General features: G+C 38.9%; 7 protein-coding genes and 1 long non-coding RNA gene across 8 annotated transcripts; 5 read left to right on the top strand and 3 right to left on the bottom strand.

Annotated features, from left to right (window-relative positions):
• Positions 1 to 13,410: 13,410 nt before the first annotated feature.
• Positions 13,411 to 24,023, top strand: LOC118455216 (uncharacterized). Its single transcript, XM_087849635.1, is given in 12 exon segments — positions 13,411 to 13,503; positions 13,587 to 13,697; positions 15,813 to 16,007; positions 16,100 to 16,277; positions 18,513 to 18,696; positions 18,912 to 19,009; positions 19,180 to 19,534; positions 19,656 to 19,930; positions 20,299 to 20,486; positions 21,724 to 21,947; positions 23,365 to 23,959; positions 23,961 to 24,023. Coding segments are annotated over 12 exon segments (2,559 nt in total).
• An 8,431-nt stretch (positions 24,024 to 32,454) lies between these two features.
• On the top strand, positions 32,455 to 97,563 carry col27a1b (collagen, type XXVII, alpha 1b). Its single transcript, XM_035913425.2, has 61 exons — positions 32,455 to 32,976; positions 34,762 to 34,826; positions 40,421 to 41,733; positions 44,870 to 44,923; positions 49,024 to 49,077; positions 51,273 to 51,326; positions 51,432 to 51,485; positions 56,572 to 56,616; positions 59,392 to 59,445; positions 60,475 to 60,519; positions 61,332 to 61,385; positions 61,980 to 62,024; positions 63,867 to 63,920; positions 64,831 to 64,875; positions 65,137 to 65,190; positions 66,086 to 66,130; positions 66,336 to 66,389; positions 66,794 to 66,847; positions 67,868 to 67,921; positions 69,012 to 69,065; positions 69,141 to 69,194; positions 69,287 to 69,331; positions 70,290 to 70,343; positions 70,572 to 70,616; positions 70,781 to 70,834; positions 71,638 to 71,691; positions 71,905 to 71,958; positions 73,226 to 73,279; positions 76,969 to 77,022; positions 77,465 to 77,509; positions 79,021 to 79,065; positions 79,242 to 79,295; positions 79,923 to 79,976; positions 80,062 to 80,115; positions 82,034 to 82,087; positions 82,282 to 82,335; positions 85,323 to 85,430; positions 85,528 to 85,581; positions 85,848 to 85,955; positions 86,033 to 86,086; positions 86,590 to 86,643; positions 87,618 to 87,674; positions 87,764 to 87,817; positions 87,921 to 87,974; positions 88,088 to 88,141; positions 88,282 to 88,335; positions 88,417 to 88,524; positions 88,601 to 88,708; positions 89,489 to 89,596; positions 89,700 to 89,753; positions 91,413 to 91,475; positions 91,639 to 91,692; positions 91,795 to 91,830; positions 92,334 to 92,351; positions 92,487 to 92,522; positions 93,165 to 93,191; positions 93,290 to 93,355; positions 93,542 to 93,710; positions 93,809 to 93,918; positions 94,839 to 95,057; positions 96,074 to 97,563. Exons 1-61 carry the CDS (start codon positions 32,924 to 32,926, stop codon positions 96,218 to 96,220), a joined length of 5,106 nt encoding a protein of 1,701 aa, XP_035769318.2. The 5' UTR covers positions 32,455 to 32,923; the 3' UTR covers positions 96,221 to 97,563.
• Positions 97,564 to 97,676: 113 nt separating this feature from the next.
• On the bottom strand, positions 97,677 to 102,047 carry zgc:101858 (uncharacterized). The gene is made up of 8 exons (XM_006803845.3): positions 101,978 to 102,047; positions 101,594 to 101,764; positions 100,134 to 100,312; positions 99,260 to 99,353; positions 99,076 to 99,145; positions 98,944 to 98,980; positions 98,193 to 98,256; positions 97,677 to 98,027 (listed from the first exon to the last, which is right to left on the bottom strand). Exons 1-8 carry the CDS (start codon positions 101,999 to 102,001, stop codon positions 97,869 to 97,871), a joined length of 798 nt encoding a protein of 265 aa, XP_006803908.2. The 5' UTR covers positions 102,002 to 102,047; the 3' UTR covers positions 97,677 to 97,868.
• A 160-nt stretch (positions 102,048 to 102,207) lies between these two features.
• Positions 102,208 to 104,029, bottom strand: ppil3 (peptidylprolyl isomerase (cyclophilin)-like 3). Its single transcript, XM_087848765.1, has 5 exons — positions 103,856 to 104,029; positions 103,607 to 103,703; positions 103,445 to 103,512; positions 103,238 to 103,356; positions 102,208 to 103,122 (listed from the first exon to the last, which is right to left on the bottom strand). The coding sequence occupies exons 1-5, from the start codon at positions 104,027 to 104,029 to the stop codon at positions 102,996 to 102,998; spliced, it is 585 nt and encodes a 194-aa protein (XP_087704891.1). The 3' UTR covers positions 102,208 to 102,995.
• Positions 104,030 to 105,735: 1,706 nt separating this feature from the next.
• Positions 105,736 to 116,037, bottom strand: lrrc8ab (leucine rich repeat containing 8 VRAC subunit Ab). Its single transcript, XM_087849340.1, has 4 exons — positions 115,905 to 116,037; positions 115,240 to 115,358; positions 110,024 to 112,133; positions 105,736 to 109,841 (listed from the first exon to the last, which is right to left on the bottom strand). The coding sequence occupies exons 3-4, from the start codon at positions 112,124 to 112,126 to the stop codon at positions 109,566 to 109,568; spliced, it is 2,379 nt and encodes a 792-aa protein (XP_087705466.1). The 5' UTR covers positions 112,127 to 112,133; positions 115,240 to 115,358; positions 115,905 to 116,037; the 3' UTR covers positions 105,736 to 109,565.
• Positions 116,038 to 116,077: 40 nt separating this feature from the next.
• On the top strand, positions 116,078 to 123,244 carry hscb (HscB mitochondrial iron-sulfur cluster cochaperone). The gene is made up of 6 exons (XM_035913417.2): positions 116,078 to 116,533; positions 116,629 to 116,725; positions 120,997 to 121,086; positions 121,238 to 121,382; positions 122,619 to 122,666; positions 122,819 to 123,244. Exons 1-6 carry the CDS (start codon positions 116,166 to 116,168, stop codon positions 122,911 to 122,913), a joined length of 843 nt encoding a protein of 280 aa, XP_035769310.2. The 5' UTR covers positions 116,078 to 116,165; the 3' UTR covers positions 122,914 to 123,244.
• Positions 123,245 to 146,125: 22,881 nt separating this feature from the next.
• On the top strand, positions 146,126 to 168,827 carry LOC102797106 (uncharacterized). Its single transcript, XR_437405.3, has 3 exons — positions 146,126 to 146,187; positions 168,441 to 168,476; positions 168,750 to 168,827. It is a non-coding gene; the product is annotated as an uncharacterized LOC102797106 (long non-coding RNA).
• Positions 168,828 to 238,135: 69,308 nt separating this feature from the next.
• On the top strand, positions 238,136 to 252,834 carry LOC148100283 (uncharacterized). The gene is made up of 3 exons (XM_087849636.1): positions 238,136 to 238,517; positions 238,609 to 239,243; positions 252,388 to 252,834. Exons 1-3 carry the CDS (start codon positions 238,136 to 238,138, stop codon positions 252,832 to 252,834), a joined length of 1,464 nt encoding a protein of 487 aa, XP_087705762.1.
• Positions 252,835 to 288,358: the final 35,524 nt, after the last annotated feature.

Here is a 288,358-nt window from a genome sequence, read left to right on the forward strand (position 1 = left end):
GTACAAATAAAATGAATTATTATTACATTATTTTAAAACTGCTATATTTTTTATGCATCTGCTGCATTTTGGGGGTTTAGTGAATGAATTTAGCATTTTAAAATTGCAGTATTCATATTAATCTCTACCCTGAAGTACTAGGATGTGAAATTAAAAAAACAACTTGTCCCCGTGAGATAAATAACTTCTGAACACGAGATAAAAGATTTCTCCATGGCTCTGTAAATCTCAAATGTCAGAGTATTGGAAGCCTTAGTGATATGACTCAATTCTCTTTGAACTTTGGTAAGCAAGCACATCCCAGACTATTTTACACATAAATTGTTTCCTTAAGTCAGTCTTAAGAGCTTACCATTTAATCGTTCAGTTGATAAGTCTCAGAACCTTCCGTAGGTAATAATGCACCAAATTTGTTGGTTAAAGGGAAATCCTTCAGATAAGGAATTTAAAACAAATTCATGACGGAAGGTAGGGTTGTTCGATATAACGATATCGGATGACGATATAAAAACGTCTATCATTTCATTTTACGCTATCGTTTGTTGTTGAGACTTTTCAAAATAAACTGAATCACGTGAAAGAGCAGATTATTTACGGATGAGAATTTAAAAAAGAGCCGCCAGGTGCTAAAAAATAAACCTTAGACTCAAACGTTAAAACAGGCTTTTCCCCGCAGCACGCTGTGTAATAAATACTCACAAAGAAAACGGCGGCCTTTACAACTTGTGTCTAAAAATGTATAGTTTTATGCATCGGTTAAAACACTCGACTCCAGCTACATGATGCGCAGCTGGAAACACTTCCCGCAAGACGAGCTGCCCGAGATTCACAGAATTTACAGAAAATGTTACATTTTTGTGATTTATATCGTTATCGGGATGATAGAATTCTTATATCAGGATATGAGATTTTGGTCATATCGCACAGTCCTAACGGAAGGTGATCCCTATTTAAACATTAATTTCACTGATCACTTCTAAAATGTAAGACAATTCACGTGTTAAACAGCCAGCAAATGAAACATCTTCCTATAACTGTTTCCAGAGTCAAATTTGATAACCACTGTGTCAGGGTGTGGCTTGGGCACGGCTGCATGGGAGGCTGAGACACACCTGAGCTCCTCATCAGCTCATCGCGCCTCGCCTGTTTAAAAGAGTGTACCGGGACCTGAGGTGTTGGAAATCTGCAGTCGAGGTTTAAAGGGAACAGCAACCGGAAATAAAGTGCTGAATGTACGAACTATGTGGTCGGGACCGTCATTCCTGTTACAACCACAAAGCATGCAGCAGCATACCGATATAAGTGAACCTCAACCTTAACATAGCATTTCGATTCACAGCAGTGGCTGGATGATATATATAGCTTTTCTGACGTAACCTCAACTTTGAAGCAGTTGGAGAGGAAAAATGAAAACTCTACTGATGTGCCGACTCAAAAACTGGCAGTCTAGACAGGTAAGATTAGTATTACTGTAGCCGAAGGGGGAGCATGCCACTGAGTCATTGTATAATCATCCCACACAAACTTCTGAAGATGGCGTGGTTAACATAGACAAGAAAAACATTTCCAATCCCGATGAAACAGAACAAATGAGCTGTTCTTCAAAGACATTAGTGATACACGATGAACCAAGAGGTGAGAAGTACATGATCAACATACCAAATATGATGTTCAGAGGTTTTAGTGATGCCAGTGTTTTTTCTGTTGTTAAAAATGGTGCAGCTGTCTTTAAAAGTAATATAGAGGCCATGCAAAGGATCCCAACCTATTACTCATCAACACATATTGGCTCCTTTAATGTTTTCACTATGTTGTATGTTTAGATAATGTAAAGTATTTCTAACAAAGCCTTTTTGACTTGCTGCCTCTGTGAGAAGCCATGCAAAGTCAACCACATCTATTAATAGTGAAATTTGCTGTTTTAATCTCTTTTCCAGAGCAATTTTGCATCTCTCTAACTCAGATGGAGATTATAACTCACAAATAACCAACTTTTTCAGGAGGAACTAAACCCAGACCCCAATTTTTCCCAATCAAAGGGAATATTGATACTATATGCACTATAGTCTAAAAACACTATAAACTGTAACCAGGATTTTGAAATTGACTATGTGCACGTTAGCATATGCTACTTCCGGTGCGGAAACTCCTGTGGGGAGCTTTGTTTCCAGTGTCCTATTCGCGCCCTGTTTACGTTCCAAAACAAGTTAAGCAAATGAATGAATCAAGCGGCGATTTACATTTCTATAGATGTCTCGGGCATTTACCCAATATATCTGTAAATGATGTTCATCGACTTGTCGATATTTTCCCCCACGCCTCAGGGCAAAAGAGAAAATGGATTCAAATGTTATATTTCTCAGCGGTCCCTCGTTTATCACAGGTGTTATGTTCTAAAAGTAACCAGCAATAGGTGAAATCAAGTAGCCAATTTTATTTTTTGACGGTGCAAAACGTTTCGTGGACATCGTGGACATACAGCACTGCACTTCACAGTCACACTGCTAGCCATCGATGCAGCGATTCTGTACTGTACAGGAGAGACGTCACGGAAGAGATCGTCTGCAGCGATCAGGACGCAGGACACAATTTGACATAAAAAAAAAAAGCATGCAAACTTGCACTAAAAATCTGTGAAACAGCGAGGTGAAAGGTGAACCGTGTTATAGCGAGGGACCACTGTAATTTTGAAGGTAAGTCACAACATACCCTTCATAAATACTGTATAGAAACCCTTACCAGCAATCATTCATTTTTTATGTGTCTTTTTTTCACGGTTTGTTAACATGCTGTGTGGGTGTGTACTTGACCAGCTGATCTCGACATAACGGGAAACATCTGGTTTGACTATTGTTCACCTGTAGTTTGAATGCTGAACATTTGCCTGTTTAAATCATAAGACCAGTCACTATACAGAGATGTGCTTCTGAATGTGGACGATGTGTCTTCTGCTGCAGTGATGCAGTTCTGCTTGTGTTAAGTGATGTAAACAACTGATCGATCTAAACTCTTTAAACGTCAAAATTGATCATTAGATTTTTTTATGACACACAGTGGTGAGTGTTCCCACCTTCTGCTCTTTGTAACTTAACGCGATCTTTCCGTTTTCGATGTTTGGACATGATTTTGGAGTATATCTTCGCAGTAGCGATTGACCGCAAAGTAAAGCTACCGGAAATGTACAACCCCACATCCGGTCTCAAACCAGGAAGTTAGCATTTTCTCGTGCACAGGGTCAATTAGTGAGAATATATTATATTTATGGTGTAGCACCCAATACCCAGCAGAAAAGTCTACACTTATGAAGACAGTAGGTCCTCGAGCTCAAATACAATACAAAATCGGACATTTAGAAAACTTAAAAATCTTGCCATCTTCTGTGTGCAAAAATATAGAAAATACTAATAAAATAATCACCTACAAAAATATGCAAAAGGCCTCATGCTCTTACACTCTAATGCACAGCTGACTTTGATGGAATAATTTTAAACTACACAGTTTATCCACCATACAAGTCATTATACAATCCTTCAGTATGTAAAGGAATGCAATAAATATTAGGATGTGCAGCACGTAATGACATTCCCAGATGAAGTCCTCATAGTGATATGGTATATAGCTCTTTTGATTTTACAGTAATTTATTGACGTGAAGAACATGTTTCCACAAATATCTTAAAAAAATTTAAAAAATTGAAAACGCCAACAGCAAAAATTTCAATGCAATAAAACCTGAGCAACTAAAATATAGTGCAACAATAAAGCCAACCGTGACATGTTTCACTCATTGAACCTCCTAACCGAATCATAACCCTCTTACTATATTACCATAAATATACTAATTATATTTCCTGTAAATATTCTGTTATTAACATGCAAAATTATCATCATTGAATCAGTTCTTCAACACACAGCCACCAGAGAGGCAATTTAGAGTGGAGTGTGGGCAGACCTACTGCTGCACGACAAACCAGAAGCAGGAGGTCACTGGTTCCTGAAAACACACGGCTTAGTAATCAGATTCTCATCTTTATTGAATTCTCAGACGAGTCTCACAAGAGGCTTATATCCAGCCCACACACCACTATAAAACTGCACAAGTTTCTGAGCAAGTGTTTCTTTCAGCTGACGTTACACTTTCTAATGACATAATAAAGGAAATTGTATTGTTGAATCATGCACACTGGTACTAACTGTATCATCCAATTGCTCGGTCGAACGCATGTTTTTTTGGGGGGGGCGGTTGTAGATCCTCTCACCTTTAATATAAATTCTCCTTCAAATGTTTATTTTCCAAAAAGAATGCACTCGATTACCTCAGATAGATAGATAGGTAGGTAGGTAGATAGATAGATAGATAGACATATTAAATCAAGAAAACAGAAATACCCAAAAACTCAAATATGATACATAATGGAATCATATAAAAGCAAGGCTGAAAGAAATGTGTTTAGAAAGTGATTTAAAAGAAGTTATTGATTGTGTGAGCCTCATCTCCTCATTTTAAAACCAAGGCTGCCCTGGTGGCAACTACATAGTCACCTACTTATGGTTTTCATGACTAAAAATGCACAAGGCAGCACTTCAACAGATCACATTTACAATTTTCTGGATGTGTATGACTGATTACAAGAGATTCGACTGAATTCCCATGAAGCTGAATAATTTGTTGTTAAAGCCAGTCATTACATACAGTATGGGAACGAAAACGACGAGAGGGTTTTAAAGTGATGCATAGAACACAGGAAACAGAATAAATCATGGTGGATGTCTGCAGAGGCGGGATACGGTACTTCAAAAGATTTTTATTCACACTACATTACAAGGGAAGATAGTGGTTGTGATGTGGCTGACAATCTGTTGCCCAACAGAGAGGAACATTAGTAGCTAAATAGAGGCTACTCTGTGTTGCTATACAAAACTGCACGGACAGCTCTCCCCAAGGGATGTTTCTTTTGTACTGTGTAGTGCTTTCAGACATTTACTGAAAGCAAAGCACCAGTTGTCTGATCCTGACTAACCTGATATAATCACTGTACTCGTGGTACCTCTTTGTACTTGTCCTCTTGTGCCATTGGATAGTAAGTTATAGCATAGTGGCTTCTCAGGTATCTTGGAAAAGGTCAAATGCACAGCAGTAACATAATCACTGAGCCATTCTGTACTGGATGGAAGTAATGCAGTGTTGCAGCACTACTAGAATTCCAACTCAGATTTGCATTTAAGTACAATAAAATCAATTACTTGCATACTTCCTTGGTGCTGGTGTTATTGTTGTTGTTGTTGGTTTTTTTAAATGGTAATTCAGTTTTATCTACAGCACATTATCCCAGACACATGCATATTGCTGATGTAAGGAGGCAAAAACAGTAGTAAAATTGAATAACAAAGACAATTAAGCATATAATAACCTCAAATCCACATGTGGATTGATCAGTAAAGATTTTGCGCATGCCACAAATGGTAAAACTCAATGATAAGGTTTCTGAAGAGATAAGGACAGCATACATACAAGACAAACTATTACAAAGGACAAATAATATAAAGCCTTTTCTCCATATCCACACATTGTTGTTTGGGGAGATTCTATCTCAGCAATACCACGGACATGACCAGTTTCCTAAAACTAACACATTTAGTTTACTGACAGGCACAAACACATTCACAAAGAAAAAGACACAGATGCAGAGTATGTCAGAATAAACCCAGCTAAGGGAGGTTATTATTGCACCAACGATGCACCCAGGTTCACACCCAGAATCCTCATCCTTTAAAAGGTGATTATCTATCCATAAAAATTGTCCCCAAAGGTTGTTTGTGCAAGTAGCTGATTACAATCTGCAGGCTGTATTTTTCTGAGAAGCTTCGAATTTGCATGAGGCAGCAGCATGCAGCATATTTATGTTAAGTAACAAGTGAGAAAAGGGAAATGACATTGTTGTAGAGCCAGAAAGTCTAACTGTAGACTTTAAAAATACAAATCTATTATAAAACATACTCAAACCTCATGAATCAATTATTATTTTATTTTATTGTTATCAGTGAGTTTTCAACTGTTCGAAACTGTCAAATTTTGAATCAAAATGTGAGAGAACTCTAGTGACCACGATGCCATTAGAGCTTTCATACAACAACTTCCCACAGAGCAGACAGAAAATTGAAATCGTTCCTTCCTTTCAAGGTGTTTATAATGTTGATTGAATAATGGAGCATAACATTGAGTTCATTAGGCAACATTAAGGTTACATTATTTCATTTTTTTTCTAGCAGGGCGCTTACGTGTGGTCTGCTCCATGTCCCTGTCAAGAAGATGCCAGCTTGCCACATGGCTATGCTAGTTTCCAGCTGGGACCAGCTCCGGCACCCCTGCTGCTCTGCACAGATGGGACAGGCCACTCGTGCCATTCACTGACACAGTACATAGATGTTGTGTTAAGTTAGGATCCCAGATGGGTGGTATCACATAAGGTCCCATTTGGAAACTCTGTAATAGAGGCTCAATCGTTAGTGTTGTAGACAGAAATTCCTGAGACGCTCATCCTATGATTGATGAAGGTGACCATGTAAAAAGAGAAAAATCAGTGTATCAATGATAAAAACTAGTTGAAGTATTTTTATTGCCACCATTTGGTTTGAGGATTGCCACCAAACACTTAGCAGCTGCTGCTCTGTGCAACCGCCACAGCAGTGGAGGTGTGGAACTAGTCCATGTGGACTCAGTGTCCATGCCTACCTCAGAATGCTGTTGAAACTCTGATGGTTAATGGTTATAGATGTGTTGCTAAATCCAGTGCAGTGCTTGAAAATGTGCCCCATGTCAAATGTAGCAGGTTTCACTAGTCAGAAATTATTATACTGATAGCTGCAACACAATGAATCCATTATAAAATCATCACTTTGCTGAGTCCTTAATAATTGTCTTTACATATATGTGTTATAACACAGTATTAGACTCATGCCATACCATACATAAGAGTTAACGGGATAGAGGTCACCTGTCAGCAAACGACCCCTGCAACACTGGAAAAAGCCATGTGAATATATTTGTATGTATGTGTCTCTGCTCTGGCATGGCGGGGTTAATTCCTGCAGCCTGAAATCAGTGAGTGTGCGATCAGTGAGTGTGCGATAAGCACAGTGTGCAATAAGTGCTGCTTCTCCACTCTGGTAATTTTCTTTCCGATCATCCCTCTGTGTGATCTACTGCTGTTTAATGGTAGTAAATTCGTTTAACCATCACGTGAAATTTGATGCAGGATTACAAACAGACAGCAAATTGTTTCATTTCAGACTGCCTGGCGACAACAGCAGAGCGAGCTTCAGCTCCAGTGTTTTGTGGAAACTGTAAGAATAGGGGACACAGTAATCAGCCATAACTTCGTTTTTTTTCCTGACAGCAGGAACAGATGACGCAGCAGTTCAGAAAGAAGGAGGTAATTAGCCACAAAGGAACAACAGACCACTGAGGGAGCCTCAAACAGAGCTGCCAGCCCTCTTTTTCCCATATACAATAATGGCAGCGTCGGGGGTGATGTGGTCTTCTTGCGCCCTCAAGTGGTAAGACACCGACATGACATTATAGAAGCTGATGTTTGTTTCTTACTCGGCTCAATACGTAAATGTGTTTTCTAACATATAAAATCAAAGTCTACTGTCACAAAACAAATCGCACAACTAACACATATGTCAAAGGAAGACGCTTTGAGAGCCACGACTGCAAATTTTGAAACATTAAGATGAACGAACCAACGTTTCTTCATAAACAATTATTGAGAATCGTGTTAATTATGATTAATAACAAAGATTGTTGGAAGTCTCCTGCCGCAATGTGTTCTTCATTAAAAAAAAACAAAAGAATGTGTATCAAGAGAAAATCAAGACAAATGAACAAAGGAAGGTTTGTTATTTTTTTCATGCATAACGTTTGACCCATTCAGCACTGAGTTACAAGACACCACAACCTTATATAAGTCTGATTTAAAGAGCCGTGCAAGCATTTTAAAGAGTATCACAAGATAAATGAGTAAATCACAAAATAAACTCTGCGCATAAACACTACATGCCCCAGGCTTTTGAGATTAAACTGTCAAACTTAAACATTTCCAAATTAACTAGCCTGCAGCACACCAGAATATTTCAGCTTTTGTTGATCAAATTAATTAAAAATGATTTATGTTCAATAAAAAAAGAAAATATAGCCAACTTCTGAATTTCAAAACTCATTAAAACAAAAACCAAATACTAGGCCTTGATTTCCCAACCTAGCTCAATTTCTCTCCAGACCAACTTTCCATCTGGATACCTCAATGACCAAGATGTTTGATGGCTAGATGAAGTTTATCATTAGATTTTGTTAGATATCGTTCCTTAGATATATCTTTGTTTTATGTTTATGCTTTTATTCAATTCAATTGAAAGTAATTTGGCAGTTTATTTATGGAAATAAACCGGGGACAATGCACTTTCTGTCTGTAAAAACACTCAGAAAGTACAGAAATGCTTAATGCAGCATTTCTTGATTTACCTTACCTTTTTTTGGCAATACATACAGCCACAGTAGTCAATTTATTCTAGATAAGGCTTTTGCAACTCTCTAACCCATATTTGCCAATTTCACATGATACAAACACCCTGTTGTTTTGAAAGGGGGGCACTGGGTTAGTTTGACTTCTGGAACCAAATGAAGATACTTACTTTAAACAAAAATCTTTTACAGTATTACTGAGTGCCGTTCTTTCCATTTTGGGGAAAGATCAGTTCATGCACAGATACACACCATTGCGACTTGGAATCTGTCCAGTGAAACTATTGGCCACTGAGCAGACCCAGTCACTCCGCTGGGACCTAAAGCTGAAAGGCACCTCAGTGGTGGTAATGAGGCAGGGAAACACTGGTCCTTCACTTACCAACCCAATATGTCCTGCTGTTCTAGAGAATGAACCACAACTTTCTAGTCATAGTCTTTCTTTCTTAATCTGTAGGACAGTCATTTCCCATCAGGGGTACTTCTATAACTTCCACATGTACCTGGAAATATTGTGTGAAAGGCCAACGAACTACAAAAAGTAACAATTATTATTTGATAAAGAATATTCGTCAGGAATTATAAGCAAAATGCTTGCTTTGAAACTGATTTCTTTAAAATACTGACTGTCAAAATCACTAATCTGCAAATGAGAAATGAGGGGAAATCATCAGTGGAGCTCTAAACTCTAAATTCAGAAAAAGTGCAAAAAGACAGTGCATTATATGTTTGTTTGTTTTTTGTTGATACTTATGGAGGTCATTCCATGCATGCAAAGTGCAAAACTTAGGGGCACTTAGGTCAACAACATCCTCTGTTTTATGCCTCTGCATCTTTCAATAGTCACAAAATATACAAGAGGAAGTATACAAGAGGGAAATTAAATATATTCTAGCTCTTTGGTTCTCACGAAGAGAAGCAGAATAAATATTGAGTAATGCAACCTGTCCCCTGACAGCAGGATATTACATAAGCTGTATATAAAATGCAGTGATGTATGGCTCTAACACAGCTTATGAACGCCAACATCAGCAATCAATTTGGCCTCACTTCAACGTATTCACAGCGGCAACTTATATTTCCACACTGACCACTGATGACTTTTACAAATCTTGACTCTCAAAAGGTGCTGAGCGGAAAAAAAGTGACAAATTACTCCCTCTGCAGAGCACCACTCACATAATGCATCACATCGTGGATGCTGGAGGGCGGAGGTGTGCGGCGAACCCACAATAAACTGACACATTGCTTCAATGAACATGGCAGGAAGCAAATGCTGGACTGCCAAGCCAAATACGCTCAGACCTCCTATCAGTTTATGAATGTAATGGATCCAGCAGGCAGACGGAGCCTGGTGGCCTCCGGGGGCCCTTTGAATGTGCCACGGCACATAAGAAACTGCGTGGAGCCAGCGTTCGCTTGGCAGATCGGGCTTTTTGAGAGAGCTGAAGCGTGCGCACAGTGCAACCGTTCAGACATCTCACAGAGCAGAGATGACGGGAGAATGAGCAGGTCTTTATGGGCAAACATCAGGAAAATGACTGTTATATAACAATAACAGTGCGTGATGGGAATGCCTACAGTCTCTGGTGAACTGATGAAAGGAGACATACATGTAGAAGGTCTCTGACAAAACTTTTAAATTTCAGTTAATTTTTAATTGTGCTTTACATCTGGATAGATGATGTTCACATGTGTGACTGTCTCACACAACCCTTCATATTTCCTTAGTATGTTTCTTAAGCCACTGCTAGCATTTATAACTTAAATGGCACTAAAAAACCAGAATGTGTTGATTTAAATAATAATTTTACATTTTTTTTTTTTTAAATCTGCTTTGAAACAACCATTGAAATATTATTTTTACTCGCTGAAATTATTCCTCTTGGCAACACCAGTGTCTTAAAGATCTGTTTCTAATGAGTCTGATGTGTCTTAACTGTAAGTGGATAAAGTCTGTAGCCTTTGGTTCAGTGAAAAATTACACACAAAAAAGTTTATCCGAAGGTAGTTTGAGGTTAATGCAGACTGAGTTAAAAAATTAAGTGAGCATTTTGCAAAGCTGGGTCTTTTATCACCATATTCCTTGTTGCTCCAAAAACCTTATCTATAGTACAAAAGGGCAAAAAGGACTGATATCCTATTCCAGTGAAACGCTGGAAGTCTGAAAGATCACTTTCACTGATTATCAGACTGCCACACAGAGCCTTATATAAGCTTAAAGTGAATTGTAATGAATACTTTGGGAATTAATGTGTAATAAAAAGTATGTAATGAACAGTTCTACTGAAAAGACTTCATGGCAAGGATGACTAGTCACTGCTCAATTGGGCACCTTCACAATCGTTTAAGACAGATTTAATAATAGGTGATGTGACATCTGAATAATCACAATTTCGTTCTGAAGCAATTTATTATTTTCTTTTGAAATTTTTTCCATTTTTGTTAAAATTGTTGCGAATGAGCGATGCTTACTGAGTTCACATTGCTCTTTATGACAGCTGGTGCCGCTGCTAATGAACCATGTAATTTGGTTACAAGCTCCAGAATAAGCTGATATGTGTGTTGGTTATGTTTTGAGCGCTATCATGTTTGCGGTTTATCATCACTCCCTTTTTCTTTGCTAACTGTTTAATTTTCTTTGCTAAGTTTTGTGGCATCAGTTTTAAAAAAAAGTTGCCGAGAAGTTTGATTGAAATCCTTTTCCAGTAAAGGTTGCTGTAACAATCATTCTATCCACTTCCACCCTGGAGGTCTCTGTGCAAGAACCAGACTGCATTTGCTAAAAAAACACAAGTGCAGCCCTTTTTCAAAGAATGCCAAGTGTAGAACATGTAATGAAGAGATTACCTAGTTTCACTAGTTGATGCGGGATGGAGCATTTGTTGTAACATACTTCATTTTTGTTGCAGCAAATTTGTTAAAAAATTGCTCATGACAAATTGTGGAAATGGTTTTTTGAAATCAGTGACTCATGGTTATGAATCTGTGTTCAGTCTCCTCAATTTACATTTTCTAATTGGTTGGTAAAAAAGAAAAGAAAAAAAAAAGACTTAAACAATAGTACATGCAGTCAATGTGAAAAGCAAAGGTCAGAGGCGATTAATGATATATGAGGTACCAATGTCAGGTGACGGGGACTCTGTGCCAAAGGCGTCGGCTGCTCAGGTGTCACTGGCTTTGTGAAGAGAGCAGAGAACAGGAGATCAGCAGCTGTGGACATATCACATCACCAGGTCCAAACACATATTCAGCTTCATACGTGGACAAGACAACAGGTAAGATTCTCTATCCTCTCTGGGTTTATGAGAAAAAGTGGTGAGTGAGGAAAGAAGAAAGATTTTAAACACCTCATAATGTAATAATGTTTTGAGTACTTGCTGTGCTTCCTGTGATTTGCAGCTTTAAAACAAAATAAGCAATAATGGAGAATAGGAAGAAATCCATTTTATTTTATTTTTATTTTGTATGGAGGGCATTTATTTATTTATTTAATTTGTACTAATGTAGTTAGTTTAATAATGACATTTAAAATAATTATTAAGAGGTAAACCTAAAAAAAGAATTAAAAATAAATGTAAATATAGTGTTAGGAATTAGCTATGAATACTTCTAAACCAATATAGTTAGTAATGTATAATGAATTTATTATTACTACAATACAAGTAAAAATGCTAAACATGATTTAATATGTTGTTAGTACTGCATACATATAGTACAAGTAAAACCCTAAATAAAGATGTTTTATTTATAGTGGAGCATTTTTCAGTAAGATGTTGTTTCTTTTAGTTTTATATTTTTTTTTAAATGGCCCTCAAAACTACAATATCTGATCAGATTAGACAGCACATAGGTTAAACATCTGCAGATGCCACATCACACTGTCATCTATCTATTTACATATGCAAACAAGAAGTAAACAGCTTCTTGTTTTCATATGTTTTTCTCAGTTTTTAAAGGCTTAAAACAAAACATATGGGCCATCAAGAGTAGCCATTTAGACAATAAACCAGACTGCCAAAAAGAAACACTTCTTTAGACCAACTTTTTTAGTCTTGGAGGCTGGGGCGCATTCATGCATACGCAGGCTACTAATCTCAGGGGGATGGCTGCGTGCCTGCTACCTCCTCTCCCAGAAGCACTCAGCACAGCAGATGACATGGCTGCGGATGACGCGATTAGATTACAGATACTGAAATTCGTCGGGAGGCTGTAAAGGAAAAAAGAAAGCTTGTTAGTGAATTAAGATGTGCCTTCTTAGTTTTAGATTTATCATATTTGTATTATTTTTTAAAACACATTAGGTGCTGAGATGGGGAATGGACTTCAAGCAAAGACTGCCTCGATTTATTCACTGAGCTGCAGGATCACAGTGACCTTACAACTTAAATGAAAAGAGAAGGCCCCGTACAGTTGTTTCTGCAGACTCTCACCCGAGGACCTTATATAATATTTTCCTGACTAAACTATATTATACATCCTACTCACTGTGAAAATTATAGAGCTTTTCTGTTGCTTCCACCCAGGTTTTCATTTAATTATCTCACACAAAAAACTTTATAATACCACCTTTAGGGAGCATAACAGTACAGCTGAGGAAGGTAATAATAGAAATACATTACCATGATCACAGACCTTTGAATCTCTACCCACATCTTTGATTTATACCCTAAAGGTAATATTGTAAAATTAGTGATTATAGAAATAAAAGCACCATTGTCAACAGCCTGGCTGAAGAATGATTAGCAGTACCTTTACCTCATTATTATTTTACCACAAAGGTGTCTACTTTAACGTGTGATAGTCACACTTTTTCCTCTTACGAACTGTAAAAGGTGGAAGAAAACCTTTGACGGTATATATTCAAAAACACGTGTTGCTGGAAGAATGGAGTCGATGAGAAGAATCAGACGGAACAGCAAGACTCTTCTTCAGGATCTCTTTTACAGAGGAGTTCACGGAGGAGACAGAGACACTCCTGTGAGTCATTCTATGGGCATTTTTCTGATCCATGGCTGACATTGCATCTGAACGTTCTCCTTTTCTGAATATTTTTTAAACAGATCCCAGCTCAGCCTAGAGATGCTAAAATGATCCATTCCATTGCCAGTCTGATTAGAGCAAAAAGCAAGCTTCTCCTCCTTGAGAATCCAGACACTGTGGAGATCTACAAGGTCAGAAAAATCTTGAACAGCATGCTAATTTGATAAAATTAGTAACAAGTCCCTTTTTCCCAACACATGACGCATGCAAACTTCAGGAACCTAACGTATAATTTTATTATTTTGCTTAAGAATTATGACCAGGTAAACTCTGAGATCTCTATTTGCAAAGTTTATTTACTGAGTGTGAATATAAATGAGAATTTAAAAAATTAGAAAACTCAAAAATAAGACAACAAAAAAAGAACATACTCACCAGCCTTTTTATTTATAGGTGGATCACTGTAGTATTAGGATGGACTCACTTTTGTCTTCAGAACTGCCTTAATTTTTGTCAAACTAAAACGGCGCTGGAAACTTTCCTCACAGCTTTTGGTCCGTGCTGACATGACACATCAAACAGTTGCTGCAGATTCATCAGACCAGGCAAAAGTTTTCCAATCTTCTATTGCTCAATTTGAGTCAACCTGTTCCAATTATAGCCTTAATTTCTGGTTCTTAGTTGACAGGCGTGTCACCCAGGGTGGTTTTCTGCTGCTGCTTCAAGGTTTGACGTGTTGTACATTAAGAGATGCTCTTCTACAAACCATGATTTTAACAAGAGGTTATTTGAGCTATTATTGGCTTCCTATCAGCTCAAAGCAGCCTGGTTATTCTGCTCTCACCTCTGTCAAGAAGGCAACTCATAGCAAACTGCTGCTCCCTTCATATATTTACCTTAATAGGGCCATTCTCCAACAATCACACAATGTTTAAAGTCACTTAAATAACTTTTTTTCACTCATTCTGATGCTCAGTTTGAATTCCAGCAAGTCATCTTGAACATATCTATATGTCAAAATGCAATGAGCTGCTGTCATGTTGTTGGTATTAGATATTCACATTAAAAAGCAAATGAAAAAGTATACCCAATGAAGTGTCTGGTGAGTAAATATATACATGGATTGCATACGAAATCCCACAAAAAATATACAAGAAGAGTGTTACCCATCATATAACAGACCTGCTTATTACAGTGGATGTATCAGTATTTCAGTCTTGAGTTAATTCAAATTTTAAGATTTAAAGGTGAAAAATGATCAAAGAGGCAATCATCAGGACTGAAATTTTACCAAATAGGTCATTTCCTACACTACAACAACTAAATAGTTTGTTCCTTTTGTCTGACCAAAAGTCATTCAGAATTTAAAAAGAAAAAAAAAGAATAAGTAAAGCGTTACTTTGTTTGATCCCAGCAGTGAAATGTGTTCTCTGCCAAACGTAACTATCAGCTGCAGCAGCAGACAGCAGCCCTGGGCTCCCACGAAGCAACTCCAGCTGTTTAACGAGAACCATGATGCAGAAGAAGCACCTTAACATGTTTTTAGAGAAACCAGATTGTAGAAATGGAAATCTTGTTCCTTGACAGCAACACTGACTACTATGCCTGTGTGCAATGCCTATTAACGTGTCATTACTATATTATTACATGAGTAAGTAATACTCATTGGTCAGGCAATACCTGTCGCCCCTACCTGTCGTCAAACTTATTTATTTATTTATTTTTAACCTCAGTTAAAGTTTGATGTCTTATCAAACACAGTTGTGATGCAGTTGCATGGCAACGACAGGCAGACAGACATGTAAGTGTTCAAAACGGACTTTGAGGTAGTTCCAGTAGGTGTCTCCAGGACCATATTTTAACTGATACAGACACAGAGCCACAGAGTGAAAACAATGCCAGCTACACTATCATAGGTGTGATTGACAGTAATACAAACAGACTGGGAGAAGGAGACACAGAAGATTTACAACACCTTTTATTTTATTTATTTATTTATTTATTTATTTATTTTGCAGCCATAAATATCGGTGGCTACCAATATATGTAGAGAAGCAGAATGTAGCATAACTGTAAATAATTTCTTTCGATAACATTGATGAGCTATGAAAAAATAAAGTATTCTTTTTAAGCTGTTCTTTGAAATGTTGCATGTATGTGGTATTCTTATAATTTGTAACTTTGTAATATATTGCATTATTTAATTTAGTTCATTCTGTTACTGTTCTTATTGTCTTGGAGCAACTGTAACCAAATCATGTCATTAGAGATTAATAAAGTATTCTGATTCTGATCGTCTCATGTAGCTGAATGAGCCTGGAGCCCTTTCTAGCAGACCTGGAAAAGGTGATGTTTATCTCCCAGCCATCACAGCTAAGGCTTCAAGCCTGAACTCAATCAGAGGCAGTCTGAGTCAGTCGTGCCCTTACCTATATGACAAACGAAGAGGATCCTTCTCCTCAGTGGCTTCTCAGAAAACGGGAGGTCGCACTGCAAAACAGGTAGGCTGATATTTTGCTTGCAACAAAAACAAATTCAAACATGTTTTAAACCCTTCTTCTTACATTTGCACATTCTGCCCTCTTCTTATCAGAGCAGCCTTAATGCACAAAAAGAGGCAAAGAAATCCAATGTCACTGTGACAATGACCTACCTTGGACAAAGACATCGAAATTTGGGGCTCGGGTCAACTCAGGATGAACTGAAAGTACTCCAGCAAGTCAATGGAGGAGAGAATATTTGTGTCTTCAAAGGCCTCGTAACTCCAGGCGGTAGGAACTGCTAAAGCTGAAACCGTATCGTTTGAATGGCCAACAATGATTCAGAAATTCGTTTTTTATATTTCTTTATATTTGACTCCCTTTTGCAGATTTTAAGGCGTTTTCTGCCATTAAGGGGGTCAAAGTAAGAGAAAGAAATCAGTGGCATTAAAGTGTCCACTGCCACAAGCTTAATTCCTCATCAAAGCAACATTTTAATGAGAATGATGAGAACACTGCCCTGAGGCAGAATTTCAGCCGAACACCAATAAAAAGCTGATGTGTGACCTGATGCACTGTCATCGCATAAAAAAAAGTCAATAGACAAGACAAGTTATTTCATCTTTGCAGTCGGTACATGTTGATATACACTGTACAAACATCACTCCAGGGAAGGAATCTCAATGTCAGGCAAGAAAGAGGTTATGGATTTCTGCTTCAGACTGCATGTGTGATGTGTTTACAAAATCCTTGGTAGGAATAAAACAAAGGAGCAGACAATACACAGAAGCACAATCCAAACAGTCTATATAGGATCCCACAAAGTCAATGAGATATGTCGTGACTATTATTGCATTGGTTTTACACTATCTCTACAGTGATATGTGATTTTGATGGCAAGAATGCAGTGACCATTACATACAGATTTAGTTACATCTAACATTTTGACATAATGTTTTTCATTTTAATAAAGTATGTTTTTGGGGAGCGGGGTAGCACTGTTGTCCTATAGCAAGAAGGTTTAAGTTAATTTAAATAGTGATTATGGCAACTTGTTCAAGGTTTACCTGCCTCTCGCTCTATTGTTGGTGGGATAGACTCCATCTCCCACTGTCATTGAATTGACTGAGCAGAATAAAATGAAATAGAGAGTATAAAATGAAAAAATAGCCTTTTTTGTACTGTCTGACATATCTGTTTTTTTAAAGATATTTTGAGACACCAATCAATGGCTGGAACTGCAACATAAATTGCACTTGGATCTGCGTCCTGTTTTGAGTATTGCATCTCTTGATTGCACCTAAAAAGGGTCTCTTTCTAAGTTAATGTTACTATTCCCAAATGGGAGTTGCAAAAACCAACCAGGATGTGGTATGTTTCCAGTGCTGTCAAAGTGGAGGTTCGTTCTAAAATCAAATAAACATGTTGTCTTTCTGACCTTTGGTTCCATTTATCCATCTAGATAGTTTCAGTGTGAGTCACCCAGTTTTGGAGATATAGCCTGCAGAGAACTATTTTCCTTCCACTGAACTACACCTGCCAATCCCACTGAGCTGAGGGAAGCCTATGGTCTAGCCCCGACAAAAAGCTCGTGCACAACAAAGCAAACAGCATTAACATTGATGGTTTCTTCTAAGAACTTGTGTTGACTCTGGTGTCTTCTTGTCTGAGTTGTAACATTAGCTAGCCACATTACTTCCTTTGGTTTGGTTGGAGGACATAGTTGAAAAGAAAAGAGAAAAGAGTTCCTGAATGAAACTGCTCACATCAAAGTTAATGTTTTTTGTGTTTGTTTGTTTTTGTTGAATCATAATTTCTGAAACAACACATTGCTGGTGAATCTCTCAAATGTATTTTTTGGCACTTTGAGCACCACAAGGTGAGTTCTGTCTGGATCCAAAATTTTTAACAGAAGTCTGATACTGTATCTCTACAGCCAATGTCACCAAAAACTGGGCAACTCAATCCAAAGCAATTTAGAAGAATAAATAACGCTACAGGCCAGAGGAAGAAGAATCTGCAGATTGATTTTGGGGTAGACTGGCGCTGTAACTCTGTTTTTTAGGCCTACTTTTAAACTAAACCAGTTGACGCAGCAAAAGATTGAACACAATGTTTGACTAAAGATAGAAGCACTGCCAAACATCACCACATGATGACAATAAGCAAAGATAAAGTAAAATTTGATTAAAATCATAAAAGGGATTTTAATCTCCAAATGTGTGTGTGTGTGTGTGTGTGTGTGCAAGAGAGAGAGAGAGAGAGAGAGAGAGAGAGAGAGAGAGAGAGAGAATATGTGAGCTGTGTGTTGCAGGAGGGTTTTGTGTGACACATGAGATTGCAGGAAGTGCAGAACACCTGGCCACTGTTTTTGTGGACCACAAGCCAGTTATAACACAAGACAAATGCATATGAAACCATTACCAAATGTGATGACCTGCAGCACGAAAAGCCAAACAAGACTACCTTCTAAAAAGATCAAACGATATCTACAATCTTAATATCTGTGCTGCTTGTATCTTTCAGAGCAGTTCCAGTTTTTGTCTCAGAGACATAGAGGTTACCCATTCAGTGCTTCCTTTTATGTCAATGACATCATGGTGACCAGGATCAGTTCCTGCTGTGAGTACCGCTACACTCCTGGCTTCCAGCAGGGCAGGAAGAGCTGCTTCAGATTGACTTGGCTGGCTGGTGGGATACCCTGCTACAGGTAAAATTACATCCTCTGAGAGACAGACAGCATGGCACTGGCAGAAAAATGAGAATTTAATACCAAATGTCAAAACATGTTGGGTAAATCCATTGTTTTGCAGATATAATGTGTTGTGGGTGGACACTGAGGAAAAAGGAAGCATATTTTACAAGATCAGGTGATGTTGGTACAGTAGGTAGAATATAATGAAAGCATATTTCCATCCCTTTCAGATGCACAAATCTCCGAACCAAATACAGCTCCAGCCAGCAGCTGAACAACGGCGCAAAGGAGAACTTAAATCTTTCTCTCGAGCAGAGCACTGGCAATGGTACTAAGCCTGGAAATGAGGGTCTCAATTTTCCATTACTTCCTAAAGCTTTTCATCAACATTTTTTGATATCAGGCCCAGTCCTTGCTTTTGATCAACTACTTTAAAGACAAGATGTCTCACAAAGCTTTTTTTTCCTTCTCATTTTGTCTCTAATGTTTCCGAAGCAGGCGTCATCGAGTCATGTCCATCATCCCCTCTATTTATCCCAGCCAAACCTGTGAAGAAATCCGTGAGGAGGACAAGAAAACACACCAAGGAGGGCAGCAGAGGATCAACAGACAGCGAAGACCTCCCTGTAGCTGGAATTAAAGAGACCTCCAAAAAGAAACGACGCAAGGGTCAAACTAATCAGAAGGAGAGCAAAGGCAAGACAGCTGGAAATGACAGAGGAGAAGAGAGACAAGATGGCAAGAGCTCAACAAGGTCAACAGTGATGGAAAAATTTGAAGACAAGGCATCGTCTGCCAGACGAGAGCAGGACAGAGCAACCAGCCCTGTCACAATCCTGCATACGGGGCAGCTGTCATCGAACACGATAAGCAAATTTCCCGGTATGCAAATTTTAATTTTTATCTGGTTTGATTCCTGTAAGACAAGATGGAAAAATAGGGGAAAATAGAATCTTCTGGCCTTTCAAGGGGAGATACAGATGACCTTCAAGCCTTCTGCCTGTGGTATCTCCATTTAATATTCTTTGCAGAGAAAGAAAACAGAAAAGAAAAAGAGTGTTTCTTTTTAAAGATTCATTGCGGGATGAGGAAGCACTGACGAAGCAGAACAGAGAGAAACAGAAGGGCCTTGGATCAAATGGGAAAAACAGAGATGGGGAAAAGCTGAAGGACTTCTATGAAGAATGTGTGGAAATGAGTGCTGCGTTGAAGCAAGGCCCAAGCAAACATCACTGGTTCAAGGCAAACAGTGAGTAAAGAAACCGCAGCACAGTAGGACCAAAGTGGAATCCCCCTGGAGAGCTGTAGCTGATTTACATAATACACTTAAGCAGAAAAAGGTTGAATTTGCAAGAAAGTGATGCATTGAGAAATGTCTGCTTAAAGGAAGACGGATGACGTGTGGGAGAGGTTATGCAGATACACACATGCCCGCGTGCATAAATTGTAGCTGATCTGCTTTCTCTATTGCTCAAACAGAGGCACAAACTGAATTTTAGATTTTATTATTTACATTTTCAAATTAACCGCGGATATCAGTATCACTGCGTGCACTTGGCTTCGGGACAGTTGGTTTTATTGCACCTGAGTTGTTTAATTTTCTTTCTGTGTGCCAAGTCCTGGAGAGGTGCCGGCTCCAGAAGAGGCTGTCATCGGGCCCCGAAGCTCAACGCTCAGATGTGGAGCTCAGTGCAGAAAGTGACACCATTCTGCAGCGTGATGGAAAGCCAGAGGAAGAAGAGCACATGGTTAATCAGAGCGCTGGCACGGAAGAGTCCGTTAGAGAGCAAGACCTGCAGGCACAGGTGTGTGTATAACACAAATTACTGTGGTGAAACTGTGTTTTCGCCAGAAGCTTTCCTGGCATTAAATCACTGGCAAAAGCCTCGATTCAAGCAGATTCTTCCATTCTGTGTTTTTGTCAGAGCAGGAATTGTATCTGCCAAATAATATAATGAAATGTCAACATTAAAAAAACAATTTGCCCATTAAAGTAATGCACGTTCCATTGTCCCACTTCCCAACTAGCTTTAAGGTTGTTCATGTTATTCCACACTCTGACTATATTACCGTGTTCCAGCTATTCACTAAATAATGTAGTGTTTACACAGAGAGAAACACAGGCTTTTATTGAGTGCCACCATTTTCTCTTTTAATTACTGCTTCATATTTTTAGCTTTTGAGCACAAACGTCCCCCCTGAGGAACTCCAAAATGTAAAATCTACCCTGATAACAGAAAGGTGGCAATATGTCTTAGGCATGTAACACTGATTTGGCAGATAAAATGTTGATTCATTTCATTTGGATGAATTCAGAGGATTTATTCTATTATTTGGGCTTCGAATACAAAGACGAGTTGTTCAAATGGTCGCTGAGTTTTATCTGGGGCATGCAGGCATTTCACTCGGTCATACCGATCATGATGAAAAAGCTTCCAACAGCTCCTGAAAAATTCCTCAAGGTCTAGCAAAATGGCAAAGTAGACGTGGCCGACAGGCAGACCATATGTCTCCGGACTCTCATCTTGTCTGTGTTTAGAAAACCTCCAGCACCTGTCTCCCCCACATCTCTTTCCCACCCGACAACACATCTCACATTGTGTGCTGTTGCGCACATTTACAAACAGTAAATGCTTAATGTTAATATTCCTCTCAGGGCTCAGATGCAAAATGCATTTCTGTATGAAGGACAAAATAATAATCTGCACTTGTGCAAATGTGATTTCTGTATTTTTATAACAGCTGCTTCTCTTGTAATTGAGGTAACTTAGAAGTTAAATGTAATATGTTTTTGTCTGCATCATATCTTTGCAATTCTGTGCTCTCGCATTCTGCACCACTCTACAACAAGATGACAGAAAAGAAGAATTCACAGATATAAAATATATATTCCGCACAGCACAGTGCTCTAGTTTTACAGTAAGAAACTGTTCTTATGGATGACAGTATAGCGACACTGTATTATAACAGTTTCATTTCCCGCACTGTAATTTTAGAGGGACTTACAGTTTTCTGTGACTTTCTCCTGGTTTGTAAATGTAGCTTCACGCCATGATGACAGTGCTGAGCATGTCTGATGAGGTGGAGCAGCTGGTTCTGAGGAACACGGACCTCACAGATGACCTTCTGCTGAGCCTGGCGGGGTCACTAAAAAGCAGCCTGTCTGAAGTCACACTACTCAATCTCAACCTCAACCTCATTGGCCCCTACGGTGCTCACATTCTGCTGGACGTTCTGAGAGTGAAGCCCCAGGTCAAAGGCCTGCAGTAAGTCCTACGCTCCACTGAGTTGTGTCTTATCAAAATCTGACAAAGAGTAACATTAGAATTCAGAAAACATGCCTCCATCTAAAAGCTTTTGAATATCACTTTTTTTTAAAAAGAGAGAGACAGGAATATGAACGGAACTGAAGAGATAGTATAAAAATGCAGCAAATCCAAAAAACACAGTAACCAAAGTAATGGATATATAAGTATCACATTAACTGTGTGGGAATTTCAGCCATTTTTATACACAGTCCCCCATTTTCAGCAGCTTATATTTAATTGGTTTCCTTATTATTATTGTGATGCATCAGGCGGATAAAAGTCTGGAGATGATGAAGTTGTATTTGGTACTTTTCAGTGGAATTCTCCACACGAGGTCTAAAGAGATGTCCTTGCAAGTGAGAGAGCCCATCTTTAGGCTATGATAGCAAAAACAATTTAGAAATCTCGCCCATTCTTACAGGAAAACACTGTCAATAACAGCAAGACCAAAATATGTTTTAAACCACAGAAGACAACCAAAGGGAATGATGGAAGCATTCTTCCCTTGGTTAGAAAAACAACTTTGCAACTGCAGTTGCTGCACAGCTGAAGGTCTGATGCTTCACAGTGCAAACAATAAAACATACTGCAAAGGTGACCCAAGAGTTTTTAAAGGCAAGGAAATATTGCATATTTTTTAATCATCAAGTCAGTCACCTGATTTTTGATTGTTTTTATTTACTGAAGCCAAAACTTAAAGCATAGAGATGCACAAACAAGCGGTAAGTGAAGGCAAATTATCGAGACAGCGGCAGAGTGGTGAGAAAGACCGGCCCCTCTATTTCGAGAAGGCCTTTGTTGGCGACAGTCAGGCTTGTGACTCTGCGTAATTATTCTGAGACTTCACTTTTTACATATTAAACAAATGAGATGAGATTTTCAGCTAGCAGACTATTTCTAATACAGCCAATGAAAAGTGTATCTTCATCTCTTAAAGGGGAATAGAGGCAAAGATATTCCTGTAAGGGCTTAAAAATAATTTACCTGTGAAAACACATGAATGTATTTCAGCATTATTCCCAAATGCACCAGTTGAGTTCTTCAGTTATTCAAAATCCTTAAATCTAAATTTAACATACCAAATACATCAACCCCTCAACAGGAAAAGGTGTAACAAATTATCAGGACATTCTGCAGTTTTCTGCAGATTCCATTTTACTGCAAAACTGCAAAACAAAAACACACACACACACACACACACAGACACACAAAATCCACCATTTGTGTCATCCAAAAAAAGTCTTTCTGCCTGAACTTAGATGTCACATAAGAGAAAACTTAATATCAGGGTGCACACAGCTACATTTTCAAGTGAGTGGTTCATGGAGGCTCAAAAATAAATCTCCACAGTAACCTCTATTTTCTCTCTCTACAGCTTGTTTGGGAACAAACTGCGTGACCATGGAGTGCTGACCCTGTTGAACGGAATAGCTGAGCTGCAGGAACAAACAGCAAGAGCAGCTGCTGCTATCCAACAGGCTATGCTTTTCCCATCAGAACACAATATGCTACCTCAGCTGCCCTCTGGATGGAGCTCTTACAGGCTTTTTACACTTTTAGAGCTGGATATTGGAGGAAATGGTTTGAGCAGCGATGGGGTGAAAGTGTTAGCATCATATATGAGATCCCATTCCTATCTTCAGTATTTAGGGCTAGCACAGACCAGCGGTGCCGATCTGGCAGCTTGGAAGGAACTTTTTGACAGCTTAAAAGGAAACAGCTCACTGACTCAGATCATCCTAGACGAAAATAACTTGGGTGACCCCGGGGTCAGGCTGTTGGCTGACATGCTGAAAGAGAACATGAGTTTGCAGCAGGTGGATTTAGACAAGAACTGCATCAGCGATGTGGGAGGAAATGACATCATGGGGGCTTTGCTTTGCAGGACACAGTTTCCACTGAGGCATCTGAGCCTCCAGGAGAACAACATCAGTGCAGGACTAATGAGCAGGATACAGGAGGAGGTAAAATATAAATGAGTCCTGCAGGGGTGGAAGAATACATTCGCAAACCCTGAAAAACTATGTAACATAAACAAAACACTGACTTGAAAACTCATAAGGTTTGTTGTTTACATTCCGGAGGTCAGAGAGGCAAAACCTGACTCATTTGACTTGTTTGACCATCAAACACACGCAAACATAAAGAGCTCTTCCTTCCTATACCTGGGTGGCCCTGCTAAGAAACACTGCATCTCAGTTTAGTTCTGGCAGGTAGTGTGGGAGGCATGTTTACTTTGGTCTGGATGCATTTTCAAAGAGATATCAATGAACTGAACCTTATTTCTGTATGCCAAGGTTACATCTTCATCTTGATTTTTTTTTTCCTACTTCCCACCAGTGTTACCCCTCGTGACTCCACACCTACTTCGCTAAAATCGACTATAGCAAGACTCCAGGCTCGTCGATCCATCTGTCATTCTATTGAATAATTTGCTGCCTTCTGACAAAAAAGAAACCACAGTGATTCATTCCACCCACAGTATTTACAAGTGGATGACTTACCCACAACATTTTCCCCCAGAGCATTGCAGTAGCTCTTCTCCACTTCTACAAATCAAAAGAGTTATGGACAGTGAACCATACCACATCAACTACCCCTATTTTGTCGTTCTTGCATCTTCATGCGCTAGACAGTACTTCTATTCATAATCTAAGAAGCAAAACTAGGCCACACTCATCTGGATTTCAGGGCCGTCATCTCATTGTTCTATCAACATAGACATTCTGAGAATAACTGTACCTGTGATCAAAGCTTGTCAAAGTGGTAATTATCTCCTCCTCTCAAGGCTGCCAGTAGTAATTCTGTTGAAAACAACCCGTCCATATTTCATCTGCAGTCTCTGCGAATTCCTTTCTGCAGAACCCCGATAAAGGCGCTCCTCGAATCCCCAAGCGGATGACAGATAAATGAGACTGGTGTTCCTGAAGATTACATCTGCAGATGTTATCCGGCGTTGCCGTACCACACTGAATAAGCTTCTGTTTGTGGTGTTTGCACATTTAGAATAAAGATGTCTAAATTGGGGTGTCATGATTCGTCAGGTCAATTCTTAGTTCTGCGGAGGGATGTTATCACAACTAAAATAAGCCCGTGTTTCTTTTTAGTTTTGACTGCTGATATTCTAAGATATTAACAGCCACGTTTGCATTAGATTCAACACAGAACAAAGTGGTACACCATAACGCTTGGCTAAGCATAAGCTGGCAAACACGAGTCACACTGTAATTCACAGACTCCTTCGATAAGGATTTTGTGCTTCTCTGTTACAAGTAAACCTCGGATCACTGACCCCATTGTCCATCTGCTAATGTATTTAGCCTGAAAGAAATCCTGCAGTGTTACAAGCTTCTTTCAGCTGCTTTTCCAAAAACAAGGCCTTCAACCAGAAGCTCAATCTGTTAGGAATTTACAGGTTGGCTAAAGAAACAGTTTCCCCTTTCAGGCCTTTGTAGATTACTGAGCAGTATCACTTGCTGCTGTACAGTCACATAAGGTCTTGGAAGTCCTGTGATGTCCGCCGTTGTTTTAAAGTCAAGGTATAATCAAATCAAACACATCATTCGCCACATTTGCCGATACTGCTAATGGATGAACTGCCTAAATCCTTGAAAAACAAAGAGTCGCTCTTACACAGCTGAAAGTAGCATACGTAGGTGCTGCTGATACACTGTTACACAGGAGTACGGTTTCAAATAAGCGAGACTGTGCTGTGGGGAATTGGATAATGGAAAGTCTTCAGAATCGAGTTTCTTGTCTCTGACTTAGGGCAAAAACAAAACAAATGAAGTGAACAATAGTTACCTATCCTCATGGGAAGTTCAGTGATTCAGACATTCTTTAGGGCAGGGTGATGCAATTTATTTCCACTTACAGTGTATAAATGGTCAGTGTCTGTTTCCAGAGCCATTAACTTTTGATGTCTTTGTAATTTTGTCCCACTGATACGCACAGGTGGATTCAAACTTCAAGTTCATTCTTGCACCTGCTTGTGCCAGAAATGGCAAGTGTTAAGATTTGAATGAAAGAAAATCCAGGATATGAAAAGAAGAGTGAAACCTCCTAATCTTTAATCAACAGGCTGAGCTTGTGTACTTGTTGGCAGTTGGCAGAGAAAGCAACTTGTGCAAGGAGAAGGCAAAAATCACATTCCAAACTATTCCATATCTGCAGTGTGAATAACTGTGACGAATAGGGCAGCTCAGATCTTTACATTCTTTGTCATGCAGTATATATGGAAAACCAGAACCCAGCACTGTGCAAGACACTGATGTTCTTCGTTTGTTGCCTGTTTGTGTTAGGTCCTGCACCTGCCCCATTTCGATGTGATTCTTCATGTATTTTTCAATCTTTTAAAAAGCTAAAATACCATATTGTATTATTTCCAGCGCTAAAGCATGCTGGGGGAGACTGAATCCACCTGCATCTATTCCACCATAACAGTGTGAGTCAGTGTATGACATGAGGGAATGGATGCGCAGAGGTGTATGTTGGTGTTGTGTGTTTTTATGGAAGCCTGGGGGTGGTTGAGCATCTGTTCTATATGCCAGATCTATGCTGACCACAGGGATACAACAATTTGTTTCAGCTACACAGTCCAAGTTGTGACTCTCAACCAGATGGAAGCTGCTTTTTGTTAATTTCAAATATTTCTTTATGGGGACTGGAGACAGGCTGCAAGCCCGGAAACATTGCTTGGCTTTGCGGCAGGCTAATTATAAAGAGTCAGTTTGCCAATTTATGACAATGCAAAACAAATCAGCTAAGCCCTCGTCTTTACAGAAAACTCTGCTCTCTTTTCATCTGTTGCAGTAAACAGAAGGGGAGCAGGAAGCTGATGTTGGTTCATTCTTGCTGCACATTCAAAGGACAAGATAAAAATGAGGGTTTCTGGATTTGTGACATGTACCGTAGAGCTGCAGAGATCAGAGATCATCACAGGGTGCAATCCATGACGGAAGAGCAATTCACAGACGAGCTGTGATGACGATGAATACAAAGCTGCAGGAAAGTAAACTGTTAGTACTTCTACTGACATTCAAACGTAGTGTGTGGCATATTATGACAGGACTGGTTTAGAAAATGAGCAACCTAGTGAGTGAGGAAATCCTTTGAAACCTCAGTTATTAAACCACTGTTTGTTCTGCACACGCTGCATCGCCACCTTTACTAGCACACTGTGTGACACAGTATTATGAGGATGCTGAATGAAGCGTTTTAGAGTCCGCTCCTTGAACAATTGCTCCTGCTGCTGTTTGACATTTGGCAGAAAGAGCAGCTTTTCAATATGGATTATTCATCAGCGGTTTGATCCCCCACTCAAATGTCACCACGACAATGCCTCTGACTTGGCAGCAGCGTCTGTCTTTCTGCAGCTCCACGGGGTAAGGAATTGGCAATAATTACCACATCTAATGTGGCCTTCAGACAGATTCAGTCTTTGTGTTCTAGCGCAACTTCAAATTATTATTATTACGCTGTTAAAGAGGGTTAAAATCTTGAGTTACCCTATCACTGCATTATTGCGTTCAGTGCACTCGCTTATAATATATTCTAAAAAAGTAGCAAAGATGGCCGATACATGAACTGGTGCAGCATATCAGGATGAACCAGATGACTGGTGCATTGTATTATGCCAGAGTGTGGAGGGGAAAAAAGTTTATATGTATGTATGCATGCCGCAAATAATGTGTATTTTTTTTAAACCTGCATTCAATAACTGTTTGCGTGACCCAGCACAATAACTATAAAAGGAAAACTGAGAAAACTGCCAATATGCTTGAAAATGTTAAATATTAACAAACTGAAACAACTCAGTGGAGCAATATTATTAACTTTATTTTCCCTTTTCTGTCACCATTGACAAATTTCAGTCCAATATTCTGTCACACTTTGTTTCCACAAATGCCTGAGAAAAAAAAGTCACTACAAAATGATCCACACTGTTGAAAGCTAGTTCTTAACTTTACCCGTCTGTAAAGTTAATATTCCCACAGCTGCCTTCTGTAGGAATATTTAAGGCGAGAGCCGTGAGACTAAACTGTAAAGTTTAGATTCAGGTACAGCTAGGTAGATTTGGTGTGCAGTAGATCAGTTGCGCACAGACAACAGAGTACAGCCTAGAACTAACATAATATACTATTGTTATAGTAGAACAAAGTACAAAGTATTTCTGGGCTGAACATCAAAACAGTGTGCTTTCAGATGTCATCATTCTTTTTGTAGTTGAAGCAGCATTGTTAGTAGGGAAATGAAATGAATATAGTAGTATTTGATACTATTATATCACTCTTTTCCTCCCCAAATTTCCTGTTGTAATATATGGAATGGGTAAACAGAACACCAGGGCATGCTCTTATTGGATCCAGCTGTGCCTGAGCAGAGTCTGCTGCATTCGGCTGGCCCCATTTCCCCAAGACATGAGAGTAAAACAAAAGAGTCTGTGTTTATCAGACAAGAGTTTCCATCTCTAGAGCATGACATGAAAAGATGTGCCATGTGTTAAGCTCATATTTTAAGGTTTGTTATAAAAATAGAACAGAATATCCAAAAATATCCCGTTTACGTTTTTACTCAAATTGAATCCAAATTTAATTGAATATATCACCATAAATCTTAAACTGTGCAAACTGAACTGTTGCTTATAACTAATTAGCACTCAGTTGAACAAATTTGCCTTCTATGCTAATTGCAATGCTAGTTACAACGACACTGTCTGCAGGAAAATCCACCAATTTTCCACACACACACACAGAACTTCTCACTTGGGTCCTGTGAAGAAGAGAATATACTATTAAAATACTCATAGAAAATCTAAGCTAATTCATGCTTCCCACTAAAACAAGCTTTTGGCCTGAACTGCGAGGATGCAGGAAAGTATTTGCTTGGTTTGGAAGACGACTCTTCTGAAACTGCTGTCAGGTAGAAAAGAAGAAATTTAAATCCCAGAGGCCAAACTGGAAAGAGCTCTCAAACTTCTTCATGTCAAAGACCACCAACATGCATCAGACCACAAACCTTTATGTGCCCAAAGGAACCATATCTGGAAAGACTTCAAATATCTACGACACATAACATTTTACTGCCCTTGTTACATAGGAAAGCTATTACTGAAGAACACTCCCTTACACAAAAAAAATGTGTATTTTATTGGACAAATAGGCCCTGGCTAAAACTTAAAGGGCCCAGCTGATCTAGAAAATCCTTTAGAGTGTGAATGATTTAAATATATAATTATTTTTTTCAGGAAGCATAAATAGGTTTAGGTCTGAGTGCAGCGAGGATGGAAAATACATACGCCATTAGTTTTGATTGTTGATAATATGAAAGTAAAATAAAAGGTTTTGCTTTTACAATTTAGGACAATTAATTTAGGGAATTACTAATGAAAATAATTAGCTTTCTTTTAAATGTGTGGAGAGGCTCGTGCCCAGACGGCAATATGAAACTATTGCTGGCAATTATCTTAACTTAGATGCTGAAAACCAATTTTAGGCCTATCAATAGGCAGGATCTCTGAAAAAAAAGAAAAGGAAAATTCACAAAAGGTAGGCGAAAATGTAAAAACTGAACAAAATCAAAAATCAAATAAAAATAAAGATGGATAAAAAATACCACATATCATAGGACCACAACATCGCAAAAGCCTGCTAACCTTTGTTTGTTATTAGCCAAGAACTCGGAATAAAAAGTCACTGATGACAGTTAACACCCAGGCATGCAGGGGTGTTAATAAGTCCTTCATGTACTCTGGAGCAAAGTCATTTAATGTTTTAACAGTGATTAGCAAAATTTTGAAATCAATATGGAACTTAACAGGCAGCCAGTGTCAGTTTGCCAGTACTGCAGTAATGTGCTCATTACTTCTTGGTGCCAGTTAAAATCCGGGCAGCAGGGCTGTGAAGCGAGCTCTAAATGATGCCTGTATAAAAAACACTGAGACAGTCGAAGTGAGAAAAAAGACCTATAGATTATGTCCATCTTTCATATACAGTTTGTCTAAAGATAAAATAAATCTGAAGCTCGTTCTGTAAAACGCTTTATTCTCTTACACAAAAGCTGAATTGCAAAAACAGCAAACTGGCAGATCTGTTGCACTTAAATAGACATGTTACCTGGTTTACATTTTAATGCTAAGCTGAGCTAAAAAGTAACCATCTGCTTCTTCTTCTTCTCATTTAACTCTTGGCAAGAAGATGAACAGGCATGCATCTAAGAACCCCTTGGCAGTTCCTGGGCAACAATTTGAGAATCACTTGCATAGGCTGCTGCAATAATCATTACAAACCCCATGAAACTTTACACTCCAGATTGAAGATCTTCCCCTAGGCTCTTCCACAGGACATAGCTCTCCTTGTCTGTAAACTAAAACGTGTGGTAACAAAAGCTCACATCCGGCGATGCTGAGACAGGTACATGGGAAGTGCTCTTTCAAGGTGGTGAGCTCCCTTCCTTCCTGGTCATGAGAGGACGAACTGTGTGGGGACTCTGTGCGCGGAGAAGAGATCCAGTTGCAGACGGCTGAATTGGTGCTCTGTTGGGTCTCCCCTGGACACTGTCATAGCGTGTTTGTTGAAGGCGGGTCAATGAGGACTTTATTTGGCAGAGGAATTTCGCAGCACACGACAGTACGCATGCACATACACACATATATGCACAAGTTGGAATCAGTGCAGCCCTGCAACCCTGTTAATGGTGAGAACGGAAGTAAACAGTGAAGAGGCAGGGGGTGAAAGGGGGCTGTCACAAAAAGCTGGTTTAATGGTTTAAATTTCACTTGATTAAATTAATTGTTCATTTGTCAAAGCGGAAATGTGTTCCTCGCTTTTGCTGGGGTTTGGTTGGAGTTTGATGGAACTTGACACAGACTGGGTAGTTGCGAAGCACAAACAGCAGGAGTGTTTACACTGCAAATTTTCAAATGTCAGACAGAGTACTCTGAAAAAGTTCAGTCACACGTTTCACAAGAAGTTAAATATTTTCGTAGAGCGCAAGTGGATCGGGGGGGGTGAGTCCGCAAAAGTACTTTCATGTGGTTTTGCTTCACCTCAACTGATTATGTAGATGAAAAAAAAAACCAAATTCAAATTCCTGGGGGTTTCTGACTCTAAAAATGTGTAAATTGCAACAGTTTCAGGTTTTTGTGACATGCAGGTTTGGCCAATAATATTATTTGCTGACATAAATGATCAGAGGTATACTTTCAATATCAGCAGAAGTGCAGAACAACTGAGAACGCACACACAGAAAGGTGCAGAGCAGTTTTAGTCGTTTTTGCAGTTCATCAGTGTTGCTTTTGCTGGAATTTGGCAAATTAATAACTAGAAAGTAGCTGGAGGACCTGTTGTCATGTTGGCATTTTTGAAGCAAAAACTGACCACATTTAGCCAACATGGTTATCACTAAATGCTTGAAAGCACGACTAGCAAGTTGCACAGATGTCTGCTATTTAGTAGGCTAACAGTAACAGACTAATAAAAAACTGAAATTCACTCATAGCATGCATTGTCATTTGTGAGATCAAAACCTGTGTGCTTATGTTGGCACACTTATAACATGGCTACACCCTGCACATCTGGTAGAAACTACCTATAGAGACCATTATGCTATAAAGTTGGACATTTTAACATGAGAATCTGTGGAGATTGCTGAGCCAGCCTTAACCACAAGAGGAAGTGCAGTAGTTGAACTTCTGCTTGGACTTCATTTCTCAGCCCCACAGTTGCCATGAAGCAGTAAAGCGGTGAGCTTGCTGTGCCAAAACTGCAAAAACAGTTTAGAAGTAGATCAAGTTCGGGAGGGGTGAATGCACATTCCACCACCTTTAGCATGCAGCTGACTTGTTGTGGATGCTATGTGATTAGTTAGATTTCTAAACAAAAATACTCCAAGTTGTTAGTTGCTTTATAGTCCTGTGCTCTTGATTTAGCAGATTTGTGGCAAACTGATGTTGTAGGAGCATGGTGAGTATAACTGGAGCTTCCAGGTGCTGAAAAAAACCCCTTTACTAATCAAATCTTTCTGATAATAAACCCACAGAATCTTTTCGCTAAGTAACACTAACAGTGCTTAGATCAGAATGAATTAACCTTTATTATTAACATGAGCACCATTATCCACGTCATAACTGGAAACATCTCAATCATCAATTATCCTTAACTGAGCAAAGACAAAACTAACAAGCAGGATCTGTTTTAGAGCTTTGTTTTTATGTCTGGTCACCATATTTCTACAGAGGGCTGACCATCTGTTTCTAAAATGGTTGCTGTGGCCCAGCAGATGCTGCAGATGTGATTGTTTCTAGCACATCACGAAAACTACACGATTTTCAGTGATTTGATCGGCAGTACACAGACACACGTGCACACTGACAGGCTCCTGCTTTCTGAAATGACACACCTTTTGCTGAAGGAGCGCCTGAAAACCGCGTGTAGCTCCAGATTTGCTTCCCTTGGATGTCAGCTGAGGGCGACAGAGGGAGGTGTTGTCCCCCCTCTCCCGCTTCTTAAGATTTCCCTCAGTCCACAATAAACTTTCATTTTGGGAAGTCGACACACACATACACACACCGCTGGGCTTCTACATCTTGTCCCGCATTGATTCCCCGGGAAAGCTGGACGAGACTTTAACGGAAAGACGGAAAAGAAATATCGGAAGCGCACAGGTGAAGCTCTGTGGAGCGTCTTTTCTTTTCCTTAAAATATCACATTGCTGTTATCTTCTGGAAGGAGAGTCAACGAATTAGAGGCAAGACAATGGCAAAAAGAAGCTTTTTCACTGCTGGTTAATCCCGCATCGTTTCACTGTTTTATTTTTGCTGTCTTGCACTTTTTTACTGTACGCGCGACTCTTCAAGGAACACCTGGGATGGAAAAACTTTATCTGCCTCCTCTGGACTGTAGAAAAAACTCCCAAGAAAGAATGAAGTAACCGCTATGGAGCCGGATAATGCCCCGCACTCCAAACTCAAAACCACTGGAGTCGGGGGGTGAGTCGACATATTCAGAAGTGCACAATGAGCACTTTTCTTTCTCACTTTTCTGAATTAAAGAGGGATTTCTTTTTTTTTTTCCGGGTTCCCCCGAATCCATGTCCTTTCGAGAAAGATGTTGATGTCTAGCAGCGCTGATACAAGCAGTATGTTTTACAGTAGTTGTTTGAAAAAAGCCTTTCTTGGGTTACTAAGACAAATGACTTGAGCTTTTAGAGGTATTTGTTTGAGAAATCGTGCAGAACAGGTGGTGTACTTAATGGCTTGCAGAGATAAGCATGTGGAAACTATTTTCTCTGCTCTTAACATCAGCTCAGTGAAAGCCAGTGTAGTGTGTTGTGCTGTTCTACAAGTTCTGCCTTTGCAGCTTGTATCTGAATGAGCTGCCAAACGATCTGGGACTGATTTAAGGGAAATGTATGAGAGGAGGAGACACTCCTCCTCTTCCTCCTCCTCCTTTTCTCTCCTCTCTGCTGTGCATCTTACTCAGCTGGTTGGCCTGGCTGACACAATGGGAGGAGATGTCCTATAAAAGTCCAGATGTTGCATCACATAAAATCTGCAGGACATACAGGAGGCTTGGTCACAAGTGGCACATACAGTTTCTGCTGCTGCTGCTGTCAGTTTAGCGAGTTTACAGTGAAGGTGGAAGGACTAAAACTTTCTGAAGCTCAAACCAGCATTCGTTGTGCCAGTGGCTGACCAGTGGTTTTGTGGCTCTTTGGAGAACAACCACAAATGTAAGAATTCCTGAAAATGCTTTAATTATAGCACTTGTCACTAAGTGTGTGCCACTTCAAGCAGCACTTGGAGGACATTCACCCAGATTCATCTGCTGCATTTAAAGCCCAAATGATGTGACGCGTGAAAACCTGATATTATCATAAAGACAGCTGAAATTCACACCCATTTGAGATAATTCAGCACCTTTAGAGCAGCTCCATATGAGTAATCAGCATCTCTTTTATCACTAGTCTTGACATATAAATGTCACAGAAAAATCAATGGTGTAAAATTTGCCGTGTGCTGCTTGATGTTGGATAATAAGTGGCACTGTTGGCCTGTGAAAACAGAATTGATCTAAATCTAGTTGAATGATTACACGTCCCTGTGTAGGCTGAGAAAAGCAGCTTTTTCTCACTGCTGGGTTTAGATGAAACCCCTTTTAAAACCCACAGTCTAAAAGTGCTCGGCTAGGCTGCAGTTTGCCTCAGATAAAAGTCAGATGCTAGCGATAAAACACTGACATGTGAAACACTTTTTTTCCCCCCAAAGCATTTGTCTATCTTTTGCTTGGCATTGTGGGTTTTAAGGTGATGTGGTGCATCTTTTTTAAAGATTGTCAGAGGTGGCCTTATGGGAGCACTTACCTGTCTCTGCTGGGCAGTAGCTTATCTGGTCAGGCAGCGAGATAAGCCAGAGCTTGCTCTCTTGAAGCAGATGTTAGACTGTTTGAAAAAGCAAGGGCTGCTGCTGCTGATGCTGCAGCAGCACCTAACATGACTGTGCCAGATGGCTCTCCAGCTAACTTAGTATGTCACTTTGCTTACTTAAACTGGTAATGTATCCTGCAAATTATTTCACATAACATTTTGCATTAAATTGGACTAAGCAAGAATGCGAAAGAGATACATTAAGGGCTCAGATGGCGTTTTTAAGGAATTTATAAGTTTTTTTTATGAAATGTGATTGAAGTGCACCTGAAAGCTGAGTTAATTGTAAAACACAAAAATTACACAAACCTCTAACATCTGACATGTTTCCTTTTGTCTTTGTATTTAGGAGAGTTCTGATTCTTTGGACTTTACTCTGTTGTACCTGCTCTCTAAGGCTAACACAAGCACAAGGTAAGAAACTTTAAAGCAAAGGTGGGTAAATGTCTGTTATACATTTTCATCCAATGTTTTTCTGAGCATGTGGTGTCACAAATGTGCCTTAAAACCACTGAGAAAAAGAAAATTGAAATAAACTAATGAGCTGTAGAAGGCTGGGTAAGTATGTGGCCCTAACGTGGACTTGTTATCGTGCAAACGTTTGTCAGTTTACCACTGTTTATTTGTGAATCGCATAAATCCTGCTCAGCTTTACCTTTATGAGCAGTGCAGTCTGCCAACTACACAGACTGATTCATTTTGTTTACCCATCGCTGGAAACCATATTAAGTTGTGGTTGAATGTGGGACAGCCACATCTTCTAATATAGAAGCAGGAGGTTTAAATACTTATAACTTGCTGAATTTACCAAACCAATTTTAAAGTGGTTTGGTTTCATTGCTAACGTCTCTGTTACAGCGAAAACTGAACTGGTAGCTCAAATGTTGCACACAAAAACAGGTATTCTAATAATGTGCATTCAGATGTGGTTCAGACATTTATTTAGTTGGAAAAAAGATGAACCTGTGGACTTCTCTCATTCTGCAGGAGTTCATTTTTTTGTTTCTAAGCCTCTAAAGCTCAGCAAACCTCATACCCCCTCTTTGATAACTTAATTAAAGTGTTACCTGACCTATCAGCTACACTTTGCAAAGTCTTGTCTGCTTGAAGTACTTTCGCACTTTCATATTGTGACTCACACTCAGCTGTGCCTTCATGTCTGCTGCAGTTAGCTTGCTGTTACACATCTGAGAGGCCATTATCAGCTTGTTGTCTGAGTCTGCTGTCAATCAAAAAATCCGCCAGACTTTTATTCAATCGGCACTCTTCCCAGTTTCTCGATGTCATTTGATAACGTAAGCCACTGTGTTCCCTGATAGCAGTTTCTGGCAGTTTTATCTGAAACTCTGCATGCATCAGATGATATTTTCCTCCTGTGATGACTGAGTGTCTAGAGACCTAGTATTTTATATGTGCGGATGTGTTAATTTGCACACTGTCAGATCCTAACAAGGCACAATTTTGTGCTTGCAAAAGGCTAAAATAGAAAAATTGTTTTGCTGGTACACAACCCGGCAGATTGTTTGGATCATTTGCAAATAGATCACATGGAGCAGTCCTGCAGATATGAAATATCTATGCATGTTTGGATGTTGTTGCCTGTACTTCACAGTCCAGATTTTCTTATTCTACAGCTTTTAGTCTGCATTGTTTTCTACATTTTGACACCAAACACCAGAAGAAATCTTCACTGTCAGTGTGCACAGGCCTTGAAGTTTAGTTCCTACAGTTACACATATATCAGCAGCCTGTGTGTTTTTTTGTAAAAGTGTTCCCGATTGAGGTCAGCCAGAGTGCAGTAATCCCAGAGTAGATATGGGAGTTCATTATGTATGTGTTGATGTAATACCAACCATCTTCTAGATGACAGCCAATCTGTCAATGCCAGACATTGAACCAGCAAACCTTAGTGAAACTGACTGAGCAACTACATGTACTTCTCTTATGAAGTCAGTTAGGAAAGAAGCCTAAGACTGTTTTCAATAATAATCATGATAGTAAATAAAAAAGCATACATTCTGGGTGCAGAACCTCCCACAGTTTTTAATATGGAAGAGTAAAAGTTTAGCCATGGCCAGCTAAACCACTGGTAATATACACTGCCCAGTAGATGGATTATTGTGCCTCATCAAAGGCCAACAAGCTTCTCTCAGATGAGAAATTTAGTGAAAACAAAACCCTTCTTGTACTTGAAGTTCTTAAAAGACATTAATTTTTAGCTCATATGACCAAAAGGATTGTTGACCTCATGCGTAACGAGGCATCCATTCCCATCTGACCATTCACGCACAAATTAGTCCTCTTACAGTAGTGGCAATAGACATATTTGTCTTTAAGGATACTTTACCATTTTTGCAAGGATCACTTTTTCTCTTACTAAGCATTAGATTTTAGTGAGACTTCCACAAATCGTCTTGGACGTATTCACCAAAACTGTACCCGAAGTTGTGGCCGTGGTCACATGCGTCAATTTCTGAACAATGACCTGTGAACTGTGATGGATTGTAAGCATGTTGACCTACTACGTCACTGACGTTCTGGTTCTTCAAAAACAGGCTATGGTTTTTGTTTTTTTTGTAGTCATCCTACAAGTTTTGACCAAAAGGTTCTGAGAACTGTCTTACCATATTTGTATTTGGCAATTCTCACATCAAAAGACATCTTCACTTGCACACATGGACAGTTTTTAGTGACTGCTGTGTTTAGCCACCAGCCAGAAAGAGCCTTTCTGTGAGGAGTTTTCAAAGCTTGCTTGGGTTCTCCACATATTCCAGCCTCTTCCCACTGTCCAAAGACATGTGTGGGTTAGGTAATTAGAAATTCTAAACTGGCTATAAGTATGAATGTGAATGGTTGTCTGTTTCCGTGCAGCCTGTGCAGTGTACCCTGTCTGTCATGCAATGACAGCTGGGATAGGCTCCAATCCCCAATGGATCTCCTCCAGTGTGTTGGAATGGGAAACCACTAGCCTGACTGTTATTTTTAGAAAATGGACAAAGATCCATGAAGGGAAATCTGGTGAGTGGTTGAGGAGCTGAACAAAGATCGTTTATGTCATGAAAAAACTCCTCCGTTTTCAAAGTGCTCTGAGCAGGCGCCAGATGCTACACTGGCATGTGTCACAATTAAGACGGTTTCCTATAAACGCTCCCTCGGATGCCTCAGGATGTTACTGTAGCACTCCCCGTTGACACTCTCACCCCGAGGAATTAATTTTCTGTGCGTAAACTGAAAAATGTTGAGAAAAATGCAGAACATTTCACATATGACACGCTACCTCTGGGCTTGGAAACTGTGGACTCTTCAATGGAAAACTGCTCGTAGCTGGAGACCCAGATCTCATCACAAACGATAGTCACGTGAAATTTAGGTAAGGTTTAAACAGAAGTTGATGTTGCCTCTCAATGCAGGTTTTAGGTCTTTGGTGAAAATGTACAGCACGCAGTATAAGTTGTCAGAGCACCACTTCCTGAGAATGATCTAAAAATAGCAGTCGTGATGAAAACTATCTGGTGATGGCAGAGAAGATGACCTTGAGCTGGAGTTTGTAAAAATGTAAGGATTTTTACATACCTGTTCCCAGAACTTTTTGATCACATCACATAAATGTAAAGAGACATGATTTGTTATTCAATGTTGTTGCTTTTCTTGATGGTATCTATAAAATAGACATTTTTTGTCTCTGCTAGAATATGTTTGCTGTCAAGCTGTTGCAGAAAATACAGTCTACATTAGCAGCATACTAATAGTGTGAACGTATTAATCTTCCCCTGCTTTCTGTGAAAAGTTTTTTGTTGTCTGATACACTTGTACTTTAACTTTGCGTGTCTCCAGGATGTGTCAGACTCAGTTCTCAGTTATTATTTTTTTCAGCTCATCAGGAGGCCACAAAAAGCCAGAGGCAGCCCGCCTACCCGCTTAGATTTAAATATGCAGTGTAAGCCCTGAAAGTACATCACACAATGAAAGAACAATTTTGCTTTCCTCATACCATATTAACAATTCAAATCAGTTCTATATAAGAAATTTGACTGAAGAAGGCTTTTGTTCTTGTTTCACTTACTGTTTGATGTGTCTTTTCCATGTGTGAATTTTTCAGTCGAGCTGACCTCCCGCTGCCGGCACATACTGAGCTGGATTTCCCACCTCCTGGCGGGACTCGTGTCTATACTTGTTTTTCTTCTGCTGAGCCAGAATTTATCACTTAGCGATTTATATTTGCTAAGTGAAAAAGAATGGGTATTTACAATTTCTATGTGAGCTTTTAGTCTAAGAAGATGGGGAAACGTACAGAGAAGATTAATACATAATATATATTTAGCGTGTGCTGATTGGTTTGAGATTTTTCAACCCTACTAATTTAAACAGGAAAAAAAAACTATATTTAGAATCACTGATTACTTAAATTTATGGCTAATGATAGAAAATAATATAACAATATGAAGTCAGTCTGTTTTGATTTGAAGAGTTCAGTCCATTATATTTATAGTCAAAAGAAAAGGCTAATCCATGAAGTCGGGCCTGGAATGAAACAGATAAGTTGGGATTGACATAGTTTAAATAGTGTAGCTGAGATTTGCCAGTTTAATGTGTAGAATGGTGCGAGCTGAGCTATAATGTGGGTATTGAGATCCAAATCTACTCAGTTTTGTTCATCACACGCTGGTTTATATCATAAAGATCCTGCAGTATTATGGTCTGATCATATAAACAAGCACTTGATGATAGTGGGGAGGAAGAACTAATGATAAGAGACCCGTTGATGTGCTGAGATTGTGAGCTGACTTTAACGTCTTGACCTGACTGCCCGAAGTAACGCTGTGCTTGATGTTTGACTTCTAAAGATGAGTAAATGTTATTTTTTGTAAATGCAACATCGAAGTTAAAAGAATAAATAACTGACACAACCTTGATGCTGTTGCTTTAATGGGCCTCGGTTCGTGGTTTGGGACAAGCAGTGTTACTAAATGTATAATATTTCAGCTTTTTCTCTATTTAAATTTTGGTTAAATATAGGTTACAATGGTATTGGTTCATTGAAAGAATGTTTCTGACTCTATATTCTATTCTAATAGGTGGTAAATGGACTGTTTTTTATGTAGCGCTTTTCTACTTGAGCACTCAAAGTGCTTTGTACTGGTTGCATCATTCACACATCTAACACAGTCTTCTAACACTCCAATGCATTGGCGTTAGTTTCTTGCCCAGGGATATTTGGGATGCAGACAGGAGCAGCCATCGATTGAACCACCAACCTTCCGAGAGAAATGGGACACTTTCCCAAGAGTGTACGTTTATCGCAAAGAGTTCTTTAGAAAAAAAAGCACCCGTTTCTTGCTACAATGAAATGTGGATTTAATTAAACTTTAGCACAAAGGTGTGGATCCAATTAGGTGCAATATACAGAATACACAGTGCTGTAATGGATCACTGTTACCCACATTTTCCTCCCTTGAGAAGCAAGTAGCAATTAAAACCCGCAGAAAATACAGCAGTGTGTTTTCATGAGCTTGGGCCCCTGTCAGAGCGATCATCTTTAATCAGCAGACATTTCCAGATAAAGCGAGATAGCATTTCCGTTTCTAATGCACCTCTTAAAAACCCACCACTTTCCTTTCCAGGGACTCGTTCAGCCTCCTTACCCTGAAATTGTTCCAATTAAGCCTGATGTAACGATCACACAATTTCCAGCAATCCCCAAAAGCAAATATGGAAGTGTGACCATATATTGGAAATTTTATGCAGTCTTTTAAAATCGTCTTTGCCTCAGGTTTTTCCATTAGTTGGACTTTAAACTTATGATGCCATGATGGGAATTCACATCTTAATAGATGATCATTTATATTACTGCACTTTTGTTGTTACTTGAATACAGATTGCATTTGAGTAGAATGCTAATAATCAGATTCTTGTGTAAATTTAATTAGCTTATTAATTGCACACAGAATTAGCTGTCCGCTCATTTTTCTTTCTTTCTTTCTTCATTTTTCTTTCTTGTTTCCTTAAAGATGTAGATGTCTTGCAGCAGCTTGGACTTACTGGGCGAAGGACTGGCAGCTCCTCATCTTCAAGCTCTCGACCCATCCATCATGGCATCATCCCCTTCAAGTCAGGCGTTATCCTCACTGAGAGGGCACGCATCCAGGCACCTCTGCGCACTGTTATACCCTCTTCTTACAACCCCTCCAATCTCTCCCTTATCATTAGCCTATCTGTTCATCGCATCAACAACGCTTTTCTTTTCTCAGCTCTGTCGAAGAAAAGAAAAGTTCAGCTCGGAGTGCAGTTTGTACCAGGGAAGATCCTTGTACACGTAGGACAGCAGAGCTCTGTAAGTTTTGACTACGATGTCTACAATGGCCAGTGGCACAGTCTGGCTTTGGATATTCGAGGCCAACAAGTGTTCTTACACACATCTTGTGGTAAGAAAAGCATACATGCAGATTTGCATTCTAAAAAACAGGAGACTCTGGATCCACAGGGCTCCTTCCTGCTGGGCAAAATGGACCACAGCTCGGTGCCATTTGAAGGTGCCATCTGTCAGTTTGACATTTATCCCTCAGCCGAGGCAGCTCATAACTATTGTGATTACATTAAGAAACAATGCAGAGAAGCTGACACTTATCGGCCTGTATTTCCACCACTGCTACCTCTATTTTCCACAGACCCGAACGTTACTGTCACTCACATAACTCCTCTCTCTTTGACGGAGATATCCAAAAAGGCTCGGACACCTAATTTGGCCTTCACCGAGGAAAGCATGAGGACTACAGTTCTTCCTTCAACCGACTCCGTGATGTTAAACAAAACATCTGTGTATATGGCAATGAGTACTCCAAAACCTGGTGCTGTGTCCGTTTCTCCAACAGTTCACCCAGGGCTTGAAAGCCCATCTAGATTTCCTACTCAGTCTGTTACAACATCTCCTGGGATCAACATGACTCCACCGAACCCCAAACCAACCTCACACGCCATAAAAAACACAAAGCAGGCAGATACCAACTCAACACAACCTTCTGGAAAAAGTATACACTTACCTGTTTTTACCAGATCATCAGAGATGAAGCCGGCTCTCCAAAGTACAGCTGCTTCCACGCAGGGGTCTCCTTCAAACGCCTACTTTTCTAATAAAAAGCAGCTAACCACAGTAACTCCAAAGAAACCCGAGCCAAAGGTGACCAGCGTGCTGGATGTCAAGCCCACCTCGCTCACTCCAGTCACTCCAGCTGCAACAGATGGCTTTCAAACATTTGACCTGGAACCGACCCAGTTCTCTGCACTCGCTGGATCACCTGGACTAAAGGGCGAACCAGGACCGCCGGTAAGTGTGTCAGCTCTAAACAAACAACACAAACATTTTGCTGAAATCCGTGAATGTCTGTGTTTGAATTCAAGCATTATTTTTTTTTTTATCTTTGTATTGTTATATTTTAGCTTAGTCTATTAACCCTTTGTTGAACCACAGTGACACATAAGTTCAACAGGTTGTTGCTTCAATAATGGCTTATTTGCTGGTTCACTCTGTGATCTCCAGACCTGCTCTGATGTAAAAACCGATGCTGCTCTTTATTGTGTGGTTTTGTGAATCAGGCAATCACCCAGCGTGTACTGTTCTGATTGTAGAAGTGCTGGTTGTGTTAATGATGGGGAGTTTTTAAAAATCCACTAAATCGTTTTATTTCATGACTTTGATAAATCTCTTGCAAGCAGTGCCAATAAATTTCAAACCTCATTTTTATTTTCAAAGCTATGGTGAAAACAGTCAGGTTCACAGTCGGCATTTGCCAGTCAGTGTTTGTCTTGGTGGAAGGGCTGGCAGTGAGGTGTTAGATTCCTTTGGGAGGGAGTGGGACTGCTCAGAGAATGAATACTTTTAAAGCAGGGTCAAAGGTAAAAAGGGATAAAGCACTTGTGCCCAGTTACCTATTGGGACTAAATATTTGAAGGCCTTATAATATAATATAAATGTTACACTTGCATACAGGGCAATAATAAATACAATTGTATTGTTGTGTTTCTTACTAGTTATGTTGTCTGAACAAGTTGCTGAGTTTGGCTTATAGTCCAATGTAACTTATCTTATGTGCCATTTATTATTATTTTTAAATTCTGATGCCACTCTGCTGGGATACAGCTGACATAAGTGGGCTGCTTACAAGAGTTTCACAAACTTTGTTTTGAAAATGTGGTTATGATAGGCTCAAATATAAAGTATAAATCTAATCTGAAGTGATGATTAGATGATAAAAGAAGGTTTTCATTTTGAAGAACCAGAGTCTATTTGGATCTTGAAGCTTTTGGAGCATTGAGATACATATTGTTTGTCCACATGAATCAGATAAATATACACATATTGCAGAAAAAATAGATAATACAAAGAATACCGATGTCATTGTAAAGTTCAGTGTTTCAGTTAGATAAGTGATCTTTTTTTCATGTTACCCTGTATGAAATTATTTCAACACCGATGTATACAATAATATCATAATTTATTTCATCGTGTAATATTCTCAGGTAAAGACATCCATCCATCGATCTAACGAAAAGTTCTGGATGCCTAACCAAACCAGTGATTGTAAGCAAAATAAACAAATTAAGTGCAAGCGAAATTAATCGGCTAATGAAAACAAAGATTGATAACAGAGTCGAATCTCCTGGCTGGAAAACTTGTCATCTACACTCCTCCAACCTAAATATGTAGACTTTGTCTTTCTAAAATATAACAGTAGTATAACTCTTGAAGTCTGCTATTGCACACTAATGGCAAGGGTTTCACTCTGGTATGACAGCGCTATCTGATGGAATGGCAGTATCTGTCACCCTGGGAGCACATTAAGAATAGCTATCAATTAATATTCTAATTATATAACGGAATATAAATTAGATTGGATATTCAATTGTCAAATGATTAATTGATTGTGAGGGGAAAAAAAAAATCTACAGCGCCAGCAGCAGTCTCTCTCTCTCGAGTGGCACAGAATGCCAGGGTGGCCGGGGGAGTTAATGACATGCGCTGCTCCAAGTGTAAGAGATAAATGATTTCGCTTAATCGAGGAACATATGATAGCGATTAGGGAACGTGGGTGAATGGGTCATAATATTTGTCTGATGTTGTAAATAACGATTCAGTAGCTATCCATGAGCTAAGCTGGATGTTTAGGAGTAGGTTGGAGACATTTGGATAGTTTATTATTGTTTGGTATTGTTTGTTTTGTTTTGGGTTTTTTTAAACAAATTATCATGTGGTTTTTGGAGAATGCTGACACCACTTTTAAGATACATACAGTAATGGTGACAAATGTTACATGATGTCATTTTGTTCTCAGAAGGTCAAATTGGTGGTGACTGTTTGGCCCTTCTGTGCTGCCTGAGCGTAAAGCATCCATGTTTTAGGATTTTTTGCTTCTTTGCGGTGATATTATACTTGAAGCACTGCTTACTGTCATATTTGCTGCTTACCTTTCTACACCAATCAGCTTTTTGACAGATTGAATTAATGTGATACTTTATCAAATTCCTCCCTTTCTGCAAACTGCAGTTTGACTGGTTGGTGGAGGCATACAACTAAAATTTTAGTCATGTTTCAATCTAATGACTTCTCTGAAAACATGAGCTCCAGTACTGCTATGGCACTGACCCTAGCAGCGACTACAGCTGAGTCTACTTATCATGTGTGGACAGCCTGATGGTTGCAATCTAAAGAATCTAAAAGTTGTTGAAAGACATTTGGATTTCCAGAGTGTACGGAGGCTGAAATAGTATAATTATAGCTTGTGGTCTTGGCTGAGACAGACCAAAGTGCTCCATACATCTGACATTATTACAGTAGCCCAATTTCAGCAGGGCTGCCTCGGGCTGTTTTAGGTCTATTTTTTCTTTTCCACTTTAAACTGCTTGAACAATGGGAAAATAAGTAACAATCCTAACATTTCGAGCAAACTCAGGTTCCTCAGATTGACCCCTCATTAAGTTTGACCTTTCGGGGCTTTGCTAATCCATGTATGAAATTGTTTCAAAGCTAGCTGATGCTTATAATTAATGTGATCGGCTGTGACTGGAACCAGCGCCGACCTCCCAACCAGTGCAATGACTCAGAGTTACAGTGTATGCACTTTAGTGGTTTTGGGCTGAAATAACATTGGCTGCAGAGGGAGAGTGCGACATTAGTTTCTAACAAGATATCCTCATGCCTGCCAGCGTCTCAGTGCCCGAGTGCTTTGCAACTTATAGCTAACTTCACCAAGGGACAAAAAAACTCAACATGTTTTTACTAATTGACTCTTGAGCTTGAGTGGCTTTTAAAGGTTTTTCTTTACTTTGAAAACTCCAAACTTGCTGTCTTTTATTATTCAAGAGCATTCAAGACTCTCTTAAAATAACACAAAAATAGGCAGCAGCTTCTATTTCCTCCTCTGTATTTCACTATGACACTGACAACTTCTATATTTTGCTTTTAGGGTCTTCCAGGACTTCCAGGGTTGCCAGGAAAGCCGGGCAAGAGGGGCCCACGGGTGAGCATTTCCCAGTTAATCCAACCAGTGACAAGTTTAGCCACAAATACCTACAATTCTTCTTTCTTCCCCTTCTGGGCTCTTCTACAGTTCCTTTCACGCTCAAATCTCTATAATGCTCTAATGATAGGGTGTTAACACCACTAGATGTTCACCGATGTGGATGACCTTTTGAGTGTTTTGATCAAGCGCTCAGTGGATCACAGAAGATTTTTCAGTCACTTGTTAATTCGCTTTGGCTCTGGGTTTGATCTAGCTGACCTTATGTTTTCAAGGTCTATTTGCAAAGCTTTAGAGCAAGCAAACACAACCTACACATATGTGGGTTAAAGTATAATGGATCACATTATGTAGATATTTAATAGATGCTGAGAAAAATGAAGGTTGCAGCACATTAACAGTACTTAAATTAGGCATGGGTCCTAAGTTAATGTCAGTGAATAGTTCTATTGTATTCCAATGAGTATAAGTCCTCTGGTGCCATGTCTTTAATTTCTAGACTCAGTGTAGCTCGAGAACTGATGGAATCAAATAGAGAAGGTGCAGATGTTATTTTAAGCTCATGTTTTCAGAAGAAATTTAAGAAGTGAAAGAACACCGGGGCATGATTTGTCCTAAGGGATATATTTATTGTTATAATTTCTCTCAAAGACATTGTCATTGATGGGTGTTTGTTTAGTTTCTGACCTGTGAACTACTTCTTCACCACCCATGGATAGAATGAAAGAGGAAACATTTTCAGTGGTGTGATACTGGTCTTAGTTGCTCTTTTTGTTGACCTGCCACTACAGTGTACCTGCAGAGCACTTGTGCATCTAAAGACTTTGCATATCAGCTACCTACTGGAGCCTATGAGACTGCACCCTGCAGTTGGGCCTCAGGGGTGGGTTGTGGAACCCAATCTCTTTAAACAAGGAAGAAAGAGGGCTTTGTCCCCATCTTATTAAAGGCATTTAAGACCCTGTCTGGAGCTCAGTAGCTCTCTCCAGTTGTACTCCATACCCTCTATAGAGCTCATTCATCATCAAGCTCTCGAGACCCAACTATAGGCCACGCTGACTCAGATTGCGAGGGTGCAGTTCAGGTTTTTCAACATTTCCATGAACCGTCCTGGTTTACACGATTAGAGAGGGAATACCAAACGGCTACACGCATGATCTGCAGAAAGCTAACAAGTGGACTCTGATCTAGTAAATCCGCTATAAACATTTGGATTAAAACCGACGTTTGCTGTATTTTATATTTGGTGTTCATTTCCATGTAATTCAAAACATAGTTGCTTTTTTTTGGCCCCATTTTGTGCCCATTTGTCAAAAAAGTTTAAACTTAAAATAACAATGTTTAGTAGGAAAACGAATGACTCAGTGTGGAAACGAGGCCAAGTGTGACTGGGAAGCCTAGTGACTTTGTTTTGGTTGAATTCAAACTCGCCAGAGCAGAATCCAATTTAAACTAATGAGTCTTTACACTGTGTACGGCTAAATTTACAGAATTATCATACAGTTGCCACAGTTAGTCCATTTTTTCAAGAATTTTCTGTCTGAAACATTTTCAGCACTAATTCAAGAGTTATACCTTTCATGCAAGAGATATTTGGAAAAGGCAGAATGTAAGCAACTGCTGATGCAGTTGGCTGTATAAGATGCTGGTCACCTATGGGAAATTAAAAGGCATGGGGAAATAGAGAGTGTGTAAGAGCATTTTCTCAAGTTCAAAGAGCAATCCAATCTTTTGCAGATTAAATATCACCTTCTTTCTGGTCAGATATAAACCAAATGTTCCAGGGAGACACAATATTAAAGAAGCTGCTCTGCTATTGCAGAAAATATGTGAACAGTGTAGCATTTCCGGGAAAGTGTAGTTCTTTTTCCCATCATAAACTTTACAACGTTTGGAATATCGCTGCACTATTAAGGCTTTACCTCTCTGACATCGAGGTGCCATGTCTGACCGAGCAGACAGTCTCACCGCTGCTACCACCCTAAAGCACCTCTTGACACGTGAAAACATCCATGTTCCTTGACACAGCCGTAAACCTGGCAGGGTGCCGAAGATCACCTGGCGCTGAATGTGAGGCTTGAGAGAAGATCAAAGAGGGCTTTGTGCAAACAAACTGACCTGCCGGCGTATAATCAGTATGCAATGCTGGGTTATTGTGAAACGGAGAATATTTGCACAATTGCCTGAAGAATGGCTGATACATTCTGACACAAATCGCAGGGTCAGCAATGGAACTGATTATGCAGGGTACGTGCACCGTATGTAGCCATGACTAAGAGCTAGATTACATTTGCTATTTTTCACACATTCAAGTTAAGAGACACTGACATTCTGAACAGTTTGTTGATCACCGATGAAATGATCCTGAACATTAACAGAAACACTGACCATATGCCAGTGTCACATCAAGAGAATTCAGTCCTAACCACAGACATGTCAAGAAAATGCCAACTCCACACAGACAGGCTCAGTCGGTCACCATTGTTTTCTGTGTGAAACAAGAACCCTGTTTGATGATTGCAAATTAAGTTGTCGCGGCCAGATTAGTCATTGCACAACACCAGCTGCACTGATGACCGTGCCACTGATCTTGGGGAAACAATTAGTGCTCAGTTAGGACCCGAGCTCATAACTCAATAAAATTAATAAGCTAAGATCTTTTAATGTACATTATATTGCATAAGCATCATATAAAAGCCAGTAATTCCGTCCCTGTGCTCCAGAGAAGGCGTTAGCAGGTCTATTCTGGGTTAATGGCCTATAAAACTGCAGCACTCCACGCGCCACTCCTGTAAAAACCTTGCCCCACATCATAAACCTGGTCACAGCGCTGGCACATAGGTACCCTTCATCTGCAGACCTCAGGTGTGTTTGTGTGCTTCTATATCTTATTAATATTCATTATCTTGCGGTTATGTGCTGGTGGTCTCTAAATGACCACTTGTCAGGGCTCATTTTAATAATTAATAATGTGAAGGCACTTTGACAAATGTATGCATTCTACTTATTATTCTTTTCCCTGCTGGGATATCACCCAAACAGCTTGTCATCATTATTAGGCCTCCTTACCTTACGTACTGTGAGAATGTAATTTGTAATACACTATCCTGACCTGTCTTTTTCTCAGTTTCTCTTTCCTTCTTCCTATCTGAAGCTAATGACTTCCATACGTTTTAATATTGAGCTGAAAGGCAGAATGGTCTGACTGGAAGAGAAGGAGGAAATCTGTAGATGAGCTTCTGTTAAGTGTCTCCATATGTCCAGCAGCAAGCGTCTGCTTGGGGAGAGGTCTGGCCAGTTTGAGGGGAACTGTCCGGGCTGTGGACTCTCCACAGTGTGATAATACAGCACGATAAATAACAGAGACAGAAACTGGCTGGATCACTCAACCGTACACTTACACCTTTTGGCCCCTGTCTATTTTACTCAGAGTAATTCAATCCCTCACTTTCACCTCCAGCTTGGGGGGGAAAATGTGTCTCTTCACAACTCATGGAAACTCTTTACAACTCAAAGAACTGGTTGAAGTTACAGTAGCTTCCTGTTCAGGGCCTTTTCAACATGTTTCATTGCTTTCAACTTTGCCGGAGAAGATTTTCCAATGCTCAGCATTTCATCCCCACTCCGCACAAGGTGTGGTGCAGATGAACCGAAGACTCTTCACTTGAAAGCCTCAGGAAGTCGTGGCTTTAATTTTCCAAACATTCTCTTTTTTTGCAGACTGCTTGAATTTTTAATAAGTTCAACTTGAAAAAGAAAACTCCCCTGCTTTGTAGGAGATGGCGCATTTGATAAAATATTTGGCAGAGATAGGTCTTAATACTCTACAGTTTGTGGCACAAAGTTATCACGCAATATGATGTGGGACTGCAGAAAACAGCGGAAAAGTGTAAAGGTGAGGAAAATCACATCCATATCTGGACAAGCAGCCACAGGGCACCCATACTCAAGCAGAGAGGACCTCGTGTCTCACAACACATTGAAATTGTGAACTGCACATCTGTGAATAGCACACATGTAGGACTTCTTTCTTTTGCTGCTTCTTTAATGACTACATTTCCTCTGTGTCATCTTTCATCACACGAATCTCTGTTTTTTAGGGTCCTCCTGGCCCCCATGGAAATCCTGGTCGTCCTGGACTGCCTGGAATGAAGGTACATCTACATTTTAAATAGCAGTGACTACCATGACTTATGCTAGAAGATTATTCATGTTAGTCTATCTAATAAAAAAAACATTAAAAGAGTAAGACTTTTTGATTTAATTCCTCTGCTCTGGGTGTCATGTTTCCATCCACCACATTGAACGTTGGCACTGTTGTTTCATTTTTATACAAGCTACACTTTTGGCACCAACAATTACATTGTTAATAGCTAATAAACAATATCGGACTGAGACAGAAGGTTTTACAAAAAATGATATTTACAACTATTGAAGTGTACCGTGCTATATTCGTCGGATGAGAAACTTGAGTGTTTTTGAGTATTTGGTGTGACCATCAGTTGGCCTTGCTAGCGCTGAATAAAGTATAATTATCCTTCGGCAAAACTGTAACGTGAACCCCTCAGGGATACAAGTACTTGCAGTCAGGCAGGATAGTATAATTAAACTGAAATGAAATGAATGGCAAAACTTTTTATGATGCATAAAACATTTCCTTCATTCTCCATATTCTAACTGAGGATATTTCTTTCTTTTTTCTTAGTCATCCAGTGCTTGTTTGGGATTTTACTTAGTTTGCATGTCTGAGGTCAGATCCTGTTGGCTCCTTCTGCTACTTTGAAAAGCCATTTGTTTCCCTTCAAAAGAGAACAGCAGTTTTAAGTTTCTCTGTCTCAATCATTTGCATGTACTTGACAGCAGCCTGCTCTTCAGCTGATTTCAATTGTCAGCACAGAGGGTTGCTTAGCTCCACAATATGTCAGGCTGCTATCATAAAAGGATCTCCTTGTTTGACTTTGTCGGAATAAAACGGAAATTGCCCATTCTTCACGTCTGTACCTAATCCATTTGAATGCATTCAATTACAGCGTTTTCCAAAGCATAACTCATATCTTGGTTTGGCCTGCTATAACTGTGAGGAAAAAAAAGTCCTATTATATTTTTGTTTGGTCTTATTTTGTAAATATGTGTTATCTGGAACAGAAAACCTGAGCTGGCTCATTTTGACTCATTTGCACACAACCGTCAAACAGCAGACTGTCTGATTTGGCCCCGTTCGCTGCACTTAGAAAAACCGAGCCAGTCAAATGAAAGCGCGCTATGCTGTCTTTTTGTTTGTTTGTATATTTAGATGTAATTATGATAAATTGAAGCAAAAATATTTTCACTTACTCACTACTCTAAGTACCTGACCATTAGGCTTAAAAAATGAAAAGGAAGGAATAGAAAATGGATAAATCAGCAGAAGGTGCTTATGAGGTCTTGAGCTTGCAGAAGTTATTTACTAATTCCACATCTTTTTCCAACCCTTAAACCCTTCAGATAATCTAGTTCAAGGAGAGTGAAAAGACAGTTTGTATATGCGTGTTGCTCCCTGCACTATAAAGAAATCAGTCTGGAGAAATTGCAAGAGGTTATTCAGTGCCAAGTGGTAACTGACACAAACATGCAAGTTCAAATGGGCCGATATACTGTGAAGGAGGGAATTATCCAGTACAAAAAAATCTGTTCTTTTAAAACTATGCATGACTTTCCATCTATGCTCAAATGCTAATGTGCTGTTGCTATTTGCTATAAGAAGTTTACCTCCTTTGAAAACAGGCTTTGGTTGCAAGCTGCAATGTGCATCATAAAACAGGATGATTTATTCCCACACTTTCCACACTTGGAGTCAAATGTAATGTGTTACAGCATTTGCAATCACCTCTTTGATTATAGCCGTACCGTTTGGGTGCTTTATCACATCACACGATTACCACTATCATAACCACTAACACAGGAAATGCTATACTGTGCTTCCACTTGGACATGTTTGCACAAATTACATGGCAGTTCTTTCACTATTAAAATTGAACGCCGAATGCTGACCCAGACCGCACTGACAGGATTCCCACTGCCCGAAAAGGGAGAAGAATGTACACACAGTCACTCCCCATTACTTCTCCCTAGCTTGGTGTAAACTGAGTCACAGGAGGGCATAAATGGACTGCACGGTTGCGTAAATACAACCACCAATAAGTTTAATGAACTTGTTACTCTTTGATTATATAAGTCTGAAAATAAAATTCAAAGTTCTCTGCACCTTGTGAGGATCAGTGTTGAAATTTGTGCAATAAAAAGCTCTGGCAGACTAGAACATGTTGTACTCGTCATGAAAAATTAATGCTTTCTCTTTTTTATGTTCCAGGGACAAAAAGGAGATCCTGGACTGTCCCCTGGTCAACCCCCAAAAGGACAAAAAGTATACACATTATCACATTTCCTTCCTTAAATCTGTTGGAGTATCCGCAGACATACGCATGTAAATATGTCGATAAACTGAATGTGTCCTCATTTGCCATTTTAGGGAGAACCTGGTGTCACAGGCCCCCCTGGGCTGCCTGGCCAAGACGGACGAAAGGTAAAACGGCTGCTTTGGCTCACAAACTGAAACTGTATGTATTTGTTTGTAAATCCGCCAGGAAGTAATTAATTGCCATCACAGTTTGCGGATTCTCTTCCATATGTATGAAAGTTCATATTCTTGGTTTCTGTCCATTCTTTCTCCTTTCTGACGGTGTTTTCACACATAAATCACACACATCAAGAATGACTGACTCAGTCCTGTATAACGAGGATCCGTAAATCAAATGAACGCTCTTTAGCTCTCTTGCCTTTGAAGGTGGAATCTGTCGGTCTGTGTGGGGCTTTCAGCCAAACATGAATGTTTGAGTTCTTGTTTGGAAAACAGCCTAACATAATGCAGAAGTCAAGGAGCACACCTGTGTTCTAGCTCCCCACTGGCTTGGAAAATGAAATATTTGAATACCAGGCCTGTTACATCATCTGTGTCACAGGCCTAAAATATAATGAAGGCATCTGAGGGGAAAATAAAGATTACCGGGTGAAAAGTTTTACACGGTTTCCTCGGTTGTTATGTCATTCACTCTGGAGAGCAGTACTTCTAAAAAAGTAGGACAACTTATGAATGTGGGTTAGCGCTGTGATCTGGTCTTGTTCGCAATCAGCATTATTTAACGTTCTTTGGATACCACTGCGCTGAGTTATCCTGACAGAGAGTGACGGTTAGCAGAGTGTTTTCTCAGTGGCCTTGTTCATTTTATCTTTGGCCTTTTCCCGAGCCCCTCACAGTAATTGCACATCTCAAGTGGTCTGGCACTTGTCGGGATTTCTTACTATGCACGGTGTAAAAATAAAATGGTAAATCTGATCGTGCTTTTGCATAGAATTTGTTTTACAATAATAGTTTTACATAACTGCAGCACTGTAGGAATGAAGCCTGTCTACGCGACTTCTAGCTAAGTCTTTTCATTGAGTTTCTTAATATTAAGAAAAACGCAGATTGTCACTAGCCTCGCCCTTTAATGGTTGAAGAGCCTGAAATCTTTGGAAATGTGTCAATGAGAAATGTTGATTAGTTTTGGAGGTTGTCCTTGCCAGGGTTTCACCTAATTCTTAATTCCTAACAACAGCAGCTAATGTTAGAAAAATGTTTACTTGCCTTCTGCAGCTATGGCTCATTCCAGTAAACAGCAGACCTCACAGACACTTCTTCCCCCTAATTTCCAAAGCTTCCTCCAGATTCAGTAAGAATAAATCTCAGAAGCTGCCCAGAAACACTGTAGGACCCACAGACTGAAATCCAGATGTATGATATTCATATGGAGTTTTTCAAGGAGGCGACCTGCACTGCCTACTTAGCAGCAGTGAATCTAAATAAAGAATTGAATTAATATGGTGTTGAAATAGTTTGAAGTGTTTACAGGTTACACACTACTTTCAGTCTGGATAAAATGAGACAGAAGAAAGGAAACTTGGCAGAGAGCGTTGGAGATGAGTTACCCGATGGGCTGCTGCAGCAGTAAACAAAGTCATAAAAGCTTATGGAAGAAAATCCACAGACAAAGCTTCTTTTAAATTGCACTTGACAGTATATGATCACACTGCTCCTCTTGTGGGCAGCTCTCAAATTTATACTCTGGTGAAGATAGAAAGAAGTAAAAGCTACATCGGTACAGTAAAAGGTCAGAGAAAGGTCAGGAATCGGATGCCTGAAGAATGCTAATTAAAAAAGGCTGTTACACAATCTGAGAAACCCCTTGTAAGCAACTTTTGTTCTCATTGAGACGCATGCACATACACACAGCCGTGTTCTCACTTGGGACCCAATAATACGAGTGCAATAATGCTTTGGCGGGAGCGCCAGCAGTTTGTTATGCAATCAGACAGGGCTGACTGTGAAAAACCATCTGGTGTGCTCAGTATCCCTCAATTCAGTTTAGTAGTGGGGAAGGCTCCAACTGGAAAAAAAAAGGAAGGCCTCTCCTCGTCTTCTGAGTCATGGAACATGGAGTCATGGGAAAAGCTGATATTCTTTCAGCTGAGTTATGGTAATTGTGGATCTTTGGTAGGTTGAAAGCAGCATCCTTGCGGAGGTTAAATAGCTGTAACAGATCCTCTGTTCTTGTTCTGGTTATAAGTTCAGGTGAGATTCCGGTAACACAAGTTCACGTTAAACTTAAAAGGCCCGTGTCTGTGCAAGAAACTGCTGAGAGCTCTAAAAAGTATTAAAATGCAGTTTGTATCCAGCTAATAAAAACAAAGCAATCAGCTTGGCTCCCCTGAAAGCCACGAGACACCTCATTGCTTGCAGCTGTTCTTGACTTAGACTTTTTTTTTATTATACTAAGCAAGGCAAAACTCCCCATAGTGCACTTTTGTATTACAGTTACGCTGAAATTCCATCACCTGCCTCTGATGAACCTCGAGGGTTGTTCCTTTGTCTGTCTAACCAGCCTGTAAAGCTATGACCTGTCACCGCTTCATGGCCGTTTTCGCTGAGTTTTCTGCTCAGTCCCTTGGCTTTCTGCCAGAAACAGCCTTTCCCGCTGTGGGAAATGTGTAAAGATGTAATGGGAAGGTTGCCTCGGAGTCAACCAGTGGTCTGTAAAATAAGAAGAGCCTCGTGCATTTGTGTGTCAAACCAAAACTCTGCAAAGAGTACTACCGATTCTGAACCTGTGTTCCATTTACACAGCTAGCTCTGATGATGGCACACTGCAACAACACTCAAACTTTTTATTAGGTGTGCACTCCTCCACATTTTTTCCCTTCCTGCACTGCAGCTCCGTATAAAAATATTCTCTTACCTTTATTTGCTGATTTGTCCAAGAAAGAAGCCCAAGGCTTGCCAGGTGGGATTAGGCTTTTTGTTATAATAAAATTAAAAATCTATGGAAAGAACAATGTATTTTTTGTCTGCCAAGTACAATCTGTTACTTAGTCTTCACGCAGCGGAGACGGCGCTGCTGCTTCGCTTCGCCTGTTGGCTGTAGGGTTGATCTGGTGTGAGTTACACTAATTAAAACTGTTTGCTCTTCGTGAACAAGAAGAACTAATGAAGATAATGATACCTTGCCATCTTTTTTTCTCGCACAATGGATTCTGCCATTTTGTGTCACACAATGGATTTCCAGAGAGAGCGGTCCAATTTTTGTTTAGCCCACATACGACACGCATGCACAGATTTCTTTTCCCTATTTTACTGTACTCGGCTGTATTGGCTGTGCTGGAAAGCCCAGACACATTCTTTTGTTCTTCTGTGGCTGCATTGCTTTGGCTCCAGCAGGAGACTCATCTACCCTCGAAAATCCTATCAATTATTTCCATCTCTCAGCACTGTGTGGCTTGTCTGCAGATAAATAGACAAATAATCAGGAGTTTCACAAAACGTGAATATAACAGTGTCTGAGAGAATTATTGTGGCCGATTGGCTGACATCTGGCTTTGATCTGTGCAGAAAATATGAATCTCAGAAAGACAGTTGTCCTTGAAAGCGTGCTTATTTCTTTGTGAGGACCTTTTGAACTAAGACACAATCACAGAGTGCTGGTAAAAGTCAGCTCATGAATGTTCATGAACGAAACTTCAATGCATTACTTTGTCTGCTTGTTTAAAGGATGAGTTCTTACATCACGATGACATAATAAACTTTAGTTTTGTTTAATTGGTTTGTAGCTGTGGGATAGCTCACATTTCGAAGATGTTGCACAAGGCTTTTCTTATTTATTTATTTTTTTCATTTTTTATCAGTTCAAGATGTCAACCTGCCAGCCAGATTTTACGTATCGGCTCCGTGGCTGTCAGTCTCAATCTTTCTCAGCTTTTTAACCCAGACTCATGCTGTCCATTAATACTTACTATCTTTGGACAGCCGATCATTACGGGAAAAAAAACACAGCCAACCAAACAAATAATTATAAAAAAACACACTTTACTTTAAATTCTAACGAAGACTCTTTTTCCAAAAACACAGAAGACAGCAGATCTTTCTTTTTTTGCACAAAAACAAAACAGAATGTCAGCACAAAAAAGTCAAATTACAACTTTAAAATGTGCCCAGCTGCATTATTTTTTCATCGAGTGGCATTTTCCTTCACCGAGGCCAGCATGAACTAAGTAAAGAAACCTTTAAAGTTGACCCTTTACATCGATACTACCACATACCTCAGAGGATGTTTGTGTAGGGAGAATTTTGATGTCCCTTTTTACACTCTGGTGTTTGGTTCGGGAGCGCTTTGCATTGATCTCTTGATGTCGACTTTATTTACTGTACACACAGTTACAAATTTTTTCAGCCTCTGTCTGACTGTGGTTTATTTGTGCTGCTGCTGTCAGGCCAAAACAGCTTGTGGCTAATGACTTTACACTTCAGATAATAAACTTTTTCTCGCCCCAGAGATGACTTCATGTCTTTATTTATTGCCGCAGATCTTGATTGTGAAAAGATTAATATATTTTGTAGCCAGCTGGCAAGCTCATTTAAGATCACAGGGCATGAAGGTGACCATTAATTACCCTTTCGGGTTTTACGCATTACTGCCTAATTGGTTTATTGGTTTAATTAATGCAAGATGATACTGAATTGTTTTGTCAGGGTGCGGCGGTGGCAATGATTAGACTAACCCAAAGCCAAGTAGCTGTGCCACAACAATAAATAAAATGTCATTGTTCTTGTGTAGAAATGGTAAAGAAATGCCTTATGCAGGGTTCACCGGGCAGTACCGCTGATAAGTGGTTTATTAGTTTCACATTTATTACGTTTGCCTGTGCTGTGGAGCCTTTTAAGCTAAGCCTTCCAGGTTTTTATGAAGTCATTTTATTGAACTTTTTTATAGGAAAACAAAGTCAAATTTTCTCGAAGGCAGCTGGAAACTCCTAGCATAATTTAAACCCCTGCAATGTTAACTCAGGCACTCTTGAACGCAAGGTGATAAAAAGAAAAGAAAAAATTTATTGAATTTGACAAGTGACCATTTAACTTTTTCCCTTCCAAGATAAACAGTCTTTTTGCTCCAAGGCACTTAACACTGAACTTCCTTGTGGAATTGTGACTGGAATATTATATGGCACAATCATTTTACTTAGTATTAATTATTAGTATTAACTTTTAACTTGTTGCTTTTTTTGTGTTTTTTTGTCAACAGGGACTAAAAGGATATCCTGGTCCTGCTGGTCTCCCGGGTGAACCTGTGAGTATTTTTTTACAGGAGCATGGTAACCGTTTAATGTCATGTACTGAGAAAAGGTTCGGTTTTCTTAGCCGTCACACAGTGCCCGTTTGATCCTTCAGAATGAAACAGGCGCCTGGTTTGATCATAGTGTCAATATCCAAATAAAGGAGATGGTGTCTGTTATTGTGATGTGAAAAAAGAAAGATTATCACAGGACAGCATAGCATCCTGTGAAAAACGAAATACAAACCACGACCCAGTAGCTTGTAGAAGCACCTTTAGCTGCAATATTTTTGAAGTAATGATCTTCTATATAACTTAATCAGTCACTTATTTTCTTGTGGAGGAATTTTGGCCAAGCTTGGCTGTCAGATAGCTGTCTCAGTTTTGACTCATGAATGTTTTGGTATACAGAGGAGTTCATAGTTGACTTAAACACTGCAAAGCGCCCAGGTCCTGTGGCTGTAAAACAGAACCAGACCATTACTCCACCTCCACTATGTTTGACAGCTGGGGTGAGGCATTTGTGCTGATTTACTGTGTTTGATTTTCACCATATATGACGCTCTGCATTGACACATCTCCACTTTGGTTTCATCTGCCTATAAGTCTTTGTTCTAGACGTCTTGATTTAGATTTGACAGTGCATTTTTGTGATCATTTCTGCTTTTATAAGAAATATGCTTTTATTAAAATATATAATTTTCTAGTAGGGATGTACTGTACTTATTTTTTTTTTATAGAGGTCCATAGAGCCTGTTAAAAGGAGACACAGAGGCTTAACCTATTAACTTAGTACTGGTTTAAATTCAAAGTCAATTTTTTCAAATATTGATTTTAGTTAAACCGATATATATAAATTTTTCAGAGTCTAGTCCATTTACTTTTATACTTGTGACATTTATCATAGCATTTCTATAATATATTTTTTGTCATGTATAATATAAAAAATGTTTCTGTCTGATGGCTGCAGCGTGTGTTAGCTGTTTGCCACAGCATGTTTACTTACCAAGTAAAAGAGCCAAGAGTCTACAGAGACAGTTCCCATAACGCTTAAGAATTTCTATCCATTTATAGTAACAAAACAGGAGAAAGGGAGAGTGACAGAGGAAAAATACTAGTAAAAGAGGCACACCCGGGTTCATTAAAAAAAAATAGCAGTGATTATGTCTTTACACATGGCAACTAGAGATGTTAGATATTAGTCATTTGGGAATCTTGGCAGGAAAATAGTGGGAGTTTTTTGGCAGAGGTGCAAGTAGGCTAAATAGTTTGAAGACTCTAGATCATTCCCCTCCCTAGTCCTTTCCCATCTTCATGAATCTAAAACCTGGGAAATATCTCTTAGAAGACTGCATCCTGTCACAATAAAGGGGAAAAAGGTTTAAAGTTCATTTTTTTCAAGCACTTTTTTCAGATAATGTAAACTGTGTCAAACGTTAAGCTGATAGTGAAATAGTTAACTACATATTTTTCTTAAAACACTTGTAAATGATATGTTTTCATAAATGCAATTTTTATTAGCTAGAAATTTTCACCAACTGCTTATTGACTTATTACTTCCACCTGGAGGTTAACTAAGTGTGGACAATGGGAAGAGTGAGGATTGTAAGAACTAAATATTTTTTTATGTATTGCCCTCTGGAGTTAAGAATGTGTGTAACATCACTTCTATGGCTGTGTACATGTGCTGTGTGTGTGTGGGTGCAATATTTGTAAATAAATTGTAATTAAATATGCCATTTGATAAAGCTTAGTAATTGTGGAAAAATGTCTTGCTCTTCCTTAGCTCAACACTTATTATTTTATCTTAACCCTGTGTTGTGCAATATTTCTTACTTACCATTGGTGTCTGCTTTATTTCGCACCTGTACAGTCTAATGCAAACCAATTAACGGTTATGCTTTAAAGGGCACCTTTTGAATCTCTGTAATGCACTTTTTGCAGTTTCTGCCATCGAGGAGTTAATTATAGCTTTAGCTCTGATGTGCTGGTTAGTGATGGCATTTTACTGGACTGCAGTATATTCTAGAGTGTGTGTAATATTAAGAGGGGCTTCTACAGTGAATGCTGTTTCTCTGATTATGGTTTTTAAGACATTATCCTTCTAGCCTGTCTTAACATATTAATCCAGTTTTCCCAGGAATCTGAAAATGCAGAAACCTCAGTTTTAAATGAATATGGTTAGCTTTAGGAATAGTGTATGAAGGGCCTGTAATTTGCATTCCTTCATTAAGTAATGTAGTAATTTTCTTTTCCCATATTTACAGAATTAAATGTTACTCTCTGATTGATGCATTTCATTTGGTCTCACCACAATGAAGGGATGACGCATGCATTATACAGTGTGTCGATAAGGATAAACATACCAATGCAGAGCTATGCTCACAGTAGTCTTAACAGCATGCAAGCTTGACCACATTATAAAAGCACTTACTGTTGGATTAATTGAATGGTTAGAGTGGCAATGTCTGTAGTGGCGCCTCTTTCCTTAGGCAACTCGACTAAACAATAGGACTCTATTGAAAAGCTCGGAGGTTTTGAATTCCTCTATAGGACCAACTGACTGTTGTTTATTACGGCATAAATATGTCTGCTTACAGTTTTAATTACTCTGTTTCCTAAGTTTCTAGGACTGCAATCAGCGAGGCTGCAGCAGAAATCATTTGTGCACAAAAGAGGCCCTTATTCTAGGAATATTTCCTTTCCTCATCCTCTTTTCCTTCCTTTTCCTGCTTTTTAGTCTCTCGCATTCTTCTAGCACGTATTTCTCTACTGTCTCTGTCTCCACAGGGCGAGCGGGGAGATGATGGAAGCCCTGGGGCAAAAGGCTATCCTGGCAGGCAGGTGCAGTAAATCTAGAGTTGTGGCACTGGTTGAGCAGGGATACACACACATATACATACACACATACACACATAGACACACAGACACGCGTGGAAATAAAACAATAAATGGAGGCCGGCACATCTTTTCTATTGTGAATTCAACTTTTTGAAAAATTAGGGCTGATTTGGGACTTTTGAACAAATCAAATTTCATCTTGTAATTTTTACTTGCTGTCAGAATGATGAATATACTGAGAACTAAAGGGGAGCATTGAATTCTTATGTTTTCTTAAGCAAGGAAATAATAATAATAATAATAATATGTAATAATACTGGATGGTGGCAAAACTATAAAAAAATCTCCACCACCGGCGCCTCAACAAAAAACCCTAATTTGGTAAATCAGAATGAAAAGTGTGTAGCTGCTGATTGAAAAGAAAAATTACCTGTGGTGGAATTTCAGCGATGGACGCCCCTGGTCTTGTGAGAAAATAAAATGTCAAAAGGGTTTCTATCGTAAGCGATACCCTGAAGAAAGAAAAGGTAATAAAAGTGTGACTAATGCCACATGTCCCCAGGTACACATGCACACAATTAAAGCTTCTTCTGTCCTTTAAAACTCTGAGCATTATCCCTTGCTTCACTTCTAGGAGTAGTCTAACTAAAGAAGTCAAAGCTGGGAAGTATTAGAGTTTCTCCACGTTAGAAATCTATTTTTTATTTTTTCTCAGCTTTAAACTCCAAAAACAACTGGTTGGCTATTCCCTCATTTACAACCCTTGAATGTTTAAGATAACTTAGTGTTCAGGCACAGGTCTCTGTGTTTGGCTCTGTGCTTTACTGCACTGACCATACCAAAACTCTGATCCCCTATATGAACTTAGAGATGTGTGGTGGATTAGGTTTTAGCACCCCCTACCATCTGTAGGCTGGGAATCAGGAGGGCTATATGTTTATGTCAAGACTTTACAATTTGCTGTTGGGAGCTCTCTCTGAATGCAGTTGTTTGTAACTACTGAAATATGTTTTTTTAATCTATTACAATTAGGGCTTTCCTGGGCCTGCAGGAAAAATGGGGATAAAAGGGGTGAGGGTAAGTCGATGTTGCAGTTCTTCTGGGTGGTGGTGTTGGGATGTGTGTTTTTGTAAGACTCTCTATGGTACTTTGCAAGTCTTTTGTCATTTCTTCGTGTTTCCTGTTTTTGTCATGCTCCCTCATGTAGCAGCTACTGATGGCCACAGGGGAGAGCGCCATGTTTCTTCTCTGTTGGACCTTCGCTTTTCTTAAATGAGCTGTGAAAATCATGCTAATTTAATTACCTAACCAGTGTGGTTATATAAAACAGCCAGTGTCATAAACACCGCTCATCTTTCCCCGATAATGTGACGATAACGATAACAGATGGTTTTCTTCATATATTTAAAGTATGTTAGAGTCAATACAGTTTTTAGTAATGCTAGCCAGAGATCATAAAACTTTATAGCTGTGCTGCATAATGCATCCAGATGTAAGCTTCTCATTTCATGTCATTGTTATTTCTACTTTTCCACTGAGCAGGTTTGGCACGAAGATCTCCAGAGATCCCTGATGTGAGGGTATGTGCCCTTGGACTACATCGTGGAAGCCAGCACCATGCAGTCCATGGGCATATACACTTGCTTCAAGGTTTGGCTCTTCGAGACCACTCAACTGTAACAAAAACCTTGCAGAGCACTGTTGCAGATGGACCCATCACAGCTGAAGGCTTTATAAAGATTTTTAGACACGTGTCAGTGTTATTGACAGTCCTACACAATGCCCAGCATCTTTGCTCAGTCTCATTATGTCCCCTTATCCACCTTTTGCTTTTCCATCTATCTTCGCCTTATCTGTTCCTCTACTCCATCTTTTATTTATCTCTCCAGGGTCACATTGGCATCCCTGGGCTTTTTGGCTTTCCTGGTCCTGATGGCGAGAGAGTGAGTATTAGAGGCTTTGAGAGAGAATACCCACTGGGCTGCATTATGTCCCAAAAATGATGAAATGGAAATGAGACCCATCTTAGATTTACTTGAATAAAACAAGGGCATTAGATCAAAACACTAAGACCTATCCATTACTCTTGAGTAAAAACAATGAATGCACAATTTTGTATCCAATAAGTTGAGCTTCAAATGTCTTATCTGATGAAATAACCTCACCTCAAGATCCATTTTATAGCTCTTCTGTTTATCAGAAGTTCAGATTTCAACTTTCTCCTGAACACTTCTGAGGATCGTGATGTAATAATATAGCAAACTACAGAACAGCTGTTAAATGGACCCTTTGAGATTGTTTTGTCATCTGCTGATACCAAGCTGAAGGATGGAATTTGAATATTTTATCCCCTCCCCCCCACAGTTGGTAAAATTTCAAGAGCAGAAATGGTGTTCTCTGCTTTCAGTCAATAATTGTGTTCTTGTGAGGAGCATCAAAACGACACACCTCCCGATAGATTGAGTCTTATCGCTGAATGTTGGCCAGGTTTTGAAATGATGTACTCTTCTTCTTATCCATTTCTTTCCTGTTCCTAGGGAATTCCTGGTGTTCATGGGAAGAAGGGCAAGATGGGTAGGCCGGTAAAGTTTTCTCTCAACATACTTCTCAGTTATTAATGTAGCCTTATGGCAATGACAGTGTTTGTGATCTATGGGACCTTACTGCAGTGCAGAGCTACTATAAAGCCCATTAAATGACCATTACTCTGACAGAGAGTTCAGTTCAGTGTGAAACCCCTCCTGGCCTTACTCGTAAATACATATACGAGGCAAAAAAGCTCAGCCTACTACAGTCTGAGAGGAAGCATAGATTCCTTTAGTACATATCAGAAGATTATAATCATATTCCCACTAAGCTTATTGCTAGTTTAATGTTAAAAAAATGCTATCTGTCTATAAATCTCATGATCAGTGCAATTAATTTTCTCTGACTGAAGTTGATTAGGAAACTTTCTGTGTTAAACAGTGTGCTTATTACTGTTCTTGTATTGCGTTAGACTGATAGGCTAATATAATGTGTCAGTTGTGGGTTTGGCCCTCTGGAAGCTCTACCCACAGACGAGAGAGGTCTATCGTCATTGGCGCCTGGAAGCGAATTTCCCGTCCTTCCAAGCTTACATGGAAAATACTAATACTGCACATAACCACTTGTATGAATCACATATTTTTCGCAGGCTTAGTCCGGTTGAACATGATTTTTCAGTCTTGTTATGCTGCAATGGTCAGCGACACATGCCAAGGCCTAAGAGTAAGCCCTTCATTGCCAAGTCATGAGCAAGCCATTTCTCTTCCTCTGTGGTGAAAAGTGAGGTCAGTTTGTGTAAGAAGTTTTTTTTTTTTGTTTTGTTTTCCATCCTGACTCAGCAGCACTGCAAGAGAACCAGACAAGCAAAAGAGCTGGCACATTCTATCAAATGGGAATATGTGTGAAGGAAATTGTCTTTTTGAATTCAGATTTTGAATGACATCGCACTGCTCCCATTTTCTTGTGTCACCCATACAGATAGAATGACTGGCTAGAATTTGCACATAGCTTTGAGAAGAGACTTTCATTGGACAGATCCTATAATTAAATCCTCACTGAGATTTACTGTCGGCACGAGAAAAAAAAGAGTTGCATGTGTTTCTGATCAAAACTGAGAGAGTTATTGATAATTTGGGAGCAGCAAACTTTTCCGTGTTTCTTGTTTTTGCACCAATTACTGTTTATTTCTTGATCCAATTTTCTAAAAAAGGAATGATTGTTTGCCACACAAGCAGCCCTATCTTTGTCATCTGTTTAAGACTCAAGCCCTTTTTGATCTTTCCCTCTGTAGACACGATAAAAGAGACCTCGCCGCAGTTCTGCCATTTATCATTCCCCTAACCCTAACACTCACCTTCTATAGGCAAGTACTGAGGTGTAATGTGCAGCGGGTTGCATGTTGACCTTGGCATACTGACAAGCACACGATGAGCGTGTGGCCTCTTGGCTGCATCACTCCTCTTGTTCTGCCTCTATAATGGAATTACGAGCGCCAAGCGAAAAAAAGAGCACAGTCAGCAATTCCTGGGCCAAGCAGCTTTATTCAGCCATTTAGGCGCGTCCTGGGGGTTTGGTTCGCGGGCTGCTGAGCAATCCCTGCCAGCGCGTGCACACACAGACACTCGTCGCTTGGAAACAGTCAGCCATGGAATTTCCTGCCGTTCTCTGGGGAATGAAACTGCTGGGAGCACATCTGATAACTTGGCCTTACTCTGCAAACTTCCGTTTTGGAAAACCACTTTGTTTATCCCCTGTGTTTGCTGTGATAACTTAACTGACATCCCGTGTGATATCTAAACGCATTCAACATCAAAATGAGCATTTTGAGAGAATGAATATAATAAAGACTCTCTCTCTCTCTATGGTTACATGACGATGCTGTCTCTTTGTGTGCTCAGGGCTTTCTTGGTGACGTTGGAGAGAGGGGACCACCTGGCCCTGATGGGAACCCAGTAAGTGAAAAGATGTGGATTCCTGCACGATTTACTCATGATTGGTGCAATCCATTTCCTCCCATTTGTCCCTGAAGTCCACAATGTTACACCTGACAGAGATTTAATCGGATTTCACATAACGATCACACTGCAGTGTCATTTAGAAGATTACTTACAAAATGCTGTAGTGCAACAAACAGGTGCAATTCATACAAAGTTTAATGTAGCACTTAAATTAAAAAATAGTCTACATCAAGTAACCTAGAGGGATATTTCTGAAAAAGTTTTTAACGCAGTCAAAACTTAAAGCGGGAACATTTTATACTTACTCAGGACTAACCACGAGTCAGATCTTGGCGTTCTCCCTCACTCATCATTATCCATACTGATATGAGGGCACCATCAGCAGTTTCACTCGCCACTCATCTTTCTTTAGCTTGACCCTCACCACTTGTGATCGACTGGGTCAGTGTTAGATTGTGATTGGCTGACCTCTGAGAGTGTCCCCCTGGCTTCATTTCCTCTCTCTCCAGAGAGAAGAGGGGATGTTCCATTTGGCTAAATCCATCTCCTTTCATTCATAAAGAAAGAAAGGAAGCGACAGGAAGGCCACACTGGGCTGTGTGTCATCCATCTCTGTATTGGATGCGTGGCTTGGAGAGGATGTAGGCATAGCATGTGGCTGTGGGCTAGATCGTTTGGGCAACAATCTGCTCTGTGTGTCAAGTGCCAAGTCGCTTACTCAGTGCTAAACTGAGATAGAGTGGAGGAAAACATTTTCTCCGGATAAGGAAAATACTAATCAACAAAACAAATATAGAAACATGCCGCATTCAATCGCATCTCGTACTGACAGCTCTATGCTCCTGAGTGTGCATATGTTGTATCTCTTCTCTCTCTTGTTCTTTCTCCTCTCCATTCCTCCTAGGGTGAGCTGGGAGCTCCTGGCCCATGTGGAGTCCCTGGTCTTATTGTGAGTGTTGTGCAATCCTTGTAACTTATTTCATAAAGTTAAATTTTGTGGTTTATGCACTTTGATTCCTTGTCTGTTGCTCTCTGCTTTTTCCTTTTTCTTCCTCCTAAAATTAGTTCGAAACAACGTTTTTTGTGGAGTATTATTCATTTTCTTTCTTTATGAGCATCTGCTATGAATTTAAAACAACACTTGTTTTGCTATTAACCAAAATGCCTCCAAAGGACGTTGTTTTAAGGCTGTTGGTGTGATTGTTTGCAGGGAGACATGGGCCCTGTTGGCATTATGGGATTACCTGGACCACCAGGACTCAAGGTAAATGTTCCAGTTTCACTGTTTTGCCTCGGTCTGTTTTTGAGGATTTTTAACTATAAGTTGTATGCATTTTGGTATTTTAGTGATTGGCCTTCAAAACGTCCTCCAGTAGAGGCTAGGCTTACATTGGTCAGACATGGTTAGTCTTGGGATTAATTATGCTACAGAATAGATGTTCCTCAAGCGGCAATCTCTGGGCTGAAAATGAAGCCAAGTGGAAGTGCCAAAAATCTCCATTTCTACTAACAGCAAAAAGGGAGTCAGTCCACAGAGATGTATGTAAATGATGGACTGAGCCACCATAACACCAGTTGGTTTTGGATTGTATTTTGAATCCTCAGTGTTAGTGTTTTGGTCATTACTGCTTTAGCTTTGTGGAGCCATAAACAACCCTGTTTAGTCAAGGGTATCAGGTTGTTTTAAGCTAGCTGACACTAGCAATCTAGGTTAGCAAGTTGCATGCATAAGCTCTACCAGTTCAAGACACAGACACCCATTAATACAGACTTAGTGTTGGGGGAAGCCTCGAGTGACCATTAAAGGAACTGGTGGTCAATCCCAATACACTACCATATTAGAAAGGCAAACTAAACTGCATTGGAAAGCATACAGCCTCAAACCAAAACAGTTTCCCCTGTGTAGCTGTGTACGTGTCTGTTTGTTGCACTTGTGCCGTTTATGAATATAGCTTGCTAACTACGTTTGCTTGCTTTTACTTACTTAGCATTTTGCACTCTTAGCAAATGTGGTAACGTTTAGCACCAAAAAATAACTTGGTGTTGTTGAGGCTTCAGAGCACAGAGACACACTTATCTTTCAGGTCTGGCTGTGTCCATGTTTAATACACCCTTGTGAAAAGGGAAACATGACAGCGCTTTTTTTCTTTGCTTCTAAGGGAGTACCTGGAAATACAGGGGAACAAGGACTGAAAGGTGATAAGGTGATCTGCATATGTCTTTCTCAAACTACTACCTTTCTCTACAAAAGAATGGTTAATGTGACAAATCACAAAATTGTATCTCTCTCCTGAGAAAGCTAACATTTACGGCAAAGCTATAAAGCATGTGCTAATCATAGCTCCTTGTTGATAGATTTTTTCTTTTATTAGTATTCACATTATTTTTTATGTTTATTTCTGTTTCCAGGGGGATGTTGGTCTGCCAGGAGAGCCGGGAGAATGTGGATTCCAAGGGGACAAGGTAGATGTATTTTTGTTTGTGCTCAGGTGATGGCGCAGATCATCCATTAATAAGATTATGGATTTAATGGCTGGCTTCTCGTAAATGCATCTGTTTGGGTCCGTGTCAGATTCCCCTCAGCAAGATGATTCACTCCAGATTGCTACCAATTAGACCAGCACAGAGTGTGTCATCTTTGCAACCATTTGTGCATGGATTAACGGGACTTGTTGTAAAGTCTCTTGTACTGCTCTCTTAAAGGGAAGTACAAACCATTTACTATAGCTGTGTACCAGGTTTAGGCACTAAAAGGTAAACAGTCTTTCACAAATGCCTCCAATGTACCAAATAGGCTTTGCACAGTACTTTTGTTTTGATGCATTTGATGCCCCTTTTTGTCTTGTTAACTGGCATTTATGTTACAGGGCAGCCGTGGCTCACGTGGGTTGCCCGGTCCCTGTGGAAAACCTGGACCACAGGTATTTTACCTTCCACATGCTTACTGATTTACAACTATCCATTGTGGATAGTTTCATGCAGGAAAACTCCATTCAGTATAGTTGAAACCTCATTTAGTTAACATCTAACTGGATTGCAGTAATGCCGCCCCCAGAGCCAGTGCACTGAATTGGAATTTCTTTGATTAAAACGACTTAATTAGTGATGTTGCAGTGATCTCTAGACTGAACATTATAACTTTATTTAGAAATAACAGATATTTCTTTTCTCAAGCAAGAAAACGTTTGCTTTGCCTGCTTTGCAATTCAATTATGATGTGAAGGCAGTTTCTCCTTTTTAAACTCTGGATGAGAATTTTGTTCTGAAAGCATAGTGGTGCGCTCAAAGGATCCAGTGAGTCTTAAGATGCTCTCAAGAAAAAAAGGCTGGTCTTCTTGAAGAAAGATGAGCAGAAATCTTCAAACGTATACAAAAGCAAACTTTATGCCCTTATGTGTGTGTGAGAATTTTGGTCTAATCAGGCGCATATAGCTCAACTCTTCAAAGAGTAGCGCACAGGCAAATTCCCAGTGTGAACGCTCTCCGAGCTTTGGCACTTATGCAATCTAAAAGTTTCCTTAATGTTTTCAGTGCTCTCTGATCTGATTTGAGGTTCTTGCATAGAAAACTAAGCCTCATGCTTGCTTGATCTACTATGTGATTTATGCATCTTTCAGCAATGATAACAGTCATTCCAAGGAGCTAAACTCATTCTTCATATCAGGATCTTATCTGATTTCCCCTTGTTTGAGGGATTTGTTGTCTGGTGCAATGAAAATTAAATTTCCTTTATTCTGCATTGACGTAACCTTGAATTGCATAACATGTTTACAGGTGCTAAAGGGCAGGTTTATTATAACTGAAAAAAATGAAGATTGTTTCATTAAAATGCCACATTATGTTGGTTCCACAATCTAGTAAATCTGCAAATTTTAGCTTTGTTGTTGTTGTTTTTACATTTTTAATTCTAATCTTGGTGATAATTGTGTGACATTTTTAAGGGCAAACCTGGTGAGAAGGGCCCTGTTGGTTTACCTGGTCCTCCTGGCCTAGAGGTAGGGATTATAGATACATATAGATTATACTCACATATAAACATTTTATCTAAATACAGGAATTTGAAAAGGTCCTGAGCCAAACCTCATTTCTTTATATTTGCTAGGAAAATGGGTCCAGTGATTTACCGAAACCTGCAAACATAGAAATACACTCAAAAATGGTGTTGAAAGTCAATGTTGTGTATGACCACCTACTCTTTAACACAGCCTGAACTCTCTTGGCCAAGCTTTCTTCTAAATCCTTTAAGTAGCCTTCGGGGATAGCTCTTCAGGCTTCTTGAAGGACATTCAAAGCTCTTCTTTGAATGCTGGCTGCCTTTTGTTCCATTCTCAAGTTTTCAGCTAGTAGCTCTTTGGGAATCAACTTTTTGACCTTTTAGAAACGGGTGTGAATTATGTATTTTTGCAACAGACTGCTGGCAACAAAGTGCCTGAAGATAAAATTTAGAATTTGTTCTTGCTAAGTTGCTAAACACAACAATGGTTCATCTCTTGAGTTAGGTGTTTCATAGGTCAGTGTTAAGTCACTTAACAAATAAAAACAGTCCTCTGAAAATGGTCAGGTATAAGAATTGGACTGAAAATGAGCAAAAAAGCAGCCAATGTCCACAGAAAACTCTAAAAAGTCTTCAGAAAGCCTGGCTAACTATTGATAAATGGACTGGTTCTTGTGGAGTGTTTTTCCACACAAGCACTCAAAGTGCCTTACACAATATGCTTCATTCACACACATTGATATAAGTTTTTTCTTTCTATGTATAAGTGCTTTCAATCTAACATTCACACTTGGAGAGAAACTTGGGGTTCAGGATCTTGCCCGAGGATATTTTAGCCTGCAGACAAGAGCAACCAGAGGTCAAATCACTAACCTTCCCATTAGTAGATGACCTGCTCTACCTCCCGAGCTTTAGCTTTCTCATGACAACTCAGGAATTGCACAATGCTTCCTGGAAACAAAATCTGAAGAAATGAGGAGTTGCTCAAGACTTTTGCTCAGTGCTGTTTATCATTTTAACAGTTTAGAGTAGCATAAACCATTCTACCATATGGTGATATAACTGGGGTTCATTTCTTGTTATTTCTGCAGGGCTTTCCAGGTGACATTGGCCCACCAGGACAAAATGGCCCTGAAGGTCCCAAGGTTAGTAGAACCACATCAGCTCAATTAGAACCACAGAAATTAAGTGAACCCTGAACCTCAGTGTCTCATTAATAGGGAAAACAAGGAACAAGAGGTTTGCCAGGTCCAACAGGAACTTCAGGACTTCAGGTGTGGTTAAATGTAAAAGTTCATTTAAGCTGAAATAAATGTTTCTTTACGTAATGTTGACTTTTTTTTTTTAATTTGTTTTTTTTGGTCAGGGTGATGAGGGACCAGTTGGGCCAGCTGGACCCGCTGGACCCGAGGTGAGTACAACCTAAAACCAGACACAACAATAACAAAGTTGTCATTTAAAACCTCAACACTTACTACGCTCGTGTGTCTCTGCCTAAATTAGCATTGGAGGAGTAACTTTGACCAATTATGGATAGTAAGTCCTTTGGCTGACTGATCTCCTATTGTTTTCCAGATGTTTTCAAAGACTTCCTATTGGACACTCTGTACTCATATTACCAGATTGGTCAGCAAATTGCTGCCTCCCGTCTATCATAAAAAGAACGTGAAAGCAAACAGAGTGTCGTAAACAAAAGAAATTCTTTAAAAAGTATCTAATGATTGCGTCATTTTTTAAGATGAATGCACAAGAAAGATAATTATAAAGATAATTAGATAATTTATTAAATCTATTTAAGAGTGGAGTCAAACAAGTTCCTATTATTGTTTGTTTATCAGTTGACTTCAACAGATGTAGATTTTTTATATCTGAATTGTGACCATTGTTGATAAAGATGCTATTCAAGCCAAATGTGACTTTATAAAAGACAAATAGGATGACTTTGAACTGCTCCACAGTATAAAAAAGTCCACAGTGACCGTCTCGGTCCAAAAATGTGTTTGTTTGGAGTCATCCCAGGCTAAACAATAGAGAAGCCTTTTCCAATAAAACAATCTATTTTTGCAGTGGTAGACTTCAGTCTGCCATCTCCCAAAAGTATAACCCACAAGTGAATATGAAAATACAAACACAAATGACCCAAAGAGTTTTGTGAGTAATAATAAGCCTTTGATGCTAGAAATACCTCTTTATTTTTTGAATCATTAGCTGTCTTAAAGGGGTGTCTTTGTTTTGGCATCAAATGTTGGTTTGTTTTGTGTCGCAGCCTCTTGAGGGAAGCAACACCTTTATACTGGAGATACAGAGTTTATTGTTTGTTGTGTGGAGCTTCAGTACACTTCTCTCTGTCATTTCTGCTTTCTGTTCAGGGCAGGCCGGGGAGGCAGGGATTCCCTGGACTGACGGGCACAGATGGACTCAAGGTCAGACTTAATTGTCATACGTTCACAGACGAACCGCTGTCACCCGTAACTGAACACTCTCTCCCTGGTTTTCTTTTATGATAATGTATCATCTGAATATGTATAAATTAGATGTTAATTCCCTGCTACCACAGGGGAACTGGCCTCTAAGCACATTTCAACTGAATTGCACTAAAAACGAAAGGCATGAATAAGTTTGTGATATGCTAATTGGCTGCTTTGCTGTAGGGTGAGACCGGGATAACTGGCGAGGTCGGAAAGCTTGGCGAGAGGGTAAAGGCTTTTCTCCCTCTCTTTTGCTCGTTTCTGTTTGATGCTCACAGTGTGTGTCTGTTTTGTCAGTGCCCCAGAGCTGTGCAGCCTATTATGAGAATTACAAGTTCATAAGACTAAGAGAAATAAGACACAGTTAAGACAGCATGTTTTCTCTCCCTCAGGGACTGCCTGGTTTTATTGGGCCTGTCGGAGAGATGGGTATCGCGGGAGAAAAGGTTAGCGTGGTCTAAATGTGTCATTCTTTGCTACTGTCACAATTTGTAGTCTCGTTTTGACCTTTTGATATCTTTTCTGTAGTGCTGTATGAAGTGTGCCAGCAAATGCACAAAAATATATTGAACACAATTTTTCAAATAAGTTCTCATGCAAGTAAAATTGCTGTCTTGTGGTTGTGCGCGTGCACCAGCCGATCACCAGTTATAGTTTGAGTAAGATTTGTAATATTTTTCATGTTTCTGTATAAATATGACCTAATTCATCATCAGATATTAACACAAGTCCCAAAAGTAGATGAATTCAACTGAGATAAACATATAAAATTAAATTATTATCAATTTATTTTTTGATGGAAATGATCCAATCATACATTGACCTTTGACTAGCCACATCTAATCAGCTCTCAGTGAGTCCAACTGAACTTGGAATAAATAAAGTTCATATAAATAAATAAATAGTAATGAAATTTAATCTGCTCAACTAAATGATAGTTTTAAAGATGTTCCAGAAATATTGCACTCATAAGAACTGGAGGTACAACCTAAAAAAGTAATCCCACCTGCAATGACCGTTGCCCACATGGAGACATTAAAATTTGCTGGAAGCTTCTTAAATGTGCATATTTGCTAACTTTCTCCATATAATGTAATTGTACATTTCTGATAAAACAAAAGCAACAATTTGAGAGCATTACTTTATTATGTTGTTACTGGGTGTAATTAAATGTTTTGACATATATTTGACTGTTGGATCGGTTGCAGTCCTACTTGTGTTTCCCTAATCGTGGCTTTTGGTACTTCAGGGTGATCGAGGGAACACGGGCGTCCCCGGGCCACCAGGTGAACAGGGGCCGATGGTAAGGAGTAAGTCTGGACCCCATCTCTCATACCAGGGGGCATTCTGTTGTAAAGGGTTGGGGTGTGATAACAGATTTGATTTATCATGCAATAATTATCTAATTAATAAATAGATAATTTATGGCCACCAAGGTTTTGTCACATCTGAGGACTTATTTATGCTTTCTTTGAAAGATTGTATAGATATCATTCAAGTAACGTTGTTTCATCAGGGTCACCCTGGAATACCTGGTGAGATGGGGCCACCTGGACTGCAAGGGATTCCAGTAAGTTTACCATTATTACTATCTGTATCATAGCTGTACAGAAGGTAAACTGTCTTGGTGTGTGTGCATGTGTATGGTGAGGCTATACTAACCTATTGTGCCATCTACACTAACAGACCTTATCTAATCTTTAAAAACGGTGCCCATATGCAGTCTCAGATTGCACTTCTCACCGCACCCAACTACACTGGTGCTATGATGCATTTCTCTTGCTTCTGTAGAGATACTTTCAATTTAGTTTTATTTATAAACTGAGATTTCCTAGAAGATGAAAAAGCAAACCTTACAATATTAGAGAGAGAGAACTCCAACGATCAGGCGATCTTATATGAATAAGCGCCTGGCAACAGTGGGAAGGAAAAACTCCCGTACAACAGGAAGACATCTCTGGTAGAACCAGGCTCAGGGAGGTACAGTACTGTACTGCAACCGTTTGGGGGGTAAGGAGAAAGTGAAGATCAAAATAGAGAGTTTAGGCCTAAACACAAATTACAGGAAAGAGCAGACAAAAGCTAGTTTCATGCAGCAGTGGCGTGCAAATGCATCAAGAGTAAAAAGAGGGGAGTGGAGAAAAAAAATGCTCAGTGCATTGTGGAAAGTCCCCCAACAGCCTGATCTGATAGCATCTTCACAAGATGGTTTAGAGTGACCTGATCTAGCACTAATTATAAGCTTTATTGAAAATAAAGTTCTTAAGCAGAATTTTAAATGTAGATTCCAAACTCGTGGCTGGTTCCACAGGAAAGAGGCCCAATAGCTGAAGACTGCCTCCTGTAGTGGCTACTTTCGGCTGCTGCCGTGTCACAAAGGGTTGCCACAGAAGGTATTTCCACATGTTTGATTTGGCAGTTTTACACCGGATGCCCTTCCCGATGCAACCCCAAAGGGCAGCTAAAGTTTCTGCCTCTTATTCTTTTTTTTTTTGCATTATTTTTTTATAGATTGATTTTCAAAAAGACAAAATGCTGATGGACACTTTGGGACAAACTACAAAACAACACGACACAGAGTTCATACAGAGATTAGAAGAGATGTACGTGGCGTTGTGTGTGGTTAAGTGTGAGAATGTGCTTTTCGGTTTAGTTTGACATCAATGTGATAGAAAGAGAGCAGAAAAAAAAGTCACACAGTAATAGTTCAATATGATTATATGGTGTTGTGTTTTTTAGCAGCCTTTGATGGTTGACAACATATCAAAAAAAAGTGAGGTAGTTGCATCTAAGTCTCCATTTTCAAACTCAGAGAATATTTTTTCATACACATGCAGGGGCCTCCAGGTTCCCGGGGATCTGTTGGTATCAGAGGACCCAAAGGCAGGAGGGTAAGCAAATGGAAGCTATAGTAAACGATGATATCTCCATTATGTGACTCTTAATTGTCTGTTAATAAATAATACACCATAATTATGTTTGCACCCAGCAAATGAAATTAGCATCATGATCCATGTCCAGTAACCTGCTAAAAGGCACCATGGCTGCTAAACAATAGTGTCACTATATCTGTTGAAATGCTAGCCTACACTTCTACAGTCTTACTCAGCCTCTGCCATTACTGTGACTGCTTAAAGCCCTGATTTATTGCAGTTGTAATTTTACATCCCCAGTTGCAGTAACAATAGTTGTTTTTTCTTTTTTTTCCACAATAATGAGAAGATGAACTGTGTAACATTATATCAGCTCTAATTGTCTCTAAAAGATCCAGACATAATGACATCTCTTAAAGTACTTTTCTATAATGCAAAACCACAGATCATTTTAGAAGATAACCTCAGTGAGCCTCCATCTGTATATCTTTCTATATAGAAGATGTAGCAGCTTATCTCAGAATCTTGCTGCATCTGCAGGTTTAAATCTGTCACTGGTGCTTCATTTTTTCCAGCTTTGCATAATAGAATTAAGGAGTTGTAGACTTTAATGGAGGAGTGCAAGATTTTGGACAAAATAAATAATTGATCTAATATGTCATTTTAGCCCCATTTTTACCCCTCAGCCGTTAAAGGCTAATGGGGTATAGTTGTCACCCAGGTGGGCATGGCGGGCGCGTGATGTGGACACCCAAGTTTGTGAATGCAGTAACTTGAGAATAAGGCAATGTAAGATTTTGAATTTGATACCAAAGGCGTAGCTACTAAAAATCTCAGTTGAATTTGAATCTCAGTGACCTCAACCTCAAGATCAAGGGTCAGAGGTCAAGCTTGCTGAAAAACCTTTGACTATGATAACTCGTGAATGAAGCGGTGTAGGAGTTTTAAATGGATGCCATAGGCGTATCATAGTTTGAATCTGTGGCCTTGACCTCTTGGTTGAGGTCAAGGGGTCAAATTTTCTGAAAATCCTGTATATGCGAATAACTTGGCTAACTTTGAAATAACTTTGAAGCCGATACCTCAGGTGCATACATAAGAGGCTGAGGGCTACCACGGGTCGCTGCCAGTATTTTTGTTTTGTTTTGTTTTTTCCAGGTATCTCATGTACTCACCCACTTGGTGGAAAGACTTAATTTGTCCCTAATGATTCATCTCACATGCAAAATATATCCATATGTGACTGCTATACATTTGTGTCTGTTATAGAAATCATTTTTATCCAGTGTTTCAAGTACCTACACACATACAAACATTAAAGTTTTCACAAGCCTGCAGCATCCTGTGAAAACTTGCATATGACTAAGTTTATATCATGATTCAGTAGCTTGTAGAAAAGCTTTTAGCAGCAGTAAATTGAAGTAGTCTTTTTCTATATTATTTTATCAGACTGTCAGTTTTTGAGGGACTTTTGGTACGGAAGCGTTTATGGTCTGAAAAGTTTCCTGGTCCTGTCACTATAAAATAAGTCCAAGCCATCATCCTTCCACCATCATTCTCGATAATTCGTATGAGATGTTGACACGTTGTATTTGACTTTCACCATAAGTGATGCTGGCATTATGACCAAACATCTCCCACAAGGTCTTGTCTGACCAAAGTATATTGTTCCAAAGGTCTTGTGGATTGTTCAGATGCAACTTTGTAGACCTAAGCTGTGCTGCCATGTTCTTTTTATAGAGAAGAGGCTTTCTCTTGGCAGCTCTTCCAAATAAGCCAAAATTCTGTCTTTATGTATTGGTACTGTCGTGAACTTTAACTTTTGTTGTGCTGACTGAGGCCTATTCAGTTTGACATGTAGGGTTGCTTTTTTTTTGCAATTTCTATAAGAATTAGACAGTCTGAATCGGATTTGAGTTTGCTGAAATGTCCACTCCTGGGAATATTGTGACATTATGTCAACATGTAGTCACTTGCTGATCAGTTAGTGAAGGGTGATTTGCAGCACCTGGCTGATACTTTCCTTCTTAATTCCTATGGAAGCAGTAAAGGTGTACTTAGTGTTTCATAGGGCTCTGAAAGAGTGCAGTGAAAACTTCCTTTTTTACATGACTGTAATAAATAGGACTTTTATACATTTTGTTTGCCCTTGTTATGTTGTACTTCTACAGGGTCACAGAGCTCAATGCTTTTATCCTGCCTAATTACTATAAATATAACTAAATTTTCAATCGTCACATTAGGCATTTTAGGTATTTGCAGGTTATTAATTAAAGTAATTTTCTTTCTAGTGATTTGACTGCACCATTTAATTTTTTTTCTTTTTTTAAGAAATAAAGAAAGACTGAGTGCGAGTGAACTTCAAACTAATGTTCCTGTCCCAGTTAAAAGGATGTGAAAACTGATTATCAGTGGAAGGATGGATGGATGCTAAATGTTTGCACTTTAGATGTTCAGTCTGAATAAATAACATAACCAGGGGGTTGGGAAGCGCATCTGTAACCAGAAGGTCGCTGGTTCGATCCCTGGGCTCTCTGTCCTGGTCGTTGTGTCTTTGGGCAAGATACTTTACCCTACCGCCTACTGGTGTTGGCCAGAAGGGCCGATGGCGCGATATGGCAGCCTCGCTTCTGTCAGTCTGCCCCAGGCTACAACTGTAGCTTGCCTCCACCAGTGTGTGAATGAATAGTGGCATTGTAAAGTGCTTTGGGTGCCTTGAAAAGCGCTATATAAATCCAATCCATTATAAATAAGTGAAAAAAATGATTGCAAGTGAAGTTAGATTAGAAATCTAATGAAATTGTATGAATCTGTTTAAAGATTTGTTGGAAACAAGTCAGAGTATCTTGAATTATGATCACTTACTCTCCTATTATGCATCAAGAAAGTGAGACGTGATTAAAAAAATTATTTAAACAGGAAACAGTTAAAATGATTCTACTGACGTGTAAATATTTCTCATTATCAGACAAAACATTATATTTAAGGAAACAGACTTTTTGAGTGAATCTATTAATCTCAATTTCAGTTTCTTATTAAATTAAATGTATATTTTACAACCTGTTTAACACAAGTTTTGAACACAAGCTGCACACAGTTACTACCTCAAAAGGTTTCTCACTCCTAACACTCCTGAGTTTCTGAACAACAGAAAGCATAATTTCATTCTGACAGCTTAATGGAAATAGGATTTAATTATCGCTCTGTATATATTCTACTCTGTCTGTTTGCATTATTTAAGATACTTAGAAAAGGAAAAAGAACTAGAATCACACAGAATCAGTTCTTAAGTGTTGACTAAACAGTTTTGTTCATTTTAAAAGCAAGTATGAATCAGCTAAAGGATTTTTAGCCTTTCCCAAGGCTTCTTCAAAATTACTTTAGTGTGAAGGCAGCACTGCTGTGCGCAGTCTTGGAAAAATGAGGACAAAGTGTTCACAGTGTGGGCACTGTGCAGAGCTAATATCCAGATGCCAACTATTTGCTAAATAGCCACAATCTTTGATGATGTCTCTCCAGTGTGGGCTAAACCATAGTATGCAATCAAACCAGAAGCACTGCCTCCCAGGCTCTGCTAAATGGGAATGACAAAAATGGAGATTAATTGCCCAAAATCATTAACTTTATTTGTTAAACAACATCCCCTTTAGGTCTGTTAAAGGCCAGTGTTTCTCAAACTATTCCTCACCTTTTATTTCTTTGCATAGGGTCCAAGAGGTCCAGATGGCCCAGTGGGAGAGAAAGGATCTACAGGAATAAAGGTGAGCACATGGTCAAAAAAATCAAAGGTGATGCTAGTTACAAGATACGCAGAGTGTGATGTTCAGTTAACGTGTAGGGATTCATTGCTGCTAATATTATTCTGCAGCTGCCTTTGAGGAATGTTTGTCATTAAGTTTCCTGATTACGCACATCAAACATGCTCCATGAAAAACAAATGGCTCAAATTTCTGCAGAGAAAACGACAAATCATGAGAATTTTTTGCAAGAGACTTTGTTCTGAAGACTGTGGTTATTAACTGTTTTTAGCATCTGAAGAATCTTTAGAGGGCACTCTTGTTAAAAAACAAATTTAACAACTGAGTCTTAAATCAAAGAGCATTAAAATATTGATGGTGCTGGTAGAGCTTGTCAGTGAGAAACACTTAAACTCTGGGGGATTTGAAAAAGCTCAGTTAACGGATGGGTTTTCTTTCTTTGCAGGGCCCCGATGGTCCACGAGGAAAATTGGGCCTCCCTGGAGACATGGTGACGAAATTTCTTCTAACAGTAGTATTTTGCATTAGCACGAATCCTGGTTGCATTTGATCATTTAGCCTTCCAGCTTTCTCAGAAATAGCATTTCAGATAAACGGGCACTGTTGATACTGTAGAAGTTCAGTATTTAATGTTGCATGTATATCATGATCATCAGTTTTGGTTCCACTGTGATGGAAGCATGGTGCTGCTCCAGCTGTAATGTCCTCAGCCGGTTCACAGTGTTCTGCAGATTCTTAAATGAGCAAATAATTCATTTTATTACACTTTTTATAATGTGTTAACCATTATTAGTTGAGCAGTGAGCGTTGCAAAAGTTACATGAATAACCTTCCTGTCGTGATCGGGTCAAATCGCCCCGATTTACAACTTAAAACTATTTTGATGTATTACATCTGATTGCCTCAAGGCTTTATGACATCCTCCACACTATGCACTTGAACATATAAAAGTGATGACCCTGGCCCCTGACCCCCTGAATGGCCCACTGAATGACCAAATGAAAGACCCACTGAGCTGAATTTGGTGGTGAAAAATGTTTGTTTTGCTAGTTTAAGAGCTGTTAAAACTGACTGGTCAATGTTGACTGGAAACACTACAGTAAGGGGGTGGGGGTGCACAAAACTGGAGGGATAAAAGTAAAAATACAGTGATGTAAAACTGGTCAAGTAAAGGTAAACACATTTCTTCAAATATAAATCTAAAGTAACTGACAGCAAAGATCGTTTACACTTGCAGCAATTTATTTTAGTACATGCAGCAACAGGTAGGCCCAGCAGTTCAGCGGTGCAAAATCACAATTTGATCTTATCGCGTTAAAAGCATTGGCACTGTGGTGGGAGAAATGCATTTTTTCTTACTGAGGCACCCCCACTCTGGTCGTAGAGACTAAGATAAGAGGAAAAGGAATTGAGGATGTGCGGTTTGGAAAATGAGAAAGGGGCCAAGTTTGGTGTGAATATATACAACAGTTGGTGAGATATGATCTCAGGTTCTGTTTAATATCAGTTGGCTGTAACAGTCTTAAAGCTCCATTAGATCATTTTTGTGAGTCTGGGTTTGAACACAATCAGGTCTGAATTAGGTTTTTTTTTTTTTTTTTAACTTATTGATAATTTTCAATATGACTGTCACTTCAATTATTTGACATGAGAGCTTGGCGGTTCTTACTCTTGGCACCTCCTGGTTATTTGGCAAATACATCAACAGTTATTAGGCATAAGAAAATAATGAAAGCAAAATGCACTCACACAAATTTGGGTCCAGATTCCATATACCAAACTTTACCAAGATAATTTCCTGTTTGTCAGGAAATGGTTGTGGTTCTAGTGGCTATCAGAGATTCCAATGCAAAACGTAGCTGTAACGTCAAACCTAATCGAGGATAGAGAGAAAGTGAACCAAGCCCTGTCCTAATTTTAACACATGGAAACAACACAATTATATCTAACTGGCTACTCACATTTCAAAACCTATTTTCCTGTGTGTGTCATTGTCTGCAGGGAAGACTTGGTGAGCCAGGTGAATCTGGGCCTAAAGGATTTCAAGTAAGTTATTGGGGCTAACAAAGCTTTCTTTTAGGTCAGTGTTGAATTTGTTGTAAGCAATAGTAGTGGATAAGACATAGGTGTGTGTGTGTGTGTGTGTGTGGGGGGGGTTATAGCATTTCAAAATATTTATGAGTACCTGGAGTGTGGGTGTAACAAATGGCTATTATTTTAAGGGTATCCAAGGCCACTCTGGACCTCCAGGAGCCAAAGGACTTGCAGGAGAGCCAGTGAGTTTTAGTACTTTTTTGAAGCTTTAACAATAGCTGCTTTTGTTGGTAACACATTTTTTCTCTGGTGTTCACTCCATGTGGTTCAGATATGCAAAATTTAGCTGTTGCAGAATTTCTTAGAAGATACGTCATAAATCAGTGTCTCATTGTCTACTATAACTCAGAGCTCTGTAGCAGCTACTATGCCCCCTACGTGCCCCTGCATATTTAGAGTGATTTTCTTCATTTTTGACCCTACTTAGGAACTTCTATCCTGTTTGAAAAAGCCTTAGACAGCCTAATCCTCTTTCTCTCATGCTTCCCAAATCTCACAAACACAAGCAGAAAAGTAGTGAGTTGGAGACAAGTTGATTTACACCATCTCCTTCCTCCTTCCCTGGCAGCCTTATTGTGGCCTCATTGTGTCTCTATGACAGCAGCCCAGTTTTTACATCTTTTAGGAGTTTTGGCTCTGTGTTGTGATGGCTGCAGATTAACTTATCTTCACAAATCCAAACTTTCTGCCTATTACTTGTTTCTTTTCACCTTTTCTTTTTACTCTTTTAATGTCACTTTTAGAGGTTTGTCCAAGATTAGAAAATGCTCTTAACCTTTGTATTGACGCTCCTGTTTTTCTTGCCGCAGGGACCAGCAGGGCCACCAGGAACGACTGGGCCACTTGGGGAGATTGGGCCGAGTGTAAGTTGATCACACAGTCTGTGTAAAACCTCCAACTGACTTTTACATTTGGATAGAATAATGAAGCCGTGACTGTTCCTGACAGGGGCTACCAGGGAAGACCGGAGAGAGAGGACCGCCTGGTGATCTTGGAGAGAAGGTGACGAGGATGATGTGTTGTCAGAATTACACTTTTTTTTATTGAATTATAATATCAAAACTGCCTTTGATGATTTAATCGTGTCATTTGTGTCTCCAGAAAGGTCACATTGTTTTAGGTCTACTCTGGGATCATTGAGAAATTGTAATTTATTTGCTTTATGCTTTACAGAAATATATAGTACTGAATACATTTAGACTCATTTTCCCCAAATTATCGATAGCATAAAATGTAAAGAAAATCAAAATACAGTGATTAGCAAGTTACAAAGTATGCAAGTTGGTACAGCAATGGTACAAGACTTTATTTATTTTTATTATTTTAAAGCCTATATGTATCGATCAGCATTAATGGCACCTATGTGTCCATATTACTTGCGCTAAAGCACCCCAATACAATCAGGGATGTCAAGACGATTCCGCTCTTCTTTAAACCAGAGGATGCGGTTTCCAGGATTTCCAAAAAGAATCTCAAATCAGGCCACAGGATTTTCCCATCTTTTTTCCATGCACAGTGAGCTCAAGCCCAGGAGGCAGCAGCAGTGTTTCTGGATCTCGTTTATATGGTTATTCTTTTCCCTAATAGTTTTAATTTGCATTTGTACATGTAGAGATGAACAAGGCTCAATGGCAGCGGGTTTCAAAAGTGTTCCTGAGCCCATGCAGGGCTCTGCGCTACAAAATCATGCCTGCTTTTATTGCTGTGCCGCCTGAGAGTCTGAGGCCTTTCATTTCAGAGGCCTTTCAATTCTGGCTTGTCCCTTGCATGCATAGATTTCCATTCATTCTTTGAATATTTTAATGATACTATATATAATAGATCAATTCAGTTTTAGTTATACGGTGCCAATTCACAACAACAGTTGCTTTATATTGTAAAGTTCCAACAATATTGGAGAGAAAATCTCCACAATCAGATGGTTTAGTGAAATCAACAAACACACTAAATCAAGTTTAGTGTGTTTGTTCTCAAATTCTTAAAACACATAAAACAGATCTCAAACTTGTAGTAAAGATAAAACTTGTATAACAAAAAATAGTTATCCAGTTTCCACAGGGTCTCATTTTTCTGAAAATAGTTTTGTACACAGCCAGAAAACACTGTAAATACTTTGGAAAGGAAATATCATGTGACATTATATGTCATATAGTCGAGGTGCAGTGCTCAAGTTAAGAGGGCATCATCATAGTTGAGGGCATACCCAACTATGATGGGTAAGGCTGTGTCTGTCTGTTTAGACTTCTGCTACAGGTCATTCTGTGATGCTATGGATATATATAGCTGAGATTATTTGACCCTGCAGTGCTTCTATGACAAATGTTTTTCCACACAACATATGAGTTCAGAAGGTCTACAACAATTTTTATTTGAGAGGTATCTGTCAGACTAAAGTCCACATGAAATCCGAGACTCAAGGTTTTTCATTACAATATTGCACTGTAATGGGATAAGTGTTACTCCCTTGACCCGTCAGTGGGTTTAATGTTGATGCACAGGAATAACCTACCAGATTTGGACTTATCTACCAAGATAGGTATCGACCTGTAATTGTTCAAAGTTCAAGTTTTAAAAAAGTAACATTAATTCCAAAGCTGTATGAACTGCTTTTTGTATATATGTGACTGTTGTGTTCCTGTATGCTTTTTATCCACTCAGGTTGCTGTCTTGCCATTGTTAATAATTTCACTACTTTTCAGCACAAAAAGTAGTGAGTAGTAGTTTTGTGCTGGCAGATTAAGTTAAGCTATTAGTTAGTTAAGCTTTTGTTTAAAGTTAGTTTTTACTCCCATGATTTACATCGTAGTACCCTTCATAACAGGTGGCACTGATTAAATTTGTCCTGTTGATATCAAAGATTGCATGTTAGACATTGAACACATTGATGGTAGCGTAATGGTCACGCTTCACTGTTTAACAGGGTGACATTGGTTTACCTGGTAGCATCGGCGAACAAGGCTTGATTGGCGAGAGAGTGAGTTTCCCAAGTTTTCTTTCTGTGACGTCTTAATGATTATGATGTACTTGATTTATTTAGTCTGCACCAAAATCGACACAAAGTGCTAAATGTTTGAGTGTGCGATTACATCTGTTTTTGCTTCCATTTCATTACCGTCTTTGTCATCAGGGAGAAATACAACTACAATGTTTTTGTGATTTGTCTGTCAGGGTGAGCCAGGCATTGATGCGGAGGCTGGGCCAAGTGGACCTGATGGTGCCAAGGCAAGTTTTAAAATATAAAAAAAGAGATGTGTATTAACTGTTTTTAATTGTACAGTCATGAGTCCCGGAGTGATTATAAAAACATTTATCAAGTCTTCGGCTAGTAGTTAAATAACTGTTATTAACTTCGACGCTGATTAATTTTATCCTGAAGCCGTCGGCGAACTTTGTGAACTTTCCTGTTTACGGTAGCAGCTTACTGTAATTAGAACAAGTCAAGTATTGTTTGTGAGATATTGGCCTTTGTACAATTGGAGTACATTGTGTTGATGCGCAGGGAAAACAGATAGCAAGCTATTTTAGGAGCTCTGCTGTCTGGCAGATAGTGTGACAGAAAAAAGAGGAAAAGCATAAAAAGTGTGCCTATTCAGCAAAGCCAAAATGTTGGAAGTACGGCTGATGGACCCACAAAGCGCTTTTTGCTCTGTCAACGTGCTAAAATGTGAGCCGAGAACACCGAGGATTAGAAGAATCAACCTGAGATTCTTTTCAGCTTCATGCTGTACAGGACTTTTTCTTCTGTTCAGCGGAGTAAACGACTTTGAGAGGTTTCTGGCCACAGTGCAGCTACCAGAAGAGATTAGCAGCTTTTGCTGTTGTTTGAGGAATGAAAGGGGAGTGAAAATCGGTGCATTGTAGTGGTTTATTGCAGAAATATTATGTAAACCATCAGCAGAAAATCACAAGATTCAACTTTTAGAAACAATGTTTACCAAACTATGTAATTACAATACTTTGACATGGTATGGACCCCATTATATTTGTTTTCACTGAAATGTCTTGCAGTCTTGTCTCGTCAGAGCTACCAGCCAGTATTCTGTTTGAGAAGGTGGCAAAATGTCCCTGACTTTGCCAAATAAACGCTTCTCCTGTATTATAGTGTTATTAGCTCATTTGGCTAAAGTAACAAACTACCAGTCAGAAACTAATCAAACTTACGGACGATGATTACTGATCACCCAAAATCGTTCTCAAGGTTCTGGTCACACTGTACGGGCAGTAACCTGTGAATTGTGATGGATCATGGGCCGATGACTTACACATAAAAATCCTGTAACAGATAACGGAAATACTAAACTGCTGGCATTTAGATTAAAAATAAGGATCACAGCCTCTGATTGTTGTTTCACCATTAGTCAGCATTAGTTCACAATTACATCTTAGAATATGAACATGGTTGTCCTGTGATAAACGGCGAGCAACATATTGGGGAGTCAGACCATACTCTGTAAGTAATTTGTCCTGGAACCTAATGTAAAAGGGCTAGATCAGGAGTAATGAAGGTCACTCTTCATTCCCTGCTAATAAATGTTGACTGATGACTTAATAACAAAGTGTTAATTAAGGGTAAGGGGTAGTGGGGTTGGAGTTTTAAACATGTGTTGATGTTTTAGATGAAGAACATTTTTTGAGTTGTTCTAATTTTATCTTTAAAGAACTTCATGATGTCAGTGCTAGTTAGCACTAATGCAGCCACTCTGGATCAACAGTGGTTGAAGATCGTGGCACGGCTAAGATTATAGTGATTATGATCGTGTTGCCTTTGAAATGGTTACTTTGAAGGCAGGGACCAGATCTGTGACTACTCACAGTTAACTTAATTACTTACATTCAGGGCACAGCCAGAACCTCGTAGATTTGAAACAGTAATTGAGAAATGTCTCCAAGAATACAGCGAGTGCAACACAGTTGCTGCAAAACAATGACATAGATGCTCTGCATCCTTGATTTTATATAGAAATAGAACCAGAATAGAGCCAGTTAAGTCATGCAAACAACATGACATGCATGCACTGAGTTGCAGTCATTGTTGCAGGCTGCCTCCGATTGACTGCAAAATTGAAACTGTGTCTACATTTATAGACAACAATAAATGCAAACCTTTACCAATTTCTCTTCTCTCTTTTTCCTAGTCACAAGGAGGTTGCATTTTATTTTTGCTCTGTGACTGAACCACAAAGGACCATGAAACCTGACAGAACTGTCAGCCTGACTACAGTGCTGGAAAAAAACACTGAAGTTGTTCTCATTTTCCTCTGTTAATAGTGGCATAATAATAATATGCCGTGTTCTCTAAAGTCTAAGTGCGTTTCTTGGGACTCTTCAGTTCAGTCTCGCATTCTAATGAGATACTCATTTGGGATAGTCTGTTTTATTTCTCGTTACTTTACATGAAGAAGCTCCACTATGCCTTTTCCTAAAAAGTACTGTCAGACAGCAAGACGGGTAGACTTTCTTAGAAGACGACATTTCGACTGTAAAAAGTTAGACGGCCAAGAAATTGTCAGTGAAACAAATCTGTCCTCATGATAATTTCTGATGATGTAACATCATATTTACAGCCAAACTTTGTCCTACTTTCTTATGATACTTGATACTCTGGGAGCACAAACACCTTAAAGAACATGTCAAGTCAAAATGACACTTTTATTTATTTATTTTTTTTATCTCTGAAATATTTCCAGTACGGTGTCTGTTCGGTCTAATAAATTAGTCATGCTTTTGTGTCATCCTGGCTTAACGGCTGAAGCTCTATTTAAAAGCTTGAAAACTGCAGCTAGCTCAGAGTGCTGGAGTAAGACTTTTAGACACAGTTAGCTGTACCGCTTGCCTTTTCTGCGCTTAGACATCTGTTACTGTACAGAAATGCTGAATACCATTCAAGATTTTATTTAGTAACCTGAAGCTCACCTCGGAATCAAACTCCTCCGGCTGGTAGACATTAACTCCTTACACTACCAGCAGGCATCTCCATCCGCTGTTGTGCAGGCCTCTCAGTGGGCAGTGTCATTAATGGCTTATAAAACACTGTAACATATTTATTTTGGGCTTGTAAAATACTTTATTGGATACAAATAATGATACTTTGTTCAAATATATGAAGCTATGAATGTTTGTAATTATTGTTACAGTAATCCAGTTTATTCTCACTCAACTGTTAGATCATGATTTTCTTCTTTTTATTTGACTCGTTCCACTCTTCCCAGGGTGAAAAGGGGGATGCTGGTCTTGAGGGCACCACAGGAGACAGGGGTGAATTTGGCCTGAAAGGAAAGGAAGGACCCCCTGGGCCTCCTGGGCTTGTGGGCGTGAGGGTGAGTGTTTTGGCAGCCAGCTCCAAATTTCATTCAGTTCCAGTAAAAAGACAGCTCTTTTGGTCCACTAGAACCCTGTTTGATTTTCTGTTATCAGGGTCAGGAGGGTAAACCTGGCAAAATTGGGGAAAGAGGAAGGCCAGGAGAAAAGGTTTGTCAGTTCACTTGCTTGAAGCTAAATACATCTTTCAATCTTGGATGTCTGTCAATTTACTCTCTTGCACTGGGAGTTAAAATGTTCTCTGCTGTAGTAGTAAACAAACAGTAAGGTCTGTAACCTCAATAAGCACAACACTGAAGGTGCTTGTCAAGTAGAGTTTTAGCATTCGATGTTTGATTTTGACAAACTAACTGCACAACTACTTAGGGCTATTTGTATGCTCAGTGAATAGCTGCTCATTGATGGCCTTTCTCCAGGGGAGCAAAGGTCAACAAGGTCATCTGGGTGAGACTGGGCCAGCCGGTGTGCCGGGAGAGCTAGGATTTGTTGGGCAGAAGGGAGCAAGAGGAACCATTGGACCAGTGGTAAATTCTTTACAGTAGGACTAAAAGACTTAATTAGTGTGTTTGTATATATGGGCTAAATATATATATTTCCAAAGGGTGCTCCAGGGAGAATGGGCCAACATGGAGACCCGGGCATATCAGGTTACCAGGTACGCCTTTGTTTAATTCAAGCATCTAATTGTGGGGTTTTATGAAAAATGAGAGACCTGAGGGGAATATTCAGACAGCCAGGTTTTCATCTTCAAGCTCTGTACAGACTCACATAAAAAGGGATGTTTTTTCACGGGTCATTGCGATGATTCTTGCGTACAAAACGATCCCTATGAGTGGCACCTACTCCAGTCAGAGAATATATGAGATGATGATCTATAAAAAATCTAACAGTTAAGTGTCACACTATTACTGCATATAAGACGGAATAATATCATTAACCTGGGGATTCATCTTATCAAGTAGTAAAATAAACATTTTCATTCAAGTTAATTATTTTATGACTGTATGCACGCTATTGAAGGCCAGTGACACCGTTGGATGCATTCGGATGTTTTTTCTGCTCTTCTTCTGTCTTACAAACATGTCTCACTGTGAAGCTTAAGCTCAGAGCTTGCTGTTCTGAAAGAGGTTGAGTCATAATCGTATTTTCTTGTCATAGGGTCACGCTGGACCAGCAGGCCCACTGGGACCACCCGGGCCAAAAGGTGAAAAGGTACATTCCCAGTCTTATTTACTGCCTCTAATAGGCAGTTGCTCTTTGTGTCTAATGAGCTCTTCCTAACAATGTATGTAGCACATTGTCTTTGAGTGCATGGTCAGGAATGTTTTTTTGGGATACACTTGAACTTCAGTTGTGTCTCTAATTAGTGCTTCCTGTGTCTATCTTGTTGTCCTTGCAATATCCCCAAAGTCATCTCTAATTTGATCAGTGATATGAACTAGGACACGCCCAATTAACTCAGTGTATCAAGTGTATATAATTAGCCAAGCACCTGGACTCTTCTGCACATGATTTCGGCGAGATTAGCCACATAATTTGTGTTTATTTGACAGGAGCAGCATAGAATGTAACTCACTGCACCACAGTTTTAGTGAGATGCTAATTTGCAATTTTTTTAGTCCCTTGGCAGAAGCCATCTGGATGTGGATATTTGTCATTTTCCCTTTGCCAATATCCTAGATATGATGGCTATGCTTGTGCTCTAATTAAATCAATATCATCCAATCCCATGGATGATTGCAAAATTTATGACCGTCAATAGAAAATACTGCAGATAAATACAGATCTGTCACAGTTCTGTTTTTATCATTTTTGCTACAGTACATTTTCGTTCATTTACTTGGCCCCCGCTCAGCCCTAATTATACTTCAGCTTTTTATTTTCCTTTCTGGGCTCTTCAATTATTCATTTCATTTGATACATGCACAGCACATACCTATTAAAATTATACACATATCTTTGGCTATTGTTTAATGAATCTCATAAAGACCCTGGAACAAATATTGGCTCCATTTATGTAAAATGGAATCATTGTGGGTAATAGTGCATGTAATGATTTGCCATCCATATAAAGAGAGCAAGCCATGTGTTTCAAACAAAGCATGCATTGATTTCGCAAAGACCGCTGGATTTAAGGGAAAATCTACTGATTACGGTTGTTTTTTTTTTCTATGTTGCTCAATTAGGGTGAACAGGGAGATGACAGCAAATTAGAAGGTCTCCCAGGTCCTGAAGGTGACAGAGTGAGTTTCCGAGATTTAGCAGTTTTTCAAGTGCTGCTTCTCTGTGTGCTCTTCCTGATTGTTTATTATGTTTTCCAATCTTAATCCAGGGTCGTCCTGGAGACAGAGGGGAGAGAGGAGAACCAGGTGACCCTGGACAGACTGTAAGTAAAGTTAAAAAAAAAGTGATATGCTCCTCTTTTTACATTATTTTTGGTGCAAACGGGGTTAAAATCAGTATTGAAATGAAGAAATAAACATTTTCAGGGTCAAATAGGTTTTGATGGAGCAAGAGGGGAACCTGGTGCCCCTGGCCTTCCTGTAAGTATACTTTTTCTTGTAAACTGTAAAACTCAGTTGTATGAATATTGTGTAAAATTGTCCATAAAAAAAAAACTGCAGATCTTTAAATCAAACACTAATAATCATTTCAGGGGAAACCTGGACCAAAGGGACAACCAGGACTGAAAGGATCCAAAGGTGACCAAGTAAGGACATAAATAGTTGCAAGATTTTACATTTATGAGTAACTTAATCACCTCTTCCAATATTACTGGGATATTATTATTACTGTATTTTCTTTTATGTACCCGTGTCTGAACCTTGACATGAATTCTTTGCGTTTCAGGGTCAGAAAGGAAAATCAGGGGCAAGAGGTGCATCTGGTACCAAAGGGCCACCAGTGAGTTGGACAAACTCCTTGTCTGCTTATATAATGAAACCTTAACCTAAACATTAACATAAAGTTTTCTGATCGTCCAAGGGTCCCGAGGGTTCTACTGGTCCACGTGGGGTTGTTGGGAGGGAGGGACTTGAGGGTCCACCTGGTATGGATGGCCAGCCTGGCATAGATGGAAGTAAAGGCGTTAAGGTGAAGACACTGTCAGTGGTGCATGTTTCATTGAATGAAAAGAAAATATCGCTCATTAATTGCCTCCTGTATTTAGGGGGAGCAAGGAGAAGATGGAAACGTGGGCTTTCCTGGAAAACCTGGGCAGCAGGGTGAAAAGGGTGTAACAGGGCTTCCTGGAAATCAAGGATCCTTTGGTCCAAAGGTGATGATGATGAAATGATGCTTGACAGCTTGCCTGGCTTTGATCATATTCATAAGGAACATGTTAACAGCATAAGAATCTTTATAGACTGCAGTGCAGGCAAAATTGTTGCTGATATTACTCGTAATTGCCAGAAAGCTTTTAATCTGCTATGAATGCCTCCCTCAGCAACATAATGCTGCCTTTATATGTGGAGCCTTATGTAATTTCAAAGGCTGAATGCTGCACAAAGTCTTTATACTGTTTCTCAGAAGATCTACCATCCATTGCAATAATGTCGGGAAGTTTGTGTTGGAAAGTATCAATGAATTGCCACAGTTTTTGTTTGCATGTCCTTGCAAATATTATATAAGATGCAAATATGCAAGACAAACAGAGAGGCTGTATTTATGAGATCTGCAGCATTGGATAGTTTTCGCCTCGCTGCCCCACTCAGGGCATCAAGTTGCATTCTAATTTTGTTATATGTGATGATCTAAACATAAACATGGCAAGTTTTGATGAACTGTAGCTTGGTTCTTCTGCATCTAAATCTAAACCGAATTAAGGGACACCCAAATGAGAAAGCAACAGGCCAGCACAACTGTATTTTAGGTTAGGTTTTGCTACTGATACTTGCTACATGATTAGGGACCACACTAAATGCAATTAGCAGTGCCTTATCACAGAAAACATGAAGTAGGTGCTCGCTGAACTATAGTGACTTCTGTATCTCTATCTATATAGAGGTTATGGCATGGATGTAAAAATTATTCTCGTGTGATTGCATTTCTTCTATAGGGTGAGAAGGGGCTCCCAGGACAAATTGGTCCAGCAGGGAAGAGAGGATCCATTGGCGGGATGGGATTACCAGGAAAACAAGGAGATCAGGGAGTTAAAGGGCAACTGGTGAGGGCTGATTCTTTTTTCTTACAACTCAAATTCCTTTATAGGACAGTATTCTTTTGCTAGGCAATAATATCCATACTTTCCCTTCCTTCTTTTTTATTAGGGGGATACTGGCGAACAAGGATTTCCGGGGGTGTTTGGTCTCTTTGGACCAAAGGTAAGCTTCTACACATTCTCCATTTAGAAGTGATGACCTCAGGCCAACATTTTTGAATAACGTTTTTAACCTTTAGAATAGGCTTATTAAAGTAATTTGTGGGTTTAAGTCACCTTAAGGCTGAAAAACTTTTTTAAAGTTTAAAAGTCTTAAGTTGTCGAGAGCTGCATAATATTATATGATTTTTGGAAATATTAGACATGAAAGCTGTTTGGTATTACTGTAACATGCCTCAGGATGACATCTGCTACACCATAACTTTTACTTACAGCACTGCTGAAGTATATATCATTACAAGCTGAAGAAACAGAATAGGCTCTATTGGAGTCTGAGTCTTTAATTTAAAACCCTGAGAGTGATGTTGGATATTTTCCTGCAGTGGGGAGTTGAACAGGAGTGTCGAGCGCATGAGCTTTGTGCCGGTGCTCGCTAGAGTTTATAATGGTCGTTCTTACTCAGAGGAAATGGGCAAGAATATTTAAAGCATGACAAGTTCTGGAGTGATGTTACGTTTGTAATGTCAACAATATTGATAACTATAATAAGTATAAAATGTAGTGTTTTTGTAATGGCACTTTTTATGGTCAGGGCTTCTGTAAAACACTGTGCTTCAAACCATTTACTCCTTTTTTATATACATATTTAAAAGTAAAACTGTCAGCGCATGTGCTGTTCACCTGTTGGATAAATGTTTGAAATAGCACATCTGTAACAGCACCTCCATGTTTGTGAAACCAAACTTTAGATTTATAAGAATATTCTGCGCTGCTGTGTAAACCGCTTAGCTTTAGATTCCAGACTGCTCGTTTAAAAAAGTAATTTTTAACAACTTACATACTTGAAGAATAACTGTTTCTTAATTTTAAAAGCTGCCTAATTGATGTAGTGTTTGTTTGTACTCTTACCTCTGCAAAAAGAGAGATGCTAACACCTTGAAGCTAAGTTACTTTTTACACAATCTAAGGTAAATCCACACAAAATTTCTAAAGCAACTTTTTAAACGGGATATTAAAAACAGTTTTGTTTGTTTGATAAAATAATCTGCTGATCTGTATAGTGCGGTGAAGTACTATTTTACTGTATTAATATTATAAAATGACTATTATAATAGTAGATGTATAAATTGAATGCACATGGGGCTTTGACACAGACACAATCTTAGACCTGCTTCTTAATGAATTGCACCTAGAGACATTTCTTCAGCAGCTTTAATGGTGATGGAGGAGGACAGTTTAAAACTGGCATATAGCTGTTTACACATATTAACATCAGACAATATCATGAGAATCAAGGTTTCCCATCATCCAGTTTCTCACACAGCTTTGGATGTGTTCTTGCTACTTTAAATAACATGTTTGGTTTAGACCAGTGGTTCTTAACCTTGTTGGAGGTACCGAACCCCACCAGCTTCATATGTGCAGTCACTGAACCCCTCTTTAGTGAAAAATAAAATGTTTTTGAATTTTTTCAAATTCAAGACGTAGATATGTTTTTTACTGGTGCACAAAATGAGCCGTGCATGTCATGGTGGAGGCTCTGCCGAACCCCTGAGATCGACTCACTGAACCCCTAGGGTTCGATCGAACCCAGGTTAAGAACCACTGGTTTAGACAAAGAAATACAAATACTATTGTCTTTTTTTCTTGTGCTTGTTTCTAGGGACCTCCAGGAGACACTGGCCCAGCAGGGATACAGGGACCAAAAGGACCACGTGGTTTAATGGTAAGATGAAGATTAACGGTAGTTTGGCAACTCAGTGCAGTATTTCAGCCACTGTCTGTGCACTGAACTCTCACAAACTGCACACTTGGCATGAAAATTAAGTACCGCTTCGTCAGATGCTACATCATCCGTCCTCAGTCACTTACATGCTTCTGCTTTCCAGGGTATGGAGGGTGCTTTGGGCCCCGTTGGCATCATTGGCCCCAGCGGTCATCCTGTATGTACCTCGTATGTCATCCCATGTGCCAAGCTTTATGTGACTTCTCCCTGGTTTTTTGGCAATGATGGAGTGATCCTTTGTCTTGTTTCTCTCCATCAGGGACCCCAGGGTGACAAAGGAAGTCGAGGGGAGACGGTGCGTGGCGCTGTTTTGATGAATCCTTTTCTGTCTTTACTGTGAGCACAGAATAGGATACTTAGTATGGAGACAGCACACCGCTCAGCCTCCTTTGCCCTCAGGACTTTTCATTTCCTATTGTGTTCCACTGTTTGTTGTTACACTCACAGTGACACTTAGCTGCTGTGGAAATCCTGTCAGGGTGATAAATGTTGGCTGCTTGCTCCTCTCAAGCTTTTTAAGAGGTTTGTTGAGCGCTCATACACAGGGATAATTTGCAACCTCACTCTTAAAATGCCAACAACATTCATGTATGGGTTTGCCGTGTGGAAATAGGATTTGCCGTGTGGAAATAGGATTTCTGAGTGTAGGCTTGCAAAGAAGCAAGAGGGCAATTCAAAATACAGTAGATAAAGACTGTCTGTTGAATTGGTAGCACTAAGATGCCATTACACTGTACAAGATAATAGAATGTCGTCTCTGCACTTATATTGATTGTATTGCTTTCGTCTCTCTAACAGGGGACGCAGGGACCTAGAGTGAGTAATTAATCACATCTGTAGCTTTTACATTACTTTTTTAAAGCATGAAAAGAAATAAATGACCTTAATCACTTTTTATAAAAGCCAAGTTATAAATATTTTGAAGCCTAATGTGTGAATGGAACTTTTTAGGGATCTCCTGGTCCTCGTGGACCACCTGGACCAACCGTGAGTTCTTCTTTTTCTACATTTTAAAAAGGCAGATTTGTGTTTCAGACAATCTGGAGTTGATTTCGATGTTTAATGCGTGTGGGGGGAAATGCCAGGGAAAATGATGTTTAGTTGAAATGGATGACTTGTATTTTCCAGAAAATATAAATTAATTAATTGATGTCTGGCAAAGACAGCATGATTTCGTGGGAGAACAGACTGAGACACACTGAGAGTAAAAAGTAGGAAAACGTGGGATTCCCTTTAAGTCTGCTGGAAAATAATTTGAAGAATAAAAAGTCATTTGTACATCTACACTTTCAACTATAAACATACGGTGCTATTTACGGGATAATCTAACTAGTTACACCTGCTTTTCCCCCCACTGTGATCTAATACAAATAGCTTTTGGCTAGCGGCTTTTCTTTTCTGCATTTGATACGCTTTATTTCCTGCTTTTTCATGCCTCATTTCCTCTGCATTCATGACTGTGTCTTATCTGCACGTTGGGAGAAAATTAAACACCACCACCGACAGGGTCGATCAGGATTTACAGAACTGTTTCATGAACACAAATGCACTAAACGGCTGTTGTTACATAAATGCAGATAAGACAAAATAAGTTGTAATATAACAGGTTTTTTTTCTGTTGTTTTCTAGGGGCGTCCCAGTTCTGCCCTTTCACTTGTAAGTGTGTTTCACCTGTTTTGTTAAACTGGATTTTTCTGGGATTAATCGCATAATGCAAGTTACCTTCATGCCTTGCTACTTTTTTTTTCTGGCAGAGAAATGAAGCCCTCGGTGCTGCTTTTCAAGTCATTATTGATTCCCATGCTGCACTGAGACAAGAGGTTTGTATTGATGGAAACTATGCAGCTAAAGTTAATTGGGTCACTGCAGCAGTACAGAATATAGTCATGACTATCACAGTTTTCAAGAATAGCTACAAATAAACCAACAGTTAACAATGAAATGAAGTTTCATATACTTAAAGACAAATTTCAAAACCTCAAGTGATTTATTTATGTGCAAATCAGAATAATCCGAGCATGGACCTGCCCATGTTAGACCAGGGCAATGAGATATTTAAGACGCTGCAGCATCTCAGCACTCTGATCCAGAGTCTTAAGAACCCGCTGGGAACCCGCGACAATCCTGCCCGAATCTGCAGAGATCTCTACAACTGTGAGCAGAAGATGTATGACGGTGAGGAAATATTTAAACAGGACCATCATTTCTGCGCACATATGGTCCCTGTTTATGTAGTTAAGGGTTGTTCTCCCATTCTTCCTTCATGTTGAAAGGCACTTACTGGATTGATCCAAACCTCGGATGCGTAGCTGACACGATTGAGGTGACGTGCAACTTCACTGGTGGAGGACAAACTTGCCTGAAGCCTCTCACAGTTTCCAAGGTTAGGTTATCTATTTGTATCCATTTGCCTCAGCTAGATACAATATCCTTCAAAATGTAAATACATGTCACTTAGATACAGACAAGATTGCTTTGAATACTATGCAGACGGTGGGTAAGTATCAAATCCACTTGTGTCCTTGTGGAAAATGTTTTCCTCGTGTTGGCTTCAGAAAGATTTCTGAAAAAGTAGAGAGGCTTGGGGTTTAAGATGGGCCATGTGTGTGCATAATGACACTCGTGCAATAAATAAAGGAGCACAGCTGTTCAATTTCTGGCTCTGCACAATAAACTCTAGGACTATTTGGAAAGATCACAGTCGTAGTGAATCTTAAGGCATCGCATTTGGTCTTCAGACTTGGCCAAGTCATCATCAAACACACACTGAGTTGGCAAGTAAATCCTCAGACTCTGAAAATACCCTTTATCCACTGATTCTTTTGTCATTTCAGCTTGAAGATATTGCAACAAAACACCGAATGGCACACAATAACACAAATATGGACTGATCTATTTCCTTGGTAAACTGCGAATATAATAACAGGGTTAGATAGCCACAATTAAGGTACAATCTGTGATCCAGATGTACCTCATTCAGATTCATAGCAGAGCTGCAGTCTGTTATCAACATCCAAACAGATTGTGCTCAAGTCTGTTCATTAGAAAGACTAACAATTGGTTATTTTTAATTGTAAATTAACAATTGTTAGGAGTTGCTATCATTTATCTTAGTTTAACTGCTTTTCTGAACGTACTATAGTACATTTACTGCAAAAATCATGGTCAAAAAGAGTAAATGATGTAAGACACTCAGTATACAGCCAATTAGTTTGTCATAACACCAAGTCGTCCAGATTCTGAACTTGACCTTTTCACCTTTTCACATTTAAATGCATTGAGAAAAATCTACTTACTTTATAGTTGGACACCGGGGTCGGTCGCATCCAGATGAACTTCATCCACCTTTTGAGCACTGAGGCTGTGCAGCACATCATCATTCACTGCCTCAACATGTCTGTGTGGGCAGCAGGGCCTTCCCTGCAACGTTCATCCACAGCTGTAAGCTTCAAGGCCTGGACAGGGGAGAGGATTGGAGCAGGAGACCTCCTGCAGCCGCTCGTACCCAGAGATGACTGCTGGGTATGCGTCGTTACCGTTATGGCACTGAAGTCAACTGAATGCAATACTCAGTACTTTGGTCTTAATTGTATTATTAATGTATGTATTTTTTTTTTGTACAAAGCAAGAAATGTTTATTTTTTTCCTTTTAGGGCAGCGGTCCCAAACCTTTTTTGCACCACGGACCGGTTTATGTCCGACCGGCCTTTAAGGTGTCGCGGATAAATACAACAAAATAAAACCTGCACCGATACCAAAAAAAGAAGATTCATTCATAAGACGGGAAAAGACCCAGGGAAACCGAGTTAATGATAAAAACACTAAAAAAATTAACCTTGAAAACCATAAATTTCACACCCGAGCCTCAACTCTTGCGGTCCGGTACCAAACGACTCACAGATCGGTACCGGTCCGTGGCCCGGAGGTTGGGGACCGCTGTTATAGAGCATCACGTGCTTTAAAGACTTGTGACAAGTTCCTCTAAAAACATAAGTTAATGTTTTAACAGCCAGTTGGTTGTTTCATCAGTTATACAGAGATACTGGTTAACCAAGTTTTTTGTTTAGTTTTTTTCTTTAAGCCTTCATGCTTCACAAAGCTAATCACCTTTTCACCCCAGCTCCATTCTTCAATATTCAACCTAATATTTTGTGGGTTAATGCAGTTTGGTTTGATGTGCTCAAAAAAAGGAATGCAGCATTAGCCTTCTTTCCATAAATCCTGTCCTGGTTACTTTGGATAATCCACAAAACTCTTTGTCAGTAGTTTCTGGAAGGAGCATTTCTTTGGTAGAATTCCAATTAAAATTATTCCCAGTGACGTCTGAGGGTTATCGAGAATAGACTGCTTTTTCAGTGAGGGGCCCAGTTAAATTCCATTTACCTCTTTTTGCACTGGTTTTGAAGACAGTGATGGATATCTGAAAACGAGCTGATAAAATTGTGTCAATATCGAAATGACGCCAGGCGACGGAGAACTGAATCTTTCATGCAATTTTGTGATTATGTCCCATAACGCTATGCAAATCTGGCTTTCAGATCAAGGATGGGCGCTGGCATCAGACGCATTTTATCTTCCAGAGCCAGGATCCAAACTTACTCCCCATAGTGGATGTGCACAACCTCCCAACTGCAGAGCCCGGGGCACACTATCACCTAGAGGTTGGACCTGTGTGCTTCTTATAAATAGCTGTGGCACGCTCCTAAAAGCAGAGACTTCATGGAAGATTTTGGATTAGGGAGAACAGCACTTCAGTGATTTGCAAAAAAGAAAAAAAACACAAAAAAAAACAACCTCCCATTTTTTTTTCTCCCCAAAATATGCTTGGACTGCAGAAACAGGAGGGGCGCCAGATAAAGAAGGCCCGTTGGAATCGCAGAGATAAGACTTCTGGCACTAATCAGCATATGCAACACAATAAGCTCCTTTTGTTAGAGACTTGTTTGTGTGACACAAGACCTGGATGCCCCTTTTGGAAGGAAGTATTATGAACGTCTCATTTCTGTCATCTCTCAGACCACGGTGTATCATAGTTTCTTCACGGTCTGACTTGTATGGAAATACAGAACAGTTCAAATTCAGTTACTCCTTCTTTCAATGTTTAAGTATTATTTAAACATGTATATGTACTGTATATTGTAAGATAAAGTGCAATAGTTATTGTTACACAGCCTTTAAGGATACACGGTATCAATGTCATATCACTCATTCAGGTATAGTGTGCTTCAAGCACACACACACAGTCTCCAGGTAAGTCTTTTTGAGCCTCTATTAACTGTCCAGTGCTATGAGACACCACATTTATGCGGATATCTTCACACAAATAACTGCTGTGGGGTGCCTTAAATGTCAAGGTGGAGCAAAGATTTCTCGTGTGAACTGAAAAAAAAAAGTGTCAAGATGCTACCTCGTTCTGTTCCTCCCATCCCGCAGCAAAACAAGTCGTTGCCTGATATGATCTGGGATGACACAGAGGTGACACCTGGTGCTGCCGCAGTCGACACGCGTGTGATAAACTCTTGTCAGCAAAGCTAGGTCTGTGCTTTTAAAGGGAAGACTGTTACGTATACATACAGGCCAAATTTCTTAAATTATATTTTCAAGGTATTACCATTTTCAATATTCTTTGTATGATTCTGACAAAATAATTTAAGTTTGTCAAAATGTAAATGTATAGCTATGCAACATTTATTATCAGTGGATTCTATTTAAAGATTATTTAAAATCTTCAAACTAGGCACCGTTTTAGGATTGTATTTTATTTTTTTTGTCATTCGGAGGTTTAAAGGTTCTTACTGAAATATGCAATAATGATAACAACTCAGAGGATTTTTTTTTTGTTTTTTTACACTATACAACTCTTAACTACCATGGCACACAAGCTAACAGTGTTTTGGTCTGTACAGACATTTAAGTCTAACGCCTCGATAGGTAATTCGATAAAAAGTCTGAAAGCTTTGTTGATAAGTAGCTTTCCGAGTTTTTCTTCAAAGAAAATTTTCAAACGCAACAAAATAAATGCATTTAAACTGCCTGTTTGTGACACTTTAGTTTCCTTTTGTTCATTTCACACCTGGAAATTTGATGCCGTGCCAGCCACTACTACCATTGTACAGATGAAGGTAAATGGTGTCTGTGATGTCTTTTTTCTCTAGCGGCTTTCATCATCATTTAAATTTTAATGCCATTAGGGGCAATGTTACTGCAGCCTTACGCAATTCAAAAACACAGACAGACTCCAGGTTTAAAAGTGTTATATTAGCAGAGTGCTGTATGGGTGTTGATAAGACCAGATAAGACCATGTTTGTACAGGATGCTGTACATACACGGTCTTATCTCGGGCACATGGCATGACGGCCGCCATCAATTGGCAGGTTGACTCCAGTAATGAAGCTGGCAGCATCAGATGCCAGGAAAGCAATGCTGTGGGCCACTTCTTCCACCTCGCCTGGTCGACCGAGGGCATGGGTCTGCTTACACTTATCAAGAAACTGGTGGTAAAAATATAAAACAATAAGAAAATAATGTATAAAGTTACACTTTTGGTTATGTTGCTAAAAAAAAGTTAAAGAAATAGATCCTCACATTTGAGATGACTTGAGTTGCATGACTGAGATTCTATACATATTTATTCAGCTGAATACAGTAAATATTACCTGGGTATACTGTTCGTCATTTAGTCCCGCTCTCTTGTGGACATCGGTGATGATCACGCCAGGACTGAACAAATAAAATCAGAAATGAATTTTTTCTCCCCATCAGAGTTTTGGACAGTCAAACAGCACAGAATTGAAAGCAGTTTTCACACATGGACTCTCGAAAAAGTTTGGAGAACGAGTTCACGAGTTTGAAGTTGCCTCTTCTTTGTAGCACACAGCAGTAGGTAAATGGACTGATACTTATACAACACCTTTCTATTCAGTTGAGCACTCAAAGCGCTTTCTACTGCAAGTTCCATCCACCCAATCACACACAAAATCACACAGTGCTTTCTAAGCACTTTGTAACAGTGGCGCGCACACTCGTATCTCATAGCATCAGGGGTGCCTAAGAACACTTCGGCACGAGGCTGGATGAGTCAGAGATTGATCTACTGACCGTTCCAACTGGGAAATGACTTGCTGTGCCACCTGAGCCACAGCCGCCCACGGGAGTTGCTTGAGATGTCAAATTCTTTGTTTGGTTTAAACCAGGGTGCTGCGTCGTTAGAGCAGGCAGGAGGCATATGATGCCCACTTTGCCTGTGCTATTTTCACTATTTTCACTTTTATCAGCACTATCCGCAATCTCTGAAAATGTGAAGGGCCGCACTGCACGTTTGAAAAACTTCTTATTAAAAGAAGAATGAGAAATGAATGTGATCCTAAATCTGAACCTGTGCAACGCTAACATGTTTATTGCACTTACCAGACAGAGTTCACTCTAACCTGCTTTGATGCCAGCTCTGAAATTTAAAAAAGTAGTTATATGATGGCCCATTCTTATGTGCCAATGCAAACTTTTATATTGCTGTCCACATGAAGGTAATAAAGAGCTCACCGAGTGCTATGCAACATGTAAACTGATCAATAGCAGCCTTGGACATGCAATAGGCCAACACACCAGGGAACTACAGAGAGAAAAATTACACTTCTTTGAAGATGCTTTATAACACATAAGTTCATAAAGATATTTCATATGGATGGTGCTGTTTAAATATTGCGTCTACATGCAGAGTACCCACTGATCTCTGTCCGTTCACACTGGATACATTGACGATGGAGCCTTTGGTCTTGATCAGGTGCGGTACACAAAGTTGGGTCAGGTGGTATATAGATCTGTAATATATGAACTAAAATTACTTTTTAAAAGTCTTTGAACATTAAATATGCAGTTATGACTCATTATAATAACCAGTGCTTGCTCAGTTAACATCCTGACATCTGTGATTGGCTTCACCATTGTAGTAAAAGCAGTATCTCACCAAGGCCTACATTAATCAGGCTACATCCAGTCTAGACAGCTGATGAATGGTTCTACTGAGATAATGTTCCTGTCGATAATGGCAGCGTTAAATCTGCATTTGCACTGAATTCACTTTTGCTTGTGAATTCCAACCTGTTTTTACAGCACAATAGAATTAATGTAGGACTAAATGGATCCTACATTAGAAGGATTGGCCATCCTAAGTCTGTAAAAAAATAGACTTCAAAAGGAAACCGTGTTCTTATCAATTGTTTAACATTTTATATTTTAACAGCCTCACATTTTCATATATGCAGCTTCATTGTGTCCATGGTGTTAAACACCGAAACAGAACTGCTAAACTGCTCACAAAATAATAAAATATTAACTGTTAAACGTCACATACAGTTTAGAATATTTAAATAAAATAAATCTCATATTCAGTTGTATTCAAATGCAGCATCTTAAAAAAATACCCTCACAGGTTGACAAGTATCATTATTATATAAAGATAATCTTAATATATGAAGAGTGCCATGAAATAAATGATTTCTCTTTCCCAGTTTTATATCTAACCTCTTCTTTAATCAACAACTATATGGCTTTGTGAAACTGACACCAGTACATCTCCTACATAAAGCCAGGTCTCCTACCTCACATTAACGTTCATGACCTTGTCATACTGAGCCAGGTCTGTTGTCTCGATGCTGCCCATTGCCAGTATGCCAGCACTGTTGACCAGCACATCCAGCCGGCCGAAGTGAGCGATAGTTTTCTCCACCGTGCTTTTTACAATCTCCTCATCAGTCAGGTCTCCAGGAACGAGCAGAGGCTGCATGCACACACAACCTTTCATTAAGAACTGGTTTTTAAATTATTTATAAAGTTGACAAAAATGTATGCCTTTAACACTAAAGTAACAGTAAATACAGAACAAACTGTTTTGTTAATGGCACAAATAATGGTCAAGTAATAACAATAGTGGCACCAGCCTTAAAAACTGCTTCTTTACACTCACTAGTTACTTTGTTAGTTACAATGCAAATATCTAATCAGACAGTCTCTGAACATTTAGGCATATAGACGTGGTCGGTAGGACCTGCTAAAGTTTAAAGTGAGCATCAGAATTGTCCTAGTATTTTAGAAACTGTTGATCTACTGGGGGGCTTTTTTCCGCACTCAACCATCTCACAGGTTCACAGAGAAGGGTTCAAAAAGAGAAGATATTCAGTGAGCGGCAGTTCTCTGGGCAAAAAGAACTTGCCAACGCCAGAGGTCAAAGGAGAATGGCCAGACTGCTTGGAGATGATTGTAACTCAAATTACCAGTAATTGCTACTAAGGTATGCAGAAGAGTATTACTAAATGCAACACATCAAACCTTGAAATAGACGGACTACCACAGCAGAAGACCACACAGGGTTCGAGGCTGCTTTGGATGGTAGGCTCAGAATTTGGCGTAAACAACATGAAAGCACAGATCCATCCTGCATAGCATCAAAGGTTCAGGCTGCTGCTGAAGGTGTAATAGTGTTTTCTTGACACACTTTGAACATGAAAATGAGTTTGCACTTTTTTCAAATTGCCCCCAAAATGACCAGAATCCAACAGATGAGCTCTGGCATTGTGGTGAAATGGGAGATTTGTAAAATGGACATGCAGGAGACAAACCTGCAGCAGCTGTCTGACGCGCTCAAGTCAATATGGACCAAAATCTCCAAAATGTTTCTTGTATGTTCTTGCATCTATGCCTTGAAGATTTAAGGCAGTTGTGAAGGCAAACAAGGGGTCCACCCAGCTACTAGTAAGGTGTAACTTACAAAGTATACAGTAAGTAGGTATATGCAACTCTAGTACATGCTTGTTTTTGTAATTCTGATGTAGTTACAAACACTAAAATTGTTTATAATATCACTTCTGCTCATTAAATTGACCTGCTGTTGGTCATTAAATTGACCAACAGCAGGTCAACAACTGGAGGTAACAGGAGGTTGTACCAACCGCTAGAAAATGTATAAAAGTATAATATTTTTATTACAGCATCCAACTTGTGTTTATTCAACTACATTATGGAAGTGTGTGCAGATATATATGAAGCATACTACGTTATGTACCTCGTCGGCTCCACAGTCTGTGCATTCTTTGGCTACTTTGTTGAGGTTTTCCACGTCGCGGCCGTTCAGAGCCAGCAGAGCTCCGAGTTCAGCGAACAGGACGCTCGTACCGGCTCCGATTCCCGAGCTGGCGCCAGTTATCAGGGCCACTTTCCCCTTCAGAGATGACACCTACAATGCACAGCAAAAACACTTCCAAGTCTTTCTCTGAGGTATCTTAACTTGCAGAAATAAGCCCGGGTTTAGTTCATTTTTGTTGCCCTTATTAGCCAGGTCCCTCTTAGAAGTTAACTCAATGAGAGTTTTCGCCTGGACAAAATAAATGAATAATAATAAATACATGACCAAACTCATAAATGAGCCCACGCAAGGCAATAAACTTACTTTAAACGCATCACCTGTAGCCATGATTTCTACCAGGGTCCGCGTGACAGTTGTCGACTATTGATGACGCAATGTGACGCAATATGTCATTTGTAGTTCAAATTAGTTCTTAGGACTACAAGATGTGAAGCGGACTCTCGCGGAAAAGATGCTGCATGTAAAACATATTCTGAAAACATGCTAAAATCAAAAGTATTTTTATTACAAAAGTTTTTTATTTTTATTATTTTTTTAAATACGCAACATTGGCAATTTATTACAGTCCCCTTTAGAGTACTTGAATAAATGGAGAGGAAGCTGTTAAGGACAAAAATCATTTCAAAACTGATTTAAAGCACAGTGTAAAATACGGATACATCCTCGTCTGAAAGGTGAAGCGAACTTCAACCTGTAGTCTTTTTAACGACCAGCAGGAGGCGACTCTTAAAGTTCCAAAAAGACTTGCGTTTAGAGAGAAATCTATGGGGAAACAATCCTCAGCTCCTTTGTTATGTAACCTCAGCAAACACTTTCCCGATAACTTTGGGTTCAACTGTTCGTTTTAGGTTAACTAAGTAAATCATAATCAGTTTGTAAAATATGGTCATTTTTACAACCAGAAACTAAGAAATTTCCATGATATTTTCACTGGTTAACAACATATCATTCACGTGTCAGTAAGAAGTGTGTGGCCTCCTCTGGTCTCCTGTTTAGATCCACCTCTATCTTGTGACATGAGACTTCACTAACCAATGGGTGACATCATGGCGGTTACGTCCATATTTTATTTTTGTTTACAAAGTTTATTGTCTAAAGGAAACAAGACATCCCCCTGATTTATATATATATTTTACATGAAGTTGCAAAATGAGGAACTACACCGTATAAAAAGTTAAGACAATTTAACACTTTGTAGCTTTGAAGTCAGCACCCTGCCCACTGTCTGGGCATGTGAGTGGACTCTCCCGTTCTACAATTTGAAAAGTATTTCGACTTTAGCAAGGCAACAAGCATTGTATCATATGAAAGTGAAAATCTGCTATCCAGCAAAAGGATTAGCATGAATGGTGACATCCTTTATCCGAGTTTCAGTCAGTGGCCGGAACGTCTTTTCATTCACAGGCAGCTTCTCCAGCTCATCCAGTGTTTCCAAGCCGTCTATGATCCTAAATTTTAGAGGGTAAGCAGTCAGCAAATGTTTCAGTTTTACCTGAGGTAACAAAGCCAGTAGGTGGTCACACAATCATAAACCTCTTTTGTTGGCTTGCATAAGATGCTTACTTTCCAAACACTGTGTACTTCATGTCCAGGTGAGGCTGTTTGGCATAGGTGAAGAAAAACTGGGAGCCATTCGTGTTGGGACCATTGTTTGCCATGGAGACCACTCCTCTTACATTATGCTGAAATCAAAAGAACGAAAAAAACATTCCCACAGAATGATACTTGGGTAAAACCAGCTTAAACCAACTAGCTATAGGATTTACTCACTTTTAAGTGTTCACTGAACTCATCCTCAAATTTACGCCCCCACATGCTTGTTCCTCCTTTACCTGTGCCTGGAGGTTTTAATAAGAAAACAAAGATGCAATGAACAGGAAGTTCATTTTATATATTTTTTTGCCACTTCAAAAACAACAATAACATCTGTACCTGTAGGATCTCCGGTCTGAACCATGAAGCCCTTTATATTTCGGTGGAAGACGCAACCATTGTAGAAGCCGCTGGCACACAAAGCAAGAAAGTTCTGCAAAAAAACACCAGCAAAATTAAATGCAAATTCTTGTATTTGTCATGTTTTTAAATTACACTCTTACAAATGTTATTATTACATTTAAAAAAAAAAACTGCAATCTTAAACACCTTCATCGCCCTTAAGAATTGACTATCTTTATTTCCCTGACAGAATACAATCATTTCTGAGTCTAGATTGTAAAGAACTTTATCTGCCAGAGGTGACCACATCACACCTCTTCCATCTTCATTGCAGACAGTATATCTTAGAACTGAGTTTTTAAATTGAGTTTTAAGGCTCTTTGTAGTCTTGGGCCATGCTGCAAAGTAATTCCGACACATCAGGTGCACACAAATCTGTATAAAGTCTGAAATCGGGTCAGTAACGTCTTAGAAATGTCCTACATCAGTTCAATCATTCATTTTATTTGATTTATCAATAATCATCATCATTTACACCTGCATTCAATTCAGAACTGGCACGCCTTTGGACTGTGGGAGGAATCTGATAGACCCATGCACACACACACAGGAACATGCAAACTTCATACAGAAAGCCCCCAAATTGCATTTTAGCGTACTCTCGTACTACAACAACACAAGATCCAAGTGGGTTAGGATAAACTCCATCCCACCTACGACCCTGAATTAGTGGAAGAAAATAAATCGAGTGCTGGATCGTCTTACTTTTTCACGTAAAGATCCATTAAATGTAAGGAGTGTTAAAATAAAAGGCTTGATTGCTAGGGAGAGTTAGGGTGAGAAATACATTTACCTCACATGCCCTCGGTGTGCGCTCACAGAACAATTCAATTTTAATGTCTCCTAGATCTGTGTGAAGTGTAACAGCCTGCAAAATAGACAAGAACATCAAAAACATCAGGAAGACAAGGAAATTCTCCTGAACTTCAACTTCAACTACTTGACTAGCTTAGCCTGCTATCGCAAAGAACTACATTATTACACAATGCTTTAAGTGACTCGTAGCCTGTTTAGAACCGTTATAACGTAATATTAGGAAACAACCTCAATTTGACAAATAGCGACTGTAAATGCGACAATGAAACTCACCATTTCAAATGCTGCGTCTGTGAACAAGTGTGTCGAAGAAACATGTCCGTGTAGGGATGGGTATCCAGCGGTGAATGGTTCCGCAAGGAATTTTCACAAACAAAACGAGAGGCGCAGATTTAAAAAAAAAAAAAAAAAAAAAAAAAAGAGTCACTGGCACTAACAGTGAGGGGAGGGACATTTTGCTGACATGGTTTGGGCGTGGTTGTCCAGTTTCTGGAAATGGTCCTCGTAAAAAATTGTTCATGAGTGATCCCCTTTATCCTATGATGAAGGATTTTTGTAAAGGTGGGAGTGGTATCTTCCTGCATGACAATAGCTTTGCCCATGAGGGCATAATGGCTCAGTCACTAATGGCTCAGTCACACTAGAGTACAAATAGGATAGCCTAGTCATTGTGACAAGGAAATTTCAATTTGTAGAAGGTTTGGTCATGCCACTGTCTCCAACCTCTGTTTGAACGTGTGTGACTGTAGCATGATATGGGTCTTTGCAGCCACTATAAGGTCAGTTGAACACCTACAGTATGAGAGATGTTATACTGGTATATATCAACCAGTGCCAGGGGTTCCATAGTGTGGTGGTTTACACATTTGCACACCGGTCAGTATCTGTATCTGCACACTTGCACATCAAGCTAAACCTTTATGTAATTGTTTAACCCTTCTGTGAGGACGCTATTAAGGCATAGGCAGAGCACAAAGCAGAGTTGAAGGTTTTTAAGATATATGGCACGTCAAGATTTAAAGGGGCTCTTTATAATGTCAGATAAAAACGAGCTAAACTACAGCATCGCCTCTAATGAAAATTGAGTATTCAAGGTTTGGGTTTACGACATGTTCTCCGTGCTGGTGTAAAACACCTGAGAACAGATTAGTTCATAAAATCTTCAGAGTAAATTTCATTAGCACTACAGTGAGCAATTTCTGGAAAAAGTTTGTGTCAAAAGCCCAACAGACACCAAGACAAATGTGGCTTACTTCATTTGTTTATTTTACTGGAGTCAGTGGTGTACAAGACATGAAGAGAAACATGTTCAAACACACTCAACGTCAGTACTGATGCATTGATGATGTTCCTTTGGCAAAAAACAAAACAAAACAAAACAAAACAAAACTGCACAAAACCAAGTGTGTCAAGATAACACGTCTGAGAGAAACAGAGAAAGATGGAAAATTATTTTGTACCCAAATTAAACATTTTAAGAGGAAAAAAGACAAATTAAAAATAGAAAACAGAAACCAAGGGGTAAGGAAGTCCCATTATTCAGACAAACTACTTGGGCTTTATCTATTGCTCACAATAAAGACACAATTCAGACATGAGATGTTTGACAAAAACACAAGCAAGGTCAAATAAAGTGGTGTCTCCTTGAAAATACAGATACACTTAGTTTCAATTTAGCAGTTAATATTAAATACACAAAACTAAAAAATAATGTATAGAAATTTGATATAAAAATGTTATCACAACTGTTTAAATTATTACCAGAAATAATAATAAAAAAATAATACCGTAATAATAATAATAGGCAATCAACTAAAAAAAAAGTGAGTACTGGCTGCTTTCCTGAGAAATTTAGTTCTACAATAATCCTAACAGATATCAAAATTAAAATAATAAAATTAGTCTAATAATAAAAATGAAAAAAAGAAAGATTAACAGTGACTAAGACAAAAACATGTTTATTTAATGTTACTACACTATGCACTGACCACTTATTTACAGTACTGATTGCAACAAATCACTCAGAGGTGATGACATGATGTCTCTTTTAAATGGAATAGTCGATTGTCTACTAAATAGGTGTATTGCTAATGTGTTTGTGGGTGTCATTCAAAATGCTCCACTAAAGACCAAAATTCATCTCTTTTTTTCCTTTTTAATATTTCTATGTAAAAGCTTAAGCGTAAACTTAAATTTAATCTCGTGGCTGGCAGTCATTCAGGTAAACCGTCCCACACTGGAAAATGCCTAAAACAGGTTTTTCTATGTGCATACAATAACTTGTACACTATTGTTTGCAACACCTAAAAGTAAGTTCTGAGAGAAGTGCTATAGTGCAAAAGCATCCTTTAAGCACAACAATCTCTAATCTACTTAATGTGAAAATGTCACCATGTCTTTAGTAAAACCAATGTGACAAAAGGAATACAAATGCACATTAGAAATCTATATCGTTACTACCAATACAGCTTAAATAAATGTAATACTGCACAACATAGCATAGTCAAACATATCACGGTTATAGATGCGCATAGCTGAAATGTTTTCTATTATGTATATTGCTTCAGTCAATCTTTATTAGAACAGGAATTGTATTTTTCTAGGGTAAATACAAGAATTCCTGTTGTGTGTTGTGCTGCATCAGAACTGTGGATCAATAACAGATTCCACATTTTTAGCTTTGTCTTGGTCACTGTGTCAAAACAAAAATACAGAACAGTCACTCTCAATTGAGCAAAAACAAGTAAACCTTTACCTAAAAATCTCTCTTTCTTAATTAAAAACTAGTGAAGGTTAAATATGCCTTTAAATGTGAGAAATAAAGTTTATATTTTGAGAAAAGTAATGCACTAGTTACTTCCAATTAAGTCTGATTATTGATTTAAAAAACAAAACAAAAAAACATATCTTTTCTTTTCCTTAACAGGAACTCGTTTCTGCAAGAAATACATCTGGTACTAAAACAAAGACAGGTATAAAAACAACAAACAAATAAAACCGTTCCCCAAAACGTCAATGACAAAGTAGCTTATCTGACACCCGATCCATCACAACTCAGAGGTTATTGCCCATAAAACAACAAATGACCTTGATCTTGAGCATAATTTAGGTGAAGATTCATTGGGTGATTGTGTGTGCAAGCTTGATTATATTGTGACTAATACTGTCTTGTGAATGAACAATGCACCATGGATGCCTGGCATAAGCTCAATGGTCTTTTGGACAGATGAGCTTTTAAAAAAAACCCAAATAAAATAAATAAATAATAATAAAACAGTAATAATAAACTACACTTTGTGCATCTTCAGTAACCAAAATCTAAACTCAACAGCTAGGTACAGCCTTGTAGAAGTTTTACCGGACATGTTAAATTAAGGAAACTATGACAACAAAAGCTCCATCACTATCTGGGGTTTACTATTATGGTGCACTTTGAAAAACTAACAATTTTCATTTGACCAGACAACAGAAATATAAAAATCAATGCATGACAATGAGAGGAGAAAATAAGGCAACTAATCTGATCAACTTGTAAGATTTACTTCATTTTCTTTTCATTTAATTGGAATGTAGATTGATTCTGTAGCAGTAAAATTTCAAATTTCTTTACTACTAGATTTTTAATATCAGCAGAAAACAGTAAAAGAGACTTTTATCCTCACCTCAGTGAGTAATATGTAACATTTCCAACACTTAACATTTAGGATGTGAGTTTTCTCACACATAGGTGAGCAGCTTCTTCACTGAACATTGCACACTAATGCAGTCCAGTAATAATAAAGTAACAGAATTTGAGTCCTATCAAGGTAGAAAATAAAATATTACAATGTTATAGTAACAAAGTAAAATGAGTAACATAGGGCTAGGTGCTTAAAAATACATTTAAAGACATGATGACGTGTCTGGTCTTTCTTATTTGTAGCTATTGAGCTATCATTGCTTATCACCAGTGATTCTTTTTACATCTGTTACAAAAAAAAGAAGCCCCAATCTCATTTAAGCCTCTACGTTTGACAGACATATTACAAATACTTTCAGGCTCCATTTGAATTTCACCACTGTCATTCTGTATAAACTTAATCTGAATTCCTGTGAAGCAGACATTACTCATCTCATTCAAAATCTTTAAGCATTCCCCCGCATTTTATTTTGTTGTGTGCAAGTTATTGCAAACATATCATATACTTATTTTGTGAAAATGTTATTTTCCATTAAAGATATACTAGCAGTAAGGTTTGGGTATTATGATAAGCTTCACTAATGCCATTTTAATGCTAGTGCAATAAGTGATATGCAGCAGAATAATTACTTTTCCTTAAGCACTAGGTCAAACACACATCTTTCCATAGAAAGAGGGAACCGAACCCTCCATTCTGCCAAATTGTCCATTCTAGTATCAAAAGATGATCAGCCAACCAACCAACAAAAAGCCCTTTAGCGCTACAATACTAACAGTGTCCTCAATGGCCTTCTTCTTCCCACTTTGTAAACCACCTTTAGGTACAAGGCTCTCAGTATAATCATACTCCACTCATCTATAGTTATTACTGTTTTGTTAAGTCATACTATCATATCACTCTTAATAGTGTCTTTGTAACTCAAAACAGGTGATTATTGTCTATATACAGAAATAAAGATGTCTTGGAAGTAATTTTGCCATCTCATTGTGCCTTCAAACCAAACCGGAACACCTGACAAAATATTTTAATGTATTAAACCTTATTTTTTTTTAGTATTGATCAGTGGCATACGCCGTCTTCTATACCATAATAGAGAGGCATAAAAATGTAAACACAAGATTCAAACTACATTATTGCTAAAAAAAAAAAAGCATCATTACTGAATTATAATGTAAAGGCCTGAGAAGTTTTTTGTGAAGGAATTAATAAATCAAATAGACTAAGAAGACAGCCAGAAACTGCCAGGATTTTGGTTCTACCTCGCACTGGTTCTTGATGCCCAAACTTAGAAACGGCACAATGCAGCAGGAATACTGCCTGTTATGGCAAGCCTCTGGGACCAACTTGTAGGTCCAGAGCCAGTAGATCAGTATCTGTACTTGCAGATGCAAACCTGTTTTTTAAGCTTGTTCTTTGTCCGCTTTCCACAACTGTTCCTTGACCTCTGTGGGCAGTGTGTTGAACAAGTCCTCTTCCACCACAAGACCGGTTCTCTTCAGCTGTCGGCACTCTCCAAGTTCCACCGGCAGACACTCTAGGCGATTTCCTCTAAGCTCTAGTTGTGTCAATGCAGTCAACTCTCCAAATCGTGATGGTAGAGACTGCAGGCAATTGTTTCCCAAGTTCAAAGTGCGAAGCTTCTTGCACTGGAACAGTTCATTAGGCAGGTTCTCAATCTGTATTTTAAAGAACAAGGAATTTTCCATTGGGAAAGAAAAGGAAAGAAATTATGACTTGTAAGTTCATTTATTGTTTTATCAGCAAATAAACAATACAAATAAAGCATTATGGATAAACTCCAATCTATAATTAGGATAATATTAAAATGGTTGGAAACTATGCTTATTACATCACTTACCCTATTGGCTGTCACTGCCAGGTATTGAAGATTTTGGAGGAAGCCAATATCTGTTGGGATATAGGTTAGGTTGTTATGGCTCAAATCCAAGATGCGCAGCTTGCGGCAATAGAACAGCTGACTGGGGATCTTCTCAATCTTGTTTCTGTTCAGGTACAGCTTCTCCAGGTTGTTCAGGGTGCCAATCTGAATAGGAATGTAGGCAATCTGGTTGTACCAGAGCTTAAGGCAGACCAACCGATGAAGATGCTGGAAGCTGATGATCTCCTCAATGGTTTTCAGGTTGTTATCCTTCAGGTCAATCTCTTGCAAGTTGTGTAAACTGAAGATTGAGTGTGGTATGCGTTCAAGATCACAGCGAATAAGCTCTAGTTCTGTCAGATTTACCATCTTTTTTAGACTATTGAGCACCATGAGCTTGGTTCCTTCATTATTGATAGACAATTTCTGGAGGTGCATGCCCACATCAGTGACCACTTGAGGTAGCTTGGTGAGATTGCTCTTCAGACGAAGCACTTTGAGTCTCTTGAGCTCCCGGAGCCCATCAATGACGATGTAAGGGTTGTTCTCAGCACTGAGATTCCCTGTCAGATGAAGCTCACTGAGATTCTTCAAACTGTAGATCCATAAGGGGATTTCTTTGATGTCGGTGAACTTGATATGCAGAGACTTTAAATTTTCACGCAAAAAAGCCAAAGCTGGAGCTTCTATTTTGGCTGGGGTGTGATAAAGCCACATCTCTCGCAGGTTAACCAGCTGAGCAATGATTGGGGGAATGGTCACATCTGGGATTAGCTCCAGTTTAAGAACCTCCAACTCCATCAGATCAAACACTGTATCTGGAATGCCACTAAGCATGAAAAGGTGCAACTCCAACTTCTCCTGAGAATTCTTAGTTATCCTCTGCCTGAGTTTGTCCAGTGTCCACTCGTTGTTGAGGTTGAGTTGCCTCAGCTTATTTTCGCTTACTTCTGAGAGGAACACGGCAAAGCGTTTTGAGTACAGAGGATCATACTGATCTATCATGTGCAACATGAATGCAAAGTCATTCTTCACATCAGGTATGTCACTGTAGCTGCTCTCTTCCCGGATTGACTCAAAGGAGTACTTCTTTAGGGAGCGCCGAAGCATCCAGCAAAGCGTGTACATGCAGATCAAACCGTACACCACCACTAAACTAATGTAGAAACATGCTAAGATTTTAAAAAGTGTGGCGAGTGGGTGAGCACAACGGTACACGCTGTAACCAGTCAGGCTCTCAATATTTACAGAACAGTCAACACTAAATTGAATATCATGCACATAATACCCTGTGTAGCAGATTATCAAAATAAACTTGATGACTTTGATAATAGTCTGGCGTATGTACAGTCTGTACACAATGTCTCCTTCTTCCACGTGTATGCGGAACTTCTTCACTTTTTCAAACAGAGCTTTTGCCTGTTCACCCTCCTTCTTGTCCAAAACTCCTGTTTCCGTTCTATCTACAATGCCCTGCTCAAAGCGTGTTTTTGTCCTTTGAAGCATAGGAACACTTGCTTCAACATCCTCACTTATTACAGATTCCTTGTGGTCCATCGAGCCATTCATTTTCATTGGTTTTGGGTCACTTTCTTCAACCACTGTCTCTGATAGTGCCCTTGTTGTCCATGGAGAATCGAAGCATTTTAGCAAGATAGATACAAAGTGTTCTAGTTTGGAGCTAGTCCGTGGAAACTTGAACCAAAAGTTGCTGCAAGCTAGAAAAATAAGGGTGTGGAGTAATACTAGGTAGGGGAAATACTTGGCAAACCAGTGCAATGTATTTTCATAGCAGACAGCATCAACATAATTGTACTGGTGGCGGTCCAAATCATACTGGATCCCTTTGGGCACTGATGATGTGATGCTTGAATTGAAGTTCCTCTTGCAGGTTTCATTGACCACCCATTTGCAGGGCAAGCAGATCATCTTGTCCTGGGTGACCTGTAGTGTTCCCCCAAAAACAGAAATCATGAGCATGACAATGGAGATATAGTCGGTGAAGACATCCCACCAAGGTTTCAGGATGCGGTATGCTGGCTGTGTGTCCACAAAGTACCGCAGCTCGGTGATGGGGATCATGGTTTATCTATGGGAACATAGAGAATGTAGACAGTGATGTATTGAATTAACGACCCCTGTCAAACATCAGAACAATACAGAAATGTCTGTTTACAAATTAAACGCTCCTTCCCTGTAATGCTTAAGCAACCTTTGCCTAAACGACGACACAAAACCTAGCAGAGAAATCAATGCTATAATTCTAACTAACAAGGGCACACATCAGAACACTAACCATGGTTAATTTGAAGGCTGTCAGGAGTAATGAATAGCGATTGTGACAAAGACTTTGGTGTTTAACTTTACTTAACTTTATGTTATTGATTTACCTATTGTTAAGCAGACTCAATTAATCTTGCTTTCAAAGGACTTTCATACCAGACAAGCCATTTCAAATGTTAGGGTTAAATGTCAATCAATAAAATATAAAGTAAATTTATCAAGATTAAGGTGAAGTGTTAATGGGCTGCCTATGTTAAGAAAAAAAACCAGAGTCAGTGCAAAGAAACAGCTGCCTTCAATATGTATGCAGGGTGTAAACGTGATTAATGACTAAGTTAGGTAGGCAGTAATTTCACACTTGTTAATCGTTAGAGGTTGTATTATTACTGTTCATCAGCAGTAATAAATTCCACTTCTCTATTCTGATGCTGATTATAACACAAAATCTGAATACCAAAACTAAAACAGGCAGAACAACAGCCACCTCAAGGCACTTTACATTGTAAGATAAAGACCCTACAATAATACAGTGATGAGACAACATGAGATTCATCCATCTGTTTAACATGGGGTTTGGAGCCAATTGATGAGCGAGGGTTTTCAATGCATATTAAAAGATTTTGGCACTCAAGTTCAGAAACATTTGAATTTAATTGTATGTGCAATGTAATTTACGAGAGCATGAGTAAGTCACAAAATGACTTCTTTTAAGGGAACACAGTATCGCTTAAGTATCCTTGGAAAACACACTGAAGACAAGTTGCCCACTCACTCATGCTTTTTACATTAGATCAAAAGTGCGGTATGGATGTGCGTGTGCTTGAGTGAATGAGACTTGTAAGAAAGCATTCTGAGGGTTCAAATTGAGTAGAAAAGCACTATATAAGTACCAGTTCATGTATCATTAAAATGTGTAGCCAACCTCAAAAGGTGAATTTTGAATAGTTACCCACAGATTTAAATTGTTCTTATGGTGGGGTGGCCATGAATACATTCACTGAACAAAGCACATACACATGTTAATGTAATAACCATTGCTAAGTAATTAAACAGAAACTCGACTTTTATTACTCATTCATTTACATCACAACTGTGGTGATATAACAGATAGTGGAGTTGCTCATAATCCAGCATGTGAGACAATTTCACACTGGATGGAAGATACACGCAGACAGCCTTAGTAAGCTGCTGAGGACACAGTCATCAAAATTAAAAATGAATTAATTTTGTTACATATTTACTCGCTGAAGAAAGGAATTCCTTACACTGCTCATTATATAACTTTTGCATTATTAACAAGGTGGTATGACATAATGTACGCTGTCACATTACCATGAGTTAACAACATAAACCTTATGCTACAGTCCCGCAAAATGACACAAACCCATACTCTATCAAGGGCACACTCAAGATGTTTCTTTTAGTATGTAGGTATTAACACAAAGGTGACAGTAAGATGATTAAGCCAGCCCAAGGAGGATCCAAAGAGAAAAATGCTGTAGCCAAAGCAATACTACTTTGGAGGCTATAGCGTTATAAGCCCGACTGCTAATTACTAGTAACTTGTGAGCATATGAAAATGCCAAAACAGGTAATCCAACACTTTTTTTATTAAACCCTTTGAATCATCGTTTAACATCGTTCTGATTTCTTTGCTATTAGTTTTGTATTGGTTGTACTAATACTAATACCAATATTTGGTGATTCAAAAAAATCTGATCTTGTCTGATACAATTTGTCCTTCAGAAAGAAGAAACATGAATAGATTAGTCAAACTCCAATGTAAAGTAATATCTCCTCAAAAATTTTAGATCACACAAAGTGAAGTCAGCTGATTAACACACAATGAATTCATCATCCAAATATAACTGACAAACTTATGAAACACAAGTAATGACATACCAGACATGATTACACAGACATGTATGTCTGAGTAAATACGTGTATGTATGTATGTATGAATGTATATATGTATGTATGTATTTGCAATTAGAACAAAAATGCATTGCAGGAAAATTTTGTTCCAATACTAGGATATATCACCTTCCTTATGATGAATGTTTGAGAAAAGTGAAAAACAGACACACAAACATACAGAGACTCTTTCCTTTAGTAGGTAGGTAATGCATTGTCTGGGGGATATTGCTGGACCAGCCAAAGTCATGCACTGCCTTAAAAAAATCCAAAATAAAAAAGCCACATAATACATAGCTTATGTAAAATGATAGGTTAACAATGTCCTATTAGGTATGAAAATTTGTTTTACTTACAAATTCTAATTGTAAAGCACAAGTCCTCCATACATAAACAGCCAAGAGCAATCCACAACTAATCTCCCTTTCCTCTGCTGTACATCAGAGCCAGATAAAGCCCTCTAAATTGCCACACCCAGCATGAAAGCTCGAGAAGTCACTCTTCTTAAGAAGATGTTCCGTTTTGGCTTGTTTAACCCAAACAACGTGACCGCCAGAGGAGCCACCTTGCTCCCCTGCTCTCTATTCTTAGTGGTTTCCGTTAATAATACCCAGAGTATTGTCTGTGGGGGCCTTGAGAAGTACCTCCCTCGACCTTCAGGAAGAGATCCTGTTTACCTTATAGAAGCTGCTGTCTCCAACAAGTGTCTCTCTGGAATACTCTACCGTCAGCTTTTGCAACCTCCCAAAAACACACACACACACACACACAACAAGAATCAAGACCTGGCATTCATCACAGCGCTTGTACTTTGGTAGGAAACTGTAATGACAAACAGTCGAGACGCCTAGTCTGATTGTTGGCCAAATAAGCATATTTAGACTGGCCGGTGATCAGAGAATCTTTTTTTCTTCACACAGCTAGCAGCTGTTGTATTGCGACCGCCTGTATGGATGGACGATGAAGCAGCAACAAGTACTCTTAGTCAGTAAACTCACAAGTTTGGAGGTGTTATCTGTGCTCCAGTGCCTGATGATGTCCCTGGCGGACTAGCCACTCACTGAATATCCAGAACTCTTCATGAAGCATTGCCTCTTTTATCAGAACGCAGTTGAATCTGAAAGAGAAAAAAAACCCAACCCACTTGGTATGAAAATGCAGTCAGACTTTCTGAAAAAGGCAATTAAAGTTACAAAAGCGTGCATTAAGTGATGTTTTAAGCTGATGCTTTTTAAATGAGTGATTATTTATTATAATAATAATAAAAATAAGCTAGTTTGAATTTGTTTTCGTCACCGCTCATAACCATAACATGGGATGCCTTTGTCATCTAGCTAGCTGAGCAAGCTACTCAACATAAAGTTAAACCCGGGTGCTTTTTTTCTTTACATGTGCCCTTAAATAACACGAAACGCTGTTTTTAAGGGCGTGAACTAGAATCTGACAACAACCAGCTTATTTGTCAATACCGACCACGAATAAAGGCATTTTGTTGTTAAGACATGTTCGCAAACAAAGCTATACTGTTCAGCTAGTGAGCTAAGCTAGCTACATGCAGACCAGGGGTTCTTGTTATCGTTACATCCTCGGCAAAAGCCGCACCTAAAACGACACTAGTACACTACTTACAAACACTGAAAATTTTGTGAGGTGTTCAGCTTACTTCAATTGGTGTGCTGCGTCCAAAACTAAGGATACTTTATCAATAGTTCCTTACAAATTGCGTTTGCTGTTGCCAGCTAGCTGTTGGTTTTCCATCGAGAACTCGAAACCCACCGTGCGGCGGCAGTGTGACAGTATTACAAAACGTAGAAGAAGAACGCTCTTCTTCGTTTGTTTTTCCGGGAAGAGATGTGTTTTGGCAGCGAACATTTTGTGTATTTATTGAGTTCACGACAGCGAGTAGTGCATTTTAATTCCAGAAATGTTGTCTGTCAACTCTTTGAGGATTGTTGGCTCATCCCGGGCTGTACTGCACTCAAGCTGGCTAACCACCAACCGAGTGCTTGTTTCTAAAGCTGTTACATGTACAGCTTACTGTATGTCTACCAGCCTCCACAGGAAGGGCACATGGCACAGCAACATGAACTTCAGAGCACCCAGAAAGGGGAGAGAGCTGTTTTACTTCACTTATCAATCCGCTTCACCCAGGAATTTCTGCACAAGTCAAATTAAATTGAACTGTTGGAACTGTAAGCATCTTCTTGACAAAAGACCTGCATTTTTCTGCGTGTCATGCAAAGCAGTGCAGCCCCCAGTAGAAGGGACATCCTACTTCAAGATCATGGATTGGTGAGTTTCTTGTTTACCTTAACATATGACACCATCTTAAAAAGTTTTCCAAATGAATCCAGTCCATTCATTTTATCATGCGTTACCTTTTTCAGTGACTACACATTCACACTGGACACACAAAAGCTGCAGAAAACATACTTGCAGCTCCAGCGGTCTCTTCATCCAGACAACTTCAGCCAGAAATCTGTGGTAGGCAGGGGGAATGTAAGGGGAATAGAGATCTGCTGACTGAGATGGTCTGTGAGTCAGAGAACACTTTCCTTTCTATTAGTCGCCCTGTGACACAGGAAATTGGGTCTGACCCCTTCTCCCCATTTGTCCACTTGTGTGTGCATTTTTGTTTTGTCATGATAATTCATTGTGACTTGGCCATGGGAGTAACTCTGGGCAAAGTAAGAAAGATGGGCTTGTTAAAAGACACTGACAAATGTAGGGCCTGGTTAGGGAACTTGGTCTGTTTTAAGCTACTAAGCAAGCTCAATTCATAGGAAGCAAATTTAAGGAGTTGTAGATGTGTAGATGAACAAGCATTTGTTTCTCAAGGGAAAGAAAAAAGGGGTATAAAATTGGGAAAAATGGAAAAGGTGTATAAATGGACAAATCTAGTAATATAAACAGCTTTACATGTTGAATTGCATCAGTGTAGCTGAAGGGATTCATGGCTGCTTATTTCAGCTATGAAAACCAGGAGGCAACTCCAGTAAGCCAACATGACTTTATGTTATTTATGCTGATAATTAAACTAGTGCTTTTCCTGCTGTGAAATGTAAAAGTGCCTACTAGGACCTGCGTTCCAAAACATTTTATATTATAACTGCAAAATCCAAAATAAGAAAAACAGAGGTATATTAAATATATTAAATATTTATACAGGTTAAGAAAGCAAAAGTTAACTTTGGTTTAGAAAGTTTTCATTCAATTACTCATCTTGCCTTATTAATGGACACTTTGTAACTCCTACCAGGATAAAAGGTTTCATCACAAGCTGCTAAATTGTGACTTAGGAGTCTATTTGGATAGATTAGGGAAAGTAAGTAGCTGAGATTGTTCCCCTGAAAATAATAGAGTGAAAATAGGGGGTAAGATCTTGTGACTATTAAGATGTTAATATGCAGAGTATTTTCTTTATTAGTCAAATAAATTTGGACGGTTTGGCTTAATAAGATCACTGAAACAATTACTTCATTGTCAAAACAGTCCTGATTGTGTTTGTGTATATTGACCCATTATATAAACTCTAATTACACTAAGGAAGGTCCATGTCACCGTCTTTTTAATTTGGCCTCTGTACACCACCAAGGTAGATTTAAGATGTTTAAAACTGTCAAAATTACACTGAAATGCAAACTTTTAACTTTGATTCAGTGGGTTTAATACAAAGTATTGCATTACCCGCTTTGGCATTTTCAGATGCTCCTAATTGGACAGTTGATTGACAATCACAGTCATGGTGAGGCTGAGGTTGATTCCTTGTGTATTTTATGAAACTTTATGTAGATATAATATCTGACATTCATTTAAAGTTTTGAACTAATATCTAGTGGATTTTCACTGGAGTTCTTAATATGATGTCAGATTGCTGCGAGTAAATAGGGTCACCATAATACTGAAAAAAGAAAAGGAAAAATTAGGAAAGCACTGGCCAGCTGAATAACACCAAAAGCCCTGATGGACCAATATAAGGCAACTATAGTAGATGGATTACAACAAGACAACGCCAACAAAACACTGGTTACACTCAAGAACAAGGAAGTCATAATAGGAAGAGAAATGGCTCATCATCTGCCAAACATGGTAGATGCAGTGTTATGGGAGGGACATAATATGCCCCACAAGTGTTTACTGATCAAGCGGCCGCTACCAGAAGCAGCAGGATGTATAATTCAAGTGTAGTTTCTGCTCACGTTCACCCGAATACAGCAAATCAGACAGCACATAACAGATAAGCATACTGCAAACGCAACCCAAGAACTTCTCAAGGCAAAAGAATGGGATAATCTTCAATGGCCAAGTGAGTCACCCGATCTCAACATAGAAGAGCATGCTTTTCAGTAAATGAAGATAAAACGGAAAGGAGAGACGTACAAACAAGCAGGGAGTGAGTAGTTAAGACTAGCAGAGGGTCTCAATGGGAGAAACAGCATTTGGTGATGTCCGTGTTTTCTGGACTTCAGGCAGTCATCAGAAGAGAATTTCTGTCCACGTATTAAAAATCGTTCTCATATTTAAAGTTATATCATCAGTTTTCCAAATTTTTTTGTGCCTTTGTTTAATCTAAAATCCACTGCAGTGGTGTACAGTAGCACCGCAGTATTTTTGTTTTGTTAGTTTTTTCCCCCCAGCTACAAATAGGATGATATTGTCTATTGCTCTGGAAGAGTTTTGACAAGTTGAAGAAAAATGACACAATTTTGCTGTGATGTCATCAGGGGTATTTCAGCTTGTGCTGAGAGATGGCAAATTTAGAGTTTGAAAGATAAAGATATGTACCAAGTGGAGAGGATATCTTGGAAAAAACTATCACTTGCAATATTTTTGGAGATTTAGCCATAAAAAAGCCAGGAAATGTCACTCTGTGACATACTTTTTTTTTTTTTTTTTTTGTCCATCAAAAATTAATAAGGAGCAGTATGTAGGACTAAGGCTGGGATTCTGTTCCCTTTAGACGAGCACACAGAATGCAGCTAACTTTAAGGTTATATAATTGTATAGCTTTGGTTGTTCATTTGTTTAAATTTTTTGCTTTAAAATCCAATTAGCTTTCATTTAGTTTCTAGATTGTTGTTTTCTAAATTTCAGAATATTTAGTTGTAATTAATTTTTTGTCAGTTATATTTAAAGGATATTTAACAGGTAGCAAATTTCTGATGTAATTAAGTTATGTAAATATCCCAGACTCAGCAAATATACGAACCAGTGCCTTCTCATGCTTGATGTTTTGACAAACTCAGCCAAATTGAGTCTGACAATGACAAATGTACAGGTAAAATCGCATAGTGGCTGGGCAGAGAAGTTCCACAGGCAAAATAAATGGTAGGTTATGTAACTGCAGAAGGCAGAACACCTATATTAGTGTCATCGAGCACAGAGGGTGTAGTTTGCAACAACTACCCCTCACCTTACTGTTTGTTTGTTTTTTTTAGGGGGGGGGGGGCTGGGTTTGCATCATATTTTTAGCTGAGCATACACCAGTGTGCAAACACTAATTTAATACTGAATGTTCTTTTCTTACAATAAATCCTGTACAATGGACATTTAAGAGTTCCATAACTTTGTGAGGTACATACTAAACCACTAGAGATCTTTTTTCCATGAAATAGACAATAAAAGGAAAGCAGTTTAATTTAGGAACGAAGTCTGATGTTTTCTTAATCTTTGCTTTTGTAAATTGTCACTTCCTTTAGTGAAAAAAAGAATTTTGTGTCAGGTTTGAGGTTCCTGCCAAATCTTATTGAGCCCACAGCTCATTTACGGTGAGACTGTAAGGGTGATCACTTGCCTAACAATTTCACATAAAGAAATAAGGCTTGTCCCAGTGCATCCGTTTTAATGTGTTAGATGTTATTTTACAATGTGGTAAATAGTGTTAAAGCTCCCCATTTTCCATTTCCCCCCTTGTAGATCATTAAGAGAAATGTCTGGCAGTTTACGAGAATAAGCATTATGAATGCAAGATGGAGAGGAGATGTATTGCTTTGGGTGTAATTTATTCTGTACACTCAGGTGGAAACGCGAAAGGCAGAATGTTGTCATGATATGATATGAAAGCTAAACTCATATTCAGCAGAATGTGAGAGAGGAGAGGTCGCCTAAATTGTTTCTTTATACACAACCTGTCAAATATTGTACTGAATCTGTTTTATTTATCACCACCTCTGGTCATTTTTTTCTTAATTAGACATCTTCCACCCTCAGGGGTTTGCATCATATATAGAAAAGTCATTACTTATATGAGGCAGCCACCTACTGCATTGGTTGTTATTAGAGAAACAGCCTCACACGATGGGCCCATGGGTCAGAGCTTCCGACTATTGATTTTCACCAGAGCCGACAGACCTGATAGCTGCAAAATGTTCTCAGATCTGCCAACCATTTCGGAGCTCTCACCCCCGCTCCCACCCAAACCTCACATCTTGTTTCCGCGCATTTGTCATGTCAAACTCGCACCTGCATCTCCTGAAGGGTCCCAAACTGCTTGACTGCAAGAGTTGATGCATGTCATACAGATAATTATCAGTATCATAAAGGTTTTTGACAATGCTATAGATTGCGATTGCAAAGTGTAAAATCACTCACATTTTCTGTGAATATTGTAAAGGTTCATTCTTTCAAATCCATAGAAATACAAATAAAAACAAAACATTATAATACAGTCTTTCTTTTCCTTTTTAATAAATGATTTTGGATTGAACTTGCTATGCTTAGAAATAATCCTAACACAACACATCCTTCTTTTGCAGAAAGAACAGGAGTATTCAGAAGGGCAGTCTGCTCTCGTTAACAAAGCATACCGCACTCTGCTTAAGCCTTTGAGTCGTGGTCTTTATATGGTGAGTTTCAAATCTCTGATTTAACTTGTAGCAAAATTCGTAATTACAAGGTCTGTCTGTGTGATCACATGTTCGTCACCATTTGGCAGTCAAGACTGGTGTCTTACATCTAAAGGAGCAACCTTTGACAGATTCCCATCATATGTTTCAGCTGGAACTAGAGGGAATGAATATAGAAGAGGGCACAGACTCTGGAGCTGATTCAAATTTTCTAATCAAGCTGATGGAGATTAATGAGGCCCTCGATGAAGCACAGACTCCAGAAGAGGCCATTATGATTGGCCGAGATATAAAAGGTAAACAAGTTGTTATTTTAACATTACTTAAGTAGATTTCTAGCAAGCCGTTTGCCTAATGTAGCAAAAGTGGATGTATAAAATGCATTTTTCTGCATGTCAGATGTATCTACTTCAGTCTCAATCATCAATTATTAAAGTGTGAGACGAGAATCACTTAATGGCTGAGCTGCACACATGCTTGATTTTAAGGGTTAAGGTTGCAATCCCTTAGATTTCAGCTCTGGTCTATCTGGAAACACCTGTGGTTTCCATAGTAACCTCAAGTGCAGTGTAGCACTACATCTAACACTCCTCAAGGAGCTACTCTTGTCAGATATACAACAGAGAAGCAAGGGATTTACCCATTTTCACAGCAACCAAACAGACCAGCACTGGTGGAGTGCATATGTAGGCAGATTGAATCCAAGGTGAGAATGACACGAACAATGAAATATAGTAAATGAAAAGGTCATTAAACACTGAATACACAGTAATTACTCTGAATCATTAATGCAGAATAAATACTAAAAATGAACAGGATAAAAAAAAAAAAACTGGATTATGGAAGAATGTACTCGTGTCCCAGGAGTGTGAGCAGCTTTGAATTTCTCATTGTGATTCAAAACTGCTCACGCTGAAGGTGTCACAAGAAAAACATTTTTAAATGTCAATTGTAGTGCAAAACGCTCAGCATAATGTATGTCTGTTTGCTACTGCAAGCGGCTTTATACATGGCAGACAGCAGTCTCCACATGCCGCTTTCTATTAGTCCTTAAAGACAATGTCCCTATACAATTGTTTTGGATTTTTCAAACAGAGCCAGTTGCTGGTTGATGGAGCAGATACAATTGTGTGCCTTCAGATTCAATTCAGTGTAGCTCGCATCATGCCGCATGTGGCAGAACTTGCAGATTTTGATGAGTTTTTATTGAGCTTAAGGATGATTAAAATTTAACCTTGTCTCTGAAGAGGACAAATCATAGGATATTAGGAAATGTGCTTGTCCAATGGGAACAGTTTCACTGGCTACAGTAATTTTCAATTTGCCCCCAATTTTACATAACAAATGACCCATTACATTACAGAAACAGTCATAATTGCCTCCCAGTAAAGTCAGTACGTGACAGACTTACCTATGTGTATAGAATCTGTACAGTTTCTAAGTAGATCTCTTCACTGTGAATAAACAGCACCACGTGTGGGGTATGTTGTAAACACGTGCAGATATAGAACTTGCCTTTTCCTTACCTGCAGGAAAACTGGCAGACTTGACAGTGCATATAGATGCTGCTCTTCGTAAAGGTAATAATATTCAGATGCTGCTTTGAAACAGTGTCTACTCCTCCCACTCATTCCTCTTTGTGTGTTTTGTAATCGAGTTGAAGCTTCCCTTTAAGTCACTGAGTGAGTCATTGATTAAACCTCCTTTTTCACCCTCTTTCTTTCTTTTTCAGGAGAGCTACAGGCTGCCAAAGCAATACTTGTCCACATGAAATACTATGCAAACATTGAAGAGAAAGTAAAGGAAAAACTTTCAGAATTCCTGTAGTTTTCTCACTATTTAAACCACTTTATGAAACATTTTTGACACTTTGTGCAATTCTATACAGAACATCTTAATCTATTGTACATTTATCTTGGGAGCATGTAATGCTATTTTTAAAGCTAAATAATAAAACTTTACTTGTAATGCATTATCTACAGTTGCATTAATGGTAATAATTGCTTTTTTTCAAATGAAAAACTATAGATATGTATCTGTAATTGGATGAGTACAATATCTCCCTTGAATTCCGCTAATTTCACAAGCCTAATCGTATCAACTTGTACCTAATATGTCATTAAATATGACAGAGATCTATAATTGGCTCTGATTAAAATGCTGCTCTGAGTGTTTATATGATTATCCTGCCTATCAGTTCAGCTTTTTGTCATGTGGGGCTCACACATAGACGAACGATCCCCACACAGTTCCTCGGAGTACCTTTAGGTGGAGACATAACACCTTAACAATCATGAAGAAAACCAATACTTGGTGTACAAGCCAGATATAGGACCAGAAGGAAGCCCTTAATTGAGGCGGACAACCTTATGAATTATTAATGGTTGTTTCACATGTCGCTTTAATGCTATGATAATCAGGATGACCCCCACTGAATGACGATTATTTGATGAACCTAAGATTCCTGCTCTGTCATTTATAGCTCATAAAATTAATGTAAATAGCCCCTGCACACCTGTGCCAGCAGCGTACTGGTACATGCATCAGAATGCAAATTCATGCACCTTCACATACACATGCTTTCATTTTTCATTTTTTTTTAATGTAATAGAGAAAAATCCTCATAATTTTGTAATTACAAATGGGAGTTCAAATCACATGTAGAAAGATACTGATAGAGATGTAACTACTCTGGCATATGTGGTGAGGCACTTCATCTGAGAGAGCCATTAGATCACATGTCCTGTGAAAAATATCATTTGAGATATACTAGGATCACACATTAAACTGTATGTGTATGAGTAGTTTTACTCTTTTTTTCTGTGTGTGACAGTCCTCCGGAACATCCTACTGTAACACATCCTGACTGGTGGTTTATCAAGTCTGGAACAACAGTGTCATACGTCTGAGGCTGTTTGGGTTTTTTAAAGTATGGCGAAGCAGTTTCCTTAATGCACATGGATAGACAATGAATTAAACAGCAACTACGGTGCCTTTAAATTAATGAGAAAATGTGATCGACTAACAGGGAGGCCACTGCTGTCTCCCAGAAGTTGCTGAAATTGAGTTTGAAAGAGAAGAAAGAAGGGGGAAAAACTCACTACAGGCGAGCTGTGAAATTGACTTGGATGGGATGGCTTGGCAAAGGACCTAGGTACATGTGACCACTGTGCAGCTTCTGGAATGAGTTAGGTCAGCTTCAGGCGCACTACATAATGTGCTGCTGCTGATGGAGTGTTTACTAGTTATGTTGCACTGGTTTAATCCAACTGTTATATTGAGGTCTACATGACCCAGGACATAGAATTCCCCTTAGTTACTGTAATGGTTGTACATCTGGCAAAATAAGCTTTTTGGATTTCAAGATTTCGATGACATGGGAAGATACCGCTGTTATGTGTGGTCACTAAATATGAAGTTCCAGCCTGTAGCTGGTCAGCTTAACTAAAGGTTTTCAAGAAAAAAGTAGTGCAAACTTGGCATCTCCCAGGTATTTGTCTGATCAATTTTTTAAAGAAAATTTTTAAGCATTGTTCAGTTATCTAATCTAGAATCACCAGTCACATGTGACACAGTTTTATATATATATTTTAAATTCAGAATTGTGAATTCTACCTTTTTTGTTTTTGTGAAATTCTCTCACATTTAAAATTTTAAGACCCATGTCTCTTTTTTCATATCTCTGAATTAGCATATTGGGGTAAAAGAAGAATAGCTATCCTGGTTTTGTCCCAAAGAAATACAATTAGCTCGCCATCGCCTTTTACTTCGGCCCTCAGTGTTTTAATCCTCAGAAAATACCAGTGTACAGTTTAACTAGATGATATGTTCTGGATATGTACTTGCACAGTGACAGCACATAGACTGTTACTTTGATTCGATTCCAAAGCAACAGAAGGCAATGTGTCTCTTTTCTCCCCCAAATTTATGCAAGTAAAGTTAACTGGCTCCTGGCTATAGTTTAATACTTAAAGGATGCACATACAAGCAGTGTTGGTCAAGTTACTTGAAAAAAGTAATCAGTAACTAATTACTGATTACTTCCCCCAAAAAGTAATCCCATTACTTTACTGATTACTTATTTTCAAAAGTAATTAATTACTTAGTTACTTAGTTACTTTTTAAAAACATGATTTACTTCCTGAATAGGAGCTAAAGTGATAGATCTTTCAGCCTAATTCTACTTTTTCTACATAATCCATCATACAAAATGTAATCAAATGGAAAAGTCCCTTTTTAAAACTTGTTTTATTAGTTTTAATCTTTTAACTTTATGCATGAAGCAAAAATTTAATTATATGCAACATTCTCTGACTGGAAGAAATTTGTTTAATATTTAAACTTATCTTCTGCACATTCCAGCACATAAAATATTTTTTTGTGTCTGTGTGTTAACACTCACTCTTTCAAATAGATGCAAGTAAAACACAGCAGAAAATAAATAAAGTCAAAGACTCAGCGGTCCTTTTGCTCTATTTTCACCTGTAAAGCAGGAATAGGGTGGGCGGAGGTTTACCCTGGTGTAGGTGTGCCACAGCGGTCAGTGGAAGAATCCACGAGTTTCTCTGTGAATTTCCCATTACGTCATAGCGCACTCGGTGTTTGCTCGGAAGTTTAAGGGTTTTTTTCCCTGTAAAAAGAAGTTTTCTTCCTAAGCACAACGGACACTAATTTTTTTGTCACTTTTTATGGAATCAAACTCAAAGTAAGATCAGTACTTCCACGCTTTAAACGCTGCACGCTCATACTCTCTCCCGCACTCGATATGTGATCCATTGTTGATCTGCACACAGCTGTTTTCACACACGTGGCACGTCACTGTCATGAGACATTCTCGCAAAAAAAATCACGGTTTTAGTAACGCAGTAACGCAGCGTTCCTACGGGAAAGTAACGGTAATCTAATTACCGTTTTTGCAATAGTAATCCCTTACAAGTAACGAGTAAAGTCTGCATAAGAGTGATATAAATCTTCTTGTCAAACTCTTAGCAAGAAAGCAGATGTGTACATCCCAAAATTTCAAAATATTCTTTAAATTCTGTTGCAGTAATAATGAGATGCGTAATAAAAAGTAATACTTTTGCTGATCTAAAGTTGTATGATAGGCGATGCTTATTTTGTATTCCAGGCAAGTGTTTCACTTGATTTTAGAATATCAAAAGCCTCTAAAATTGTGACTAATACTGGTTGTAGTCAGAGCGTAATTCATCTCCATATTAGCTTAGCATAAATATCACAACACGATTAATATATCACAATGTTGTCATAATCCCATTAAACTGCAAAGGTAGTGAGCCACTGCAGCACTTTTGACTGAAACCTACTGGAAAAATCCCTCATTACATAATCTTTGGCTTGCAACAAGGGAGTATAAACACCCAATGATTCCATATAGACCTTCAGCTATGGATGTAAACAGTCAGCAGATAAAGGTCTGAGTGACAAAGGTCAAAACCAGTAGAGGATGACTCACTGGAGCAATGCTCTTTTCTGCTCACAGCTGAGCAGAAGTCTTTATGATCCTCACCCCTCTGCTTAGCTTCTGTGTGACTCATCTGCTGAGTGTCAGTCCCATCATCCCACAGACACCTCAAGCCTGCTGCGTGTATCCTACTTGTGTCTCACAAAGTAGTAATACCATTATAATCTACCACCATTAGGCTTTCTTCCCACTCTCAATTTAGTGTGTTTTCTGTTGTTTGCCTCATTCTTTTAATAACTGGAGTCTTTGTGTCATAAAAGAGAGTCTCTAAGCTATAGCTTGCTTAAAACATGCTGCTCTATAAAATGTTCTCTTTGAATATTTGGATCGGGACTGTCTACACTTACTGGCCACTTCATTAGGTGCATCTGCACAACTGCTTGTTCATGCAAATATCTAATCAGCGATGTAAGAAGATATACAGATGTCTCTGAATGCTTCGCCTATTGAACCTTCGAGCAGATGGTTTATGTCAGTTAAGAACAGGAAACTGAGGATACAGTTTGCATGAGCTCACCAAAGCTGGACAAGTGCAGATTGGAAAAATGTTGCCTAATCTGATTAGTCCACTGCGACATTTGGTGGAAGGGTCAGAATTTGGCATAAACAACATAAAAACATGGATCCATCCTGCCTAGTATCAGTAGTTCAGGCTACTACTAGTGGTGTAATAGTGTGAGAGAATGGCTACTTTGAACATTTTGGGCCACTTAGTAGCAATTGAGCATCATTTAAAAGCCATAGTCAACTATATTGTTGCTGCCCATGTCTATCCATTTGTGACCACGGGGTATCCGTCTTGTAATGGCTGCTTTCAGCAGGGTAACACGCCACGTCACAAAGCTCAAAATCATCTCAAACTGGTTTCAAGCTGGTGAATAGGACATTAAGTTGTCTGTACTCAAATGGCCCCCACAAGCAGCAGATCTCAATCTAACATCTTTGGGATGTGGTGAAAAGGGAGATTCACATCATCGATGCTATCATGTCAATATGGATCCAAATCTATGCGGAAATATTTCCAGAAACGTATTGAGCCTGTGCCAAAAATGGGTCTAACCCAAACAAGCAAGGTGTATGCAATAAAGTAGGTGTCAAGTGTAAATTAATTATATAATCATTATGTTATAACTTTCATATTGCTTACTTGCACACACACATTAACCTTTCAGAATACTCATTTAAATGTACAAAGAATGTTATTTATTTTGAGTGGATGGAAGCCGTCATTAGTGACAAGTAGATATAATTTCTTTTTTCTGTAGTACACAGTAAGTACTTTCCCTATGTACTGCTAAATGGGATGGAGGAGGAGATCAATGAGATCAGAATCATAAGGGCATTCATACAATGTAAATCACCTTTCAACATATATCATGAAAATGTCCTTGCAAACGCCAAAAGCACACTGCAGTGAATCAGCACTGATGATACCAGAGTTCTGCCTGCCAGTGTTATCCAATGCTCTGTATGTTCGCCAATGTTTGTCTCCATCAAGAGACCACACATAGCTAAAATAAAAACAATACTAATACTCTGTCATAGAGTATATCAGCTAAACTGTTAACTCTCCTGGCTTTAAACTAACAAAGGAAGGTGGACATTTATATGTTGCACTTATTGTACTGATGTGTATACATCAGTCAGGTATAATGCTAATTGTGAGGCTAAGATGGTCTATTTTTTAAACACACTGTTAATTACATGAGAGTTTTTTTTATTGTATATAGTATAAAATGGCTAGTTTCTGTATTCAAGCTTGGGTCCAGTGAGGGACTTGTAATACCAATTGCAGAGACCCTGTTGGTGGGTTAAACACTGATAATAATTTTTCACACTCTGTGGTGTATGAAATTCTAATTTCAAATGTCCTTTGTTAAATAGGTACTTTATGATTCCAATCTCATCTTCCATCCTTTCAAACTCTGTTTAAAATTCATGCAAAGACTGAGAAAAGATTTGTGCCTGTCACCACCGACTTAGGTTCCACTGATTGCATTGAAGTTTTCTGTATAATTGTTGTGTTTTTGGTTTTGTTATTTTCTGTCTAAAACTATCTTTTTTTTGTTGTTATCGGTGCATTTTGCACATCAGAGCCCGTCTGCGACCCTGAACTGAATAAGTAGTTACAAGGATGCATGAATGGACAAAGCGCTGTAGAATTTTTCTGAAGCAATGTAAAAAGTTGAAACACAACAGCTCAAGAAATGAAATTCCTGAAGTCAGTATTTTACACAAAGTACCCACGAACTATGAAGCACAGCAGTAATGTTCTGTTTTATCTGAACTTGCACCAGCATTTTATATTAAACATGAGCAACAGAAGTTCGTAGCACGATACAAATACTGTAATAATATTTTTTCCCTCTGCTTTTTAAATATGTGGAAAGCTTGCATCACCTTCCTCATTGATTGTCTCAGTTTTCTGCTCATTGTTCCATTTTATCTTCAGCTTTTATGGCAAATCGGTTCATTGAAACTTTGGATGTGATATCTCACACAGCCTAGATTCCCTTGCTTTTCCTCATTGAATGTAATTATAAGTTAAATCAGAACACACTTTGACAATAACTGCCTTTGTTCTCAGCTACGTGTTTGTGGGGAGAATTCCCAGAGGTGTGATCCTTGCTGCAGCAGACTAAGCTTTTGATATAGGCCCTGCCGGGAGATTTCTGGTGGGATCTGTGCTCTCCTCAGCAATATGAGGGAAAAGCTCGAGCATTTAGACACAGTGTTTTTGTGTGTTTGTGCACACATAGTTGTATGTGTATCTTCAAATCCCTCTGACTTCTAAGAATGGGGTATCAGCTTGCCAAAAAGCAGCAGTCAAGTAATCCCCTTATCAACTGCCCTGTGAAGGACCTCTTGTCACACGTATTCCTTCAAATGATTTTTGGTTTGATGGGGTGCATTGCACCTGTCAAATACACGTGCTTCGTCTCATTGCAATTTCTTTTTTAAACGATTCACACAACTTAGATTAGCCTAGTCTCCCGCTGGTGCATATTAGGTTTGTCTTGTTAATTAGCTACACAATTTGTGAACCAGTCAACATGGTCTGTAGAAAACTTTGCTAGTAATTGGGTCACCATAACCTAGCTGAAATGGAAAGGTGTGATCTTTCTAGTAAAGTGCTTATACAGGAAGCTTGTTTCAAACTGCACATTCGTCATATCCCATATGTTACAGCTGCATTTTCTTACCCCTAAACGTGTGGGTATGCAAAAACAGAAGAAGAAGACACAATGCATCTACAAAGTCAAATAAGCCAATAAAAACAAATATCAAATATCTGCTATGTTTACAACATTTCTCCCACTCAGATGAGAAATCTCAGTGGAAAAAGTGAGACCCGCTTTTAATTAAACATCTGTGAAGCAGGAGGCTGCATGTGGATCTGCAAGTTAAGAGAAATTTTTAGGCGCACGGCTGTCCCATTGAAACACCAGGAGATATTCCTTCAGAAGGCTCCTTTGTGGCTCTTGAGTTGGGAAAGCCTTTGAAGGAAAAGAAACAGGGGTTTTAAACAAGGTGTATGCATGTGGATGCACAGATCAGCCATTCACTTTCAGCTGAGTGCAGAGCAAAACACTTGCCTCTGGTGAGATCGCTCTCCTCACCTTATCTCCTGTCGTACACTGCAGACACTTCCTGCTGCCTATCTTACAGCAATCACATTGTCCTCGGTTCAGATCTAGCCTGTTAGTTTCTCATCTCAACTGAATACCATAGGCAGTATTGTGTTTCGTTACCTAACCGAGCTCTGGATTCCCTCCTGACAACTCAAGTGGCTTAAAATCTTTACCGAGCTGTGAAAACTAAGAAATGCACTCTTTGAACTGATTTTATGTGGTACACGGCACTCAAAAATCTGTCAAAAAATGTTCTAGTGCAACTTTGGTAAGCTACGAAGCCGCACCGCTTGATGGATTGTTGGAGCATTACGGCTACCATAGTCAGGAGCCTCGCAGAGGAATCCGGGTCCAAAACTCCGTCCGCTTCAGGTCCCAAAGTCAAACGAACACTGCAGCATCACTGAGAGTTAAAAACTGTCTAATTCTTTCATCTTTAATAAAATGATCAATGTTGCTGCTTTAACAGGTGTAACAATGAAGTTTAACATCCAGGCATCCATGAAAACAGAATGTAGTAAATTTAATGAAGTTAGAAGTTAGCAGAAAGTTAGCTCGCTAGTTTCTACCTAAACATGATATACCATGTTCTGAAAGAGAGATTTGTCAAAAAATTTAAATGTACAGCTCTGCTATCACTTCCAACATAAATGAAGACAGGAAACTAAACAGCATGAGTCTGTAGAGTTACTGAAGTTGGACTACCTTGGTATATAATGATGTGCTATGTGATCGCTAGCGACATAGCTATGTTAGCATAACATAAACAGTGAAGCTGGAGAATGAATGCTAACTTTTTTCAGTGTTGCCAACTCCTCAGTAAGGAAAATCACTATTGGCTGTCCTAAAAGTCGCTAGAAGTCGCTAAATGACGTCTAATTTGCATAATTGGTCCTGCATATGTAATTGTATCAGTAGCTGTAGCTGTAGTAGAGAGACATAATATCGTGGAAGAGACAAAGTGATTTAAAAAACACCCTAAAAGCATTTAGAATATATATAATATTTTTAGAACTACAAATTAAAATTTTCTTTCTCTTTTCTTATTATTGTTTTCAGTAATTCCAACCCTCCTCCTTTATCCGGACTTGGGACCGGCAAAAGTGACCCAAAATAGGCACTCTGGCGGAGTAACTTTTTTTTGTGTGTGTCTTTTTAAGTAATTTTAAACCTTGTCATCCACAAAAAGTAACAGTAAAAGAAGAACATTTTTAACCATTATCAATCAAAATGGACATAGCAGCCAGCCAGTGGCTTTGCTCATGCGGGATTAATTTGTAGTTTGTAGCATAGGGGTGAATATCTCCTACTCTGACATCAGCTGGGGGCGACTGCTGCATGAGGACTACTTGCCGCCTATAGTATTTAGTATTTATTACTTAACTATATAACCATGTTAAGTTGAAATGGTGAACTATGACCACAGTTAAATGATCATAATGGTTGTTTGTTACTTCCTTCTAAAACAACATGTTGAAGTTTCCACTTTAAAATGATTTCTTTTCAAACACACTCTATTCACAACATCAAACAGTTGGAGTTCGAAAGCTCCATTTTAAAATTATCATACCGCCGACTTTCATCACATTCTTCACACCACATTAGGCCACTGTTACAACTATATACTATAACAATATACGCTGTTTTTACATGGATAAGAAAACTGAGCAGTGTTATGGTTTCTGTTTAAGAAAATGGCTCTACACATCATAGAGTCCTCGTTGTCACTTCTTCGTAAAATTGAACTGAAGTGAAAGCATTTATTGTAAATAGCCCAACCTTTTATAGATTGTAAGCTGCATTGTTGAGGCTCGGTAAGCTTCCCCAGACAGTGTGAATGCTAATGTGCAATCTTCAAGTTAAAAGACATCACACTGAGGCTCAGCTTTACTGCGTGTGGGCCAGCCAAGATTCATTTTCGAGGGGAAGGAAGACAAGATGATTGCATTGTAGTGCAGGTACAAACCAATTCTGTGCTTTGAAAACAAAATTCTGTCACTGACTTTTATTACTATGCAGGAATTCAGCCAGATCCCTGCACCTGTGGCAGTATTATTGCCTTGACTCAATATTGCCCCTCCGTCTCAACACATTCTCCTGCTTTTTCATATAGCGGAAGAACATTTGCAGTCACCGGCAAATAATAATTTGTAAGGCTTTGCTTTCTAAACAAACAAAAGAAGCAACAGTCGCCTCTTCGCTTTTGCTGCTGATATCTCCCATAATGATGACTCTTTTCGCTCCATGCATCCTACCAAGTTCAACAACGAGCTAACCTTTTTCTACTGCAGCTGTTTCTATGACAACGCAAGCCCCTGCTGCAACTTTAAAGCGTGATAAACACAAAAGCCAGATAATGGATTTGATCGATCTCGTTACTCTCCATGGGAGTGATATCAAGACTGATAGGGGTATTTCTGCTAACAGGCAAGATCAAAAGGTGATGTTTTGCTCTACTTACCAATTTGCCGCAGTTGATTATTTATGAACAGCCTGTTAGGGTTATCGCAGGATTTCTTTAAACTGTCATTTTGTTTTGAGTGTGAATACATCACGACGTTTAGCAGAATGTTTACAATAATATGCTAATATCCAAGTAGATTTATTTCTCGGGCAGAGATGCAGACCTTCCTGTCCACGGTAGGAAAACATAGCTGCATTAGTGCCAGCAGCAGTTATTGAATTGTGTGCTATATGAAGCTCTGGTCACTGGAAGAAAACCTTGGGCTTTTCACTGACTTGCTTTCTTCATTGCATTTGACAGGACAGTGTCCACATAAATCAATCCTGTTGCCAGCTCAAAGACCTTTGAGAAAGTATTGTGTCATTGACCCTTGGGCTTCAGTGCCCCTTCGGTTAAAAACGGAAGAATATGTTGTCCACTTTACTGGTGCCGTAAGCTGTAAAGTCACTGCTGTTGTAATCCAGACTCTGGGGAAAAAAAGCGCAACACGTGATGATGTGTGGCACAACGATGATGCACGCTCCTCAGTTTGAGTCTCTTGCCAATCATCCGAGTGGAGTGAAATTAATCACTCTCAGGGCTGTCAGTTGGCGTCAGCCAGGAGACATTTATCTTTGAACCCATGTCAGTAATTTGGCAATAACGGTTCCTTTGATTAATTCACTGCCTGAATCTCTGCCAGGAGAGCAGGAGTTCACAGACAGTGACAGATTGATGATGCTTGTATCCTGTAATTCTGTGGCCCTCAAACTTTACAGTGATTAGGCTTGTGTAAAAAAAAAAAGAAGACAATACAGATAAATGTCATATACTAAACTACACTTATCATGATTTACTGTATATGAAACACTGCCTGAGTGCAGACACATCTAAGGTGGGTTGTCAGTGTGGATGTTTGTTGGAACCGCTGTGTTGTTAGACAGTTTCAGCTGATTTCAGGCTAGTTATAGAGCAGTGCTGCGGATTGCTTTCCAGCACTGGCTGACTGTGTCCCCAGATCAGCTTTAGTCATGCTGCTTAAGCAAAAGTGTTGACACATCTCAAGCTAACAAAGTTCATTTGAGCATGCACCGAAAAGATTCCTCTAGGAAGGGAAGACACAATACTTTGTCGAACCTGAAAGAGAAAGCGCTCATTCAGCAGGTGTCGTTGCACATATTGCCACCATCTCTTGATTTGTCATTTGGACAAACTTGATGTTCACTTCAATGGCTCTCGAGGGGTTTGCCTGAGAGGTAAACAACGCTCTAAGGATATCTTATTCTTTTTCATTTGACAGCTCAGAATGCAATCCCAGGTTTCCCAGGCATTATTTATTTATTTATTTTTCAGATTTCCACACAACCTTTCTTTAACAGGCTAAATGGAAATTAATGACTGTTATCTTCCACACTGTTGAATCTATTAGTGGGAAACACTTAGCATCACGTGTGTTATTATTTTAATTCATCTACATGTCAAGATGAAAAATTGCCATCTTTACTGAATTTAATTGGTATCCTGAATTAAAAAAAAATGTTTTTAGTGTCAAATTGGAATTATTCATAAGAAAATCAAACATAAAATACATAAAAAAGTAAACCCTCCATGGACCACTTGTCAAAATGACTAATGCGATAAAGCCAGTGTTTTAGAACAATCTAACAGCTCTCAAAGAACAATGAGCCAAAGTTGTTTGGTAACTGGACAGATACATATAGATGAATGGAAGTCATGTGGCAAAGACTGCAGGAAATAAAGCCAGTCTCGATTTAACAAGTACAGTAGCCGGCTATATCTGACTTGTTTGTCAGATAGAGACAGCTACTGTTTCCAAAGTGAGTTCGTAGCTGCATTTTTGACAGTGTAGGTCGTGGGAAATTGTTTCTTTGCCAGCTGGTGGTCTCATCTGGCTTATCAATTTCTCCATGGATCTTTCTTCATCTCTCGCTTCTTGCAGTCATCTTTCCTCCGTAACATCTCAATAAAATGTGTGCTTATTTCTTTTCTCTCACCTGTTCATTTTCTGCTTGACTGTTTAGACAAATATAATCTTCTACCTATCCATCATTTACACGAACTCCTGCTGCGGGGTTGACTAGTGTGACTCCGTGTGTTTTCTAGGCCTGACAAATACTTGCCAGTTGATGGGGGGAAATATTTTGAAGTCTTGAAACTATGTAGTGTGTGTGGGTGATGTATTTCACTCTATATTTCATTCAAGTGTAGGTTTCCGGCTGTAGCCATGGAAAGACAACCGCACTGTGACCCCTCCCTTGGTAATACCTTATTAAAGTTAATTCTGTAATTTAATGTAATGGAATAGCTGTAATTGGATTAGTATAATTTACAGCCATTATGCTTATCTTCACAGCTCTCCCTGAAATCTCTTAAATGTTCTTCTTACTGATGTACGTTCTTACACTGGTTAGTCCCCTGGCAGAGCGATTGCAAGAGGTCTAGCAAGCATATCATCCTCACATTCAAGTGTAGATGCGCAGTAACCATTAAAATCACAGATAGTGACCTTATATACTGTTCTGGAAAGGGAACACTTTATAAAAAAGAAATGACAAAAAAAGAGGTTCTATTTCACGACTGGTGACTTTTTCAAAATACATAAAGAGCTCTGAATGGCTGCACAGCTGCTAACTACTACTCCATCTTTGGCATGCCCCCTTGGCTGATTCCAGCTGCCTGCTGAAGGAATTAAGGAGATTTGGAGAGCCTGGGCAGATGTAACAGCTGAGTTGACGTTAGCCTGCATGGGACAACATACTGCTCAGATAGAGAGAAATGCTCTGCACTAGTAACCGGGAGGCTTAAGGATGTCGCTCGCTTCATTATGTCCCAGACAAGCTTTCTGACTTGCAAGCCAAAGTGTATTTTCTGCCCGCTGCCCACGTGGATTTTAAGGCATGGAGATAGAGGACTGGTGTGTGCAGGTGCGAAAACCCGCTAGACCTGCAAAATTTGACCACCTGAGATGACTTCAGGGAAACTAGCTGCCAGCTTAGCAGCATGTAAGTAGGATGCAAATTAGGTGAAGCTCTGGAAAAAAAAAACTTCTCTTTCATGTTACTCATCCCAGAAATAAGCAACAAATTTAAACTGAAGAATTTAATCAACTGTTGGCAGGTTTCAGAACCAGGTTTTACGTTCTACTCACACATGCTGCCTATCAGGATGCTGCGCAAATGGAATGACTATTCGGTCTCTGTAAGATATGTGATGTGCCCCTAGGCCTCAAGACCCATTTCCTGTTAGGTTGCTTAGCTTTGGGATTGATGCTGAACCCTGGATTGGTGTGACAGCTCACCTACATATAGTCTCTCTTTCTCCCTCTCTCAGTGTGATTGGTTGCTTGCTTTATTTTCTGTTTACTTATACACTGAGTGCATATCTAAATTTGTTTCATTTTTAATAACTAGACTTAATGAAAAAGCAAATATCCAAATTTTGTCCTGTCCTTTGATCTGTCTTGCTCTTTGATGGACAATTGTTCGATATTCCACGTACCACACCCTACGAAGTTACTACAAATGCCATAGTAAGTAATTTATTGTGCCCAAAAGTTTCAAAGTTTTGCAACAAAGTCATAATAGGAAATGATAAATGAAGTCATCTCTCTTAGCAGTCTGTTTTTTTTGTTTTTTTTACCCATGACAGATTTGTTTATTTTCCTTAATTTGTGGCTGTGTGAGAACAACTTGTACTGCACCAGTATATGTGAACAGGAACATTAAATATTAATCAAGGTTAAGGGGCCCAATGTCTGATTGTGAGAATGCAAGAGAATTAAATTTGTTCCAGTTTATGAACTCAAAGTGTTTGCTCGCTGCTCTTTCAGCTCTTCTGGGATAGTGAACAAAATGATGCAAGCTCTCACCTGCTCTCCATAAAAATTTCAGTGATCAAGCACATCTTTAATAATTTCATCCCTGTGGACTTTCATATGTATGGAAAGCATACGAATTAGGAATGTTTCAAGGCTGGCTGGGAGCATCATTTTTATCACACGATTACACATATTCACTTAACCCCCTGTATCCCAAAACAGTGACGTTTCCATGTGTCTTCTATTTGTATTATCTTTACTTATGATGCTAAATACACTATAATCAACAGGATTTACGAAGAGCTTATTGACTCTTCATTATTGTATCTACATTATGTTCAATCCAGTTTATTTTCGCCACTTACAACTTTGTTATAGAACTGTAATGTTACATTTGTTGGAATTTCTGCTTTCATGTTGGTCAGATCTCTTTACCTTGATAAATAACATATAAATTAAAGTCACTTTGCCAAAAACTGATTGCAGCTTCTGCCTTGGGATAAAAATGATCTCACTGGCTTAGAGAGACTTGATAACATTCATGACAGATATGTTTGAGATATTCAACAAGTCATATTAAACAGTTCAAATACCTACAATTATTTTTTGGCATATAACGGAAATCACTTTATCACACAAAACTAGCATTTTCTGTTTCACCACAATGACCACAGCTGACAGGCAAAAATAATAATACAAAATACTTTGTAACATATTTGAATAATATCATCACTTAGCAATACATCACAAATAAAAAACACATATGTAACAATTAAATATATTGCAATATTTTATGTTTTTACGTGAGTCGCCTGTAGGCTTTCAGATCACTGAGTGACCTTAGAATGCTAGGTCAACATACTCACTGGTATTATGATGCATTCAATGAGTCAGTGAAGCTCGTCCTCGTTATTGAGGATTTCCAAAACTTTAACATAGGTGTTACTGAAACACGGGCTAGAAAGACATGATGAAAACATAAATCTTAAATGGTCTTATATAATTTTAAACACATATTTGCAATATTTTAATTAAAAATGCTTTATTATTGACACTTTACAGGTGTTTTTAAACTATACGCTTGAGCTATTTAGAGTGTTTATCAGATTTTCCATTTCTTTCAGAGTTCTCAGAAATCTGAATGTTTTTTTTGTGATCAACATTTTATTGATTCAAAAGGGGTTGGGGGGGGGGGGGGGGGTTGAGGGTACAGACATATGCAGCACAACTGTAAACTGCAGTAGCAAAGCAAACATTAGTCACAAGGCATAGGGACAGCAAAGAAAAAACACAAAAACACAAAGTTAAAACCAATTATTGCCTCTTCCAGGAGATAACACTGGACGAGAAGATTTTCCACGCTTCAACAGTCGTGGGTCGAGCTTTATTTAATTTTGCTGTGGTATGCTCAAAACCAATAACACGGATAAGACATCGTCTCCAGAATGATTCCATACAAATGTCAGGACTGAACCATTGCTTCGTAATAGTCTTCTTTGCGGATGTGAATCCAGCGAACAACATTTTGCATTGTATTTGTTTCAAGGAGAAGAAATCTGAATGTTTGATGTTGTGTTCTATAACAATTAACATTATAGACTGCAACAGCTGCAATAGCCTGACTAATGACTGACCAGCAGATCTGTACGTCACTTGTTCAAGTGGTTGTTTTTAAAAGTGAAATTACAAAAACAGTTGGTATAAAGATCTGCAGGTGGTGATGAATTCAACATTTTGTCACAGAACAGTTAATGAGCTCTCTGCAAAAAGGACTGCGTGTATAACAAACTATTTCCATCTGTGCTCGCTGTGCTACTGTTACTGATACTGATTGCATCTTGATTAAGCATTGATTGGCTTATTTCCCTGTTCCATACATGATTCAAATTCATCAGACCTCCAAAGCTGCTTAATGTTGCATCTAGCAGTAGATAACTTAAATCCACCTCTGAAGAAGGAATTACAACATCACTGACAAATCTCTTCACTACACCGCACCCTAAACCCGTCTCAAACTCTACAGGGATTGCCGACTCAAAAAGTCAAATAATAGAAAAAACGGTTTTCGCATTAGCAATATATAATCAAGTAATTAAAACAAAAATCTCATAAATCGACCATATGATCATACGAAGATGATCACATAAATTTAATTAAAAATGCTTCAGTAACTAATAAAAATATTCTGAGTTTAGCCTTCTGTATAGTAAACCTCATGAATGGGATGCCTTCAAATACCGATGCTACTATAGGAATTTCTATTTTTATTTTAAAACAAAGTTTCAGGCAGTAAAAGAGAGTTTTTAAAGCATAGTCCTCTGCAGATATATTATGGTTGTTTTCTGCTATAGTAGCAGTAAAGACATACTTATTGCTACCTTCAAGGGATAGTTTGGGTCTCTAATAAGTTTGTTTGTTTTGCTGTGGACTGGAAGTCTTTTCTCTTGCTCTAAAACTCGGCTCAGTATCACTGTTAATAAATAAAATTAACGTATTAGGGCTATTTTCACAGTTTTTCGTTTCTAGTTTCACTTGCCTTTCTAACAAGTACTTGAAGCACTTTAATATTCAGAAACTTAAGTGCTATTGAGCTGGAATCCAAGGACTTTTGCGATTGATCAGAATAGTGCTGTTAATTTTTGTTATCCGCCTAAAATTACCCATCAATTCCTTTGATGCACAAATTAAACAAACAGAACTGCAAAAGCTAATTAAAAATCAAATGCTGCATTTCAACATGAGACCTTGTATGATGAGATAAAGGCAAAAAAAATCTGAGACTGCAGTTGTTGCATAATTATTGCTGGTGAGATCCCTGCAGGCTGAAATGTTTAATCATACAAACAAAACATCTGCTTTCCCTTCACATTCTTCTCTCGGCTCTAACACCTCTTGCTCTAACACTGTTTTATTTCATATATTCACAATTATTTTAGCCCGCTTCACGGATCAGGCGATTACCACGGTATCGTGCCGGTGTCCCTGGATGCAGTGCTGACCTTAACTTCCATTGTTTGGTGGATTAATCTGCCAGCAGGTCATGTTTCTGCCTTCCCTTTTGCTCCAGCTACACAGTGTTAACAGTGCATCAGACTGGGCAGCACTGTCACCATTTCTTTAGGCTATATTGTGATGATTCAAATGAGTGAGCCATTGGGAAATGGCTCATGTTCCATGACCCTGTGAGGAGAAGAGCGAGTGGGTTGAAAGTGCAGGCTTTCTGAAAGACAGGTGCCCTAAAAGCCCACATAGCATCTCTAGATGTGTAAATAAATTTTAGAAACGATTTGACAGAGCCATCTTTATAATTGTCTTTAGGCTCCGCTTTGCAGCTAGCCATGTCTATAGTATGACTTGTAAAAATAGAATCTATTTAATATAAATAAAACAACAAGAGCTGTTAGGCTGTTTTCATGAGTAAAACCTCCAACAATGATCCAGTTCTCCATCTCTTGTTTGGACAGCCCTGTTAGGCATTCAGGCTGTTAAGAGCACTGTGAAAACATGAAAAACACTTAGTCCTTGTGAGCAAGGATCTGCTGTTTACAAAATGCCTGTGCTTTTAAGGATGCTGCGTGTTTTTCTTCCTTTGACTTAGAAAAGCTTTGGGGAAAAAAGGTCCAAGGAGCCAAGAGCAACACTCTGATCTTCTCCATTTAAATCCTTAAAAGGGCACCTTTGCTCAATGTGTTTATTACGCCTCTTTTTTATGTTTGACTTTATGAACATATTCAACTCTTTTCTCCTCCTATGACTCTAGTTGGCTGGGCAGGCAGCCACAACACAGCCAACGAATTCACAGTCAGGACCACATCACTAGGCTGGTATCCCTCCCACTGAGAGCCTGAGGTTTGCCATGAGCCTGACCCATCACACACTCAAGAAGAAGCGGCAGTGCCAAAGAGTTTATAGAAGTCCACATGGGAGATGCCTGAGGAGAAATTACCAGTCCTACTCCTCCTCTGTGCTTTTGTACATGCTGCCTATCTTCTCTTTCCCTGCACTCTCCTACACTGTACAGGCGTGGCTGGGGCCCCCACAGGGACCCATTTGCCTTCTATAAAGCCTATTGCTATGGAAATAGTGTGTAATTTCAGGGGCCGTTAACAGTGTGAGTGCGGGCGTGCATATAGAGCACTACTATCATCACACTGGAGCCGAAGATCACCCAGGGCAGAATCTCATATTTGTTGCTCCTTTGCTAGTCTTTGCCCCGCCAACATGACATGCATCGCTTGATGCTAGCAGAATAAGGAATGGATAAGCTGGGGAGTGGGCATCTGGGGAAGGGAGATGAGAGGTGGATTGACTGAGAGGGAAATTTGAGTAGGAGACGGCAGTTCTGAGCATCTGTGTCACAGAGAAAAAGAGAGTGTTTAGAAACAGAGAAGATTGGAATATTATATGAGAGATGGAATAATCAAAAGAAAGAGTGAAAGGGATAGTGGAATGGGATTTGAAGAGAGAGGAGCCTAAATCAATATTTATACTGTGAGGCGAGACAATTCTGAAGCAGTAATTAAATTGGTGTGTCATATTTCATTTCATTACTAGGCAAGCTTGCATGCAAATGATCCAAAAGGCCTCGTTTTCAAGTGGATTTCATTTCTTTTATGACAGCAAATAGAATTGTGCAGCCAGAGAAAAATATAATACTAAAATACTACTTCAGTATTCATGAGCCTATTGTTGGGAACTTGGGGACCATTCAGCTGCAATTCAGTAGGGGGTGGGGGGTGCAGTCACTGCAAAGCGTTTACACTCACACGAGGGACTAGGTGGGGGAAGCAAATCAATTTGAATGATGATTAGTGAAATGAGGCAATGCTGTCGGTGATTGGAAACACGGTCTGATTCCCAACATCGCCTCCCCTCCTCCCTTCTCTGGAGTCAGGAAAACTGAATAAAACATATCAAAGTAAATGTTGCACTGAGGCACTGCTTGTGCAGATATTTTGGGTCAGACGCAGCCGCCTTTAATCATTCAGTAGCTACATACCCCTTGTCAATTAGACAAATATGATAGTTTACAATTTGAATTATCTACTTCCTGACTGAATTGGCTAGTTATCTTATCCGGGAAATTGGAAGCATGACTGCTGAAGGTGACCAGACTTCTATAAACCTCGGAACCAGTATTTACAGTATGTATTAGTTTCAGGTGCCTGCCTCCCTATTGCAGTGCTCTGCACTTTTGACAAATGGAATTTTGGGGGCAACAACAAAACACAGCTGTGCTCTGTGTAGCCAATTAAAAGTTTCCCTTCCACCTCTTTCCCTCTCAGTATTGGCTATTCTTTTTCAGTTTCAACTCTATGGTGCAAGAAAAGGGATCAAAAGATAGAAGAGGACATCCAAAGCACAGCATCAGTGATTTTTTTTAAGTAACCAAAATTGCTTTTCTGTACCTTTTTCAATTCTTACCCCAGTCTATTCAGCCTCCCGTGAGGGGGGGAAAAACAAAATCACCCTGACCTATGTGTACTTGCAGAGGCACTAAATGGCAAGGGATGGAAAGCCTCTGGAGTGGTGCCATGTTCAGAGCACAGGTTCTGCCAATGGCATCTGAAGTGCTGCCAATGGGAAACACAACATTAACGTCTATAGCGGTGGAAAGAACAACAGCTGCTTATGTTGTGTATTCCTTTGCCAGCGCCCATAGGGGGAAAAAAAGGATGTCAGATATGAAGGTGCTTGTGAAAACTTCTGGAATTTTTGTGTTTGTGTCTGCTTCTTTACATGCAAGAGGTGCATGTAGGAAACACAGTATTAACAGGCACAGAAAATAACAATCCATAAGGCAGTGGTAGAGAATTTATTTACAATTTTGGAATAAGGACAAGCAAAAGACATGCATTTATGCATTTTTAAAATCTTGAAATTAAACGTATTGGAGTATTACTGAGAAACGGAATACTCTTTAAAACTATTACATGGTCATATCACTCCATGTGTTATATTAGTGGACTGTTACTAACATTTAAAATACAATTAAACTTTTTGTACTGTACCTTGTCAAAGTATAGAATAAACTATATGGTTTAGTGATAGGAATACACACTATTCTAATACTAGATATTTCAATACAATACAATAATATTTAATCTGAAAACTTAATTAGATAACATTTTAAGAACAAGAAGATAGATGATAGATAATTTAGACATGTTTTTCGGCAGACAAGTTTAGAGAGCTAGAAAGTAACAGGAACCCTAATAACCGAGGCCAGTTGATGCTGGTGGAAGTTAACATACTCGAAAAATGAGGTAAAAAAAGTTAATCCTTGTAACAACACCAATACCCTGAGGGATAATCACTCTGCTGGTGTTTCGACAAGCTGATAACACTTCATGCATGGCTTGTTGCTTTGTCAGGAGCGGCCAGCCGGAAGAGTGACACATCTTCTCATTAATGTGAAGAACATATGTGAAAGCACACAGCTGCTAGACACGAGGTCTGGTGCGTGGTCGCCCTCGGCAAACGCTCCGCTGTTTGCTGGTACAGCTGAGACTGAGCAAGAAGCTTGAGCACTCACTGTGACACTGCAGGGTGAAACACAGAAGTCTTAATTTCTCCATAAAAAGCTTTAATGACATGCAGCCAAAAAAAAAATTAAAAATTAAAAAAAATAAATTAATCATTAAAATTTTCTACTAGCCTCCTTTTTTGTACTCACGAAGGGCTGCTGCTTTACTGAGTGGCAGACACAAAAACAACTGACAGTCATTCATATTCATTTATTCGTGTGAGTGATCGTTGCTTAATGGCAATCGTATGTCTTTGAACAGTGGGAGGAAATAGGGTGAACATGAGCGTACAATCTCCCATACCCTCGTTTTTTGAGCCACCATGACAACGAAACTCCTAAAAACCATAAATGTAATATTAGCATTTTTCACTCACATTCGGGCAGTCAAACTCTAGATGGCACTGGAGACCCAGTGGTGTGTTTCCCCCTGTGTTTACGTGTGTGTGTGTGTGTGTGTGTGTATAGCATGTGTGCGTGTAAATGTGTGTGCATGAAAGCACGTCTGTGTCTGCATCTGTGAGTATGCCTCCCAGATTCAATTATTCATCATTTCCAGTGCAAATATGGTTTGGCTTTTCCACGTCTCTTCGTTTTTTCTTCTTCCAGTTTTGTTTATTATTTATTATGCCGAGACTCACAATGTTTGGGTAGAATAGAAAGCCGGATAGCAATAATGTCACTGCGTGGGTGTTATAATTATGTTCAGATGCAAATATAGGAAAAGGTACAGGCCGAGTATTGCAGAGTACCCGGTGCTGGCTAGTCAGACACATTTGTTTGCCTTGCGTCGCACAGATAGCCAGCATCTGCAGACTGCATTACTCCACCAATAATCGGCAGACATGATTCTCAAATACCGGATCTGTGTCTGTGTTGAAATCTGCCAATATATCACGCAGCATGTTCCCACACTACACCATGGTAACGACTCAATTTGCTCTCTCCATTCATGTTTTTTTCTTTCCGTGAAGGGGATTTCGCATGTAAAGAATTATTCATAATGACATATTGACTTTGGAAAGAGGCTTCCTATCTATGTAAAATTCATGAGTCACTCAGCACCCATGGTAAATACATTTATTGATCGTCATGCCTAGCATTAGATCTTGAGGACACACTGAGCGATTTATGGTGCCTTCCAGCCACAACATGAAAAATGTTGTGGTTGTGCCACTGTTATGATTATGACTCAGGTTTTTGAGCTGATACTCATAAACATTATACGAATATTTGCAGTGAGCTTTCCAAATTTCTTCAAAATTGTAGCAGGATGTAGGGTTGGAGTAATTAAAAAAAAAAAATGTTCACAGAGAAGAAAAATTGCAAAACACTTTATTCAAGTGGAGGTAGTTTGCTCATTTTCAGTCTCTGTTGCTAGATGATCAAGAGGTCTCAGCAAGCATCGTTCAGCAATGCTGGAATTTGCACATGAATCCACTGTAACATAATTTAGTCCATATTAAATTATTTTGTGATTCTCTCACAAATGAAAATCCATCTTCATTAAATATTTAGAATGATTAAATATGTGGAATGTTGTGAACATGGCTGTTTCCTATGGTGAAAAAAAGGTTATATAAACAGGGTTATTAAATAAAAGCAGTCCAACAATGATGAAAACATGCTTCACAATTGACACCCACGAGCCAACAGCAGGGTGTCCATTAATACTAATCTGTTAGCTTATGAAACCAAGGCTGAAACAGCATTAATAATTAAGCCAATTATAGTCACAAAGTAACCCTGGATTCACCTTGAATGTTGTTGCTTAAGAATTTTGGAGGTTGGAGGATAGGTTCCCAGTCGAACACAGACAAACAGAAATTCACACTAATATTCACACCTATGACCAGCTTGCTATTGCAAGTTAACCTAACTGTGGGAGGAGTATCCGGAGAGATCCCACAGAAAGGCCCCAGTCAACCGGTGGGTAGCTCTGAGGCAACAGCGCTAACCACTGCACCACTGTGCTACACTCTATGGTTTTACTCTGATATTAATTCAAGTGTGCAACATCGAGTTTTCTGCTTGGTCAAAATTGAAGTTACAGTTACAGTCATGGACATGACTTCTACTTGGGAAATTCTATGAAAATCAGTTGATTCAGTTTTCTTTTGGTCCACCACATGGTTCTAATCTAAGCAATGATATTTAGATTCAGATATTTAGATATATAATCCCCACACATCACACCCGATACTAACCGTGATCTCCACATTTTTTCTCTCAGCTACCGTTGATGTTATGCTTTTTGTTTTTTAAGTGGGGAAATATCTTCAAATGCTCATAAAATAAATCTGCTAGCAAACTTTCAGGGTCAAGCACAGTGTTACTGTTGCAGCAGTTGAAAAATGGGGCCACTTCACTTGATTGCTTGGTGAATTGTTGGAACTGGGTGGTGTGAATGTGTGAGTGAATGATTGTCTGCCTTCCTGCCTTAGCTTTGTGAATGAAAGCCAACCTGTCCAAGGTGCGCCGCATCTCTTCGCCAATGTCAGCTGGGATACGTTCCATCTAAAACCCACATGCCTTCAAAATAAATGGATTTGGGGAGATTTGCAATGATTTCTTCCAAGAGCTATTTATTGGTTGACATGCTGTACAAAAAAGCTCATTTTATGCAAACCATACTGTGGTTGATAGGGTTAGGATGATTCAAAGCACCCCAATACTGGCTACTCCCTTTATTAATCAGCTTGTACATATACTTATTATGAACTTATTTTGGATATATGGATGTCATTTATAGCAAAAAGGGAAACACTTTCCTTAGTCCAAGCTCTGGATTTTGATTTGTTCACATTTAAAAGTTTCTATTTCTTGTAAAGTTTTTGTGCTATTTGGAAACTCTTAAGGGCAACATAAAATACTTCTTTTGGAATCTGTCCTCAGGTGCCTGAAAAACTTGAGTTATCCCTTTTTATAAAGTTCTTTAACAGGCTGTGTATAGACACATACACAAGCATGATAACTAAGTCGACTGCTGAATCGTCTGAAGAGATAAGGTGTCAAAGGTTCTAATCTGCCAACTCAAGGCAAAGTAAAGCAAACCCTTTGCTGTTTTTTTCTTCTTCTATCGCTCATGCAACTCTCTGCTTGCTGGCAGGCAGATACATGACCCGGCCAAAGCCGTGGGGAAGGAGAGAGGCAGAGAAGATGGCAACCAGCCAAGGAAATGTAAGTTCCTGTTTTTTTTGGTCATGGTTGGCATTGCTACATGGAGGCTTGAGATAAGATGGGAGCCAGGATTTTTGCTTAAGACTAAAAGAGGGAGGGATTGTAAAGGAAAAGGGGAGGAGACAGAGGAAGATAAGAGAAGAAGAAACAGAAGAAGGGGAAGAGAGCCCATGCTTAAGCAACAAAACAAGACGGGAGAGATAGATTTAGAGGGAAGAGCAGATAAAGCGGAGGGAAGGGACTGTTGGGATGTAGAAAGAGGCCGAGTGAGAGGAAAGAAAAAAATCCAAACGCAGAATGTTTAAGCTGACTGCTTTGTTCAAAAACAGAAGGATTTTGACGAAAGATGTGATCCCCCTGCACTTTCAGATCTTCTGCTATTTTCACTTACATCAAGTTCATATATTTGCACCTTACACTATCAGGTAATGATAAATATTTATCAAAATAATTCCAGTTTTAGTAGAATTTGGAAAATTCTGGATGTATATCAGTTTATCAATCAAACCACCCTCCTTTAGCATTAATTTTAAATAGACCAATGGAAATTAATGTGCATTTTCTTTACTAATGCATCTTGTTTATGGAATGACAATAAAGAACATTAAGAGAGAGCTGAGGAAAAGGTTCCACTCCTGGCAAACTCTATGAAGCCAGTGGGACAGATAATTGCAGTGTCGATTAGATGCAATGTCTTACTGTGGAAGCTCCCAGTGAGGCTCTCTGGGAAGGAAGGTTTACTTTGAATGATGCTCATTAGAAAATCATGCAAAGAGAAAAAAATTCAAGCACTAACCAGATTTCCCCCCCCTGGAAATCTCAGTTTTGTTCTCGAAATAACAAAATTCTAGAGAAAAAGTATTAAAGCCTTAGAGGTGGTTGGAATACAAAGAAGAGAACCATTGTATTGAGATTTGAAATATGTCATCTTGTTGTCCTAAGAGAGTTCAGCCTGTATTGGTAACTGTGAGTGCTGTCTGCCAGAGACTGAAACAAGAGAAAAGAGTTTGTTCCTCCCTGTTATCATAGTTAATGGAGCAGCTCCAGGCTGTACATCGATGTGACAATGCAGATTAGAGTTTCAGCACTGTGGTTCTGAAGCTTTAGAGGAAAGTTTTTCTAAAACTCTGCATGAACTTTCCAGGGCCAATAGAGTAACACACATGAATTTTCAAAATGAGTCTCTCTTCCATTTCAGAAGGCTCCAGCATGGGGTGAAAAAATCTCTTTATAATGTTATCTGGGTGTGCGAAGTAACAACGCTGCTGAAGAAGATTGAGAAATCCCTTGACAGTATTTTGCAGTTCCTCTGACAGTCATCAGTGTACCCTGAGACTATAGTAATGCTGTTGACATCCTATACTGACACTGTCACATGAGTTGCAGTGCTGACAGGAAATGTCATTTGCTCCTGCCGAGCCTCTCTTTGGGTCAGGGCATCTTTAGTATGTCTGTCACAAGAGGAAAATTACAGTGGCCAATTGGCATAGAAGATATACGTTTTCTGCACATGTTTGCTATTTCTTTTTTTTACTCACATCGTGATTGTCTGGGGTTGCAGGATTGGAACCTGAATGTAGACTCTGAGATTAAATAAAAGCCAACCTTTTATTATAGCTTGTACAAAATCCACAGAATGCAGAAGTCTATAGGAAAATTAAAACAGAATCCAAAGCAGCCTTCAACACATTACGAGGAAAACAGTGGAAAAGGACTACAGATACCGGAACAAGGAACACAAGCAAACTATGGCTTTAACTACACTCAGACACAGAGGGCAATCAGGCACGGATGGAAACATATTGGTAACACAAGTGAACATAGTCCAGATAATGAGACATGGAAGGAAGTGAAGGTGAACACAAAACATAAGCGACAAGATAACTACGAAAATAAAACAGGAAACCCAGAACAAGAGAACATGTAACACAGACACTGAGACAGTAAGACATAGGGAACACAGAGGAGACACGATAAACTGAAACTCGAGGAATCAAATATAAATAAAACTGTATCCATGAACAGAAACTAGATTGTAAACGGTGGCAAAACCAAGATGAAGAAAACCTGAGAGTAACATCGTCACAAACAGGAAGTGTCCGCTAGGTGTAAAAGAATGCAAGCTCAAAAATCCAAAAACAATTAAAAAACAGAAAAGATAAAGGCCAAACTCAAAATGTTGGGCTGAAATCCCAGAACCACAATAATGATTAATGTCAAAATGATGATTTTAATAGGAGTGTTTTCACAGGTGAACAAGACACCTTTTAAAAATCATCTCTATCCTATTCAGTTTAATCAGTCTACTGTTATTTGCCTTTATCCTTTATTTGTATCCTCATATAATCTAATTTTGGAGAAACTATCTTATTGATAAGAGCAGTCAAAGCTAATAAAAATCAAAGTAATCAGCTAAGGCAATCAGGTCCACTTATTGAAATTGACTACTGTCTGTTGCGGCTGATTCTAATCTCGACTGTCAACAACAAATGCCCTGACCGTCTCCATCTTGAGTGCTTAAATTAAGTGACTAAACCTTTCTGTGGCTGTAGTAACACGATGTTATCGTCCTCTTTCCTTTCAGATGGGATGAATGGAGCATAATCTTGTTTTTGCCTTATTAGGGGAAAAAAAGTGTCATTTTCGACTCCATAACTCCATATTTGTTGCTCACAGAGCAAATAATATCACGGATTGAAACGTTGTTAACTTTGCCTGTGATTTATCATTTACTACACACTTGTCAGCCATTGTGCTGTCGTGTGGTTTTTTTTTGTATGTCAGTGTGGACAAGCACAGATTGATGCTTAGGTAAGACCCCCAGGCAAACTGAAGCTTCCATTGAACATTGTGTCATGTCTGCCCATCTTTTCTTCCCCACCTGTCTATCCATCCCGCGTCATCCTCATTTCTTCTTAATTTGCATAATTGCTGGAAAAAAACTGTAAAATACCGCATTGTGTTGCATTATTATAAGTAATGTGATATCACTGTAACACACCCAGCCCTAATATCCAGCAAATACTGAATGTTATTCAGTATAACATTATAATAGATGATTTAATCGATCACTGACTACAATTACATACACACAATAATGGCTATTATCAACCCCGGAAAAGCAATAGTATAATTAAGCTGTTAACATAATCCTCCACACTGACAGCTCCCTGTAATAATCCTGTGCATGTGAGTGAAGTGTGTAGCTTGTGAGAGAGCGGCAGGAATTCGAGTTTTGTGAAATAGAAAGGACACAAATGGGTTCTGATCCTGCTGCTATCAAATTTTACCCCCAAAATAATTACGGGGATGACTTGCAGGAGAACAAAGGCTTCTATTTTCTGTGACTTTCTATCAGAGCTGTTCTGACACCATGTCTACCTTCCCTACTTCTGTTAAACTGCCACCTGCACTGCATTTACACTTGTCCAAATTGAACCACAGCCACATTTTTTTTTTTTTTGCAACATCTGCAATATATGCCATGTGACTCTGCTAACCATCTGGACCTGCCTAGCAACATGGGAATGAACACCTGTACAACATCATGAAATTCAGCTCTCACAGTGTTTTTGCTGAGACTGTTAGAGAGCTATTAGCTTGATTCAACTCAAAGTTGGGCTGAAGTAGATTTCTTCACATTAAAACATGCATTTGTAATTTTGCATTAACACAACAAGAAATTAAAGAACACGTTTATCAAGCAGCATGGTGGCACGGTGGTTAGCGCTGTTGCCGCACAGCAAGAAGGTCCTGAGTTCAATTCCACCATCAGGCCGGGGTCTTTCTGTGTGGAGTTTGCATGTTCTCCCCGTGTTTGTGTGGGTTCCCTCCGGGTACTCCGGCTTCCTCCCACCGTCCAAAGACATGCAGCTTGTGGGGATAGGTTAATTGGATAATCCAAATTGCCACTAGGTGTGAATATGCGAGTGAATGTGAGTGCGAATGGTTGTCTGTCCTTGTGTGTTGGCCCTGCGACAGACTGGCGACCTGTCCAGGGTGTACCCCACCTCTCGCCCTATGACAGCTGGGATAGGCTCCAGCGCCCCCCGCGACCCTGAAAAGGATAAGCGGAAGCGGATGGATGGATGTTTATCAAGCGTATGCACCAATCCTCATCTTATTATTCATTTGTAAGCTGTATGTGAACTGTAAAAGGAGCTACACAGTCCTGATTCAAATGACGATTATCCTCCAATTCTGTAACTCTACTCTGTTAGTGCATGTCTTTTAGCTTTTTGGCTTGTCCTTACATTACCTCTTTGTGCACCCCAGCTGTCTTCTTATTACCTTCATTCTGATTCTTTGAAGTCTCTTGCATGAACACTCAGCACCTGGTTTGAGCTGCATGAGCAGGGGGCTAGGGGGCAAGGAGGCCTGCAGTCTGGAGGCCTGTCACAGACCTTTCTGGCAGTGTGGAGAGGGAGCAAAGTGAGTGAGTGCCATGCAGCTGCTTCCAGGATCACTGACTCTATGACTGTTGGCGTAGAGTGAACAGCCTGTTGTGGGAGTAGATTTCCTCTGTGTCTGGGGGTTTTCTCTGTCTCTGCTTTTCTTTCTTTCTTTTGTCTGAGCTGGGTAATGAGCACTGCTGGCGAGAGAGACAGTCAATGCAATTGTGTGCGTGCATGTGTCTCTCTGAGCGATTGGTGATTGCCTGAATATAAATTGGATGTGCTCATTCACCTAAATCAAGGCCACATGCTTGGACCCACAGTCAAGTGGTATGGGTGCAATGAAGCGTTGTACTGTATCTGCCACTCAGCTTAAGAAATAAAGCCGGCCACTTTCCCTGGCCTACATGAAATACTCAGGGTAACCTTCAAAGACTGTTGTTGTAAACTGACTTCATGACTGACCTGATTCTTAAAGGTTTTGTTATTTTCATGTGGAGTTCATTTTTCTCATGAAAGGAAAGCTGGCATTGTTCTTACAGTTGGCCTAATTTCCTGCATCTCACATATACAATTAAATATAAGGTTATTCACAAGGTTTTATGATTTTGATGTAAGTGTAATTGTTGGTGCAGTTTTGTGCACTATATATATATGTGTGTGTGTGTGTGTGTGTGTGTGTGTGTGTGTGTGTGTGTGTGTGTGTGTGTCAGAGAGAGAGAGAAAGAGTGAAAGCCTGGGTTAACAAAGACAAAGCTAATTCAAAGAAAGCTTGGATATGCTGAGCTTGCTTTGTAGTACACACCTCAAGTGGGTTTCTAAGGCTGACAAAGTCTGGGACTAAGCCCAAACCATCTGGGGCTGAGGGCAGGGCGTGCAAATGTAGGCCAAGAAAAAGAAAAAGAAAACCATTCATTTTAAGTCAGCATTAATTTTGATCCCATGCTCATATTTGTACTGAGGTTTTTTCACAGCACATTTTGAGCACATTGCTCAAGAGCTGTCCACCATGTCAGACCTGATACAACCACTGATTGCTGTTTTAAGATGTGTATTCCCTGACTAGTTAGTTCCTGGAGGTTGTTGTTTCTCACGCTGTAAACTCTGATGTAAAGACAGTGATGCACCAAAAGCCTGATGATTACTCTGGCTTCTAGCAAATTGCACACTTGCTAACTACATGGCTGAGCGGTAGTAAAAGTTTATAAAGTGCAAAGAAAATTGGAAATGGAAAAGGGCTACCTTCAAAGAAAAAATGTGCGTCAGTATTGCAGTTAAAATGCTTCAAAATATGTGCACTTTTTACTCTGAAGTCACGGTTTGGATATTCAGTTTATTCAGTACAGAGTAGCTGGCCAGTAATTGTAGACAAGTCTGTCACTTCCTTTCTAACTATGAGAACTGCTTTTTGACAACAGGTTGGGGAATACACATTTTTCCCCAGGTGGTTCCTGGATGGCTGCAGATTAATCTATTGGTCTATGTGACTGGGACCTTATTTACCAGATTTCTAACTGTCACTGTGATTTTCATATGTCGAAAAATGGTGGACAAGTTTATGTCACATGATTATTCGACATGTGTCTGCAAAGCCTCAGTAGTTTAACAACTGTATCTTGCTGCCCACAGACGTAAATATAACAAGCAAACTCCACCAAGGAAGCTCACAGTCTGGGGAGTATTTACGTTTGAGGGAATAGTATTGTATTTTGTATATATTCATTTTGTTTTCTTTCTTAATTCATTGCAGAATTAAAATAAATGAAAAAAAAAAATCATTTTGACTATAACAATTATGTATTTATGTGAATATAGTAGACATTTAGCAATAATTTCACTATTTAGTAAATTTGTTTAAATGCTTAATAGTAAAGTGAAAAATGTTCAGAAGTTTATTTTGTATTCAGATTATTATTTATTTACTAGGTGCAACGATACACAAAATTCACGGTTCGGTTCGGTTCGATACTTTGGTGTCACGGTTCGATATTTTTTCAATACAAAAAAAATGTTCATGCCTTTTTAATTTGTCATTTATTAAAATTATAAATATATATTTTAACTCAAAAGAACAGTTTTTAAAGTTTTAAATTTAATGTAATAAAAAAAAATCTCTCTGATGGAGAAATCACTCATCTTTGGAAAAGAGAGTTTATTACAGAGAAATGGCTCTTTCCAAAATAAAAGCTATACTATACGCTTCTTCTGGGGTATATTCTCAGCAGCATATTAAACATCAGGTCCCCATAAGGAGACTCACGTGCTAACGGCTGTCTAAATGACTCGGGAAAAGTTTGTAGCATGTGTGCTTGATGTTTTTGTCTGCTTCCACTTGTCTTTGCACTAGGATGATGTCGGAGTAAATGTGCAGTCATATTTGTTGTGTTCCCACTATTGCTGTCAGCGTTAATCTGAAATGACGTTAACGCCACAACACGGCAAATCTCCGTTAACGAGCTACCGCGGATCGCCCAGTGCGTACACGTTAACGAGCTAACTGCGCTAACACACTAGTTCCCACCAATGTAATTGAGAATTGCGTGGCACATCCGACATACTGTTTTACTTTTGTCCATGACGCGCTTACCTTCAGGGTCATACGTCACAAAACCAAAATAGTTCCAAACGCCAGCTCTGAATGAGGGTGGGGGAGGTTCAATTTGCCATGTTGCAAGGAGAGCTTAACTTCTGTCTCGCTAGCTTGCCCTGCGCTCAGTGAATCTCTGTTCGACTACTCCGCCTAGGCTGCACTGTCGAGCGCAGATCCACTGAGCGCTCAACACAGACAGCATCATCAGAAGGAAAGTTGATAAAATAAATTAAAAATGTTGTATTGTTCGATACATATGCGTACCGAACCGAAAGTACTGTATCGAACGGTTCAATATCGATACGAGTATTGTTGCACCCCTATTATTTACATCTTTATAACCTTCTACTGCAATGTACGTAACAAAGTCATAATAAAGTGAAGCAATAGCAATAAGAAACATTGTTTTAAATAGCTCTATCTAGCATTATTATCACTTTGATCTTCAGATTAATTTTTTTTGAATTTTTTAATCTTTATACTGTACTCTGTATATTTTCAACATATACACCACACTTGTAAGAATCATAGTTTTTAAATTGACATTTTTTGTCAATTTTAAAACCAATAAATCATTTAGTTGACTTTGAGAACCTCGTTGCCAAAATTAAATGGATTGTTTATATCACCACACTCTATAATCTTACAAAGTTTTATCAGAATTCTTTCAAAACTTTTTGAGCTATTGTGTTTACAGACCCAATGACACGCACACACGGAAATGCTACTGAAAGCAAGACCTCCGTGGCAAAGGTAATAAATGCCTGTCAAGATCACTTCCCTTGGTAGTTCCTGATGTCTCCAGGAACACATGATGACACATAAACAAGCATATATTTCACAGGGTGAAAACAGCACTAACCCCGCTGTCCAGTGAAGTATGCATGGCTTTCCAGTCGACAGTCTCTGCCAAGTTCCTGCTGACCCTCAATCGATCCATTTATTGGAGAAAATCTGATTTCACTCCTTTCCTAGTTTTAACATAAAACATGATGTGGAACTTGTCAGCAATTATGAAATACAGAAAAAGGGCCAGGAAACATTGCAAGACTAAGTAATTTGCCACTGACTTTAAAATCATGTATTGACAAGCTGCGTAACCATTTGCTCTTCTGTGTCAAACCGAATCAGCTTCTGTAAACGGCGATGGTATGGTTACTTTGAATAATACATTACTACATGTTCTGTTTACTAATAATGTGCAGTGACTACAAAGTGGGGCCAAAATGAAAAAAAGATAAGAAGATCTCCACAACAGCAGCAATGTAACCATTTTGCATAAAAATAGCATTTTATTTCTTATGTCTCCGCTGAACATTTCTTTTGAAATAAATCATGTCAGAAATATTAAAAGCCGTGTAGGAGTTTTTGCATATCTCAGCACATTTGAGCTTTTTGTGGCATGGTTAAATATTGGACTGAATGCATAATACAGACACGAAGTGGGGAAAGATATGAATCCATCGTGTCTTTCTGTCCCCCCTTCAGTGTTTTATTTTTCATTCTTTATTTTTTTTAACTGATATATGATGTACCAGTGGAGCTGAAGAAAGACAATGATAATTCATGTATATTATCAGTTATAGTGTCATTTTAGGGTATATTTTAGCTTATATTTATTAAAAGCTTGAACTAATCAATGTCAAGACAGTGATCAGTGTTTAATAGTAATGGAAAATGTATGAAATCTACCCTGATCAGACTAAAACAAAGACTAAAAATACACAAACATATGTGGAAATGCTAAAACAATCTATTTAAGGTGTACACATTATCTACTCTGTACAAAAAAGACACTTATTCCATTTAATATATGCTCATTAAAATCAGATTTGTTTAAACTACACGCAAAGTGGCAAAATGTAAGGCAAAACTACTGCTTAGTCATACATAGATATTCATGTCACTGATGTAAAACAAATCACAATAATTAGTTTAATAATAATAATAATAATAATTAGTTTAATCTTAATAATTTATTAATCACTAAGACATATAAGGTAAAACGACTCTTTGATACTTTATTACCTTTTTATTTAATAGTCCTGACTGATTAATCACAAGATAGGGAGGCGTTCGGATGCAGCCACTGAAATACTGTCTCAGGTTCACGGCTTTGAAACAGCTCAAATGACACTCTGAACTTGTGTTCTGTCTTTCATTACTCTTTGCATTGTGGCCTGGTGTACCATTTTCAAAAGGGCAAAGAGAGAAGGAGTGAGAGCTGACCTATGCTGTAGGCCAGCTGCTTGTAAATAGACACACTGCTGTTGTCCTTCAGTAGAGAGACTTTCTCACTAGTGTAATTCATCTACGCTGTTCTCTGATTTACGAAGTGTCGCTTGCAGACAGTCAGGGTGGTGCCTTTATCTCTACCTTGTCTGGGTAAATGAATTCCAAATGGCACGCTGCCCAGTTATTTGTCAGTGCATTTGTTATCGCTGACAACCACAACCCCCCTTTAAACAAATATAAATCTGTGGAAAACAATCGCTGAGCAAGATGCAGCGTAACCTTTTGAAATATCACGCTGGCCATCAGTTTCCGTAGCAGATCATTTCCCCCCACTACACACGAAACATGAAAGTAATGGCTGCACGAGTTGTCTTAGGAACTATTCTCCCCTGCTTTGTTTTCTAAAGTCAGTAACTGGAATTATGACAGGATAAGTATGCTAGTATCATTAGACCGCGGGAGCTGCTCAGGGGTCCAATGACACAAGTAGTGTAGCTACAGCAATAACAGTAGTACGTCTGAGATGCCGCTTCCACACAACACATGCAGACATGTGATGGAAGAACATTTGTTATGCAGAAGATTGAAGTTGAAACTAGTCTGTGGAAAAGCACATTTTATTTAGAGGCTGTGAAAAAGAGAAGAAATGACAAGTGAATTTTCATACGCACTCTTGAGTATAGTTACACGAGGGTTGACAGGGGGCTGAGCTGCCTGCATGTCTGTAATTGCTTGTTGGTTCATAGCGAGGACGTAATAAAGTGAGAAATGCTCGCAGGGTGTAAAACAAAACAAGAAAATCTCTTACAGCTAGCTGAGGCTTCCACTGACAGACTAACATGAGTCTGATTCTTTACAAAACATTTCATAATTGATGCCAAAGCGATGCCATAAATTCAGAGATTGAATCTCACTGGCTTGGCTAATACCTTCACTTTTTCTAGTTGTACAAAAGTTCCATACATTATTATAACATTTGCTGCAGCATCCACCTATAGGCTCTGGTACTGGTTTACATTAAATACTGAAACTAGCATTGGAGACCATAAACCCATGAAGAAAGTGTTTACTGAGGTAATAAATTTGAGTGAGAAATTGGCTGACTTATTTTACAAACCAAAGGAATCATAGCCTGCTTATCATTTACTTCACTTTTCTGTCATGATCCTGGGTCTTATGACCCAGTGTTTTGAGTTTTAGTTCTTTTGATGTTTAGTGTTTGTTTAAGCTTATTAGGTTTCTTATGTTCATTTGCTTTTTAGCTCCCTCTTGTGTTTTCAACCCCTGTGAAGTCTCCCTTGCCCTTCGTGTGTTTCATGTCTGTGTGTCTTATGTTGTCATGTCTGCCTCTCATGTTTCCTGTTTTATTTTGAAGAGATCTTGTGTTCCTGTGTTTATTGTGTTTAGTTTTACTCTTCCACTGTGACATCATTATGTTCATGTGTGTCAGCTGTCCCCCATGTGTTCCCACTTCTCTCATTAGCCTACTGTCTGTGCGTTCTCATTCAGTCTTCGTCGGATCGTCTGTGTTGTTCCCATGTCAAGTCCTGCGTTCAGGTTTTCATATATATATATATATATATATATATATAGATATGCGCTCATCTTCATTGGCATGTTTAGAGTTTTGTTTGTTTTTCTGCCAGGGTTTTTCATAGTTTGTGCTTCCTTTCTAGTTTACCCAGTTTAGGTTATTGCTTAGTTTGCATTGTTTTTGCCCTTTTATTTTGTACTGTTCTGTCTGCCTTAATAAACAGCTCATCAGTTAAGTTTGAGTTTTAGAATGTCTGCACCTGGGTCCACTCTTCACACTCCACGCAGTTTGCCTCGGCAAACTGTGACATTTTCAGACATAGTGGCTAATTCTATCTTTTATATATCATCTGTTGTATCATCGGCCCTCTCTCATTCATAAGTTAAGCGTTATTGCTAGTGGTATGAACATTTGGCTGCTGTGTTTGTCATGGTGGATTGTTATCTTGCTCAGACACACCTGCATAACATGTTGTGTTTACTTGAAGATATCTAGATGAGTCATCCTGGAAAATAGTTATGGTTAAAATAGGCTGAGGTTAGAGGTTTAAGTTAATGCCAAGGTTAGAGTGTTCACCTTTGCACAGATATTAACAAACAGTAAGCAGAGACATGCCTTGGAGTATTATGTGAAAAGCAAAACAGAAAATGCAAAGTATTAACATGTAAGATGACTCGAACCTGGTGTGTTACTTTTGTGCCACGTCATACACAATATTTTTTTCTCACCAAGCTTCAGGTCTCTGTTAAAATTACTACAGTCAGTCTCTGCAACAATGGAAAATCATGTAGAATAAAAGTCCTACTCGCAACGGATTTTCAATTTATTAGTGCCACTTTAGCGACCATTTGTTGTTGATCCGTCATCAAGAATGACAATATGCTGGAGATTCTTGAAATGAGCAGCTGCAGGATTTAATAACAAATGCTGACAGGTCAGCACACCCCACGTTCTCACAAATATATCCAGGTAAATATAAACAGAGAGGAGATAAAGCAGCCTAAGCCCTTAAGAAGAACACTTCAGGGGGTGAGAGGAGGTGGAACTAATCTTATGGTGAGGGTGGGCTGGGGGAGCTGAGTGTAAGGGAACATCATTCATGGGTGGACACAGATGACACAGAGATGTGAGGACAGCAGAGGCCGTGAGACAGGTTTGCAGATAACAGTGCGGCGGGCAGATGCCGCTATGTTTGCTTTTGCTATCATGTCACTCTTTAAAGCCATATGCTGCAGCGTTGTGCTTTCTTGGTTGTTGCATCATACCAAATCCTAGAGATGGAAGTTAGTGATCAAACACAACAACATCAATGGCACACTCACCCAAAGCTAGGACTGCCTTGATGTGCGAAGTATAAGCTGTAACATCTTATATAAGCAACAATTCTCTCCCCCCCATCCTCTCATCATTATCAAAGAATCAGAATTCTGTCTATTTAAAAATGCAAAAGAACAGAAAATAGCTCAGACTGATTGATGGGACCTCACTGAAACAGACACAATTAGACGTAATTAAATCTCGCAAAGCCTATGCTGTTTGCCAATTGCTCATTGGGAGATGATTCTGTTTGCCAAGGGGCCTTGGTAATGTTGCACAAAACTCTTAGTCAAACAAAAGAAAGCCCTAATCCCTCTCTTCTTATATAGTGGGCTATTCATCCGAATTCCATTTCTGACTCAAACAGATTTTATTTACAGCAAAACCAAATGGCAGAAACAAATTGACGGCAGAGCAGGGATGATAAATAATTCAGCAACTTCTTGATAGGCATTTATCAGTTTTTTTCAACAGCCCCCATTCTCCTTGGGTTATCTCCAGCCTTATTAGTGCTATTGTTGAATTTCAGGATTCATTCTGCCTCGTGAGGATACACCTTGACCTTGCCTAATGTGCAAAAAAACAGAGCTGACTTCCAGCAGTTTTTGACCGGGGTATTTGGACATTCATGTATTCATCTCCAGAGGAGTCCAGATGCTGAGATACTGTTTTTTTTCTTCTTCTTTTTTTATGAAAACGGCCTCATGCCGGGAACAGACAGTGACTGGCTGGTGCTCAGTCTAATCCAAAGCAACTAAAAAGAGTAAACAAGCTGAGACATGGGGTACTTCTAGCAACACCACTCAAAATACAACAGGCAGCAAAGCTGAAACTAAGAGCTGAACTGAGAGGTTCAAAGCTTTTTTGAGGTCTCCTTAGGTCAAGCTTTTCTCTAAAACTGTGATGTTTTGCCTCAATAAATCAAATGTTTACACTTTAGCTATGGTGCTATAACCCAATGCTCTCCAACCCGAGGGATGTTCATGTGGCGGTGGGGAGCGGGGATGTGAGTTTTGAAATTGCTCACCGTCTTTTACTGCCATTAGTTCTACTTCATCCTTTGTTTCTTGTCAGTTTTCAGCAAAGCCTGTGTTCAATTATCCAATTACTCAACGGGTACCGTTACTCCACTGCTTCCATTTGTGCCTTTGTACTTTTAGTTTAGCATTCTAGCTGTTTTCTTGTATCTCCTGTGTATGACCTTCCCAATTTTTGACTGTTGCTTTTACTGATCCATGTAAATTTCAGCATCATTGGAGTTTTGGACTGCTTTGAATCTGCCTTATTATGATGATATCTTGTGGACCAAGCTGTTAAGATTGAGAAAAATTAAATAAAATAATATAAATAGAAAATAATGAGTTTAAAGAGTGTGTGAAAACACTAGGTGTCAAATGAACAGAGACGTCTTAAATTAAATTAATCCTACTTAATGTAGTATTTGATGAAAACTATTTATTAAAAATATTGATTATAATGGATACCAAGTGACAGCTGTAATGTGTCTGGATTGAAATAAAGGTAAAGACAAATAACTGCTATGATTTGCCTGCCTCACTGACAATTAAAATGCGGATTCTTATACCACTGAGGTCATCCTTGTCTCCCATGCACTTGAAACTTGAGGCAATGATTTAAATCTCTTCTGTCAATGAAGATCAAACTCACTCTGAGAATATTTGTGGCTCTCTGGATTGGTTTCTAACCTCTGGTCCTGGAGAGGAGCATTTATTCCAAACAAACCCTCCAAGCTGTTTTATCTGGCACTCCCGGAAACTGCCACCACTAATCAGAATGTAAGTACTGTGTGGATGGGCACACTTCCTACTGCGCCTGTTGATGCAGATCAAGTGGCCGGATGTGATCTAGAGACGTGGACAAAGTCTGCCTACATGTCCTTGACTGTCAGCACGTGCTGTCTCTGTGAAATCACATTTTTCTTTGTGGCCACTATAAAAAAGCAAAAAAAAACCAAACCCCCAAACCCTCAGGTTTTTAACAGATGTAAATAAGGCAACATAGACAGAGGCAACACTGAACAATCTCCATATTCAAAACATGTCTGCTAATTATCCAGCTATCCCTCAGGCTATAATCAATCAAACAGGCTCATTGAATTGCAAGTGAACGCTAGACTTATTCCTCTTCCTCTGCAAGAATGCAATTCTTGTTTCATGTATTAAGGAAGACTATATTTACCATATGAAACTTAAACATTCATACTTCACAGCTCATTTCAAAGCTGACCCAGAGTACCTCCGACCTGTTTAGAACGCAAACTATAGTTGATGCCAATTTTGTGGGAGAAAATTAAAGCAAGCCGTCGCACAAATTAAAGTTAGGTTCCAATGTTGATTGTATTTTAACTTAACAAGGCCAAGGCTTTCAGATAGCCAGGCAATTTCATTAAGTCTGTTTTTGAACAGAATGGAAATGGAGGAGCCGGTCTTTAACACTCGGCCCTCATAATTGACTGAAATAGAGCTGAACGTTTAAGAATTGTCCCTTGGCCCCCTCAGACCAAATATCGCTGTGCAATGCCGAGTAATTAAGAAACACTGATTGCCGTTTTAATGACTTCCTTCCAGTGCTCAATATATTGGCACTGGGCAAGGGACGCCGTGTCTCTCTCAGTGTGTGTGCGTGCGTGAATGCGTGTGCAGGTCCGAGTATAAATCGGCTATTTTGACAGACTCTCTGGGGAGTCGAGGTGTCATTCTCAACCCATTATCAAACCGGATCCTTTTCATTCCCAGTGTCCACACCTCTCACTCACGGCACACACACACACACAACCACACACACAGTGATCCACAGATGTAAAGTGAAACCATTTTACCGAGGCTATTACGATGACCGGTTATTGATAAAAACATTAAGAATGAACAGGTGTCTTACCGGCGTATGGTAATCACTCTCAGTCTTCTCGATTACTGTGCTTACTTTTATTTGACACAACTTGTGTAAAATCTGAAACCTGAAAATATGTGACTCTCCAACTTAGACACCCCTGGGTGCTGAGCCGGTGCAACTTTCAGATGCAACACCAGCGTGTCTGATAATTGCTGTCAGACTGGCAACATCACTTTTCTAAGGTAGCAGGAAACTAATAGTGTTGCTCCTAGAAACTGAGACAGGTAACCTAAATTCAGCATTTTGCTTTAGCTTTGTTGGGTATTTTTTTTTTACATTTGGGCACTTAGTTTCAACAATTTGCAACAAAAGTTCTTTGTACTCGGTATTACACAAAATAGTCCGAGACAGCCTCTTAGTTTAAAATAGCTGGGGTGCAGAAGAAAAAAAAAAGAGGTATCAGCAAACAGACTTTGTTTGCAGTGCTGTCTACTGGCAAAACCAATGATGCCATGCATGAACAGAAAAAAGTGCAAACAATACAGAAAATCTGACTATACTCACCAAAAATCAGTCTACAGCATATCACAAAAAAAATCACATAAATTCCATTTGTTTTTCAAAGAAATCAGTATGTTTAGATGTTTTAACTCAACAACACCGTTTAATATAAATTGTACAAACATAGACACATTAAAAGCTAAAAGAAACACCTGAATAACTGGAGGTTTTTTTGCAATTCACAGTTACAAGTCTTAGATCACAAGAGAAATGCAGTAAAGTGTGCTACTAGCACAAACCCATCAGATTAAATGGCCATAAAATGTACTGATGGGGGTGTTTATGCAGACAGAAGTGTTATTTTCGCTTTGATTAATGATAACATGCTTAAGATATGCAATCTAAGTTTTTCCCACTATCGTCGGGCACTGCTGTTGACATGTAACATATGAAAAATGTAAAGTACTTTCTCCCCTCTCGAGCTGACCCATCTGCGCATATTCAAATGTGATATTTTGGTTGCTAAATATAATGCTGTGCTGATGTTTAACCACGCTTTGCTAGAAATTGTGTTAATTGCCTCAAATCAATACCTTTCCAACGCCCTTGCAAGACGTTTTACCTTTTTTCTCACTTTCCTCACACATTTGAAAAAGGATGTTTTTGCGCTGAAATCATTAGACACCCACGGTGAATTCTAAAAGAAAAAAAAAAAGATGATCTAAAAACACGCGCATAGTCTGAGTGGAGACTTAATGGGGCTTTAAATAACTACTGTACTTCTTTGCTTTCCAACATCTGGTAACACAGAGGTGGAACATTGCACCTCTCTTGTTGTAACCGTGCTGTCAACAGAGCAGCTGCGCCTCAAACCTCGCCAGTTTCAAGTGATATTTACTCATATTGCAGAAAACTGTGCCAACAGTCCCGAGACAGATTGTGTTCTTCTTTGCTTGGTACATTACATTAGCCTTGATGAGCGAGTTAGTGGGGAGCTTTAGTGGAGTAGGCACCGGTGGGATCAGGAGCAATTCGCAAGAATTATCAACCACTGTTTTACTTTCATTATCACACCTCTGTCGCTAGTGTATTGCGTGCTGCTCAGTGGTCCTGGCTTATTCAAATAAATATGCAGCTGAGGTAGATGATGCTGGAGCTCTGCTGAAAATTAACAGCCTCCCGTAGTCTGCAGTCTAACCTAATCACAGAGTATAATGCAGTGTGCCGTGTCGTTCGTCAACTCCCCAATGGGGGTCGTTCTTAGTGGAGAATAGTTTGGATTTCTAATACAGGGTTTAGGAGCGAGAGTGTATTATAGGCCTTAACATTTGGAATTATGTTAAACAGCTACAGAAAAAAGTGTTAAGATAAAATAGAATTAAATATTTGAGAGGTCAGAATATCTAAACATCTATCCATACTGTTGTATTAATTACTATTGCAAATGCTCACAAATAGGCAAGGCAAGTTTATTTATATAGCACAATTCAACAACAAGGTGATTCAAAGTGCTTTACAGAGACGTTAAAAAACAAAAACAATAAAAAGCATGATTTAAAATTGATTAAAAAAAACAGTAGATAAAATCAGAGCAGTAGATAAAATCAGTAGTTAAAATATAAGTTTTGAAATTTAAGCTTAAAAGTGTGGATTTGGTGTTTTATTCAAATGCAGCTGAGAATAGGTGAGTCTTCAACCTGGATTCAAATAAACTGAGTGTTACAGCTGATCTGAGGCTTTCTGGGAGTTTGTTCCAGATATATGGAGCATAAAAGCTGAATGCAGCTTCTTCGTGTCTGGTTCTGACTCTGGGAACTGATAAAAAAACGGATCCAGCTGACCTGAAAGATCTGGAAGGTTCATACTAGAAGACTAACGTTTCCTACTACTGAATTTAAACAGAAAAAATAGTAAACTTAAACATTTGTTCAGGAAATGATTTAGACTTACTAAAAGCAAAGTAAATAAGAGAAGTCTGACAGTTCTGCAAAGGTCAGGGCTGCTAAACCTGAGGATCTCTATTGTATGTAGATAATTTAACTCACCCATCTCAGTGGAACAGAGGTAAATTGTGATTAATGGTTTGTCCCTGAACCATCTCCTCTCTCTGTGTAAGAAATAATGGACTAAATAATTAACAAAGTAACCACTGTTGTGACACATGCCTAAAGCACACGCAGCAGGAGGATCCTAGAAAGCTGTAGTGATTCTGTAACGTAGATCCTCAGTGGAAAGTGAAATTAAGTTGGAATGAAAATGGCACAGTTAAGATATGTCAAAAATGTGGAAAACAAGCAGAAAAACACACTGAGCAGTTACACAAAATTTTGTCTTTATTGCGCAATAGCATTCTTGGGTTTCAAACATGAACTCGTTTTAGAAGATTTATTCATTTATTATATTCTTAATAAATTAAGAAAGCTTTGAGAAGACTTCAGTCACTGAAGAAACGTGTGCTTGTTTTTTATGCAGTAAATGAATATATAACAAATACAGACGCCACATAATTTGAAAAGTCTACATTTTGAGTTTTTTTCTGAGACAGGCAGGTGTAACAAACAGTTTTCGAATTCAGTCAGAGATTCGGTCGCCAAGTCAGAACTATGATCAAACAGTAGGAGTTTGGGTACACAGATGAGGAGATTGCATTCTTGCTTGCACCATTTCTTTTGTAGTCTTGCAGTAATATTATCATTAGTGTTAGAGGTTATTTGCCCCCGAGTCAAACAAAGGCAAACTCCTTAAGAACACTCTCTTCGCTTTACATAACAGCAAACTAAGATGACAGAACAACATACCCGACTGCTGGAGTGTTGCTTCCCTTAAGCAAAGTTTGCACTGAACTCCATTCATCTGAGTTGCATGCTTGAAAGGATTCCTTGCAATGAGATCTATTAGGACAGGTTAGCATCACAGTCAAAGTACTTTTCAGTCCCCTGGAGTGAGGGTCATTATGCTGTATCGCCACTAATTCAAGTATCCTCGATCAGTGCTAAGCAAGACGTTGCTTATTTTGGAGCAGCACATTCCTCGAGGCTAGCTCAAAGTGTCATTTGCCAGGATCTTAACAGGATTCTCCTCAGCTATCTGTGAACTCTCAGGGGAGCCAGACATCTTTTGAGCCTGATCTATTTCTTTATAATGTCTGAATTTTTCTTAGTGGCCATGACTCACTGGAATTAAACAAGACCAACCTCTGCAACACTTGTGCGCCATTTATCTGGGTCACACTGATAAGCTCAATCTGCTCTTCATTTCAGAATGGAGAAACTGGAAATTAGTTATGTGCTGTGAACACAGCAAATGAAAATATACAATGACAGCTTATGCCGACTGGTGGTAAAGCGAGCACACGACAAATCATGAACAGCTAGTCTTTGCTTTTGTTTTCTTACCATTTTAAGATTCCATTCACTCCTGTAATGCACCACATGGAGGAAAAAGCTCACAACTGCACTGGCTGATGAGAGTGCCCTTTCAGGGGAAGCCTCTGGAGGTATTCATTTTTCACACCAGCATTACGCTGCTACCTAATCCAATATTAGCAAATTGGATGACTAATGATTCATATTGGAAGTAATTGAAAATCAGTACTTTCTTGCACCTTTTTCTCAAAATCTAATTAGCAAACCTTTCATATTAAGAACTGAACAAATATCTCCCCCTCTCCCAACCCTCCCCCCCTAAAAAAGGAACCCCCCCCCCCCCCCCCCCCCCCACCTCAGTCTTAATGGGCAGTTTTTAAATATTCCATCTTCTCCAACTTTGGAACACATATGCACTAAAATCACACATTTTCAACACTGCATGCATCGGGACAACGTGAATACAAGCAGAGTAGGAGAATGGATAAAAGGAAAGGGAGGATAAAGGGAGGTAAAGGAAGAGACGGAGAAAAGGAGAGCAAAGAAAGAACAAACGCCAGGGTAGAGACTGCGGCACAAGATTCTCCTGAGGGAGCCACAGAGATGGGTTGGAAGACAAATCAGGGCCACAGAGGTGATTTTGCAGCTGCACTTCTTCTTTCTCTGCCTTACCTTGTTCTGCCATCTCTCCTTTAGAATGCTATATTCCAGCTAGGCTGGTTGTGACTGGAATTACCAGAACCTGCTTGTTTATCTACAGAATCACTATTCATGGCATACCTAGAACCCTGGGTGTGCGGCAACTTTATTCCTGTATATCTTGATGAAGGGCAGAGTCACTCAGCCTTGACGCATTTGTCACGAAGCTGATCGAACAATGACATCAAGCTGTGCTGGATAAATTGGAATCCTACTGGGTCTAAGCTGGAGACCAGCGCACACACTGTCTGGGAAAAAATACTCAACCTCACAACTAGGCTGGTATCTCATTAAGTTATGTCCATCATGAGCCTATTCTGAGAGCAATAGTTAGACTCACTTTCTACTAAAAATACACATTATTACCTCGGGGAATAGGGAATGGGGTGCCTCACAGAATTTAAAAAAACAAAACAAAAAAACGGGTAAAAATGTGCTTGAGAAGTGAATTTGATTAAAGTGAACTCCTACTAGTTAATCTATCCTGATGCCACCACAAGAGGAATTAAATGGTTCACTCTAAGGCGTCCTCTCAGACTGCAGAGGATGATATGCTGCAGTTGTCAGTAATCAGAACAGAAGCTGGTGATGCAGGGGAAAAAAAGGGAATGGAGGGAAACAATGAGATGGAAGACGCTGTTAGAAAAAGCTTATTGACCTTGAGTAATGTTGATCAGGTCATTTTTAAAAACAGGCATGGCGCACCTCAGACAGGAGTTTCTTAAATACGATGCTGCCGCCGCTAAGTTCAAAGTGACAGCGTTTGTATAATCTTAGTGTAGAATCGTTGTGGGCGTGTCCCAACGTTGCTTTACTGCTGCTGAATTCTTAATTGCAACTTCTGCCCTCCTTTTTCGCAGGGTATGATACATGACTAGCAAGAAGCAGAGCTGAGGCGTCCGCATCAACAACAAAGGCGACATCGAGTCAAAGAAGTTGCATCATTTTGAAGCCTTTGTTTAAAAACCAGTCTGATCATATGTGCTGCGTTTTTTTGGGTTTTTTTACTGGGGGCGGGGGGGGGGGGGGGGGGGGGGGGGGTTAAAGCGTGGGAGGGCCTTAGCTCCCAGCACAAGTTAAAAGGGTGAGGAACGCATGGAAAAGACGAGAGAGCAGGCATAGCGAAGACAAGGCTTTCACTGGTGCAGAATCAGGGAAGGATACCGGCCCTTAGGGAGATATGGTAGTGCCGCAATGACATTTTTAGGGCAGCTGCAAGAGTTGCAGATGAGTATCAGATGTTATCCATTACTGCCTGGGAAACATTATTAAAAAACCAAAACATACAACAACAACAAAGGGCTATGTATAAATAAGGAGGAGAAAAACAAAGCAAAGATTTTTGAATAATAAAATACTGGATATAAATACACGCAAATAACTTGCTTTTGCGAGGCTGTTTACTGTGTATCAGGATGTGGCATGCAGACCGCCCTGCAATGATGTTTATGATGAGCATTTATGACTGAAAATACATTTGTTAATAAGAATCGGACAGTATTTAAAAGTACATATTTATCACTTAATGCTAATGCAGTGTAAGATGTTTCTTTTTCTTGTCTCGTTGCTTTTATGACCCCCTCAATACTCCCGAGGCATGCTTTCTTGCATGAATAAACAATAGAGGTGAATGAGCAAACATTTTCATTGCACCGTGCTGTTAAAAGTTGAAAATGAATGCACTGCCAGAAAGGCTGTCTTGTTTATGTGATGCATGCTCTTTTACCCTCAAAATCACACTACCTCCTTTGCTGCTTTCACCTCTGTGCAACATGAACTGATTCTGTACTCTCATCTGTGCTATCATTTATATATATTTTCTGGACTGTGAGTCCTATTTCCACATTTTTACATGCACAAGTGCTAAGTGTTGACCTGCTAATCACTGGAAATTCAGGCGAACTTATCACAAAAATGGCATATGTGTGAGTTACACAGATTAATATTTTCCATCCCTCAGACTGAGGCAGCTCAAATAGTTTCATACTCTCAGCTATTTGCAGCAAATCAGCCACCAATACAGAGATTCGGCATAGGAGTATCAGTGTAATATTCATGCTTAAACATGAACTTTAATGAAGTCAAAAACCTTGTGGGAGAGGGGGAAAAAAAGTACCGTTTCTGTTAAGAAAGGCAACTAATTCTTTCATCTTCTTCTGACATACTTTGACTTCAATCCCTTGCTTTGTCATTGCAATTTCACTAAGTTTCTGACTTTGTTCCGCAGGCAACTGACTCAAACAACTACTTTTACTGTTCATATGAGCAATAGTTGTGTGAAGTGAGATTGGGCTCCTCAGCATGACCATTTTTTGTCCCTTGGCTCTTGGACCCCTTGTAGGTCGCCGGGAAAAGCAGGAGATATGAACACGGTGACGATGGACAGTTTTAATACACCGGCACATGCCCTTTGGGGAGTCAAGTGGTTGCCCCTGCAGATATTATGAGTGGCGAAATGAAGCACATCCATTTCCTACAGCCTGAAGGATGACATGTGGCAACTGGGGCCTCTGATGGGATTTAGTTGTTGCCCTTTTTGTTGTACAAATTCCCAGTGATTAACAGAACAAAATGAATGTGCGAATCCCAATCCCCTTCGTGCTCGTGAGCCGTGACTATCGATTTCATCCTTACAGTCACTGTGACTTTGATTATTCTTGCTTACAGCACATCGGATGATACAATAACAAGAGAGTGCTGCTATTAAACTGAAATAATGGTTGCTATAGGAGAGTCGTTATGACTGCGACTGTTTGTCATTTCAGATTGCTGCTCAACAGAGAGGACTGCGAGTTGGCCAGGTAACTGATAAAAATGATTAGCTAGAGGACTGGCAGCAAACATCAGTGGAAATGCAGAGAGTGCACTTCACATTCATGATGTGATTTTCTCAAAACTGCTTCCCCGTCCAAAGGCTGATCCTTGTCAGGCTTAGAAGAAAAATGTGAACGCACACATGTTGCCGTGCAAAAAACCCAATGCCACACACACTCACACATGCACATGCACTCATATAAAACTCGTTGGGACTGCATTTAGAGCATTTGGTTAAATACAGCCTTTTCCTATTGCAGCGGCTGTCTCCCCCAGGATAAGATGATGCATAATCAACGCCCTGCTGTGGTTCACAGCCATCACATTGCAACTGCTCCTCCTGCGGCAGTGGTTTCCTTGCTCCAACACTCAAGAGGCAGAAGAAACAGTACACAGATGTATCCAATTAACACCTGCTCCAGTGGTTCACCGCCTTTATTTCGGTTTGCATATTCCATCTCGAAGCCTCGTCTGCAACTTGCCAACACCTCTTCTAGTTCTGCAGACTCACCGCTGAAGAGTTCTTGGATCTCGGCAGATTTGGGTTAGACATGGGAGGAAAGAGTGCTGTGTTGCATCATGGGTCTACGTGGGCTTTAGAATAAATACAGAAGGTGAATAGAGACCTTTAATCTTTGTGATATAATGTTTTTTTATTTGTAATATCCTGTTCCGGCTACACTGAAATGTACCTGCATGTATTCGATGTGGTCCATTTTGAATCAAGCTACTTATTCGTAAAGATCAAACTTGTTTCTCACTGTTGTCTGCTTCTCTTTACATCAACCTTCTCCTTTAATAAGAGAAATCAATAACATTCACCTCATTAGTGCACTTCATAAAAACAGCATCACATTCTCAGCAGACTGTTTGCCTTTGCAGTTCTTGTTAGATTAAAAAAAATATTCACACATCAAACTAAAAGAAGGCAATTTTTTCTTTGAATGAGTCTCCGGTGAACAGACAAGTAAGTAAATGATGCAGGGTTTGTAGCTACATCGGGGATCATTTGCATCCCGTTGCCCCTCGTGCCCCGCTATGTGCACAGTGGCATTGGTGCATTGGTGGACGCGGTGCCTTTAATAACAGCAAACCTTTTAGCACAGCAGTCTTATGTAACTGTAACAAAGGGCTATGTTCCGCTTTTGTTGTTATCTTGGATCACTGACAACGTCAAGACACATCTTCTTAATGAAGCAGTGAAAAGCGCAGTTTTGTTGGTCTTCGGTTTTAACAATAGACTCTGAAAGTGTGCACATCTGTTTGGTGTACAACTCTTATCTCAAAATTGCAGGGAAGGACAAAGTTATGATATCGTGATTATTATAATTTTCAATATTTAATGTGACCCCAAGTCAAAGTGGCACCATAAACCCATTAGACTGAAACTACTGCTACATTAATGTTTAATGTGCGCATATTGTTTTGATCACTAAAGTAATCTATTCATCAATAATTAGCTAATTCAAATTTCAGGTTGTGAAAAACATGAATGAATATATATGAGATCACCTATTCATCATTTTCAAAACCAAATTTAAACCCCAATTCTCACAATTCATATTTTTTTCTTCCATAAAGCAAAGTTTCGGTTTCTCCACTCACTGGTTTGGCATTCATAGGGACTAAATTATAACACAAAAATACAATATTTAAGAAGTCGTAATCTGTGTTTTCTATTTTCTATTTTTCTATTGTAGAAAAAGGCATAGTTTCATTCTAGAGGTCTGGCATCTTGTGGTTTTATTCTCTCCTTTCATTTCACTTTTATTATTGGATAGTCATGATTTGAATGGAAGAAATGAAAAACAGCATCACTGGGAGCACAGAACTGTGAATTCACATGCTGCCTTTGCCCTGTCATTTTCCCTCATGCTGGTTTTCAATTAAGAACTGTCAATGACTCATATCAGCAGTAATCCCTTTAACATGCAGTTGACTGAATGTGCCCAGTCGATACCTTCATTCTTAGTCATCTTGGCTATTCTAAGGACAGCAGAAGTCTCTTGTGTTTACCTCTCACAGAAGATTGGCCTCTGATCTTCAAATCCCTTGTTTAGCTAAAGTGGCCCTCTCGGGACTGCGGCAAGCAGGGGATGAAGCGACACAGAGTGATGGAGCGACAGAGAAATTCAGAGAGGGCAGCCGACCGAGAGAATTGTGAGGTTGTAAAGAAGAAGAATGATAGATAAATGAGTGATAGGGATGGGAAGATGAGAAAAAGAGATATTCAGAGAGAGAAATGGGAGAGGTAGGAGGGAGAAAACCTTTTAGGATGAGGCAGTCTTTCCTCCCACCACTCCTTCCTCTCCTTCTTGTCTTGCAGGCCTGATTGAACCTCCGTGGTTGAACTCATCAGGTATTCACAAAGCCCCTTCTCTGACGCCCACCATCCCAGTGCTTTCTGTCATGGATGCAATGAGAGGCTTAGGTCCTTTGTGGATCACTATCCCTGTCATATTTTGTGATGACACCACCTTCCACTTTAGCTGGGGGTGGTTGGAATCAACTAGGAGGGAAAAAGAGGGGTTTTGATAGATGTTGTGTTTTTCCGTACCACAATGTGTATTCTTGTGGCAAGGTTAAGTCAGCTGGATTCACACCTGAGTTTTAGTGATGTGGGAAAACGACATTGGAGTGACAAAGATTTGAGGTTTGGTTGTGAGCAAACAAGCGAATGCACAGAGCGAGGTGCAGTGAGATTTGACAACATTTCTTCTTATTTTTCAAAAGGATGAATACTGTTTTTATTTGTATTTTACCTGCTTATCTGCTGAGATGCCAACTGTTATCTCGATTATTTCTCCCTGCCTCTCTCTACCTATACTTACTTTACTTACTTTAATTTTCTTTTTCTATGTCAATTTTATGCCTTACCGATTGTTAGGAAGATAGCAGAACCTACCTACATATCATTTCCAAATGAAAGCCAATGGGTGGGGCTATTATATATAGACACTGCTGCAACACAGCTAGCAGCAGTGGACAGTGAAGAAAAGCAATGGGGGGCAATCAATAATCTAGTAATAAGGGCTCAGAGCAGGATGGTCATGTGAGGGAAGGGAACCTGTAGCAAGCGGAAAGGGAGATGTGAACACGAAAAGTGAGAGAGAAATGGATGTGATACCAGGTCATGCATGATATATGGTGGTTAAATGTGTGCATTCACACAGCTATATGCAGGAATTGTGCCAGTGACACACGAAAGCTGGACTATTGATCGTTGTTTTCCGTATCACCTCGGAGAAGCTGGCAGCCACCACAGATGTACTATACAGCACAGTTGTTAGCTCCTCCATGCCCCGAGGTACAGCAACCCAAACACACAACCCTGACACCGTGAAACCCTCCTGGGCTTTGCAGACTACTTCTTCCTGTCAAGCTTCTGCTTATCGACCTGAACAAAGAAGTCAGTGGCCTTATCTTAAATTGCCTTGAGTTTAATACCTGTGCACTCATCTTGCAAAACTACTCCTCTCGTACATCTACAAACCTATTTAAGGGTTGGTTAACCCAAATTATTTTGTTTACCCTGGTTTAAAGCCAAAGAGAAACCTTATCAAAGCTTTATACAGAGCCAGTTATTGAGGCTAACTACACTATCAAGTCTTTTATTTAGAGAAGGTCGTGCTCATGTGAAAGTGCCAAAAATTAAATGTAACTCAGTCTCTCTACTATTGAACACATCTACTTTCAAGATCTTCTGCTATGGATGGTAAACAAAAACACACAAACCTGTCTTAAATTGGTCCCTAGTTCAGCAGGTCATGAATCAATCTATGGTGAATTGGATTTCAGGCACTAATTAGGCTCTTGTTTCATCGAGCAGTGGGACACTGATGAGTCGATGACCTGCGTCACATTTATTTTAAAGCACTGTGGTAATGATGTCCCATTAACAACAGTACTCCCTAGAGTTAGGTAGACCATAGTGCAAAGAGTCATTAAAATATTTAAAATGAAGCTTTAAAAATACCAATATTAAATCCTCAAGGAATACACACAGCCTTTGCACAAGGGTGTCACCACTGTAAGCACAACTGCATCTAACAAAACTAATGAATAAGCTTGCTTCACATAAGCTAATTATCACAATTTGGCCATTATATTTCTTCAGAGAAATGCTGAACAGTCAGTCATACATGGCTGTACTCAAACTGCTAATGAACACCGAACAGAAATAAAAAAAAAAATCTTTAGAAAAATCATCTTCATTTTTTTAGGGGGAGTTCACATCTCTGTTGGTCAAGAGTCAAATGTCACACATCTGCTGAGAGACTTACTTTTCTATGGGCATTGCAAGTGTGGCAGTCACTATACTGGAGTATGTTAATAACGGCAGTAATGAGATTGAGCATATGTATGCAGACAAATAGTGTTCCTCTGGAGGAAAATTTTCAAATTAATCAATTGATCTATGTTATCTTAGAGTCTTCTTAATGGTTCTCTAGGCCTCCCTGCAATATTTCTCTCAAGAAACTGTACGATAGTAGAGTGATAATTGTCTTTACATTACAATTGCCTCACATTATATTGGAGATTATGTATCGGAATTTCAGGAGCAGGACCACGCCTCCTAACATGTTCCTTCTGGTTGTCATCTATATAGGTTCCCCAAGTTCTGCAAGCTGTTCATTCTCCGTTACGTGCCCCACCCACCCTCCCTCCTTGTTCTCAATTCTTTAACTTCTTCCCTCCTATTTAGTACATGTGGATCTGCCAGGCCCGGGAGCCGTCGCCAGTCCCCTTCAAGGCCTTCCCCAAACCGCAGCTCAGTTCATGTCCAAGCATTCACTTTTACCTACTAAAATGCTGTCAAACCTAAAATGAGGACGTGCGCCCAGCTAGTGAAACATATTATATTGAAGACAGGACACCATTTTCTTATTAAGGCATTTCATATTATGAATTGTTACTACGCTAGGCTATTAAGATATTTTCTTGGCATACTTTGATCCCCTTAGTACCAACTGAGCGTCATCATTTTAGGCCAGGCCACTTAGGTCAAGGTCAGCCTACCTTGACCTTGACCAATGTGGCTGACCATGTCGATCCCTTTTTATTACTAAAGTGTACCCTTCTTCTGATGGCCTCTTCCAGCAGGGCAACACACCACATCACAAAGCCTGGTTCTGCTGGAGGTTTCTTCCTGTTAAAAGGGAGTTTATCCTTCCCACTGATGTCAAAGCGCTTGCTCACAGGGGGTCATATGATTGTTGGGTTTCTCTGTATGTATCATTGTAGGGTCTACCTTACAATATAAAGCACCTTGAGGCAACTGTTGTTGTAATTTGACACTGTATAAATACAAATGAACTGAATTAAAATGGCCTTTGTAGTAACTAGATCTCAATCCATCGTGACTACAAATCTGTAGCAACTGAATGATGCTATCATATCAATAAGGATATGAGGAATTTTTCCAACAGCATCTTGAATCAATGCCACAAAAAATTTATGCCGTTCTTAAGGCAAAATGTCCAACACTCTACTAGTAAGAAGTAACAGTCTGTCATCTTTCCCTTAAAAAAGCTGTAGCTGATTAATTAACATCAAATGCATTATTTGCCACAGAGCTTTTGTGATGGAGAACCTTAGTTGGACATGCTGTAGTCACTGTATTCTACACAAATTGTTTTTGCAAATAGCTGTTGAAAATCTGTTGCTTGAAAGAGTTTCAGGTCGTCACAGAGAGCACTGTCTCAGTAATGGACCCTAACTGACACAAAAACGCCAGCTTGCCTTAATCAAATGAGGCAAACCCGCTGAGCGAAGCAAAGTTGGGTGCCAGTTCAAAAGATTAAGATTGGCTTTTTGAATGCACTGAATACAAAATTGTTTGTGTACCATTTTGTCTAGAATTTTTACTAACAGAAGATGCAATCATTTAATTTAGCCAAAATCTTATATAACACAGTCTCTTACACTGTGTGCCTCCCACCAGTTGACAGCTTCACCTTATCTTCACTGAACAGTTTCAATAAAGCACAGATCTGTTGCCAATGAAAACCCTGCTTTAGTTTAAGTAATCATCATTCAAAGTTCTGTTTTATTCAGAGTTTAGAGAAGACAGATTGGCACAAAAGATACTTAATTTCAATTTCTTCTGAATACTCTGTACTTAGAAATCTCCTCAGAAAGCTATTCACTGGCAATAATCGAAGCTTTAACTGGACCACCAATAATTTCAAACTTGAGTGAAATTATTGGTGAGAAACTGCATTAATATTAGTGCATTCAAGAAGTAGTCATGAAGGATACTCAAAAAATATTGTTATTAGTTGTTGGATACTGACTTGCCAGTATATTCAACAATACTGTAAAGGCAAGCAAATGGCAGGGAAAAGCAAGGTCTATAAAATATCTGAAAAAGGCTAACTGGAAAACTTGCATGTGGAAATACAAATCTAGGACATTATAGAGAAACATGAATAAATATAGCGGAAGACTTATTAACTGAGTGGGAACAGGCGTGGAGAAAACTGGAGGGAAAAACGACACTGTCAGAGAATAACATAACGTACAGTTAGGTCAATCATTTTTTGGACATAAACACACATTATTCTAGTTTTAGTACACCAAATTAAATAATTATGCTGTCCTCGCCCTGAGTTTCCGAGTTTTCAACAGGTATAGTGAGATAAGGATGCTTCAATAACCAGACTTATTTTCCTTTTTCTGCTGATTTATTGAAGAATGGCCTCTGACCATTGCCTTGTCTTTGACCATTGTAAAACTTCAAACATACAAAATATTGTATTAGCTAACTAACGTTGCAAATTAGCTTGTTGCACGGTTACTGCAAGCTAACAAGATAAAACGTTCATACTCACTTAAACATGCAAATTATCATACCAATTTTTAAGCAAAACAAAGAGACAATTATTATTTTGTCATCACTCATACTTACGGACAAATCTCGTCCAAAGCAACAACATTTTAAGGTCCATATCAGCATAAAACAATAATACTTCGGAATTACATTCAGCCATCTTGGATTTTCCGCTTCCTCTATTTTTTCTCTTTTTCCAAAGTAATCAAAACAATAATACAGAGCAGCCACTAGAGGAAGCTCTAGGGCAGTTGACAAAACTGTATTATAGAGCTTAACTTATAAAAGGTAAACAATAATCAAATATATTATTGAATTGGAGACTTTCAATTTCATTTCAAGGAATTTTACAAAGACTTTGTATGAATTGTTTAGGAATTACAAGCATTGACATATATAGATAGTTCCCAATTTTCAAAGACTCCAGTTAATTAATTATTTAACAAGGACTGTCACATTTCTGAATGAAAATCATTTGCAGCCAATGACTGCCTGAAGTTTAGAACTCATTGACCTTACCAAATGCTCTCTGTCAAATGCTTCCCCCTTGCCAGGCCTTTACTGCAGCCACTTTCAGTTGTTCAGTTGCCCTCTGGATTAGTTTTAAAGTTAATAACTGAAAAGCATGATCTATTGGGTTGAGATCAGGTGGTGACATGGCTATTGTTGAAAATCCCATTTATTCCCCTTGTGAAACTCTTGGGTTGCTTTTGCAGAATGTTTTGGGTCTCTATGTATTTACACTGTGAAGCACCATGCGATCACTTTTGCAGCATTTGGCTATCAATCATCCCTAACCATTAGCAGACTGGTTGCACTGGCAGCCATGATTGCAAATACCACATCCTTGATCATGTGAATCATGACCTGTTTCTCGTCTTCTCCATACATTTGGTAAATGGTCTGGTTCTTATATAGTGCTTTTCTACTCTATATGAGCACTCAAAGCATTTTCATACATGCCTCACTAACCGATTTATACAAGCACTTTGTACTACACTGAAGTGCTTTCTATCTAACGTTCACACACATTAATATTCAGACACATGCATCTGAGAGCAACTTGGGGTTCAGTATCTTGCCTAAAGATACTTAGGCATGCAGACTGGACTGACTCCAACCACCAGCCTTCCGATTAGTAGATATCCTGAGCTACAGCCACCACAAAGCATACAGCACCTGGTATTCCCAGGTGGTTTCCCATCAAAGTACTAACCAGGCTCAACTGTGCTTAGCTTCAGAGATCTAACAAGACAAAGTGTGTTCAGAGTGGTATGGCATTTCTTCTTTCCATCACTCTGGTACAAGGTAATTTTGGTTTTAGCTGTCCAATTTTGTTTTGTTTTTTTTGTAACTGTGCAGGTGTTTTCTGACAAACTCCCAACAACCAATGGCTTGCATGATGTTGTAAACTATATTTTTCCATTCATGACAATACAAGTGGGTGGTATAGTGGTCTAGGGGGCCAGATCCACCAGCCAGCTGGAACCTGTCTGTTTGTATTTTCACAGTGTGTGTTGTTAACACATACTCTATATTGCCAAAACACATCTTTTGGTGTAGCAGAGCTGGCCATGGCATTCATTCTTTTTTACAGGGGGCATGAAATTCTACACATATAAAGGCTAACCACTGAGTCCTGCTCTCAAAAACTGGCATAGATGTAACACCGTCTGTGAAGCTGGATTTAAGAAATAAGTGCTTATAGTTAAAGTTTTAAAAACCTGTTTAGCGCCATCTTATTTCAGTACGAAACGTGACATCATGTGGTTGGTTGGCTGGTTGGTTGCGGCTAATAGACTTACATTAGTTTATCTTAGCTAACTAGTGACAGAATTGATAAATGACTCAAACAGGAAAATCCAGCTTTTAACCGCAAAAAAAGATGATGGCCTCCGAGTTGCACTGATATCTCTTTGGACCCACACTATAAAAGTAAAAATTAAATACTGTGAATCAACTTCAGATATTACATCTTTTTTGTCATGATGTAAGTAAGTAAGTAAAATGGATTTTACAGGAGCAAGGAAGGGAGTATCATAAATGGCTCAAGAACCCTTTCAGGCAGATTTATTGAACAATATTGTGCCTTAAACTGTATCATTTGCGTCAGACTTTTTTTTTCTTTAAAAACAATAATTACCTGGTTGAAAATTCTCGCAATGAAATGAATGCATTTTCCACTGAAATGTTTAACTACTGGGTATAAAATGTGTAACCATCTCATTTTCAGTGTTTGTGCAATGCTGATAGGTTTAGACATTACACTTGTTTATTGGAAAAGAGCTGACAAAAAGGTGTGATGTGAAAATTCAGATTCAGTTTCAAGTTTAGACATTCAACTCAGATTTTTGGTATACACAGAACATCATTTGACTTTTATCAGATAAATTATTTTTGTGATGAACACACAAACACATCAGTCTGCACAATGAAGGATGAACATTTTATTTTTATTCAAACTTAGATGAAATACATAACAAACAACAGTAAAAAATATGCACAAATACTTTCAAGTTGTAAAAATTTCTCTTTAGATTGCATAGTATAAATATTTTAATTAGATCAAATGTCACTGAGTTATTCATGCAAGTAACTGACTATCATGTAAGACAGAAAATCTAATTACTGACAGGACATGAAATACTAAAGTGATAAAGTAAATATTAATATGTGCTGCAAAATGTGTTGCCAAGCTAATTATGGCTATAATTACACCCACTATTATTTGTTATTAACTGTAATTCACTGCAAGCATTTTGGGTGGTTTTGGGCATATTTTTGGCAGATTAGTATGCATCAATGGCTTCTTTGTTAAGTTTTATTTCTAGAAGAATAGAAATAAGCAAGCCAATGTTCAAACATTTTTTTATTTGAGCCCTCACATCAGTCTCTTCATGATTTTATGTTCTTCTGCTTGTTTTATTCTCTTTCTAATATTCACTGATGGACTTACATACTTACATAGATTTAGAAATAAGAATTACTCATCCATGTAAGTCTCAGAAAAAAAATGACTGAAAGTACAACTGCTATATCTGATATTACATAAGGGTCTATAGTCTGGAGTACAGTTACACAAATTATTATTTCATAATAATTTCATATTATTTCAACACAATCATAGCTAATCTCCCTCTGAATCCTTTTTCTGGGCTTAATAGTGTGTCACATTGACTTTTCATTCCCACCCTGCTGTCTGGAGCTCCATCTGCAAGATGAGTCACATCAAATCAAAATCCACTGGCTCACTAACTGGTATTCAGTGGTTTCCTTCAGATACACAGGGAGACACAGACAGGGGTCATTCAATCATCAGGTGCAAACAAGTCTGCAGCTCCTTTCATTGCAAGCGCAGATTTGATGGCTATGTCCAATCTAAAGTGGCAGGACTGTTTGGGTTCATACCATGCTATTGATCAAGTGTAATTGTCTTCCAAGTCTTCAAGCATTGTTAACTCCCTTTCTCTGTCCGCTCATTAACTGTGTTCTTTGCTTTCTAGTTCATCTCCTGTCTTCAGATCACTTTTCTCCATTATAAGAAACTGTTGTCGTGGGGGGGGGGGGGGGTCACTTAATGTTTCCATTTACAGATGGCTGAGTTTAGAACAGCAGCAAATTCATTGGCATTGAAAGTAAATGAGAAAAATGGTTTCTTTGGAGGGTTCGTTCTCGTAGAGACAAGTAAATATAAGACCATCGGCCACACACAAATAATGATGCAGGAGCATTTTGGGACCAATCAAAATTACCATGAATCAAGACGAAACAAATTTCGTTTTCTATACATCACTTTGTAGACAATTACTGCCAATACTTTATAAAAAGCCACTTGTTACTGTTTTTGTTTTTGATCAGAGAGCTTTTTTTTTAAAGTTTAAAATAACCCAAAACAACCAACATGTTTCAAAAGGCTCAAATTTTTCTTTGAATGCAATTGTCCATGGTTCTAGTTTGTGTCGTGCTTTTTACGGTTTCACTACTACTAGGAAATGTGCATAGGGAATGCACTTTTTTTTTATAGTGAGCTGTGGCTGCAGGGGACACCAACCAGTCTCTGGACCTCTGTTACTGAGGCCTAAAAACAGTGATATTACTGCCTTGTTTTGAAAATCATCCTGTATAACAGAGAAAGCCTAGGACAAGTGGACTGACTCATGAGGGTCCACAAAATGACAACACAAACGTGTGGATCGATAAACAAAATTACAGCAGAAGGTTTTTGATACAAGTTACATCATGTTGATGTGCAATCCTTAAACCTCTCCTTTGTAGAGCCCTGTGCTTATTTGCTCACTTTAACCACCCAGTCTTTTCTATAACCTCTTAAGCCCCAATGCCTAAACGATCTCCTGCCTTTTGCCTGGAGGCATTGGGGCTTAAAAGGATAAGGTTGTTTGTCCCTTTTATGATTTTTTGAATGGAATTACTACAAATTATATTCTAAAACTAATGTAACATTCATGTTAAGTATGGAATCAAGGAAATTATCAGAGTCTGGACAGGATGGGCTGTTTTCTCTATTTTTTCTCTCCAGACAGATTGGTGAGCAGATCTTGTCTCTGATTCTGCCTCCCTATTTTGCCTTTCTTGTGTTGTAGCACATAAAGCACTTAACTGTAGTACACGCTGTCTAAATCTGCAATTTGGGTCCAGAAATACTTTAACCGTGACAGGAATCAACCAAACCAGGACCCAAATAGAATAGAATAGAATTCGAATAGAATTCAACTTTATTGTCATTGCACATGCACAGACAAAAAATACATATCAATTACCTGGATCACCTGTTGAGAATGAAAAAAGAGAAAACAAGCAAAAAAAGAGAAAGCAATATAATAAACAACATCATCGATGACCTCTGTAAATATATCAGTAAATACTAAATATTGAATATTATTGTGCAGCACGTAGGATCGACAGCGCACAGTGTGCTTTGAGGTAGGAGCCAAAAAGGGTGTAGTTTGTGTGTGTATGAGCACCCGTGTGTACACCTGTGAGCATGAGCGCACTTGTATTTAAATGGTTCCTTCATGTAATGATCCGCTACAGGGTGTGGGGAGCCAGATTCCCGTCCTCCAGGGCATGAAGCAGGTATGGAGGAGATCCAGGCTCCAGACATCCAGAGGCCCTCAGAGCACAAGAGACCAAGGAAGACCAACAGAGGGGCAACCGTGCCACTCTCCCGGAAAGAGCTGAGGAAAGCCCCAGATGAGGGGTCACTCAGCAGCCACGGAGCAAAAGCCCGGGGGAGGGGGGGGGGGGGGGGGGGGGGGTTTGCAGTGACGTGCCCGTGAGCTCCGCCGGCAGCTAGCTGTGCCAGAGTGACCAAGCCCCAGGCCGAGAGGGCCCGACAAGCAGCCACCGGGAGTGAGCCGGTGCGTACCTGGACGCCCATCCCTGGACACAAAGAACCACCAATACACCTCTCTGAGGGCGTCTGCCACTGGCAGGGGGAGTGGTGGGGGGAGATAGGCCTTCATACCTTGGAGGACCTGAGATGTCCCCAGAGAGGTGGCATCTGACATATAGGCACAGACAAACAGGCACACACAGATACAAACATCCATTCCCACCCTCATGCTCTCATATGCAATTACTCAGCACTCACCCAACGTGGAGACAGACATAAATAGACACTGTACACAATCACACTCCCCAAGCCTACTCTATACCCCAGGTCTAGGTACCCTTGCCCCTGGAGGGGGAAACTGCACCCAGACCCAGGTAGTGTTACCCTTTTCCCTGGGGTGGAGAGAAGCAGACCACCTCAACTCCACAGCAGCAGGGAGGCCCCACATTCCAGACCCCAATCGGACGGCCAACTCCTCCTCCCAGCCCCCCCGCCCCAAAAGTCAACAGAGAACGGGGGTGTGTGAAGACTCCAAACCTCCCTCTGCCTGCGCATATGTAGTGTTGATGCATGTGTGTTCAAAGGTCCATTTAAAACCCAGGATGGCATGGAGCTACCTGCCAGAGAGCAGCAGGTAAGGGCATAGCCCCTCCTGATAGCCCTCAATGTATATGTGTATTTAAAATTGAGAGGTGGGCAGTGGCCTTGATGTACACCTTGATGGTCTTCTGGGTGCCGTGTAGCGTGCCCACCCCCAAGTTCCTATATGTATGTGTTATGAGAGTGTGAGTAATGTGAATGTCTAAGTTGTGGGATAAAATTGAGGCACAGGCAGCCAGATGGGGACAGAGGGGGGGGGGGGGGGGGGGGGATGCCTCCCCTGCACCCTGGTGACACACCTTTACCCCAAGGCCCTGCATGTGTGGGTGATTGTGGTGGAGCAGGAAGAGGGAGGCAGCTGGAGACGGGGAGGGAAGGAAGGGACGGGCAAGTGGCCCCTCCCTGGGGCTAGCTCCCCCGCTGATCCCAATAATCACCCTCATACTCTGCAACCCACCAGGGCAAAGGGGCCCAGGCCCATCCCGACCGGGGCCCAGTTTAGCAGCGCCGCCCAGCCCCACAGAGCCCGGGACAGCCCACCCGACCCCATCACAGTCCACACTGAATTTACTGACAGCGAACAATGACGTGCAAAAACAGTTCCCAACAAAGCATTTGCCTTCGTGACACTCCGCGCAGTGAATTCTTGTCTTGATCCGTGGTGTGATAAACAATTCCTGATGCTGTATTTACAAATAGTGCTCAGCTCTCTCTACACTCTCCTCACAGGTTTCCTGGCAGAAAAAGACATGATGATTAGTTAACTTCTCACAGACAAAAACCAAAGACAGGTTTACCTTAGTGAGCCAGAGTTTTACTGACTGTGTCACTCAACAATCTGACGTTGACTGAAGCTCAGCCTCTCTGTTAAATAGTGAGTTCCTAATAAGGTTCATCAACAGCAGGTGAGTTTGATTGTTGTCAGGTGTGGCTGCTTTCAGGGCGGGAAAATGCTCCAAGTTGCACATAAACCGGAACACTGAGACACACACACACACACACACACACAAACACACAAATGCACATAGAGGGAAAAAAGGGACAGGGAGTGAACCATGAGATGAAAAAAGAAATGAAAAGGCAGGCTGACTGGCGAGGACCGGAAAGCACTGTTATGTTTTAATAATATTGTATCAATTCACAACAACAATTGCCTTAATGTGCTTTACATTCTAAGATAAAGACCCTAGAATATTAGAATGATATTAGAAGAAACCCCAGCGGTCACACTACCCCCTGTGAGCAACTTGGCGACAGTGGCAAGTAGGGATGGGTATCGAAAACCGGTTCTTGTTGAGAACCGGTTCCCACTGTTTCAATTCCTTGGAATTGTTTGCCATTTTTGCAAACGATTCTCTTATCAATTCCAGTCGCCCCGAATGACGTCACCACGTTGCGGAGCGTCATTTACCTGGCAGGAAATATGGCGGCTCAAACGCTCAAAAGTTTGATTATACTTTATGAGAACGGATGACAACAGGGCAACTTGCAATACTTGCAAAGTAGATATTTCATTTAAGGGAGGAAACACTACGAATATGCAAAAGCATTTGCTCACAAATCACACGATAACCTTAAATAAATGTCGTGTTTTTAATTCCGCTCCGGACTCGTGAATCTCAACCCAGCAGCAGCGGTAACGTTTACACGTCCTCTCCCGTTAATGCGGCAGGTAAATAATCAACTAACAGTGCATATTATGTTAGCGCAATCTGCCTTATTACAAAACCTGCCATTACTGTGCATTTAGGTGACCATGATGAGACAGACAGAGTCTGGCTCAGATGCTGGCAGTTCTCGTTGCAGTCTACCGGTAGCGTCTCCTTTCAGGCCAGGATAGACGAATGTCACCGAGCAGAGACTCAGTTTGTGGTCAAAGGCTTGCACCCATTTGCCACAGCAGATGCCCCGATTTTCGGTAAGTGAATGTGTTTAATTGTAGGCAGGGACATTATTGGATATTCTTGTGTAATTGCTACAGAATAATTTATCTTATACTTTGTTATTGCTAGTGAAGAATATTTATTTTATTATTTTACATTTATAATTTTTTTTTCCTGGGGACCCTGTGACACCCCATTAAAGAGCCATAGGCTTGATCTGTTAAGATCTCACTGTTGGGTTTGTAAGGCCATGTTACTCCTAAATTTCTATCTTGTTCAACGAGAAGATATAAAACAAAGTTCTAAGCTTTTCGACCTTAGTGTTCTCCTTTTTTAAAAAGAATCGATAAGAGAATCGATAAAGAATCGAATCGTTAAACAGAATCGAAAATGGAATCGGAATCATGAAAATCTTATCAATACCCATCCCTACTGGCAAGGAAAAATTCCCTTTCAACAGAATGAAACCTCTGGCAGAACCAACTCCACCGTCTGCTGCGACTGAATGGGTGTGAAGGGAAAGAGAAGAGAGAGACACAGGACAAAATACAGTATTAGTTGTGTTACCATTTGATACTGCATTATTAATGACAGTTGACTGCTGACTTTTGCTGTTTTCATTTTATTTTTTATCACCGACTAAGTTTTTTGGAGAGTAATAAATGCAAGTAAATGTTTAAAACCCGGGAAACATGTATACTTTTTTAATATACACATATAAGACGACTGGTTTAAATAAGAGGCCATGCAGAGCAGCAAGCCACACACAGTGTTTGTCTACTTAAAAGCCGAACCTTATAATTTATTAACCAGTGAAGAAGTCTTTTGTGCATAGGAAATAAAGACGAAATTGGGGCTCTGAGATTTTTCTCTCTTAAACTGATCCCTTCATGTAAACTCTGCATCCACAGACGCCCAGTTTTGTTTGAGCATGTGCAGGATTTAGTACCAAAAGAAAGAAGCATTTGAGTTGCTGACATTAATAACAACCATGTTCATAGTAAAAAGGGAGCGATTGAAAAATTATTTCCTGGCAGGTGAGTTTAATCAATTTCAAAAGAAGTGGGAAAGAGGAAATACTTCAGAAAAAATGTTCAGTTAAGCTTGACCCAAATTCAGTTCTATTCAAGATTATTTATAAAGAACCAGCTCAAAGCAACAGTCATCTCTGGCCACTTTTATTGTAAGATCTATCAATTTGAACCCAATGATTCCCTATGAGCAAGCACCATTTACAAAGCTGAATCAGAGCCAAGTAATTCACAGAATGCAATGAATTTAAAAGGGGTTTCTCTCAGTGACTCTCAGGCAATATATAACAACTCACTGAAGTACAAAAAAAAAAACATTTTGGCAAAAGGACTTATTGGATTTATTCATGAAAATGTTTCAGTTTTCCTTTCCCCACCATGTATCACCACATATTCAGCATTCAGTGAGAAGTTCAGGACACTGAAGCCTTTACAGTACAAAGCGCCTTAGAACTCAACTAATTTGATTTCCTACAGAAGACGAGGTAGCATCCTCTCACCTCCGTGTCAGCCTTCAAGGTGACAAATATTTGCAAATGTTTTCAAGAGAGGAATGAAATTATTAGGAGTTTGACACAAACAAGCTGTGAGCACCTCATGGCATCTTGTCACCTTGAATTGATAGGGTAAACATGTTAACAAAAAGCTGCTTATTTACACGTCCAGGAAACACATAATCAGTGATTTGAAGCTGTGTTTTTGTCCACTTGCTGAGTGTAAGTCAAACTGTCTCTCATTCCCTCAGCTCTCTTTTAGTTCTTACTCATTCAAGAGAATAATATGTTTTTCTAAAGCTGTTAAATGCCGCAGTGTGCTCACCAGCTAATTGTTGACTTTGTCTGTCATGCCATTTGTTGTTGGGCAGGTAGTGAACAGTGGGCGTATCATAGGCTTTTTGCTGAAAACAGCTGCCTGCTGAGGCCTAAAGTGACACTGCTGTGAGCAATGAGAGTAAACCAAAACAGTAAGGTTGCAGCTGGCAAAACTAAAAGACTTCAACAAAACACAGGCTACAACTTTGTCACAAATTTTCATTTGTTTCTTAAAAATATAACTGGATTGCAATTATGTGTTGACAGGTAATTCTTTTTTTGTCTTTCCACTGGGGAAAACCTGTGATGGTTATGTGGTATGGTAGCAAAACTCTAATCTGATTGTCTCTGTCTTCAGTAAACATTTTCACTTTTAAATTCACTGTGCTCCACCCTCATCTGGGACCATTTTTAATTTACATGTAAATGAAGTTATATAATAGATCACAATACATTTAATTTTGAATAGTCTGTCTTAGTTTTGACAAAATCAGCAAAAATAACAAACAAAAAAACAATCTTGGGGAATAGGAGCTAATTGAAACTACGAATCAAGTTTGAATAAATGGTGTGTTTAACTGCACTGTATTGTGCCCTGTACAAAGTAAAACTCTAATTATTAATATTTAACATTGATATTATTGGCATAACAAAATCTAGAAATAAGTTATTTCAGTTAAAGTGATACTCCACTGATTTAAAGGAGACATCTTTTATTTATTTATTTAAATTATTATTATTTTTGCATGTCATAATGTAAACGACAGAGTTCGCACCTCTTAATTCCCCTCTTTTATTCCTTATACTCTGTAGTAACTTATTTTCTGTAGTATGTTAATGCTGTCCTACATTTCTTTCACAAGCTGCTGGTGTTTTGTGATAAAGAGACTCAGCTGTATGGGGGGTGCTTGGCTTTTTCTAGTCTGCTGACTAACCAGAATGTTGTTCTGTTAGCTAACCTCGAGTAAATGGCAAGCATTCTCCTGCGCCTTTGTTTGTTGCCCCTTTTATTGTTTGTTTTTTGCTGTTGCTTACTCTCTCACTGAGAATAATCCGCTATTATACATCTATAAAACTGAACGCTCTGTGCCAAAAAGAGGCTCTCAGAGACTGCTGTCATCATATCCCCACTTGATATGAGTTAAGTTACCAAAATTTGCTATTTTCACTGTAAAAATGGCTTACTGATTGCTCAGAAATTTAGAATAGACTTTATTTCACTACATCTGATGTGTTGAAAAATGTCACGAGCTATTAGTCAGTCTGGACTAAATGCCCAATTTATAGTTTGCTTAACCCAAATGGTGCTTTGACAGATTTGTGCAGTTTCTGTTCTTTTTCTTCTTCTCCTCATTCATCTTACATCTCACCCTATCACTTGTATACTCCTCTGTCACCAGCCCTTTACACGTCGCTCCAGTCATCTTTCGTTCGATATATTCACTTCCCTGCTCTGCAAATGTGCAATCTCAGCCTTGCCGCTCTATATCTCTCTTCAAACAGACCCAGTGAAAATCTTAACATCTTCAACTCTGCCACTACCAGTACAGCCTCCTGTATGGAGTACATTTTAGGACATCCTCGGGTTTCAGGGAACAATCAGACATCAGGTCAAATTTGCTCAGATGTCAAACCACAGACAAAAATGCATCACGGTCTCAGAAAAAATGGCATCAGACGACACAATCTCTGTGTCACGGTCCTGGGTCATTTTGACCCAGCATTTTCAGTTCTTAGTATTCCTTTGTATTATGGTTTGTATTCTGATCCTTTTGTCATGCTTTGTTTATTAGTATTATTCTATGTTTCAGTTATTCTTTGTGAGGGATTAGTTCTTAGGTTGTGTCTCTCGTTTAGTATAAGTTCAGTTCAGTGTCAAGTCTGTTTCTTGTTTCCTGTTTTATTGTGAAAGGTTGTGCCTCATCTCAGTGTGTCTAGCTTTGCTCCCCGTGTCTCGTTAGCCCAAACCCTCCCAGCTGTGTCTTCCTCCTGTTTTCCATTCCCTGATTACTCCCTTGTGTATATAAGCCCTGTGTTTTCCTGTGTTTCAGTCCTCGGTTCCTCTTTTCAGACTTTTGTTTGTCTTTTGGTGAGTTTAGTTAGTATGAGGTTTTTCCCAGCAATAAAGCTGCGCTTTAAGTTTCACTTCCGTATCTGAGTTCTGCATTTTGGGTCCACCACTCCTGCTTGCCTGTCTGCCACACAGCCAACCATGACACTCTAAGACATAGGTGTCAAACTCTGGCCCGCGAAGCCATACCAAATTAGTATTAGAGCTGGCCTACTGGTATTATACAGCTAATATATATATATTGTTTAGTATTAAGCTTTGCTTGTTCCATATTCAGTTTTTCAGCAAACGTGTTTGAGTCCATAAGAAAAGATTCATTCTTATATCTGGAGGAATAAATATATTTCAATAATATTAACGTTAGCCCGCGACTTTGTTCCAGTTTTGAATTTTGGCCCACTGTGCATTTGAGTTTGACACCCCTGCTCTAAGAGAAGCTTCCTGCCAGCTGAATTGTTTTCCAAATACGTCATTAATGTGCAACAGTGGCAGAACATGGCTATGTCCAAATGCAGGACCTGCATGCTACTAAGGCTGCATTTGACCTGATGCCGTTTCTTCTGAGACTTAGTCTGATATCATTTTTTTCTGAGACCACATCGTCTGATGCTGTTTTCTTTCTGAGACCTTTTAGTCTGAGGCCATTTAATGAGAAGTCTGATGGATTTTTCAATGAAATGTGATGCTTTTTTGTCTGTGGTCTGACGTCTGAGGTTGTTTGATCTCCTGTCTGACTATTTTTTTTTTTTTTTTTTTTTTTTTTTTTTGGAGACTTGAGGATGTCGTAAAATGTACGCGGTACTCCTGTCTTTTTGTCAGTGCCAACGACTCTAAACCATTCATCGCAGCAGGGCTAAAGATTTTAAAACAGCCACTTGGTGATGGAACCAACAGCAGCTGCCAGCTCTCAGGACACACACAGAACAAAATCCAGACACCATGATCTAAAATATGGCCAGGGCTGTAAAACTGCCATCGTATGACCATTCCTTTTCATTCTTGCTGCTTGTCTTCTGTCACCACTAACTCTGGTCCTCGTCTCCGCTCATTCCACCCTGTCTGTATTCTCTTGTTCACCGCCCACTTCTTTGGATGGTTGAGCCCAACTTGTACACCTTCACCTCCTCTCCTTCCTGCATCCTCGCTGTTACGTCTGCATCTCACATTTCACACGCATGTATTGTGTCTACCTTCTACTGACTTTTTATTTTTCTTCTCTCCAGAGCATACCTCCACTTTACCAGGCTTTCTTTGAACTGCTCCCTGCTCTCATTACACGTCACAGTGCCATCTACAAACATCAAAGTTCACAGAAACACCTGCTTAAAGTCATGTGTCAACCTGTCCATCCCTGTCGTAATCCAACCCCCACCTTAAAACCATCCATTAGTCTTGCTGCCCTAATACATGTCCTGCATCACCCTCAAATACCACTGCCACTCCTGACTTCAACACGCAGCACCACCATTCCTCTCTTAGCACCCTGTCAAATGCTTTCTCTTAATCCACACAAACAGAGCAACTCTTTCTGACCTTTATATTTCTTCATCCACACTCTCAATATACTCCATATTGTTTTTTCTTGGCACAAAGCTATATTCCTGCTTGCTGATTATAACCTCTCTTCTTAACCTAGCGTCAGTAACTCTTTTTCATATCATGGCTCTTCCATTTTATCACCTTGTAGTTCTTACAGTTTTGCACAACTGTTCTTGACAACTGGTGCCAGTGCATTTCTTTTCCATTCCTCAGGCATCTTTAAATCCACTGCCCTATCTAATAGACTTCTCCATATCTCCACAGGAATGCCATCAGGACCAACCATATTTCCACCCTTCAGCTCTTCATAGTTCCCCAGATTTCTCTGTTTTCTTTTTATTACTGAAGGGTCTTCATCTTACAATATTAAGAGCCTTGAGGCAATTGTTGTGAATTGATTTTATATACAGTAAATACAACTGAGCTGAACTGAACTTCCACATGATCAATCCTCTGTACTTCCTGAGGGGAGGAAGACGAGGCAAAAAACATACTGTGGAAGATAGTTGTTTACTTGTCTTTATTTCAAAAGTTATTCTGCGGGCTACCATCTGATGCTGGCTAGCTACATTCTTGACACCACCCTCTAGTCTCCTATTACCTTCATTTTGCACCTGCAATGATAGACTGGTTGTTTAAAGGTTAATTAAAGGATAAACATAAAATTAAATTATAATCACAGAGTGAAAAGGGAGGCTAAGGAAGTGTATGGTTTAATGCCGGATATAACAAATTGCTGCTATGTGCAGTGTCCCTAATTTTCTCAGACATGACAAAGAAGATAGCAACATTAAGATAGCAACAGCAAAAAGTTGAGTTCGATGTTGGTGGGTGACGTCACAGTAGTTATTTCTATCTTTTATATGCAGTCTGCTTTTAACCCAGGTAAAGTAAAGCTGAAGTCATAAATAGTGAGTGCTCACAGGGACGAGCCAATAGACAAGCAGTCAAACAAATGGTGTATGATTGGACAATCTCCATTTTCCCAATTTATTAGTAGAGAGACGCTATTATAAAGGAAAATGCTCTGCCAAACCACTGCAGGCAGTTTATTGAGGACCAAATGACAGATTTAAAGTAAATTTCAAGTTAGGGTTTACATAAATGTGTATTTATGTAATTGTTTTACTGACTGTCAAATGCTCAGAAAATGAACATTTTTGCAGTTTCAGGGTCAGGGTTGCAGTTTGCATAAATATGATTTCATGAACCACTGTATGTTGAATAGTTTAAATTTTCACTTATATGCTTGTGACCATTTCTTTAGCTTTTTATTGTCCTAAGAAATAATGATTAATTTGGCTGCAAATCATTTGAATTCAGCTGGTGGAAGCTGCTGTCCATTTCAGGCACTCAGAAGTGACTGCTGATTGAGTATAGAAACTGACCCCTGATTACTTGATTTGCTGTGCTTTGCTGTGAAAAGCAATCTCTTCATTACTCCAAAATTGTCAGCATCATCGAAGGAGCTTTGCAGACTTTTCATTTAAACAGGAAAATACTCTGATCTCTGTAATTCTAGTTTAATAAGGTAAAATTAAAATGAAAACCTTTGACAAATATCGTCTTCCATTGCTAGGAGAAAAATTCATTTTCACATTACTCACGTATCAACTCTTTCTTTGTCATTACTGACAGTTCAAACATTTCTTTTGTCTTTGTCTATCTTGTATTCTTTGTGAGGAAAACAAACAGTTACTGTGCAGGCTTGATAAATATTCATCCCAGCCAAAATTATATTTTTCGAGTTTGATTCTCTTCCAATGCACATCTCTACACAGATCTAAAAAAAGTTGGGATCAACTGCATAATTGTCTGTTTTCAGAACTGCTCAGGTGAAGCTTTGAATTTTCGGTCTCAGCCTGTCAGGTTCCACAGCAGCATGAAGTTGTAGGCTTTTACTTGCCATTGAACCATTCTCTGAAACTACTGCTGCTCTCAGCAGGGGGACAGAGGTAAAAAGAGGTGAGGGGAACAGTAACAGCTTTCAGTTTCATATTTGAACTATGAGCCTTGTAAACAATCCCCTAAGCATGTAGTGTGACATTTGCACACCACTGAGATACATGCAGGGCAAAAAAGTGCCCTGTGTTGACCTCTTGCTTATCTCTTCTAGACTATAATGGAATTAAAAATCCTTTTTTGACATTCAAATATATATACTTTTTGTTGTGATGTTGCTGCCTGTGGCAATTACAATGACACAATAGCAATATTATATCTGCAGGGGTTTCGATAGGCTTAATGATTAGTGACCATGAGTAAATGTTGCCAGTTTCCTATACCAAATACTTTCATTAAATCCAGTCTCTTCAAAAGGGACTGGCACCATTTTCTAAGAGCTTAATGAGAGTGTGTCACATGAGGTTTAAATCTGAAACCCAGAAAAAAAATACTGTTTTATGGGATATTTTTAAGGAACATTATATTATCCCTTCATTAGGCATTTTTGTTGGGATTCATTCTAATTACCTTACAGTATTTGTTGCAGTTGCCTAGCCATAGCAGTTGAGAAAATGTGACTTTAATGTTTGTGTCATTATAGGAAACTATAACTCAGGGGGTGATCAGTTATTTAAGCTGCGTTGTGTTTCACAAAAAGAGGCTCATTAAGCTAGTAAACGACATCATGCCTTTTTTAACTTATCTGTAAAAATCCTGACAGAGGCAAAACTGCCCAGAAATGTGTGTTCTTCTCACAAAGTTTTTATGCTGTGAAAGTCATTTTGGTTTCCTTGTCTATGAATAACATACAGTCCCAGAGCTTACAATGGTTTCCATTTAGCAATGTGACTTCCTCTACACCTCGGCACAGCGCACTTTACTGTGTCACCAAGACCATTTAAAGTAACACCAAATCGTACTCATGGGCATTGTTGGGAGCTGAGTTTTCTTCTGCACCTTCAGGGAATGAAAACTGCAATGCAAAAAGAGCTGTCTGCCCGCATCTGTACAACTGTCACTGAGCTACAGGGAGAGGTGGAAAAGAGAACAAACGTCAGAGGTTACCAAACAGAAAGGTCAAAATGAATTTTTTTCACAATAGAGCCAAATGGTGTTGGCATTGTATGCTATGGGGAGTTTAGTTTGACTAAATTAAAGGTCTGTCATAACATGAGGACAAACGCTCTTGCAAGTATGAAGATATATTCATATCTTGCAGTGGTGAACTTCCACAATGCACATCCATGATTAGAAGTGGGAAGTGACAAAGTAAAAATACTTCATCACAGTGCTTAAGTAGAATTTTCAGGATCTGAACTTCACTTGATTATTTCTTTTTCTGCTAGTGTTTTCTTTTTTAAAATCTTTTACACAAGTATTTCTCTTTTTTACTTCTTGGATTTCCAAAACAGCCTTGTTAGTATTGAATTTGAGACATATTATTTCAAGCCATTCTGCGCCTTCCAGACACCAAACTGATTTAAACAAAACGTGTGAACAATAAGTCTTAAAAGATAATCTCATTCATGTATCCATCAGTGCTAATTTATGCATTATTTAATCTACTATACTCAGAAGTTAAACTAGCCCAGAATGATGTGGAATGCCGGTTTTGGTCTGGATCTCAATAAGTTGAAGTTATGGTACATCAGTATCTAGCTAGTGCTATACAAGAGGCGAGAGCATTAAAGGACTAACGCTTACGTTTTTTAAAGTTATAGGTAATTTTAAATGCAACGTTAATAATAGCTCGACAAATACCAGCAAACACACAAATTATTCCAGTGGCATCTGCAACTGTGGAGTTTGGACTGTTATTATTATATAGTTATTGTTAGCTAAGTATAAAACTGGTTTATTCCCCTGTGGAAGGAAATAATGTCAGGTAATTTAACTCTGAGAAAAATGTAAGAAAGAATATTATATAGAAAGGTAAGAACTTATTGACATTTACAAGGCTTACATGTGATGTCCTGAGTCAATTTACAGTTTTTAATATATATCAGATCCAAGGGCGTAGATTTGGCATGGACGGAGGGGACATGTCCCCACCAATATCCAGCAATTATTGAATTGTCCCCACCAATAATTTGATCTCTTCGAGTAAAGAAAAACAAGAAAAAAACGATCTGTCAACGTCTCATTCACCCAGTGGTGCAGAAAGACTTAAATTACGTTCTCTACTGGAGTCCAACGTCATGTGACAAATATGGCCAATGTGATTGGCTGTGCCTTTCAGGGAGCTCTGTTTAGTTTTAGCAGCGGCAAGCCTGCGCTGCGAGGACCTGCAAGGAGGAGAGGAGGATGGCAGCAAAAAGGAAGAACCTGGATATAAGAAAGTATTTTTCAAAGAAACCTGTAAGTCACTTAAAGTCAAGTTCACTCATAAAATGTGTCCGTCACAATAACGTTACAGGCTATGCTAGGCTTTGGCCCACATCAGTCTAAAATTGTATGTAACCATGAATAACCTAACTGCACACCAGGCAGCAGTATTAGTTCTCCCAGTCTCAGAGTAGCATTTCTAATTTTGATTGAAACTGTCAGAGAAAACGGCAGCCTCGAGCAAGCCAGGATATTAGTTTACAGAGGCTGTTAGAATTATGTCTAATGTTAAATGTTGGTGACACAGAAATTTCATCCCAATGGCACTGACATATTCATAGGTCATAGTCATGATTTTGCAAATATTCCACCTTGTAGTGCAGTTTGCACAAATTGTTTTAAAAATGCACTCACCCTGCAAACATTACTGATGAGTCAAGATCTGCACAAAGTGACAGAAACACTGAAGCAGCTCCACATTTTATTCTTATTGTCATGTATGTCCTATTTGTCAGGTGACAGAAGAACCAACACAAAGCTCAGAGAGTAATGGTGACACAAGATCACAGGTGGAATTGGATGATGACCTGGTGGTTCATTACTGTATTTGAAGCACATGTGTGACTGCATGTATTTGGAATGTCTCACTGTTATTTATCAGGTGACAAAGGCAGCTCTGCCAAGTTGTAGCTCGGACAGAGGTGACGAGGCAAGGTCACAGGTGACTGACTGATGATTTGGTGCTATAGATTAACTAGTATTTATTATCATGACAATTGTTAGGCTGCTGATGTAAATTGATTCATTAGTGTATATTTGACAAAGAATCTGAATTGACATGTCTCACTTTTTATATGGAATATGGCTGAAGTAAACTAAAGTCTAAAATACTTAGTCATTTGTTTAATAGTAATTTAACATTATATAATTCACATATAAAACTATGAATTGTAATTTTAAAAAAGCATGTGGAATAGCATATGTAGGCAAGTATATTTCTCCTTTCTTTTAATCAAGAGGCAAACAGGGCAGGGTTCGGTGGTTGAATCATCCGTCCCCATCAATTCCAAAACCAAATCTACGCCCTTGATCAGATCTATACATGCTGCTACAAAAGAATTGTATACTAGTTTTGTGTTATAGGGGATATAATAAAATACAAGACATTTTAGTGCACTTTAGTTGCAGTGCTGTGGTAAGGTTTCCAGTAATGCTCAATCCTGGACTAGTGGTTGGTGTTAGACAGTACTAGACATAAATTTAAATTTAAACTGATGATTGGAATGGGAATCGAGATCCGGTTTCTAATACTTCAGTTTCTTGAAATTATTAGTCTCCTTGCCTATCCATTCTACTTACAGGATCCAATTGCACATGCGCTACAATCAGCTGATTTCAGTTCAGGTGCTGGAGGATGAAAATAGTGGTGCAGTCTACAGTGTGGATAATGACATTACTTTTATTTTTATTGCGCAAAAGGACGAGAGTGCAATGGTAAAATGCAAGCTGCATCCAAGACAACAACAAAGCAATAAACACAACTGCATTATGATACCAACAAAACTGCTCTTTTCAAGCATCTGCACAGGCAGCATGCTAATGGTAAGCTAGTCAAGAACTCAGAGGGAATTTAAAGTTGAGCGAATGCTGACCACAGCCCAGCAGACAGACCCTGAAATTCAACAAGTAACAATTGAATGAGCAGTCAGGCTGCATCTTCCATTTCTACCTGTTCATGTTTCTAAAGTAGAACCACAGTGACAATCGCTTCAAAGTCTCTTTGTGCTGCTTTTCATCTTTCCTTTGTGCTGTCTGTTTTGTGTTCAAGAGAAAGATCATACGTGTGTCATCATTGTGTTGGTATGTGGGACTGTAACCTTAGGTTTATATAATTAACTGGTAATTATGAAACAACGTGTTTCAAGTCCTTTTTACAGAGAAACGAGAAAGTAATGTAAGGACTAGCCTTAGTAGCTGTTATTTCTTTGTTAAGATGCCTAGCGATGGTGGTGACTGTTCAAGCTAAGCCTGTGAGAATCAATAAGCGACTCGATGAGGAATTGAATCAATAGGTAATATCAATAATAGATTTAAAATTAAATTCTTATTAATTCCCATTCCTACTGATGATTCACTCAATAACTTCATACGGTATAGGTGTTAGAAATCTTGTTTAATTTAGCTGGGCTAATTCACAAACAGGAGTGAATCTCAGAATAATAGCTGCACAGTTCAGCTGACCACAGCCTGTACACAGAGAAAAGCTGCTGGATTACATAAGAGAAATTAATGTGACATATCTCTAATTCTCTCCACACTGCACTGCTCCACCTGATATTAGGCTTCCCCCACCAACTAAATCCCACTTTTATGCCTGACGATAGTCATTTTTCTATTTAGGTCTCCATGCATAATCACCCATCTACAATGCAGGCTGAAATTTTAAAACTACGCTGACATTAAACAAAGAAATTTAAGGCAGTGATTAAAGGGAATGCATGGGTTTGGATGTCATTGCAGTACCAACAAAATCAACAAGTAGACTTTTAGTTTGTTTGTCTACCACTGGAGTCACAGGCTACTTTGGTAAGAACCACCTCTTTGAGGGCCAAAGATGAGCAGCAATGACGGGCACTTTTCCTGTAATGCAGCAGTCTGCAGGCCTTGATTTGTAGAAGTCTGTGTGGCAATTTTGCTAGAGTGGATGGCAGGTTCAGGCAGGGCACATCCAGGTGATATGGACTGTCAGGCAAGCAGAGATTGGCAGGAAGCAGGTCTTGGTCCTTGAAATGTTGATGTTTATTTAGAGTCTCAATTCTTACTTTGTTTAACTATGCTAGGTTTTGAAATCAGATGTGAAAATTTAACATGTTCACAAATAATAAACTAAATAAAAATAAGCTAAATGTTTTCAGATACCAAAAACAACATGAAAGTATTCTAATTTAATTTAAAGAAAAACTAAAACATCAACAACAACAATCAACGAAAACTCAAATGAACCCAGTTACGAATTTTAGCTGATTGAATCTGAAACTCGGGTTGCTACATCACAATAGGCTTTATTTATAAAAATGAATAGCCACTGTGATTGTCATGCCAGCCACTGGTTTGTGATGTCCTCAATTTCAAGATTTTGAATTACATTAGTCCTGCTCAAATGTCTGTGATTAGCTAATAACAGCTCATACCATAAAGCATACATTATTTATTTTACTTTCAAATGGGAAATTTGTTGCGTACTTACCCTTCAACATGAATTGCCATGAGATACAACAATTAAGAATAAACTGTAAAAACAACTGTATAAGAGGGAAGAGACTGGACAAGAACTAAGAAAGCAAAGACATTGGATAGTTGGGGTCAGTGCTTTTCATCACATTGGTCTGCCTAAACCACAGCTCAGTGCTCGAGGTTTGGTTTAAGGTTTTCATGTAATTTTGGACTCAACATCTTATGTTCTTTATTTAAGAAATGAACTCTTTTCTACATTGAGTATAATTCTGTTCTTTTCATCATTACGGAAGAAATAGAAAGGAAAAATGAACTACAACATGAAATTAACTTCGCGTTCTTGTGATTAAAACATAAAACATTCAAATATTTACATTTCACTAAATGGTTCATTCAATATCACGTTTGATTAACCAGAGTGTCAGCATTGAATTAGCTATTTAACTTGAGGGATATTCTTAGTCAGTTTAATGTTTTTCAAAAGAATCACAGCTATATAAAAACTATTGTCCAAAGGTAACAAAGTAATTTTACCATGTGTCAAATTATATATAATGAATAATATTTCAGAAACTCTGAGATTCACATACTAAATTAACAAATGTGTAACATATTGTTTATTGAAATAAGTGCAGTGTAATCTTGTTGTGTTTATGGTGACATCTTGATGCATTCTCAATCATCCAGGCAAGTAAATTTCCAAAGGTTCATTCTGTTCATTTGGACGTAGCGTATTCAGTGGGAGAAACGTTTCATAATCATCATGAAGGAACTGCCCTTCTAGCCCATTGTTTCTTCAGTGGGCTGGTTTCAGTCACTATGGAAATGTACTGTTTATAAGATTGGGGAAACCTGCAGTCAGCTGAGACTGAAGAAGTCACTTGGATGAGTGACGAAATGTTTCTCCCACTGAAAACGCTACGTCCAGATGAACAGAATCAATCTTTGGATATTTATGATGACAGATAGCTCCTGTGATGGAGGTTTGCAGTCCCACAGATGAATGAAAAGGTTGATCAAGTCATGAAGTAGAAGAATTTGAAATTAAAGCACAGTCTAATTTTTCTGCTCTCATTGCTGATTATCTGAAGTTTCCCAAATTCTGTTGCAATTCATGCAATTCAAACTAAGGGTGTATATGGCTTTATGAGCAGAGGGAAAACTTGGAAGATGAAGGTGTTTCATATTAACATATGTTGTTATATGTTTGCTACACTTATTAAGAAAACCATCTGGCAAAAGTTAAAGGTGGACAGGCTGGGTACAAGGGTGGCTGGCCGTGTGATTACTTTTCTCAGCAAGTTGTGTAAAGGTTTAGAATTTCAAATTGATCAGATGACCATTACTAACTCTAGGAACATATCATTTCTTTGTTTTTGTCAACTTCTTTGTACTTTTTTGGGTTGATGTCAGCTTTACTCCTTTATTCATTTGTTTGGTAAATGCTGGAAGTTGAAGGGGAGGATGTTAGCTTTCACAAATGAGGGAAAAAAGACCTCGTATGCTTTATAACATTACACAACTTGCACGTATTCGAGATACAGCTACAGTTTTAGTTAGAGCTGAAGGGTGTGAAATGTCTAAGCTTGGGATATGTGGAAACCTGTGTCATTAAAGCTACTGCTGGATGGTCATTAAATCCTTCTCTTCCTTGTAGAGCTGCCCGTTTGTTAAAATGGATTATATTGTCTTCTGCTCTTCTATTTTTCTTTACTTAAAACTACCGGACCTAAGTGAAGTGAGTAGTTAAAACAAAGTACTATAATTGATTATCTATGAATGATTAGTAAAGTAACATAATTACCTTTTTACATATTAACACATTTAGAATTATTATTTGCATTATCAGTTAAACTGTCTAACAGTGCTAAACACAGTGCTTGTCGCCTATTGACACCTCCACTCACAACCTTGCACTGTGGTTTTCTCAGTGGTGAAAAGCTCGCATTGTGAAATTGCCTCTTCCTCGGGGAGCTATTCAATCACTCCAGGCTCCAGCCCACAACAAAACGGGCCATCCACTGAGGGAGAAAACTAATGTACAATTCTGCCCATTTGCCATGGAGGCCAAGGAAAGAAAAATCTCCCTTTCAGAGACAATAAATGGGCTGCTTCCTGGGTTATGGGTGCTCCAATGAGTTGATTAACTTCACAAGGACAAAAGGAAACTTTCTGCTGACCAATTTCTGTGATTGGTGGCAAGCCAAATGACATGTTAGAGGAGCGATGGGTTTCAAGGCACCACTCATCTCTTCAAACGAGACTTGTGAATTAAATCAAATTGAGGACATGCATAGGAATAACTGACTACCACTTTGGGAAGCCATGTACACAGACAACTCGACTTAGTGTCTTCATTAGATGGGCTGTCTGAAAAACATAGCTGATTGGCTCTGTGTGCTCTTGCATAGTGGCCCTGTTATTAATTATGAATACACTTGCTGGTGAGACCACACTATGTCCGACCGGCCAGAGCTGAGATAATGACAAGTGAGGTCAAAATATAAAACTCTACCTGCCCACATTTGTATTCTGGTCACTGACTTTAGGCCAGGCTTGCAAGCATAAGGTCAGGATAATAAATGTACAGAGCTGTGAAATATTTCTTCCACAACTGGTGCTTGTAGACTTCTTTTTTTCCATGTCTTTGTTTTAATGAGGATTAATATCTATATCAACTGAGGACATCTTTTTAACTCATATGTCTTGGATTGGCAAAAAGCAAGAGTTAATTGGCAGTAATAAAAATGACATCAAAATCTAACTGAAAAGAATCTTATCAGGTGAAAATGTATGAATGAGAGCATGCAGAAGACCTCAGTCCAACCTAATCTCCCAGCAATTTCAGAAGACATACCTTTGCAATCCAGTGCTGCCTTTCATATGGCCTTTGACTGAAGGTTTTATAAGCCTGACAAACAAAACAACTGTTTTGCTTAAGATTCATACCTGTTAGCCCCCCCCCCCACCAAAAAAAACAAAAAAAACAAAAAAAACAAAGGAATAAATCCATGGGTCAAATGATAGTCAACAGGTAATTGATAGGCATTACTGAGATTAAAAACATAATCAATTTCAAGTCCTACTTGCATATTGGATGCTTTTTAATTTGGATTGACCAAGAAGCAGTGGAGGTAAGTTGCAGCTGTGATCTTAAATACAAAGTTAAGAATGACTCAGAGTCTGGCTTTTTCTCGCTGTGCCAGTTAATGGAAAAAGCCCAATTAGCCTGACCTTATATGCATGCAAATGGCAGTGAAGCATTTTGTTCATTGAAGGAAACAGAGTTGTTTTTAACTCTTTTTAAGAACTGACACCAAGACAGGCCTCTGCTAAGATTATTAATTTTATTGCAAAGACAATTAAATGGTTTTAGTGCTTTTATCTTCTCCGTCCTTTGAACAAAGTTCTATTTCATATGCCCTTGAGCACTTGTCTTCAGTTCATTTATAGTGTATACATAATGCTCCAATTAATCTAACCTCTTTTATATGAATTCAGCAATACCTTTGACCTAACTATGTCCATACTGAATCTACTGTTTGGTGCCATATACGTTTGTTGACATGAAAGACTGTTGGTGGTCATTAGAAGGCTTTTTCATCTACTCAGCTTCCTCACTTCCACCATTTTTGTCAGTGAGCCACGACCCAAGGGTAGTAATAACTGTTCAGTTTGCTGCTGGCTGTCTGCTCATGTCTTAACAGATGGCAGGGGAGTGATGGTTCCACTGCTTCTTTGGGACCAGTGACTAAGTTCCTCCAAAGGCTGGGATTTTGTCCTTCTCATGTGGGAGAATGTCAACATTGGGAGTCTGCTACGAAAAATGCCAGTGCCCAGTGTCATTGTCCTCCTACCCTCTGACCGTGTGTCCTATGACTGCGGCGGACTCAAAAAGAGCTGTATTTTTGAAAACGGTTTCTATTCTGCTTGATGTTCAAGCTGCACTAGCATGAAAATGGTGAAGTAAAGGGGTGTACAACTCCTCTTACTTTCAAGACCAGTGTGTTAAAGTTGGAAACCTTTAGTAATTTGCTTCCTCTTTGCAGCATCCCAGCCTAAAAAATGTGTGCTTTTTATTGATCCTCAGCTCTAAGAGGGCGTGATAATACTGATAATTTGGACTCTGCTGAATCTCATTATTTGTACTTTGCACCACAAAGGGAAGGGTCAAGTGACAGATTGATTAAAAACAGCAACGTATAACTTCTATCACTTGACATTTTCTCAACTTCAGCAGGGAGCGGGAGATTTCTCTTTTGGTCTTTCTCTGGGTAAATAATCGGATCAGATAATAATCGGATTGTAAGATTACTTTTTGATTAGCCAGCTGTTCAACACCAACATCTGATTCCAGAATGAAGCCTGTACAAACTGTGCCCATCAGTAAATCAGGCTTACACATACAGTGAGATATTGCTGGCCGGTAAGTGAAAGGATGAACCCTTGCAGTCAATAATTTTTAGAGTTCCTTTTGTCCGTTTATTCAAGGCTTAGTGGGTACAGTGAAATACAACAAAATACCAGGCTACATTCAAGCAACAGAGATGCAACACAGTGTAGATATTACTGCACAAATCAGCCGAAAAACTCTGAATGACCTTTTTTATATAGCCTGTTCGCTTTGAAAGCATTAGTGTTGCCATAAAATTATCAAGTAATGACAGCTTGGAGTTGAACTAAAAAATAAAATATTCTACAATCTTCACAATAGATTTTGTATGAAAAAAATGGGGCGTCACTCTGAATGTAATGCCAAGCATTCATTTGTGAAGTTCCTGTTTTGAAACCTCAACTTACATATTCATCATCTTCTTCTTTTCTTTTTATTTTCAAAACAGACATCATGCTCAAATGCCAGTGATTGGTGTTGTGGAAGTTTTCCACTTAAATAAAGCCTGCAGACGAGCGGTGAGCGGTAGCTAACATTCTTTAATCCAAACACACAAAGAACATACAACCAAGCTTGTGGAGAGTCTACATGACCACGGGGCAGGGTCAGCAGAGTCTCACTGAGCCTAGCATGGCTCTCAGTTAATCAGACTGTGGACTTAAATGAATTTTGTTTTCAATAGCTTATGCAATCCTAATTTATCATGTCACAGTAGTAAACCACTATACTGTTTGTATTATTCAAGCATGCGTTTGCCTCTCCAGTTCTGATTCCTATTGTGTTGTCACTGTAAAACAAGCATTACCATTAACAGTGTGAACAGGTTGATTATGAGTACAGTCACTGAAGTCTGTTTCGTAATATGATCCCTATAGATTAAGTGCATCATCTACAGCATGCCATTGTGCACTGTGCACGAATGGCAAAAATCCACTGTCAATGATCCACTCATGGATGTTGGGATGTGAAGCATGCTTGTATGATGATCATTATATACTCACCCACATATACATATACACATATATATATATATATATATATATATATATACACATATATATATATATATATACATATATATATATATATATATATATATATATACATATACATATATATACATATATACATATATATATACATATACATATACATATATACATATACATATACATATATACATATACATATATATATATATATATATATATATATATATATATATATATTAGGGGTGCAACGATACACAAAATTCACGGTTCGGTTCGGTTCGATACTTTGGTGTCACGGTTCGATATTTTTTCGATACAAAAAAAATGTTCATGCCTTTTTATTAATTTGTCATTTATTAAATTTTCACGGCACATTCTGCACCACATCTCTGTGCGTTCATCATTTGTTTGAAGCCAGCTCACCTCCTGCAACCACTTTTCCGAGAATACGTGCTTCTTTTGTGGTTCGGACTCCTGACATTTCTTTGGAGGTGGAGGAACATCACAGTAATTGCTTAAAGGAGCTTCTTCGACATCTTTAAGAGTTCTAAACAAATGTCTGTCCTCCTCCTGAAAATCTTATGTACGCAAACACGCGTTGCAACTTCTTATCTTGTGCGCGTTTTTTATTTTGACAGCGAATGCGCACCTGCGGACCACTTATGTGTAGACCTGGTTATTTAGCTCGTCATATTGCAGCCACAGAAATTCTTTTGTCCATGAAACCATAAAGCTGCACTTTCTTTTTTCCTTATAGTCTGATTTGTCATAACTTTTCCGTTTTGTGGTAAGCTTTTCTTTGGCTGTCACTTCTTCACGCTGACCTGTCTTATTTGGCTCAGCAGAACTAAAATATATATCCTGCTGCTTTTACACACGCACTTACATAACGCTCAGCGATTCTCTGCGCGATCAACCTCTCACATGTTTAAGCTGCGGGAGATTTCACTTGTCATGTTTGCATAGTAAGCTAACGATTGATAAGACGATGTCAGAGGAATTGGTGCGCAAATTATCATCACTCACCAATCAGTACTGTCGCTCTCTATACACAGTTCACGCGATTGCAAAGTGAAAGCAAAAAACAAGCGCAAATTCAAACGCGATTTCAATATGTCACATATTGACAGTGGCCGATGCCAATGACATAATTACCCAGCTACATTTCCGAAAGAATGCAAAAGCATTGACATATAGTTTTCCTTCCTACGATAGGCCGACGGGCAGGGCAGAGATAGATTTTGGTAGCCCGACTGGAAAAAAGCCCCAGGACGTCGGGCTAGCGATTTTGCGAGCCCTGTATCTGATTGAGGAATCACTCATCTTTGGAAAAGAGAGTTTATTATGGAGAAATGTCTCTTTCCAAAATAAAAGCTATACTATACGCTTCTTCTGGGCTATATTCTCAGCAGCATATTAAACATATCAGGTCCCCATAAGGAGAATCATGTGCTAACAGCTGTCTAAATGACTCGGGTAAAGTTTGTAGCATGCCTGCTTGTTTTTGTCTGCTTCCACTTGTCTTTGCACTAGGATGATGTCGGAGTAAATGTGCAGTCATATTGGTTGTGTTCCCACTAGTGCTGTCAGCGTTAATCTGAAATGACATTAACGTCACAACACGGCAAATCTCCGTTAACGAGCTACCGCGGATCGCCTCATGAGTGGGGCTGGAAGACGTCAACACATTAACGAGCTAACTGCGCTAACACACTAGTTCCCACCAATTGAGCATTGCTTGCACATCCAACATACTGTTTTACTTTTGTCCATGATGCGCTTACCTTCAGGGTCATACATCACATGAAAACCAAAATAGTTCCAAACGCCAGATCTGAATGAGGGTGGGGGAGGTTCAATTTGCCATGTTGCAACTAGCCTAGCTTCTGTCTCGCTAGCTTGCCCTGCGCTCAGTGAATCTGTGTTCGACTACTCCGCCTAGGCTGCACTGTCGAGCGCAGATCCACTGAGCGCTCAACACAGATAGCATCGTCAGAAGGAAAGTTGATAAAATAAATTAAAAATGTTGTATCGTTCGATACATATGCGTACCGAACCGAAAGCACTGTATCGAACGGTTCGATATCGATACGAGTATCGTTGCACCCCTAATATATATATATATATATATCATGAAAAGGACTCTTCTATTACTCTACAATGATGCCAGTTTGTGTGTTAGGTGTTTAAGATTACATAATCCATTAGTGCTCACTTCTATTCAGCATGAACACATCACATGATGGATGAGGAGGAAAACGGGACATGTTGAAGACAGAAGTGGACTCTGCAGTTTTTCCATGGCTTGACTGGAAGCAAACCCAGGCTGTGGCACACCAAAAATTAACAATTTCAAGAGCAGTATGCATTTGTCTGCCCATGATTCACCAGGGTTCACCAGCTGACACTTCTTAACAGAGATACTGACACCTTGGCTTGTTTTTAGCTTTTCTCTGAAATCAGGTTGTCTGGCTGGCATCCAGAACTCACATTTTGGATCTTACAACCAAAGAAGATGCCTTCCACATTGGTATTTGAACTTTGCTAAACTGTTTTAAACATTTTTTTAATGCTTAATTAATAAATTAAACATTTTGGCATGCTCTACAGAGTTTATCGGTATATTGTGGTATCACGACTGCGTCTAGTTACAAGCAGATCAAAGAACACTTCTGACCACATCTAACCTCACTCCATTAGGAAGGGAATTACACATAAAATATTAAACCAGAGAAAGCAATGAAACACTGGTTTCCATCTTATAATATGTAGTTACCCTTTCCGTGGCATTTTGTAGCAGTAACTTGACTTACTACACAAGCACAAGTACTTCGACATGAGAAGCATATCTTTTCAGCCCTGAAAGAGGCTCATTGTCTTTTATTCACACACCTGCCTATTATTTTAATAATCCTTTGCTTTCCTTAAATTGCTTTGCTGATTGAATTGTCTTGTGAACACCAGAGAATAATGAAAGCTGTTTGATATAGGGCTTTAGTTTTTTTCTTTGAAAAAGTCAAACAACAGCTCTCACTTATCATACCAAGCAAGATGTCCTCAGTCCTTGGACATCATAAAGGCCCGCTATTCATGCTTGAAGTTGATTCTCTTTCCATTTTACTAAATTTGCCAAGCTGCAGTGATTTACTACTCTTTTCAAAACCATGCGCCTTGGACTCCCATCTCATCAATCTCTAGTCACTGGTCAAAAATCCACACACAAACTATTTTTCATGCCACTGTGATCTTACTTTATATTGCACTAAAAGATAAAGGGGACTGCAGGACCCTCTCAAAAAGTTTAATAAAATCACAAATGAATGTTAATGAAATATTCTAGGATCCATATTATTATGACTTCTTTGGTAGAGCGGAAACAAATTGCCTATATTGCAGCAATCTATCCTGGTAGTCTTAGTGTCAGCCTGCAGGAGGGAACCAGGAAATGGATATTCAGTTTCCCAGGAGCATCACAGCTGTGGATTAATTAGGGAGCATGGCTCAGAATGGCATAAACTGGACTGGCAGAGTTACCTGCTGGGGCCCGGGCTTCCATGCTGATCTCCTCTGAGGATAACATAACCTTTACCTGAAGAAGGCATAAAGACTTAACTCTAAAAGGCAAACAGCCAGCAACCTGTCACTTGTGTTTAGCATTTTTGACAACTACAAAATAACTGGAAGCCAAGCCAAAATCTTGAAGTACAATAGCAGTGTTGTTCATTATCATATAAGGTTTTTGTGCCTGTTGCTATTTTTTATGTTCTTTCCTATTTTAGTTAGAAAATAAATATATAATTGTATAATCAATATATATTTATATAAACAAATCACATTCCGTGTGTGATTAGTTGTCTTGTTTTGCTGTCTTTGTTTGTTTTCTGGCATTGAGATTGTCTTATCCATCTTGATGTATTTCACCTGTGGCTTGTTGGCCTTCCTCTTTCACTCTGTTTAGTTGGTGCGTTCTCCTCCTTTGTTGGTTAATTTGTGTTTTCTGGCTGTGTATTCTGAATCTCTCCCCATTGTATTGAGTTTCTTTTTTTGTATTTTTCCCTTCATTATTCTTTGAACTGCCTTTGTTTAATTTTCATTTGGATTTGTACCTGCTTTTCTTAAATTCTCTGGCATTCTTGTTTATTTCTAATCCAGGCACTGTTATTACGACTAAAGTTGCATTTTGTTTATTTATTATGCCTGTCACCTTGGTGCTTTTTAGTCTTCCAACTTATGCTTTCTCGTCACGCCTCTTGTCTATCATGGAGTATATTCCAGTCCCTTAAATTCACCTTGGGCAGTATGAAGATAACAGAGGCTTTCGGAGGAGGCTAAAGCAAAAAAATACAGGTGTATTATATGTCAGTTTCTTTTATCAAGCAGTATGACTAAATGACACATCTCAACTTGTCATACTAAATTGACATTGCCTAAGCCCAGGATTTCTCAGGTGGTAGATTCACCACCTCAGTGATGAAAATGAAAGGCATTGTTTTGTCTTGCGTTTGGGTTCGTACGTTCCTAAGTCCTGCATAAAGTAAATATAGTCCCTGATAGCCATATGTCTACATGTGAAACAAATCAATTAACAAATCCAATGAAACTGGGATTTGGTTAAAGCAGATAAAGCAGATGGTGGTTGTCAGGACACCTGATTAAAAACTGAACAATACTGGCAGTTGTTTTCAATGATTTCTTAATATGCAGTATTACCCTTCTCATTGGGTAGGAAATAATGTTCACCTATAAAGCACTGCTGGGTTAAAATATCTATATGGTCTAATACATTTGGTATATTTTGGCATTCAGAAGAACTGCCCTCTGTGTTAGTCCATTCAGTGAAAATGTCAGGGCACACAAAACATTTTATAAATATCCTAAACTGCTCTCTAGGTTTCTTTTGAGGTAGCAGCAATGCAAATGAATGAAGAGCTTTACCTGTGAAATGGGGAAAATGGCATGTCACGTGGAACCTGGAGATTACTGATAGAAAACAGAAAATGATATAGATATTCAGTGCTCACAATCTAAATAACACAGTTATTAATCTGTACATGTATTATCAAACCCTAAAAATCTGTTGTCGTTACAGATTACTATTAGAAATTTGTGGTTTCATAATTCATTAATGACAGTGACTAGGGGAACTTACTAGGACTGTACACAATTGAGCTCTCAAGCATGCATCTGTTTACCAAATATTTTGTTTCAGAAGGATGGTTATGCTATGTATGCTAGAGTATTGTACTCTGATAGCGACTGGGAACCGAATCCCAATATATAGCTTTAAGATTAACTTTGTGATTAATTATTTGATGATCGTCTGATTACCTTGGTAACATAGGAGCCTCGACCTGGACATTTGTGGACTATGCTTAAAAGCTTGAGCGACATTGGCAAACCCTGCCAATTCTCTGTGTGTGGAGTATACACATGCATATAAAAGATACTAGATAGAATTCAAGCCACAAATGAGAAAGTTCAAGGACAATTATCAATATTTCTTTTGGTAAAGGTAAAATTGAAAGAGCAGTTTAAAAAGAAATAAAGGACTTAGAAAATGTATCAATATTTACTCAACAGGCAAGTGGTGAATGAAGCACCTTTATATAGTGCTTTACTAGATTTAGTAGACACTTGAAATTCTCATCTTATCAATGGACGAAAAACTACTAATTCCTCCATTTGTAAAATGCTCAACAGTAATTGGGTGGTTATCTTAAGAGGACCATCATCTATTTACATCATGTTTCTTCCCCTGAATAAACATAAATAATCTCCCATATGAGTTTGAGTATACAGTGTAATACTGTAACAACCTAACACAACCTAACAACCTTTCATTACTTGACAAAAAAATAGAAAAAGAGATTGTTTTTGATGTTGTTAGTTTCTTGAACTTTTCTTTTTGCAAAGAAAAATTCAGCACACAGAAAAACACTTCAAACAACCCAATGTTAAACTGTGTGTGTCTTAGACAGTTGAAATCATTGAATTGATACAATCATTTACACCTAGACTTTAAGAGATCCGTGGGACACTATGATAGATAAAAGACGAAGTTGAAGTATATAAACATATCCCATATTTGGGAAATTTTTCCATTACAGCGGTTGAGATGATTATGAAACAAAAGTAATTATGAAATAATCATCTAAATAATATTGCACAACCATCAAAGTATTTCTGTAATTGGCATGTCCCAGAGTTGTACTGAATTTTGAAGTGTACAAGGTCAACAAGAATGGCGACCACACAGTCACAAACGGAGCTTTAGTTAGACAGAACAGTGCCCAAGCTCACATTTTACAAAACGTCTGCTAGTATCCAGTATTTATGGTAGATGTGCTCACTGATATGTCCTGTAGCTTCTTCCTCAGAAGCAGCAGCATTGCAGCTTACTGTCTCGATGGCAGTAAGTTCTCTGCAGCATATAAATAACTGCAATTTCTACTCCCAGGTCTACAAACTACAGAGGGTCAAGCAATATTTTCACCTGCACCGTCAGGTGGTCCAAGACTACTTTCTCCAAAGCCTTCATCACATGTTTGTGAAGACAACTGGTCACGTTTAGCTCAACTTTCTTCAGTACAAGAACCAGGCTGGGTATTTTCCATAACACTCGTATCTTATCTTGGATCTTAAGTATCTTAAGACTCGGGTGATAAACTTGAGTCAAGATCAGAGATGGGTCCTCAGAACTTTAGGATTCTGATTAATAAACAGAGTTCATATAAATGCTCATGCCCAAACTAGAAGAAACACGTGCATGCAAAAAATATTGATTTCTGTAATAACCCTGTGACAAAACAAGTAGGCTTTCTTTTCTACTCCTCAGTTATTTCTGCCTCTATGTTACAAGAGCAGCAGGCTTTACATAATGTGTTGAAATAATAAGCATAATGTTATTTGAAATAAACATATTGTGCAACACAGTAGTGGAGGAAACTTAATCACCAGCTTGACTGCATTCAAATCATAACAACATAGCCATTCCACAAACACCATATGACTCCTGAACTTAATCTAAAAACAAATCAGGGAGTATCTGATTATGCTGGAGGTCTGGCTTTGCATTTCAATTATAGGAACACAAGTGGTTAGGTTGTTCTGCAGTGAGTACAGTAGTACAGATTGCTGCCAAAAGCTGACTTGTGAAGAGAGGGTATGGAAAAGGACAAGCAACAGAGTATATGAATAGAAATAAAATAATGTGTTGTTGTTGTTGACTATGGTACTATTTTATCAGATTGATTTAGAATTCTGTTTAACAGGGGCCACATGGGGTGTGTGTAAATGGGTCAGCTGGTGACAAAGATTTTCACCAAGAGTATGAGCATGAAAATCTTTTCTTTTTCTGGTTTCATGTTATATTGCTGCCAGTTTAGGGATGTTGATCACTAAAAAATAATATATAATAAAAAATACAAGAGAAGTGAGCAGCTGTGGTTCGTGACATGAAAATAAATTTAGAAAAATCAAAGACATAAATAAAACTAAACACTTCTGGAAGACGATATGACATGTGAGAAACAATGCAGAAAACATTGCATATATATAATCTCAGTTTGGCAAGTATATGTATGCATATATGTGTATACATATGTATTTTAATATATTTTAGACCTTGTCTTATCAAGGCAAAAGTCATTCTTAATTTCAGATGTTTTCTATTACACGGCATGCTTTGCAAGTAAAACTTGTGATTTATGACGACATATAAACTGTATGTGAAAAATCTTAGGCAAACAGCTTTGAATTACAAACTTCTATCATTTGAAGCTGTATTACATGTGAAGACTTTAAAAGACAAAAAAAGGTAAAAGGCAGACAGGATTAAATTACAAAAATGTAATTACAAAAATTATTTTCAGTAATTTTAACAATCAGATGTTAAAGAACAATGCACAGCAGATCTGAAATTACAAATGTAAAGAGTGGCTCATTTCCATCATGTATCTCAGTAAGCAGTGACAGAGAATTGGTATCACTTATACACTCTCGTTTCCTTTTAGATGTAAAAATATACAGTGAAATAAAATAAAGTGATGACAGAAAGAGCTCATGTAGCAATGACATCCTGAACAAAAACAACCTATGCAAAAAAATTTATAAAACTTCTTTGTCGACTCTTCTCCGTGACTCTTTTTGACTATGTAATGTAATGCCAAAGGCATCTCAACAGCTGGAGGCAGTTGAGATGTCTGCCTTATATAAAATGTCAATAGAAACTTTCTATAGACAACAAAGCTCCTTACCATACATACCAAATCCAGCAACCAAACACTGTATGCTGAGCAGAAGGAAGGAGGCCGAGGACTAGTGAGTGTCAGAACCACTATTCAGGATGAAATAATAAAGATCACGTGAATACCTCAGGCAGCAGAAACCCAAGAAGGAAGAGAAGCAAGAAGAGGAACCATCATGGTTGGCAGTGGCTGGTAGGGTTGAGAAATTCTACCGTTGGCTGCACAAAGCTGGACTGAAGGACAGCACAGAGCATATGAACAAGCTCTAAGCCCAAGATCCATAGAGGCTGGGGTTTACCACAACTGGTAAGACCTTAGGGGCAGATTGTGCAAACATGCCCCAAACCTGCTCGGCCCACTGTCAAGCAATGGCTCACAACCTTGGCCAGCCGCTTGAAGAGGTATACCAACGAGATACAAGGCAGGAGAATAAGCCAGCTGTTCTCCACAGCACTACCCAAGGTCTACTCTCAGTAGCAGGAGACCAATATGAGAACAGCACCACCAAGGCTGGAGACTGAGCAATACTGGAAGAGCATCTGGTAGAAGGATGCAACCCATAACGGCAATGCTCAGTGTCTAGTGGATCTAAGAGTAAACCACAGTAACTTCCCTGAACAAGGTCCGGTAACCATTGCAGTGGCATGAGCGCCTGGCAGTACAAATGTACCAGCTGCTAGTTGACATCCACAATGGCTAACTGAAGTCAGTCAGTCATGATCCCCAAGGACCCCCAGAAGGTACTGGTCCCATCCAGCTACCGGCCAATAACCTGCCTCAGCACCACATGGAAGCTCCTGTCAGGCATCATAGCGGCTAAGAGGAATGGGCACATGGGTTAATACATGAGTAGGGCACAGGTTGTTTTTGTTCAGGATGTCATTGCTACATGAGCTCTTTCTGTCATCACTTCATTATTTTCACTGTATACAGAAACATCTATGTCGAGTACAGCCTGGGAGTCCCGAGTCAAAATGGGAGACGCCCCCTGGGGTGGTTGAGAATGACCAAGCTAAGATCCTGTGGGACTTCCAGATACAGATGGACAAAATGGTGATGGCTAACCAACCGGACATAGTAGTGGTGGACAAGCAGAGGAAGATGCACATAGTGATAGACGTAGCAATACCAAATGACAGGAACATCAGGACGAAAGAACAAAAGAAGCCGGAAAATTACCAAGGGCTCAGAGAAGAGCTCAAGAAGATGTGGAGGGTGAAGGTAACAGTGGTCCCAGTGGAGCTCGGTGCAGTGACCCCCAAGTTAGGCAAGTGGCTCCATCAGATCCCAGAAACAACATCCGAGATCTCTGTTCAGAAGAGCCCAGTCCTAAGAATAGCAAAGATACTGCACAGGACCCTCAAACTCCCAGGCCTCAAGTAGAGGACCCGAGCTTTTTTCTTTTTAGCTGCAGTAACAGGAAATATATAGCAAACACCCTGTGCACAATGGTCTTCTGGTGTATTGTTAAAACCATACAATAATATCAGTTACACTAAACCACAATTCTCATACAAACACACACACAACCTGTAAGCCAGGAGAAAATCCTCTCTATATGAAAAGATGACCTGACCACTGGCTTGTTAATGGCTCCAAAGAGCAACTATGTCATGAGCTCAGTTTCATTGACATAAATCAGACAAATTTCGTATCAGCTTAAATCTGTAAATATGGATTTTTACTGCATATTACTCAGTACCTTTGAGGTTGTATTACAAGAGCTATCATAATCTGCAGTAATACCGCACATCAGTCAGCTTACAATTTATCCGCAAGCTTTTAATAGTCCAAACTTTGCTCTGCTGTCATTCTTCTGCACTAAATGTACCAGGAAATACAGGATGATAATGATGAATATGACCCTCTTTTAAATCAATGCATTCATCTCTCTGTGAGAATCCTACTGAGACCTGTCACCTAAGAATGCATTATGAATTAGGATTCATAAATAATTGGTGAGAAAACAGTGTGGGGGTAACCGCATGAGGATTGAGAATGATAAGTTCAAGAAAACCAAGGAAAAAAATTTCACCCTGACACCGCATACTGTGTGAAAATAGCCTTTTGAGAATGCAGCTAATTCAGAGCATTGATACCTGCCGTTCAGTCCCATTTGGAGTAATTGTTAATTGATAACAACAGATTCTTACATGTGACACTGGAAATAAGACACTGCACATAAATTAGCAGTTCATCTTGGCAGAATCCAGATTGTAAATGTCTCTGCAGTGTAACACCACCAACATCACCAACTGCCTTCTTGTAAACAAAGCCATGATGCATACCCTGCCATATGCTGCCAGAGTTGATGGCTGAACCAGTGAGGCAAGGGTAATGAATGTGCCAGACAGAAGTGGAGCAGAGATCCAGGTCAGGGTGTCTGTTTAGAGGCACATCAGGACCAGCTCCGCACAGCATCTCTCCTCATAAATGTGGTAGAATATATTAGCTTAATGAAAAAGCAAGGCATGCACTGACTGTAAATTTGCCAGCAGTTCCCACCAGCAAAAAGACACTGCATGGTGATAAAGTGTTGTCTTCCAGGGTGTATGAGGGTCCCATAAAAGGGGCTGAGTTTGTGTAATTGATATCATATATCCAATCTCATACTTCTAGGATGCTGGCGTTAAATTACTCCGCTTTTCTTTTCCTTTTTTCAGCTGATAGGCTGATAGGCACTTGCCTGAAGACAGGCACCACAGCTAATTCTTTTATTGTAAAACATTTTGTTCTGAAAAAGCCTTAGGTAAATTGTTATAAAATATTGAGTCAGTTGCCTTAAATGTCTGTACTTTGACTTTGGAAGAAATCCAGAGGAAAAAGAACCCATTTGCACTTATCATTATATTTGATGTTTGGTTCAAAAAAGATTTTACAATCTAGATAGAATGAAAGAAAATACCTTTAAAATAGAACTAATATTTTTGTGGTGTGATACTCAATACACCTTTAATAAACTCTATTTTTTTAGTGCCTAGAGAAACGATTAAGTGTCATTGGTGTCTGAAAACATCTATTTCTTCCACAGTAATCCTTTCAAAGAAAAGTGTGTGACATTTATATATTTCAAACTCACGGCTTTGAGGGAACGCGACAGTATAATGCATTGCTTGCCCAATACAGCTTGACATTGCAATCCCCTTGCTGTTGAGTCCTAAATTCGCCCAGCAAAGTTTTCCCAAACCAAAAAGTCGGCCGCTTTTTTTTTTTTCTTTTTTCATTAGACAGCACGTCTGCACTTTGATCCTCAAGACTTACAGAGTTCAAAAGCTGCATGAAATGGTGTTGTATTCCCTTTGAAGTGGCATCTATTTTAGGTAACATTTGACTCTCAAACATTTGAAAAACATTTCCAGTCATATTTCAGTGATAAATTCCTTATTATTTTTGAAATGCTACATATGCTTGTACTTTCAGTACATACAAGTTGAAAAATAAAAAATAATATTATTGTAACTTGTACTCTTTTGCATTGTAACAAGAAGCATTGTTGGTGCTGTCAGAGGAAGGCCTCTCAAGATGATGGATGAACTCAAACAGCGAGTTGGTCAAGATAAAAACAAAGGCTGTTTTTACAGATTCTGATTAATTTGCACTTAGGGTTTACACACAAGTGTTGGTTTTACGCACTACAGCAGTGATGATCAGTGATGATTTGTCTTCGGCAGCTAATTGTCACTTTTGCTCATCAGCCACTGAAGCGATAAATTAAGATGGCTGCCAGAATTGGTGACAAGACAGCTGTTCGTATTTGGATCTTGTGTTATTCCTTTCGTTATTCCTTCAGTTTGAACAGGCATTTCTCTTATTCAGTAGGGAGTCCTTCCCACCAAGCTGCAACTTTCTAATGATCCCTCAGTGGAGCCAGAAGTTCACTCTTCTCATTGTGAAATTGTACAGCTTGCTAGCTAGTATTGCACTTCCACACTTAAGGTATATGCTTGTGACTACCGTTTATTGTAGCTGTATTTGCAAACCGGAATATTACATGAGTAAATCATATTAAAGGAATGTATTGTACATCTCTACAGCTTATTTATATTGGATGTGAAGATGTGGGACAGTTGTGACAAGGAATTAATGCTGCATAATTCAATGTGTGACCCTAAAAAAAGGTTTAAAAGAGTAAAAATTACATTTTACAGAAATTAAATAAGTAAAGTAACAGTTTTACTCAAAACAAACAGACAAACCTAAAGGGAATACCCAATTAGTCACCCTCTGTAAATGTTTGGTCAGGACTCCATGATTACAGTAGTATTTCAGAATAATACTTTATTATTAGTATAACACTATACTACTAATAAAAAAATATTCAGATTATCAGCCACAAGATTTATACATGGTAGGTATATATGGTATGGTGTGTACACTAATACGCCATTTAATATTATTATATTAAGCAGTATTTGGCTCCAATAGTACGTGATAACAAAGTGACATTTTTTTTAATCACACAATTAATTAATTATGTAGAATTAGAAACTTATTAGAAACAGTTTACGTTTTATCATCATTTGTTTTTAAAGAAAGGCAAAGCCTGGTGGTTTTGCATTTGCAGGTTTACAAAATCGGTAAACATTGAATTTTGTCAAGTCGCAGCTTTATAATACTAATCGAGGAGGTAATTACTTTTCTTTATTAAATGTTCTCTGTGTTTTATCTAGGTACTTCATTAGCCAGTGAATAGGCATCCCAATACTATGTTTAGGCCACTTACTCTTAAACAGTCTATTTGTTTAGCAGGAATTTTTTACATTTCTTATCACATTAATAAAATCCACCGAGTTTCCACTTTAACCACATATTGCGAAAGCCTGAATTTAAAGCTTGATAAAGTTCAAGCTGTGTATAGGATATTATTTCAGAAATGTCTTTGTGATGGATACTTGTTTACAGCAAAATGCTGCATCTCAATTTTTCTATATATTAACTGAGGCCAGTTGCCTTGACATGCATTTGAAACACTAAAAGAGAGTAGAGCTGCAGATCTGCTGTCCACAGCATCTCTGAGCAAAAACAACTTAATGGTCTATTCACAAGCTGATGCACGACCTTGTCTTCTGTGTACTCAGAAATTCAAAATACAGCTGGAATCGCCCTTAAAAGCCAAAGGGATGGCTTTTCCATTAAAAGCGGAGTGACACTGGTTTTATGTTTTTCTCCGTCCTTTGTTATACTCTCTGCAAGGGCACAGAGCTCTTCACCAATGTTACAAGTGGATTAAAAAATCTTTTTGTGAGCACTTCCCACATATCAGTATGAGTCACTATGTTGTTTCATACTGGAACTGGTTTTTGATTTCAATCGTGCAATTGGGTAGAATTTTCACAGATTGGATTTTGAAACCTTTCCCGTCTCCTGTTAGTTTGATTTGTGATATAAATTTCTGTTATGACATTTTGTGATCATGCAGTCTTTTAAATCTCCTAGCAGACTGCTGGCATACAGACTGTCACCGTGATATCTGTGAGTGTTATTTGTTAGTGTTGCTGGCTGTTTGTGTACACATTTAAGGCAGCTGACACTTTAAGTCATTTCTGCCCACACACTAACCCTAAGGTAACATGTGGCATTACGATTAAAGAACATCCAAGCCTATCACCTAAACACATCCTCACACCTAAACGATAGAATAGGTTAATTGCTCGCTACTGCTGCCAAGCGCTCGCACATAGGGAAATGCAGTATTTTTCTCTGAAGAAAAAATACTGCAAGTAAGAAAGTCATTTTGTTGACTGAACCCAATCAAAAGCAGCTGAAAACTCAAACTGACTTCACAATAGCTTTATTCACTTGACACAAAGAGCATAAGCAGTTATTTAAAACCTAACTTTATGTTTGCTTGTTTTTTTTTATTATGACCTCAGGCTGATCTTCCTTTCCATCCATCCATCTTCTTCTACTTATCCAGGGCCGGGTCGCGGGGGCAGCAGCCTAAGCAGAGAAGCCCAGATCCCTCTCCCTGGCCACCTCCTCAAGCTTGTCCCTGGGTACACCAAGGCGTTCCAGGGCCAGCCGAGAGATATAATCTTTCCAGCGTGTCCTGAGTCTGCCCCGGGGCTTCCTCCTGGTGGGACATGCCCAGAACACGTTACCCAGGAGGCATCCTTATCAGATGCCTGAACCACCTCAGCTGGCTCTTTTCAATGTGGAGGAGCAGCGGCTCTACTCTGAGCCCCTTCTGGATGGCCAAACTTCTTATCCTATCTCTAAGGGAGAGGCCAGCCACCCTTTGGAGGAAGCTGATCTTCCCATTCAGTGTAATTATATGAGTATTATACTTTACTGTGCAAAAGTCTTGACCCACCTCTCATTTCTTTACATTTTGCTTTGAAGGATCCAGACTTTCTTGTAATTTTTTTAAGTATTCTTGAGCCATAGTTAGTAGTAGAAAGCAGTTAGAAAGTAGTAGCCTTTCAGAGCATTGTTTGTTTGTTTGTTTATGTTTTTGTGCAATTTTTTAACACTGGCTGCTTTTCCAATCATTTCAGTCCAGTCCTTGTACCATTTTCTGGGGAATTTTACTTAGTATAGGATCATAATTACCACTTATCAAAAACACATAATTTCTTTGCAACACTACCATTCATGGATTGGCGTCTCTACTCTAGCACCCAAACCTCAAAATTATTGAATCATAATGTGATCATGTTAAAGGGGAGGAACAAAAGGCAGCCAACATCCATACAAAAGCATGTCAAATATGTGTTTAATGTAACAGACAATGCAAAAAACAAACAAACAAAAAAAAAACCCTGCAACTTTCACCAATTATTACAACAAAATCAGATTATTTCGGGAGACTTCCAAATTAAGGCAAAACATCGCATATCCATTAAAAATGGGCAACCATCCCTTGTATTATGACAATTAAAGCTCCATGTAGGCATTTCAGGATCCAGCATTAGTTAAATGAAGTCACTGTCAGAAAAATGACATTAAAAAAAACAACAAAATGAGCAGATGTTCAACCCAATTATATGCAACTCCATTTCAGTCTATCACGCTGCGCTTTTTTGTTCTGAAAAATGCACTGCCAGCTTTGGTCTGCCAAGTCTCTGTAGTGTAAAATAAAATAAATGAGCCAATAAATAAATGTAAACAGCTGACATACATTGATGATATTTTAGAGAATTTGTACTCATATAATTTGCTTGAATAACTTGCCAGCTTGGCCCTAAAAATGTATACCACACCATTAGATTTTGAACATGGCAGGTCATTCAAGGATACCGCCCCTTGAGATGTGGGATCTAATTTTTTAGGATTTCTTTTTTATTAACTTGTAAGATGAAGAAATTGTGTGTCTACGTGTGTGTGTGGTGGTGGGTGTGGGGGTAACAGCCTTCGTCTTGAGTTAACCTTTAAAAAGCAGTTACTGAACATTAGCTACCAGTGACACACTATTACAGATTAATCCACAGGCACTCGTACACAGAGCTAATGTGCGTTTTGATGGTTTTGAAATGCCTGATGGTAGATCAAACCGCTGTGGGTGCAATTTTTTCAAACTAAAAAAGCAATGGGTTGTTTCCACTATAAAAAACCTGACTGAAGCAAAACAGCCATTCTTAGCCTTGATGACAACCTTGCCCACTATTTGCAGTTCCTTAAGGTAGTCACTTGAAATGTTTTAAGTTCAAGTCTGATTATACGATATGTCTGAATCAGCTGTTTTAAGGAAGCATCGCTTGCTTATGATCCACAAAAACAACAGATGACATTATCATTAAAACAACAGCAATGGTATAAACTTTGAACAGCTGTGAAGAATCATAGCTTTAAATGTAATCAAAGCTACTCATACTTTTTATTTGAATTGGAAGGTGGTACAAATTTCCATTTAGACAAAGAAGACATATCTCAGTCCTGTGTCCCCCTTAATGTCAGCTGGGATAGACTTCAGTTCCTCTGCGGCTCTTGTTAGATAAGTGGTTAAGAAAGTGGATGATAGAAAGACAGATCTGATATTATTATTTTATTGGTGCTGTTATGAGTTCCGACTCATCCTTTAGTCTTCACGATGATGCAATGTGATCAGAATGAAGTCGTTTAATGGATCAGTGTGTATGACAAGAGGTTTAGAAGGTTGGGAAAGTACAGAATCAAATCTAAATGTCATAAATTAAAACAATGCTTTAAAAATAGTTTAAAACATAAATATGTTTTTTTTATGCTTTGGCTGATAATTACCAGTAAGTAACAAGCAGGGGGGCAAGTAAAATAGGATGTGCAAGAGAAAAGCTATTTTATTCTTTTTCGGTTAGAAAGCTAGTTGTTATTTAAATAGTGAAAAAAACAAAAGTCACTGGTGAAAGTGCAACTGGGTTGTAATACAGTATTAACCACTGCTATCTGGGAAAATAAGTTAAATTACCCACTTAACTTGAGTGTGAGCCCAGTCAGGAGGGAACACACCCCAACCATTAGCCTCCATCTAACAAATTGCAGCTTTGGCACTTTGTACCAATATATTAATTTGAGCCTCAGAGAAGAGGAAGGCTTTTGTTTTAAAACATAAGTGTCGGTGAAGACGGGAAGACATATGTAACTAACATGAAGTCATTAATAATGCAGAATACCAGTAAGAGGTGAACTGAAAATCTCCAGAACTGTTCACTTGTTTTTGCATTTCATATCCCACTTTGCCACCTCACAGCAGGGTTTTGCTGCCACGTTCAGTTCTACCTCCAAGTGCAATAAACCAATTAAGGCAGTCCAATTAAAACCCAATTCCAGCTGAGACCAGCATGCCGTGTGCCTAATGGATATGTTGTAATTAGCTCCAGAGAGAGAGACCTCGGGGATGCACCTCTCTGAATTGTTACTTGCACATATACACAAAAAATACTGTATTTCATCATTTATCCGAGGCATATGCTACTACACCTCACAAAGTATTGATCTGGATAAAAAGTTTGGAGCAAACACTTGCCTCTTTGCAACGTCACGCAGGAAAAGCTGTCACAGTGTCTAAGCTGTAACACTGTAATTGGCTCTCTCATATGCACCCACATCCTATTAAGACATAAGAATGTCTGTATACACTGCTTGCGTGCGCGCACACATACACACACACACACACACACACACACACACACATCCGTGCATGCACACACATCTTCAGTCACTATTCCAAGAGGAGACAGCACAGAGAGCTCAAAAGGAAGGGAAAAAAGCCTCTTATTTACACCATTCTCCAAGGGCTGTGACTCTTTATGAGGACAGATGATTTTAATGGATGCACTATATGTGTTCTTGGCACACTCAAGGCTGTTTAACAGGAGCAGCCAAATGGAGGCGAAAATTACATTTTCACCTTTCACATATGTGTTGCACTAAATGATGAGTATTGATTTGACGGTTTATGTAGCACTACCTGGACAATATCCATGATAATAAATCCCCTCGGGGCTATAACCACAATTTTAGTCTCATATTCATCTCGGGCCTAATGCAGGGGTCAGGTTTGAATGAGCGGGGGGAATAATTGAGATGATTACAGCCAAATGCGGGCAAAAACAAACAACACATGCATCATGCTGATTGGATGCAGAATGATTGCGAGAATTCTTTGTGCTGTAGTGTGCGTCACACGATCAGTTATGATTTATTGATCATCTTTCTTGTAGTGCATAATGCAATTGCCTTTTATTGCTTTACGTAGACCAGAGCTAATAAAACATTTTGACAGTCTACGTGAAAGGTCTGGTTAAAGTGCTGTAAGATAAAGAAGTATGTGACAGCTCAGAGAGAAGAAACTTTTGTTACACTGGAATTATAAATGTATCACTTTGTTCTGTTCTTGCACATGTGTATTTGCATATGTCACATGTCAAAATATATTTTTCGTACGGCACTACTAAAACTTATTCAGAAGAAAGGAACAATTAGATTTTTAACCAGTTACAGCAGTGCTTTAATTAGGCAGAACACATAAAATTTGCTTTCTAATCTAATGTAATCTAAAGCATTTCTTCGTATCTGTCTACCTTCCAAAAGCATTAAAAGCAAGTCATTTCTGTGATGTGACAAATTTCAGGTTAAGGATCAGTTTTTAATTCACACCTTGTGGTATGGGTTAAAATGACTTCCCTTTCTCGGCATAGTTCATTAATAAACATTTTGTTAAGATTAGAAAATCACTGATCGTGATTACAGGTGTTAAGGTTCAGTGCTGTTATTCTGTCCAGCAATAGAAAGCAAAAGACAGTAACATGAATTTATTTGCTTAAATTCACAGGAAACTTACACAATCAAGTTGTTCACATTTCTTTTTTATTTTTAACTGCTAATATTCAGAATTGGATTTTGATAATTAACCTTTTCATTGATGATGAGTCTGCACCTCAAACATAACTATTTAAACCCAGCACAGGTAGAATAACCTGAGAGGAAGAAAGTAAGAGTGATATGTTGTGAGTCATTTCTGGCATCATTTATGTTCAAGGTGCATAGGCGTGAAAGTGAGTTGCCATATAGATATGATGGTTTCATATAACATAAATTTGAGTGTAGTATAGTGTAATCTAATATACTTGCATTTATATAGCACTTTTCTAGTCATACCCATCACTCAAAGCACTCAAAGTAACATGTGCTCTTTTATTAACCACACCCCCAATCTTTACATAACGTCAGCGAATATTTAATTATTATTTCTTGTCTGGTCTGGAGTAACGCTATATTGCGCATAGCACCAGAAATAAAGAATTAAAAAATGCTGCAACAACAGAGAGCTCGATCTAACCCATGCAAGCCAAAAATCTTCCGGCACCACCACAGGCAACCCAAATTTGAATGTCTTTTTTGTTTTACCAGTACAACTTAACATGTATTGAAACAAAACATATTTACACTCAAGAGACACTTTATTGGGTACACCGGTTCAAATGCTCTTTAAACATCAGTTCAGAAAAGGCAGCAGCTTAGTACATTTAGGAATGTTCAAGACAACCTGTTGAAGTTCAAACTGAGATTCAGGATGAGAAATCTAGTAAGATAACTTTCAGCTGTTCAAAAGAGAAACTAAAGGAGGAAATGGAGGAACAAAAAAGTTTAAACACACCTTTAGGATCTTTAACAAAGAGAAAAAAGAGTTTGCTGATTTTAGTTTTTTGACAATCCCTGCCATTTCTTTCCATTCCATGTATCTGCAATGTATGGAAGCTCAAGAGAGGGATGAGGAGGCAGATGAGAAGCAAGAGACTGAGTGATGCATTGGTATATAGGGTCCTTTCATTTCTCAGGGAGATGACGCTGGAGACACACAGCAGTCAGGCCTGGGATGCTGAGCTTGGGAAAGGCTTGACAGCAGAGCCCTGGGCAACTAAGAGGAGTGTATCCTCTTCTATAGTGCCATGAGAGCAACAGAAGAGTGTAAGTACAGATAGAGGAGTGAAATGAGACGAAAAACAGAGAGAGGGAGAGATGGGAAAGAGTTAGTAGGGTGGCTTCAAAAGAACTGTGGTGTGAGGAAACGAAAGAAGGAGGGAGGAATGAAGGGAGAGAGGGGACTGTGTTCTGCAGCCATCTGGCCCGTTCAGTGATCCAGAACGTTGACACTGGCAGCTGAAGAAGGAGAGAGGAAGGGGAGTAGGGGAGCAGAGGAGTCCTCGGTCCTGTGTCTGAAGAGAGAAGTCTGTTTGTATTGCTTTAATCTTATTCGCAGTGGTATATACGCACGCTCACATATACACAAAGGCATTAATAGTGCTCTTCAAAAAATAATAGGTGGCTTTTCTTAATCTCATCCAAAACTGTAGAAGTGCATCCAGGGATAGACTTTGCCAGATAAGTGACACATTCCTCATCATATATACCACAAGCTGATCTGATCTCTCAGCTTGCAGGAACTTAACCATACAGGTGCAGACAATGCCTCAGGCTGAAACATGAAAGTATATTTTATAAAGAGCTTAAAAGAATTCAATGAATGGGCAGCAGTGTGATAAAGCTAAACTGCAATGGGCATATATAAAAAGATTTTGTACTGTATATGGCATAAGAGAGTAGATAACAGCAACAGCAACAGTGGGATTAAGAAAGCTTTCGTGCAACAGAAAAAGTTGCCAAACGATTTCGCAACTAATTTGTTTTGTCATTCAAAATGTATTATTCCACAGTGGTAAATAAGGATTTATCCTGGTTAAATTTTTGAAATGAGATAAGACTAGTAATTAGGATTTTGTTTGGTAAGATAGCCCCAGTTGTCCATGCGGCTTAGTGCTTAGCTGAGGCCAGATTCAGCACTGACACACAGGACCAGGAAAAAGGTGGCATATCTGGCCCAAACAGATGGCATGTGTATGCCTGCATGAATGAACACACATAAGCAGACACGTTCCAACTATTCACACACATACGCACGAGAGCAGACTATATGAGGAGATAATGTTGTTCAAAGACTATTTGCGGCCAAGTGTGAATGGAAAGATGGAAGAAAAAGAAAATCGGTGTTAAGCAAAACACCTGGAATAAGTGTAACCTCCTACAATGCTTACACTGAATTATGCGTGATAACACCTCATATAAGCCCAACGGGATGTATTATGATTACACTATGATGAACGCACAGAAAGTAGCCATTAAAAAATACCGACAATCATGATAAGAATACTGTAAAGAAAATACGGCTGATCTCTAAATGGAAATTCTTGTCAGGGCTAATTGTTGAATTATTTGTTGATGTTGCAGAATAATGTCCAGTCATGTGGGTGGTTGCTAAATTGAATGGTGCCTGAATTTTAAATCCTATTTCACGGATGAGTACAAATTCAAAACATGCCATCTCGTGGTTTTTCGTCTATTTAAATGTATCCTGTGCATTGAGGAGAGAGTTTCACCTAAATTACAATGATCTCACATTTAATAAATTACCTCAAAAAATGTCACAGGAATAATTAACAGGTGCAAGAAAAGGACTGCATTGTGACTGAAGGTACATGGAAAATGAAAGTTTTGCCAATCAAACTATTACCAAAGGTCTTGGTATAAAATCTCAAGGACTGAAAATCAATTGGCAACTATTTCCATTCACCAAGTAGTTGCACTGCTGTTCAAATTCTAAAAGAAAAGTGAATGAATGAGATGCTCATAACCTTTGACTTTGTGTTAATAACTCATGTTCTCTGAGTTGCATTTGGGATGCTCCAAAGGTCCCTGCATGACAGAGTCATCCTCAGTGTCTACTGTAACAGAGAGAGCCAGTGCAGTATTTTAGTAATGTCAGTATTTTTATTAAAAGCCTGTGGCTTAGAAACAATTTACGGAACCCTGAGGGAAATGTCTTTTCTTCTGAAAACTCTTGGGGTTCAGCCAAAAGAGAATCTACCAGAAATGTTAGAACTGCAGCTAATAACCGCTACTAAGTTAATGTCAAAGCAACAACTGTGACTGAAGATTTCTAAAAATTTTGTCCCTGTGCTCAAACTGTGAAGTATTTTAGTTTGGGTGGGATGTTTTTCAGAGCTCTGCTAACAATGTTTACCCCTTTGTAGATAATGTAAGTAGTTCAGATGCGCAAAAAGCTAGGTTTACCATTAATGAGTGGAGTGCAATGACTTTTACAGAAGAGCAAGTGAACTACCCAACCTCCCCACTCACCAAGCATGTTGATGATCAATTCAGCTGTTTGCTACATTATTAAGATAAATGGACCAGACTCAAGGAGAGAAATTCACGATTTTTATTTTAAGTATGTGTTAAGTAAATTCACATGATATAATGCAAACAACTATATTTTTCAATGATTTTCAGAATATTTACCATAAAGTGACAATAGGTAGAATTACCTCACTATTAACAACATGCATTAAGGTCTGAGGCACATGTTTGCAATGTTCACTATCACTGCAGCGCATCCAGGGGCCTGCATGGACTGTGGTTGGTCATATGCCAGACATTTTACCCTGGATGCCATCCAAAATGTCATGAAGATCAGGAAATGCTCCTGATTTAAATTCCATAGATCCAGTAGCAACAAAAAGAAGCACACATCTTGCATTCGCATTAGAAATGTGAAGGCAAGACACTGACAAGTCCCAAATTACATAGATCAAGTTTAAGAAATACAAATGAAGTACACACAGGAAACTTTGCCCCTCATGTGTTGCACAGAGAGGCACAAATAAGCTTTTTCGTTAAATAGCATTACATGTTGTATAGTGTGGAATGGATACTGTATTATGATTACTGCTGCATTAGTGTGTTGCATTGTGTGTAGATTTTAAAGTTTATGTTCATTTTAACTATATAGGTGTATACTGGTGAGAAATAAAATCTATATATATAAATATTGGGACCCACACCCAGTTTCACACCTTGGCTCAGGCGATTAGAGGATCATCAGGGGGTCCTTTTGTCCCTCTGTGGGGGGAAACTCCCACTAGGTTTAAATCTGGGACTCCCCACCATTTGACCTTAAAACTGAAGAAGCTTCTCGGATGAGAGGTGAAACGTCTTCAAGCAACTTAAAGAAGTCCAGACGCTTTTCTTTGCAAGCTCCTTTGACTACGATGACCTGGACTGAGAACCTTCACAGACATATATATATATAAATAAATATATTCTTCCAATATTAGCTTGATGTGCAAACCACTTACTTCTTAGTGGTTTTGAAGAATTTTCTACCAAAATCTTTCAAGTTATCACAAATACGCAACATAATCAGTCTCAGCAATAAATGGTTTCACTGAATGGGTATGAAAGCGTCGTTAGACAAATGTATAGTAAAGAGGAAGGATTGAACTGAACAAAACATTTCTCCTGACTCAAGAACAAATACATCAAATTTGTATAGTACTTAAAAACAGAACTCAAATAAATGAACGTTACACCTCCAGTGGAAATTCATCAGAGATTTAGCGCTGAGAAAAACTCTGCTGATATAATAATTGAATGTGACCTCATTGACTCCAAGTGGTGATAAATTGAAAGAATATGAAACATCATAGTGGTGGAATTAGCAAAGCAATTGGTTCCACTCAGCATACTATCAACAAAGCGGATTTCTCATATGTGCTAATATCCAAATGTCTGGTGGTGCTTGCATATGTTGAAATTGACTGTTTAATGGTTCCGTCTCAATGAGCTGAATCTTCTCTGTTGCTAAAACATGCTCACCCTAACCCCTAGTTTGCATCTTTGCAATTAGCAGAAAAGAACTTATTTATTGAGACAAATTGAACTGCAATTTGCTTTTTTGATTTGCTTGTTCCAGCACTTACTGCGTAGGGAGATTTGAACAAAATCATTTTCCAAAATGCAAATACAATTCCCATATTTATCTATGCATGTTTAGAATTATGCATACAATATCAAAAATCAAATCAAAATCAGCTCAACAAGCACTTATTTGTTCCTAGTCCCTGCATCAAGGATCCCAAGATCATCCACCATGTCTGTGAAGGTTCTCAGTCTTCCAGGTCATCGTAGTCTAAGGAGCTTGGAAAGAAAGGCATCTGGACTTCTTTAAGTTGCTTGAAGACATTTCACCTCTCATCCGAGAAGCTTAGGTCAAATGGTGGAAAGTCCCAGATTTAAGCCCTATGGGAGTGTACCCTCAAGAGGGACAATGGAACCCCTAATGATCCTCTACCTAATCACACGAGCCAAGGTGTGAAAGTGGGTGTAGGTCACAATCAGCCAAGCTTTCGGGTGAGCTCATTGTAAAACCTAGCCCCACCCTATCATGTGATTCCCTGAGGTCAAAAGGCCCAGGAGTCTGGGAATTATTCTGGGGATTATCCACAATGTGCACCCACAAACATATTATGCATAAAGGCTCTTAATCAAGCTAACTTCCAGATAAAACAGCCACTGCTGTTACAAAAGGACAGCAAAATTAGAAACTCTGTCCAAACAGATAATATAACATTCTTAACAGGACAGGATCCTGTACTGAACTGTGAGGACATATGTTACTTTCACTTTCTTGTTTTTTGGAGGGTTTTTTTCACAGCTTGTTTTTGATGGCCATGAACAAATCAAAACTATTTAAGGCTTTAAGGCAGATTATTATTATTATTATTATTATTATTATTATTATTATTATTGATCAGGTTTTGGTGTACTATGTGGAGAAAGAGTGATAATTGGCCTTTACCTCTGATAATTTGTTTTGAATTGCCTTATTTGAAGCTAGTTATTTTCTGTAAGGACAACACAAATAGATCCACAATGCTTGTATGACCTTTCATATCCGACATGGTGCTGTACTACGCTGTCACTAGCACTGCTAGGCTTTTCCTTTTATTTTGCCTTTTCTGCTCATGTGGGATCAGTCTGTCTTTGTGCATGCAGGTTGGCAGCTCTCAGCCATGTTCACCACCCCTGAAGGAGAAGAAAGCCTGTCCCAAAGTCGCTGAAGCGGATTAGTCGGTCCTCTCTCTCGCTGTCTCGCTCCCTCTACCCCCACCACCTCCATATTTAAACATTTTGGTTGGACTAGGACTGTGAAACAACAACAAGCTTATAGGGTTGTTAAAACTTTACGTATTCTTTGAGGTGACTGAGGCCCAGTTCTGAATTTTAAATATTCCTAAATTTTTCAGATATAATAATAATAATAATAATAATAATAATAATAATAGCAATAAATACTATCTGAATCTGAAAGCTGTACACCATGAGGTGGATCAGAGAAATACAAGTCTAACTTAATTAAAAACACAACTAAGCTTAAACTAAAAACATTGGCTAGTCAAATCTGCACTGTAATTAACAAATTAACAAACCAAAAATTTAAACCTAATTTTCCATGCTTTATTGGGTTAAGTCTCTGGGGTCCAGGGTATAATTAGCTGTTGTTGACTACTTTTGTTTTTATCTTTATCTTTAACATTTAAGAACTATTTACATTGTTTAGGATCCTTTTTTTCAGAACAACCTCATGTCTGAATTTTCAGTTTTTGTGTTTTTCATTTTGATACACTGTTATAACACAATTGATCTAAAATAACACAAGAAACAAACTCTGAGTAGGAAAAAGTTATATTTTTTTTATTGTAAACCAAAAAGATGTTTAGTGAATCATTTTCACACCTTGAAATGCAAATGTAAATTGTTAATTTAAACTACCACAGCTACCACAACTAAGGTAGTTGGAGTAGGCAACGTTAATTTTTTAAAAAGAACTTACTTCCAGATGTTTGTTTAGGTTGGAGGTGGAGTCTTTTAATGCTGAGAGCAGCTTTGTTGCTGTTTGCATTGCACGGTCAGATTTCGTGCGTCCCTTTCTTCTGTAAATGTGAAGTGGTGTTGGAATTTCCAAGTAAGAAATGCATTCCTACCTGTGCACTGCTGGCTCTGTTGTGCTGGCTCCAGGTCCATTGTGTAACTGACATCAACATTAACAGGACACTTACATTAGAGCCTCTTATTTTGTTTGGGTTTCCAGCAGTGCGTGGAATTACCATCATTAGAGAGGGGGATAGAGAGGGGATAGCCTAACATATGAAATAGGAAATGACCGCTGTGTAATTATTTGTCTATTTATTTCGACAAAGTAACTGTATTCTAATTACAGTTTTTTCTGAATGCTTAAACCCTAACTGTGATACTTATAGCACAATTTCTAAAACTATTAATACTTATAGCAAAACCACTCACTGAGTTTGCAAAACTAAAAGCACAAACACTGCTTTGCACTCAGTTTGCCATTTTGTAACACACACTTTGCAAACCTGTAGCTACAATCCACTGCACAGCACTCTTTTTGCAGAACTGTAAACACAACTCACTGCTTTACACTCAATTTCCAAATGATCAACGCACTCCTAGCAAAACTATACACGTTTAAGGCCATTATTTACACTATTTTGCCAACTGTCTGGCACACTGTCACATGTGAAAACCTTTTTAGATAATTAGTTCACTTTGCAATCAGCCTAAGCACTATAATACAGGTAAGCTCTGTGTGTGGAGTACAATGGAGGGAGCAGAAAGAGTGAGAAGTAGAGGAGGCTGAGGAAGAGGACGTGGAGGTGAAGAAGTAGGAAGAAGAGGACGACAAGGACAAGGAGGAGCAAGAGGAGGATGAGGAGGGGGAGAGGAGGACGAGGAGTGTGTGTGAATAAACACCAGTACTTGAAGTTTGGATCTCTCTATGCTTACGGATCTATGACAAAAGTATGAGCTCAAACTGACATAGCCTACCTTGTGCACAGAGAACGCAAAAGCCAGATGTGTTTTTTATTCATACCATCAGTGTGTAGTTGGTGCATTGTGTGCTTATTACAGTTTTTTTACAGCCGCTAGGACACATTTCTCAATACTTAGGTCACTTTTGCAAAACTCTTCACACAATTCTCCTAACTGACCTTCAGCTTGGCAAAGCAGTTCATTTCACATTCAAAATGCACTACAACTACCAAAACACTTTATTCAGGTCTCAAATAAATTCATTCTTCCAGAACACTAGCAAAGGTTGATAGCCGACAAACACACTTTGTCACCCACAAAACAATGACCTAAAAACCACTAACAACATGTAGCATTACACAGTGTTTTCTTGTGTAAAACAAGGACACATCTCTGTTTATAATTTCAATATATGTTACTGGAATGAATCAGACATCATGCAGAATTCGTTAATATTTGTTTATGTATTTTTATTTTTTTGCACTAAGTAATCCCAAAATACAAGAATTTGTATACACACCATCCACTGATACACATACAATAGTAATGCTAAGCTACTCGGTCTTCTCCATTTGGCCACAGGTTCTCATCCACATCACATCTTATGTCATCTAGGGCAATACACCTAGGAAAGAATCTTTTTTAGATTTTTAGATTTAAAATATGTTTCAATAAAATATTGCTGTTGAATTTTGCTGTCCTATTCAGTTTTGCATTATGTTATTGTTTTGACCATAAGTTTAACAGTTTTGAAAACAGTATGTAAGTACATGCAAAATGTCCTGTACGTACAAAGATTTTTGGCAGTTGTTGTGTCTGAGTGAGAAAATAATTCATGAAATTTGAGAGATGTAGTCATTGAATGCATTTTGTGCCAAAACAATGATAACTGATCCTCAGTTTAGCCCACATAGACTTCTGTTGTGCTCACTGTGTGAGGAGTTTTGCAAAAGTGACCTAAGTATTGAGAAATGTGTCCTAGCGTCTGTAAAAAACTGTAATATGATGGCTTGTGTTAACTGTTGGATATGAAAATTCCATTTTTACAAAGGTGTGGAGAGTTACAGTTTTTTCTGAATGCTTAAACCCTAACTGTGATTCTTATAGCACAATTTCTAAAACTATTAATACTTATAGCAAAACCACTCACTGAGTTTGCAAAACTAAAAGCACAAACACTGCTTTGCACTCAGTTTGCCGTTTTGTAACACACACTTTGCAAACCTGTAGCTACAATCCACTGCACAGCACTCTTTTTGCAGAACTGTAAACACAACTCACTGCTTTACACTCAATTTCCAAATGATCAACGCACTCCTAGCAAAACTATACACATTTAAGGCCATTATTTACACTATTTTGCCAACTGTCTGGCACACTGTCACATGTGAAAACTTTTTTAGATAATTAGTTCACTTTGCAATCAGCCTAAGCACTATAAACAGGCCACAGGTAAGCTGTCTATGTGGAGTACAATGGAGGGAGCAGTAAGAGTGAGAAGAGTGAGAATCAGAGGAGGCCGAGGGAGAGGACGTGGAGGTGAAGAAGTTGGAGGAAGAGGACGTGGAGGTGAAGAAGTTGGAGGAAGAGGACATGGAGGTGAAGAAGCAAGAGGGTTAGAGGAAGTTAGAGGAAGAGGACAAGGAGGAGCAAGAAGAGGACGAGGAGGGGAAACAGGAAGGGTAAGAAGAGTAAGAAACAGAATAACTGATGACATCAGAGCTACAATAGTGGACCATGTCATCAACCATGGGATGACCCTGAGGGAAGCTGGCCAACGGGTTCAGCCTAAACTGAGCCGCTACACTGTGGCCAGTGTTGGGAAGGTTACTTTTAAAATGTATTCCATTACAGATTACAGAATACATGCCCCGAAATGTATTCTGTAACGTATTCCGTTACGTTACTCAATGAGAGTAACGTATTCTGAATACTTTGGATTACTTAATATATTATCATGCTGTTTACAACTACATGAATGTACTATTGCTGTGATTTATCACTGTTACTGAAGGTCCGTGGCTCCGAACCGTAGTAAAGGGACCTCTGGCTAATACGGTGGGTTCCGTGTCGGCTCGTAGCTGAAAACTAGCTTTACTTTGTTGTCTGGGTCAACTTTGCTTGTGAGAGACAGAGAGAGGCGTTGAAAGGCTGCTCCAACGGAACTTATTGTTTTTGGAGGAAAACACGAACACGGTGTACAGTCGAGTCTTAATAGCTTACTTACAACTGGGCTCGTCAGGCTCTCTTCTTGGCTGCAGTGGTTATTATTATATTTACATGCTTCCAGCTCCTGTTTTTGCTCGATGACAGCTCGTACTTTTCCTTTTTCTCCCTCCCTCGCTCACAGACACATAACGTGTATGGCAGTCCATTCTCCCTGCAGCACGGACTACACTGCCTATGATGCTACATTCTTTAGAGCTATACCTGTCGCATTCTGCCTATTAGCTTAGCACAACAACAACAACAGGCGCTCTCTCACCCAGGAAACACGCAGAGAGAGAGTGTCACCCTGTAACCATGGCAACCGTAACGCTGCCGCCTGGAACAACAGAACGTAGCTGTCAAACAAAACCCAAACAGTCCTGACCCGCCACAATATGAAACAGGGAAGTACCGCCGTGTAATCCATTTATTTCAACAAAGTAACTGTATTCTAAATACCACCTTTTTAAACGGTAACTGTAACGGAATACAGTTACTCATATTTTGTATTTTAAATACGTAACGGCGGTACATGTATTCCGTTACTCCCCAACACTGACTGTGGCAAGCATCGTTAGGACATTTCGAAATGGTAACCACGGTAAAAAGCTTCATCCAAACCCACCTGAAGCTGCCGGAGGACACGGTGAAGAACATCGTTTTCGATAGGGTGCATCGCCTCGGCCCCATTCGAGCTACGGCCGGGAGACCACGTCCTATCGTGGCCAAATTCGGCCACTTCAAACAAAAGCAACATGTGAAAAGCCGCGGCAGGGAATTAAAAGGAACGGACTTCAGCGTGAACGATCAGTTCCCCAAAGAGATCCTGGAACGACGCAGGGTCCTTTTCCCAATTCGACGCGGCTTCATCCAGAAAGGCTCCCGCGCTGTCATCGCTGTGGACCGGCTGTACGTGGACGGACAGCTCCACCGCGACCCCAACATCACTCCGTGGCTGTATTAACTTCAGACCAGATAAGAATCCGCTACACCCTTTCCCTATCCACTCACACTAACTTGCATTAACATCTGTTTAACTTACCGGTATCAAATCGCATCTTAAGTGTGATTTCATAGCAGTATTAACACCGTCACTCTCCGTCAGTGATTTAATTGGAATGTTTACGTTTTCTTTTCACTCTTCTCGTTTTGTTTTTTTTTTGTTGTTGTTTTTTTTTTCTTCTCTCTTTTCCCCCTCTTGTTTTTATGCTGCTCACCCTCGTCCTTGGTTTCTTTCTTTATTTCTTTCACTGCTTCGATCACCTACTTCCACACTCATCCACAAACAACATCATTTATTTCGACACTTACTCACTGCACGATCACGCACAGTCATGCGCTCAACGGCAGCACATTTACATCAGTCAGACAGCGCACACAGACCTACAGGATACACACACTTAAGCCAAGCATACTCATATTAGTAAATATGCAAACACATAGTCAGACTCAGGGAGCATCTCGCCACACATTTTTTCTCTCTCTCCCTCTCCTTATTTATGAACAAGTGATGTATTCTCTCCACCTGTCTAAGCGACACACACAGAGTACACCCCTAGTTATGTACAGACATCTATGGGTGCACTAAGATTCGTTACATGGAATGTAAATGGAGCTGGCTCCAGAGAAAAGAGGTTGAAAATATTTAACCAACTCAAAAAACTACAGGCAGATGTTGTCCTTTTACAAGAGACCCACAGACCTCTTAGAGGTTCGAATGAACTTAAAACACCTGAGTTTCCTAATGTGTTCTCAGCTTGTTATAATTCTAGACAAAGGGGAGTAGCAATTTTAATCCATAAAAAAATTAATTTCACAGTACTCGATACAGTTATAGATCCAGAGGGCAGATTCTTAATCATTAAACTATCTATACTTGATAAAAAGCTATGTATTGTAAGTGTATATGGTCCAAATGTTGATGATCCCTCATTCTTTCACGGTTTTTTCAGTGCACTCTCTGAACACTTAGATGGCACACTTGTGCTTGGAGGCGACCTCAACCTTGGACTGAATGAAGAAATGGATAGGCTCAATACAGCAGGAACTCAGCGTAATTGGCAGTCCACAAATATAATCAAACAGTATATGAGCGACTTTGGTCTTTGCGATGCATGGCGCTCCCTTCACCCCACCAGTAAGGAATATACTTTTTTTTCACATGTTCATCACTCCTACTCTCGTCTAGATTATTTTTTGGTCAGCAGCTCACTGCTGAGTGACATTTCAGACACTGAGATTCACCCTATAGCTGTCAGCGATCATGCTCCTGTATCTTTAACACTAATGCACAAGAATAATACTATGCCAAGTAAAAACTGGAGATTTAATACATCACTGCTTAAAGATGAAGACTTTATTAAATATTTTAAAAAAGAGTGGACTTCATATTTAGACTTTAATGACACTCCCGGAACATCAGCTTCTGTTTTATGGGAAGCAGGGAAAGCTGTGATGAGAGGTAAAATAATTTCTTTCTCATCACATAAAAAGAAAAAAGAAAACAAAAATATTCAGGAATTGGAAAAAAACATCAAATCACTAGAAGAAGCCTACGCGTCCCACCAAGATCAGGAAACATTGAACAAAATACGCAAAACAAAACTAGAATTAAATGAGATAATTGATAGAAAAACAAAATTCTTAGTACAAAGACTACGCTTACAAAATTATGAACATAGTAATAAATCCGGTCAATTTCTAGCAAACCAGCTAAAAATAAATAAATAAAAAACAACTATATGTGCTGTTCAAGATTCATCTGGGAACACAATATATGAACCGAAACAAATAAACAACATTTTCAGGGATTTCTATAAAACGTTGTATTCACCACAAATAAACCCATCTAAAAAGGAAATTGATCAATTTTTAGACAACATAACTCTCCCAAAATTATTAGAAGCTCAAGCAATGGCACTGGATTCGCCACTGACATCAGGTGAACTCCAGGAAGCCCTGATAAGTATGTCCAATAATAAGGCTCCAGGTCCAGACGGCTTTCCTGCAGAATTCTACAAAGAATTCTGGACGATTCTAGCACCAGTTTTTTACAGAACGTTGTTAGAAATCAAAGAAAAGGGCAGACTTCCATCAAATATGAATTCTGCAAACATTAATCTCCTGCTAAAACCAGGCAAAGACCCTGTATATCCCTCAAGCTATCGTCCAATATCCCTTATTAATGTAGACCTCAAAATAATCTGCAAAGCTCTCTCGAAGAGACTAGAGAAAATAACCCCCCTCTTAATTCATCCTGACCAAACTGGTTTCATAAAAGGTAGGCACTCATCAACAAATACACGTAGATTACTTAATTTGATAGACTACTCATACAGTAAAAACCTTGAAACTACAATATTTTCCTTAGATGCAGAAAAAGCGTTTGACAGAGTTAACTGGAAATTTCTATTTGCAACTTTACACAAATTTGGTTTTGGATCTTCTTTCATCAACTGGTTAAAAATATTATATAATTCCCCAACAGCTTGTGTCAGAACAAATGACCAGACATCCTCCAGCTTATGTCTCCTGAGGGGCACCAGGCAGGGATGCCCACTCTCCCCTTCACTGTTTGCAATTTTTATCGAACCACTAGCAGCAGCAATTAGACAGAATTCAGCAATTAAGGGCATAAAATGCAAGAACGTGGAACATAAAATCAGCCTTTATGCTGATGATGTGTTACTGTTTCTCCAAAATTCACAAACCAATATCTCTGGGGTGATTGAATTGATAAACTCTTTTGCAAGAATATCAGATTACTCAATTAACTGGTCAAAATCTACAGTCCTTCCTATTAATTGCTGCTTCCATAATTCCTCTTCTACTCCACTGCAATCGGGAAATATAAAATATTTAGGTATTAATATTTCTCCCAAGCTTGCAGATCTAACTAAATTAAACCATACCCCACTTTTAAAGAAAGTAGAAGGTGATCTGGCTAGATGGAAATGTCTACCCATATCACTCATGGGAAGGGTTGCTGCTATAAAAATGATGGTATTACCAAAAATAAATTATTTATTCTCAATGATCCCAACTAAACCGCCGCAAGATTGGTTCAGATCTCTAGATTCATATATGTCCAAATTCCTTTGGAAAAATAAGCCCCCACGTATAAGCTTAAAAACACTACAAAAGACCAAGGATAAAGGAGGATTAGAACTACCTAACTTTCAGCACTACTTCTTAGCCAACAGGCTTCAGTTTATCTCAGGATGGCTAAAACATACCCTTTTAGATGAACCTTGGCTAGATGTAGAACAAGCACTTTGCAATAATCTAGAGATTTCAGATCTACCATTTATCAGCTCAAACATCCAACGACATGAATGCTTCAAAAGCATCAACATCAGCTCTTCTCTGACAGCATGGTGGGAGTTTCTGAAGTTGACAGAGTCTTCATTAATCCCATGCAAACGTACACCTATCTGGAACAACCCTGACATATTACAAAACAATAATATGATAAACTTTTCAGATTGGAATGGTAAAGGAATCAAATATGTAGAACATATACTTGAAGGAACAGAATTTATTTCATTTGACAGACTAGTTACACAATATGGGATCAACAAGAAAAGATTTTTAGAATATCAACAAATTAAATCCATAATAAAAAAGAAATTTAAACCGGGTCAAATTGAACTACAAACACCACCAAGTGTGGTTCAATTTTTTACTCTTAAAACCCCCAAATTACTATCCAAAATATACAGAATGCTTTCTAAAATAGATGAATCAATATCACTTCCTATTGCAAAATGGGAAGCGGATTTATCAGTTAACTTAGACCAAAACTTCTGGTCTCAGATTTGCTTAAAAACCTTTCATCTAATCAAAAATCCCAGTCTTCAATTAATTCAATACAAAATACTACATAGAGTGCACTATACAGGTCATCGGATGTTCAAGATGGGCTTTGCATCTACCAACAACTGCTCACACTGCCAAACCAATTCACTGGACAATTATATCCATGCTCTTTGGTTCTGTCCACCAGTTCAGAAGTTTTGGCGCGAGATATGTGAAGACTTATCAAAGTGTCTGAAATGTAACATTCCAACTTCCCCCTTAGTGTGTTTGTTGGGCAGCTTAGATAATGTCACTTCAGAAAAGAATATAGCCCATATGGTTTTCACTGCCCTATGCATAGCCAAGAAAACAGTCCTCATGAACTGGAAAAATAAAAACAATCTTAATTCTAACCAATATAGAAATTATCTATTAGATTACATTAGTCTTGATACAGCCTCTGCCACCACATCAGATCAATCGCTCTGGGCTCCTCTGATCAGCTCCATCACCTAGTGGGGGTGGGGGGTCATATTTTGGTCTCGCCTTCACTGTTGTGATTGGTGTGGGGGTAGGGTCAGGCTTAGGGCGTCGGGGGGTTCCTCGGGAGCATCTTCCTTGGGGGGCTCAACCCGGGGTAGCGGTCATGGCCAATTAGGGGCTCTGTTGGCTCTTGGGTGACGGTTTCCTCGTAGCTACGTGCAGCGGGGCTAGGGGAGGGTCTGTGCTGACGGACGGGGGTTACTGACCTGGTAGCCTGGCTGCCCCTGGGTGGGTCCGGGACGGGCGTGAGGTTCTGGGGGCGCTCCGGCTCTGGCCTGGGGCCCTGGCCGGGCCTCGGGGGCCTGGGTCCTGGTTGGTGTGTTGCCGGGGTTGTGGGCCGGTGGGTATATGGGGGCCCGCCACTGGCGCGGGGTGCCGCCGGTGCGCCGAGCCACCTGGGGGGCTCTTCAACTGGTGGGGGGGGGGGGGGGGGGGGGGGGGGGGGGGTTGTCACATCTTGCAGGAGCTTTCCTCTCTCAGGAACTCTCTCTGCAAGAGGGGGAGATACAGGAGAGGTGGAGGAAGATCTCAGCCTGGGCGTCTATTGTCTTATGTAGTCTGGAAGATGAGTGGATGATGGGGTGGGTGCAGTTTTCTCTGTGGTGGGGTTGGGTGGACTGCCCCGGGCTCTGTGGGGCCGGGCGGCGCCGCTGCACTGGGCCCCGGTTCGGATGGGCCTGGGCCCCCCTTCCCTGGCGGGTCGCGGAGTATGGGGGTGCCTACTGGGGTCAGCGGGGGAGCTGGCCCCTGGGAGGGGTCAATTGCCCCTCCCTTCCTTCCCTCCCCATCTCCAGCTGCCTCCCTCTTCCCGCTCCACCACAACCACCCACACATGCAGGGCCTTGGAGTGGGGGTGTGTCACCAGGGTGCAGAGGGGGTAACCCCCGCCTCTGTCCCCTTCTGGCTGCCTCTGCCTCAATTTTATCCCGCAACTTAGACATTCACATTACTCACACTCTCATTACACATACATATAGGATCTTGGGGGTGGGCACGCTACACGGAATCTCAATTACCATCAGGGTGTACACCTCACCCCTGGCGTCGTTGCCCACCTCTCAATTTTAAATACACGTAGACATTGAGGGCTAGCAGGAGGGACTATGCGCTTACCTGCTGCTCTCTGGCAGGTAGCTCCATGCCCTCCTGGGTTTTAAATGCACCTTAGAACACACATACATCAACACTACAATGAGCGGGTGGAGGGAGGTTAGGAGTCTTCTCTCACCCTCGTTCTCTGCGGTCTGCTGGAGCAGGGGGGCTAGAAGGAGGTGTTGGCCGTCCGACTGGGGTCCGGAATGTGGGGCCTCCCTGCTGCTGCGGAGTCGGGGCGGTCTGCTTCTCCCCACCGCAGGGAAAAAGGGTAACACAACCTGGGTCTGGGTGCAGTTCCCCCCTCCAGGGGCAAGGGTACCTAGACCCGGTTTGTAGAGTACGCTTGGGGAGTGTGATTGTGTTTACAGCGTCTCTTTATGTCTGTCTCCACGTTGGTTAAGTGTGGAGTAAGTGCATATGAGAGCATGAGGGTGGGAATGGATGTTTGTATCTGTGTGTGCCTGTATGTCTGTGTCCATATGTCAGGTTGGGTATCAGACGCCACCTCTCTGAGGACAGCTCAGGCCCTCCAAGGTTTGGAGGCCTATCTCCCCCCACCACTTCCCCTGCCGGGGGCGGACTCCCTCAGACATCGGTGCGTTGGTGGTTCTTTGTGTCCGGGGGTGGGCGTCCGGGTGCACACCGGCTCACTCCTTGGCGGCTGCTTATCGGGGCCTGGAGCCTGGGGCTCGCTTGGGCCACTTCGGAGGTGGGGTGCCCCCGGCCTCTCGGCCTGGGGCTCGGTCACTCAGGCACAGCTGGCTGCCGGCGGAGCTCACGGGCACGTCGCTGCAACCCCCCCTGGCTTCTGCTCCGTGGCTGCTGGGTGACCCCTCATCTGGGACTCTCCTCAGCTCTTTCTGGGACAGTGGCACGGCTGCCCCTCTGTTGGTCTTCCTTGGTCTCTTGTGTTCTGGGGGCCTCTGGATGTCTGGAGTTTTGATCTCCTCCATACCTGCTTCATGCCCTGGAGGACGGGGCAGTGGCCCCCCACACCCTCTAGCAGATCATTACATGAGGGAACCTTTTAAGAAAACAAGCGCGTCCATGCTCACAGGTGTACACACGGGTGATCACACACACAAACTACACCCTTTTTGGCTCCTACCTCAATGCACACTGTGCTGTCGATCTTACATGCTGCACAATAATGTTTAATATTTAGTATTTACTGTCATATTCCCATATATCACTGTGATGTTGTTTATTGTATTACTCTCGTTTTCTTCTGCTTGTTTTCTTTTTTCTTTCTCAACAGGTGATCCAGGTGATCGATACATGTATTTTTTTTCTTTTTTTTTTGCTTATTCTGTTTTTTGCCCTTTTCCCCCGTCCCTCTTCTCAACTGTTTTTCTTTCCCTCTTTCTTTCTCCCTTTTCTTTCCCCCAGTCAAGTCTGTCCCGTATTCAGCAAGTGAAAATAAAATAAAGAATAAAAGGTGAATCAAATGGACCATTACGGCAAAGCTGGGATGGTCAATTTGGTAAAGAAAATCCGTTGGGCATCTTTCTTCGCCTTTAGACAATAATTCTGATGGCAAAAGAGCCAAACGGGACAGGCAAAAAAAAAAAAAAAAAAAAAAAAAAAAAGGACATTTCGAAATGAGAATCGGTAAGTACTTTGTAGCACTGTCATACTCTAATGAGAAAGACAACAGTACCATACATGCAAAAATACTGAATTTGTTACTTTACAGAATTGCTAGACGTCCAGATGTTGGGGGCAGAGGCAGAATGTTCACTCCAGAGCAAGAGACCCATATAGTGAACATGGTGATTGCCAATAATGCAATAAGACTGCGCGAAATACAGCAGCGCATAATTGATAATGACACCATCTTTCAAAATATACACAGTGCAAGCATTTCTGCACTAAGTCGTGTACTTGCGCGCCACAGAATAAGAATGAAGCAAATTTACAGAGTTCCTTTCGAGAGAAACACAGAACGTGTAAAGCAACTGCGATATGACTATGTGCAGGAAAGCTAGTGTCATTGGTTCTGAATTTGGAAGTGCATACTGTAGTGCTGTGCATGGGCCTGATGTGTTGCATTTGTTTTGTCTTGTCCAGAGAGTGATGGAACTAGAAGCAGATGCAACGGGACATGAGCTACTTTTTGTAGATGAGGCCGGTTTTAACCTCAGTAAAACCAGGAGACGTGGCAGGAACATAATTGGACACCGTGCCATCATCAATGTCCCAGGACAACGTGGTGGTAACATAACCATGTGTGCAGCTATAAGCCAAAATGGTGTTGTTCACCATCATGCAACCAAAGGCCCATACAACACTGCACACATTATTGCATTCCTGGACACCTTGCATGACATGCTCACTGTTCAGAGACCAGAGCAGACCCGATATGTCATCATATGGGACAATGTTAGTTTCCATAGGGCTGCTTTGGTCCGCAACTGGTTTACAGACCACCCATCCTTCATGGCACTCAACCTCCCTCCATACTCTCCATTCTTAAATCCCATCGAGGAGTTCTTCTCTGCCTGGCGCTGGAAAGTGTACGACCGTCATCCTCATCAACAGGTAGCCCTTTTACAGGCAATGGAGGAGGCATGTGGAGATATTGACCAGGCATCATGTCAGGCCTGGATACGGCATTCAAGGAGATATTTTCCCCGGTGCCTTGGACTGGAGGATATCGCATGCGATGTGGACGAAATTTTGTGGCCGGACCCAGAAAGACGACATGATGTAGGCCGATTGTCTTTTTTTTCCCTTTTTTTTGTGAAATTCCTATTTTGTGTTCTGACTTTGTCTTGGTTTTGATGAGTGTGAATAAACACCAATACTTGAAGTTTGGATCTTTGTATGTTTACATGACACTATGACAAAAGTGTGACCTCAAATTGACATCTGTACACAGAGAAAGCAAAAGCCAGATGTGTTTTGTATTCATACCATCAGTGTGCAGTTGGCGCATTGTGTGCTTAGTAGATGATGGCTTGTGTGTACTGTTTGATACGAAAACACCATTTTTACGAAGGTGTGAAGAGTTAATCTAGCTGTGTTCGCTTTTGCAAGAGAACTACAATGTTTTGATAATTGGGTGACAGGTTTTCTTATTTGTGTGTAGAGTTTTGCAAAAATAGCCAATAGTTACAAAAAATGTGCTTAAGCAATCAGAAAAAACTGTAAGCAAGGGTTATTTGCTTTTACAAGAAAACTACAATGTTTTGCTGATTGGGTGAAGAGTTTTCTTATTTGTGTGGAGAGTTTTGCAAAAATAGCCAATAGTGACAAAAAATGTGCTCAAGCCATCAGAAAAAACTGTATTACCTATTTAAACGGTAACTGTGGCGAAATACAGTTACTCATATGTTGTATTTTAAATATGTAATGCCAGTACATGTATTCTGTTACTCATCAACACTGTACAAGACAGAGGAGCACATCACAGGTCTAATAACAGGAGGTGTTTCACTCCTTGTTTCCACCTGGAGACAGCATTTACATTGCAAACTGCCTTTAGTGGGTTTTTGGCTAGCAAATGTGACATTTACTACTGCCCTCATTGTTTTGACACACAAACCAAAACAAACACACAAACTACGCAAGACAACACAACACACTAACTGTACACTCCAAACATGCTGAATGTCACAAATCTCTCACATCTCAATACTCACTATGGATATTGCTCTTGCTAGCTCACTCTCTCTCGCTCCCGCCATTCCCAAAAAACTTCTATGCAATACATTCAGTTTTAGAATTTATATACAATGTTAATTGTAGCTAGGCTCAAAGTTTTCATGCTAGCTTATTTTAATAAAATCTGTCTTAATACATATAGTTAATATGTTTGAACTCAAAGACAACAACATACGGAAAAGTTAGAAACCAACCCAAATAGGCTCCAAATTGATCAGTGCTGTGATTCTGCTGTAGGAATATGTACAGGTAGAAATGGAAGCTATAAGCCTGACTGCTCATCACTGCCTTTGTTATCTGTTAAATATTAGGCCCATTGCTGCTAGGCTGGGGTTTGGAGCCACACTTTAACATCCCTCTGTAATTTTGTATTGGCATGCTGTCCCTTCAGATGCTTGCAAAGAGCCAGTGTTTTAGTAGTAGTTGCTACTGTTCTGGATGCAGCTTGCTCTTGTCATCTCATCAATAAAATAAATGCATAGCTATCTCTTCTCTTGATATGTTTTCATGTAGTGCAAATGGAAAAACCTGAATATAGCATCTTGTACCTAGTATGGAACCTTAGACATGCATTTTTTCTACTGTAATGACTAGCAGAGGGTGATTCCTCTTATTGGAAAAAAGGTTTGATTGTAGAGCATCTATAAGAAAATAGCCCCGAGTTCACTTGATTTATGACTTAAATAAACTCTTGAAAGTTTCACAATCCATAGAAGATCATGGTTTCAGTTTCAATAATTATTTAGTAAATACTTTTTAATATGTTTCATGTTATAGAGAAAACACTCCACATAATTTGGGTCCTATATAAAGAAAAAAAAAAGGTTAAGGTATACTTTATTGGTTGAGCTATTATTAACCAATGTATAGGAATTTCTTTCACTTATGTATTAATCACATTATTTTGTAATGCCTTGGTGCCACTGGATTTTAACATGTCTGACACTCATACTTAAGACAAATGGCAGGGGGTGTAGTAAGGATGTTGGGGGAAACAGGAACTCCACAGGACCAGTCTTTTGTCTCTTCGAGGACTTTGGGAGGTAGCAAGGGAGTGTGAACCTTAAGGTGTGAAACAGCTGTGTACTGCCTTTTGTTCCTGAAGAAGGTATTTAAAAATAAGGTAATTTGATAAATGTGCGTATATATTATGGAGTATAGAAATGAATTATAATATAGAGGCTTAAACTGAGATTAAGAAATATACAACTAGCCACTTCTGCAGAGTGTCGCTCCTGATAATCTCCAAGGGGGGGATCATTTGTGGGGAGCTGCAGCTCCGTTCAGTTTTGAAAACAAACATAAGTTGGGTGAAAGATATCACATCTGAGAAAAGTCAATATCTTTTACCTACCATGAAATATTGATTAGATAGCTTAGAACATAGAAAATCACGAGTCAATATTTAATCACGGACGATGCCTTTCTCTTACTGATGAGGGAAAATATCTTCATTATTACTGCATTGGAGCAAGCCACTTCACTTGGGCTCACTTACAACAAATGAGAGTTAGGAGAAAGAAAGAGAAAGGAAAAACTCATCCTATTATTCTACTCTGACTGGGGTTCAAATTCCCTGGACAACTGTTTCCTTCCTTTCGCCTTCAGACTTCTAGGCTCTTTTGCCATTTCCTGTTTTCTCCTGGGAAGTTGATAAATCAGTCCTTGAAGTAGGCCTGTACCAGAAATCTCAGATCTTAGACATGGATATCCCCTTGTGGGTGTGCAGATGACTATTCATTTTTATTGTCACAGTTAGAGATGAAACTGACAGTTTGTGAATTGCCTGTTCAGTTACTTTTGGCAGCATCGCAGCGCGATAAAAGAGTCATTTTCATGATGACAATTGATGATGATGATGATCCTAAGCAGCCATTTAAAAACACAAACTAAATATGAGACCAGAAACAGAACTCCCATGCAACAAACAACATGGAAATTTTTGATTATACATGCACAAGCTGGCCTGCGGCTTTGCTGACCAATGCGCCATACACTTTTAATAAGAAGTGCACACAAGAGGGCAATTGCACAAGAAATCAAGGGGAATAAGAAGTATGCAAGGATGTGCCAGTCTAAACTAATGCCAGTGACCTTCCTGTATATTTCTGCGGATGCATTCCTGCCTCTGTAAAGGTTGAAGGAGGTTTAAAATGCATTAGAATTTCACAAGCAGGGAGAAAAACCACTGCAGTTCATGGTTCACCAGGTAACCTTTACCATCGGTGAAAAAGCAAGAACAAACAGATGCAGAAAGAGTATTTGTTTTTTTAGATAATCACTATTAGTTTGACTCTTTTCTTCTTTTGCAAATAACCTTGTCTGCCAATATTACGCGTTGTCATGTGTCTGATTAATTAGCGGTATAATAAGTACTAAGGATGAAAGTACTCAAGTATTCAGGAGAAAAATAATCTTTGTGTTTGATAAAAATGGAGGACAGTAAGTGCAATTGTATCCTTTTCTGTGGTATCATAGCAGCGTATAATGAGATTAACACGCCTCTGGGGAAAATCTTTTAATCAGGAAGTGTAGTTGGTAGTTGTAGTTCAATTTCACTATGAACTACTATAAGAAATGTTTAAAATTTGACTTAGGGAAGCATAGATAGATCACAACTCATAAAGTTTGTGACTTTGCATACTGTACATTTTCATGCAGAGCAACACTGTGGCCTTTTATGCACCCCTGAAGTCAGAATCACATGCAGATTTTAAAGCATACACTACATTTGAGACTGACTCATGCTACACTGCATTCATATTCAACTCACTGCTGGTTCCTCATTCCTTTTGTGTATTTTGGGAAGACTCAAGTAACACCATACTGTCGGGGGGACTGAAGAATACCACTTTTAGTAGCATTAAAATATGATTCTTTTTCTATCCCGCCAAAGCTCTTTGACACAGGGAAGAGTGTTTTTTTTTTTTGACAATGCAGACACAGTATGGTATTTGTCCCAGCTGCGGTTTCCCTCAGTTTGTAGTCAAATCAGTCATGTGTGCAAGTCCAGCTTTTAGTGCGCTCATCCCATTTTCTGGTCTTGTATTTGGTCCACATGAATAATAAAGCTCCTGGCAAGGCTGACTGGGGTTACATTTGCGGTTATAAGCAGGACAGGCTTGAGCCTTCACTGAGCGACAGCAGCTATTGATCAAGGACAGACAAGAGACGGTACTGAATACAATAAAGACAGACCCTATATTCCTTCTTTTTTTCTTATTCCTTCATCCAACTCACTGTTTTAGTTTTTCCTCACCTACTCCAGATCCTTATTTTCCTATAGTATTTTTCTTTCCCACACATTTTCTGTAGAACTTGCATTCATATTCACATGCTCACACTCTCCATTTGTCTCTTATTGTCTTTACTGCCTCTCTTGCTTTTCTCATCTTTCTTTCTGTCTCTTGCCCTTCATTCATCTTCTCTTTGCTGCACCCTCATTTTTTCTCTTCCAACTTTCAATCCCCATATTTATTTCATCACCTTGATCGAATGCAGATGATTCAAAATCCAAACCTACCTTGCACACACAAACATCTGTACAGACTATATTTAAACCTCTTCTTATAACATCTGCGCCACCAGGGGGAAGTGGAAAAGGTAAAAGTAGGCCATATTTGGGCCTGCAGCAGCTAGTCAAATGAAACAAGAAAGATACCCTGTTTTCTTATAACATGCTGACTGAAAAACAACAGAAACATAACAAAGCTATATATATGACGGACAGAAACTGGCCTTCCAAATTTTGCCTGTTCGCTTGGGAATTTTTGTCATGATTAACAAAGACCGGTATGGATGAAATGGGATCTAGAGAGTATGCGAATTACAAGAGGTTTCCTTTCCAGGCAGCTCAAATAGCACACTACAGAGACTCTGGGTTTTATTAGTTGCTGTCATGCTCCAATGAGAACATGTAAACACCACTTCATGCATATTCCAAAATTACCGATGCACAAAAAAACTTGCTTTCATACATTATGTAGAGTAATAATTTCATTTAAATGTCTTATTTTCCACAAAGACAACCCCGACTTGCCTTTTGAGACTTGATGTTATAATTAAAACAACAAATACAATTTCTGTTGTCCCACTATTTGAAAAAAAAAAATCAAATTAGCTTTAAAATCTAATGCTTAAGGCATAGTTCTTGACGTTGTAGGATTTTGGATTGGAATTGTATGCAGCTGCGCTCCCTCTCCCCTAATGTCACTCTAAAACTATGGAATTAAAGTATTTTGTAACTAGAAATTCCCTCAGGCTGGTCCCTTGCAACAGCTTTCAGGCAACGCCGCTCTCCTTTGTGTGTCTCGGTCTATTGACGCTAATGAGATGGTAATCTGAATGAGGGTCAGCTGTGCTAAATGCCACTCACAGACATCAATCACGTCCCTTGAGTAACTGGCAGGCACAGTGCCACATTCTCAAAATTCTATTCCTTTCCTAATTGAAATCCCTCACATTTAGAAGTCCATTAAATGACAGTGTTTAGAAGGCAGTGTTCATAAATTTGAAATTTACTCTGTTTCCTTTGCATCGTGAGTAGCAGAAATAACGGCTGTGATCCGCAGAAGCAGTTGTTGTGTTACAAATGGACATGGCAAGCTGCAGTACGGCCTGTAGTCATGTAAGAGGCTCTCTATCCATGATGATAAACCTGCTCTGCCACAGAGAACCAGTACCCAAGGATACAAGAGGATGTATCTAACACTGGTGTCACCCAAGATTGATCCCTTCTCCCAGTGGGGAAGGCACTCGTAATTACATCGCAAAGGGCCAACATTGCATCTTTTCCCAACAAACAACTTGGAAGAATGCAAGTGGCAGTTCAATTAAGAGGAGCTCTGTTTATTAGCCGCAAGTTTGCATTATTAATTAACAGATGCAGAAGAATGCCACTTCTGCTGCCCACTTGTCATCTCATGGAATAAGAATTAGAAACAATTAACAGTGGAATAAATACAAGTATTGGGTTTCGAGATTTAGAAACTGTTTGGTAAAATAAAACAATATTTTTTTTTAAACCTCATTGTACCAAATTATCACAGCACATCACTTTTCTCTCACATTGTGGTCCTAAAGGTTCCAAAAGTAGAATGGAGGGCAGAGACGTTAGCTATCAGGAACCTCTCCTATTTAATCAGCTTCCAGCTTAGGTTTAGGGGACAAACACCAACTTCTACTTTCAAGATTAAGTCTTCCGTATTTGACTATAAGGTGATCAGCTGAACCTACAGTTCCCGTTAGTTAGCACTGAACATTTCACCTCTGCTCCCCTCTTTAGACTACCCATGCAATTGCATACCACTAATACATGTTAGTAACTTTTGTCTGCTATGAGAAGGGGTTTAAGTTTTATCCCATTTATTAATTGTGGTCTCTCATTTTTTCCAACTTCACACCACTCATTTGGTCATAGTAGATGACTCCCCTCTCTGAACCTGGAGAGATGTCTTTCTACCAAAAGGGCGTTCTTCCCACTGTTGTCAAATAGTTTCCCACAGGAGATATTGTGATCATTGGTTCTCTTTCCAACCATTTGGGTTATTTAGTTTGATCAAATGTGATTTAAAAAAACTGTTTAATTGAATATTTTTTGAAGATTGAAAATACCAGAGAATGGAAAGAGTAGTAATATCTCCTTTTGAAGATAAATTAAAGGAGTAAAAACATCTTTTAAAAATTCAGCACACGCACACACACACACAATATATTTCTCTGCACATGTAGTTTTTCTTAGGTAATCAAAATCCTCTTATAATGCACTGAATCTTCACTTTTAAGCATTTCTGGGTCTTAAACCGTAATCAGGATGTTTTGGTGGACAACTTCCCCGCATTGCCTCAAAATACAGAGTGGCTTTTGGCGGGGATTAGAGTTCATTGCACAAGATGTGCCAACTGACAGTGTCCATGGATTTGGCAAAGATGTGCATTACATGATGTCCTTTGTTAGAGCTGCAAACACAGAGCTGTGATTTGAACCATGGCTGTGTTAGTAGAGAGCAGCTTGTGAAAGCTTGATAAATCCTATAAGTATCCGATCACATCTAAATCCAGAACAATCTATTGCTAGTCCCAAGGATCAAAAATAATAATACAGCGGCGTCCTGGAATCCCTTGAAACAGTAAAAAACATGAGAAAATGTATACTGCACATAGCTTGGATTTGTTTTAGCAGGGGGAGTGATGCATTTAAATATACTGTATTTTGGCTGGGACTGTAATGGACATGAGTGGGAGATTAAATGGCAGGCTTACTGACAAAAACGGCTAAGTTTTTAGATGGTGCCACAGTTGGGTATTTCTTGCAACAGTGAGTTCCTGAACTGCTCTTTCTGAGCCATTATTTTGTAGCTAAAATATCCCAAAGCAAAAACAGCATCAAGTGACAGTTGGAGAACTGAGAGTTGCTGCAAAGACTAAAACATCAAGGCTTCAGATCCTTTTCTATGACTTTAAGAGAATTTCAAATAATAGAATTGGTTTGTCAAAGTTTCAAGAGAAAAAAAAAAGACTCCAAAGGAACCCACATAAGACTTTGTACGTGGACTTCAGTGCAAAGTAGAAAAATACAGAACTGAATCTGCAAGTAGCAGACAGTATTTTTCATGCTATATTTTGGACAATGCCAAATTCTCAAGAGGGAACAGAGAAAAAGGCATAAAGTACAATGCATGATCATGAAAACATGCCAAGAAGCAGAGCCTATTAAGTGGATCCCAGCTTGCATCGTGTCTTAGCGCTTAATTTTTTGCCATTGTATCTGCGCTGTTAATCTTCTCCACAGAGGTACAGAAGGATCAAAGCCCACTTTTTCTGCAAACCCACTCACTAAAGACTGTTTCATCCCCCTTAGGTCAGCAACTTTATTTATATATTTTTGTTATCTGGTGCCCTTTAAAGTACATACACTCAGTGTCCATTAATCTCAACTTACAGCACTGCAATGTCAAACTGTATGCAACTGCTGCCTTGTCACAGCCATGAGGCTTAAGGAGGACTGGTATCCTTCACATTGGGTGTGACTTTGCAAATGATTGATAGCATGTCTGTTGCTTGACAGCCAATATTCTGCAGGACTGTAGGGTGGGATTGGTAACAGCCACCCCCCAGCCCCCACCGTCACTCCTCATGGATGCTCCCCATCGACTGCTTAAGCATGGGTGGTGGTGGGCAGTTGCGATGTGGGTGGGGTTGTATTTTAACCTTCTCAAAGTCAAGCTGAATTATTGTTAAATCACCCCATGTGGACTAGCATGCTGCTGCTAAATTGTTTTAATTTGCAAACGTATTCCACTGTGACTTATTGCGAATGGTTCTGCATACATTAACTATATCGCTAAAATAACAGACAATATACAGCACAAAGAAATGTGGAGGGTAAATGAAGATAATAAAATAGAACAACTTGTCACAGCAATTAGCAGATAAATGGGAGTTTGATTTTCAGGACATGTGGCCCATGAGATGGAGACAACAGCTGGTGAGAAGCATATGTCATAAAAATAAACCCCAAACAAACAAACTTTTGACATATGAATTTGAGGATGACGTGTATATTAAAGTCTAATTACACGTTTTTCTTTGGAAATACTCCTGTTCTTGTTTTAGTTAGCACATACTCTATATTTCATATGCCATAGCAGTTTCCTGAACTGTGGGGACCAGAGTGATTCTTTTAGCACAAGTTCTGAATGAAAAATATCTCCTAAAATAGTTTATTTAATTCCATTCACTTATTAGATTTGTGCCAATTCACAAAAAATAAAAAATAAAAAATCATCTCAAGGCCCTTCACACAAAAGGTCAAGACCTGACAATATGTTAGAGAGAAACCCAACGATTTCCTTTGAACAAGCACTTAGCAACAATGAGGAGAAAAATAAATCAATTGCGTCAACTGGTATATTCAAGAAGTGACTCACAGTGTGTGTTATTGGTTTGGAAAATCCACTTATTACAAATATACAGCAACAGTGAAAGAAAAAAAGGAAAAAAAAACCTCCTGAAAATACATCAGGTGTGAGGTTTTAAAATGAAACCCAGTTGTATTATATAATCTCCATTATGTTCTAGAACAGGCACCATATATCCTATTACCTGTCTAAATATTTTTATATTACAAAGTTCGGCACCCACAGTTTCTGTGCTGTGGATTGTGGATGACTCAAGTCCCACATTTTGAACAAAACTTAAAATTAGGTTTCTGTTTACTACAAAGATGCAGCCATACATTTATTAAATTCTGTTTGTTAAATTCAGGGTTGTGGATGTGGAGATGTGTGGCGGCGGGGATGGAGCTTATCCCAGTTGCGAGAGGCATGGTACACCCCCCACTTCCTCCAATTTATTGCAGGGTTAACACAGAGAGACAGGCAACCATTCAGACACCTATGCCCACTTAGTGGGGTTAGATTAACTGGTGATTCTAAACTGCAGTCTTTGGGATGAAGTCGGAATACCCAGTTAACCCACACAGTTACTAAAGACTTGCATCCACAGTTTCAGAACTGACCTTTGATGGGAAAACCAGGCATGGTTATTGATTTTAATGAGTGCAATAACTTTACACATATTACAGTTAAACGGCTTTAACTTTTTCTATCTGTAAGATAGAAATTAATTTAATTGTCAGTTATTTGCAGGGTAATTTAAATGTTCAGCCCATTTTTACATAATATTATTTAATTGGGACGGCTGTAGCTCAGGACGTAAAGCAGTTCATCTGCTAACTACAGTTCCTGGCTCCTCCAGTCTGCATGCCAAAGTACTATTGGGGGAAGATACCCCAAGTTGTTCTTCAAGAGTGAATGTTAAATAAAAAGCACTTGTGTGTGAAAAAAAGTGTTTCTATCAATTTGTGTGATGGATGAATGAGGCATGGTGTATAAAGTGCTTTAAGTGCTCTAGTACAGTGGAGACGTGTTAGATAAAACTTGTTCAATTACCAATACTGTATAATAAGCAGTGTTGGGCAAGTTACTTTGAAAAAGTAATTAATTATAGTTACTAGTTACTTCTTCAAACACGTAACTGAGTTAGCAACTGAGTTACAAGATTCTAAAAGTACTTAATTACTTGAAAAGTAACTATTGTGTTACTTTTAAAAAAAGTTTAATCCTCTGGGGTCCAGGGTATAATTTGACATTTTTCACTACTTTTAAGTTTACCTCTACATTTCACCTTTAAAAACTATTTACTTTGCCTTGTTTGGTATCATCCCTTTCAGCACATCCTCACGTGTCTGAATTTACAGTTATGTTTTCATTTTGACATACTGTATTAACACAATGTACCTAAAATCACACTAAAAACATAAATTCCGAGTAGAAAAAGTGATATTTTTACTGTAACAACCACAAACATGTTTAATGAATCATATTTCATAACTTTAAAATGCAAATATAAATTTTTGCAAACAACAAAGTTATTTGCAGCCATTTACCTTTTACCCCCTTTTTTTAAAAAAAAAAACCCCAAAACATTTCAAACTATTTACATAACAATCAGGTGTTCTGCATTAAATAAGATGCCACACAAATTATTTGTGCCACTCCAAAAAAATAATTTCTGTCCACTATAAAGGAGAACAACACAGCCTGATACCTGCAGACAGCAGTCGCCTCATTGTTCTGACACACAACTCGTAACTACCTACAACACTACACGCTTAATAAATAAAGTTTACTTACTTACTTACTTACTAACTGCACAAGACAACACATGAACTACACACTTCAAACACGCTAAACGTCACAAATCTGTCACATCTCAAAACCCGCGCTCTCTCTTCTTCTGCTGTCTTTCTTTCTCTCTCTTCCTCTCTCGCTGTCACTCCTAAAACTTCCCCCTCTTCCTTAATAAACAAATGTCATGTTGCCATATCATTTTTGATTGGTCGACATGGTGCATTTTTCCACCAACACGTGTTTTTTGTTTTGTTTTTGTATTTTTTGGTCATAAGCAAAGAGTGCTTGCTAGCGCTGTTCTTAGACAGCAAACGTGACTAAACTATTGAGGAAAAAACACCGAGTATATATTGTTTATCTGGTTTTACGTGGGCTATCAACATAATTTAAAAACTGGTATATATCACCTTGTTGCTTTGTCATCTTAAAGTAGTCATGTGATTGGCTTACCACGGCTACTTTATTCCTCCTCAGCCAAACAGCATCACTCATGCGATTGTTTTGCCCCCTTAGCTCCAGGTGTTGTGCCAAAAAGTGATCGTCGGGCAGAAAGTGATTGCCGTCCGCAGGAGCGCACGCAGCTGCTTAAAGCTGTAGCGCCCAGATTAGTTACAGCTACTTCCGTGCAACTGATATAAGATGTGGTAAGCTGAAGACAGCTTCAACCGCCTGTTTGATGCGACCGCACCACATTTTCTTGTTAGTAACGGCAACGGCGTTGTAACGATAGAAATAGTAATTAGTTAGATTACTCATTACTGAAAAAAGTAACGCTGTTACTTGTAACGCCGTTATTCCCATCACTGATAATAAGATAAAATAAGGCCTCCATCACACATGCATAGAAACCAGTTGGCGACCACCTGGCAACCACTGGTTGCTAGGGAAAAATGAACATTTGCTAACCTGTTGCAACTGCTTGCTAGAGGTTAATGGCATTCACTATGAAATCGATTGCTAAGCCCCAGTCATGCAGGTTACCACGATTACTAATTGGTGATCGCTAATGACAACAACGGTCTCAAGGATGTTTTTGGTGAAGCAGCACCCTCTTTGCGACCAACCATTGCTAGGAGATCACCAGTGTCCTGGGAAATTCCTTACAACAGATACATAAAATATGCTATGTTATGATGCTATATAGCTCAATATGGTGGAATCTAATATAAATCCAAGACTTAAAGAAAATCCATGATATGAACTATGACGTCTAAGTGACTTGACAGAAAGAGTCCATGTGGCTTTTTCTAAATCAGCTAATAAAAGGCTAAAGAAGTGTTCAGGGACATTAAAGATGTCCCCGAACACTACTAGTATGGCAGATCCATGCTTTACCTTGCAGAGAGAAACAAAAGAATTAGACAGAGGTTATGTTTGTAGAGGACAAATATACTGTAAGAAGACAAACAACAGTACACTGACAACTGCCCAAGATTTTTTAATATAATATAATAGATATATGTAATAAAATAGCTTAAGATGGACATTTTGGGTGAAAAACAACCTTTGCAAGTGAGCGGCAAAACAACATATTTTATTTTTGATTTGCTTTACTGATAACCACCTGAAAATCGAAGACTGGTGGTATTCCAATGGTAGCTCAATTACTGACTCACTGTTATCAGTCAACAACCTCAAGTGATGGTATATTTTGATAAATCCATGGAGCACTAAATTGTTATTGCACTCTAAAGATTCATATGGTTTAATCTAGCAAATGTGATATATAGAGACAATTTCTGCTTCCAGAGGCGCAACCTAGACATTTAGACATCCACACTTTTTCTCCCTTCTCTTTGAAATCTTCTTCTATCAACACTTCCTTTGCAGTAGGGGGCAGAAGAGACGAAGCTGTCAGCACTCCTCACAACACAACTCTTTCCCTGATAGTTAGCTCTTTCCCGAGAGATTATAGACACGAGCGGTGGGTGGGAAGCTTTGGCACGCTGCTTTCCCACTTTCTCTCTCCTCCCTCTCTATGTACTTACTGCTCTCTTCTTTTGCATTTTTATTTTCATCTCACTCCTACATCAACTCCCCAGGGTAAAAGCTCTGCGGAGGGGACATCCCTCTAAGTTCCTACGGTGGGCCTGCGGCAGTTAATTGCAGTGAAAAGATATATTATATACAGAAACACCTAAGGGGCAGTGATCACACTAACAAGCACAGGTTGGCGGAGCTGAGATAGTGGAAACAATGGCAGCGGTGGGCATCCTCCTGTGACAACATATTCAGTTATTCACACCTTTAAAAAAAATGAAAATGTTATTTCTGAGAAGACAGACAGTAAGCCAGAGGTGATCAAACATGGCTCTTAAATTTGCTGCCAAGTTTGCACAGTGGTGAGCAGAAAGAAAAGCAGCTGGTGCTGCAAAGATGCCTCTGTACATCCGCTTAAAGGTGCACAGCTCCTCTAAGAGCTTTCCATTGCAAACACTTTTTTTTTTTTTATCTACAGCACTTATCTACCTATCTCTCTTTCCATCTCCTTTCTAGTTTCTACCCTCCCTCCTTTCCAGTGTTACACAGCTTTCCCTCTCACGTGTTCCTGGCTCATGTTGGGTGGCAGAGAAAAGGCTGAACGCTGTGGCTGCTCGCTCTGTCTCTGCTGCCAGGCTCATGATTCTGTTCCTCCTGCTCTGCCCAGAAGAGTGGTGGCCTGGGGCTGGAACACAGGCTGGGTTCACTGAGCTGTCTAGAAGACCTTTGGCATGTCCTGTTGTTGACTGTGCAGACCCCTGGGCAGAGGGTTTTCAGCTGGCTGCTGAAAACACCCAACTACCTACCAGCACCCCTGCAACCTCTCTGCACCACTTCCCGGTGTTAATTAAAAAGGGATATGGCAAAGGCACCACAGTAAATACCGTCCTCTCCGAGAGGGGTCCTATTCCCTTTGTGTGTCTCTGGATCCATGATGTGAATCTGTTTGGTTTAAAGGATTAGCTTGCATTTTAATTGACAAGAGGAGGTGTGCTGCTAAGATGACTTTGTGAGATCTGGATGTGTTGAAAAACACAAGGATAAATGATGGCTTTCATTCGTTTAATTTATGTAGGCACACAAACCTTAATCAAGGGTTGAATGCAGTGATGTTGGTGCTATATTACAGGATCCATGCAGTCCTTAAGGGCCATTAACGTTAAGTCTTCATGGCATTCATTTTAAGTAGCTGATTTGTCGCATGCATGAAAACAGTCATGTACTCACGCAGCATATTTTACCCTAAACACAAACATACACTCTGTCTTTCTTATAAAACACACTTCCAGAGACTGAGTGCTCAATGAAACCACCTATCAGGCCATTATGTGCAAGGCAGGGTAAAGTGATCTAGTTTAAGTGCATTGATTCTATGGGCTCATTCAGTCTGATGAAGACCAGGGTCTAGTGATAACATTTCACAGCGAGATGGGCTGCTGCTACAACACATGGCTGAATGGAGGGTAAAAGAAGAATCGCAGTGTTTGTAGAAAAACAGCGGATCATGGCCTGATTGACCTGAACATCTTAAGTCGATTGAAGCAAGCTTCAACAGGATGTTTAAAAAGAAATCTGCTGTTTGGTAGAAGATTATTACTGGCTTAGCTGTATTGTGAAGTGCATTAAGCCACACAAAATGACATAATGACTTATGCCTCGATACATCAACAAGTGCAAGGGTATGACAATGAAAATAGTTATACACACTCACATACACACATATATTTATATAGTTCTGAAAACTCACAGCTAAGAAGATGTAAACAGCCAGCAGCACATAGTTTCTTTCACACTGCCCTTGGATGAAGAATATACGTCTGGAAGACAGCGGCCCCTGGGTGAACCTGGCATTTGATGCAATTTGTTTGGTCCCCAGGATGAATACACAATAAAGGTAGCCTATTTCTTGGTCCAGCTCTTCATCTGAGTGTCAAATGTTTATGTGTGTGCAATTCTGTAGATGTGTTGATTTTGTCTGTACTACACAGTGAATTTAAGTAGTATGATTTAGTTTTGGTTCCGAGGCTACTCAAAATGACTATGAATCTCAATTGCTTTAATTAAATAAATTTCAATCAAATGATTTTTTCCCCCTGTTTTTTCTCTTTTCTTTGAAATATAGTCTGTAGATTAACAAGCTCCATATTAACTAATGTATAGTGCTGTCAGGGATATTCCACATCAGGCCATGGAAACGTTTTTATCTTCAAAGCCCAGGACTTTACCTGCAGGGTCTACACTAAACATTACTGGCTAATTTGAATATGATGGCAGCAACATGTCTGAAAAATTGGGATAAAAACAATAAAAAGCTGTAAATGTAAGTATTAGTTAAACAGCTGGAGGAACATTTTACAACTAGGTTAAATGACAACAGATAACTAAAATGACTCATTGGTTATATAAAGAGCATCTTAGAGGCAGAGTTTCTCAGGGGTACAGATCAGCACAGATTCAACAATCTGCAAAAAAAAAACCCAACACAAAACAAAAAACTGTGTCTATAAATTGTGGAACAATTTCAGAATAACATTACTAAATGTAAAATTGCAAAGCCACTATCTACAGTATATGATATCATCAAAGGATTCCAAAAAAATGTGAGAAATCTGGGTCTAAAGACCAAGGATGAAAACCAATATTGGCTCTTTTTCAGATCTTTAAGCATCACTTAAAATAATAAAAACCAGGGATCAGTCTACCACTTCCAGAAATTGTGTGTGAACACAGTGCCATCCACAAAAGCAGGTTAAAGAGTCATATGACCTGTGAAATAACTCTTGTTATGTGAGTGCACACAGAGACTGAGAAGCAGGAGGTCCAGGTTAATAGGGAAAGTTGATAACCACTGTGGTAATACCCTCTAATTGAGGTTTTAGGTTCTTCTAATCCAACTAAAGCAAAGGAGGCCTGGCTTTGGTGAACTTTGGTTGTCGTACTCCATCTCTATGACACAGGATTTAGCACAAAGACAAATGCGAAGATATTAAATTATTAAATGCTACTGAAAAACTTTTCAACCTCAGAATAGCCACACATCCAGGTTGTGTGTGACGTCTTCTTTTGCACATGCGGGCCGCTTTGAGGGTTCACACTAGAGCGCATTTGCTGCCACATTTTATTTGTAGTGTGAACAAGCAGACAAAAAATTGGATTTGATCAAAAAATCAGAATTGAGCATTAAGACCTGAAGTGTGAACGTAGCCTAACTCATTATGCACTGATTTTTCTGTCACACACATTCACTCTGCTGCAGCAACACAGCTGTCTGCAGCAGCTGTGTTGCTTTCAGTTTGCATTACCTGTTTAACCTCTTCACACTATAGTTTTATCTTCCTTTGTAAAATCAGTTGCTTTGCTGCCAGTACACTTTTCCTTAAATGTGATTGGTCACATCCTACCAATGCTACCCCTTTCATGATAGAACACAGAGAAAACCTTGGGTCAACTTAGCGAGCTGATAACCAGCTTCATGTGATCACTGATCCTGATCACTGATGTTAAAGTAAGTGGAGCCAGATAAAGGAAAGATACTCTTGCAATGTTGAAATCATTTCATAGTACAGGGCCACGACCTTCCCTTTCTGCTACATTTTCAGTTTTCTAAATGCTGTTTACATGTGAATGCCAAAACATGTAGAAAAAACTATGTTTACCAATACACCCGAGTGTCTGTTTGTCCTGCCTGTGCACTCCCTGCCTTGACATATGGACTTCTGGATGTTTTTGCAATAAGCTCAAAACCGTATTTGGATCCTCTATCTGTTAAACTTAACACACAAAGTAGGAGAATTTCAGAAAATAACAAAACAAGAAGTCGGGATTTATAAAGAATTTGAATCTGCAACAAGTCAGCAATTAATTTTTAGCAAGTTTTGATAGCATTCTCTGCTAAGCAGGATTAGCATCACTCAATCAATGATGTTTTTTAAAGGACAAAATGTAACACTCTAACACACTGGATCAGCAGTATCCAAAGCATAAACAGGGAGGCCAGAAGTGACCACACCATCATAAGATCAATACATAAAGCTTTCTTCACTTAGAAATAGGAGAGCAAATCCACCACATATAAACAGAATTTACTAAATAAAGAATGTAACACTTGAACTACTGCCAAATAAAGGCTGTCTGGTAGGTGTCTCACAGGATGAACAGTGGTCTGTAAACCTCTTCAAAAGCTGCTTGGTATTGACTACGACAATATGCATGTGAGTATAACGGAAAGAAGTCCTTTTTAATGAAATATGAAGTTTATTGCAGTAACTGAAATTTGTATATAAGATAAAGAAAAAGAACAGGAGAGAGAATATTACCATAGTTGTTCATACCCATAGTGAAACATGGTAGAGCGAATATTGAAGTCTGGGGGCGTTTTGCTGCTCTGAAGATGGACATCTGCACCACTTCAGCTCCAACCTGACCAAATAGCATTAGCATACCATTGTTCAGAGACTATGCCATACCCTCTGGCTTTTACAGAGAAGGATTTTCTTCAACAAATAAAAAAGATACATATAGTGCACTCAAAGGCATTTTCCAAAGTGCATTTTTAAACTTGCATGGTAATATTTACAATACATATAAAATGTATGTATTTATTTTATTATTCATGAATTTCTGTCCTGTCTGGCAGCTTTTGCACTCAAAATTGTGAGTTAAATGCACTGTGGTGCCAAGCACATTTTGTTTTTGCAATAACATGTATATAGAATCTCCATTGGCACCTCTTGTTCATGTGAAACTTTTATATTTTAAATTGACAAATTGTCAATAATGGTTTATCACTTTTGGACCTCACTCTCCAATAGTCTTTCTAACTTTATTTTTCATAACGTTGTGTTTCTATGAATGACCTAAAAACCTTTTGACAGTTTTTTTTTTACCTTTTCTCAGAGTGTGTTTGATCAAAGGTGCTATGTCAGCAGTGTAGATAACTGACACTGAGTCACTGTGAAGCTGAGTGTGAAGGTGGCAATAATACATAACACACATCTCAGTAGATATAGTTCCCCAAAGTTCCTGCACACCAATTAGATTATAACTATTACTTGTGCAAGGAGCACAGGAAGGAAATCAATACTTAGTCTCCAAGCAAGAACCCTGAAAACAACAACGACTGTCAGTTGGAGACTTATGTCATGCAGACCCAGCAAAGTGGGATGCAGTGTAGGGTGTTGTCACTGATAACAGCGTCTTCCCTTTCAAGACTAGAACCAGCTTTCTGTTGTCTTTAATTGCTTTTGTCATACCACTTTTTCCATATATTTAATATTAAAGCCAATAGTCAACTTTTAACGGTAGTTTTGCTAAGCCAGGATAATCAGCTGCTTTCGCTTGTTATTTAACTGAAAGATTAGCAAGTGTTATCGTCTTCTATTTATAGAAAGTTAATCTCTGAAAATAAATCTTTAGTTGTTAATTATGCAGTGGGCAAGCGTGGAAATAACAGAAGTTGGGATTATAGGAAAACTGGAAGACAATGAAAACATTATCCATTAGCAATAATAGATTTGTAATACAGCAGCAGCATCATTTAAACCCGAAATTTGTGTGGATGCAGTGCTATATTTGGGGTGCACAATGTAAATATCTGATTAATAAAGCCGTAATGTTACGCAGGATTAATAACACTAACATAATGCAATTACTCACCCTACCTTTGCGGGCTTTTGGAGCATGCGACACATAATCAACTACAAGGTCAATGGAGAGCTTAGGTCAGGATACGGCACAGACATAATAGGTCTTTTATACACAGAGATTAATCAGAAAGAAAGATGTAGTGACACTGCTTTATGAGTGTGTCTGCAGTCAAAGAGCAGCTCTGAAGCATATCTGTGGTTCTCAAAGGTTGACCGCAGTTTAAGGAATTGTTCACAAGCTCTCATAAATTATCTTGATGAGCATTGTGCTTGTCTGAGCTAAAGGGGTGTCTCTAGAAACCTTTTCAAATCTATTATACACAGTGAAACAGTTGAGGGCCATTATTAAAAACCCGCCAAATGATGTTGCAAAAAATATATATGGCATGATTAGGTACAGGGTCAATTAAAGACAATCTTGCAATGAGCTCATACCAGCAGCAGTGAAAGTTGTTATTGACCCCTGAGTATTCAACTGTCAGAATCTTGTAATTATTATTATTAGTAGTACATCAATCCTCGGTACTCATTGATCAAGCTCCACCCATCTTTGATGTTGGCCTTTTTTTTTTTTATCTGCACTACACACTTGTAAAGTTTTGTGACTATGTTTTGTGTAATGCCTCATTCCCATACTGTGTTTATGAAATATATCCACAGGCAGACAGACAGACATAAGTACATAACTTTTGTGGTAGGTCCTATTCCCGGGAGACACAATATGTCACACACACACACACGCGCGCACACACACACACACAATACAAGCTATTTAATTACTCATTTGGGCACAGATAAAGACAATATTTTGTCTCATGACTTACACTAACCTTGTTTAACATGGGAGAGATAAACAGCTTGATCAAAGGGCACTGTTGGGAACAGGGCGGGATGCTTACTTGATGGATTACTTTGCCTGTATGATTTATAATAAATATCGCAAACAATTAGGATGCTAAAGATAAGAAGAGTAAATGAGTGGGCCGGTATATAGACAAGAGAGTTGATAAAGGAAGGATGTTAAGGAGACAGTTGCGGTAAATGGGAGAAAAGGATTGACTAGTGTTGATGGAAGCTCGCTTTGGAAGCTTTTGAGTGAGGATGCAGGATGTCCTAGATTAGTGGCATAAACTGTTAAATTATCAATAAACTCTGTTTAATAGGAGCAAATCAAATATTTCTCCTTCCTGTATCCCAAAACTCATTACAAGTTAGGCTTAGTGGCATACCTTACACGAAAGTGAAAAATCTCAATTGTATAAGTGAAGAGGCGTTTTAGCACTCAACTGGGTGAAATAAACTCCCTCTCTTTCATGAGTGAATCCTCTTTTATTGGATTTTGCCTAAAGAACAAAAACAAACTTGTGCAACAAATGAGAGTTTAAGTCTCATACATTAGCTCAGAGTGGCTCTGGCTGTAGCTAAATGACGAATGGAGGGTTATAGAACAAACAAAAGACAACACCAGAGGGACAGAGGTGTTAGTGGTTGTGGCTTACCCTTCATGGTTTCTGACTGTGTGGGATCTGCCCTCGACGTACAAATAAGCAGATTTATAGACCAATTTTGATACGCAGCTGCATGAAACACTATTTCTGCATGTCAACAGATATATTTTTCAAATAAGTCCATGAACCTTACTGATCCTTTGGTAGTTAAACTGTTAAAAAGATATATTTATACCTGATGTCTGAATGTATTCTTACTGCTGTGTATTCTATGTTTATAACCATGTAGGTTAATATAAAGATAACACTTCTTCATCCATCTCCGTTTCTGGTCAATTAATGACACTACTTGCCATGACCTTCACACAGCTTTAGATGTAGTCTTGGATTCTGCTTTTGGCAGACATAAACTTGAATACTGTCTCCAGACATCAGACGTCTTTTCAGCCTATTTTCATTGCACATGCTGTAAAATCATCTACTTTCTATGCAGTGAATCAACGGCACACAAGGACACACGTCTGGTGGTGAAACAAAAAGCTTGTCAGCAATTCAACACGACAAAAAAATGGATCAAAGCTACAGAAAATAATGGCGCTTATAGAAAGTGTTGGTATAATGAAAGCTTAAGGATTGGGGACTATACGAAATGACCCGATTATCTTGAATACACTGCACCTAGGTAGTTCTCAGTGCTGTAACCTCCACCATTGCTGAAAATTTATATGCAGAGAGTAACAGCGAAAGTATTCCCACCAGCATGTCTAGAGTCTCAAATTTATTTCAGATTCACCAGAACTGTAATGTGCTGCAGTGGGATTACAAGTGATTTGCAGCCATAAAATACTGTAGTGTCGCACACTGAAACACACGAGCCTGTGTTAAAACAGGTGTTCACAATCCTCTTTTGCCAGAAGCAAGACAGGCGTTTTGCATGTCAAATGCAACTTTTTGCATTACATAAAGACATATTTGTACACACACAGACAGCATTTTGTGCAGATGGTGATTTGGATGTGGTTTCATATATATATATATATATATATATATATATATATATATGGTATGCTATACTACAATATATTATGTGGTATTGAAAGCATATAGTAAAGAAGACATAGCAGGATATATATTATAATCCTTTGTTCATTGACCTTACATTTTACTTACATTAATTGTTGTCACTTGGCCACATTATCAGCCTGTCAGACAGCTAAATTATTATATATATATATATATATATATATATAATAATTTTTTTTTTTTAAATAACTATTTGGGCTAAGTATAGCATAAATGCTTCAATCTGTACAGTGAACCACTGGGTTAATCCCACTGGTAGTATAGCAGTAGATGCACTTCATTTGTTCATCATTCGGAGCTCTGTAAGTGCCGTACTCATATTCTGGGAGAAATAGTACTAAAATATCCATGAGATGGATAGGCCTGGTCGAACCTGGCCTTTCAAGATCAGCCAGGATGGAGCATCAATAATATATTATGAGTCATCACTGTTGCATATTAGATGGAGACTCAGAGACAGGCTACAGTACTAAGGTGATTACCATCTGTAACCCTCCACTGCTCTTTAGCTGGACTTTGAACGGAGATACAATTTTTCTTGGCAGTATGCAACACTGACGGGAAGGTTTGCGATTTTTAAGAGTCCTCTGTTATCCATCACTAAGCTGAAATCTTTAAAAGGTTTCACTTCTGTGATTTTGTTTCTGAGAGCAGCCTTCTATGAGAAATTGTTTTAACAAGCAGCAAAGTCAATATGCTATCAATCATTATTTTGACATTATATACTTGTTCTGTTCCAAAATAAATTAGCCTGGTATCAACAATTTAGTTCAATTCAGTGAGCTACAACAAATTGATTTATTCTGTCTATTCTGAAAGTTGACATGTAAACTAATGTAGAGCTTTAAAGCTGATATTAGTAAGAGGAAAAAAATCTTATAACTATCCAGAGGGTAACATATATTGGATATCGTATATTTTTTTGAGTTTTGTTCCATTTTTGATCTTTGATTTCATCATTGTTATCACTATTAGTGATATTAAGTCTCTTTCTCAGTATTTCTAACACTCCTGTTCTTTGTTCTATGATTTCCAGTTCTTAGGTTTTGTTCCTGCGTCCCTTTTGCTCAGTGTCAAGTCTGTGTCTCTGTCTGTCATGTGCTTCCTGTTTTATTTTGATATCCTGTGTGCAGTGTGTCTGGTTTTGCTTCCTCTTGTCTTGTTAGCCCTGATTTCTCCCAGCTGTGTTTCCCTCCTGTCTCCCATTCCCTGATTACTCCAGTGTGTTTACAGCCCCTGGTCCAGTGTGTATTTGTACCCTCACCATGCTGTGTGTTTTTCCCTCTGTGTTCCTGAGGAAATTCTTGTTCGCAGTCCTAGTCCTTCTTAGTTTCTAGTTTTCTAGTTAGAGGTTTTGGTTTGTTTTTGTGTAGTTTACTTGTATGGAAAGTCTCTCAGCATTAAACGCTGCCACTTTAAGTTTAACCTTCCGTTTCCAAGTCCTACATGTGGGCCCTTCATCCTGCCTGCTGCACAGCACATCATGACAGAAACTGCTCCCCCACCAATGATGCAAAAAACCTTGAACCAATCAGATTACTAGTACTAAATGTTGGTGAAATAGCCCTAAACCAGAACTTGATTAATGATTAAGTGGAGGCAACATTTAAGATCTCAAAGATTAATGTGTTAGATTTACTGTTCAGAATGCAGGAGGTGAGCATCTGTTTATGAGGGCGGACAGTGACATTCAAGAATCAGACATGAGTGGGAGTTCTTGCAAAGCTTTGAATTCAGACATAAAAGTGAAAAGTTGATGTATGAAAAGTGAAGAAGTTGTTTGATCTTGTGATTTATTTGCCCTTTCAGTAAATTGTTTTGGGAAATTAAAATGAATTCCTCAATTCAATGTTTTGTTTCTCATGTCAGATGTGCAGGGATTTGATTGTACTCCTACAGCCCATTGAAACAATGCTTTATTGCTCCTGAAAAATGATTTAGTTTAATCAGTTGTCTGTTATATAACTGCAGTTTGATGTTAATGTGATCACCTCACTGAATATGGATCAGAAAATCTGGCTGTTAAAAGATATAAGAGCATCTCCAGTCTCCAAGCAGTGTTCCCGTTAGCTATAAATATGTGAAAAATTGAGGGGGCTTGATTTTGTTTTGAAGCTGCTTTGCTGCATCTTGCACGGGAAATCTTGAATCTGCAGGGCACAGTGAAGTCTGAAGACTACAAAGGCATCCTGGAGCAAAACATAGTGCCCTCAAAAAAAACCCACTGGACTATTGTTAAATGGTCGTCCGTGAACCTAAATCTTAATCCTTGAAAATTGAACATCTATAGGAAGATCTGAAAAAAAATACCCCCTTCAAATCATCTTGAGTAGTTTGCTGAGGAAAAGTGGGCCACATTACCTGCTGGCAAATACATACTCTTATAGTAAAGTAACATTTATTTATTTTTCTGTTTTATAAAATATTCAACTGAATTGATAGTCAGATTTGTGTTAAAAATTGAATAAACAAAAAGGGATGCAATTAAACTTAATAGTTTTAAGTTAAGTACCAGAGATAGCCGTGTTTTCTTTTTTTATGGTTTACTGTGGAAGGGTAGCAACAAATTTGTCCACATCTGTTTTTGTATTTGTCTTTACGTTATATAAATGGCTTACTTTATGAAACAGGAGCACAGTGGATGATTGTTGTACACCCAGCCCCCACCCACCAACTCTCCAGGAATCACAATTTCTAAATCCAAGTTAAATCCCTGCTTTTATGGACCCACAAATGTCTGTTAGGTAACCATAGTGTGCACTTGAAAAAGTTTTTGTGTATGTGGGTGTTTTCCGATGCTACCCACTGCTGTTAAACCAGCAATAGACTGCTCCCAGAATTAAGTGCCAAAGCTGGTGGCTGCCACTAACACCTTAAAACGCTGTTTTATAAAGGCAAAATGGGCTTCACACCGGATGACTGCCATTAAAAAGAACTCCTACAAACTGGAGCCCTATGTTTGAATGTTTATGAGATGAAGCGTATAAGGAGCTTGTCAGTGCTGTCCTCTCAGATGCCCTTAACTGGAAACCTCTTTGACAAATAGTTTTAATGGATGAATGCTTATCTCTATTCTGGTGAGATGAGTTATGTGATTTCACTGTTCACCTCTGCTGAATGGTTTCACTGGTTTGTGCTAAATAAATATAGAAGACTGCAAATGGATCCTGCACCATCTCGGGGCAAATAATTCATGGCTCATGACCATTAGAACTGAATGCTACGCCAGTAGGCTGATTTTAATCATCCTGATGAACCTAAAAGATGTTGAAGTACTTTGCAAGGTCATCGTGTGACATTAATTGAAGTTAATGACACGAGGCTTTTGTGTAAAATTTGACCCCAGCTGATGGGTTATTTGGAGCATGTAATTGTGTTGGATTAACATGATACCAATCTCTTGCCTTTAATCTCCCAGTAATGTAAACCCAAAATTGATCCACTTGTCTAAATGGACATGTTTTTTTCCCCCCTTTAAATCTGCACCATATCAGATGTATTACCTCAGTGAGGCACTTCATCAGAACAACTCACAGTCAAAGTGACATTTTGGGCTGCATTGCATTTTTTTGGCCTGCTCTGAAAAGCCTCTTTTCCTTCTTAGTGTTTCAGAGGGACTGACAGGGCAACCCTTCTCCAGCAAGGCTAGCAGCTAGGCAGTCTACGCTGTGATACATAAAGCATCAGATTGCACATGAGCACCAATCCAAACTTGTCGTCATGGAAAGATATTTACTCCTCACTTCAGACATTATTCACACACAACTATGCCCTTGGTGGATAGAGAACCATCTTGGGCTGAAAGAAGAGTAATCTCGTTCACCTCATCTGTCCCGGAGAAAAGGATGAACAGACAAAGGCAGAGGTGTGGTAAATATATAGCGTTAGAGCTTCATATCATGAAATTGCATATGGATTACATGGAAAGTATCCTTTTATTAAAGCATATACTGCCAACACATGTATGTTATGTATGTGTATGTTTCCCCTTTTGGGTGTCATTTGATGCCATGTTGTGTTGAACATGGACACCTAAGACTAACCCTAACCATTATTTAGTGTTACATATAACAAAAATACATTTTCAACACAAAGTTGAAAATCCAAAATGTGGCAGAGAAGCAAAGATGGAAAAGTTAAAGGAGACACAAGCAGGGGGAGGAGATAAAATTCAGGGAAAGGAAAAAATGGCTTTTGAAAAGTGTATGTGTATGTTAAAACATTCTTTCTCTGTAATATTTTCAACTTCACACTGTAGGTGTTTCTTGTGGATAGGCTATTTGTTGTTCACTTTCCCCTGTGCTCTTCAGGTTTCTGCTTATTCATGTTTCTTGAGTTTTTAAAAAAAAACAAAAACTCTTGGACATTAAAAACAAACAAATCAAAAAACTAATGTGATGGATTATTGTCACAGTAAAGAGAAAGATGTATGATTATAACATTTAGATTTTAGATGATAACATTTTGTTTGTTACTCTTCATTCAAACATGTTTTGCAATAAAACAAACTTGAGTTCTTAGAGCAATTACATTTGTATTTTTTAGTCTGTGGATTCAGAACAGGGGTTGTAAACTTTTCTGTATGTAGGATTTGAGCACTGTCTCCCACACTCACTGAAATCTATTTCAATGCATACGGGTTAAATTTGACCAGGAAAAGCCAAAAATACAAATTACTGAGCATTTTGACAACTTTGAGGTAATTGTTTTGCTTTTTATGCCCTCGTAAAAATCTCATTACTCTGTCAAATGGCCAGGAACAAACAAATTAAATAAAATGCCTGCTTTCTACTGGACATGTAAATTAATAACCACTGCTATTGATAATGTTTCAGAGCTTGTTTTATCTGGGACTTGTTTGAAAAACAAGAAGAAAGAAAAGAGAAAATGTGGGAGTCATAGAATGGTTGGACACAGAAACATGTAGTCTAATAGATGCTGGGAACCCCCACCATCATTTTATGTTATTGCTTTACTTATTGTTAGTGTTTATTTACATCGTCATAAAGTTATTATTGGCATATATCCTGTTCACTGGCAATTCAGCTATAATGTTTTAGTAGGTCAAGGGCAGCATGGGGACCTAGGGCTTTTAAAAAATGGCACACATAATTTGATGACAGCATGAGTTTGTGTTTATTTTTGTGAAGTCGTGTGGTCTCAGATTTATTGGGGAGAGACTTCATATTGATCAACAATATTGATTTCAAGTTGAAAGGTCTGACATATCAGTACAACTAGCTAGTTGATTTGACTCCACTGATAATGCAGAAAACATCCAGGTTTATGTTAAACCCTGGTTTAACACTTAATCACCAACTGAGTATTAGACCGTTTGCTTTCAGACTCACAACAGGGACTCTGGTGATGACTGTAAATCATATCTGTCACTCAACAGTCATCCTCTATGCGGAGCCTCATTAGTCTAACTATACAAGACCTGCTTTTTACATGCAACATTAGTGTTATGTGTGGTGCACAAGTCCGGATCGATGCTGTTGCTTTTGCCTTCACACAGACAATAAACATGAAAGACAATGTCCATAATCATGCACTTATGCATTTATTGTAGTACTGTAATACACAAATGTTGAATATATTGTATGACGTTAGCATAAGTAAGAAGCAAAAAAAAAAAAAAAAAGATATAAATGTAGATTACTGAGGAGAAGCCACCAATCCTACTTTAATTTGAAATTTACTACAGGAACCACTTTAAAAGGCTCTTAAAGGCAAAGTCTGACACAGGATGCCGTCACCTAATGTGTATGTAATGGGGCGCACTAAAGGGGCCATAAACACTGCCTGGCATGTGGAAAAACAGTTTAATGGTTTAGAGGATCTTATTGTTTGTGGAATTTATAGGAAGAGACAGCAATTGTGAGCCAAGAGGATGCCTGGCTTCCAGATAGACTTATCTGGCTTTGAGTCAAATGTCTGCAGTGCATTCTTGGAACTTTGATCTCTTGGGATGGGAATTGATATGAATTTAGCAGTTCCAATTCCATTATCAATATCACTTATCGATTTGATTTGTTTTATTAATCCCTTATTAACGGTCATTGGGTTCTCATTTGCTCCGCTTTAACAGTCACCACCACCACTTTTCTGTGATCAGTGTCGGAGTCTCAGTATTTAGGTCTGAACAAAAAGCCAACAACACAAAGCAAAGTTGAAAACTAGCACAGAGAGACTTTCAAGTGATCGCCACATCTCTGCATCTTGTTGATGCTAACCTGCCAAAAAGTATCTATGCTAAGCAGGAGCAGAAAAGCCCTGCTGCTATAAAGTCCTCACCAGCATAGAAGGAAAAGTGCAAACTTTTCTGATAGTGCAGGGACATTGTCATGATCATATAAAGTTTCTGCTCATTTTTATTTGTTCTCTAAATAGCATCAAAAATATTACCTAATGTAGCTTAAATCACTAGAGATTGCTAGCTAACTTTAACGTTCTGACGCACTATTTTGCTGGTATATCGTGAATGGCAAGCCAAGGAGCTGATGTGCATTATTATTTTAGTTTGTTAAAAATTTATTCCTATTCTGATCGAACTGGGCTTTAGTGTTTGTTTACAGCACAGCTCCAGATCCAGGTGACAGCAAGTCAAAAGGATGTTACCTGTCCCACAGCAGCCTGTATTCAGCTATAAACTGATATGGATCAGTTTGGCTTCCATTCACTGTAACAAAATTAAATTCACCAAAAATTATAAAGCTGTAGTTTTTGTTTTACCCACATTCACTGATGATGATTTCACATAACTAAGCAGTGTGTTGTCCTGTTGTCGACAGTGAATCCCCACTTGCTCTTATAATAAGTATTATTTTATTATATTTTTGTCATTTTCTAATCATCTCTGGAACAGGTGACTACAAGAAGGAAAGAGTTGCATTTCCTTCTTCAAACTTTTGTGACTTAAATACATATACTAAATCCAATTTAAAAAAATAGTGGAATGTCATATTTACATATGTTCTAAATATGAGGACCCTATACATTAAACGTCTCTGAATTTGCAGGTGTATATCTGAAAATCGTGGTTGGAATCACTGCTTTGCATTTAATCGTGTGTGGCTTCCTGTCTGTGTATTTTTCACGTCCGCCCTCAGCTATGCAGCAAGCTTGGGGAAACTCCCATATCAACAGCTCTGTTATTCCCCCCGGTGTTTGCTACTTGTAGCAGACAGTATGAGTAGACGTGACTCATCCTGGGATGAAGCCTCCTTGCTCATTCCATCTCCTGCTTTCCTTCTTTCTTTCTTGCACACTCCCTCTGTGCACCAGTTATCTGTTTGTGTTCCTGCTTCCCTAGCCTTGACTGGCTGACTCGAGAGTCACAGTGGCACCATTGCCCCCAGGCCAAAACAAGACTTGATGAGCATAGACACGCTTTTCTCCCTCTTCCCCCTCCCACATGGGGACCACCTGTGATATGTGTGGTCATATCTCTGTCTACCAATCACTGGAGATGTTGACTGGGTTTCTATACAGTGGGACTTTTGTATACGGTTCAAATACCTTTATAACCTTCATCATTTTTTTCTGGTAAAACATCCCTGAGACTTCCTTTTATCTGAATAAAACTTGCCAGACACTCTGGCAACAACCCTGATGTTGAAAGCAACGTAGGAGCTGTTTTGTGTGCAAATATTGTAATTTACATCTTTGTTATGCATATTCTTCAGCCTGTTTCATCTATCTTACTTTGTGTTTTTCTGCGTTTCCCAGAATTCTGTCAGACAAGCTAAATGTGAATAGTTGTGGAGCTGAGACTTGATGCTTAGATGCAAATCAGATTTAAACCACAAAAAATGGCTTGACATTTCTTTCATTTTTCCCACTTTGAAACGTGACCTTTTTTGAATAGGCTTCCTAAAGATTTGAGATGTAAATTCAACACATTTCTAGAATATTGCAGAGAAAAAGTAAAAAAACACTTAAACTATGCTTCAAATCTTGATGAATTAAATATTCGGGCTGAAAATAGTTTCTGAGATAAACAGTGTAATTTGTTGAGAAGAAAATGATGGAAAAACAACCAATGAAAACCATGATTATCAACTCTTTGAGGACTGGTCAGCATTTTTTTTTTGTGCACCATGTCAGTTTGACCTGGCATACCTATTTTAAATATTTAATAGAATTATACATTAAAAACTATTTTTCTACCAAGACTGAGAGTTACAACCCTTCTATCAGTTCTGTGAGGCTTTTCTTCTATACTGGATGCTTTGAGATAAATGTGTTGAAGATGACGGTACAAAATGACAATACATGTAGCATGTATACACATATACAAAGCTAAATCCATAACACAAAGTACACAAAAAGTGAATGGGTCTAAATACTTGCTGAAACCTTTGCGATTATGACCACCGACAATAAAGCAACATTGCTGTTTTGGTAGATCTTTCCCCAACTTCTATAATTCATATCACTGTAATGTAGTGGAGGAGGACATGCAGAGTTTGTGTCACAGAGGAGGCTGTAAGGATGGAGGTAGAGGCAGATGATCCAATGTGGTGACAAGGTGAAAGAGGAAGCAATGCTATCAGTAATTTTAGTAGTTCTGCTGTAACCTACTTGGTTTACCACTTAAGTATGGATTCTTAAAGTTCCATTACAACGAAGCCTGCTTATAATGAAAGAATTTGGGAGATGCTTGCAGTTCTGTGTTTGTTATCGATTATTATCAAGTGAAGTCTCGGTGTTTCTGTCAGTGGTTTTGGACAGAGAGACACACTTGCAGTATATCTTGTTTTTTGTGTTTTTAGAAGGTGGAAGAAGGAATACATATAAGGGAACCCAAAGCAAGAAGAAAATTAATACAGACTGTAATGGAAAAGAAAAAGTAGTAGACATGTATTTCAGCACGATCTGATATCGTCGTGTTGGTGTTGTTCCCAGATCATCATACTAAAGGTTGTTCCAGGATCAACATTGCAAGTGACCAATCAAAATGTTGTGATGTCATACTTTTGCGACTTCGGGAAAAACCGGCGTAAAACAAAAAAATGTACTTAAGCTGCGAGAAACCGCCTTTGTCCGCCGATCAACGGACCCTAACCCTGACCCTAACCCTAACCCTTTAATAAACGCTAAGCAGAATTGATATTGTCCTTGCAACATTGGAATTTCATAAATGCACGAATGGGTTGGTGCGCAAAAGAGTAACGTCACAATAATGTGATTGGTCAACTTGCAATGTTGAACCTGGAACAACATTTTCATGATGATCTGGGAACAACACCAACACGACGATATCAGATCATCCTGTATTTCAACTCACTGATAGAGTCAGGTTTTGGCAAAAAAACATGTATAGAGAGCTAGTAATGTGAAAATCACCCAATTGATGTAATATACATGAAATACTTTTCTTTATTTTCAAACCCTAATTAAATACTTTAGGTCAAGGAGGTCTGAAAGACGTCACACTGAACGATGGGGAGACCTGAACAGGAAGCCATTACATGTCAATGAACTATGTAATATCAGGATTGGTAATTGGCCTTTAAGGACAAAGGATTGGCAGTTTAATTATTTAATGGTTGGTCAATGGGTCCTCTAGCATGTTCGTATCGCATAGAGACAATTCAGTCTATTACGCTGTGACACCAGCAGTGAGATTGTTATCTCGCTGAAGCTGTTGGTCACATAAAGCATTTGCTGTCTCTTTGTGCTGTAAAGAGCCTCGTGCAGCATGGTGCTCTTCACCACTAATTCTCTCCATTAAGAGCCTCCAGCACATTGCTGCTCTTTGTACACAAATCCCCTTTAATTATGGGATTTATACACCAGCAGAGTACGAACATGAATAAATAACTATAGGGGAGCACAGGCAAACACAGCCAGTTAATGCTTCCTTGGAGCGTGAGATTCTGCAAGGTCACCATAGATAAGGTGCACATTTTATGACATGCCATCTCAAGTAGAGCAAAATATTTCCTCCCTAGGGGTAGTTCAGTGTATAGAGTATCCTTAGCTTGGAAAAGAGATACTGCTGCAAAACTGCTATTGAGATTTTTTTTAAAAATATTAGAAATCATGTATTCAAGGTTGAGGATCTGTGATTGAGAGTGGTGATTGGGATATATTACAGCCTAAAGTAGCATGCACTGAATATAATGAATTTATCACATTGTTTCTTCTTATAACAGCAATTTGAGGTAATCAGACGATGAAGGACACTGGCTGTACAGTGCTGTCTGTAAGCCACATAACTTGCTTCCATGTGGACTGTGCCACTGGGGAGGACTGTTTAAGATTCAAGCAGTGTGTTAGACAGAGAATAGGAAAAGCCTTTTTGTGTCCGTGAATACCCAGGCAATCAAGCCATCAATTATTCAAGCTGCATGCAAAGAGAAACCATCGCAAGCTGTCCATTGTCGCTTCGTCCCAAGACTCCTAATGTTGTTCACACAGCAGTGGAACAATGGAAATTCAACAGAGCTATTAGAAACTAGACTGCTGTAAAAATATAGATAAGATGGTCCAAACATGCTAATGAGCTAATCATTTATAACTCGGTTTAATCACAGCATGTAAATAAATAGATCCTAAACAGACATAAGGGACATTAATAATATATTGACCTAAAGAAGATTTTTAGGGGGGCTGCTGTACTTTGGTGGAGTTAAATCCCCCAACTATCAGAAAAACACCTCAAATGGTGTTTGAGTTTCACACTCACTCAAAAAGAGTAGAACATTTTTCATAAAGGAAAGACTGAAAGAAACATTTCATTTGTTTTTTTCTGCACTGTTAGGCTTGCTTTTAGTAACCATAGCTAGAATATATGTATGAAAGCTGACATTTACTTGCATCCATTATTTTATATTAATAAGACAGTGGAAAGCAGAGCTGTTGTAACATCTTGTTCTTATTCAAGAGGAACGTGACAAGCGTGGCTATGATATGGGCAAACCAAGTTTGACTTGTGTCAGAATGACGGAGAAAGAGAAGCATACCGCATCATCTGTTATGACATTATAATAACATGATGGATGCAGTTTTGTGGTAAGATCCTGTGTGGCAGCGAGTTGAATGTTGAATGTGACTGCTCATAGAAACAGTCTGACTTTTGAATAAATAAAAATGATGTAAACACAAAGAAGAATTTGATTATAAAACACAATGTACGTCTTAAACTACCGTAAAATTATGTATTATAACCAGAAGAGAAGCATCTGTCATTATTTTACTCAAACAGGTGCATAAAATAACAAATAACACAAAGACCTCATTCATAATCAGTGATAATAATAATTATTATTAGCTAAAATATTGTTTTTTAATAGTTTTTCTAAACAGCTTAAGCCAAATTGCCTATAATTTTCTATTAGAAATTCTCACCTCTTTTAGTAATTAAAACTGACTTCTGTCTGCACTGGGTGTCATCACTTACAGATAATTACTAGGTTGTATTCAGCTAATGCTGAAGAATATTTTCACGAGTCTCTGTGAATTTCTTGTCTCGGGCTGACAAATCTGGTGCTCCTGGTTATTTCTTTCTTTCCTCTCTTAGTCTTGTCATATTATCGTTGGTGTCAAAACATTTTTTTTAGTGAGTGTCTCAAGCGAAACCATCTACAGTATATCTATTTAGATAGATATACAAGAGGAAGATAGTAAGGTGATAAGCCCTAGTCTGAAGCAAAGAAAAAGCAACAAAAATTGCAGTTCCTCTATCACCACTTGGTGCTGGCTCTAAAAAAGTCAGATTTGGTGAGTGAAATTCTAGTTTACTTTATTAGTCTGTCATTTAACACTAATTAGCCTATATATGAGTCTATGCATTACACTCAAATGGTTACAGAATGCAGCTGGCATGGAAAAATTTAACAATATCTATTAAGGGCTGTAAAAGCCAAAATTCCTTCTTTCACTCTCACATACAGATCTCACAGAGTTGGAATTTAAATTTTTATATTTTAATTACACATTTTAACACACACATTATTATATTATGGTCTCATATACATATACATGTTTTAATGTACACATTCATATATTTCGCTGTCATGCTCATGGATTCAATATGCATTTAATCTTACAAATAATATACGTATTTAAGAAGAGAATTTATGTATGAATGTCTGAAAAAAATATGTATGCAAGAAAGAATGTCTATGAGAGAGGATAGTGGAAATGGAAGGAGTATAATTGAAGTGGAAGGCAGGCTGTCTCTTCCACTGTGGTTGGCTGAGAAGAACAAGTGGGCTCACATTCAGGTGTCTAACAGCAGGGAAGGGGAAGAAGAAAACAGAGTACTTCTACAAGCTATTTGTGTGTTAAGAAATAGTTTATCATCTCCTCAAACAGTCACATCCTGGTCCTTGTCACTTAAGCGAAATAGGACAGGCTCATCTGCATCCAGTATTACCCAAAACATGGTGGAAAGGGAGCTGAGGGAGGCAACACCCGTATGGTTTCAACGGGCCAAGCAGCTGCACAAAGTCTGACTGGACAGCACTGGTCTTTACAATATCAGTCCCGGGAACACTCTTGCACCTGGACCTACCAATCAAGAAAAACAAACCAGACTGCTACTTAATTGTACATATGCGAAATATAGAATATTAAATGTGCTTTGCTAATTTGTGCCAAAAGTAAGTTGATGTTCATGTTGAGATTACTATGCTCTTTATCAACGTGGGTAGTGGTGGCTACATTAGCCTACTTAACTGAAGCCTGGCTTAATGTTGTTGTTGTTGTTGTTGTTATTTTTTTTTAATTGTTTTGTATTTTTTGGATGAAGTTAATCTTGCTAGATGAAATCCAGCTTTGAATGGGTCATTATCCACACTTGTTTTAAAAGGGCAGCAAAAAAAAAATGTACAAAAAAGAAAAAAAAGAAAAAGAATTTAAATAAGAATAATTTTAAACAGTTTAATATCTGAACTATTTGTGTGAAGAGTTTTTACGAAGGCAGTTTATCAGAGGGCTATTGATTTTTGAATTTTTTCTTCTTCTGTAGAATCACATTTCTTTGAATTGCTTTAGACTGCCATTATAATAAAGTCTTATATGCAATAGCAACTCTCAGTAGGGCTGAATGGCAAATTGTAAAACATTTCAATAACATGAACTGTGGCCTCAGTAACATTATTATTATTATTATTATTATTATTATTATTATTTATTTTTTTATTTTTATTTTTTCTAAGTTCCTTCATCTCAGGCAGAGCCATCTTCCATTAGGCTTTCTGTCCAAGTACTCTTCTCTTGCCTTCTAGATGGCCCAGATTTGGCTAAACCAGTTTTGGAACATTTTGAAGATAGTGAATAAATGTCATAAATAAATAAGCGTGCGCACACACACTCTCCCTTTAGTGTAAAACTATGCTATTTTATACACATGAACCAATATGACACGGCATCCTTAATTGTGTGATTCATGTTTCTGAATTTCATCAGGAGATATTAAATGATATGGGTCTCACTTATAATCTAACTTTAAACAATATGTGGAATTTTTATGAATGCATTTGCATTTTTTCTATTCTGATCTGTTCTATTCTGATCTGTTTAACGTTCATGTTCTTCAGATCTTCAGACAATAGCAGTAGAGAGAGACTATACAGACAGAAGACGAGATCTGTTTACAGAGGAGATATACAAAATTGAACACACACCAAGGGTGACTGTATTCTCATAGAAGGTGAAAATAAACAACCAGGTGAGAGACATGTGCAGTTTCACATGGAACCATGTGGACAAGTTGTGTAAAAAAAAAAACAAAGTAAGACAAAGACCAGAACACAAGTATTGATTGTTTTTATATCATTAAATCAAAATCCCTCAGCCATCCTGTTTTGTGTTACATAGCGTGTACTTCAAACCAGTAGTTTACTAGTTTACTGCAACTAATAAATTTTTCACCTCCCCGTATTCACCAAATTGTGTAACATTTCAGAGCAGTGCACTGAGTTTGACCTCTGCTGTTGTATAAAGGTGTCCCTGTATTCCACTCTGTTGTACAGGCTGTATTGTACATGTTCAGAACAAGCTAATTATTTATTTACAGCATTGAATTTGTCTCACACTTTTTAGTTCTACTTTCAAGAGGCAAACAGCGTGCCAGAGCCACACTTCGGTACTTCCCCATGTCATATTAGGCTGTATAAATGTCAAATTTTCACATTCTTACCTTAACAATAATTCTCCTTTGACTGCAGATGAGTTTTATGAATACTCAGTGTTCCCATACCACTTCCTATATTTACACCAGTTGTGCCATAAAAATGTGCTTTGAATGACTTAAAATGTTTTAAAATCTCTGTCCCCACTCCAAGCCAAATAACCTTGAGGCAGAGAGTTTACTTTGGAGGCTGGTGATATGATTTATGCAACGGGATAACAAATGTTTTAAATTTATTTTTTAATAAAATTTATATTCACCTTCCCTTAAAAGCTCCTTTAAAAGGGCAATATATTTAGCAGGTAGATATGGGAATATAAAAGTTCAGAGGGAAATATTTTACTTTTTACACCAATACTTTATTTGACAACTTTAGTTACTATTTTCTTCTTAGAAATTACAATGCCCAAGAGCATGGTTAAATAGTAAAACCTAGGACCACCCTCCACACTGGGGCAATTTCTGATTGAGGAGATATTTTAAGCAATTTTTTCTGACATTTTCAGTGCTAAAACTTTGGTACTGTGCAGCTTATTTTTCCCTGGGAAGCAGCACCACCTTTATATTCAAGGAATAAAACAATCTGCAGTAAATACCACAGATTATATGAAAGACTGTATGCAGTGATATGTATCTGTAGCTGTTTGTAGCAAACTATATGGTAATCTCCTTCCACAGAAATGGACATATGTCAGTTCCTTCTGTATTTTGCAAAACCACATGTTCACTTATAACAGTATGCCCTCATAAATAAGAGGCACAAGTAATTTTCTCTTTTAGATTTATCTTCAGTGCTGTGGTGAACCATGTCAGCACTATAATCTCTGACCGGCTCAAAATACTGAAATAAAAGAATAAAATAATTCAAATGAAATGAAATGAGTTTTGCTCCAACATCTCTTTTACATCAGCTATAGACAGTATAAAACCACATCCTGTTAACCTGTTAAAATATTTATGGTGAATATATATTATAATTCTAAGTACGATATGCAATTAGCGATCAGTTCATTAGTTACACCTTGCATGTAGAGGATTAGACCTTCAGAACTCCTCGTATTCTTTGTGGTATAGATTTAACAAGGAGCTGGAAAATTTCTCAGTGACTTTGGTCCCTACTTATATTATAACATCACACAGCTGCTGCAGATTTGTCAGCTGGAAATCCATAATATGAATGTACCGTTCCACCTCATCCCAAAGGTGCCTTCAGATAGCATATATTAGATTGCAATCTAGTAATTGTGCAGGCCATTTGAACTCATTTTAACATTCAACAAACCCTGAGATGATTTGAGCTTTGTGACTTATCTTGTTGGAAGTAGCCTAATGGATGGGTGTGTAGTTATTAGGACATGGTGAGAAATGATACTCTAGTTAGCTGTGGGATTTAAAAGATACTCAGTTTGTACTAACGTGCTCAAAGTGTGCTAAGAATATACAGATTGCACCATTACAACACCAGCAGCCTGAACTGGTGATACAAGGTGGAATGGATGGATGCTTTCATGTTGTTTATACTAAATTCTCACCGTATCTGCGGTAGAAAATGAGACTCAACACTCCAGGCAGCAGGCCTCAGTTTGCTGTTCTTAGCTGACAGGAGTGCCATCCAGTGGGGTCTTCCGCTGCTATGGCCCATGTACTTCAAAGTTTAATGCGTTGTGCCTTCAGAGATGCTCTTTTGCATACCATGGTTATAACAAATGGCTATTTGAATTATTGTTGCCCTCCTGCTAGCTTGAAACACTCGGGTCTTTTCTCTGACTAGTCTCAGAGAACTGCCGTTCACTAGATATTTTATCTCTTTATGACAATTCCCTGTAAACCAGGGGTCTCAAACTTTAATGAGCTGTGGGCCTCTGCTGGCACTGTCATCTCATGCAAGGGCCACTTTAGTGTTCAAGTAGCACAAAAAAACCCCACAAACAAACAAACAAGAAAACACTCACAAATACTTCTGAAAATGTAGTGTTTTGATTGTTTGTTTAAAATTTCAAATATTGTATAACAAGACAAAACTGCAAATATTAACGCACATTTTTTTTCACTCGTAACTAACTGAACCATTTCATTGGACTACCAAATAAACAAATCGGTACTCTCTTTCTGGACAGACACGTGGCACATAAGTTTACAAATTAGCTCTTGACTGCTAGTGAAAACTGTTTTCTTTACAAATGACTCTTTCACTGAACTAACACAGCCAATCCCTCAACATGTTTGTACTCCAGGCTAATATTGCCTTCATATTAAATATTTTTTTGATTTTTAAAGAATTTATTTTAACATTGTACTCAACAACAAACAAATCCTCCCTAAAAAAATAATAAAAATAATAACTTCAAGGGCCAAATTGCATTATATTTTTTCACGTTTGAGACCCGTTTGAGACCCCTGCTGTAAACCCTAGAGCTGATTGTGGGGGGAAGGACCCCAATAAATCAGCAACTTTGGAAATACTCAGACCAGCCAGTGTAGTATTGACCACCACGCCAAATTCAGAGTTACTTAAATCACTTTTCCTCCTGATCCTCATTGAACTGCTTCAATGTGAATAGCTCAATAGTTATTCCTATTAACGAGCAGTTGAACAGGTGTACCTAACAAAGTAGTGGGTAAGTATATTCTTTTATAATAAGGTATATGTAAAGCAATTGAACATTTATGCTCGTACCCCAAATTCATAGCATTATGCTGTAATGCATTTTTTTTCGAGCCATAATAATCTGTCTTAATTTTAACTGCAGTGCAGGTGTAGATGGAAGTACCACACCATGTGCTGACACTTTGATGTGCTTCAGCACTTCACTCTGATGAACAAGATGGAATCTGGAAAGGCAATATTGGTTTGAAAATCATTTTTTTAAACTGGCAGACTCTCCTGAAGCCTGAAAAATATCACTGAACCAATTAAAGTGCACATCTGTTTCATTAGGGGGCCTCATATCCATCCATCTTATCTGTCAATCTTATCTCCTTATCTCTTAGGCCCTTCATGCACCTCATCAGATGTCTTCATGCATATATGACTCTGCAGATTAATTGAGCCAATTTTACATCATTTCAGAGAAGAGAAGAAAATCACGCTGTGGATTTCTTAGTTGACTTTTTAAAGTCACATTTGCCGAGCAAATTATAATTCAAATATTATTCAGTTATGAAATACAAAATAAAATTGGGCCAAGGGTAATTGTGCAGCACAATGATATGCAACCATAGACTTGGGATGATTGAATTTTTTATTTTAGTACCATGCTGCTTAAATGAAGTCTGAAACACTCCGATACTGCTTACAAATTAAATTTCAGGAAACACAGGTTTTGACTAAAGAGTAGCTTCCGCAAAACTAAACAGATGTAGAGTAAATTCAAAGTCAATAAAGCATGGCATTTTTGCATTTGAATATAAAACACCAGTGCTTTGAGGGCAGAGTCTGAACAGCTGAAGCCAATAGTTGATTCTTCCTCCCGAAGGGACACAAAGACACTTTGTCTCCTTGTTTTAAATTGGATTTTAGGTTTACATGAATAACAGGTAAAGAAACTATTACCTGGGAATTGCTCTCTTGTCTCTTTTAAGCCAACTGACAGTGATGTAAGGGAATTGTCTGGATTTGACTGTGGCAGCTGTCAGTCTCAGGTAGACGTGTTTATTCTTTCCCTCCAGACCAGCTGTAGCTGTTTATTCAGCCTGACTTTATTTAATGTGACTATCAAATCACCTGTGCTGACAAAAAATGAAATCCACAGTCAATGCAGTTTCCTGCAACATGAAATGTTTGACTGAAGAGTTGGGGGCATTTTAGCAGTGGGCAGAAAAGACATCAGTCACGTACATTTTTGCAGCACATCAATCTTAAGGTTTGCTGTCTATTTGTTATTTTTAGTGCTTAGTCTGTTCTGTTGTATCATTTATGTTTACACTCTATTTTTGATAATGGATTTCAGTTTAAAATCAAAAAGGACATTTAGAATTGTTAGAATTGTTTGATGCAAAAGAAATACCACTGAATTTTAACCTGCGTGCCTTGTCTATAGCATGTTATTCATGTCATCAGTTGTCTTCAGCTTCCAAATCGCTGAGAGTTTCATGGTGTCCCATTTTTTCCAGTCTCACTGGCACGAAAGACAAACAAAAGTGATGATAGCTTAAAAGAAGAGGAATGGTAATGATCCCTTTGAAATAAACCCAAATTTAGTGAGTTTTTCCTTCCTGAAATAGGATGTCACATATCACTGCCTGGGTAGCCTATGATTTACTACAGACTGAGATTGCCTTTTGCCATTCGGTTTTCAAATGTAAAAGGAGAAAATGGCTAGTGAAGAAATGGCACCGAGTAGAGCAAAGTGCAATGGCTAAGTGTATAACTACAACAAAGTGCCCCTTTTTCTCCTGCATTTTAACAAGAGAAAAGTGCTGGCAGAATATAACAACCTGTCTCACCTGTATTTTGCATTTGTTTTTAAATTCCGCTGTGTCACCAACAGTTGAACACTTGAGGTTCACTATTCCCTGCAATAATGTTTTAGCTGTCAGCAGTGAATTTTAAGACAGCGGTACCGTTCACATTTAAACTCAAGCAAACGATCACCAACTTGTGGCAAGAACCATTGAAACAGAAAACTGAAAGCACAAGCAGGTAAAGTAATTTTTTGAAGTGTTTGCAGGTATTGATCAGCATTTGCGAGGGTGTCCATGCATCCATTAATATTGCTTTGGTGCACTTTAAGTCATCATTCTTGTCATCATTAGAGAAGTAGCCTTGATTAAGTTAGATGAAAGGAATTCAGACAGAAAGAAAGCCATCATCCTCTTGACAGTCTAAGGCCAAGGACTCACTCTTTGTTCTTTTAGTGGTGAACTGACTTACAATCTAGGAAAAAATAGCATCTCTTTCATTCAGCTATATGAATCATTTTACATAAGGAAAAGTACTTTTCTTTTGTTTTTAATTTTGGATATAAGAATATTCATACAATGGAGTGTTGCAATCATACTAAAGGACCACAGGAGCCTACCAGCCTTTTGCTTTGCAGATACTGTGTAGTCTAAGTATGATAGGATATAATTTTAATCTAAATCTAAGCAGAAATCCACAAAATGTAAAAGTGTTATGGAAATACATAGTAAAAAGAATTACTTTGTTACTTTATTGATGGTAAGTCTGAAATATATTACTTAACCATTTTACCTGTAAACTGAATGCTGTTGTTTTAATCAATACATTGCAAAAACTCAAAATCTTACCAAGTATATTTGTCTTATTTCTAGTCAAAATTTTCTCATTACACAATCAAGACACAATCAGCTACAGGGCAACATTTCAGTAAGCTAAAGGAACTTGTTTCAAGACAAAGAATCTTGAAACTAGAGGAAAAACTCGAGAATTTTCACTAGTTTCATTGGCAGTTTTTTTTTTCACTTAATACAAGTTATTTTAGCTTGAAATAAGTGAAAAAAATCTGTCAATGGAAGGAGTGAAAATTCTCGAGTTTTTCCGCTGGTTTCAGGATTCACTGTCTTGAAACAAGTAATGGTAAATGGCCTGCATTTGTATAGCGCTTTTCTAGTCCTTAAGGACCCCAAAGCGCTTTACACTACATTCAGTCATTCACCCATTCACACACACATTCACACACTGGCAATGGCAAGCTACATTGTAGCCACAGCTGCCCTGAGGCGCACTGACAGAGGCGAGGCTGCCGGACACAGGCGCCACCGGGCCCTCTGACCACCACCAGTAGGCAAACATGGGGTTAGTATCTTGCCCAAGGATATTTGGCATGCAGCCAGGAGGCAGCCTGGGATCGAACCACCGACCTCCTGATTAGTGGCTGACCTGCTCTGCCACAGTTCCTTTAGCTTACTGAAATGTTTCCCTGTAGCTGATTGTGTCTTATTTTGAGTGTAATGAGATAATTTTGACTAGAAATAAGACAGATATACTTGGTAAGATTTGGAGTTTTTGCAGTGTATTGACTTGACAAATCTCTTACTGCTTAAACAAGATACATAAATCAGACTGGGAACATTATGCATATATTTTCTGAACTGTAAAAATAGTGTACAGATTCTTGCTTTGAATGTCATATAATGTCACACTCCCTCAGTATTTTAAAATGCACATGCAACATTATTAGCAAAAATAGCCTTTTCATGAAGCAACATGAAAATGTTAAATGTTGTCCATGGAAGCTTTTTCTCATTTTTGTTTCTGAAATAAAAAAACAAGACAAGAAATGTGGTATTTGAATGCCATGCATTCTATTTAAATTTCAGACAGTAAGCCTATGTGTTGTCAAAGAATTACATGGACCATTTCTCAGAAGTCTAAATTGGTTTTTAATGGGTGTTATCCGTTCATTGACCTGAGCTCCAGTTTCAAAGTGTCCAGCAGGATGAGTGAGTCTAATGCGGCTACTTGACTATTACTCACACTAAGCCAAGACCCTCTTTGGGAAACCCATTATGTTGCACAGTCCAGTGGTATCTGTTTCTTCACACTGGGACGGGCACTAGTGTCTATTCTCATTTTATCATTGACATTTTCTCAGGAAGGTAATCCAAGAATGTTGAATTCAAAACCATCTCCATGGGGTCTTATTTCAGATCAGCCACAGAAAAACTAAAGCAGTCTTGTAAAAAAAAGAGGAAAAAAGCTTTCAAAGTCAGCTGTTGACAGATATGTTTACAGCTGTGTTGTTACAGATTCCAGGAATAAAAGATCATTAAAGTTGTATACTACATTTTTTTCATTAGTGAAAAAGAAGTGAAATGTATATACAGTGGATAATGAAAACACTGGTATAAAAATAATGAAACACTTAAATCACTTACTGATTCATCATGAATGAAATATGTATGTTGAAAATGTGATATATATTGTATTGATAGGCATAATAGCTGAGAACAAAATGAAATTGTTAATTGCTGGATTCCAAATCATACCAAAAATCAATAATGTTTGGGCATCATTCGGCTTAAATGATAGATGGGTTCCTGGGGGATCTCCTCACAGACCTCAATTAGGACACCACTGAATTTTTGGACAGTCTGTGGTCCTTTCAGTTGGCTTAATATCCAGAAATGCGAGGACCTGTCAATGACATTAGCATCTTTAGCACGCAGGATCTTGCTTACATAGTCTTGCCACATGCATATGAATGTTGTCCTGAACCATAAAGAACTGAGGGCCCACTGTCTCAGTGTAGGACTTCCATCCTAGTATCAATAACAACAGTCAGAGTACCATTAGCTAGGACAAGCTGTAGAATTTGGAGCTAGCCTGTAAGTACGCCTCTCAGAGTATCATTAACCCATTACCAAGTTGGTCATGCAGGATGACGCTGAACAATCTGTGTTGTTAGAATCGCAGACCCAATGACAGATCTGCCATTTGTTGTGTTTTCCTGTGAATGCCAATCAAACTGCACAGTGCTGGGCTGTGATGACAGCAGGTGGCATGAGGATGATGGGCCTCATGCCACCCTCGTGGAGTCTGTTTCTGCCAGTTTGAAAATTTTACTGACATAGATTTTGTGGGGTTCCCACAGTGCATAGCTATGGCTATGCCCAGTTCTCCTCACTTAATGGCTTGTATCCTCCACATTCTTTCAACAGCACATATGGCTGTACCATCCTATTAGGAGTTGTACTACCTGTGAAACCTGAATGGGCCGAAGGCAACGTCTCATCCAACCGATTGTGACAACAACACTTTCAAAAAGCAAAACTAGAGAAAAATCTGTCAGGAAAGTTAAGCCGGAACAATGCTGTGAAGCCACCACTTGCAAGCTGTTTCTTTTTTTGGGTTGTCTTCTTGTTGTCTCTCCACTGTATCTGTTCTCACTTTTTTTTCCACCAAGCAGGAGAAATGGATTCACAATTCTGTATGCTCTCCTCGCTGGACAGATTGACACTTCTGAAGTTAAAACTACTTGGTTTTATATTGCGGTGATCAAGTGTTACCTTATTTTTTTCATGTTACTATGTGTTGACACATTTTAACAAGTCAGAACACACTTCTGTATTAATTCATTTGACCAACACTGCTTATAAACTCTGTTGAATTTGCAGCATCTTAAAGTTGCATTACTGTCTCTTTATGATGCATTTTTCACATTTACAGCAACATAGACATTGTAATGATTTTTGTTGACAGCCCAGAGCGAACTGCATATAGGACCGCTATCTATTAACTGTGGAAAGTGTAAACATGCAACTAGCATGCAGTGAGTAAGTCAATACAATTGTATAATATTGGGCACAAATGTAAAACTATTGGTGGAATGTCCACACGTGGTGTTTACTCTACAGTGCCAATAAATCAAACTAGCACAGAGAAACAGAGCAAACATTTTCCTGCCGGGTCTGAGTGCTTAGCGGACAGTTACAAAGTGGGCAGTGTGTTTTTAATCGCTTCATGCCACACTCCTCCCTTTGGAGGCGGAGAACAAGCTTGTCGATCTGTTCCAGTGAACATCAGGGGAGAACACCTTGAAGCCCAAAGCCGCTATCTGCCATGGTGCAGCGGTGGTAATGATTAAGTATCAGTCCAGTGCGCGCCGCTCATTTCCAAACTATCAGTTTCACCTTCTCCACTACATCACATTTGTGGAGCAGAAGGTAATGATCCACTTGGGTGACTGCCAAGTCATTTTCTTTCCTGTGTTCTCACACTCCCCATTTTACTGTGCTTGCTCTCACTCTCGCTTTCAGCCTCACCACCACCTTCCTACTTGTCTTCAGTCATTCAGTTTTGATATTCATTTCTCAAGGTTGCCCATGGAGATAAAATAGCCATGCCCACTAGGTAAGAGAGTCAGCCCCGTGAACTGTCTCTGGCAGGGGGTCACAGAGACTGGCAGTTGTCTTACAGACTTCTTAATGGCTGTCACAGAGCATCCAAAAGAGGCAGAAAGGTGAGAAAGGTTGTGCATGCTGTGATTATTGGCTGTGGACTTTACCCTGCTGTTTAACTTTGGATATCAATCAATTCCACAGAGAGAGGAAATGGTTTGAGTCAAGCAATGTGCTGCAATACAGTGTAGTAGATTAAAAAAATAGTGTTTACAGTAATTAAATAAAATAGTTTTTATTTCACTTCTCTAGTTGTTCTAGTATTTAAAGACACCAGAAGTGGAACTTGGGAACAATGGCAATGTTATTTTTTTCCTTCCATCCAGCATGTTACCCAGCAGCGGGTATGCCATGTCCAACAATATTTTCATTCTGACCACAAATGAAAGGGTAATTTACCAAATTCATATGTGATGATGGGTTAATAATGTTGAGTCTTGATATGAAAATTGTGCACAAGCAAAAGTTCCTTTGTCATAACATACATGTAAGTGGATAAGGCTATACTGACAGGTATTTTGAGCCCTTGCTTTCTAAGTTCACATTTCAGTTCACAGTTTCCCACAATTTCTTCAACTGTGACACTGAAAAGTTATCAGGGGCCAAAACAGATTAAACAAGTGTTACGTTACAAGGAAAGGGGTTGGATGAAATCAATGAATGCACCTAGCTGGTTTTATCAATCATGTCTTTTAGATGTTTCTCAGTAGTGTTATTTTTCCACCTGTCATTAAAAATCAGAATGTTGAAACCCAAATGTTTTGGAATAAAGTGACAAATGTCAGCTAAAAACTCCCAAATCTACAAATGTACAAAACATGTTATCTATTACATTATTGTTCTAGCCTATTTACCTGTAATAGCAGAGAAAAACAAATAAACAATGAAAGTATATACATTTTACCAGTTAACATAAAGTGGAAAAACTTGAAACTATTTCAAATGTACTTTAGCTCTGAAAGAACTGTTGTAGCTTATCTTATCCTTGTCTTATTCTTTGGTAAAGATTTCCTATTTCATCAATCACTTCCCAAGACTGTTTAGATTTCTTAACTTAATGCGATCTTTCCAATTTTGCTCCACTGTTAACTTGTTCTGTCAAAGCCTGTGTATAGAAATGTAAGATTGTTTTAATATTAGTTTAATATAAAAAGCAGTATAGTTCTTTATAGTGCATCATATGCAATGCAAGCACTTCAAGACATCCATTCATTTGTTCATTGTTCATCTTGTCTGAGCAACAATCACATGTTATGTTGCAAATGCATTTTAAACTTCAGCTATTTTTTCTCATTTGTTGAAAACTGGACCGACAACATTTTTCGAAACATTCCCATAACTGAGTCTATCATCAATTCAGAACACTTATGTTAATTATCAGAATTTTAAAACAATCTAATGTTGTCTTAGTTTGTCCATTTTAAAATCTGCTGTAATTATCAAGGGTGGCACTTAGTGGTGTGTTACATAATATTCTTCTAAAAAAATGTGTGAAAATGCATATAAGTAATGCATCAGAAGTTCAGTCCAGTTCAGCTTATGTTTCCTGCATTGTTCATGGCTGAAGAGCTTTTTGATAAATTAAGATGTATAGATATTAAAAAAGACTTTAATGTAAACTTGCACTATAAAAAGCACTCCACTAAAATGTTATCATTTCGATCCTTGAAAGGGTGTTGATGTTCACCCTTCATATTTTATATTTTGGTTCATTTCATATTTAATTATACATAGTTGTAGCTACTGAGCAAATAAAAAAAAACATATTTTGCTTAGAATATTTTTTTCTGTAAGCATTTATCTCTTAAGATGTTCAAATACTGGCCTTTATCAACCAAAGTTTAACAAATTTCTCTCCAGAAATAAAAACACCTGTAAAGTTCCAACAGGGTCAAAGGAGCTGGACAATTCCACAATATCCTGTGTTTTTCCTGCAGAAACACCTCTCAGAAACTTAAATCCCGAGTGAAGCCTACCGAGTATGTGGTTAGAATTTAGAGATGACCTGATGATCTGGTGTGCTGGCATAAGGGAAATGGCTGCAGAAAGAGAATTTGGTGCCCTGAGAGTCATATATACAAGAGGTTGCTCACAATGGATGGACACTTAACTCCCACTGCACTCACTGACCACATCTTTCTTTTTTAGCAAACAAGTTAACTTGTAACCCTCAAAAATGTGTGTGCTGCATATAATGTGGACAGTCTTAGTCTGGACAGTCTTAGTCTTTATCATTTATGTACGCAAAAAATAAAGGGGAGGTTTTAAAAGCATTGAGGGGATTATATTTTACAAGCAGGACAACAACCTGATCTGTGCAAGTGCGCTTTTAGAATTTAGCCCTTGCATTTCAATTAAATCGACAATTTTCTCACCAAAGTGGAAATATGCTTTTAAAAGATAGGTGCTCAAGCACATGAGTTGCATTTCATGTTCCAGAAGATAAGCTTACTACATCCCTCTAGCCTTGTCTTGTTTATCTTCTGAGTGTTGATAATCCTCTTAATATGGTAATATATGAAATACCTTGCCGGAATGTCTTTAAGTCATCTGCCCCATGTTCATATTTCTGAAGCTAAGATTCATTTTCCTTTACACAGAAATCAAAGACAGATTTAAAATAGGATTTGGAATTTCTTTTAATGCGTCTCAGAAAGTTTACATTTAGTTGGACAATGTCATTGACTTACAGTAGACCAACATGGCTCTCTGGTGTTACATGACAGTTCTCCAATACCCTGTCTATTTTTCTGCATGCATCATAGATGCATCCAGGGCCCAAAACACAGAAGAACTGAGGAGAATCATAAACAGGTTGGATAATGAGACTAAGATAATTATCTTGGAGCTACAGCACAGTATGTAACTGTGTTGTGCTCCTCTGTGCAATTACTCCATTTAGGTCCCATTAACACCAAAAGTCCCAGCATTATTGTAGTAATTGTGAGTTTGATTGCATTCTTTATTAATCAAACTGTATCTGTGACCTCTGCTAATTACTTAATCAGACAGTGTGTGAATTCCAGGATTAGACTAAAAAAACCTGTGCTAGATGTTATTCCAGAATCAATGGCAAGTCTTCTTTTATGTTTCACATTGCTTCTCTTTGCACTGTCAAATAGGCTAATTACACGCCCCTAATACCTTTCCATTGGTGTCTCTGCAGATAGCGAAGACCACATGTGACTGAAATGGGCAGGATAGTGGTTTATTCACTTGGCAACAAAGAAGTATTGATGTGTCATGGTTGAGGTTGCTGCAATTTTCACCAGTGAAATGCAGATGTGACCAGGGCAGGGTCCAACATGGTCAGCATTCAGATTAGTTTATCGAATGGCCACGGGCTACGCTGCACTTCTGACCCGCTGCTGCTACATCCACAGTGTTTCCATGCTGTTTCCTTCCCATGGCTCATGGATTCAGGTGTTCAATAATCAGTGGGAGGGGGATTTCAAAGAAAAAACCTTGGAGTTATCTATTGTTAACAGCTGCACGGTTGGCAGGGGGCAAATGAGTTGTGAGAAACCTTGACCTTGTTTTTAGCTTTTAAGCATTTGTGCTACTTACAACATTAAGTGATTTTTTACTTTAGAATAACTTTAAATTATCTCAATGTGTTTTAGAAGGTAAATAACCTTTTTTGACAGATAAAAAATCTCTTGGTAGCTTCTAAAAAGCCAATGAAGCAAAGCAAAGTTTAAATATTATTATTCATTGGCTTTAGAAAAGAACAAGTCTTGTTGCCCCATAAAGGATTTATGATTTAGATTTCAATTTGTAAAGGGTGGGATAATTGTGACTTTATACATCTTTACCACGACAACTGTCAGTGACTTTGGTCCGAAAAAAAAAAACCTCAAAAAATGATTAGTTCATTGCTACCATAATACTTAACTCTAGGGCAACCAAGAGGGTCCTTCTGACCCCTTGAACAATCCTGTAACTCCGTGAAATATGAGATGAGGGGTTTGTCATTTAACAATCTTTCTTAAAAGGGGCTTATTCATCAAATTCTGGGATTAAAAGAAAATAAATTATGACAATTTTTTACCTAGAACCATCAAGGACCATAAAAATTTAAATCACTATTGTTTACATTCATTTTGACATGAAGGCTGCTATAAGATAAGCCAAAGCTAGATGTGGTTAATAAACTGGGTGCTCTAGTTAGACAAAAGATGAGTAATTACAGCAGAGCTCAGTGGTTCAGAATGTGTGACTAACAGTGTGCGTCAAGTAACTTGAAAAAAGTAATTAGTAATTAACTACTGATTACTTCTCAAAAACGTAATCCCGTTACTTTACTGATTACTTATTTTCAAAAGTAATTAGTTACTTAGTTACTTTTTAAAATATGATATACAAGCTGAATAGGTAATAAAGCAATAGACCTTTCAGCCCAATTCTATTTTTATGCATAATCCATCATATAAAATGTAATCAAATGAAAAAGTCTCTTCTTAAAACGTGTGGAGAACCAGGTAGTTGCTGGCTTTTCTGTGCAGTGGGAGAACCGTTGCTGAAATGTACAGAGAGTCCTTAGAACTAATCCTAACAAATAAATAGTGAAAAGAATAGAAAAACACGGTCGAACAGTTTCAGGCCTGAGCAGGAGGCCTGAGGAGCTGAAGGTGCAGACTGAAGGATCCAAGTGTGTTTTTAATTCCGTCTTTATCTTAACACAGCTAATGCCACATGCTATCCAAAATTCATCGCTGACTTTCTCAAAGTAAAATCTTTCTTGATAATTAAATTATGTAGGTGTGTTAGCTGTTATGTTATTTGATTTACCTTAGTTTATTAGTTCATTATAACATGCTATTTTACAATCCATAATGAAATGAACAAAATCATTTGTAAAAGGAATAAAACCCCTTGAAATTAATCTGAAGTACCCTTATTTAATTAATTTAAATGTGAAGAATCAGGTAAAAATCAATTAACTTCTTCAAGAAATTATTTACTTGTAGGTGTTGTAGGGCAGGGTCAAAATGAACTTTCCTGGCAGTTGTAGTGTTAATTCTAAAACACAGTAATTCATCCTTGATTTGATTGGTTAAACTTATTAATTAAAGATTACAAACTAAAACTGGGAAAACACTAAAAATTAAACTAAACAGACAGACTGACAGAACAGACAGCACGGAGGAAGGTCGCAACAACGAGCAGAGGAAGACGCAGACATAAAATGAGGGAACGGACCACAGGTGGGACCACAGGTCAACATAACTAACGAGACGGAGAAGGACGAGTGACTATCAAAGTAAAATATGAAACGCGTGAAACACACTGAGAGGCAGACT

The sequence above is a fragment of the Neolamprologus brichardi genome, chromosome 12 (genome assembly GCF_056152115.1).
Source record: "Neolamprologus brichardi isolate AB-2024 chromosome 12, ASM5615211v1, whole genome shotgun sequence".
NCBI classification, from domain to species: domain Eukaryota; kingdom Metazoa; phylum Chordata; class Actinopteri; order Cichliformes; family Cichlidae; genus Neolamprologus; species Neolamprologus brichardi.

Excerpts from the sequence above, each read along its gene's own strand:
- zgc:101858 (XM_006803845.3), bottom strand. The coding sequence starts at position 102,001 with ATGGCTACAGGTGATGCGTTTAAA. Across the intron at positions 99,146-99,259 it reads GTGTGAACGGACAGAGATCA|TTCCCTGGTGTGTTGGCCTA; the intron begins GTGGGTACTCTG and ends TTCTCTCTGTAG. Across the intron at positions 98,257-98,943 it reads GTTAGAGTGAACTCTGTCTG|TCCTGGCGTGATCATCACCG; the intron begins GTAAGTGCAATA and ends TTATTTGTTCAG.
- lrrc8ab (XM_087849340.1), bottom strand. The coding sequence starts at position 112,126 with ATGATCCCCATCACCGAGCTGCGGTACTTTGTGGACACACAGCCAGCA. Across the intron at positions 109,842-110,023 it reads TGGCAGTGACAGCCAATAGG|ATTGAGAACCTGCCTAATGA; the intron begins GTAAGTGATGTA and ends TTTAAAATACAG.
- col27a1b (XM_035913425.2), top strand. The coding sequence starts at position 32,924 with ATGGAGCCGGATAATGCCCCGCACTCCAAACTCAAAACCACTGGAGTC. Across the intron at positions 51,327-51,431 it reads AACCCCCAAAAGGACAAAAA|GGAGAACCTGGTGTCACAGG; the intron begins GTATACACATTA and ends TTGCCATTTTAG. Across the intron at positions 89,597-89,699 it reads AGGGAGTTAAAGGGCAACTG|GGGGATACTGGCGAACAAGG; the intron begins GTGAGGGCTGAT and ends CTTTTTTATTAG.
- LOC148100283 (XM_087849636.1), top strand. The coding sequence starts at position 238,136 with ATGAGAATCGGTAAGTACTTTGTAGCACTGTCATACTCTAATGAGAAA. Across the intron at positions 238,518-238,608 it reads ATATGACTATGTGCAGGAAA|TGATGGAACTAGAAGCAGAT; the intron begins GCTAGTGTCATT and ends TTGTCCAGAGAG. Across the intron at positions 239,244-252,387 it reads ACCCAGAAAGACGACATGAT|TTTCTACCCTCCCTCCTTTC; the intron begins GTAGGCCGATTG and ends TCTCCTTTCTAG.
- ppil3 (XM_087848765.1), bottom strand. The coding sequence starts at position 104,029 with ATGTGTCGGAATTACTTTGCAGCATGGCCCAAGACTACAAAGAGCCTT. Across the intron at positions 103,704-103,855 it reads CAGAAATGATTGTATTCTGT|CAGAACTTTCTTGCTTTGTG; the intron begins CAGGGAAATAAA and ends GGTGTTTTTTTG. Across the intron at positions 103,357-103,444 it reads AGTTCAGTGAACACTTAAAA|CATAATGTAAGAGGAGTGGT; the intron begins GTGAGTAAATCC and ends TTTTGATTTCAG.
- hscb (XM_035913417.2), top strand. The coding sequence starts at position 116,166 with ATGTTGTCTGTCAACTCTTTGAGGATTGTTGGCTCATCCCGGGCTGTA. Across the intron at positions 121,087-121,237 it reads TGAGTCGTGGTCTTTATATG|CTGGAACTAGAGGGAATGAA; the intron begins GTGAGTTTCAAA and ends CATATGTTTCAG. Across the intron at positions 122,667-122,818 it reads AGATGCTGCTCTTCGTAAAG|GAGAGCTACAGGCTGCCAAA; the intron begins GTAATAATATTC and ends TTTCTTTTTCAG.